Here is a 275,657-nt window from a genome sequence, read left to right as displayed (position 1 = left end):
TGTAGTAGTGCTGTTTTGAGTACTTCTCTATTAACATTGTGCCTGTCCATGTAGTTTCCAATGTAGTAGTGCTGTTTTGAGTACTTCTCTATTAACATTGTGCCTGTCCATGTAGTTTCCAATGTAGTAGTGCTGTTTTGAGTGCTTCTCTATTCACTTTGTGCCTGTCCATGTAGTTTCCAATGTAGTAGTGCTGTTTTGAGTACTTCTCTATTAACATTGTGACTGTCCATGTAGTTTCCAATACTTCTCCATTCACTTTGTGACTGTCCATGTAGTTTCCAATACTTCTCCATTCACTTTGTGACTGTCCATGTAGTTTCCAATACTTCTCCATTCACTTTGTGACTGTCCATGTAGTTTCCAATATTGTAGTGCTGTTTTTAGCACTTCTCTAATCACTTTGTGCCTGTCCAAGTAGATTCCAATGTTCTAGTGCTGTTTTGAGTACTTCTCCATTCACTTTGTGACTGTCCATGTAGTTTCCAATACTTCTCCATTCACTTTGTGACTGTCCATGTAGTTTCCAATGAAGCAGTGCTGTTTTGAGTACTTCTCCATTCACTTTGTGACTGTTCATGTAGTTTCCAATACTTCACCATTCACTTTGTGACTGTCCATGTAGTTTCCAATACTTCTCCATTCACTTTGTGACTGTCCATGTAGTTTCCAATACTTCTCCATTCACTTTGTGACTGTCCATGTAGTTTCCAATACTTCTCCATTCACTTTGTGACTGTCCATGTAGTTTCCAATGTTGTAGTGCTGTTTTTAGCACTTCTCTAATCACTTTGTGCCTGTCCAAGTAGATTCCAATGTACTAGTGCTGTTTTGAGTACTTCTCCATTCACTTTGTGACTGTCCATGTAGTTTCCAATGAAGTAGTGCTGTTTTGAGTACTTCTCTAATCACTTTGTGCCTGTCCAAGTACATTCCAATGTACTAGTGCTGTTTTGAGTATTTCTCTATTCACTTTGTGACTGTCCAAGTAGATTCCAATGTAGTAGTGCTGTTTTGTGTACTTCTCTATTCACTTTGTCGGTGTCCATGTAGTTTCCAATGAAGTAGTGCTGTTTTGAGTACTTCTCTAATCACATTGTGCCTGTCACTGTAGTATCCAATGTAGTAGTGGTTTTAGTACTTCTCCATTCAATTTGTGCCTGTTCATGTAGTTTCCAATGTACTAGTGCTGTTTTGTTTTTACTTCTCCATTCACTTTGTGCCTGTCCATGTAGTTTCAAATGAAGTAGTGCTGTTTTGAGTACTTCTCTATTCATATTGTGTCTATCCATGTAGTTTCCAATGTAGTAGTGCTGTTTTTAGTACTTCTCCATTCACATTGTGTCTGTCCATGTAGTTTCCAATGAAGTAGTGCTGTTTTGAGTACTTCTCTATTCATATTGTGCCTGTCCATGTAGTTTCCAATGTAGTAGTGGTGTTTTGAGTACTTCTCTATTCACATTGTGCCTGTCCATGTTGTTTCCAATGTAGTAGTGCTGTTTTTAGTACTTCTCCATTCAATTTGTGCCTGTCCATGTAGTTTCCAATGTACTAGTGCTGTTTTTAGTACTTCTCCATTCACTTTGTGCCTGTCCATGTAGTTTCAAATGAAGTAGTGCTGTTTTGAGTACTTCTCTAATCACATTGTGCCTGTCACTGTAGTTTCCAATGTAGTAGTGCTGTTTTGAGTACTTCTCTAATCACACTGTGCCTGTCACTGTAGTTTCCAATGTAGTAGTGCTGTTTTGAGTACTACTCCATTCAATTTGTGCCTGTTCATGTACTTTCCAATGAAGTAGTGCTGTTTTGAGTACTTCTCCATTCAATTTGTGCCTGTTCATGTAGTTTCCAATGTAGTAGTGATGTTTTGAGTACTTCTCTATTAACATTGTTCCTGTCCATGTAGTTTCCAATGTAGTAGTGCTGTTTTGAGTACTTCTCTATTAACATTGTGCCTGTCACTGTAGTTTCCAATGTAGTAGTGCTGTTTTGAGTACTTCTCTATTCACATTGTGCCTGTCCATGTAGTTTCCAATGTAGTAGTGCTGTTTTGAGTACTTCTCTATTAACATTGTGCCTGTCCATGTAGTTTCCAATGTAGTAGTGCTGTTTTGTGTACTTCTCCATTCACTTTGTCACTGTCCATGTAGTTTCCAATGAAGTAGTGCTGTTTTGAGTATTTCTCTAATCACATTGTGCCTGTCACTGTAGTATCCAATGTAGTAGTGCTGTTTTGAGTACTTCTCCATTCAATTTGTGCCTGTTCATGTAGTTTCCAATGTACTAGTGCTGTTTTTAGTACTTCTCCATTCACTTTGTGCCTGTCCTTGTAGTTTCAAATGAAGTAGTGCTGTTATGAGTACTTCTCTATTCATATTGTGTCTATCCATGTAGTTTCCAATGAAGTAGTGCTGTTTTGAGTACTTCTCTATTCACATTGTGCCTGTCCATGTAGTTTCCAATGTAGTAGTGGTGTTTTGAGTACTTCTCTAATCACATTGTGCCTGTCACTGTAGTATCAAATGTAGTAGTGCTGTTTTGAGTACTTCTCCATTCAATTTGTGCCTGTTCATGTAGTTTCCAATGTACTAGTGCTGTTTTTAGTACTTCTCCATTCACTTTGTGCCTGTCCATGTAGTTTCAAATGAAGTAGTGCTGTTTTGAGTACTTCTCCATTCACATTGTGTCTGTCCATGTACTTTCCAATGAAGTAGTGCTGTTTTGAGTACTTCTCTATTCACATTGTGTCTGTCCATGTAGTTTCCAATGTAGTAGTGGTGTTTTGAGTACTTCTCTATTCACATTGTGCCTGTCCATGTTGTTTCCAATGTAGTAGTACTGTTTTTAGTACTTCTCCATTCAATTTGTGCCTGTCCATGTAGTTTCCAATGTACTAGTGCTGTTTTTAGTACTTCTTCATTCACTTTGTGCCTGTCCATGTAGTTTCAAATGAAGTAGTGCTGTTTTGAGTACTTCTCTAATCACATTGTGCCTGTCACTGTAGTTTCCAATGTAGTAGTGCTGTTTTGAGTACTTCTCCATTCAATTTGTGCCTGTTCATGTAGTTTCCAATGAAGTAGTGCTGTTTTGAGTACTTCTCCATTCAATTTGTGCCTGTTCATGTAGTTTCCAATGTAGTAGTGCTGTTTTTAGTACTTCTCCATTCACTTTGTGCCTGTCCATGTAGTTTCAAATGAAGTAGTGCTGTTTTGAGTACTTCTCTATTAACATTGTGCCTGTCCATGTAGTTTCCAATGTAGTAGTGCTGTTTTGAGTACTTCTCTATTAACATTGTGCCTGTCACTGTAGTTTCCAATGTAGTAGTGCTGTTTTGAGTACTTCTCTATTAACATTGTGCCTGTCACTGTAGTTTCCAATGTAGTAGTGCTGTTTTGAGTACTTCTCTATTCACATTGTGCCTGTCCATGTAGTTTCCAATGTAGTAGTGCTGTTTTGAGTACTTCTCTGTTAACATTGTGCCTGTCCATGTAGTTTCCAATGTAGTAGTGTTGTTTTGAGTACTTCTCTATTAACATTGTGTCTGTCCATGTAGTTTCCAATGTAGTAGTGCTGTTTTGAGTACTTCTCTATTCACATTGTGTCTGTCCATGTAGTTTCCAATGTAGTAGTGCTGTTTTGAGTACTTCTCTATTCACATTGTGCCTGTCCATGTAGTTTCCAATGTAGTAGTGCTGTATTGAGTACTTCTCTATTCACATTGTGTCTGTCCATGTACTTTCCAATGTAGTAGTGCTGTTTTGAGTACTTCTCTATTCATATTGTGTCTGTCCATGTAGTTTCCAATGAAGTAGTGCTGTTTTGAGTACTTCTCTATTCACATTGTGTCTGGCCATGTAGTTTCAAATGTAGTAGTGCTGTTTTGAGTACTTCTCTATTAACATTGTGTCTGTCCATGTAGTTTCCAATGTAGTAGTGCTGTTTTGAGTACTTCTCTATTCACATTGTGTCTGTCCATGTTGTTTCCAATGTAGTAGTGCTGTTTTTAGTACTTCTCTATTCACTTTGTGTCTGTCCATGTAGTTTCCAATGTAGTTGTACTGTTTTGAGTTCTTCTGTTTTCATTTTGGGACTGTCACAGCAGTTTCCAATGAAGTAGTGCTGTTTTGTTTTTGTTTTGCCGCTTTGAAGTAAAGTGTACTGTCCTCTCCATTTGACGGCATTTTTTTGTACATATACCTTGAGTTTGAATATTTATTAATGTATCAACGACAGTTTAACAGAAAAAAAATCAAATAAGTTCCAGAGTTTGTTGAATTTAATAAGATGCAATAGTATTTGTAAACGGGATTAAAATTGTCAGAATGACAGTAAAGATGGTAGTAAAGCTGAACGATAATTACACTCTTTTTCGACACAGGTTGCATTTCCGCCTAGTCCAATGGAGCCTTCTCAATAAAGGCTTACTAAATTAAGCAATTTAGTGCCATTACGTAAGGTTTGTTTGTTTATAAAGCAAAACAAAAGGATACAAATTCGCCAAGCTTTATCAAAATGTATATATTTAAAAAAAAGCTTTTGAAATGCATTTTGACAATTGTTCATTTAATCATTTACATGTGTTCATGCATTCCAATTTTTAATTAGACTGTAATAACATGACGTCATTGAATATCACATATAACATGCTAAAATAGTACATATATGCGCTGTCATATTTGTATGGTTTTGAATACATGAGTTGCAAGACAATGTTTTTAAGCACATAAATATGCGTAGAACGTTTGACTTTTGAGTCACCACTAAGGTTTAAAAAAATGTTTGTTTCCAAAACCCGACCGACCCTATTTTTTTCCTCCCTCCCGACTTATTGTTTCTTTTGATTTTTTTCGTAATTTCCTTTAACAATTGCATTAATTTGATTGAAATGTTAAAATTTGACAATTTTCTTCAATAGAGATGTACTCTGATGTAAGCAGATTTTAAACAGACTCCCGGTTCTCAAAAAAGTAGAAAAAAGTTATGCGAACCAAACTTATTGTTTGGAAACAACATATATATGCACTGATTGGCAAATACATTGATTGCTCTAGAGTTTAAAAAAAAAACTTAAAATAAACAACAGTTTTTGAAGAATGTGCTTATAACTGAATAAAAATGACTAGAACCATGCCAGGCATGTTGTTTAATATGTTGATAATACTTATTATTTTCGAGACACTTTGGTAAGGACTTACTCAAACAACCTCTTTCATCTAAGTCAGCTTGATGAGTACCAAGTTTAAAGTTTATTTATTTTACAACGATTGTGAAGAAACTTATATTTACTTATGCGAAGTCACTTTCGGTTGCACGATATTGTGCGAGAGTGTGGTCTTGGTTTGTTGGGGAAAACCTTAGGACGTCATGGTGAGAAGCGGCTAGGCTTACCACTGCGCCTAACTTTGCACGATCTGTACTTCGCCAGATTTCCCAATATCTAAATACACTCTGTTTATATATGAATATTGTTTTCACTTTTTATGGATTATGCATGGTGCAAAAAGTATTTTTAACTGGTAATATTTTTACTTCAATTTGATGTTTATTTCTTTATTTGCTAAAACAAAAACAAATGTCAACTACTAAAAATTGGGTAATAATATTCCAAATCTAAGACTTACATGTTACCAAAAAAATAAATAATAAAAAAATAACCCGCGACTTCAGTTTAGATGTCAGCTCACTTTTTACTAACCTGTAACACTGATTGTCGTTTTTATTAAAATAAAAATTTGAACAAACATTGTATAAATCTCCTTTAACAGACATACGTTTTGACACTTAAAGCATTAAAAGTGATCGTAAGCATATGTTCAGAAGCATATGATAGCAAGCCCAGAGACTGAAGCCGGAAGAAAACCTATGCGGATGATCACTATCTTGTACAATTATGCAGCATCATTCATCGTAATCGGGTTAAGTATTTCCCTGGAGAATAATTGGTATTGTTTCATCAATATCCTCTACAACATAATTTATTGATACATAATTATCAAGTGTATGTACATATCATGTTTTACGCGTAAGGTCTGTAATGCAATTATCTTCTTGAAATATTGATAAGAATGGCCAAATACCAGATCTTTAATATCAATCAACCAACATCCCGATGGAACGCCACAAAACTGTAATAGGTGGGCCTGCTATTGTTTGTTTACTGTTATATGTGTATGAACACAAAAACGAATCAATTACAATTTCAACTTTTATATAGCATTCTTAACCTGATTTTTAACATTTGCTATGCTTGACAATCACTAGAAAAAAGGAAAAACAAACATTTATGGAAATTATTTAAACATCTTTCCTAGCAAATTGATACTGGTATCAATTTCGCATCTGGTTCGAAACAAATTTTATTTCAACTAAGGATTGATTCTAAAATGACAGAATCAATAATCTTTATTTAAAAACTATACTGATATTAGTAACAAAAGACCTTATCATAAACATCAGACCAAACAAGAATATACCAGACATGATAAAACAACAAGAACAACTTTACCTCTGTAAAACAACGTCAGCAAAAACAACAGCAGCAGCATTACCCCTGCCAAACAAAAATAACATAAACAAAAACAAAATCAACATAAACAACAACAAAGAACTAAAATAAGAACAATCACATCAAGATTTCTCCTAAAAAACATTCACAGTAACAACAACAATAACAAAAATGCAACAATAACAACGCACTACTGGATCTGCAAAAAAATCACAGCAGCAACAACAACAAAAACAAGTACAATAATTCTAACAACAACAACAAAACACATAGAAAGCATGAACCTCTCACACAAAAAACAATATGTAATTAAAGCTGAACTGAGAAATACCAGATACTGCGTTTTGGATTGTTAGAGAATCCTTAAACATTTCCCGAAGATATATACTAACGTTATTCACGCTATCGAGCACTGTAGTGGATTTATAATCTTTAATCTGGAAATGCATTACGTGACATAGTAATGAAATTCGAAATAACCTTAGGAATGCTCATCGTTTTTGTTGTTGTTTTTTCTGGTTTTTATAGTTATTTTTAAAAAGTTCCCTCCTATCAATTTTTCCTGAGATAATATCTTTGAAGGTTTACTGAAACCCATTTTTTATCAAAAGAGTAACTTATTAAAGTGTAATCATTTGCTTTAAGGAGTTAAATTGAAGAATATGGTGTTTATCTGAAATATGGAGGCAATATGTAGAATATATTATTGTAATTTTTCTGAGATGTTCGGGGACTACGTACATTAACATAGAATGTTTAAAGACATGTTTGATTGCAAAGTAAAATAGAGCAAATGGATGACTTTTTTCGTGATGAAATCTTGGGACTTCTGTTAATCATTTTATCTAAGGAAAACATATATTAGGTTCGTATGAACCATTCAATATAATGTGTTTTTCTTTCTTATTCTTTACCAAAGGGAACTTCTGAGCCTGATAATCATGAAAGGCTCAGTTCTATTTATCAAAATATGGTTAAAGTTAGAAATTTTGCTTCCCAAAATCAGCCACTTCAGTCTGACTTAAGAACTTTTAAGAAATCACGACTAGATGTTCACTGCATCCAAATGCAAATGTGATCCCTCGTCCATTCTTTATTTTGGAACTCACCAGGTAGATTATTAACATTTTTATACAAGATAATAGTGACGAATTTCATTGAAATATTGTAGACGAATTCGATTTAAAAAACGTGACTAATAGTATTTGAAATTCATGAAAATATTAAGAATTGTAACAAATAGCATTTTGAATATTGTTACAAAATTCGTTTTAATACTGGTGACCAATTTTCAATTTGAAACTTATTTTTTAGATTAATGGCGATATTTCTCTTAGCATTTGCGATTAATTTGAATTTTTAATTTTTAAATCGGATCAATTTCAATTCGAATTTAACACAATTGAGAATAAACTGACGGAAGTTTTAAAAGAAAACTCGTAGGCCATTGAGGCTAAGGTTTAATGGGAACACCGTGGTCACTATCAAGCATGTGTGACGAAACTTACCGAGTTATTACGATTGGCTTAGCCTGACAAACAGTAACACGTCAAGCAGTCCTTTGCGAGTTGAATAGTGTAGTGTATGGGCTAATGCAAAAGACATTAATGACATTAATGATTACTTCGCGAGTTCTTGTACATCTATTATTTGGTCATAAAGTAACCATATAACAATGACACAAAAAGGCCCTTTTTAACAATTCATACATCATTATACGCCGAAAGCAATTTTAGAGTTGTTTAACGTTTTCCTGGTCACTAGAGAATTGTTTGCATATGTATGTATGAGTAAACAATGCGTAAGGGAATTCAAAACACTGACTATCTTATAAGTCAGTAAATTGCTTAATTGCAAGAAAACCTAGCCATTTTCAAATGTCCGTTTCTTTGTTTCTTGTCAGATCTTGCGATGAAAGGTGTGAATTGGAGAATATAATACTATGAAATATTTTCTATATTCTTTGTGAAAATAGAAGTGTATTAGAGTTTTATTTCATGTACGTATTCTTATTAGTTCAAGGTGTTAAACTCTTAAACAACATTGTAATTTGTTAAAGTATCTATTTTGGTTAGGATTTACGCACACTCTCCTCGCTTTGAATTCTTATTTGAATTTGTTACAAATGCCAGAGTTTTATTTCATGTACGTATTCGTATTACATAAAAGTGTTAAAACTCTTATTTAAAACAGCATCGTAATCTGTTAAAGTATCTATTTTCGTTAGGATTTACGCACACTCAACTCGCTTTGAGTTCTCGTTTGAATTGTGTTACAAATGTCATACTCGCATTAATGTAAACATGTAGTGACATGTTCAAGATGGATTCGTGCATTTTGTTTTGAAAAGAAACTGTAAACAAACCGCGAGAAATAAAATAAAATAAAGGTTGCGTCATGCATGTTGCATCGGCGTCAGTATCGTCGTCGGCAAGATTGACGTCAAAACATCGTCGAAAATCGGTTGTGTCCTCCAAACAACTGGTTGATCTAGAGGTAATACCTTAACACTATACATGTTTAAAAATATGTTCTTATGTTGAAGTTTTTATGTTTTAGTATTATTTCTATTTCTCAATCTATGCTAAGGCCAACACATGTTTTTTTTATTATTATGACACGTATGGTGTTTTTTTCAATAAACAGGTTAAGATATGTTAAAGACAATTAACCTTACTGTATGTCTGTCGGTCGGCTATACCAAAGTCATATTCGATTCTTAAAGCCCTGTAAAGCAGAGCGCATAACCAAGCTCTCTGCTTATCCCAGCATGCTAAATTTCCCGACTCTACGCATTACATTGCTTTCCGCATTACCTAGCTCAAGATAACTTAGCTTTTTTCCAAAACCTAATTTTTCGATAACCAAACTTTTCGCATACTCTAGATTGGCTCGTACCTGTTCGGATAGCCTAGCTTTGCGTATAACCTAGGTCTCCACATAACCTGCCTTTTCGTATAACTTAGCTTTTCACATGACCTAGCTCTCTGCATAGCTTAGCTTTTCGCATAACTTAGCTTTTCGTTTAACCTGGCTTTTCGTATAACCTAACATTTCGCAAAATACATTTTTTCGTATAACCTAGGTTTTCGTTTGACCTATCTTTTTGAATATTGTTTCACTTACAAACTTTTCAAATCATAAAAGTATCTTGTGATCTTTTTCAAAGTATGTCTTTAAAGTGACTCATTTACATTTTATAGAATCAGACGGGGAACTATTTTTATGTATACACGAACAACAATCTGGTAATAATCATCAATAAACTAGAGCTTCATTATTAACAATTATTCATATATATATTTATTCACATATATGACAGGAAATGCTTTATTGTAGAAAAGTGATAATACAGGTGGTGGCAATTGAGAAAAAAAATGAATTGATTTACACTTTTCTGTTAAAATGAGTATCTGTCTTGTACTGTTAGGTGTTCATAAAAAGTAAGTAAAGTAACTCAATTAATTTAATCTGTGAATTGGACCACTTCGAATTGTTATAGAAATTAAAGGCTGACTGAAGTGTTTGGGTTACGTTTTGAGTCCGTAAAGCAAAATATTAAAGGCAACTTAAACGTTTAAACTTGTTTCCAATCAGAAAGTATTTGGAGTGATAACGCAGTTATGATATTGTCAGGTAATGCTGTATAACTAATGCGTAGTGTATGCTTAACAGTGATATTTTCCCAAACAAATACAACCATTGTCGAAGAATTATCCCATCCGCCTGCCCTCTATGAAGTATTAAAACAATGTAAGAATGGCATTCCGCACGATCGCGACTGAGATGCCAATTTCTGAAATTGATTTTACTTTTTTGGAAAAGATATGTTGCAAACAAAGCTGGAAACGAGTGGTGTTTTCATACTGCAAAGAAGACTACAGGGACAAAACCAATTGCCAATAGGCAAATATTAGCAATGTTAAGAGGCACAAGACAATGTAAGGGCCTCCAAATCACGCTGAACTAAAGACACACACAATGCGATGAAAGGTGTGAATTGGAGAATATAATACTATGAAATATTTTCTATATTCTTTGTGAAAATAGATGTGTATTAGAGTTTTATTTCATGTACGTATTCTTATTAGTTAAAGGTGTTAAACTCTTAAACAACATTGTAATTTGTTAAAGTATCTATTTTGGTTAGGATTTACGCACACTCTCCTCGCTTTGAATTCTTATTTGAATTGTGTTACAAATGCCAGAGTTTTATTTCATGTACGTATTCGTATTACATAAAAGTGTTAAAACTCTTATTTAAAACAGCATCGTAATCTGTTAAAGTATCTATTTTCGTTAGGATTTACGCACACTCAACTCGCTTTGAGTTCTCGTTTGAATTGTGTTACAAATGTCATACTCGCATTAATGTAAACATGTATTGACATGTTCAAGATGGATTCGTGCATTTTGTTTTGAAAAGAAACTGTAAACAAACCGCGAGAAATAAAATAAAATAAAGGTTGCGTCATGCATGTTGCATCGGCGTCAGTATCGTCGTCGGCAAGATTGACGTCAAAACATCGTCGAAAATCGGTTATGTCCTCCAAACAACTGGTTGATCTAGAGGTAATACCTTAACACTATACATGTTTAAAAATATGTTCTTATGTTGAAGTTTTTATGTTTTAGTATTATTTCTATTTCTCAATCTATGCTAAGGCCAACACATGTTTTTTTTTTATTATTATGACACGTATGGTGTTTTTTTCAATAAACAGGTTAAGATATGTTAAAGACAATTAACCTTACTGTATGTCTGTCGGTCGGCTATACCAAAGTCATATTCGATTCTTAAAGCCCTGTAAAGCAGAGCGCATAACCAAGCTCTCTGCTTATCCCAGCATGCTAAATTTCCCGACTCTACGCATAACATTGCTTTCCGCATTACCTAGCTCAAGATAACTTAGCTTTTTTCCAAAACCTAATTTTTCGATAACCAAACTTTTCGCATACTCTAGATTGGCTCGTACCTGTTCGGATAGCCTAGCTTTGCGTATAACCTAGGTCTCCACATAACCTGCCTTTTCGTATAACTTAGCTTTTCACATGACCTAGCTCTCTGCATAGCTTAGCTTTTCGCATAACTTAGCTTTTCGTTTAACCTGGCTTTTCGTATAACCTAACTTTTCGCAAAATACATTTTTTCGTATAACCTAGGTTTTCGTTTGACCTATCTTTTTGAATATTGTTTCACTTACAAACTTTTCAAATCATAAAAGTATCTTGTGATCTTTTTCAAAGTATGTCTTTAAAGTGACTCATTTACATTTTATAGAATCAGACGGGGAACTATTTTTATGTATACACGAACAACAATCTGGTAATAATCATCAATAAACTAGAGCTTCATTATTAACAATTATTCATATATATATTTTTATTATTTATGATATTTTCCCAAACAAATACAACCATTGTCGAAGAATTATCCCATCCGCCTGCCCTCTATGAAGTATTAAAACAATGTAAGAATGGCATTCCGCACGATCGCGACTGAGATGCCAATTTCTGAAATTGATTTTACTTTTTTGGAAAAGATATGTTGCAAACAAAGCTGGAAACGAGTGGTGTTTTCATACTGCAAAGAAGACTACAGGGACAAAACCAATTGCCAATAGGCAAATATTAGCAATGTTAAGAGGCACAAGACAATGTAAGGGCCTCCAAATCACGCTGAACTAAAGACACACACAAACAAACACCCAATTCAGACAACACCCGCATTAGGCATGACTCCCACGATTTCAGCCTCGATTTTTGTCCGACTTATCACAGGAGTGTTAATCGTGCTGACTCATAAGAAAAGTGCCCAATCTTTATCTTTGTTAAAATATTTTGGCGGTACCCTACGGTTTATCATTATAAAAACGAAAAACAGTGATATACGTATGCATGACTTATGACGAATCTTTCCGATTTTCCAAAGATCTGTTTAACATTCATCAATTGCTAAGACATTGAAAATTCATATTGCTTATTCTTAAATAAAACTCACGATCATCCAAGATTACACACTAATGACCAAAAATTCCTTATCGATACCCGTCTGAATATGCCCGTTCAAAACTGCCATTGCACTTACCGATATAAAGAGCACCAGTTTAAATCTCGACGGGAGCCGTATGCTTGAATGAGCATGTAAGGGTATTATTAAGAAGCTTCGACTATACATTATCCGTCTGTTTGTTTCGCTTTGGTCTTTGTGTCAATAAAAGGATCAAACTGCTGTGGCGTTGCAACAAATTCATAGGTTTTTTGCTTTAAAACAAAAACTACATTTTTGGCTTTGAAACAAAAAGATCAAAAGATTGGTTTTTATACTTAATCACGATATTTGGGTTTGAAACAACATCATAGTTCTTGACCTATGCCTTTTAAACAATATCATTGTTTTTATTTTGCTTTGAAACACTATTATAAGTGTCAGCTATGAAGCAGTATCATTGTTTTTAGCTTTGAAACACGATTATATTATGTTTTCTTTAACAAGAATATCATACAAATTGGCTTTAAAACAAAATAATAGTTTTTGACTTTGAAACAAGACCTTAAATTCCAAGATGCTTTGTTTTGGCTTTGGCCCGTGTTCCACTAAAATTATAATGTGCTTCTCAATGTGCTATCTTAAACGAATGATGGAGAAGTGCTGGCCATATAACGACAATGTTTACTTCGTGTGCTCTCTCCAAAGTCACTCCACAAAATTGCAGCATTCTCATCATTTTCAAATAGTGTACAGATGATGAGCTTCAACACTGGCCGATAAACAATTTACAATGGTCTTTCCAAATTAATTTGTGCGAAGCAATTTTCCCTTGTGAATAGAGTTTGTGTGATCATGTTCAAATTTGATAGTCTTAAGTGATAACCTTATTTGTAAGAAATAATGATATTATCGGAAAATAGATCACCCTTTGGGTATGCTTGGCATCTGACTTATTTTGCGTGTATAACAGATATAATTCTTGCAAACTAATGGAACAGAAGACTTGAGGGGTGTTATTCTGTTAACTTTTATGTGTCTAGCTTATTTTTGCCTATCCTCAATTATTGTTAACTTGGGATCCGAATATTATACGCTAAGTGTAATACAGAACGGATACATCAATTTTAGGATAAATTCAGTCCGAGCTATCAAATAGCATTAAGTCTGTGAATTAATCTTAATAGTTTGCTCAATAAGAAACACATTGGCGATAATATTGTATTGCTAACTGGTATATCAATGGAAAGATATTCGTTTATATAAAATTAGCTAACGTTTGCAGTAGTGTAAACGCACATTCAATAGCAGGAGGATAATGTTTATGAATTTTAGCAAATATTAACGCTTTTCTGTATAAGATAAAAACTAAAAGAAGGAATGTTAGAACTTTGAAAGAACGAACATCCGTGCTATAAATACAAATGCATGTGGCAGCTTCATCTCAGAACAATGCTACTGAAAAGCGCTCGATTTGTAGAAAGTCGAAGGCTGTGGCCATTAACACTTCAAAGCAACTCGTGGATTTAGAGGTAGACTTGTATTTCATGTTTTCATCTCATACATAACTTTATAATTCAAGATTTACATATAAAGATGCAATTAATTTAGAAATAAGTGTATTTAATGTTTGCAAATTTTAACAATCATTAATTCCATAACATTATGGTATTTTAGAAACACATTGAACAATGATCTGTTTATAACAACAAATACTGGAATGTATACTAGTTTTTATTGATTACATTTATAGAAACAGAAATATACTCTTGCTAACTAATTACATTTTAGGCTGATAAAATAAATAATATTTTTTATATCCTTACTTATTAATTCTATATTATGTTGTAAATTAATGGTTGTAAGTGTATTCAAGCTGACTATTTGCTTAAACAGTGGGTGCAGTTTGATGTCTAGAAAACTAAAGCTCAGTTGTTTGCTGCATTTATTTCGAATAAAGGGACTAACAATTCTTATTCACAGGAGTCAAGAGTCATGTCAGATAAATCTGAACGTACACCGTATGTAATACAAAACCCTACCGTTCGTTTTGCTGACCAGAACGGAACGATCCATGAAATGGATACTAAAACGGATGTGGAAAAGACATTTATGCAATATTACTGCGAACAGATAAAATTTGTTCAGACAAGAGTCCCACACTTCAATCCATCAAGGGATTTAATTGATCTTGAGGTATCTTGGCATTGTTAATACGTGATCAATAAACACGCCATTCTTGCAATCCGTTTTCAAACTACGCAGTTGTTTTTACTCCTGATTTTTAGTGGGTTCATTTGCTTGTAATTAAGAAGTCTTTGAAAGTTTTGGACATTTTTGTTCAGGTTTAAACAAAACGCTAAATATTAAAACACGCTTATGGATATGCGACGCACTGCATACCTCGCTTTATATGTTGCATGATCAAAACCGTAAAACATACGAGGTACAAGTGCAACGGTGTTCTAAGTTTAAACAAAAAAGCAGTCAGAAACGTTTCTTGAATATCATTCGAATTACACTGGTTGGAACTTTGTTTATGGTGTATTTGCTATTGAGTTCTATATTCAACTTCTGTACTGCGGTGTATCGATGAAACTATAAATATTGCCATTACATACAGTCACATTCACATCACCATTTCATACACATGTTTTTACATCTGTCTTAATATCCTGTAATTAGCATTTAATTTAATCATTCCAACACATACCACATTAAAAGGTAATGCGTTAAAGGTTCTTGCAGTTACAGAAATTTTACGACTATCATATCTACTTCACACACATGTTTTACATCTGACTAAATGTGCCGTAATTAGCCCGCAATTTAATCGTCCAAACACCGGCTACTTTAAAAGGTAGCCGTTAAAGAGTCATGCAGTTACACATATGTTTTACGACAATCATATCTTATTCATACACCTGTTTTTACATCTGACCAAATTTCCCGTAATAAGCATTTAATATGATCATTCAAACACGGACAAACTATAAAAGGTAGTCCAAATCAATCATGTATTATCATTCACATATTATTTCATCTGACTAAATGTGTCGTTATTATCTTTCAACCTGAAACATTTTCTTGGAACTAAATATAAAAATGCGGTCCCCGGTTTTATGAGTACCTAATATTTCTTTTTGTGTAAAGCACATTTGATGTTTAATCTCAAACACTAGTTAATTGAAAATAAATGCTATACTTAATATCACATATTAAACTGTCCTGAAAAACCACATCTGCATAAAGCGGTCGGCTGTCTTAAACGGCCAGTGCGGCTGTTTCCGTTGGGACTGCCTGCCTTTTACAGGTTGAAAGTAAATCACATATCTACTCATCTCATACTTAATTGTCATCGAAGTATCAATTGTTCTACTGAATAATTATTTTCTTAAATTCGGTAAATGTTTATATAAGCAAACAATGGGCATTCCAATGGGTGCCAACTATGCGCCTTTACTTGCAACCCTCTTTTTATACTGCTATGAAAGTGAATATATGTTGAAAATATCTTAGTCTGGAGATCTCGCACTTGTCGATGAATTCAATAGCATTTTTAGATGTATTGATGATATTCTAAGTTTGGCTAATCCGGTATTTTGAGAAAATATTAAATCGATCTACCCCTCACAATTGCAACTCAATCTATCAAATACATCAAATTTAAAAGCATCCTATTTAGATCTGCAACTCGGAGTAAGGAAAGATATATTGAATATCAATCTTTATGATAAACGTGGTGATTTTAACTTTAAAATAATTAATTACCCTTCTTTAGATGGAGATGTTCCTAGTTCACCAATATATGGTGTTTTTAATTGGACAGTTGATTCTCTTGAATATGTACAGATGTCAAAAATTTCAGCTGTCGCAGTAAACTTGTGACGGAATAACTACTAAACCAGGGTTTTAGATATCATTAATTAAGGAAATCTTTTTGTAAATTTGATAACGGTCATTATAATATTATATCTAAGTTCAATAGTAGTCTTTAATCGCTCTTTGCTAATAGTATTGCTCATCCCGATTTTTATGGTGATGTTTTAACGAAATTTCGTAATATTAAAATGTATCCAGCCGGTAGTTGGGCAGATAGACTCAATAAATTGCTTGGATTTTATTTAAACCGTGGATTTAAAGGCATTACTTTGAAGAGTTCTTGCCTTCTAGTGTTTGAAGATGAATTCCTCAAACAAAAATAAGGTTGAAAATAGCTTCCTTACATAACTCCAGTTTAAGTTGTCTGATTTTTATAAAAAATGCAGATTCAAGTTATCTTTAAAACCGTCTATGGCTACCTAGTAATGTTCCGGCATGTGACGTCTTTTTCTTCAAATATTTTACAAAGTTAATCATTTGGAATAAAAGTTTAGCAAATACATGTCGTTTCTATTTTTGATAATGTTTTATTTATTTGTTCTCAGTTTTAGTACAATGATGCTTTTTATTACGAAACTCTATGGTCACACAGTCTTAAACCTTTTATTTCTAAGGCAGACTGTGTGCTCATAGTTTCAAACAATAACTGCATCGTATCTTTGAAAAGTTTTTTCATTAGGTACACTGAATTGATTCCTCCGTCTGCAGATAGAGTTGGGATCCCTAATCATTGAAGTACGTGGAGTTGACCTATTACTTTATTATTATTTGTTTTATTATTAAGTTTCCTCAAGTTAATGCATACTTTGATAAGATTAAACTTTTACGTTTGTTTTATTCAGGATTGTTGGGATAAGAGTGGGGTTTGTGCACGGAAACTGGTTTAAATCATTTACATTTTACTGACCGTTCCAAGGCGGTACCTAACAATCCTTAATAAACATACCTAGTTTTTTTATTTAGTATTATAAGTACTGTGTTGTAGGTGGAGTTTTGTGCTGTTGTTCCATGTTTCTTGTTTGTGATATTTTTGTTTTTGTGTTCTTTGTCTTTGGTGTTTACCCTGTGCCATTAAACGGGGTTTATGTTTAAACTTTTGGCTACTGAGCTTGTTTCTGTAGTTTTTTCACATATATAGTATGATAATCAGTCTAATGATTACGAATATTGTGATAAACTATCTAGTAAGTAATTGTCTATCAAATACGAATGTTAATTATCTCGTGAGTACGAATGTTGACATACTTGTCCACTGGGAACAAATTATATTTGTGATTACGGATGATAATTGTATAGTGAGTACGAATATTAATTGTCTACTTAGTACAAATCGAGTACGAATTTCAATTGTCTATTGAGTACCAATGTCATATTATGTCTAGTGAGAACGAACTTTATGTGTTTAGTGAGTTCGAATGTTAATTATCTACTGAATAAGAATGTCAATTGTCTACTGAGTACGTATTCTGTGAAATCAGTCTAGTTAGTACGAATATTGTGATAAACTGTCTAGAAAGCACGATTTTTAATTGTCTACTGAGTATAAGTGTTAAATGTCTAGTGAGCACGAATGTATATTGTTTACTGAGTACAAATTTCATTCTTTTAAGGAACTTGTTGAGGAGGAGAAAGAGCAGAAGAACTGGAAAGGAATAATACTCGCTGTGCTTGTCATCATATTAGTGTGCTCTTGTGTTGTTGTTGCTGTCATCATCGTCACTCCAGGTAAGAGATTTGTCATCATTGTGGAGTATGCCTGTGTTGCTGTTTTTGGCGACATTGTGGTGTACTCTTGTGGTGATATAGTTTTCATGCTCATTACCCCAGATAAGGGATTTAAATTGCCGTTATTTTCATCATATTCGTAAAGATCGCTTTTCTTGACAACAGCGTAGCTCTCCCTTAATGTTGTTTATTTACACCGTTTTTAACTACTACTGAGGAAGGTGACTTGCATAATGTTGACTCTCTTCTTAGAAGTGTTCTTTAACGTAAATACAGTCTTAACTAGTTTTGAGAAACGTGAAATAATGCTCAATTTAAAAGTAAACAGCTTAATACCCTTCATTAAATATATATCTTGGCGGTTGAAAACACATACAATACTATTTCAATATAGGTTATTTTATGACCTTTTTAGATCAGTATTATTTCTAAGGTCATGTCTAGTTAATCATGTCTGAGGTGTTCCAATTGGTGTCAATATATGTTAACACAAGAGCTCTTATATGAACTTTATGATGCTTTATCATTGTTACAAGCATACTGTTCAAATATCATATTCAATGTCCGACCCTACAAAATGTGAACGAGTCCCTTTAAAACAGCATACGCTGTTATCATATATTGGACGTATTTTTATAATGACAATTTCTTAACACAAAATAGCCTAATATGTTATGTCTCAAACAATATTGGTAAAATATTTTCCAAATAGTTCATTATTTACAGCCCCTACTTATCAGAATTGAGTTGCAAACGGCGTGATAAGGCTTTTTATGGAGAGATATATTGGTTTTATCCTCATTATATATCCGATGTAAGTAACACGCAAAACCACAGAATGTTGACTTAAAATCAACCAAATTTGTTTACAAAGTAGCATAATGTCATAGAGACGAAGACACGTTGTTCTCTGAAGATGATGATTCGATCTTTGCTGGATATTTTTTAAAGAAATGCAATTTGTGGCAAATAATTAAAGAAATAAAATGCAATCACAACGTGCCTTTAAATCAGTTTAAGTTCTGATCTTGCACCGTTACTTCTTCTCGCTAGTGTATAATTAAAGACTGTAACACAACCTGTCTTTGTCCTTACAGAAGAGGTAATAGAGAGGACAGGTGATAAGCTGTCAATTGAAGAGTTGGTGAATGGGGCTTATCAGCCGTATGTTGTAAAACCAATTTGGTCAAAAGGTAAACTATACTTTCGCACTTACTCCTTAGAAGATATCTTTACGAATTTCAACTATTTTACTGCAAATTATTTTGTCTTCATAAACCTTCCCAAAACGGTATCCCAACATTATTTGTTAAACGATAGTTTGATTGTATCCGTCTTAATTACATTATGTTGTCTTTGGTGTCATTGGTTGATTGTCTGGGTATCCGTGTGCTTTTAAGTGATTTCTTCCTTATCGTTCTCTGACAGTGTCAAAGAAGTTAGTACCCGAACATTGACCTATAACGATGTTTTTTAGTTGTGAAATGTGTGTTGTCTTGAAGCGATGTGTCTCTTCTTCGGTGTTTGCTTGGCCCTGATCATTGTGTCTCTTATCGGTTGTTTTCAATGTGTTATTATATTCAGGTAAATATTTACATAAAACATGTACCATTGTCCACCGCTTATATAACATATTGTAATCTTTAGACTATAAACGGGTTGTTATTTATTTCTTGCTCTTCTACATCTGTGACTCTTGTAACAGAATACCACTACAACGTTTAGACGATGTATTAACGTAAACAAAATTGCATTTACTATTTCTTCAAATTTGAGTGTTTTAATTGTGTTCGTTCTTTCATAAATTCTCGTGAACAAATTGTAGAACTTCGTGTGGATAGGAAGCGTGTGGATAATTTCAAAGATATTAAAAACATACGCCCGCAATTTACATAACGCTAACATGACAATATGATGCAAAACAGTCATATCACAAAGCCCTCGTGGTTAAATGTAAGCATAACACGGTATTCGTCATAATTGTAAATGAATGTAATAACTTCGGTAAGATCAGTAACGATTATTAAACCGAGAAGTGTTTTTCAGAGAGTATAGCTCTTGCATTCGAATGATCTCTCGAAGGAATGTATTCACTTTGTTTTCAACCCAAATGTAGGAAGACAGTTTATTTTAATGCTTTATGATATCTGACCATCGGCAACAGCAAGGCAAATTAATGCTCCGCGCTTCGACAGCTCAAATGAACTTATGGTAAAGGGGAAGAATGTTAAAGCAAGAAGAAAGTAAGTAAAAGCATACCCTTTATTGGCATACATGGTGTTTAAATAATTGTGTTAGTGTATTGGGGGCAGAATTGATTTAATCACTAAACACTAAACAGTATATTAACTAACGGTTTGCTGTTATTTTGTCCATTAACATGAGCGAAATGTATCTCATTGTCATTATACATTTACACGCACTGTGTTATAATAGTAATACATATGACGTCTACTGCTAGCAAAACTCCATTTCTCAAATTTGACATGGGACGTAAACTACTGGGATCAATGTTTATATCTTATCCGTATTTAATATGTATAATAAGTTTCGTACAAATATATTCTTAAACCGTATTTATTTGTCAAAATCATATTTGAAGTTACAGATTTGTAATGATTTAAAGTGTCATTGTTCAGCTTGGCGGAAAAATGGGAGCGTCATATGATAGGAATCTTTTTTACCTCACGCTACCAGCAACCCATTGCAGACAACTGGATATGTGATTCACAAACAATGTTTTGGCTAGATTACACAATAAATAAATTTAATTGTTCGACAGAAGGTGTTTGATAAGAATTAACCAATCAATACACATTTTCGTTAAGTTTGATCAAACCGACAAATTAACCAGTGTTATACAAATCGCTTCAAAAAAGATTCCTGTTATTAAAATGTTCTGTATGCATACAATTCCCGATAAGTTCTTTCGTTTTAAAATCTCAAAATCGAAGTGTTCAATGTTATTAATACATATTGATACTGGACAAAGCATATCAGTAATCTTGTCGATGCGTACGAACACAAATCTTGAAACAATTTTGTGTATAAATTCAAAATGCTTTTCGAGCCAACAGTTTATAAGAATAAATTGTAAACTTTGCAAAGCTCTTTTAAAAACCCAAGCCTGTCTAAAAAAAATAATAATAATAATATACTTGCGAAATTATGAACCTTTAAAAGACATAAGCCTTTTTTAAAGTGTTTTTGTCCTTGAAACTCATTTTTGCATCGAGGTGATTTCTTATAATCAATTAAATTCAAGTTTGAAGCACATACCCAAACGAATTTACGTTGTATCAGAATAACACATACGTCGTTTTATACCAGTGTTTTATGGCCAATAGTAATAATACGTAATAATACGATGAAAAAGACAGGGACAAGCCCAGTACCCGATAAATCAAAAATGAACCCTGTAAAGGGTCACAAGGCAAATGCCAAAATGACAATAAACTAGAATGCCATTATGATAGACGCTTGGAAATGCACATTTTACACTTAAGAGTCCAAAATAACGAATATAATAAGGATTGTTATCATGAATAATTATACTCTTCCTGACTTTTACAAAGACGTACGACACTTTATCGTAAGCTCCTGAACTTCAGCTGAAAAATCAGCGCGGTTGAGCAATCAAATAAACAGTTCAACTAAGTTAGCCTAGAGTAATATTTTTCAGCCGATACTGTAAAATCATTTATATTCGATGGCATGAAATTTCGTGGTTTTACGAAATTTAACGTTTTCGTGGATACTTGAATTCGTGGTTTTTCAATTTTGAAAAATAAAATCCGAAACTGCGACCATCCAAAATCGTCTGCATAATTCGACGCGCTGGGCACATGATTACTTCTTCTACGCCATACCGTTTATGACACTCGCAATAGTGGTACAACATGTCAATTAGTGCCTATATCCATGTCATTTATCGATTTAATTGAAAATTAAGGTCATAAAAGAAGATACACCCTGGTCAAAGCTATAATTAGGCGAAGCCATCGAATATCAATTAAGAATTTTGCAAACTGTGAAAACACCGAGAAGGTGCGTATATTTGAGTAAACAATCAATGTAATCGATTAAATATTTCATTAAAGAAAAACATCGAGTACCGATATTCAACCCGCACATTTTGTAACCCGGAGATTTTCATGAACAGCACACGCCACAACACGTGATTCTGTCATTTGGTTCATAGAAAAACAATACATTAATTTGGCTTATTATGTGTAAAAGGCAGATATAATATATTAACAAAACAATCAGATATACTGTGAGTTTGGTATACCGCTGTATACTACGTTCTCTCTAAAGAATAAAATAGAATATGTACATTACAAGGCAAGTGAAAAAGTTAATAAAGGGACTATATTTCGTGGAATCTTAAATTCGTGGATCACCCCACCCACCAAAACCACGAACATTAATGTCCCACGAACATTAATGATTTTAGAAATTCAAAAAATACATCGAACTTGATAAAGCAGCTCATTGATAAGGTGGTCCCGTAAAATTTACGAAGGTAACCCGACAGTTCGTTCAGTTTGTTTATAAATGTTATAGCCTCCAAATACCGGCTAAAAATGTTACCATTTTTGTTAATTATGCCGGGCAACATGCTAAAAAAATGTTTCTATAGAACGTTTCGCGGATGCCATTTTTTTGCCGGATATTGCACCGAAATTATTTCAAAGACTATTCATTGCACGGTAGTTCGAGTTCCGAATCAGGAAATGAAATATCAAGGCGGCTCTGCGTTGTGTAAAATGCGGTAAAAGGCAGAATCCACGATAAGGAATATAATTTCTCTTTTGTTTAATGTTTCAGATGGGCGAAGTTTGCTGTACAAAAATCAAGACGATGAACTTGTTATTTTCGAGTGTGATAGCAACTACAGTTCCATATTCCTGGATAATACCCCATATGTAAGACCTGTGACATTGTCCACCCAATATGTAACAACTGTGATATTGTACTCCCCATATAAAAAATCTATGACATTGTTCTACCCATATGTAAGAACTTTGATATTGTGTTCCCCATATGCAAGATCTGTGACGTTGTCCTCCCCATATGTAAGAACAGGGACATTTGCCATGTTTTTTATATAATAATAATAAATATTTACTGCAGCCGCCATTCCAGTTTTAAAGCAATACGAGTAATGTATAATACTTACTGCAACTACTAACCCAGGTTTTTGGAATTATACGAGTAATGTTGATTATATACTGCAATCACTAACCCAGTTATTGAAGTTAAACGAGTTATGTATAATAATTTCTGCAGTCACTGTCGCAGCTATTAAAGTTATACAAAGTTTGTATAATATTTACTGCAGCCACTAACCCAGTTATGGAATACACAAATACAAAGAAAACCCTCTCTGACATTGTACAATCGGCACTTGACATTTAGCTACATATTGGTGGAATGTAGGCCTAAAAACACGTCACTTTGACTGCTAGATTGTAATATACAGAACAGAAGTCCTTTGAATAGCCCTTTGTGTAAGAACTGTTAACTTACTTTTCTTCCATTTGGAGCTTATTTAAGAGCGCTTTAAAATTCGTGCGGATAAATTACAACGTTATTCACGTATATGGACGCTAGTTATTGCACATTGTACAAGACACTTACTTCAACCACTACTCTTATTAATATAAGCACTCGTGTATAATTACAATAACTCGAGGTGAAGTTGCAGTTACAATTACCTAATATATTCTGTATTTGATTTAAAAATATACCAATTGGAAACTTTGTGTGGCTAAAAATAATAAGACTAAATTGTTGATGTACTCTAAAACGTCCTAGTTTCATCAATAATATTTGAATTACAAATTTAAAATCCTATTTTCAGAGAGAATCCGTGGCCTCTGACTTCCTGGTATCTCCTGATAGAAGCTTCATTCTCTTCATCCACAGGAGGAAAAAGGTATCAAAATCACATTTGTTTATTTAATTAATCTGAAGTTGCTCTCTCAACTTAAGTCTTCATTATCATGGAAGCTAGAGTCATAAAACAAGACCTGCTCAACTGTCCATTTGATTATTTATTGCTGCTGTGCAATCGGATACTACGCTAAAAGAATCTCGGAATATAAGATTTCTGGCGGAAAGAGATTATCGCAAATACGATTTTTCTTGAAATTTGTATTTTCCTTTCAAAACGATTTCTTGGCTCATTTATTGCTTATCCAATCACTAATATATAACACTAGGGGACAATACAAATTATACAAAAGTGTGTATTCTCCTTCTGAACCCTATAAACTCGCTTGAGGAAAGTTAAGCAGCCACTGCTATCGAACATCAGACTCAACGGCCATGATTCATTAAATAATAAATATTCATTATGCTTAGGGTTAAGAGTCTACAAGTAAAATACTCCTCCGGCCTGCCATGTGTTGGTCTCATGAGGGGCCATGATGCCAAGATGAATCTACTAGTGCTGTATTAAATAAGCAGTATCAAACAAAAATTCCAGGCTATATTTATCATTGACTTTCTTGGTAATGATGTGCATAGGAGACCATATTAAACTAATGGAATCAATCGTTAAGGTCTTTCTTAACATTAGGCGTTTGCAGGCTATCAAAATTCCAGACAAACGTTATTATCTCAAAGGACGGCAAACATAGTTTTTGAAGAATGCTACTCTTTTTTTCAAATGACGCCGTCACTTTCATGAAAGATTTCCCGACGATCTTTGTCAAATGTTGGAATTATGTTAGTGCCATGTTTTGCTTAGTTTGCAATCTATATATTTTGTATTGAGCTTACGAATGTAAAATGGTGAAGAAAAATATCAAGAAATATGTGCCATATGTTATGTTCCTACAGATCAAAGAGTTTGACAGTTGAAACACATGCACTTTAATAAAACTGTCTTTTGGCTGCAGAATCTATTTTAAGTTGGGACCTTTTAAATGTCTTAAAGAGGAATCGCCTCGTGTTTGATCATTTATCAATATTTAACGCCGCCCTACTTCTGGTTTCCTTTTACGAATCTATATCAATATAGTATAAAACACCCAATATATCTATTGATAAGGTTAATTATCAATTCGCATTAGGGAACAATTGTGCGTTCATTTGCTGAAGGTTGAACACATAAAAGATATAACAAAGGGCAATAAATTATTTAATAAAAAATAATTAGGTCAGAGCCTTTATCAGCTAAAAAAATTTGTTAAGAATAATCATCATGCCAAAACACAGTGTAGAACGAGTTCTTAAACTCAATCCGACAGCTTTCTAAATTTATTCAGGGCGAATGTAGTTAAATAAGTAAACTATTATTAATAGTGTTGGTTTGACAGGATAAGCTCCTACCAAACAACCTACTGACTATTGTATCAACAACACGATAGACTTGAACGCATGTTGTAACATGTTAAAACAAAGGTACATGCTCAGGCACAAAAAGAAATCCGGAAAATCCTAGTACATGGATTTTCGCCGTGTTAACGCATACGTCTTGCTTCTGAACTTCAGTACAGTCATTTTCGAACAACCTTCGTGCATTGATTTCTCTTGTCGTTTACATGCATAAGTCATTTGCCTTTGAGTGAAGTAATTTCCAACGCCCCCCCCCCCCCCTCCACATTGATTTTTCTCGTCGCTTACATGTATATTTTGCCTTTGCCTTTGAGTGAAGTAATTTCAGTCGACCCCGCCTCCCCCCCACCTACATTGACTTTTTCTCGTGTACCTGTGTGAGTCCTGCCTATGCTCTTTAGTGAATAAATTTCTTAACAACTCTCGTACATTGATTTTTGTTGCCGTGTGCTTGTATAAGTCTTGCGTTAATACTTCAGTGAAGTAATTTCCGAACAATCCTAGTTCATTGAGTTGTGTTTTCGTGTATATGTTTAAGTCTAGATTTTCCTCCTCAGTGCGTTCTTATGAACATGTCTTGGATGGTTTTATACAGATCTTAACCGATTTTAGTTGAAATTAAAACTATGTTAGTATCATAGTTTAAATGATTTTGCAATATATTTTGTGTGTATTGAACTTTAGCCAGCATTAAAATGAACTCAAAATTGAAGTTTTTTTTCTATACTGCCCTTTGTGACGAGTATACAAATGTGAGATATTTGTAGATTCGACTAAAATACTTTTATTGAAAATGTCCTCTGATTGTTTTTTGTATCTCTCGATTTCTTAATCATAATTTCGATATATAAAAGTAAAATGTCATCTCTTCGAAAAGCGATAAATTTTCTAATTAAATTTGAATGACGGAATGATTGTAAAACATGTGACAGGTAAAGAGCGAGACCAGGCCAAGCTTCACGAAAAAAGAATGACTAGAATTTATCTCCCCGCCCCTAAAATCCTACAATCCGATTAAACATTTATAATCTTATTCCATTAATAGGGGGAAACCTCCTGGCTTAGTGTCTTATGCTATTTTCTTGTTGTGATACAACCCAAGGCTAAATTTTCTCGAAATATCTAAGCTTAGTTAATAAAATCAAATACCATTTTGCTTAAAGCACATTATTTGCTTCAGCTTCATTTCATAATCCAAAACATTATTTAACATGATAATGTTTTAAATTATTTCATTCTATAGTCCTAAAACTTCATAAAAGTAAAAAATTGCTACTATTGTTGGTGAAATTGAATACATTGGGTGTTGTTTGTGCCTTCGAAAGATCTCCATTCCAGAACGCATTTAAGAGAACAGACATATGCAATTTCAGTCAAATATATTTGCTGCAGCAGACCAGGAAAGCAAAAATATCTTAACTAATACGTTCTATTGCAATCTAACACCATTCTTACTGTGCAGATTTACAATCACGCCAGTGTCATCGAGTATCAGCTGCATGACATGGGCACTAGAATTTCGAGGAATGTTAGTAGATTTATTTATATCAATATATTCTGTTATAAAAGGTATTTTATTAAGAAATTTAACTCTTGACATTATCTTGCCAAGAAGATGATAACATTTAACATCTAAACACTTTTATTTTGCAGATCTACGATCACTTCAGTGTCAGCCAGTACCGTCTGTATGATACGGATACTAGAATTTCAAGGGATCTCATTGGTCCGCATGGTCACATGTTTCAATACGTCACGTGGACACATTCAGGACAAAGCCTGGTACGATAACTATCATAGAAATACTTTTTGAACAAGTACTTTAAAAGATTGAACACTCTAGAGACATCTCATATATCAACATCAAACAAATTAAACGTAACTGATTTGAAGAAGATACATTACATTAAGATGCATTCAGACAGTGGCAGTTAACAATGACATAAAATAAAAAATGATAACAATAATTGACAATCAAACAATACTATAGCTTTTGAATTTGTTTAAAATTCGAACATGCTTTCGCTTGTGAATATACAAAATATTACATGATCTATGCATATAAAAAATTTCATTGGATAAAGAGCAGTTTTTTCATTGAACAATACATTTTGACTATTGACGTATCGATGAATAAATATTGGGATTTCCGGGTCTTATGAATACGATTATATTGGCCAATGTCAATATAGACAAGAAATAAGTAGCATTGATCAGGAATTGGTTTTTAGACAAAAAATATTTTCGACTCTTTCACTGATATTAGACCTATCGAACAGTTCAGGACTATATCATTACGATGCATGTAAATAATAACCTTTAATTCGAAGTATCTTAATACTTCTAATGAATCTTTCTAATCGCATTCTTGTCTTAACAGTGTTGAAAATTGTTTAAATCAGCTGTCAGTTGGCAATTTAGTGGCAATGACATATTTTATCACAACCAGCTAATAACCTAAAGAAAGTCCCTGAAGTGTTAAATGTAACTATTAAAAACTTCCTATCATCTGGATCACCTGCCCCTACCAAAATAAAGTGTCAATAATATTCTAATTGAACATGCTAAAATTTATGATATTGTCATGTTAAATCAGTTATGTTGTTTGCTGTAAAATACCTTGGTATGGATCGTATATTTTATAAATAATGCTGTTGGGCTGTTTTGTTTTAGATTGTGGTTCAAAACAACAACATATACTTTAAAGAATCGGTTAGTGAACAGCGGTCGGGCGAGCCCTTTTTGCCAGTGACATCATCTGGAAAAGTTGGTGACGTATTCAATGGAGTCCCTGATTGGCTTTATGGAGGTACACATTTATTTGTAGTCGGTCGGCTAAAAGTCATACACTCCCGTATGTCACAGATTAACATGACTTGTCTTACCTTATAGTTTTTCATCTATTTTATACATACAAGATACTTTTATTTTTTAAAATAGTTATATTTACTTATTAAAAAAACATATTTAATATCGACCGACGTCTGTGCATTTATATTTGTCTCTTATTCGTATTATTACTGAAATAGACATTTACATTTACAAAGGCTGCTGTGTTGAACAGACCTAGATAACTCTAAAAACTGCGGAAATTCTGTCTGGATGTCCAAACTGTACGCTTACGTAATGCATTATTCTGGACGTAAATTGATCATAATGGAATAATTCTATTTTTTGTGAATTCAGTTTCTATGCATTCTTCCAATATAAAACTCTCTCGCTTGTTTTAACAGGCTTTCCAGTGATTTCCTTTGAGTTTACACTGTCAGTGCATACCCAAGTATCAATCAATAAGGCGGCTCGTTGAGTTTTTCTGGACACTTTCAGTGTGTATCATGGTTTATCTATTTATTGTGGTCTAATATATCAATTTAACCTACAGCCGAAATATGTGTTTTTATCTTGCAGAGAAGCAACCCTATCATGCAAAGATAGCAATATTTTAATATTTACGTAATTTGTCTGCTGTCTTGTTACATTTTGTGTCCTCTTGTCAAGTATAAGCATTGATACCTAACATCGCCGTATACCAAATATTGTTACATTTAACCTTTATTGCTCAGTTTCCGGGGATGGTTGATGCATGTCCAAAATTGGACCTCAAAGTACGCCGCCTATAATGTCATCCCCTAGACTCACTCTATCTTGGTTTAAATGTAAAGATGTTATTTAAAGAGATTATTTTAATATGGCTCGTCGATTATTTTTCAGAGGAGGTACTCCGTCAGGACAACACTGTATGGCTCTCAACAAACGACAAGTTCCTCGTGTACATGGAGATAAATGACACAGGGATACCATTGATCGAGATGGTGCATTTTTCCGACCCTTCAAATAGTTATTCTGAGAAAAAAACGTTACGTTACTCAAAGGTACGTTCAAAAGTATTTCTATTTATTAACCGTGCTTATAGAACCAAAACGAATTGTAAGTCAACACGTTACCACTGTATATTTACGCTTGCAAATTTTTTTTTCACCTTTTGTTTGAAATTTAAATCAATGCATTGTTTTAAAGGGACTCGCTCATTTTGTTTGTAAAATGACTCTTTTTAATGTCTAAAAAACTTTGAGGCAAATTATAAGGACTGTTAAAACTACGATCCTGACGGCTAGAACCCACACAAATGTTGATATATATACACTCAATTTTTTTTCTCTGAAGTCCACGGCCTATTAGGATTGGAGGTTAAATTATCTTGCATTTTTTGTCAGAGTACTCGTGGGCGACGATTTTGTTGTCGGTTTTCCAATTATGTTTAATGTACCGAGTTTCTTGATGCATTACAGTGAAAAAAACGTAAAAAACATGAGCGAATTTTTTTAAGATTAGATAACACATAAGGTGGAATCGGCTATAAGTAAGCGTTCGATTTTGGATATATTTCAGCCGGGCAGTCCTTTGCCAGTTTTAAAGCTAAAGGTTCACAACTTTTCAAAGAATCAGACGTATGTTGTCCCAAGTCCAAGACCTTTCTTGAATAGGTAAGCATTAACATATAAATGCATAATACTTCTATAAGTTAACTAACAAAGTTGTTTTACTACAAAAAGTGCTTTATTTAGGGAATTAGTTTCAAATAAGAAATGTATTTTGAACATTTATGAGAGTTTCAGATTTATGTTTAACTTCAAGACAACATCGACATCTTTCAAAAATCAAATGGAAGTAACTTGCAGCATTTTAAAGACGTTGTTGTTTGTAGGAGCCCGTACGTGTCGTCACTTGTTTGGAAGAACAACGTCACATTTGCAGTCACGTGGCTAAGCGTGCATCACAATGTATCTATAATTAGCATTTGCTCAGCTTCTAGCGGGTTTTGTTATGACGTAAGTATTTTATTTCTCATGTAATTAGATAAGTTAATGTTTTATTGCTTTCAGTGTATTCTTATATTCTATAAGCGTTTTAGAGTCATTCTGTGAATAATATACATAGAACTCAACATAATCGATGCGTTGGGGTCTTTATTGTTAGGATGAAACATGTTTGCTGTTAATACCTTTGTATGTTTTTTTCTTTGAATTTCAGAATATTCTGCTACAATCACAAATAGGATGGATAGATCCGGTATGTTTTACTTCATGGAGTTTCATGTGTAGCTGGATATTTCGTTAAACAAAATGGCTTCATGAACATATCACATGTAAACACAAATTTTATACGTATTACACAAACTTTTCAGGCCGACTGAATTGATATGACCAAACGTTTTCTCTAGAAGGTATTTATACGACATAAGTAAATGCAAAATGACTGCACAGAACGTTGGTGAACTTGAGTTCTTGGTAACTTACAACCACCATGTATTTTAGGCTAGAAGTGTGTATTAAGATGATACAACAATGACTTGTCCCACTCGCATGAGATACTGAATTCGAAGAACTGGGATTTTTATCATTGGTCCTTCAGCGCTAGTCTTGTAGCATTTTTTTGTGGGAGGAAGTGAAAATTATGTCCAAAATACCCATCAAAATAATGTCATATTTAACGATAATATAAGTTTTTAATTGATGTTTTTATATTTATAAGTAATTGTGTAGGAGAATATGTTTATGAAAGAAGGTTGGAAAACAAATTGTTGCAATTGCACTATTTCAACTTCCAGCCTGTTGATATCATATTTACACCTAGAGGAAACGAGTACTTTATTACCATCCCACGTTACGACGGGACCGGAAATACCTATAAACAAGTGGCGATTGTTAATGCTTCCGTTGAAATCAATGTAAGAATTTCACTTCCTTAGTTTATGTTTTTTTTACTAGAATTAATCTTAATTATTTAAGAATATACCACTACACATTCTAAATTTGATAGTACAAAGTGGCCTCACGGACCGAATTTATAATTTATAAAGCAACTAAAGTTCACTTTTCAACTAAGTGGAAAACATCTAGTCAGTTGAATTCCAAGAAAATACACACTTTCAAAACGATCAGTTATCTTCACATGGATATTGCTTTTTAAGAATAAAAAATAACATTGTTGTGTTTTTCAGCCACCCAATCAAAACGGTCAGATGATATATCTTACGGTTAACACAGTGGAAGTTCATAAAATTGTCAGTTTCAGCAACAACACAGTGTGAGTATAAGTTATACAGGATAATTGTTAGATTTCGGAGTAAAATTGAAAGTAAGTTCACCGAATGATCACAGAAGACAGTATTTTTACAACGAGCGTAATTACGAATGAAAGATTTCCTGTGATCACGAGATCGGACTAAAATTTATCCATTCATCTTACACTGAATTCCACAAAGTGTCTTTTGAGTGTGTTTTAAGGAAAATTTAAGAAAAATGTAAAATAAGCAGGCGTTGAGTAAAACAAAACGTTTGTAAAATATTTCAGATAGTTTAAACCTTCGCAGTAAACTGGACGTTACATTCACTAAGCCGTACGGGAAAATCTATCAAGCAGTGAAAGTTTCAAAATCTGTATTTTCGCTTTAGTAGATTTTTCACCGAAAGGCATAAATGAAAGACAATTATTGTGTATAAGACAGTTGATATTTGATAATGAAAATGCCCTTCTCGGACACTATGTAGGTAAAGATAGGCATTCATAATTCTTTTAATACGCTTACGTAATCGCTGAGTTAACAGTTTGCCCTTCCTAGTTCGCCATCGATATCGATATGTGGTACATTTGAAGTTTGATAATTATTTCTGACCAATCGCGCAAACGCCTTCATATGGAGCAAATTATTCAGTTATCCTTTCTGTATGAGGAATATGATGGTCAAACTCAAGTGCGTACGTGACAAGATAGGTGAAACTGAAAATGTTGTTTAATATTTTGAATTTTATGGAACAAATTTCTTTGCTCGCTACACTCACTTTGATATATTCTAAAAAAATCCAAATATGAACAATAATTTTATATATTTTCGTAGAAAAGGCATAGACATATCCCAACAGATGGTATTGCTGTTTTCTTTCCAGGTATTTCCTTGCTTCACAAGTAGACAAGCCAGAAGAGCGTCACCTTTACAGCGTTACGACAAATATATACGCATACGACTTTAGAGATATGACATGTCTTACGTGTAACGTAAGTGACGAATGCCGTTACGTTGACGTCAGTTTTGGACACGCTGGGCAATATTATTTTTTGGCATGTTTAGGTCCCGATGTGCCCTTTTACAGCGTGGTTAAAGTTCCAAATAGTTTAGGTAAGCCAGTTTGATAAAACTTGAGCCCGATCTCATCTCATAAACGAGGCCCAAATATCATATAAATGCTTAAGTCATATCTCAGTCACACTCTCATTTTCACTTTAACAAACAATACCCTTATATGATTTGATAACGTTTATCCTTTTCGAAAAAGCGCATTATTTCAACGAATATGATGGTAAAAGATGTCAATATTCCAAAGAACAATAATTTTAGCGCAAAAAGGGTAAATCTTGAATAAATGCTCAAAATACATTTTCTGCGGTACAATATTTTTCTCATACTTATTATAATACTATTTATTAATATGTTCTGGAGGGTGTATTACTGTTTTTAATTGTGTGTTGTAAAATGAGTTGATGTTAAGAAATGACTCAAATATGTGTGTGATATCGGGGCAGGAAGATCAGGATCAGTTGTCTTACCGCAAATTAAATCATATTTTGTTGCTGGATTTTTTTATAATGATTAAAACATCTTAGCAAATCGATCAAACTGTACTTGAATATTACTAGTTTTCAAATTAATTGTTACCTTTTTTGTTAAAGTAAACGTTTTGAAAATGAATGCCGCCGGACAATTTGATTGATTGCAAATAGTGATCTTCATTATTCGTTATTTTTTTGCTACTTGGCTAGTTTGTGTTTTCATGGTATTTTTATTATGTTATGTCCGTAGCATATGTGTTAACCCTTTCAGTCGAGTATATAACATAAGGCATAAAATTAAAAAAATGTTAGTGGTTGTAATATATTTCACCAATGAAGTTACATTTGTTTAACAGATATAAGTTCTACTCATCGAAGATAATCTTTTTGATCATAGTCAAATACCTACACAACCAAATATAGCGTTACCAACCGCTTTAAATGTTCTATTTCAGTTGCGACTATTGAGGATAATGTAAGACTACGTCAACATTTGTCAACGAAGCTGTTACCCGATTATGAATACATGAATATAACGCTTCCCGACGAAAACTGTGAGTCATAGTATGTGAATAAATTTTACTTTTATCAAACATGTCTATGTTTTGTATCGAACCCATAAAGAATATTAAATTCATGAACACAGTTATCTGAAAATCTGAATTATTCAACCATTTTTATTTCTGGTAGTACCTTTTCTAAATCGTATGATTAAAAGCAGCAAAAGGTTTAGATTCATTTTATTAATCAATAATCTATCAATATTCTTTAAATGATCATTCTGTTTATATAGAGTGTACATAACGTTTCTTTTGCTTTTATTATTTCACCATCAAAATAAGATTTTTTGAAAGTAGTGATACATTAAACAGTAATTCATTTTAGTGACCTAACATATATAGTGTATACAACTATATTTACTGACCTAACATATCGAATGTACACACGGGTATTTACTGACCTATCATATCGACTGTATACACCTATATTAACTACCTTTTATATCGAATGTACAAACCTATATTAACTGACCTAACATATCTAGGGTATAGACCTATAATTATTGACCTAACATATCAAGCGGCTTCACGTTTATTTTACTAATTTCACATAATATCAAACGAATACACGTATATTTATTGACCTATCATAATGCGTGTACACGCCTATATTTGCTGACCTTAAATATCGAGCGTTTACACCTATATTTGCTTATCTATAATATAAGGCATTAACACCTATATTTACTGAATTTACATATCGAGTGTTTACACCTTAATTTAACTAACCTCAAATATCACGCGCATATATCAATATTTAACTGACCATATACATATGGAGTAGATACCTGTATTATACTGAAGTTAACATTGAGTGCATACAACTAAAATTTACTCTTTTACTTACAGACGTTCTTGCTAAAACAATTCTTCCGCCGGTTTTGGATATGGAAGAAGAAATCAAATACAACGTTTTAATAATTCCGTAAGTAAATTCGTGTTTTATTTCATTCATGAAGGTGCTTTGTCATACATCTCATGTCCATCATTCGGCTTAGTACAAATGAGGTATTTTTAGAAGCCAAACTGCCTTCCCTCGATATATACAGAAAAAAAGGTAGAAAAAAGGGCTAAATGTATATTCTTCATACGCCTGTAAGTCATCAGTAACCTTGGGTAATATTAATTTCACTTTAAAGTATAATATTTATTTATTATTTAAGTTGCTAAGTGTTAACCAATTCCAGAAACAACGAAATTGGTGACCAAAGTGTCACATCCAAGTTTAACATCGGTTGGGAGGAGGTTCTGAGCAGCTTGCGGAGCATTGTAATCGCCAAAATTGACACAAGTGGCTCGTTAGGGCGGGGCGAAGAGTGGCTCAAATCAATCAGGGGTCAAATTGGCGCCCGGGAGTCAGACGAGATACTGGCCTCTATGAGGTAAGAACGTTAACATCCCTCAAAACAATCAGTTGGTCAATGATGCAAGAAAATGTGTATGATTACATAATACTTTATATTAAATAGATAACATCATGTTGTACATGACCGCATAATTGAATAGATTGTCTGTATAACATCATGTTGTGTACTGCTGCATAATCAAAAAACAAAGTACCATTTTGACCATTTCTTGCATTCGTGACTAGCTTCATTCAATTGACTCATTTTGAAGGGGTGGCTTATGCAACTAAATACTTTTATTGAATTACCGTTTAAGCCGTTTAAGATAATTCAGTTAAACATATGATGAATATACATGGGGAAGGAAAACGTTAATCGAAATCCTAATGTTTTAAAATGTTCTACTCAAAGTGTTAGCTTTCTTTAAAAGTATTTACTGATCGTTCCAATACGGTAACATTTACTCTACTTGTCATTTACAGAATATGTCTTACTCCGTTTACAGGTACCTCCGTTCGTTGCATTATGTTACGGAGAAGATGGGCATTACAGGACAGGTAACCAACTGATAGCAAATTAACAAACATTAACAAAAGCTTTTAAACAGCAACATCTTTTATTATAAGGAGTTTGACTTTCCAATACAGTTTTGAAAAATTTAAAAAGTTTTGACTCGGATTTTGTCCAATGGAGTAAAGAAAAAAATATAAAAAAGACAGCAACAATTTATTAAAAGATTTATTATCCAAACGATCAGTTTAGAAAGAAGGTTTTTGATTTAGTGATTCTATGTAACGAAAACTAAAAATACACTCCATCCTGATAACTGTTCATATTCCAATTTAAAACAACTTTCTTATAACAGTAATTGAAAATGTTAACTCCATCTTTAAGAATTTTCGTCAATTCAGTTGCACGTACGGTAAGTTAGTATTTATTATTATATTAGAGAGATATTGATGAAGAACCGCAAAACGGCAATGAGCTATCGGGCCAAGTAAATAACGTCGAAAACATGTTCAGCCATGTTTCCTCCCCAGAGTCAGCTCAAGATGAACTGAATTTATTTGAGTTAATATCAAAACGTTTTTCCTTGGATTAATGGTAAAGATATTTCTCAATTTCAGTCCTATGGAGGACACGTGGCCTTGTCTACAATGAACTCAGATTTTAATGACGTTATTTCTTGCGGGACTGTCCTTTCACCCATCGTAGATTATGCGTATATGAGTAAGAATATTTTTCTTTAAAAAATGAGTATAAGTTTTAAGAACAAACAAGCATGCTTTAATTTCCTTGAATTAAAGCGCCAAACTTACGGTTAAAGGCAACTTTGAATGAGTAAAGTGATAAAAGATGAGCATTGTTTTTAACTTATATCAGTTTTTGAATTATTTCCAAACCACAACATTCGCTTACATGTTTTGATAAACATTGATAATATTTGTTGATTTCAGTATAAGACCATGTTTGATTTTTTATTGATCATAGAAATGGCGTAGCTTAAGGTAAAACTTGTAATTTTACTTGATCATCAGAGCAAGGATGTTTTATATCGGAAGCTAGCTTTCGAAATCTGCTTTGTTTTGTGTTGTTGTTTAATAAAATAGGGAGCTGAACTTCGAAAACTGTAATTGATGATGGATGCTAAAATAAAAAGCTATGGGCTAAGTGTAAGAAAGCGGTAATAAATATTTGACAACACTGTATGATGTATTATATCATTTGATTTTCTCTGATTTCAGATTCATATGTACACACCAAGTATAATATACCTGCTGGGTACCACATATCACAAGTGAGTTTTTAAGTGTTATGTACATTTTATAAAATACAACCTTTATAAAAGCATATATTACTATGCAAACAGAATATCGGAAGCTGAAATCTCGTGTGATTAAACACTAGTTAATGGTCTTGGCGAGATGTAATGATAAGTACCTTAATGAGTAATAATATATAAGTATGTATAAAAGTCAAAGCAATACGATGTATGGGCCGATTGCTTAACTCGGCATACAAGCGTATGTTTGTATTGAGCATTAAAGTCAAATAAGTAGAATATGATAACGCACTGAAATTAAATATATATATATATATATATATATATATATATATATATATATATATATATATATATATATATATATATATATATATATTTGTCAGACATAACCTCGTTATGTATCATAATAAAACAAGTACAGCTAAAAAAGCTGTCACAAGTCTTGTTAATACTTACGACCATGAGTGTAACCATTAAACTGTCAGAGTAGGAAAGATTTAAAAGTTAACATTAATAATGTAAACAAACCTGTTGTCTTTACGTTCTGAATTATCGGCCCGTTGACACACTTAATAATGATTATTGTTTTCCGTCTTTGTTTATATAAAATGTATATTTTTCTCCATTAACGAGTTTTCATAACTGGCAATTACAAAAATTAAGTTAACAATGATGGCATTAATGTTTTGTTGTTGTTTTTTATTCCAGGGACCAAAACTGCTGAAAAGCGCCGCAAATATGAAAAAGCATTCCTTATTCCTTTTACATGGGACACTGAATGGTAAGTTTGACGAATGTCATTTAAAGGGACTCGATCACCTTTAAAAGGGTCAGACATGAGACAAAAGAGTGCATGTTGCATATGATAATTGTCAACAATTTGTTTTTGTTTAAACGAGTTTATACCATCAACGCTTTCAGTTTGAGCTATGTTGTAAATGATTATTTTAAACTGTCACAAAAAATGCATTTTTTTAAAAGCGTTACTAAAGTTATTAAAAGGTGTTATAATTTTAGGCTTTGGTTACAAAAATAAATTTAAGTGACTCTATTTCAGTTTATGTTTGGTGTTTTTTTTATAAAACTAAGTAAAATAACTGCATTTCAAAATTTTAAAGAAAATTGTTGCCAGGATGACGTTAGTTTCTTCAACTTTTGCTTATATGCCTTTTAAATAGTTTCAAAATACAAAACTTGAAAACAAAATAAAGGATCAAAATTGAATCAACGTTGTAATACATTATGTACTACAAACGTCCCAGAGTAAAACAACAAATATAAATTACAAAAAGTATACATTTTAGTCCTGCATTTCAGATCGCGTTCAGTTCCAACACACTGCTCAATATATCAAATCACTTGTGGACGCTGGTGTAAGCCATATGCAACAGGTATGCCATTATGGTGATATTGCACATGTGTATTAACAAATAACTGTCCAGTTATAGTATGGCAATTTTTGCTTTAAAGATTCAACGATTGGTCAATTTTGTTTATATCCTAAACTGTCAGCTATTGGGTTGTGTTTATCATATCTCGACTAGTTCTTTATTTAAATGGCAATGAGCCGATTTGGACGATTCAAGGGAGTGGGGGTCTGAAATCCGATGATGATAACATATAAGTAGGGGCGATATTTAAAGTATTTCAATTATCTTTTACTCTTTTACCTTCACAGATCTACCCTGATGTCCGGAACATTTTTGATTCTCACTTGTTGCATGTTGTCAACAGCATTGAACGTTTCTACATTGACTGTTTTGGGCTGGATCCTAATTCTGATCCCGTTTATATAGTGGAAGATGAGGAGGAGGACTAACGTACATTTTAATCAATTTAAAAGAGGTTGTGACTTTCTCCTGGACAGAAGTACTGGTTTATAGGCAGGAAACAGAAAGTGATTCTTTAATCTATCAGATTTCGCCACACTATTACAACAAAAGCTAACATGAATTATAAAGGTACAATGCGACAGGAATGCTAACAAAAAACATGTGATGGGAAATTGAATCGAAGAAATAACTAAAAATACAGAAGAAAAACACGCGCGAAACTAAAGAAGTGGATGACTGGGGAGCAAAGATCAGAAACTGCAATATGGCGAGGATCTCGTAAACAAAGACATAACAAACTGGAATCGTACACGAAATAAAAGAAAAGAAGACAAAAAAAGCATCACACTAAAGGAAACCAAATAATTTGAAAAATATTGATGTAAAGTACGTTTACTAGAAATAAGAACGTAGTCAAATGGTGATGATGTGGTTGACATAATCAGCAAAACGAATAATTTGCTGCAGAAATAAATATTACCTCAAAATGTATCGAAGAAGCAAATAATAGCTTTACAAACAATATGTTCCGGGTTTTTTCACACACTATTGTTATCAATTCGCATATAATTCTGTAAAGAACCTGTTAAGAGATGGATTGTTGACCAGCATGGCACGGTTCAACTTAAGAAACCCGACCAAAATAGAAGCTTGTTTTCAAATATTATCTCCATTATTCACATTGTTAAATGCTGATGCCTGGTTTGCAAGCATTTCAAAAGACACTACTCCCTGATAACAAATAGATAACAAAAAATTGTCGAAAACACGTTGTAGATCATGTTCTTGCATTTTTACTTTTGGTAAAATCATGCAAGAACGGACCTTTTTGCAAACTAAAAGAGCTTGTTTGTAGTATGTATTCCGATGATATTTGAACACTTTCGTTCTCTCCTAAAATGATTAATAAATATGGGGCCATCGTTTCCAAATGTTACATTTGAGTGTATCAGATACCTGATGTATCTATGAAATTGATAACAGTTTATACAGACACATTGCATGGACGGTTTCATGACTATTTGTAGGTCCAGCGGTCCAAGAAAAATTCCATCTGAATATGGCTTTCATTTCGTATGCATTATATCAGTTTCATCTCTAGACGTCCACAGTCTTGCAATATGTTAGATATTTGCAGATAAGCGTACTTCTATTGCATTAAGTGAATTTCATCGGGTTATCGAGTTCTTAATGTATGTTTGGGCGAGCAAGTCGTTTCATACTGTACCTTATATACAACAGTATTGTCCATGTTTTTGATAATATCCGCAAGTTACAGGTATCTGCAGCTGTTTATATCATGCATCCGCAAGTTGTTTGGTTATGCAGACATGTTAGGCAGACATTATGCACTTATGATAATTTGATTGAAGTTTTTATTATTCACATTTTCCAAATATTGATTTTGACATGTATATATATAAGCATTTTACATATGTTAATAAATTGTTAACGATTGTTTGTTGTTGCTTTTTTCATAATTTTTCCAAAAGAGAAGGATAGAATGATAAAAAGTGCTACTGGCCAAACGCCGACGCTCGGCTGTTGGGTTTTCGGCCGATTAAGGAGCATAACTCAAAGAGTAAAGCCAGATATGCGTGCGCAACATGTGTACCAGGTTTTATTGGATGGTTTTGAACGGTTTTTATTAGTACCGCAAATCGGAATTAGGATTCGTTAGATCAATTTTTAACATGGCATTTTAAAATAATAAATGCGCTAGAGTTATAATAGTGGACGTATGGTATTATGAGGTTTAACTTTATTTAATTACGTTCATAACATTCAAACATATAGGTGAATTTAAAAACAAGCCGAAGAATCATAAAAAAGATAATAATAGGTAATTACGCAGACAACGGAAAAATGTTGACTGTGCCTTACTTTACCAACAACAAATAGTCATAACTCCAATATCGGGCTTTATTTAATGAACTTTATACTAACAAAAAACTTGCGAGATGTTTAGTTAATGACATACACTGATCGGGTACAGTGGGCCACTCAAAAAACAAATGATTCGGATTCTTTTGCCTGTGAACACAATAGTTAAATAGTAAAATCACGCTTGTCGCTCCTACAGCCATTCAGCGCATTCATTCGAATTCGTGAGTGCAGCTAAATATCATTCAGATACATTTGTGTTTTTTCTCCTTCTATTTTGTATGTTATCCTACCTTGTACAATAGTGGTATTTTAATGCATACTTCGTATAAAACCTATACTCCTTAGACGAGCAGTGAAAGATCGAAGAATGTGCACGCGTATTTATATCTTAGCTTAGACGAGCACTGCTTCTCACACTGGGTTCGGAAATTGTTAGTAATATCTGTGTCCGCTCTTTCAGTACTTGTCGTAAATTGCCTCGTTGGGTCTTTTTCTCGTTTGAACACATTTTTGTACAAGTGCGAGGCTCAGCTATCGTTGACCGGTTTGACACCATTCCCAACCAGGGAACATGTGCCTTTATAAACAGGATCATGATTGGTGTTGCGTTTGGAAACTGAAATCGTCCCTTTAGCTTCCATTGAATGATGAAGATGAAGATGTAGAACAGCGATGAAACCATGGGTTGCTTGTATCATTAAAACGTAGATGTAAACCTACGATGAAATCATGGGTTGCTCGACTCATTGATATGCTATATGATAAAGATGAAGATTTATAACAACGATGAAACGCATGAGTTGCTGGACTCATTGGTTTTTTGTATGATTAAGATGAAGATGTAGAACTACGATGGGTTGCTCGACTCATTGACTCATTGATATATTTTTTTAAATAGTTGAAGATGTAAACTACGATGAAAGCATGAGTTGCTCGACTCATTAGCACATTTACACAATATAAGAGTTGTAAATTCCTGCACAATATCAATAGTTCACGGTAATCGTGTGTATCAAACTCCAATAAAATCCAAATGTTTAACGTAACTTACTCCACACACCCATTCATAGGTATGAAAATGGAGTAAATTCATGAGCACATTACAATTAAACGACTGACAAGCAACTGAAAACAATATGTAAACACAAGCACACTTCAAATGTGATGTGTCAGATTAGAGAGCAACCTCTCCTAATATGTGGACCAACATTTCCCGAAGAGTTATAAGAGAAAAAGAAAAATTGAAGGCACATAATAAAATATTGTTTTTTTTCTTTAACGACATTTTGCAGAAAACATGGGTTACATTGGCAATATTATACCTGCTTCATTTACTGTTATTAAAGTCTGTAGACATGTGTTTCAGTTAAATGCCCTCCCAGTCAGATAGCTCATTCTATCACGTAAAGATAATAGTGCATGTCAAGACAAGGCTTATCTCGATAGGAGCTATTTATGAGAAACAAAAATCGGAACGAAATAGGGAACATTCTATCTATAAAATCTCGCGGGAAAAACGAAATTATCATCATATCAAATTTTACGCTGAACAGCAAGGAACAAAAATATAACCATGTGGACGTCTATAATTGTTGGCGCTACTGTGGTAGCTCAAGGTAAGTTGCTTTTAAATTTATTTAGAAGAAAGTTCTTAAAAATTAATATTTTTCCTAAGGTACTTAAAATGTTGTTGTTGTTTTTTAAAGAAAAATATATCCTTAGAATTCAAGGGTCGTGAAAAAATAGTGACTCTCTTTTGAATGATGTTGAGCGAAAGTGCCGTCTTATGTTGAGAAGGAAGCCGCAGTACTCGGATGAAGTCCACGTGTTTGGCTTTGTGACCACCAACCAAACTCACATGCGCTAAGACCGGAGGTCGAACTTGGGTCGCCATAGTAATAAGCTAATGCACTAACTACTATGCTGTTGAACAACATCAGAACCTTGTTGACATGATCAACATTAGGGAAGAGTCAGGAGATCTAGTATCAAACAAATTCTCAGAAACAATTATGTAGCCAAATTCATAAAATCTTTTCAACTATACTTATAAAAATGTAACTCATATGCGCCCAAGCCGGAAGTGTCAGGAGAACTAGTATCCGAAGCATTATTTACTATACTCTTAATTGTATTCGTTCGGTGTTAATATTTAAATAATCATAATAAGTTCTCCAAAATACCTTCTAAAACCGTTCCGAAATTTTCAGGGTTCTCTTAATTAGAAAAATCATCAAGTTGCTCTTATCGTGGTTGTGTTATCGGGGATTTTTAGATTTGTGGAGAAAATTGTGGTATTGGACAGGCCTTTAACAATAAACTTCTTTTTTTTCTTCCAAACTACTTATTTTTTAAAATCGAAATGTACGCCTTGCTTTAAGACAAAACATGTTTCAAGCATAGTTTTTCGCATACGTACGAAAAACTGAAAAACTTTTAAATACATTAAACCACCGTTAATCCGAACTCATCGAAACCCAGAAAAAAAACTTCGGATTAACGATATTTTGAATTAACAATTGTTTGGAAAATATTAGGAAATGACTGTGTATTTTATTAAAATTGATGCGAATCCCTTTAAGAGTTACTAGATAGGTAGTGATAATACAAGGATGTATTTTAAATAAAATCATCCTTTTTTATTCAACATGTGATGGTTTTTCTTCGATCTATACCAGTTCGAATATGCCTGTGTATTTGTAACCCTGACCTGTGACAAAACATAAATAGTTGAGAGGGCGTAACGAAAGGGCTGGACGAATGTGCTTTCTGCACTTGAGAAAATATATAGGAGAAATACGACCTATCAATAACTTGACCTTTATGTTGTATGCTGACGCCTGATTACCCCATACAAGGTTGGAGCCATTCGGAAAAATGCCTGCTAACTAATGTGTAAAAAAATTATCACAAGTACAATTTACATAAAGTAATTATTGGCTTAATAACGAATGAAATAGGACATTATATCACCTGTTTTTATATTAAAGACAATATAAATTGGGACATATGTTTACGGTTTGAAACTCTTAAAACCCCTTTAATTAATACAAAAATAATATGGGTCACCAAGTCTATTTTTGCATTCAAAATTATCGTATAAGTGCATTGGCTTCCTAACAGTTTAAGTATATCACTTATGACATTGATTTGTAGTTTTCTGCGCCTGTACCGATGGTTGGACTTCCCATGGTTCAAGTTGTTATAAATTTGCAACGGACATAGAAAACTGGTCATCCGCTAGGGTAAGCCAAACTATCATCTATTTGGAATTTAAAAACGTTTTTGCTATGTTCCATACATAAAAGAACATGTTTTCAAAAGAATTGCTGAAATCTAGCTATTTTCCATCGTGATGGCAGATATGCTACCTGCAATACAAGGGAGAATACTGCGTAGGAGATTGTCATATTACATGGGTATCAATTGATGTCAATTTCAAACTCAATTCTTGCTATGATGAATATATGTAGAATGATATCTGTCATGTCTATATTACCCTACACAGCTTTTCTGCAAGTGACACTCGAGTGATCTGATCGTTATAGAGACAGAGAGTGAGCAGCGTTGGTTCCATAAGCAAGCCTTAACATTCAACCGTAAGTAGCACGTACAACGCATGTACTTTTTATCCTTTCGCATCATTACGTCTCATTTATGTTTCCTGAAAAGAATACCGTACACGCCTGGTTTAGTGACAGTGTTGCAATTGACGTTTTAAGGGTACTTTACGTCCTTCAGACAGAGGTGATCCTTTTTTATCCAGACAGTGATGACCCCCACACTTAGGACTAGAGTGACCGCTGTTATTCAGACAGGAGTGATCCGCTTTGTTTAGGCAGTTGTGATCCCCTTTCTCTAGACAGGGGTGATCCCCGTTCTCTCTATACATAGTTAATCCATGAACGAAGTTAGATTGTTCAAATTTGATCAGTGTCTTCTTACAGAAACAAACAAGATCTAGATTCTCCACAATTGCTTTGAGTTTGAACGGTTGATCTTGAGTATTTTTTTCTTTGAAAATAAATTCAATTCGCTTTAATTGAAAAATTGTCACGGATGATATTTTGTCGAAATAAGCAATATTTGCGAGCGTCAAATAGAACCCTGATAGTTCTTAAATGTAATAATTAACTAATTTAATGTATGAATAGCGAGTTATACGAGCTTGAGTAAATATGAAGTATGTTCCCTTATTTCAGACACGGATGTTGACCAAGGATTCTGGCTCGGCGGGACTAACTGGGAACGGGATGCGCACTGGGTAAATATGTCATCCGTTAAATTAAGTTATTTTTATTACGACAATGCGTGCGCCAATGTCTATTTCTCATAATCTAAAACATTACTTGGATGGGGGATGGAGGTCGACTCAAAGAGCGGGGCTTAAATATAAGGCAAACCTATATTTTGCTCCCACCTCAGATAAGTAGATCCAAAAATATAACCATGCTAGAAATTTCTTTTCTTCCACGGACAAAGATAAAACAAGTACCCGTATGGAACTCCTTTTTAATGGTCATCACATTGTAATTACATCCCTTGTTGAAGACTGTCGTCTGTAGCATCCTCGTTTCCGCAAAACACCTTACGCTCGAGGATGAACCTATCTTACAATTTCGGCCATGGAAGATACTTATAATCTTGTTTTATCAGAGGAACATCTGTTTGACTATTGTAGAAAAATAAACGGCATTCAACAGTCACGTTAGGTATATTCAGTCAGCGAAACTCAAGGGCTCACCCACATATACCACATATACATTTTTGAAATGTAGTTTTAATTTACCAACCTCATGAGCAAATATTAGCTGATGTGTACTAGGAAATTCATAAATACACCGTAGATCTGGGAGAGCACTGGTGCCGAGTTGACCTACCAGACTTGGGGCGCCCAGCAGCCAAACAACCAAAACGGGACTGAGCACTGTCTTTCGGCCGTCAAGTACTTCGATTACGCATGGAACGACGCGCCTTGCGATAGGAAAATACAATATGTATGCGAAAAGAGGTACTGTATAATTATAATCAAAGGTTTTGGAGATAATGGTTACATATTGTATTTCATAATCAGTTACACAATATATTTCAATACAGTCACATTAATTAAGAAATTGACTGCACATTTATGTTAAGCATCTGGTTTGTCATTGTCCTGGGCTCGATCCTAGGCAGGAGATTTTTAACTTAACACCTATGTTTATTTCTACCGATCAGGAGAATGATTAGTTATCTTCAAAGCCAAGCTAAAATTAATAAGTACAAATGTACTTATACAAAACTTCAAAGACAAATAAAAATACGTGTGCATTAATAACTCAAATAGCAAACCATCGGTTCTAACAAAATGCCATTTAATTCAAGAAGATATCAGCAGCAAATTGTATAACATTGGGATAACATTTCCACAGGTTATCTGTCGGATACTTTGAATATTTTTAACAAATGATTTGATTGGTCAGTAGTTTACCTTATTTGATAAATATTGAACAATCAATAAACATTTCGATTGTCTTTGACCAAACCTGATAAATGAAATTAGAATAATTCAGAACTATGACAATGTTTTCTTATTATCTTATCTTAAATTTTCAATAGTGCCACAATCCCTTCCTTTGTATTTTTTTAATCAAAAATCATAAAGGGCAAATGATATAAACTAGAGAAACATAAAGAGGAATTCACTATAAGGATGTTAACTAATTTCTTAAAAATCGGAACAAAATGTAATCAAACAATGGAGACTTCAGGGAAAAAACAGAGTGACTGATAGTTTAGGAAGATAATGTTCAAGGTCCAAGTATCAAGGTATTTAAAGCAACAAGGAAATCAAGCACTACAAGACAGCAAACATCTATTACATTATGGCATTAATGTAAATTCCATTATGTGAACTGCTTGTGTGTATTTTGTAACATCATTAACATAACGTAGATAGTTGCTTATATTGGCTGATTTATGCCATCTTGTCCTAGCCTGCCGTCTTGTTGTCCAGGCTAGTACAACACATAATGAAACTGTCGCACTAGCACCTTAACTTTGTCGTCCGGTTATTTTGGTAGGACACTGTCGCGCCAAAACGGCAAAGAATGGTCCTAAATATGACAAATACAGAATTGGTTGTTCTGTCCTTTCGGCGGGTCGCCAGTAGCATAGCACAAGGTATCAGAAATTAGCCTCCACTGTTGGTATATTTATGAGAGTATAGTATTATCATTTAACGCATTTTCTCTTTTTTTATGCAGCAGCACCTCTGGCGGCGGCATTATTGGATGACATTTTGTATGTTTCATTTGTAAATAAATAACAATAAAACGTATATTCTTGTTAAGTTTTTACTGTACACCTGGTATTTATTTTGTATGCCGTTTTCTTTAAAATAACAAGTATACAGCACAGTATCGGACAATTTGACAAATCACTTCCATTAAAGTCGAGTTTTAAAGTGTTATAGAAGTTAGACTCTAGTGGCAGTACCTCTGCACACACATCTAAAAAACCTTTGAAAATCTGAATCATTGTAGTGCCATAAATCAACAAGAAAAAGAAAATACAAAGAGTAAGTTGACCGACCGAGACTCATATTCAAAAGTGCTGCTGCTGCTGCTTCTACTGCCTCTGCTGATGCTGCTGCTGATGATGATGATGATGATGATGATGATGATGATGATGATGATGATCATGATCATGATCATCATTATGATCATCATCATGATTGGCAAATGTAATATGCATTATGTTGGTATTTTCAATGTCTATATTTAAATCAGTTGTTTATGTATAATGTTTCTTTCCTGAACTCAAAGATCAGGGGTCATACAGTTGTTTGCTCCCTTCACTTCGAAGAAAAAGAGTTCGATGCATTTGGACCTTTATCCTTATGATTGACCATGATTGCGAAGTAAACAATAAGTGTTAATTGATAAAGGTAATATATGTTGTGTGTTCGTATGATTTTGATTATCGACCAAGATTCCGTTTCGTTTCGTTATTGTCCTTTTGTTTAAAACTTATTAAATTGTTATTGAGAAACATAGGTGAAGAAAATATGATACCTATCATTCTTTTACTTATTTTGAATAAAGATGAATATATCTGTTAAATACACATTTGCGTCCTCTTATTATTAAGCCTAACCGCCTCTAAAATGATGAGCTGTTGCAGTTTTTAATACAGCTACATTCAGTTGCCTAACATAAAAGGTAAATGTCATGGACTCGTCGCCGTGAGTTAAATGATTTTGATAATTTTGCGTTATCTATTACTGGTTACAACCTAGACCTCATAATTCATTTGGTCCAGAATATTTTCTGATCCATAACAAAGACATCGTGTTTTAAACATTTTGCTATGACATCAACGGTTCATGTAGATAATTCTAAATCAAAGCAACATCTAGCATTGTACATCTTTGGTATGGTCTCCTCCCACATGTGCCGCTTGAATTTCGGTGTGTCATTTTTGCCAATATCAACTTTGACTTTCCCCATAGTTGGTTTAGGGCATACTGCAGATCTTGATGACTCAGATCTAAAGAATGGACCTATAGAATCGTGAAGGTACCATTGACGTGCAGCATCTAGGCACGGTGCGTGCTTTAGTTCAGGCAAAATACCACATTCTGGATTCATCCTCAAAAGATTAAATTCACTTTCTGATGAATCTACAAACTCTTTGCAAACTACAACTCCTGGTTTCTGTTTTGATACATAGAAATGGTGGTATTTGGTGATATTCTTTAGAGTTTTGAAATACGTATTTAGGAATGATTTCCAACTGTGAAATGTCACTGGCTGCTGAGGGTCATTAACCAGCTGTGGGATGTTGTGGCCAGACTTGGAAGAGGCGGATACTGTGTGGGCAATTTCTTGAAGATTCTCGGCATTACAGCATCGCCACTTGACCTTCCAGATGCCGAAGTGACAGTCAGGAGCAAATTTGGTGTGCCCAGCCAACATAGTGTTTAGTGTTACACTCTCATGCAGTCCTGAAAATTGTAGGAAGATCTGTTCAGTGTAAATAAAACGTATCTATATTCAAAAAAAAAAACTAAGGATATTATTTTAGCTATGGTATAATAAAATTTTCAAGACATATAAATCTTACAATAATGGAGTGTTTACATATATGTTTATTTAGTTATAACATATCCCTTATATAAAATTACTGCCAACTATGCTTTAACTTCATCCAGTTCAGCATTCTATTAAATTAGAGCACTGCTTGCAGGTATCAATGATGTGATTGATTTCAAAAGACAGCTCAATGCACAAGTCCTTAAAAAACAGACAAACAATTATTAACAGATTAGAAAACTGACCTGTCATAACACGCCACATGGCATACCAAAGCACAGTGTGGTTCTTGTTTTGGCCAACGGCATTATCAAAATGAACCTGGAAAATTTAATACAATCTTTTTTCATATTTGAGCTTTATGCAGTACAATGTTACAATGAGGGACACATTTCATAAGCCATAGTTGAAACTAAATATCCAATTGTTATCAAGCATCGAATGTGAAATGGAAAAGCATCTGAGTAAGAATGTGTTTCATGGTGTAATATATGTTAAGTTTCATCATCTATTATATTCACTATTGATTCTAATAATCTCTTCTCAGCAATAAGGATGAACTTTGCATAGGCTGATAGAACCTTTAATCCATATTTATTCTATAGATAATTTTAATGGGTAATCGTTTTGAAGCACTAAATACCTCAGCATGTTTTTCACCAACGCCAAAGTGCTGAAAGTAGTGGTGGGCCATGCTCACGACACTGTCGCTTCCTTTCCCTGGCAATTCGGCCTCGTCCACAAGATAAAATGTCTGCTTTCCTGTTAATAAATATTAATTGTTAAAGGGACTTTACACCAGATTGGCATCAAAAAATGTTTTTTCTGTAATGAATCTCAGGACAATTATTTAATAAAATGTTTTACTTTTTGATATCAAAATTGAAAGAAAAATACCAAAATGTTAATGTTCGATCCGTAGTTGCCAAAATTGCAGTCCAGTGTTGTATTCACTGTGCTACGAAGGCTTACTCTAAACCTTTGGAACATTTAAGCTACATACCCAACTTGGTAATATCACGTGATAACATCGACAAGCCAATCACGCATAAAAATGAATTCTACTAGGTATACCTAGTAATCTTTCTTAATGGTAAAATACGGAAAATCTGTGAAAAATAAATTATTTGTAAACTATGTATTACTTCAGTTAGTTTTAACTGTCTTATTCTGTTACTCCTTGTTTAATTCCAAGTGACATCTAACCATAAAAATTTACCTGAACCTTCGGCGCACATGCCAAACACTTTCGTGGGGTGGTGAAATATATCGGCCCAACTTGTTGTGCATGATGTGGATAGTGAACTTGCTGGGCAAAGTCCCATGAGTAGTGGTAGTGCACATCTTGGCTACATGGTTCAGCACCTTTAAAGACAATAATTATAGCATTTAAAAAAAATCAAATAGTATTGTAATTTATGAAAACAGGTGATCCGACCGCTATTCAGTAACTTTCAAATGATAGTAATATACACTGTATCAGAAAATGTTAGGGTAAATAATAATTAATTGTGGCACAGACAAGTGTACTCAGAACAAATATTTTTGATCAATATATTAACATATAAATCTTATTTTGGTTTTGGAATGGCTCTAACCTTGTGAAAGAATTTCACTGCTATGAACATCTTTGCTTGCAGCAGTTAACTCCTTGTACTGCTCTCTTTGTTTTTTTGCAGTGCTTAGATGAGCCTCGTACTCACTTACAAGTTCATTTTTATCTTCATCACTTAGCTGACCCGACTTTCCCAATTTTACACCAAATTTTTGGCATTTAAAACAAAGGTCTGTCGTTGGCTTTGCCAAGGCTATGTGAGGGCAAAGTTCATTCCAAATGTTTCGAAATGTTTTAAGACACACTTGTCTATAGCCAGTCTCAACAGCACTTTCCTGATATATTTCATGAATTTCAGAAATGTTAACATCAGATGGCAATAAAAGAACAGTCTGATTTGGGCAATGAGGGAGCCGACCTGGCAATGGCAAAGCATTGTCTGTTGCATAATTTTCAATAAAGGTTTTCAACCTGCTTCGGTCTGTAAAGCTAAGGGCGTTAGCTGGGGCCTTGTGCTTATTCCCATGAATTCTGGGCTTTATCCCCTCAGAATCCAGTGATTTTGCCATTCTTTGCAAACTGCAGTAAGATGTTGCATGTGCAAAAATAAATGTGGTTTTACAGATTTTGTGTCCCATAAAATAATACATCTGCGATGGTTTCACACGGGTCTTTTGTGATTTCTTATTGGACAATATTTTGCCAGTGGTAACTCTATGGGCAAGCAAAAGACTCTTAATAACAAGTTCTCTTTCATCATTTGAAAGGTCCATGCAGTTTTGTCTGTAAGCTAACAGTTTTTCAAAATCAACTACTGATGAGCATGGTTTCCCATTATATAATCCTTTACATCCACATGTTTCTGCTCGCAGTTTGTTTACATTATGAATCTCCTTGACATCTTCAGGTCTTGAAGTACCATCATAATCATTTGACAGAGTAAGTACATCATCGTTGAAACTAGTTTCAGAAACATCATGTTCACAATCAGACTCTTGTTCATTGTTTATTTCACAATCAGAATCATCATTATTGATAAAACATGATAAAATTGACCTTTCATCTGAATCTTTTATATTTTGACTTTGAGATGACTGCACAAGTTCATTGAAATAAAGATTGTCAAGTTTAAGTAGTTCATTTGCAAAATCTGGATCATCATTTTGAATATATTCTTTATCATAAGGTACCGTCGAGGCCTGTGACAACGTGAACTGACTCATAGTTTATTTAACATTTAACCTTGGCGGTCATTATCGGTTGCTAACAACAAAAAATATTTTCCAATAGGTGTCGCAGAATTCACTTCCGGGTTTTGTCAATCACTTTGATTGCCATGTGAAAGTACTGTCAAATTGCATTATCAAGCTTACAGATTGTGTTATACTGATTAAACATAATCAATAAATGATTAAATAACATTTTATTTGCACTTACCACTTGTAATTCCACAATTTGAACCCAGAAACGTTGAAGTTTAACCCCGGATGTTCCTCGTGATAACTGGGAAACGGTGTCTCGGTTACTGCGTTGTTTGTCAGAATGTGAACAAATATCGGTTATAAACAACCATTTCATGATCAAGCATATTCTGATCAATGTTCTTTCGTTTCAAAAAAATAAAATAATACTGTTTTTATTTCAAAAACGTCTCACATCATCGACCAGAAATGTTTGCACCTTACCGTCATACAGACGTAGTTACCAAAGTCCAAAAGCCGAACAGCTGACCGACTCTTTCGGTAAATTAAACACACGTTAAAAGGTTATGATCAACTATACGTTAATAAATAGTGTTGCAGAGGGTTTATTGCTGAAATTGACGTGTTTTTTTATGTTGACAACAAATAACTAAGTTTTAAGCTCGAAAATACCATGAAACATCAAGGGGAAAAGAGTGCGCGATTTGATTCTCGCTTTTTCTCGTTATTCACGTTAGCGCCACAATGATCAAAATCGCGTTCCCATCCACATATTAAGATGCTTCTGTAATACGGACCCAGAACTGTAAACATGTTTAAAAACTGGAAATTGCACCATTTAAATAACAAAAATAAAAGAATCCTCCTCAACAGACATGCCTAATGAAATTTCTTGCGGAAACCCTGTACCGTCGAACAACGTTGGCTCGAATCCAAGGGACCGGCAAAAAACTCGGGCCTCGGGGAGTTCGAGCCAAGCGGAAATGGTTAAAATCAGTTTTAAGAAATCGGTCCTTTAAATCCAGTTCGCGCAAACGAGGAAAACGAGGAAAACGAGCCAAACGAGTTCGAGTCAACGGGGTTCGACTGTACATATTAATACTTGGCGTCGTATCCACTAAATATGACTGTTGGAAAAAAGTTAGCATTAACATGACAAACTAGACTAACATTCTTTTTGTGTTATGTATATAAAGTCAGATGTCAGCGAAACAAAAGATCAACCAATTCAGCAAGCTATGTTTATTCTAGAGATACAAAGGTCGACATTGCAGAGCTGTACAGCGATTTGTTTCGTCTTAATCCTTTAAAAGGCGACCTTGTTTGGTAAAAAAAAGAAAAATCGGTTAAAATTGTGAACTATTAAAATAGAAACATACAGCTTGCAGCAATTGCAAAAGCTAAAACACTGAAATGAACATCCTACAATAGTTATTTTTATAAAAACACGTAAAGTTATTGAATCTCCCTGCAACTATCCTCAACCTTAGTTTCAAGAAAAGTTTCGTTGAGTCTGAATACTGCATTTGTGTAGTTATTTTGCATTGATACCACAACTTCAAGCCAGAGAATAAATTCAAGATTGTCGAGTAGGAAAGCATCAGCAATTATTAAACGAAACATGACAATAGTGAAAATTGTAAGACATTGGGTGATAGTTTCGAAACAAAATATATGGAATCAAGTACACCATTTCTTGAGTAACTGTTCTAACAAATGAATCAGTTTTCAATGAACTACTTCAAATTCCAGTTGTTCGAATAGTTCGAAGTAGTAATACAATTGTAATTAAATTTTAAGTTTTGAGTGTGCGTGTAGGTTGTTCATCTGGAGTATCATCTAAATTGGTACAAATGGCATCTATTTCATAAACCGTGGGTCCTACAGAGACCGAGACGACGGATGTTTATTACTTACTATGGATTTGGACAGGGGCGATTTAAATGACGTTTTCATTGGCCAAGACGACAATGATAATACATCGACATTGCCGTCTTCGTATATGTTGGGGCTTTTTTGGAGATATACTAAACAATGATGAAAGCGCAGCGAGGCCGCAGGCCTAGAAAGCTCGCACCATTTTCTGAAGAACTCCAAAATGAACTCTAACTTGTTTGACTCACTAGCTCCGCCCTCTTATGTAGTCACGTGATATTTTGGCGCGACAGTGAAATCGCCTGGGCGTTATAGCTCAATCAAATCAGTAAATGAGCTAGTGTCGTACGATGGTAAATTAATAATTGTCTCGGCTTTGTGGGTATTTCATAATTTCAACTTAAATCAATTGCTGGTTGTAAAAAAAGGGAAAAGCACAGAAAGATGAGCTTTTACCCTACTTTTCGTAAAAAAATCAACAAATTGTAGAAGTTTGGATAATTGTAATTACCTCGGTACGTTTGCATACCATCATACCATACTTACTGGGATAACATTGTTATTTACTTCATTCATTATGATGACATGCTCTTTTAAACTACGCTATTATGATCTCTATCCACATGAGAATGAATAACAATAAAAAGGCACATTTTGGTACTGCATTGCGCTAGCTTGTTGTACATTAAAAATACTGTAATAACAAAATACTCTCTAAGAAAATAAACGTTTGTTTTCACCGTCAAATCTGCTCTGCATGATATGGAGCTACAATGAGTGGGGTAAATACTCTATTGTCATTGACCAGCACGTATGTGCGAGCAACAACATGATAGAAGTACTGTGGCAATACCTTTTCTCTGCGAAGAAATAAAGGTCCAATATATAATCATTTGAGCTTATAGAGTGTTTAACCTGTACATGCAGTAGTAGATACAGAGCTATCGTGACTCGTCGGCGCAGTTGGAGAAAAAGACTCGTGGTCGGCAGAGTTGGAGACAAAGAGGTCAGATCGGAAGTTGTCGTTGTTGTGGTAACCCTTTAATAAAAAAAATACCACTACTAAAATTCGAATTATATCATTGCCAAATTTAATCAAGCTATTGATATTTTTTTTTTTAAAGCACACACACGGCTGAACGATGGGGGGGGGGGGGGTTGAGACGCAATATGGCTTAATAACATTGCATAAAAACATACATATACCATAGTTGTATGAAGCCAGAATTTCCAGAAAGCGAAAATGTGTATTTATATATAATTATTGTATGCTTTATTTAAATTAAAAATAAAAGGAGTGTCTTCATTGCACAAATACAGATCACCATTGTTTATCTAACTTTTCTCAGAAGTTGAAATCAACTTGATCAAATTTACATGTACTTCCTACTATTTAAACTGTGACTGATCGTAACATTTATCTAGATATTATATTGGTCTAAATATGAAATTACTTTGTTGATAAACAGATCGCATCAAGTACTACTTAGTATACCGGAAGTTACGCATAATTATAATTGATATCAATAAAGTCAGGGCACGAATTTCATTGTTATCTTTTATTCATCTTATCAATGAATACATTACAACTAATCACGAAGTCAACAACAAAGCTATGGTCTTAGAGAGACTCACTCACAGAGAATATGTTGGCAACTCTTCATTTTTATTTAATAAAAACTGTTGAAATTGAGTTATATTACTTTTATAAACAATCACCAAACATGTGAAGAAACTGACAGATTTTTTAACAGAATGTTGTAAATCAAAGCCCTAAATAATCCAATTCACCATAGAGTTACTAACGCCTTACGTCAAAATAGATAGATAGATAGATTCTTTTATTCCTCCAACAATGGAGAGCATTACATATTTATAACATACAATACATGAATATACAGTTGATATATAATCATAACATAGAAAAGAATAGGAACATGATATGCATGACATCAATTTCAGGGTACACAACAATACAAAGTATGGGAAATAAATGACATGTCCCTACATTACACATCGTCCTGCATTTTAGATAGAGTTATGACAATGATATAAAAGGAGTGATATTTATAAGTAAAGTAAACATAGTAAAATAGATAGTTACTTTTACAAAAAAACAAACAAAAAAACAACCCAAATGAACGAGACTTCAAAAGAGGGTATGTTTACACACATTGTACATGTAATTACATATGCGGTAAAAAATTAGCCAGTGGCTTGCTGAGAAAATGTAAGTATCGTAGTACCGTCTTGAAAATATGTACTCGACTGTGGTCGCTGAGCGTAAAAGATCCGAAACCGGACATCATTTCTAATAATTGTTCGGAATAATGCATTTGACAAAATTCGTCATACTGATTTACTGTGAACATTAAACTTAATTTTCGCCAAAGGCACTGCCTAGTAGTATCGTTCGAACGACAAAATAACAAAACATGTTCTGAAATGAAATACGTTTGATCAGAACATAGTGTGCACTTAGTAACGTAGGGTCTACTGAAAATTTTACTTAAAGCTAGAGCCACCGTCCTGCAATATATGAGTTGCTCGCGATATATTTGACTGAACCTCCATATAATACATGGTGATATTTCATTATTTATAGACAGAAAACCACGCAAACTGTCTTCACTCAATAGCCTTGATTGATATTCTGCGTTAGCAACTTCGTAGATAGATTTCTTAACTAGGTTTTTCCACGTACACATTTCTGGAAACGTGCCATTTTCTAGATACTGGTTTACATAAACCAAAAAATTGTATTTGCATAATATTTTGTATATGTCGGGGAAAAATCCTGTTATTTGACTTGGATTCTCGAGGAATTCAAGAAGTCTGTATATGAATATTCGTTTAACGGCTTGATCTCTTCCGGGATAAACTTGAAAGAGCCACTTTAAAATCAATCCTAACTTCAAGGATAGGTCTTTCGCACTTCCATCATGAATTTATTTAAAGACTAGATTGTGCAGTTCGGTGTGAACTTCAATTACTAGTATATGTGTTTGTGTTTTGAAAAAATCCTGTTTGTGTTTTAAATGTTGAATTATTTCGTAGCCATCGGTTCAATTAAGCTTCCAAATACAGGCCTATTCAAATGTAAAAAATACTGTCAGACAGTGTATATATTCTGGCTGGATTTACTTAGTTGTGTTTGAGGAGACCATGGCAAAGCTTTTACTTTTTCTTACACTCACAGTGTTGACCGGTAAGTATTTTTTAAAGAATGCCAATTATAGTTTCCATAGCAAAAATGTATCCTTTGTAAAAATACAAATAAAACAATATGCATTGCACTACGATTAATTTTAGTTTTAACTGTATTTCATTGTATGACGATTGTGAAGTCAGTTATGTTAACCATTCTCGTTGGCACGATGTTACGCGAGTGTAGTCTTTTTGTTGCGAGGGAAACCGGAGAACCCGGGAAAAAACCACTTTTCCGGCTTGGTTACCACAACGCACTACAATTAAAAAACATAATACAATGTCACATTTCAATGTTAACTTTTTCTCTAATAAATTTATTAAGTATTTCTTGTACCTAATATTTATGAGTTTGGATTTTTCATTGTTATTGTTGCTAATGGTTGTGGTGGTGATTTTGGTATTTATGGTACTTGTTTTTCAAATTGCCCTTACTGTGAGTGATTTAAATGACTTTGGTGTTAATTGGTGTGTGTCTGTCATCACCCTAACATGGCAAAATACTTTCTAAAATAGAAACTTACATGCTGTAGATAAAACAACACGAATGTCTATTAAGAATAAACCGCAAAGATATTGTTATTTATCTCTCTCTCAGGTATAATAGAAGGTGAACAAACTGAAAAAAGTGTTGGAGATGCCATCGGATTTGTTCTCCCTTCATATTTTGAATGTGGTCCATACTCGCTGATTGGCCCTGACAGTGGTGTCCTCATCAATATTGCTAATGCGACACAATGTGACGTCATGCAACTATATTCGGAGCGGAGCAGGTGTGTGCTTCGAAGTGACGGGTCCTTTTGGTTGGCGTTACACCATCTTGCAAAAAGGGATGAAGGAAAGTATGCTCTTCGTGCAGGACGAAGAGATGATAGTGCAGGATGTAAGCTGGAGAAATGGACCGATGTCATTGTACGAGGTATGGTCTCAGTTACGTGAAATAGTTAGTTGAGGTACTTAACATACCTTGAATATACATTTTATTTCATCGTTTAAAGTTTATATAGTTTAGTTTGTGAGAAATCTAGTGACAGAGTTGTAACTCCTCTACACAATGGTACATCAAATAACTAAAACTTTCCCCATACAGAAACGAATCCTCGGTTACATTTGCCTTCGTGTAGAATAGCCGTAATATTATGACCCGGTAGTGGATATTTCATGATCAGCGGTCACTGTTTCTTAAAGGGTTGTGAATTAGGAGGAACGGTATCTAGAAAATGATGCAGTGAAAACAAAGCGGTATTTTTTTTCAGTCGGGCCGCATTTAGAAATTGTACCGCAAGGCTGGGATAAAGAATGCACCTTTTGATTAACTGAATCAAGAAAATACTGTTAACATATGGATTCATTATTTTAAAAAATAAATTAAGGGTCATTCTTTTGATAAAAAGAAAGTCCCTTCATTCACAAAAAAAGTACCAGCTGTATTTCTAAAACTTATTGACTTCAAATATAGACGTTATTCGACTACAGTTTCAAAAAGTCCCTTTTTATAAAGAATAATGACCAGGGATCGTGATTATATGGTGATCAAAACACTTTTTTACACCAATATTAATTTCGTCTCTTTAAGAATATGTTCAATTCAGCATGGTTAAAATCTTTTCGCAGACAAAAATACATTTAATTTAATTTGTACTGATTTATTATGTGCAAACTTTGGCAATAGAGTAAACATTCACAGATGATGGTTTGAATTTTGTTGATGAAAACTAGAAAAAAAACACGAAAGGCTTAAAGGAAGATAAACATGTATGAAAATCAGTATCAATGGGACCACAACCCAATTAATGAGGCAAAAGATCGAATGATGTAACATAAAAAATATGACAAAATGTGGATTGTTTGTTAAGTAGTCGAAATTAAAGTTGAACATGTGTTAAAGGGTTGAATGGTTGCCAACACATGGTATGTTTGGTACTGGGTACGTAGTCTAAATAAGATTTGCACATGTGTTTGTTCGGCCCTAAAAGGACTTTGTAGTCACCAACATGTGGTCTGTTTAACACTGGGTAAGTAGTCGAAATTAGAGTTGCACATGACTGTGTTTGTTTGGCTCTTGAAAGAGCATAATTGTTGCCAACACGTTGTCTGTTAGGCACTTGGAAGTCTAATTAAGAGTTGCACATGTGTTTGTTTGGCTTTCGGAAGAGCTTGACTATTGCCAACACGATTGTGTTTGTTTGGCTCTGAATGGACTTTATGGTTGCAAAATGTGCTCGTTTTTGAAGTGGATTAATTAGAGCTGCACGTAAATTAATTTGGTTAAAATGGGCTTTTGGTTAAAAATATGTATTTTATGTGGTTTTGGTAATAAATATGCTTTATAAGAAATGCGCATGAATTCATCTGGCTTTGAATGGGCTTTATGGCTGCCACAGAGTAATCTGTTTCAAAGTGAGTAGGCTAGGTTAAATTGATGCCGCACATGTGCTTGTTCGACTATGAATTCGTTTTTATGTTTGCCAATATGTGATCTGTGTAGCATTAGAGTTGCACATAGGTTTGTTTGGCTTTGAATGTGCTTAATGTGCATAACATGTATCACTGAGTAGGCTTATATATTGCTGCCCATGGATTTGTCACTTTAACGAAACAAACGTACATAAAGCGTTTGTTCATGTATAAGTGTACAAATGATATTTTTAACTAGACCTACATTATACTTTACCATATAGATAGTTGTGTTTTATCTAATACTATTAATGATTATAGGATCTGAATGGTTACTATGGGGATCTTGGAGTGGCTGCAGCCAGTCTTGTGGAACAGGATACCGTACACGGTCACGTGACTGCTCACATCCTTTAACTTGTGGGACGGATGAGAGTGAGAGTATGGTGTGCGAATACCAGCCGTGTAAAGGTCATATAGGTAGCGTATGTCTTTGATTAAAGTACAAAGTTTCATTTACGATTATCAGTAAAACCCATTTTCATTAAAAATAATTAAAGAATTTCATTATTTTCTATAGCTATCTAAAAAAAGTATTTTTTGGCCTACACAATAGCTTTATTCCGCTACAGTTAATTCTAAATGTGTACAAGAGTTATGTGTTTAAAATGAACACTTGGTTTCAAATTGTTTAGCACACCGTTGCATAGTAAGTCAGGCCTTACCTGATTATTGATCAAACACGAAACTCAATTAAATATTTATAGGTAAAGCAAACCTTGGTATAAGGTTGCTTATCCAGAGATAATCATTGTCGTGGCTCGAAACGGTAACTTTGCCAAACCAACATCGACTCATACAATTATTGTACATACAAAATGTATTTTCACAGAAAAAGGTACTTCCACATTCGGCCGCATTTCGACTAATTTGCACTGGAGTTATTGGTCCGCGTGGTCACATTGCTCTCGCACATGCGCAGAGGGGCAGAAAACACGGTCACGTGACTGCTTGGACGAGCGCAGTAATACATTACCAACTGAGTATTGCAAGGGAGACAATCAAGAGACTGACATTTGCAAGGATACAGACTGCTTAGGTATATTGTCTATAGCAGTTATCCAGAAAGATGACATTGCTTTTTAAAACTGTTTTAATGATTAAACGTTGTTCGCTTATGTTGTATACCAGTTAAGCTCAGAATGCTTAGATAGTTAAAAACTATCGTTTATAAGGCTAAACAAATAAGTTATTGTTTCCGGTTTCCCGACATACCCCGATTTTGTCCACCAAGGGCCTTTTCATAAGTTAAGCATTTCCGTAATCATCCAACTAATATATTTTTTATAAGTGAAATACTTTTTTCATTGAATCGATTGTACCCACATACCTTTATATTAAAACACTTTGACAATGTTATTCAGAAACTATTTAACCCACAAATGACAAAAGTCATTCTGACCTAATTAGCCTGTATGTGGGGATGGGTGGCGTGGGGCGATGGGGGTCGGGGGGTAAATCAAGATACTTAACAATATATGTTTTATGTCTCAACATATATATAATTATATATTGCGTTCTTCTGAATACCTTGACTCGAAAAGTGCTTTTCAACATCTCACTAGAACAGCGTGTTATTTCATAAACAGCAGGTGCGAGGAGTAGTCAAGTGACGTCATTATCTGGAGACATGACGTTATCAGTGCCTCTTTATGGAGTCGTTGGAGCTGGAGCTGGGATTTTCATCATCGTTCTCGTCGTAGTAATCGTTGTTCTGATGATGAAATTGAAGAGACGTCGGAGGTTGTCGATCGGTAAACCATTATTTTGAGCTATATTTTCGGTTTGTTTGAATTAACACAAACATTTTGAAGCTATTTGATACATTTTAAATAACGAATAGAGTTTTCATGTAGATGTTAAAGCTTCACTCTCACAGATTTACCGTTTGACAACTTTTTTTTTTTTGTCTTGGAACGAGCAAATTTTTGCGAAAAGCCATGGAAACCAGTGATTTAGAACAGCTGACAAAAATCAGATCGCAGATTTTTATATTAAAGTTAAACAATTGATGTTTTATGCATTTTTCTTAAACCGTTACTAACGGTCTAAGCCATAAAACATTAACTTTCAAACGTTAATATGAAAATCTGCGATCTGATTTTTTGTCAGCAATCTTATATCATTGGTTTGCAGATGTTATCCAAAAAATTGCTCTTTCCAAGACAAAAAATAAAAAAGTTGAAAAAATGGTAAATCTGTGAGAGTGCAGCTTTAGATAAAAAAACAATGTATTGTCAATTTACTTTCGTAGGTTCCACATCTACAACCATACACAGGCATGCACAGAAAAGGTACAAAAAATGCAACCAGTAAGTAAAGTTTTGGCGAATTATTTCATACTTCTCATTTCTCTTTTCCGTTTTTGTTTGTGTTTTTTTTGCATGTTTCTGTAAAGTCGAGCATTCGACTTGTACGAAATGCTTCATACGTGTTTCAATATTATTACAATATGCGTGTGTATATGTATATAAATCTGAAGGTTAAAGTATGTTTTCTTGCAACACATGTATTCTAGAGGCGTGCTTTTGGTTTTCAGACAAAGGCAATCTCGTGCAATTTCGGTGTCGGTTAGTGGTGTTCATTTGTATGACGAAATAAACGACGATGATGTCAAGTCCGAGAGCAAAGTAAGTGACAGATCTTCAGTAATGACTATAGACAACACCTACGTCTTTTTACCAAAATCTCCCAACCCTCAAAGTCGAGAATATGGGAATGTAGCCTACAATAATACATCAAAAACTGTGGCTACGTTCAATTATGGGACATCGACGGAAAATAACGGACATCAACCGGACAATTCCGATATATTGACGGAAACAACCGATTTTTTTCCGGAAAATGTAGAAGGTCCACAAACATCTTGGTACAAAGAGCGCCACAAGTCAGTGGATAGTGTTGGTTACATGATTCCTGCGAACGAGAGAGCGAGGCGTAATTTGAAATGAATTACTAGATATATATATCTCACTCAGAAAGTAAATCGTTACTTTTATTGTCTTGTTTGTTTGGTCAATGTTTGAATTATACAAACATGTTCAAAGAAATGTTAGATTATATTTTGTAATTAGCCATTATTCGGCAACTTGTATAAATGTTATCAGAAGGACAAATGCAATGTTATGATTGTTATATATATATAAAGGCACGTGGAAAACACATCATAAGGAATAAAAAGCCTTTTATATATTCATTGCGGTTATTTTGTTGAAATAAACGAATATTTTTTACTGCAATAACACACTTTTCGTTTTTCCTTTAAAGTCGCAGGGTATCCGGTAGATATCAAAATGGAAAACACAGGCACATTTTAAACATTAACATGGTTTTATGTTCGGTCACTTAATGATAAATACAAAACACACAACTTCAAAGTAAAATAAAGGGAGATAATGTACTCCTTTCATTTGATTCATTTCATATGAATATGTGTATAATATTTACCATACATTATATATGCCTTCGAAAACAGGACTGCGAGTTGTAGAAACTTCCCAAATTACCTCATAAATAAGTGCATCAGTTAATCTGTGAAGCTTTTGGTCTGTATTATCTCCCCTTTGTCCGTTGTGGGACCGTACAACGTGGCCTCAAAGGCAGGATTTAGAGCGGCCTGAATCATCTTGTCGGCCTTTATGTATTTTGGGCCTCCATTTTGAAACATCGGTAAACATGATACATGTGTATTTGACGACCGTACAGCCATTTCAGCAAGCTATTAAAGGTAACTACAAAAATGTGTCTACCTCTAGTGGAAGCACGGTGAAAGAGGGGGGGCACCCGCCCAATTTACTTTTTTATTTCAATTAAGGAGAGAAAAAGTAATAAAATACGCCCATTTCGGTCTAGAAATTGGGATGGGGGAGTACCCTCAACCCACACTGCTATCACTATAACCTTATAATTTTCGGCTCTGAGGTCCATGCCCTTGAGTTTCGCCCCTCCTACATGAACTGCTGGACCCGCCCTGATTAACGTTAATCATTATTTCTTACGTAGAATTAGGGATAGAGCATTTTCGGTGCAGAAGGATGAAGAGAGATGTACTATTATTGAAGCACGACAAGAAAACATATGGGACTCTTTATGTAATGTCTTTAATATCTGTTTTCGGCATCATATCAAACATGTTGACACAAACTATGAAATGTAAATTACCTTCAAACTTCCAAAGAATGCCTTCTAAGTGATTCCTTGCGTCATATTCACTGTACGAGGCATTTCTGCTTGTCGCGGTCTATAGTAGAAGCTTTGTTTAATGCATTTGAAACTAAATATAATTTAAACAAACTATGAACGGACGACTTACCTTTTACCGCACCAGTCTAAAAACCATTTAGGCCATTTTTGCAAAACATTTAAGTAACGACTAAATTCCGAGCATTCACAATAAATTCAAAAAGTTAACCTACTTGTACGATGCAGTCGTATTGCATGTGAGTCCACAACTGATCACCGTATGAATACGTCAGCATCGTTTACATGATTTTCTTCATGCCAAGCTTTAATTATTGTATTTTTTGAATTTCAAATATAAGTGTGTGTGTTTTTCATCTTTCACCTCTTAACATTGTGTTTTTATCTTTGACTATGGAATACGTGTGTATTTTGCAACCAATATCGCCTAGAAGGGATGTTAATGTTTATGATAAGGTAGATAGATTTAGAAAATAGTTAATCTCTGAAACCATTAATGAAACGTTGTATAATCATCACCAACATACTAATAATACGATACTGAGAACTACAGGGAAAGGACACAATACTTAGGCATGGGTATACCGCATATGTATCAAAACATTTTTATTAATCAATGTTGAGGTCACCGCCATAGAACACTCATCTTACAGGATTTTACTAGGGAATAAACTACTGTTGAGTTCTGCATTTTCATGTTCGTCTTTATTGCTGCACATTAACTGACTGATGTTATATTACTCAAGATTACCGCAGTTAAGTTTTAAGTGGGTTTGTATAAATTGCACTTGATGAAGGATAAATAATCATTAACGTTTAAGTGAGGTATATTGTAATGTTAATGATTTAAACTCAGGTATTAGGAAAACTGAGTATTGAGTTTACACACAGGGATGTGGACGTCGTTGCCCTTGATAATGTCAAGTGCACATTGCACATGCATTTCTTACGTTCTGCCTAGCCACTACTTTTACTTGAAAGAGTTCGCTAACTGTCCTTTGTATTGCAATGCACCTCCATGTGATCATCCGAGGAGCAGGGCAAAGCAAGCTACGTGACACCTTCCTGCAAATGCTAGAGTCAATCGAACACAATGGTCATCACGATAATGAGCTGAACATTTATGTAAGTATTTTGAACAACTGTCAGTCGAAAACCAGTCTGTTTTGCCGGCCAATGCAATCGAGGATCATCACCACATTCTCTTGTCTTTGACCATACAGTGTGGGTGACATTTCATGAGGAGGAAAATGACAGCCATTGGATAACTAATAGTATTACAATTGATTGACAATGGCAAATGTGATATGTTATTAAATTCCTTCCGCAGGTCTACGTTAACATGATGGAATACTTCAAACTTGAGGACGTTTAAATGCTTAACATTATATGTTTATGTTTATCGCAACAGCGTCAAAATGTGTACATAGTCTTAGTTATTAATTTCATTTTCTGTGATCTTGAATTTATCAGGTTGATGGTGCATCTGTATATACTTTTAAAACAAACGGAAGTTGCCTCAAGTAAGGTTTAACATTTCACATTCATAACATATAATGCCCTCAACTTTATATGCGTCAATAGATTAAGAACTTTAGTATTCCATTAAATTTTCTCGATAAGTGTACACTAAAACCTAAATTCAAAACACATTGAAACACATGTCTATTAAAATAATTAAATCTTGGAACTGACAGAAAGTATTACAATGCTTAGTTGCATTTCTTTGTAAAGGAAGGCTTCGTATATATAATTGAAAATTAAAATATGACCAAAACCACCAATAAGAACCTCTAGGCCATTGAGTTTATTGCCGACGTCCTCATCATAGTTCCGTATTTCTTGAAGCCTATTTACGAGGTTTTATACCGAAGCTTAACGGAGATGGCCGAGTTGTTACGATTGTAAGAACACACATAAATATATCAATAAATTGTATCGGTAGAGCGGATGTAGGCGGACCTTTAAACACCCGCGAAACTATTAAGCCTAGTATCTGTAATTTCATTGGCTGAAAACTCAGATTGCGTTATAAAGGTTATTTGTTATCGTACCAATGAATTATTTGTTTATTAACGTATTTCGAAAGAATAATTTTACAAAAACTGTGCTTGTGTAGGTCATATTAAAATGAGTTGCTTAAACGAAATGTGGTGAAAATAAGATAAGTATACGAATAAAGGTATTTTGCCAAGTGCATAGTCTCGGCTTTCATAAAGTTTCAGTATATTTTTTTTTTCTTTTGAAAAGCTGATTGTTTATCCTTATTACCCTTATGATGAATTGTGTTGTTGCATCAATATATCACATATTAATATGTGTTCATGTAGTATTGTCTTAGATATTAAACAATACTTGTGCCCTTACTTCGATAATGGCTTACACGGGCCGATTATGCAGAACTTTGATAAAGTTAACGCGATCGTTGTTAATTTTGAAAACGTTAGTGTACCGGATGTTTAATGGACACATTTTTGATTTGCAGTATTTCTTAAACAGCTATGAGACAGCTGAACTTATTTTATCTAAATATATCAGCATACCATCAACAATATAACGTTTAAAGGTTATCAGCGAAGTCGTTTATCACGTTGTTAACTGAAACAAAAAAATAACAATCGGCCCAATGTGTAACATTGTTGTTATGTTATTCTTTTAGTTACACACTACATTTATTAGATTTTAACACTATAAAGGTCTCAGAAGTTTGTTTAACATAATTCTGTTAAAATAACAAGGACATGGCAACATCTTACATAACTACGATATCCGCCAAGGCTTTTATGGCATCGCGCTATAATAGCTAAATGGCAAAAAAACATGATCAAGAATTTTAAATGACAATACAAATACACAATCATAAACGATAGTATTAACTATAATGACATTACGTTCGCATACTATTTGGTGCGCTTTTCTTAAAATCTACAATTAAATGTCATTTTATATCCTTTTTAGACATATAATAAAAATACAATTGTTGTTTCGTAAGATATGTTATCATAATATATTTCACAAAGTAAACACTATATCTCTCTTTGGGTGTTCACGAGGAAAAAAAAGCAAAAAAGCACGTAATACTGAAAAGACACTTTTTGTGTTTTTGTGTATATTATTACAAAATTATACTGTTATTGTAAAACACATGCATAATTAATAGATTAGTAGAGTCTATACAATTATTGACTATAGAACATATATAGAAGGAAATTTTGTGGTGGCCTCTAACCTGTAAAACCGCATAAAGGTCATTTCGCAAATATAGCTAAAAATGCGGAACACGTTTTGTAACGCTTTAAGCTCACAGTTGCAGGGATATGTCCGGCACATAGCTAACTTGAGATATTTTGGAGCACTTGTCGTAACAGTGACACTTCTTTGGTGTCTTATCTTACAAAAGCATAACCTTATAAGTTGGAATTTAGTAATTTAGCGTTGCTTATGTACTTTGTGCAAAACTCAAGTTCTTATCCCAAACGTTTGTAAAAAGGTACTTATGCTATAACGTTGTAGGCCCCTTTGTTAAGTTAAACTCTGTTTTAACTATCTAGGACAAAATCTTCTTCATGTTGGTTGTATTTGTTTGAACTAACATACATAGGGATTTGTACAGAAACAAATTCAGAAATTCTGTAATGAATTTGTGCTTGATATATTGTGTACTAATAAACCAGATGATGGCTTTAGCTTTTATTCAAATCAAGGAAAGCAATTTGGTAATAATGGGCCACAGAGTTATACATGCAATAGCTATATGCTGTATACGCATGCCTTTTGTTCGCAAATAGCTCACCTTTCACATTATCATAAGTTGTTCGAATATAGCTCACACGTAACATGTACAGCTAACATGTGAGATACATGTGTAATGAGTATTACCCGGTTTTACATTTAAGGTCATAGGCTGTAGTTAAAGTACCAGCATGCTTAATAAAACACACTTGAATGTTACCAAACATGCATGAAGACAAGTTTGTAGTTCTAAGTTGAATAGAGCTTGCAAGTTTCAAGAGTTAAGTGATAAATGTTCTTCTTAACATCCACTTGGTAGCTAGCTGTTGAAGTTGTGTCCCATTTCACAGTGTGCCATATATCGCTACGAATTGCTGTGATTGTTCCACTACCTGGTGGTGTCCCGTCCTGTTTTTTCAAATACATATAAGAAACTCTATGTTAGTTAAATACCTATTAAGCAAACAATTATAATTCGTTCAGTTCACATTATATTTCTATTGGTAATTCACCTTTATAATACCTGTTATTCTCCGACAAACTAAACATAAAACAAGGGCACTCGAACAGACACACGTATTAAATAACTTACAGTGATCAACTACTAGTATCATCTCATTAGGTAGAAATACCGTGTTTTCTGCACCTTTCTTTCAAATTAAACACATTATCCATCATTAGAACCATTGATATTTATTTAACCCTTTAGGTATAATAAAATAAATTGTAATACTTTCGATACAACATATTTTGGAGTGAGAATGTATCATTAACAAAACAGTTTGAAGCGCTTGGTACGTTGGTTAATAGCCATGTTAATACATGAGTTCTACGTTAGATCAGTTGACTTTAAGTCAATCGTTCAAATCCTGAATGAAATAACAAAGAGCCAGTGCCCGTGTCCGGTCGGTCAGGGGTTGGTTTGGGATAGCGCGTTAACAGCGGAAGTCGTATTCTTCAAGTTCTTGTGATCTTAAACCATACATACTCCCATTTTAAAGGCCTAGTTTAATCCTTCTATAAGTGACACCCTAATTGCCCCTGAGCCAATGAACAAATAAACAGGAAGTTGGCCCCTATTATGACATCAGTGTAATTAGCAGGAGATGCACAGCAAGGGATTGTCATGCCAACTATTCCTTAACTTAGGCCTTTAACATTATGAGTTGTTGTCAAATCATTAAGGTGATCTGATTGGCGTCAATGATTTAATTAGACGTTGTTTCGGCGGGCTATTTTGTGATTGTCCATGTCTCACCCCTATGTGTTTAAGGGAAGAATGAATTATATTATTACAATAAACAAATTTTGAATTTGCCAATCTTCCATTGCCGCTCGTGTAAGATAGGTTAATCCCTACCCAAGCGTAGGGTGTTATGCGGAATCGAGGTTTACCGAGTTTCCGCGGAACACACTGCGAGAGGGTTGGGTTGAACCTAGCTTACACGAGTAACATGGAAGTGGCTTTTTCCAACCTCAGTTTCACAAAATGAAATGAAAATGGATTTTTGTGATTGGCGTCATTAATTCCATTAGACTTTGTTTCGACGGGCTCTTTTGTGCGTAGTGAGAATAAGTCGCGTATAGATATGTGATAATTTGTGATTGTCATAGATATGCGCGCAGTGATTCAATATATGAAGATAGTTATATCGTTCTTTAAAATGTTCTGAGAATAGTAAGTGAAGCATTATTTCTTAAATGCAGTATAAAAAAACTGGTGTTGGTTTCATATGAAGTGAGAAATAATTTATTTGGATTTTAAATATATTGCCACAAAACACGAGTTTCAGTATGCTAGAGACGACGGTCTTCAACAAACGAGGTACTTGCTTGGTGACACTAAAAAGTTCCATACGGTTACTTTTTTATCTTTGCCCAAGGGCAAGAAAAAGATTTCCAACATGACCAAATATTTGGATCTACTTATCTGGGGTGGAAGAAAATAATGTCATTTTAGATGATATAGTTCAATAAAAATCGGTCTTGAAAATATATACATATTTTTCATTTATAAGCCTTTGTGCAAAACAGTTTTGCCCAATATATCAGCATAATAATGACTGAATTACTGATTAAATCACTTTCTGCCTTTTGCAATATGTATGTTTAATGTCACAATATACAAAAAACATATTTAAAGCCCACCTGCGATCCATAATTCCAATCCCTCCCCCGTACAACCCTGGCACCAACCACCATCTTTGCGGCCAAAGCAGGCCCAGGAATACAGTATTTGATACGATCCATGACTGAAGAGAACAATCATACATGTGTCTATCACATCCACACGTTGCGTCAACGGAATCATAACATTTTGCTATAAATATGATAAGCACATATCAAAAGTATGGACTTAAGTACAAAGTCGTGGAAATATAAGATTTTCGAATTATTCGAATTCTCAAATTAGTTTTTATATTACATTTACAATTTGCATTGAACAAGCAATAAGTGATTCATTACCATATTTGTAAGTGGCATTATGTTGTTGTTGAATTTCGTCGACTGTTTCTTCTAATCTTTTCACTTGAGCGCTGGTAACATTTTGCATCTCAATGACACGGTCGGTTTCAGTCATCAAGCTTTGTGTTCTTGTATCCAGCTCGCTGACAGATGATTTTAAACTAGTTAATGTAGTTTGCAGTTCTAGCCTATCCGCAATCAGTTGTTCAATCTTCTTGTCCATGTTTTCAATGTCGGACTTTACGTTTGTTTTCAGATCTTTCATTTCCTCAATTATAATCTCAAAGTTTATCTCCATTCTAATTAGTTTTCCCAGCAGTTTTTCTTCGTAGTCAAATTTTGAGCAGGCTGGCTCGGCCGCAATCAAATTAGCGAAAAGTAAAATGTTAACGTATAAAATCATCATTATTTTGAACTCCATTTTGATTTCAATTCTTAATAAAAACGTGTAACAAACTGTATCCGATAGAGATTTAGAAATAGATTGTACTATTATGTTCATATGTTGATATTATAAGTATTTCCCGGGGTGGGGCGCATTTAAACATAAAATAATGATTATAAAGCAACAATGTGTCATTTTCCGAGTGGTTCCTCTTGGCCGCTATTCATATAGCATATACATCAAAGAGGTTCGTAACCTTTAATTAAGTGCAGGATATTTCTCATTTAACATTAAACCACGTATGCAAACATGGTACCACATGCAACAAGAGAAAACATGGTACCACTTGAAATGATATCACTTTTCGTTCCTAATCTGGGTTAAGTATAAAGCATGGAACGAATCTACTATCAGCAACTCTCAAAAGGCTCAGCCTCATGTAGTTTTGAATAAAGAACTTCATTTGGTACAGTTTACAGTTGAATATACAGTTTATATAGCTTGTACAGTTTAAACATATGTATTTGTCGTTTTTGCTGTCAAAATATGCATGGACATTGGGCGACAATTTTACAACATAATAAATGCCCTCTTCCGTGTAATATGCACTAAATAATTAAAATAGCAACGAATATACAATATTTTATGAAATTGTATAGTATTTAGCAAATAAAAGGGGAACAAAACATAAATAAATTATTATATAAATAGTTAGTTTTATTTCATCAAGTACTTATATATGAATGGATGTAATAAATCAGTAATAGAAGAAAAACAACCACTGAAATCGCTTAGACTCCATTATGAAATGATGCACTACTTTAGATATAAAATCGTTCGTTAGGATTGCCATACAGAATAAACGTTATAGGGTGAAAATAAACAGAGCGTGTGCCGAAGTGCATTTTGGTAGTTAAAAGTACAAGAACTGCACCTATACATTGAAAATGCATGTGAAGAAATAAGGTATATTTTCAATAACTGCAGCTCTCGTTTATAAGTTCAATAACTTAAGCCCTTGTGGACAATCAGTTCAATACCTAAAGCGCTTGGGAATACTTTCAAAAACTGAAGCGCTCTTGTATAAGTTTCAATAACTGGAGCGCTCGGGAAAAATTTCAAAAACTGAGGCGTTCTTGTATAAGTTTCAATAATTGAAGCGCTCGGAAATAATTTCAAAACCTGAAGCGCTCTTGTATAAATTTCAATAACTGAAGCGCTCGGAAATAATTTCAAAAACTGAAGCGCTCTTGTATAAGTTTCAATAACTGAAGCGCTCGGAAATAATTTCAATTACTGAGGCGTTCGAAGCGCGCCTGTATAATTTGATTAATTTCAATAACTGAAGCGCGCTTGTATAATTTCAATAACTGAAGCGCTCGTGAATACGTTCGATAACTGAAGCGTTCGTGAATAATTTCAATAACTGATGTGCGTGTGACAAATTTCAATGATGGAAGCGCTCGTTTATAATTTTAATGATTCGGGTTGTGGGTGCATTATTTCAGATCTATTGTGTGTTTCGCAAAGGATCCCCTATACTTATATTCAACGAAGATTAAGGCCCCGCTAAGGGCTTTTATGATATGACCTAGCAGCTAGCTAAAATATGGGTACCAACGGTGCCCGTCATATATCATAGTAGTTTAACCTTAAATTGTTCGTCAATCAAGATGTCCTATATATGAGAGGGGTGACACAATTTTAAACTTTTACAATACTCAAAAACAAACACAGTATCAAGTGAAAGCATTTGCAATTAAGATCCATTACTTTTCTATACACAATATCTTTATTTGTTGCAATGTCGTTAAATTAGAAATGAAGCGAGTGACTTTTGTGCATTAGTATAGATCTCCATTGTTCTTCTAAGTTTTATTTTTTAATGGTGTTTTGCTCGGAATTTGAAATCTTCTTGATTCATTTTCCATGTATTTCTTAATAATTTCAAATGTGACTGATCCAGATATTTCATTAATCTCGATATTTAACTCATTTGATCGTAAACAACTACTAAGTACACCGGAAGTTATGAATACTCATAATTGACGATATCAACAACGTCAGGGCACGGATTTTATTGTTATCTGTTTTTCATCTGAACAACAAAAGCGATTTAAACTAATTCGCAACCAACAGCAAATACATGGTCTTAGAGAGACTCACTCACAGCTTTTCTGCTGGCAACGATTTTTTTAAACTGTTGAAATTGAGCATTTTTATTAAACGTATTTGATCGGAATGTTGTTAATCCAAGCTTTAAATAGTGTAATGTTCAATAGTAACTAACGCCTTTCTTACACAAACTTTTAGACGCAAATCCATGATCTATAGTTAAAATCAAAAATAGTTCTTGCTATGTAATGCTATGTAGTGTGTATTACTTTTTGTATTTGTTTTCCATAACTTGTTAATGTTATCACTGTTTTCAATGCTCTAATCCATCTTAATATTTGTAATTGTATGCATGAATATAATAAGGACCGGCTTTAACCTATTTAAAGCTATATGCTTTTATTTCCAGGTCACAGACTCATTGTTATGCTTTGATATGTTATGTATGTTTGTTATTCATGTCGGAAAATAGCTCATTGAGCTTATGTTTCTTGTTAGGGTATACCCTACTTTAAATAATGATTCTTGAATCTTGTATTTTGAAGCACAGCATTTTTGTCGATTTTTAGAGCTAAAGTTTGAACGTGTCACCATGATTTATCATTTTAACAAATACTTTTTTTTAAATTGAGTAAGGAAGTATCAATGTCTGATCAGCGCTTAAACGTGAACGAGTCACTTTAAAATCAATCCACTTGTGATCTTTAAAGTATTGACGCTCTCATTTTGATAAGATATCTCGTGGGAATTAAAACACTACTCTGTGCAGTTCGGGCTAAATTTAAAATATATGTGTTTGTGTTTTAAAAAGTTCGTGTTTATTTTTTTAAGGTATTGATTTTTTCGTAGCTATCGGTTTAATTAAGCTATCAACTACAGAACTATTTAAATGTTAAATACTACTATGTAAAACCGTGTTTATTTTCTGGCTACATTTACATACGTGTGTTCGATGAAGCTATGGCATGAGTTCGACAAAACAATTTATTTTTATTGCACTCACAGTGTGTACTGGTTAGTATGTTTACCGAATGACAATTATAGTTTCTATTGCAAAAAAAATGCCTTTTAACAAATTAAACTTTTAAACAATATGCATTATAATAAGATTAATTTTAGTTGAAACATTATTTGTTCAATGTTTCTTTAACGAGTGTGAACACTCTTAATGTTACGCGAGTGTTTGGTCTTGTGTTTTGCGGGAAACCGGAGAACCTGGAGTTATTATTTGATGGTGGTGATCTTGGTGTTTTTTGCTGTTAAAGATGGGTTTTTTTCTGTCATTACCCTAGCATGACAAAATACTTTCTAAAATGAATCTGTCATACTCTACATCAAAAACACGCTTACCTTAAATTAATGCACCGCGATTAATTCTAAAATAATGTCGCGAATATTTGTACTTTTTTCATTCTCAGGTAAATTAAGAGGTGAACAAATTCAAAAGAGTGTTGGAGATGCCATAAGATTTGTTCTCCCGCCATATTTTGAATGTGGGCCATACTCGTTGATTGGCCCGAATCGAGTTAACGTCATCAATATTTCCAACGCGACACAATGTGACGTCATGCAGCTATATGTAGATCGGGGCAAGTGTCAGCTTCAAACAGACTGGTCCTTTTGGTTTGCGTTACACAAACTTTCAAAAAGGGATGGAGGAAGGTATGTTCTTCGAGGAGGACCAAACGCTGATAGTGTGGGATGTAAGCTGGAGCAATGGACCGATGTCATTGTATTAGGTATGGTCACAGTTACAGGAAATAGCGAAGTGGTGTATCACCTTATATACCAATTGGATTACCTCGGCAATAATCCAACAAATAGGACCTCGGAAATAATTCGTTTTTTTACAATAGTTCATCATGGTGGCGGCCATATTGTCTGTGTTTAAACCGCCAAGGGACATATTGAATATTTTATGAAAAGGAAGTGACATTATACCGGTCCTAAAAATTCATTTTCCAATTTTGTTTTCACGTATTGAATGATTGTGCCCTATTGACGTTAGCAAAAGGTTCCACTTATATGTATGATAATTGAGTTTATCTCCGGTCGCATCATCACATGTTCGTGTATCTTAAAATCTTTTCACAAGGTGTATACCGAACCTTGCCGAGTTGTTACGATTGCATATATTCATATATTTTCTGGTCATTTAATATCATTGAATCTAGAGTCTAACTGCATCCGGCGCTAGATTATTACCGTTATAACTGTCAAGTAACCTGTTCTCTCGACTGGGGTGTTTCAAGTGTGTCAATTGGACGAACCCCTTTTAAAGAAAGCGTTAGATATCACTTGTTGTATTGTTTAATTAACGTTGTGTACATGTATGCTTGTTCAAAAATATATTTAAATGTTTCACTTGATTACAAATATTTATGCTTTATTTAAAAATATTGGTGATTATAGGATCTGAATGGTTACTATGGGGATCTTGGAGTGGGTGCAGCCAGTCTTGTGGTAGAGAATTCCGTACGCGGTCACGTGACTGCTCCCAGCCTTTAACATGTGGGGTGGATAACCAAGAGATTGAGGTGTGCGAATACCAGCCGTGCAAGGATCATATAGGTAGTGAAAGTCTATAATTTAAATATAACGTTGTATGGATTTCTTCAGTTTGCATTTGTGTTGTCATATCTTTAAATATACTTCTTGTTTGGTTTGTATATGGCCCTATTGATTGATGATTCAAAAGTACACTCAACTCAAACGTAAGTATAAGCTCAATGTCCTAAGCAGTGATCTCCCCTGAATAGATGGAGTTCAGCAATCGGATCACCTCGGCCAATATTGTACAGAATTGCAAGCTTGCCGGAGATGACCGAGTTGTTACGATTGGGATTTCAGCTATATAAACTTCTTTTAAACGTTTTTTTTCTCACTTTTTGGGATAATTGTTCTCAAATTTCAAAATAAAATATATAAAATTAAAGATAATTTACATATTATATATGGTCACGTGATTTGCATGGTGGTAGTGATTACAGTACTGTAAGGAAAGTAACACTGCGTGGAGTTTGGTATCATTCAGCCATTTTTATCGAAAACAACCTCGGATGTATATGGACGAATTACAGTGTCCGAAATCGGTACTGTTTACGTCCGCTGCAAGTAGATCGCGTAGTAATTTTATTTAGCAGTTAAACTTCATGACTTTACTCTTGGGAATCTTCATTATGTTTGCAATAATACACTTCACTGCAATCAATTTAAACTAAGATCAACAAATACCAACTAAACACAACATTTAATTAATGATATACTAAAACAATACGAACTACTTTTACTGATGTACCGGCATACATCCGAGGCAGTTTTCGATAGAAATGACCGAGGAGTTCCGAATGGTTTGGTATAAGGTAGCTAAGACTAGGATAATCAGTGCTGGGACTCGAGGCATTGACAGAATCAAATCAATACTTGCATTTATTATCTACCTAAACAAAATCATAATTTAAGAAATAAGAATGTATTTTTACAGAAAGAATTACGTCAACATTAGGACGCATGACGACCGATGGTCACTGGAGTTATTGGTCCACGTGGTCACATTGCTCTCGCACATGCGCAGAGGGGCAGAAAACACGGTCGCGTGACTGCTTGGACGAGCGCAGTAATACATTACCAACTGAGTATTGCAAGGGAGACAAACACGAAACTGACATCTGCAAGGAAACAGACTGTTTAGGTACTTGGTCCGTACTTAGTTACCCAGAAAGTTGACATTGTAAAGTTGTTTAAAACTAAGGCTAAACAAACAAATTATTGTGTCCGGTTTCCCGACATACCCCGAAATCCATAAAACATCTTAAGTCATTTAATAACTTAAGGCCTATTCATAAGTGTCATATTCATTTTCCCGGATCATGTATCATAAAGTTATTAAATAATAACTGAAATGCTTTATTGTCATTGATTTGATTGAACCCACATGCCTTTATGTTTAAAAACGAGTGGACTTTTGTTTTATTTGACTATAAGTTGAGAAGTGACTTAAGAGGTTTTATGAATACGAACCCAGACTCTTATTTTGGTATTGCCATTGGCCAATGTTTTGCTGTTCATCTATTCAGCAGTGCCTTGCTTCAGTAAGACGCGTACATGTATTGTTTTATAGGACGCTCTAGTTAACGTTAACCCAGACCAACTTGAGTCGGTTTTAAGCTGCACTCTCACAGAATCATCATTTTTACAACTTTTTTTTATTTTTTTTTATCGGGGAATGAGCATTTTTTGGCGTCAATATCTGTAAACCAGTGATAAATGACTGTTGACAAAAGATCAGATCGCAGATTTTCATATTTGTGTTCCAAAATTTATGTTTTATGGCTTAACCCGTTACTAACGGTTTAAGAAAAAGACATAAAACATCATTTTTTAAAGTTCAATATAAAAATCTGCGATCTATTTTTTTTTTTGTCAGCAGTCTTAAATGACTATTTTACATGCATTTTCGAACAAATTGGGTCGTTCCACGACAAAAAATAAAAAAAGTAGTCTAAACGTTCAAGTTGTGAGAGTGCAGCTTTAAATTAAGTGTGACAATGATAATAAGAAACAATTTTACCTAGAATTAAACAAACAATGTGCCGGGATTGAAATCGGAAACTATCCAATGTGTGTTGTGTGCCATAACAGATATATATCGTTCTTCTCAATACCTTGACTCAATAAGTGACTGTCAAAAGCTATCTAAAACCACTTCATTTTAATAAACAGCAGGTGCTCGCAATAACCAAGTGACGTCATCATCTGGAGACATGACGTTGTCAGTGCCTCTTTATGGAGTCGTTGGAGCTGGAGCGGGGATTTTCATCATCGTTCTCGTCGTAGTTATCGTTGCCCTGATGATGAAATTGAAGAGACGGCGGAGGTTGTCGATCGGTAAACCATTGTTTTGAGCAATAATTGAGCGTAGTTTGTAGATTTTTGAAGCTGTTTGTCCTTTTACATGACGAAAAGTTAAACACAGGTCGATGTTTAAACGATTGTTGTATTTTTACTCTTCTTTGCTAGGTTCTTCATCTACAGCCATGGATAGGCATGCGCAGAAAAAGATGAAAAAATGCAACAAGTAAGTGAAGTTTATTTTGCGTATTGCCGGGTGAATGCGGTGATTTTGTCTTCGCGCCAAATATAGCAGGGAATTGGCCTTACTTAGGGTCCCTGGGGTGCCGGGGCATTTGGCGGGGGTTTTACCAGCAGTTCGTTCCCGCAGGGCGGGGATTTTGCCCGAGCTTGGCTGGACCGAAAGTCCCCGCTATTCCCCGGAGGGGGGGGGGGCGAGGGCGTGGTTACAATTGACTGGTGCATAACTGTATCTCTTTTTTGCATGTATGTGTAAAGTCGAGCGTTTGACTTGTACCAAATGCTTATGAATACGTGTTTCGGTGAGATCTTATTGCAATGTGTGCGATTATATGTTTATCAATCTGAAGTTTTTAGTATATTTTCTTGCAACACATGTATTCTAAAGCCGTGCTTTTGTTTTTCAGACGCAAACAGTCTCCGGCAATTTCGATTCATTTGTATGACGATATAAACGACGATGACGTCAAGTCCGATATGTCCGAAAGCAAAGGAGGTGACAGATCTTCAGTAATGACTATGGACAACCCCTACGTCTTTTTACCAAAATCTCCCAACCCCCAAATTCGAGAATATGGGAATGTAGCATACAGTAATACATCAAACACTGTGGCCATGTTCAATAATGGGACATCGACGGAAAATAACGGACATCAATCGGAAAATTCCGATATATTGACGGAAACGACCGATTTTTTTCCGGAAAATGTAGAAGGTCCACAAACATCTTGGTATAACGAGCGTCACAAGTCAGTGGATAGTGTTGGTTACACGATTTCTGCGAACGAGAGAGCGCGGCGTAAACGCTATTTAAAATGAATTAACTAGGATGTAATATGCACAAAATGCAATATGGACTATCTGCTGTTTTGTCATGATCGTTATACATATATTTTATAATTCAATATATATTATATATATATATATATATATATATATATATATATATTGTTTTCTATTTAGTATTGTAGTATTAAAACCTTTCTGTGTACAAACGTAGAAATTTTATTAGTTGATATAAGCCGCGCAGTTCTGCACGTGGTAGCTATGGCAGGTATGCAAGTACCCGTGACGTCATCGTGCGTCCTGGGCCATTTTGGCAAACAATATAACTGCCAGTCTGTCATATGTAGATAAGAATCGAAAATCAGACCTTCCCAGTGGCCAGGACGTAAACAGTGAACCACCGATCGCTTCTTATCGTATATTTCCTGAGTTGAACGTTTTAGAATTATCTGTACAATTTTTCAAACACGGGTGAATCGGGATTTGAAACTGCTAGAAGGGTGACCAGGGGTGCATATTCACTTGTAAACAGAGCTGAATCATTTTAGAGAACTTATTAATTCGCATAATCTTATTTTCTATGATATGAGTCGATGATATTGTAATAGTCTTTTTTATAACGCATTGTGATATCATGGACATGCCGTAAATGTTCTATGCTCCCACAAAAGTGTGATGCATACTTATACAGTGCTCATGTGTGTCGACCTTTGAGGAGTTGGTTTAAATATTCACAGCTTGTCGGGTGTCACATGCAGATGCGAGTTTAGTGTTGTTTCCATTTTGATCAGAATTATGGCCCTTTAACATATTTTCTCAATTCAATAATCGTACAAAGGGAAGTGTCGAACTCCGCATGCATTTGCTTGGCAATTTACTTCCAACTTTCAAAGATGGTCGATGATTGTGAAGAAAGTATTTTGACTTTTGAATATCTTTTCTCAATCTCGAACATTAAAAAATCTAGTATGAGGACCTCCTCGCGTTTATTTTTATTTAATAATTTTCTTGAACCGCACATCCTTACCTTTAGAGAATGTAGGGAAAGGTATGTGTGTGTGTGTGTCGAGATCCTGGTACCTCGTAGGGCTTTTAAAGCTGCACGCTCACAGATTGACAGTTTTGACATTTTTTTAGTTTTTGTCTCACAATCAGCTGATTTTGGTATCAATGTCTTCAATTCAGTCTTATAGTATAATAAAACTCAAAATAGAACATACCTTAATCGTTGGGGGAAACTGCCGAACATTATGTTTTTTTCTTAAAGCGTTGGCCATAAAAAAATCAATTCTCGAACGTAAATATGAAAAACTGATCTGATATTTTGTCAGCAATCTTGTATCACTGGGTTCCCGACATTTACGCAACAATTGGCTCATTCCAAGACAAAAAATATTGATTTTTTTTTGTCAAAATGGTAAATCTATGAGAGTGCAACTTTAAAATGCATGTGTGTCGAATGAACAGCAACAATTTCCATTGAACGATGCAAAAAAGCGGTATTGATATAACATTATTATGCATGAGCGGGGCATTGTAGTGGCATCCATCTCCGATGGATACATCTCTATGTACTTTTTTATTATATATTTGCCTTGAATAAGGGTAGGGCGATGTGTTCTTTATCCTCTGTGTGGTACCAGCTGATTTGACCTTCGTGATGCCATGGAGACACGGACTAACATTCTGACCAAGTCGCGTTGACATTTTGGCAGGGCATTTTGAAACGTTATTCGTATTGCCATACTCTTAAGACTGTACATGACCCATTTAATCGAGTTTCCCTAGATTTAATATAGGCTTACAGGTCCTTACTTGCTGCAAGAGTGTTATCATAGTTTTGCAACATTTTATCAACAGAAAACCTTTCAAATTTGGCAAAACCTTGTACCAACCTTGACCTTAATAACATAAGACAAATATTCGTGAGGATTGGTCACCTTGATCTTGAATTCCTGGAGACAATCGTTCTAACCAAGTTTTATCAAGAACGAGGTAGAAATTGTGGCCTCCACGTTACGAAGGCTTTATAACAAGTGACAAACTCTGACTAGCAATCAACTTTAAACTATATTTCGCGACGCAAACACATAAGGCAAAGCTTAATACCATGATTTGGGTTGAAAAATGTGGCCTCCAGAATCTTTATATTTTTTCCGGTATTGGTCGTAGTCACCTACTTTTTAAACGGCATGACACACAATCAACCTTGGCATAGGTGCATAGAAGTGGCATCCTTATCCAATCGATATATTTCTGTGATGAAAAACTATCAAATTATAACGCAGATTTGTTTTTTGAAGATTTGATCTAGTAATCTAGATCTTAATCCAAATTGACTCTTATTCAACATTGTTCAAGGCAACATGTTGACTAGTATTCCGACCATTATTCATAACAATTGGATAAAAAACTATTGACGACGTAGATTTGTTTTTGAAGATTCGACCTAGTAACCTATGTCTTAACCCGAGTTGACTCATATTCAAACTTTAAGACAACAAGCTGACAAGAGCTCTGACCAAGTTTCGTAACAATTGGAAAAAAACATGAATTTATGACAGAGCAATTTATTCACTCTAATATTTGACCCAGTCACCTAGTTTTTGACCTGATGTGACCAATATTTATGAGTATTCAAGACAACATGCAGAGAAGTATTCTGACCAAGTTTCATTATCATTAAGACAAAAACAATTGAATTTATGATGAGTTTTTTACTCTCTTAGATTTGACCTAGTTTTTGACCTCTGAAGTGACCAATATTAATAATAGTCCATAATTATGCTTAATTATTCCGACTACTGAACACAATATATAAGTATTCCAAGTTTTCATATACAAAGAGCATAACAACGGAAAGCCAACGTATATGCTCATAAGTGGCATCAAAGGGACTTAACACCGGATGGTAATATAGCATTTCCTCAAAACAAGCCTAGAATTGTCAATTCAACCTAGTATGAGGCCTATAATACATTACATGATTTAAAGAATATTTTGTTGCTGCCTCAGCTGGGGAACAACTTCACAATGAAATGTGTCACTATGCAAATATCTTGGAAGATATATTGAGCTAGGGTGAACGGAAAAGATTTTGCAGGACAACGGCGCCAATGCTATGACACAAAGTTGTCTATTTTCTATTAAAGAGACAGAATGAAAAAAACAACAGTTGTGACATTTATGAGGTTTATTTTACACAAACATACTACCGTACAATGACATAAATAGAAAAAGTTATGTAATGACAATAAAAATCTGCATTGAAATAAAAAGATTTTAATACAAATGTAGTAACTTACAAAGCTTACTTTTTACACAATGTTATACATTGAAACAAAAATTAAAGTTACGTGTATCGTTCTATTCTATTCTTACTCTTTGATAAAAAATGGAGTTTAAAAAATGAAATTTCTTATAAATGCCTATTACTTAAGATTGTTAAGAATAATACAAATCAATTATGGGTCCATTTAGTTCATATTTTATCTTAAATTTATACATATAATTAACATGTTAATGGACAAGTTCACAACTAAATGAATGATAGGCATAATGATTTTCCCATATGTTTAACATCTTACAAAATAATTCCAATTCTGCGATACATTTTAAATGCGGACTTCATTTTTTTAATTATTAAGGAACAAATCTTCTTCGAAATACTTTTCTATGTGATGTTTTGCACAGCCACATCATCAGGAACATATTTTGGTTGTTCGTACAGAATTCATTATAAAATCCAAATCTGTGTTTCCACTATAATCATTTAATGTCCCAAAGAAGCTGCATATTTACAAAAGTGGTGACTGTAGTTAGTTGCTTAGAAACCGTGCACCTGAAAATAGATGATAAACAACTTGTGATAATAATATAACTGGTAAAGTTCATACACAAGGGTGCCACAGAGCGAGTGCCAATATTCTTCTCACTGTCTCAAGGGAAACAACTCAAAAATTGTTGAAGCCATGGTCAAAGTTTCATTTCAATATTTTGAAAGTTTTTTAATTCTAAGTAATGGCTAAGGTTAAAATATCTGCTCAATGACCCCTAGGCTATCACAATACCTCAACTAATTTTTTAATCAAGATTTCACATGCCAAGGCAGACAGAGATCAATTCAAGCTTTTGGGAAACATTATTTAGTATGAGTGTCTGTGCATATATGTGCTGGATTCAGATTTCCAGAGGGGTTTTCTTGCAGAACCAATGAAAAATGCCTCATTAATTATTCATGAATGACTACCTAATTTCCCTTGCCAAATCACCTATGATGCACAATGAAGCATAACACAGTAGTGTATCGGGGGTATACGACAATGATTTATTGGAGTATTTCAATGTTTGCATTTTAGAAGTTTAAGCCTAATTTTAAGGAGTACCATAATATATTTAATTTAAACGAAAGCTCTGGGTTATGATATTTTCACCATTTGTCTTAACAGTTTGTATTTGAATAAAGAATTCAAGTCTTAATCCATAAATCATTTAAATGAAGCGTGTATGGCTTTATGTCACTTGAATTGAAATGCCACATAATAAACAAATATAATCAGAAGGATTAAAAGCTGTTATTATTAACTCTTTCCTTTTCTAAAACATTACTTTGCATTGTGGTATACCATTGTATGCTTCTGGCAAACCATGGCACCCCTAGTGATAACCCATCCTAATCATAGCTGCCATTTGCTAGCATGGATCAAACCCAACACCTCTGACAGGCATACCAACAAGCCATCACTATCAATGTACAGTCAATATCTCTTCCATTCCTGATAACAGCCTTGACCTCAGAATCACTGAACACTGCAAAAGCTCATTCAATCTAATTTAGCTTCTAGTAATAAATGAAACAAATACCCAGCATGACAGCATTGGACACTATTGTTCCAGAGCAGGAGTCTGTAGGAATGCCAACTTAAAATACTTGTTTTCAGAAACTCAGAATATCTTTAGATTCCAGGGCTTTTTTACCCTTCTTTGCCGCAGCCAATACCCGGCTACCGATACCAGGCTACTTCCCCTAGAGCAGTATCTGGGGGTTTTCCAGAATAGCCTCTGAAATTTCCTCTTTATTTATTTATTTATTTATTTATTTTATTTATTCCTATATATGGAAATCTCACAATCCATTCAATGATGTTTCTCCGAGTGTTCCCAAAATTCCTCTCTTGTTCCCAAAATGAAGGTGTCTTCCCAATAACTGATAAAAAGGCTTTAATCTTTTAAACTCACATTATTGATACTGTTCTTTTGATGGAACTAAGCCCCATATTCAATCACCAGGAGTTCATTCCAAATGAGTCTTTTAGTGCAGAGCTCCATTTAGTGTCAACCTATGAATTTCTTAATAAATAACATGAACTGTAACTCCCCCCTTACCTTCAGCTGTTCCTCCTTGGCAAGGCCAACTTTCTTCATGAAGTCTTTGATAAGGTTTCGCTGATCTCCCTGAAGCTGGATGACCTCACCGTACTCCGGGTGTTCCACTACCGTACCATTGCACGCAAACTCCTGTAAAAAGTAACAAGAGATGTTTGTCAAACATTATGCCCCCTGAGCGCCAAGTTGCCAGAAATATTTGGACAATTGAATGAAATATGCATGGACTGAAATGACAGCTGATTTGTCATTGGATGCATATGAGGCAGGTCATCTACTGGTCATACCTAATCTTCATGTCAAGTTTGATGACCATAGGTCCGGGAATTGTTGAGTTATCACTCGGACAAGCTTTGGTCTTCCAACAGACCGACCGACATGTGCAAAGCAATTATATAACCCCTCTGCTTCGAAGGGGGGCATAATTAAACTAGATGTTCACTGAAAACTGATACTTCAACTCATGCATTTAGTGACATATAAATTTCTACTGTCTACTATATAAGAAAATAAAATATGGACAATCAGAAAACCTTTTTTCAGCTTACAGTCACACTGACCTTGACCTTTGACCCACTGACCTCAAAATCAATAGGGTTCATCTGCTGGTCATGACCAATAAGCCTACCTAGTATGAGGTCCCTGGGTCAAAGCGTTCTCAAGTTATTGATCGGAAACCGTTTTTCATGTTAAGGTCACACTGACCTTGACCTTTGACCCACTGACCTCAAAATCAATAGGGTTCATCTGCTGGTCATGACCAATACACCTACCAAGTATGAGGTTCCTGGGTCAAAGCGTTCTCAAGTTATTGATCGGAAACCGTTTTTCATGTAAAGGTCACACTGACCTTGACCTTTGACCCACTGACCTCAAAATCAATAGGGTTCATCTGCTGGTGATGACCAATACACATACCAAGTATGAGGTTCCTGGGTCAAAGCGTTCTCAAGTTATTGATCGGAAACCGTTTTTCATGTAAAGGTCACACTGACCTTGACCTTTGACCCACTGACCTCAAAATCAATAGGGTTCATCTGCTGGTGATGACCAATACACATACCAAGTATGAGGTCCCTCGGTCAAAGCGTTCTCAAGTTATTGATCGGAAACCATTTGGTATTCCGACCGACCGACAGACAGACAGACAGACAGACAGACAGACAGACAGACAGACAGACCGACCGACATGTGCAAAACAATATACCCCACTTTTTTCAAAAGGGGGCATAAAAAGCTAGAATTAATTCATCCCGTCTCTGACTGTTGCACAACCGTTCTATTTCACACAATTGAATTCATCCTGTCTCTGGGTGTTCCACTACTGTACTATTTAATTCTAACACTAGTTAACAGTAAAAACAAATGGTGAACTCATATCCGAATTGAGACGTTGCCACAGGGTTTTATAACTAAATTTTGTAAAAGTTAAAAGTGAATAACACTCTGCTCTGAGCAGTCATTGAAATTAGACTTATGGATGAACAGGTCTGATTTCTTATACTATTGCTTGGCATCTAAATTTTTGAACAAGCTCTGATATAAAAAATTCATTATTTTAGGAAGACAAGAAGACATTTAACCAGTGCAGAGCTTCAAGGCTTTTGTTGATTTCGACCACTGCCCTGTGGGAACTTAGCATGAGTTTTGTTTGCAATAGTTCCATTCTATGAAAAAAAACATGAATAAACTACAAAAAAGTTATAAGCCTGTCAGTGATTTTTTTTAATTATTTTTACCACCTGTGCCTTGCAAATTGGGAAATAAGTTGACTTTGGGAAAAATACAAAAATAGACCAAAACAGCAAACATGATGGCAAATTTACATGTTTAAACTTTTGTATGCATACATTATGCTGTAAATTCATTACTTTTTTTATTCATTAACATAATCTGCATTTGCCAAATTGGGAAAAATGGACAGTTTTTCGCAGAAGGCAGCAAATTGCACCCAAAAAAATCACTGCCTGTTGACACTTTTCTTTACCTTTTTGCAGACTCGGACTATTTTCTTTAAGTCATAATCGGATGAGAGACCCTGCACAGTGGTGAGGGTTTTCCTGCCGTTACGCTGTTGAATTCGGATGTGAATTATATTGTCTTTTCCACCGCCTCCGACATCTTCAACTTGATCATTGAATGGATCAGCTTTGGATCCTGTGGGAACAGATGTAATAATGATTTAACATATACTATTCATTTTAAAGCAAATGTTTCATTGTTTGGATCTTTCAGCAGAGAGATACAACTACATATTATGCATTGTTCGCTGTAACATGGCTGGTTTACTGGCCAAGGTCACCAATCAAAAGTTTTTGTTGTAGTTAGCTTAATTTTCGCATGAAACATCTTTGGTTATGAATGTGTAAACATCTGTCAAAGTAATGGTTCGCATTTCATCTTCTTAATTTTATGTAAAAAATAGATCATTTTATGGACAGTAACTCTTTGATTCATGCTATTGAGGGCCAAATACCAAAGACTTAAAAAGTACTCTTTTTTTTAAGATTAAACACCATTCTTGATAAGTTTTGCGCCATTTTGATGAAAGGCTGTAAAACAGATGAGTTTGAATTGAATTGAAGACGAATTGAAAACAAAATAACATCAATAACTTGATTGGTAATAACCAGCTAAAAGTGAACCATGCGTATTTACATTTCCATAAAATTATGATTTACGAGTATGCTCTCTTAGGTTATAACTCAGTTACCAAGTTATATTTTGTTTTCACTGTTTTTCAAAACACGCGATTCGCAAATGTAAAGCGGGATTTCTATTAATAAATATCTTGAATGTAGGTCAACATAACTGCGATGCCTCAAGTATGTGCAAGCACCATGTGCGGTCAATCCCCCCACATTTCAACTTGAAGCGTATTAGAACATTGAACGGCATTTATTACAAACATATAATACTCGATGAAACAAGATAAAACTTTGCAAGTGTTGTTGAGGCAAGCCTCTGTATTGATCTAGATCGTCAAATTATTAATCACCATAAACATGGACCTATAAACCATGGATTGGCAACTCTCATCTGTGCGATAATCTCGAACTCACGCGTGCAGCGGGATTTCATTCCGAGATCTAACCGTGTGGTCATTTTCGAGACGTCCGACATCGGCCGAATATATACATGTAGGAAAACATTAATTAAAATTGACTCAAATGCGCGGTACTTTCATTTGAGTTGATAATAGTCCAATTGAATCTGATTAAAATCACATTTATTAATTATAATTAAATCTATAACGAACAAGGCATTATAAGCAGAGTTGGTGGAAATAACCGAAGATTGCCGTTAATCACCGATCGGAGATTCGGCGGCATTTTTCGATATTTGCCGAGCGCGCGCTAAGGATTGTGGGTAAATTATTATTTCTTATTGTTTCACCGATATGATGCAGTTGCCAATCCATGGTTTATAGGTCCGTGCCATAAACAAACAAGTTTTCCGAATTATTCTGCTATTTGGATTTGTACCATCAACCAGTACAGTGCAGTCAATAAATACTGTACCCCTCCAGTTTAGTCTAAAATAATAGACGTGCTATACGGGATTCTTCCAATCCCTAACGTCTAAACGGGAATGTGCAAAAAACGGGGGTGCTTTAAAAATATTGAAATTGTTTTAAGTGAAGTATTTTATGGTTGAAATTGATCATAAAGAGTTATATTCATAGTTTACCATGTAAGTGATATGTATTGTTTACTCCGGCTTAAATCTGCATTCAATAAGCGTCTACAAGTACAGAAGCTTTCTGAAAAACTCACATACAATCATCTTTACAATTAACTTTCACAGAGGAATTTGTGTTTCGAATAAACCTTAAGATTCACACAATCTTTGTTCTTCTTAAAGACCTGAAAATCTTGAATATACATGATATGTCACTTGTTATCATTGCCTGAGTAATTAAAAGTGGTTTGAATAATACTGTAACATCGGCTTATTTCAATACAAGTGTTTCATTCTATTCACAGAATATATAAATAAATAATTGATATGATCATGAATTAAATTACTGATAAGCATTGTTTTAACACTGCATTATCCATTTCTTATTTAAAATCTCGCTGAAATAAAAGTTCTCTCACCAATTTTGGACAAATGGGAGCAATTCTCTAATTGAAATCTGACTTAGAATTTACCTAGTCTAAAATAATAGACGTGTTATACGGGATTCTTCCTATCCCCAACGTCTTAACGGGAATGCGCAAAAAACGGGGGTGTTTTAAAAATATTGAAATTGTTTTAAGTGAAGTATTTTATGGTTGAAATTGATCATAAAGAGTTATATTCATAGTTTACCATGTACGGTAAGTGAAATGTTATTTTGGACTAAACAAGCATTTAATGCATTAAAACAAGTTGTTTACCTTTCCAATAAAACGAAAGTTGACTGACACAGAAAACAATTATGCGAAGGGGAACATTTCGATACAATCGTAATAACTCGGCCTCCTCCGACAAAGCTTTGAGATAGACCTCGTTATACAATCGTAACAACTCGGCCATGGCCGAAATGTTCCGAGCCATTTAAAACTGTGCCCTAAAGCCTTGCAGTTGCATGTATATATCGTTATGTTTTGACAGAATGAAATCAAGAAAAGCCGTCAAACTCATAATTATAAGTTGGATATTTATTTTTAGTATACGGAACTAATATAAAATAACATTATCTGGTAATATTTCTTGTTTTTATGATATTTTATAGACTCTATATGCTTTAACCCGGAATCCTGATCGGAACAACTACCTACTTTTGATACTAAACAATTTGTACGTGAAGGATTTGCCATATCAAAAATCTAAAAAAAATCCGCCAAAGTACAATTATTTGGACTACCCTCCAGTTTTGTTCATTTCCAAACTCACTGATATCTGACCTAAAATAATTTTGTAACTTATTTTACTGACTTTAGTACTTTTTTCAGGTATAATAGTCGTCAGAAAAACTACCTTATAAAAACCATTCAATAAAATGTCGATGTTCTAAAGCCAAAAGAAGATGTCAGGAACTAAAATGTCTCCCAAGAAATTCAGTACAAATTCGACATTTTTAATTTAATCAAAAAGTAACCAAGGTTTACACACATCACTTCTACATTGAAGAAAAACATAGCATTATATTTATCAGAACTCTTTCTATTCAGCTGTATGGTTACGAAGATGGTAACACACCTTTTAATGAAATTCATACGACGCAAAATGTAAACAAACAAAACTGAAAGGCTATATCATATTATATTTCAGAAATTCTTCAATATTTGGCCTACCTAATTGACCGACGATATCAAGACTGGTCATACAAACGATTAAGTTGTTCTGTTTTTAAAATTATTAGAGGATTGTCCTCAAAGCAGAGTGGATGTTTTGGGATTTATTTAACCGACTTTTGACAACAATCAGGAAAGAGTTGAGAATGAAGATGACGTAATGCAATTTAGTCAAAGCGGATTTTATCAAAACGGTCATTCAGTCAATATCCTACACAGTGACTTCCCTTTTATCAATAATGCGTACGATTTATACATTGCTATTTATCGCATTTACCTTGGGGTAGGATTGCTTATCATCTCAGCATTTACATACTGCTGTTCAAAGCATTCTGCATCAAAAATAAAAGAGTTGTGATAAAAAAATAAAGCGGTTCCACCACTAGCGGGTTTATTTTATTTAATAATAGTTTATTGCATGTATGTTGACAATAAAGCAATACAAATAGATCATATATATATATACCTTATTTAAAAAAAATGAGTGCTTATCTGACATGCAAAGGGATTGGGCCACGAGTTATACCAACATCAGTTACGGCCCTCTCCCAGCGGGTTTATGTAGTTGGAATTGACCATAAAGATAAAGTTGCTATCAAAGCGCGTACGGAAAAATATCGTATCGAGAATTTTAATTAATTAATTAATTAGTGAATAAATTCATTCATTTACCCGCAGAATGAAAATAGCATTCCATCCACCGATCAATAATGTTATTAGTTTCGAAATAGATATCACAACTTCTAAAAAATATCGCTATTAAAAAAACACAATGCGTTAATAAGATACTAGACTCTAAATTAACCAAACATTTTTTTTATCAAGAACAAGATACTTAAAACAACAATTATTTGAGTCCAACAAATATTCATTATGCACATTGAGAAGTTCAATGAATGGGCTATATGGATTTGGAAAATCATATATGATGCACTGTTTTTGAATTCCATTGGCAAAATCTGCCTTCAAGGTCTAATAATGTAAAGCAAAATAGTTTGTATTGTATATGGCACATTGTTTATTTTCCAACCCACCCTTAATTGGTAGGTTTTGTAATTGGATCCTTACGCTTAATGAAGAATCAGATACAGTATGATAAAGGATAAATAACAGTTCGTGCTCTGGTTTCATTTGTATACAAAAATCAGTTTTAAGTCATAGTAAGAATATATTAGTATTATATTAAATCTGGGTTATACCCAGAAAACGGACTCGATGTATATCAGCTTTCATTCAGTTGTCTTCAAATAGTATTTATATACTAAAGACGTTCGCGCGTGCCTGAGGATCTGTTTCTCTAAGCAAACACGATAGGTATTATTGATATTTAAATTCTTAAAGCTGCAATCTCACAGATTTACCGTTTTTACATTATTTATTTTTTTGTGTTGGAATGAGCCAATTCTTGCTTAAATATCTGAAAACCAGTGATATAAGACTGCTGACAAAATATCAGATCGCAGCGTTTCATATTTCCGTTCGAAAATTAATATTTTATGGCTAAAAACGTTACTAACGCTTTAAGAAAAATGCATTAAACATCATATTTTTAGGCACAAATATGAAAACCTTCATTCTGTTTTTTTTCGGTAGTCTTATATCACTGGTTTCCATATATTTACACAAAAGTTCGTAAATATAAAAGCAAAAACTAAGTTGTTTAAATGGTAAATCTGTGAGATTGCAGCTCTGCAGAGTAAAGATATCATCTTTCTATCTAAAATATGGCAGTCCATCATACAATATATATATAGATATATAAAGTGTTTTGATTTCTTCATTTCAGATTTCAATAAAGAAAATTCGTTTCTGTCCGACTCCATTACAGAGGATTCGACCACCTTTATCAATGTTCTTTTTACAATCTATATAAAGTACGGTTGCCTTTATGCAGTATTAACATATACAATGTATTGGACATCCTACGTAAAAAGCTCTTTTATCGGACCGCATTTATCGGTACAAGCTGTCGCCAGGGTATGACATGAAGATTACGTGAGGGTCGGTAATAAATTATAGAATACCGAAATCTCTAAAACACAACATATCTTTTATAGATAATGGTACAATGTAAAAGTTTGAGTTTGCTGTTTTATTAACAATATAAAAACATATTCGGATGCTATATTTTTTATGTTTTTGTATTTTTTTCCTTTATGTTTGTTAACTTAATCATGATGGTAAAACTATCAGGTTTTTTTTGTTTAGAATATTTTGAGCTGCCCACAACGCATTTCAAATCCCGCATTCGATCTTATTTTTTAGCAAACGGCAGTATAAAGGAAAATCGTTGTTGTCAGCATTTTTGTCACAAAACAATTTCAGAAAATTTACCACCATGTCTTACAATTTTGGAAAATATTAACGACAAATTGAGAATCGTAGTTCAGTATACACAAACAGTCAAGGTATGTCAAATCTAAAATATATTTGTGACAATTTTAAATTTACTATAAATTGATTTAGTCTGGTAAAGCTACTCTATGTGAGTAAGGGAAAGGTTGAACCATTAAACATGTTCTGTGGTAAGATAGATGAAAAAATGCTATATCATGTTAGAGAGTGTTTTCTTTGCTTTCCTCCGTACATTGACGCTCATATCGGAACATTAACAAGTAAGCGGACCTTTACCGCGATATAAGTAGTGTGCGGATAAATAACAATGATGTTCACTTATTCCGCATGTTATTTACTGAGCGTTGTCCTTGAAAAAACATACATGAAAACAATTATTTCGCCGACAACCATCGTGAATAAAACTTTACATCCCGCGCAACGCGCTCGTGTATAGTTGTTATAACTCGGGAAGCTGGTGCAGTATCTATAGCGCTTTTTTATTGGTCGAAGTTTGCCAATTTTGAATCCTGATATTAAACTTCAAATACTTCATTGTATGCCACAATCTGAACACCTCGGCCATTATTCAACAGTTTATCCCGAGGCTTGCCGGAGATGGCCGAGTTATTACGATTGTTTTGGCTACTGAGCTTGACCCTGTTTCCGGATTTGAAAGGAAGACCGTCAATACATATGTATTATGGTAAAATAGCCACTAGAAAAGCATTACTGGTAGGATTATATCCGCATTATTATTTTTAGTATTATTGGACTACTCTTTTAACATAGTTCAACGTATTGTAAAATTTATAATTGTTATTATATAAAAAATAACTAGGTCTGTTTTGCAATTTGCACATCTTTTCTGAACAAGACAACATTTTAAATTGACGAGTATTGTTTGAAAATGGAATTCTGAATCTCATATTTACTGGAACGTTATAGTGAAACTATTATATTCCTACAAATTAAATTATGGTGAAATCGCTCAAATAAAATCCTCTTTATGTATATTATAATATTGTATTAATCTTTGCATTGATCTTCTCATTGTAACATTTGTTTCGCGCAATCAAATTCTAAAATTCATGTTTCAAATAAAGCTAGTTTAAGAATTTCAAAATAGTTCAAACTGGAAGCAGTATTTCGATCAGTGACTCGAACAGTACACCATAGTGGGCGTTTAAACTATTATTCGGATAGGTTCGGTTCCGATCGTAGAACGTATCGCTACATCCGGCAGACGAAAGTTGTACACACTTTTCTGAAATGGCAAGGAAAAACGGAATCAAAAATGGTATTTATTTGAGTTAAATGTTTGTAATCTCTTGCATCGACGTTGATTTAATATATATTACAATTGAGGTTCATTTTGGGATTATTTTAGGGCAAGAATTCGAAGTATCAACCATTGTTTTTATTTGTGACCTGGTTTCGACGTTTTAACCTTTTTTTTGGAAATGGGGTCGAAGTTCTGTTTTCTTCCAACTTTCTTTGATTAGTTGGCGAAACCCGCTACTGTCATCTTGTTCTTTTACATTATTAGATACATTAAAGTGTCAAAAACTATTGTGAAACACTTGAAATTAGTTGAAATTGTATTTTTGCTATGTTAAAATAGTTAAACAAATATGCTTACATAACAAAATTTCATTATATTGGAAACATTGACACAACTGAACAAGAAATGCATGAGATCCTTTTAAAACAAATGCGGTCTGCTGTAGACTGCTTAAAATAATGTGTCATCTAAGAATATGAATTAAAAATGATTTAGATCTTAGGGTAAATTCTTAGTCCAAATAATTGTACGTTGGCGGATTTTTTTAGATTTTTGATATGGCAAATCCTTCACGTACAAATTGTTTAGTATTAAAAGTGGGTAGTTGTTCCGATCAGGATTCCAGGTTAAAGAATATAGTCTATTAAATATCAAAAAAACAAGAAATATTACCAGATAATGTTATTTTATATTAGTTCCGTACACAAAAAATAAATATCCAACTTATAATTATGAGTTTGATGGCTTTTCTTCATTTCATTCTGTCAAAACATAACGATATATACATGAAGGGCACCTGCAAGGCTTCAGGGCACAGTTTTCAGTCGCTCGGAACATTTCGGCCATGGCCGAGTTGTTACGATTGTATAACGAGGTCTATCTCGAAGCTTTGTCGGAGGAGGCCGAGTTATTACGATTGTATCGAAATGTTCCCCTTCGAATAATTGTTTTCTGTGTCAGTCAACTTTCGTTTTATTGGAAAGGTAAACAACTTGTTTTAATGCATTAAATGCTTGTTTAGTGCAAAATAACATATCACTTACATGGTAAAATATTAATATAACTCTTTATGATCAATTTCAACCATAAAATACTTCACTTTAAACAATTTCAATATTTTTAAAACACCCCCGTTTTTTGCACATTCCCGTTTAGACGTTAGGGATTGGAAGAATCCCGTATAACATGTCTATTATTTTAGACTAGGTAAATTCTAAGTCAGATTTCAATTAGAGAATTGCTCCCATTTGTCCAAAATTGGTGAGAGAACTTTTATTTCAGCGAGATTTTAAATAAGAAATGGATAATGCAGTGTTTAAACAATGCTTATCAGTAATTTAATTCATGATCAAATCAATTATTTATTTATATATTCTGTGAATAGAATGAAACACTTGTATTGAAATAAGCCGATGTTACAGTATTATTCAAACCACTTTTAATTACTCAGGCAATGATAACAAGTGACATATCATGTATATTCAAGATTTTCAGGTCTTTAAGAAGAACAAAGATTGTGTGAATCTTGAGGTTTATTCGAAACACAAATTCCTCTGTGAAAGTTAATTGTAAAGATGATTCAGGGTTTCCGCCAGGAATTTCATAAGGCATGTCGGAAGGGGAGGGTTTGGGAGGGGTGTCCCCTCCTGACGTCGATTTTTTTTTAATTTTCGTATCCAAAATGGTGCAATTTCCTGCATTTTAAACAAGTTTACAGTTATGTTCCTATGATTTAGAATTACCAACTCAAGTCCGATTAACATTAAAAATATTTGTGAAAAAGTTTTCCGACAATACAATATCGACGATATCGATCGACTCGTATTTCGTTTAGTGCAGGTATTATTTATATTGACACCGTTGACGTCACAGCAAAACGTGTAAAGCACGCTGCATGCTGGAACACAAAAGAGCCCGGAGCAAAGCGACTGCTCGTGGGTGTATTCGTATTTAAAGCTGCTACAGCTAATATTTTTAAAGCCGGTCGGCTAAATAATAACTTAAAGGGAATGTTATGTGCATTTTCAGATGTATTTATCTTTTTTTCTAAATAAATTAAAAGAACAATAAAATAATCAATGTTTAATAATAAGCAACACAAAATATAACTTTACACTTTTAAACTAAAGACGGGAACGCGACTCAATTACATACGACGACATAGCATAACCCTTGTTTATAATAACACAGATATCTTCACACGGTTCTCAATAATCATTTAATAATTGGTTAACAAACGGACTCGGGATTAAGAAACAAAATAAAACGACACATGATTAATGTTACCGAACTCAGTTAAGACATATTGTTTACTTTGCATTATAGATGATTATAGTGATGAAGGTCGCAATTACGACAGTGGTGTTTTTCACACATTCCCATTTTGATAAAGAATAGGAGGAGTTTGGTTAATTGGACCGTCGATCCTCACCGACACGCCTTCATGCTGTCGTCGATCCTGAATGGCTGATACAAATGCCGTATTAGTCCCGACACGCCTTCTGACTGTCAGTCAACCGTTGCAACCGTTGCAATCGCAACAAAATTGTGTAATGTCAGAACTGATGATTGATTTGATAAGGGTTGTCGCTAAGCGGATTAAAGCATGTCGGCATAATTAACGCATGTCGGTAATTAGCCTTGCCAGCGGAAGGCACGTCGGGCCCGACAAGCCATAAAGGGCTGGCGGAAACCCTGTGATTGTATGTGAATTTTTCAGAAAGCTTTTGTACTTGTAGACGCTTATTGAATGCAGATTTAAGCCGGAGTAAACAAAACTTATCCGAGGAGATAAACACTTGTAAACGCGTAGATGATATCATAAACAATTCAATAAGTCAAAAACGCAGACAATACTAAAAGTCAACAGTGACACCGAAATTCAATAAACAACAACAGGGTTCGAAGTTTGACTTGCATACTCGCAAAATGCGAGCGACATTTGGAAATTGCGAGTGACTTTTATTCAAGCTCGCAAAATTCTGCGAGTGGCTTTTTCTAGACCACAAAATGTTAAAAGGAAAGTAGAATAAACATGAACTTAATTCCGCTACGTAGTCGAGTGTAAACAGCCTGTACCCGGTAAGTGGCATGTTTACACTACCGGTATAAGGAAGACAGTACGAAGTCTTGCTCTAGTAGGTTTTCAAAAATAGAACAAATACGGAAAAGGCCGAGTTTTATCTCGAATCTTTCCGGGAAGCTCCGAGGCGTGCATAATACAAAGTTAATACGAATGATGTAATCACCTAACTCAATCATTGGCTAAATTTAGCGCTTTCGCGCACTAAATGTAAACCCCATCATCCTTTGAATATATTTCCGCCCAACTGTCAAAATGAATAGACTTCGTTGATCGATATATTTCATGGTCCAAAGTATCCACGCTACATTTACTGTTGCTTTTTTTTATTTTAGATTTATTATTTTATTGTTTTTAATACATATAGACTTAATGAAATATGTAGCGTGCTTGTCGAGTGGGTATTAAATTACTCAAGATTGATTCTTTTTAATATTCATAATAGGTCTTGGGTGTTAATTTCTACTTTAATTAGACAATATTATAAGGGAATAAAGCAAATAATAGAATTGCAAGTTGATTTTTCATTTTGCGAGTTGCCTCAAAATGCACTCGCAAAATTTTGCGAGTGCTCCTCAAAGTTAAATTCGAACCCTGAACAAGCGAGGCCATAGATGATGCGATAATTCAATAAAAAAAATAAAATGAAATGGCTCAAAGTACACAAATTTGAGTGAGCCAAGATTTTCTCGCATTTATTTATTTTGAATGTGATTTTGACAATTTTTATGCGAGAAATCATGCTTACCTTTCTTTAGAATCATCCCTGATATCATTTCAATTAGTTGAAATTGATGCATGCATCATGATGAGATGGAAGTCAAACATTTCCATGTGGGCAGGGATGTATCAAATTTTGGGACCAAATTTTGTTGTGATTAAATTGTTTAAAAAATGCCTACATAACAAATTTCGATATTGCAAGTGTATTTAGTGTAATTGATACAAATAAACTGAAGAACTGTATGGTAGCCTTTAAAAAAAATGCAGTCTGTGGTAGACTGAAGTATGTCAAATGTTGGCTAAGAATTTGAACAACATGTTAGCTACTACTTCATTTATATTTCTCCATGACACGAGATCAAGAGAAAACAATAAACATGCCAGCTAAGTCTAGGGGACCAGGGTATGTCTGCCACCTAGCTGCCATGTGTTAAAAAAACACTCAAAGGAGTGTGACATCATAATTATGGTGGTGTATTAGTGCTTTAATAATTTAAAATAGGAAATTAGAAAAGAGTACTTAAAATAGAATAAATATACAAGAAACAAGTAGCTATGGCACAGCCTAGTGTTTTAATCCTTGGGTAGACTTTTAAGTCTGTAACAAATGACATCTTCATTGATGTTAAAGATGAGATATTATACTTAACACAGCCAAGCACCCTTTTAAAAGACAATATTTAATTGTCAAGTTTTACTTGAATTACTTTCTAAATTATTGCTTTAGCACACAGCAGACCTTGATTGAGGCAACTGCGAGTATTTATTTATTGTCAGGTATTATACAGCCGGGTAACATATGTTTTGTATATATGGCGTTGTTTGACACTACAAATATGAAATGCAGTCAGTGGTATTACATGTGGTTATTTTTTGGATTTTACTGAAATTTCTAAATAATAAGAAATGCAGGGGAAAAAGGGCAGATTTAGTAAGCTTGTAAATCCAGGGATTAGATTTATTAATTGACTGACTTAAAATCCCTAATCCCGCAACCTTGCGGACCATGATGATGACTGAAACTTTGGTACAGATATTGTAAACAACTAAGGACAACAAAGTCCTGATCGATCAAACTTCAGACAATCATTTTAAAAGCATAAGAATAATAAAATGGCATATAATAACATTAACAAAAAGCATTAAGAATCCAAATCATCATGATCACTTTGGGCAACAAATCTTTATTTGATCTTATAAAGATCGTGTATTTGTTTTGTTTCAATATTCTTAGCATATTGATTCTACTAAAATATATGGCTGCATACATATATTGTCCTCAGGACTGTTCAACGATGACATGTTATCTGCATTTTGATTTCGTTTATAAATAATTCAATATTGTACTTGTCACACCAATTTGCATAATCATTATGACTTTAAAGAAACTTATTACTGTATGTGAATTAATGTTTGAGTCAGCATTTTTTAATTGGGGCATGTGCGATTTTAAATTGACATGTAAATGTGAAACAAGTGTAAGAAACTAAATTCATTGTTTTACTTGCAAACTCAATAAACATTATCTTAACTGACCATTTAGCTTTAAAATATATATTTTTACTACTCATTAAAATCCATTTGATTTTTTTGTAGTCTATATATGTGATGAGAAGGCAGCCCCATTTATTATGTATCTGCATCGGATCATCATAATACTTCAACAAGAAATATTGATGTCAGAGTGGATGGAAATCATTATTCAATACAATGTCCTATGGAATGCTACGGAAAACTTACCTACCTATTGTACAATGGAATGATTTTTCTCCTCAGCTTGTATTGAATAATTGATTGTTTGAAAGAACATCCTGAATGCTAGGTGGATCCAATATAACATTGATACAATATGCATTTGTTTGAGGGCTTTTAACGAAAACTGACCAAAATACTTGATATTGAGTTTGTAGTTTATACTAATTTTAAAAGTGTGATTGTGGCAAAAGGTAATTAATAGCTTATAGAATCACTCTCGAGTCTGTTGCCTGGGTACAAACCAGTATTGGTAACCATTTTGAAGGGTACCTCCTGTGGGAATTGAACCCAAGAACTCCAGGGTGAGAGGTGGACAAGCAAAACTGCTACACCACTCTCAAAACTTTGATGCATTCTTTAAGTATGAAGTATTGTTTCAGAGATCCATCTGATAAATTTAGCAGGAACCTGCTAATTTTCAGGTTGTTAAATATTTGCCAAACTTAATCAAAATATTATAAATTTTACATAGCAAAGCTTGTAACAAACTTAAGGCCAGTGCCCAATATGAAATCATTGATTACAGACTTGTTGATATAATAAGATTAAACTTCGATGACCATGTCAGAGTAATATTAATGATTTAACAAGCTGAATGGATATTAACCAGGCTATAATGTTTGTTAAATTGGTCAAGACTTTGTTTTAGCTCAGTTGGCGGTTTTGCAGAGTGCCATTTAAAGGACACTGAAAGTTTGTGCACATTTCTGTCCCTGTTCAAAGTGATTAAGCTCAACTTAAAAGTAAACAACAACATTTTTTTTTCAATTTTCACTGTACAAAACCAATGGTCTCAAGGTCAGATGAAAGGACATTTGTTACACAATGGTCTGAGATTTTTTACTAAGAATACCTCTAATCCTCAATTCCAAGATGATAACAGAGAAGTTTGACATTAAAATTTAATAAAACACAAGAAGTTAATAATCATTCCTTGTGCGTTATATTAGTTTTTCAGGCTTGAATAGTGTATTTTCAATAGATGTAACTGACATTATCCTAGAAGGGGTTTTGTACCTAGGAGGGATTTTTAAAGGGTTCTTAATGAAAACTTCCCCGATGGAATCTGCATATTTCCCTTTTCGTGATAGAACTTGAACAGTGTATTTTCAATTAAACTAAGAGAGTCTGAGACATAAACTGAAATAAGATTCTTCTTTTCTAATATTTCATAATACTTAACAGCTTTATGTGAGGTTGATATTACAAAACTCAATCAGTGATCCTTCTATTCTAAAGGCTGTTTCCCTTTAGTTTGCTAAAACGTATATAGTGTTTCATTTTCCCTCATAATATTTGCCTTACTACAGATGCTGTGAATGAATAAAAAAAGCTTTGAAAACGAAACAAAATCTTGATAAGACTAGCTCTTTTACAGCATAATGTATGCAGAAAAAAGTAAAACTATTTCTATTTGCAGTTATATTAGCTGTTTTGGCATGATTTTGTATTTTTCCCAAAGTCGAAAAAAGTCCAAATTTGGAAGACACAGTTCATGAAAATAATTCCAAAAAATACTACTATGGCTTTGCAAGTGGTTTATTATTATAAAAGTACCAAAACCTTTAATATTTAAATGTCTCTTGGTATCTTCTGGTATTAACTTCACAAATTACATTCGTGATAGCTAGGCTAGGGTTTTACCAAGACACATTTACTGTGTACTGATTTGCAACTTCTTTCTAAAAAGCTGACTTGAAAAAAAATGTCCTATCTCAAAAATTCTTTGCATAAAATGTATATCAGTGTAGTTTCTGAAAATGTAAAAATAATTGGGACATGTGCTTGTTCTAAATATACTGTTCATGTACATGTTTTATCTAATGCACATTGCGAGATAAGTTAAACACAAATGAGTCCGTTTTCTGCTCCCATTTCATTGATATATCTGCCTTTAAATTGAATATACGCTGGTTACAGAAATATGTGTATAAAACGGAAATTTACTCTTTAAAATTGTGACACTTTTAATGTAAGTTTTCTTTTATTTTCTGTATAAAGTGATGAGTATCTTCTGATATAGATTTTGTGCTGAAAAGTGAATAATTTATTAGATTCATAAACGTGTAATATAATATGGCTGATGCTTTAAGTCAGATAGATCCTGTTTTCAATGTGTAAGAAGTTCATTGAGTTGTGAACAGAATCGTGACTGTCGGGTTGGCCAAAAATAAAGCCTGAATTTAATGATCTTTGCTGTTGAATGCATTTACGGTGAACACAAGTCATGAACATGTATATTTTGCAATGATGACTCGTAGATTTAAAGTTTAAGGTATAGGATTGTGTTTTGTTACGGAAGTTTGACTTTATAATGGATGAACACAAGCCAGAGTCCTTTTATAAAGTGCTTGCCAACATTTTTTTCTCAACAAGCCATTGTTTTTTTTCCACTTTTGATGGAATGGTTGCAGTGCCCTGTGATAGGGGGAAAGATAGCATTGTTTTTTTTTAAAAAGGGAACAATACTAACATGATTACATATCATGTTCAACTTTGTTTTGAAAACTTTTAATCAACAAACCTATTGACATATTCATGAATGACTCTTAATTGCCACTTTTGCGATATTGCTATATTTGCGATATGTTGAGAGGCCAATGCTCATCAAAAAAATTAAGAAAAAAAATGAATGGGATTTTTTATCTTGGTGGGGGGGGGATAAATATTTTTCAGGGAGGAATGGGATCTAATTTTGGCCTCAAATAGGCCTTGAAAAAACATGCAAGCCCTGTCATATTTATATAAGTTAAGAATCGAAGTGAAGTCTGTAAAAGCATTTATAACCAGTGCAGGACTGTGGGCTACGTGGGTTAAGTGCTCAATGTTCAACCATTGTTACTAAGTATGTTTTATTGAAGCATATATTCCTTTTATGTTATAGTTAGATGACATGAATTAAAATCTTAATGATTAATAATAGGCAGAGTGAGTGTAGTGAATAAGCCCTTCTTAATCATTAAGATTTTAATTCAGGTATTTTAACTTACTAAGAATACAACCTCATTGGCTGACACATTGTCAACAAAAAATCTGACGCAGAGATTGTGTATCAGATGAATGGCAGTGAGAGGACCTTTAAACACCTGCGGAAGTTTAAAATTCTTGATGATTAAGCCTTAGTTCATGATTGCCTATCTGCAATTTCATTGGCTATAAATGTAGGTTGTATTCTAAAGAACTTTTGACAACAATGTTGATTTTTTAGGCCTCAGGTGACCCCAAGTTATTTTAGTATCATTTGAAAGTGAATTGTTTGTTTATTACATATTTGTTGATTGCAAGGGTTATCAATATATATATATCAAAAATACTTGAAGGGAAATATATGCTGATAAATTTCAAAAATTGCAATCAGTTGTGAAATGACCTATTGTGTAATCTTTAAAAGCTGACTAGGCAAAAAAATGAATACTATTTTTACCAGTGATTCAATTTCTAGGCTTCCCAAATCCTACACCCATTTATTTTTTGAGGACTACAACAAGGATGCAATTTTTAATACCAACGAACTAACAGCAAAAACAAACAGCAAAATATTGATCTAGAAATTTGGTTTGGTATTAAGATCTGATTGGAAATATGATTGGAAGATAAACTTGTAAGTTTAAATAATCTTTATCTTATGACTTGATTTTTAGATTTTTTTATGCATATATCTATATACCACTCAGTAAAACTGAATAATGAAAGTGATCAATCACATCGTATTATTATCGTGGATATGAAGGTCTCATTATTCCTTCGTGTTGCGGATGTAGTGTTTCTTATTATTTTGTCCACAATGTAATGCTTGGGACTTGATAGATTTTTGCATCAGTTTTGTTGTTGTCAAAATATGGAGTCCCTAGGGATACATTCAAATTGTGAATTTACCATGGTATTTTTCAACGAAACATCAAGAGCCTGGGTATGAAGATTTGTAAAAGAATAAGCCTACCTTTAAACAAGTCTGTCGTCATTGAATTTAGACTTTTGGATGAAAAAGCCCGAATTCTTATACAATTGCTTGGCATCATATTTTTTAACAAAACCTGCTAAATAAAATCCAGGATTTGAGCAAGCCCGGAAGACATTTTACTAATACAGGGCTTGCGGGCTTGTGTTAATTTCGACCACTGGTTTGTATTAAGTTGGACTTGTTAAGATTGTTTTTTATGATTCTGAATTTTTGGGATTGTGAAAGACGATCAGGTATTTTTTTTACATAATTTGTTAAACCCAAATAACTGCTGCGTATATCATTACGTTATTTTCACTGAATAAATATTGACAAATTCATGATAGGCTGTAAGCATGGTATTTTGGTGTATGTTTAACTTCCTCTTTTCAAAATATTTGTTAGTGCAAATTAAATTGGTAATCAAACATTTTCTCAAATGTATTAAATGTTTCCATTGCTTTGAAACATTTGTAGGTAGTAAGAAAGATCGCTTTATGTTTATACAGAGTATGATCAAGCAATAGAGAATTTAAATGGCTGTGTTTAATGCAGGTCATAAACGTTTAATTCGCAATTTTTGTTAACAGTCATAAGTATAAGTGTTCATGCTAGTTTATTGTTTTATTGGGGACATTTGGAATGGTATTAAGGAAGTTAACGAGTGTACATTTATTTGATGCATTGTTCATTTCTGGTGTATTTTGTGTGATATGTATGATTGCATGTATTGTTATGTATAGAAACATGATACTTGACATTTAAAGTTTTCATGCACTATGCAGTGCTCCAGCTAGGCCGAAATAGAAGGGTGGGGTACCCTGATGCAGCCCTCTTCTGGCACCCTGCTGCCTTTTTACTATGCCCTGCTGTGCCCTTAAGTTTGGCAGAGCCATCATATAGATACATGTATCTGTACAATTAAAAATCTAAAAATAATAGGTAAGGTTTTTGTATTGCACCAGTCAGTTGTAACCCCACGCCCCCCCCCCCCCAAGGTTCGGGGAAAAGCGGGGACTTTTTTTCGGTCCAGCCAAGCCCGGGTAAAATCCCCTCCCTGTGGGGACGAACTGCTGGTGAAATCCAAGCCAAATAAGTCCCATTCCCTGCTATTTTGGGCGCACAGACAAAACCGCCGTTAGTTACAATTGACTGGTGCATAAAAACTACTTGTATTGAAAGTAGATTCAACACATACAGAAGAAGAATTGAATATTGGCCCTTGCAAGTGCCCTATAATAGGCTTATTCAAAAGTGCCCTTTCTGACCTAGCAGTCCCTGTCCTTCTTGCCTGAATAACGCAATTTGATTGGTCTAGAGTGACAACGTTGTAGGGTGTGTAATCCATACACCCCTTCTCTGTCATCCACCCCTTGTTAATTTTTCAATGTGGGAGTTATGGGAGCAAAAACAGGAAACCCTCCTAAACATGGAACGAGTGGCATTTAAAAAATCAGCCTGTTTTTGCAAGTCACATATTTTCAAAGAAGACCTAGGTAACGTCTTGTAATAATCTTAAGTATAGGGTCAGATGGGTGCTCCTTGACAAATCCATGGCTTGACATAAAATGCTCAAGTAAAAAGCTGTATTTTTCCAGGTTTGGAATATTTACATCACTAAAATGATCAAAGGCAAGCTGCAGCATCTAATTGCACAATGCTGAATTATGGTCAAATGTGGAAATGGGTTTGCATCATGTTATCAAAATGTCGAACAAAAAATGGACGCATTGTAACTTCAGCATTTTATAAACATACAATGTGTGATCAAATTTCCAAGAAAATACCAAAATCTTTGCTACTGAAAACTTTGGTAGCTTCTGCATTTTGCAGTGAGGTCATTAATATCCTTGCAGTGCCATTCTAGATTTCATAGAATTGCAGCCTGTTGGGATGCTTTAAAATATGGAGACATATTTTATTCTGAGAAAAGCAGCATTATGGCTTTGCCAGCTGCACTCCCACTGAAATTGAAGGCACAGAATTTATGCATTGCATGCATGCATGAAGTCTGCACATTTTGAAGTTGCAAGCATTTGTTTGACATTAAATTGGAATACGTTTTTACGAATGAGGTTTTCTTAACACAACTGCTATCAATTAATGTAAATATACACTCTTGCACTTGTACTTTAATTTCTGAATTTTGGCTGTTTAAATTGTCTTATCATTTTCAGTTTTACTATTTTGGTTAAACTTTTAAAAGAAAGTTTGAAAATTTTACTGAGAGTTGTGACCAACCTTAGACCATGTATATATGATTTATTTCAACTTTGGTTATGTGCAATCATTGCAATGTGGTTTGTATCTTTGAGTAAGCTGCACAGACAGTGAGTTGTATTTCAATTTAGCTCAACTTTTCAAATAATAAGGAGGGCTACAGTATTATATGTGTCTGGTTAAATTTGTGTTTAGTGGAAAAGTTGGGATAAGAAGTCATATTTCAAGAACTGTTCATTCTATGAATTGATACTTACCAGTATTTCACATAAATTTTCAAGGCTATAAACAACTATGTATGACACTCAATACAAATTATTGCTCTTGATTGACTGAAAAAGGGTTAATGTAAGTTTTTCAGCAAGTTTGGATGTTTTACTCTTTGATATATATCATTAATTGTAAAAAAAAAAAAATGTACAAAAAAATCTGATCGAAGACCGGGTTCGACCCGGTGGGGCCAAAATTGCAGTTAAGTGTTGTATCCACTGTGCTACGAAGGCTAACCCTAAACTGTTGGAATATTTAAGCTAACTTGGTAATATCATGTGAAAACATCGACTAGCCAATCACACAAAAGGAATGAATTCTACTAGGTAGACATACCTAGTAATCGTTTTTAATGGAAAAATACGAAAAAACTGTGAAAAATAAATTGTCAACTATGTGGTACTTCAGTTAGTAAGTTTCAATGCATTGTACACATCAATACCAAGTTTATGTCAGTTTTCAACAATTTTCTTTCTTTTCGCTATTTCATCATACGGAGTGCAGCCCCTTTAAATCTTTTCATGTCACTGACATTCTACTTACCATAGTGTTTTAGGGCCCTTCAGACAATTAAGTTAACTAGGACTCTTAATCACCCTGAATGCAAGTTATGGCCCCTGATAATAAGTTATATATCCAATAAACATGAAGAAGCATCAGCAGAAGCACATACTTAAGCAGAAAAAAAGCTTCACTTAGCTGCTTTTTATGTATAAAGCTGCCTTTATATTTGGCATGGGTAAGATTTATAGTTGAGCACACTTTCTCACTGAGGCCTAGAAAAAAAACAACATTTGGTTCGGGTTACCCGACCCTACCTACGGAATAGGTGCCGACCCTACCGTTTTTATAGTCAGTTTGAAAAAAAAATGAAAGACTAAAAAAAATAAAAAAAAAATAATTGCTTTTTAATATGATGTTTAAAACCTTAAATGCTTACATAGAAGATAACTTTAACACCATTCTGCTATGATGAAAATGACATTTTTATATAAACCTAATAAATAAAAAAAAAAAAACCTACCTACCCTACCTATTTTTGAAAAGGATGTAACCCTAACCAAACAATTTTTTTTTTTAGGCCTGATAGCTTTTGTTGATTATTCATCACAAGTATGCACGACATGTGTTTGTAATTACTTAAAATTAAATCATGTTGTATAATTTATTACCTTGGCTTTATCATTCAATTTTAAATTCGATATGTCATGTGATCTGTAATGTTTTATAAATTTCTATTTATAACAATATTTAATAATTATTATTGAAAAGATGTGGGATGTTGTGCACGTATGAATTATTCATTTGTGAATTGAATTTCATGTCCTTAAGGTAAAGACAGACTATTTATTCCGGTTACAATTTAGTTAATTAACAAATATATATATTATCATTAATTCAATATATAGAAATAATGATCATGTGTCTATTTATAGATGTGATAATATAGTTTAAGTTACGCCAAGAGAGGGTTAATCAAATATATATACCAAAATGATGTTTGATCCCTATGACTGGAGATAAAACTATGATCAATTATAATTGTCAAAAATTGATGGATTATGATGGAGGCCCCCCATATTCGATTGCATAATCTCAGAATTGATAATCACTGTGGCTTTATTCTCTATAAATAGTGAAATATCGTAGTACACTATAAATCTTATTGTATGCAGCTTAAGACTAAATCTTATCATTGAAAAAAAAATACTTCAAAGTTCACCAAAAAACAGCATAAGAATATTTGCTTTCATAATCAGTCTTTGGTTCATACACTTTTTTTAAACATTTATATATGAACTTTTGATTTAGAGTACATAATGGAAAATTGATCGAAATGACAGGAATTATTATATCTGATGGTGGATTAAGATTTTGAACTGATTTTAAGGGGATGTGATATGATTTCATTTCCCACCAAAGTAGTTTTGGGCTCAAGCCCAATCAGGGAGATTATCTTGGCCTCTCTATCCAGCAAGCCCTGCACTGGTAAAATGCTCTCCGGGCTTGCTGAAATTCTTAATTTTATATAGCAGGGCTAATGTTAAGAATGTTAATGCCAAGCACAAATGTCAGAATTCTGGCTTGTTTACACAAATTCTTATTTTGATGACTGCATTGATTTTTTTTATTTCAACAATGCTATAATCATTTTAAAGCTGCACTCTCACAGATTTACAATTTTTACAACTTTTTTATATATTTTCTTGGAAAGAGCAAATTTTTGCGTCAATAACTGCAAACCAGTGATATAAGACTGCTGAAAAAAAATCAAATTGTAGATTTTCATATTTCCGTTCGAAAATTAATGTTTTATGGCTTGAACCGTTACATACGGTTTAAGAAAAATGCACAAATTATCAATTTTTGAACTTAAATATAAAAATCTGCCATCTGATTTTTTGTCAGCAGTCTTATATCACTGGTTTCCATGGATTTTCCTAAAAATTGGCTTGTTCAAAGACAAAAAAAAAAAGTTGTAAAAACGTTCAATCTGTGAGAGTGGCAGCTCTAATTAAAGCACAAATAGTTCAAATATGTAGTAAAATAATGAGACATTGCCACTGTGATTATTTCAATTTACAACTAAAATCGAGTAAAACTGCACCAGGATTAATCTTGATGTGGGGATTGAAAGCTTCTAGCATCGGACCATTGTACAGTTGTAACGATTTTTTTACACCCGAAGGGTCGTATTATGTTATGGCCTCCATCGTCTGTCCGTCTGTCTGTCCGTCCGTTAGCAATTCCGTGTCCGGGCCATAACTTGGTAACTAATAAAGCGATTTTCAAATAACTTCATACAAATCATCACTACATTAAAAGGATGTGTCGCGCGCAATTTTCAGGTCCATACCTCAAAGACTAGAATCACCATGGGGGTGCGTTAGCAAATCCGTGTCCGGGCCACAGCTTAGTCACTAATAAAGTCATTTTCAAATAACTTTATACAAAGCATCATTACATTAAAAGGATGTGTTGCGCACAATTTCCAGGTCCATACCTCAAACACTAGAATCACCATGGGGGGGGGGAACGTTAGCAATTCCATGTCCAGGCCATAACTGGGTTACTACTAAAGCAATTTTCAAATAACTTTATACAAAGCATCTCTACATTAAAAGGATTTGTCAAGCATGCTTTCCAGGTCCGTACCTCAAAGGCTAATTTCACTGGGGGGCGTTAGCAATTCCGTTTCAATATTGGAAGTTTAAGCCTTTGTTGTAAACACTTCAAACCTAGTAAGCAGTATACTAGCATAACCTAAATGTTTATTAAAGACCTCAAGCCGAATCTTCTTCGGGCGTATAATGCTCCGTTTCGCGGTGCTCTTGTTTTTGTTGTTTTAACAAGCCCTGCTATATAAAGTTCAGAATTTGAGCAAGCCCGGAAAACATTTTACCAGTGAAGGGCTTGTGGGCTTGTGTTAATTTCGACCACTGATACAGTATGAAGTACCTTGAAAGAGATGAATGACCTTGAAAACAAGTTGAAAAGGGGTCTGAGCACGATTATTCTGCTTTTGGCATGAATCCCTCATGTTCCAACAGTTTTTTCTTCAGAATTGACCATTATTAGCTGTTAGAACCCTTGATACCTGTATGTCTTAATAAAATTTTGAATATTTTTTTGTTATTTCAGACAGCAGTTCTTCACTCACGTTTAACTCACGCACGAAGGCCGTCATGGCGGATACAACACAAGCTGACTCTCACATCAAAGACAAGGTAACAGCTTAAAGCTTGTGGAATTTTCAAAATAAAGTTAGGCATGGTCATAGCCTAGGTGTCAGGGCTTGCTAAGTTTGGCAAGAGTTTTTCCTATAGGCCTTCATTTACAAATAAGGAGGTCACTCACCTTGAGCTACTGTATGGCCTTCGTAGCATGGCAAACACTTTGGGAATTAATTTGTCCCATGTAGAATATTCAAATTTGGTATGCATCTTGGTCACCCTGAGTAACTGAATTATAGCGTTCGTAGCATGGCAAATACTTGGGAATTAATTTGTCCCATGTAGAGTACTCAACTTGGTATGCATCTTGGTCACCCTTAGTTACTGGAGTATAATGTTCATAGAATGGGAAACACATTGGGATTAGTTTTTCCCAGTTTGATTATTCAAACTAGGTATGCACCTTGGTCATGCACAGTTGATGACCCCTATTGATTTCAGGGTCTGTATATATGTATGTTTGTATTTATTCAGACCTTGCCATGGATGATAAACCGTGAAAGTGCAAGCACTTATTTCCAATGGGGTCCTTTGTTTATGCTGAAGGGACAGCACGCGGAAGAGACAGTGGTGGGATACAAGGAAGTCCGGGTGCGATACCCTAGCTCTTTTTCGAATAGACCCTTTGGTTCTTTTACGTGCTCGGTATTAAGCACTGATACACGGGGTAGAACTTTCCTGGGTTAAACCAGTACTGAGTACACAACTTTTCCAAGCACTATCCTTTAAATGCCGAGCGCCAGTCAAGGGAGCTACTTGTACCAACAATTAATGTCTTTTGGTATGACGCTGCCAGTTAGGGATTGAACCCCCGAACTCCTGCTCCGTAGGTGTACGCCTTAACCACTAGGCCACGGAGACGGTCAATATGTTAACCCTCAAGGTAATAGTGACCGGTACTCAAAATATGGTCGATTCTCATTTAGGGTATTTGTAATGTTTATATATATATATATAGGATGTTACATAAGTTGCCATATTAAACAAACAAATATGAAATTAGTTTAGGAAAAGTATATAGTGAGCCTTTTAAGGGATATCAGTTTTCGTTTGTAAGTTTTAGGGTTTAAGCCAGGTTAAGCAATGGACAGTTTGCTGTTTAAGAGGGAACAGACTGGTGGTACCGGAGAAAAGGGCACATTGTATTAGACTGTGGAGAAGTTTTAATCACTACGGATTAAATATTTGACTGTCTCCAGCATTTCATTCTTATGATGGTAGAAGGGTGCCCATGCTGGTCCCGCTGAGGGCAGAAGGGTGTCCATGCTGGTCCCGCTGAGAGCAGAAGGGTGGCCATGCTGGTCCCGCTGAGGGCAGAAGGGTGCCCATGCTGGTCCCGCTGAGGGCAGAAGGGTGCCCATGCTGGTCCCGCTGAGGGCAGAAGGGTGCCCATGCTGGTCCCGCTGAGGGCAGAAGGGTGCCCTTGCTGGTCCCGCTGAGGGCAGAAGGGTGCCCATGCTGGTTCCGCTGAGGGCAGAAGGGTGCCCATGCTGGTCCCGCTGAGGGCAGAAGGGTGCCCATGCTGGTCCCGCTGAGGGCAGAAGGGTGCCCATGCTTGTCCCACTGAGGGCAGAAGGGTGCCCATGCTAGTCCCGCTGAGGGCTGGAGGGTGTCCATGCTGGTCCCGCTGAGGGCAGAAGGGTGCTTTCCATAAAGGCAAGGGTGCAGTACCCTTCTATTACTCTTAGGCTTATCATACCTATAAGTGTGATAAAAAAATGTATAAAAGGGCAACAAGATTCTTTTTATCACAAAAACACAATCATCGCCAAATATGAAAATATTTTTCTTTTTTTAAAATTTACTCTGATGTAGTAGGCTGAAATTATGTCAACAGTGTAATATAAGAAAATACATTATGATTGTATTATATTCAAAACAAGGAACGGCTTGTGATAGATTATCATGCTATTTTTGCTGAAGAAACAAAAACAGTCTGCTTGAAAATAGCTCATCATTGTTTAAGCACTCAGTACAAATTTCACTGATTATCATATTTATAACTAGGCCAGTAAACTTCACAGACCTACATTTTGTAATCTTATGTTTCATTCACTAATTTGAAAGTCTTGTGGTTTTTGCAAAGATAGTGGCCCAGAAGGCTGGATTTCTAGATTTCTAGGCGAACATGGATCTATGTTCTTTTCGCACTGGCTAAAAACCACAAACTCCTAGACACATTAAATTAAGGCCTGCACATTTAGTTTTAGTTTTTTCCCGATTCCATCACAAACCAGCAAAAACAGTAAAAGTGCATCACATCCATGTGAATCAACCGTAAATACACGATGACAAATTGTAATGTGCATTAATTTTAATCTTTTTTTAAACCTCCAGTCATCAAAATTAGACTTTTGGATTAACAAGCCTGAATTCTTATACTATTGCTCAATTGGCATTAAGTTTTTGAACAAGCCCTGCTATATAAAATTCAGAATTTGAGCAAGCCCAAAAGACATTTTACCAGTGCACTGGGCTTGTGGACTTGTGTTATTTCGACCACTGAACTTCTATGATTTCGTACACTTGGTTTTCATCAATTTTAGTTATAAAATTAAGCACTCATTTACAGAACCCAGACAAATATGTGACTCCAAATAATAATATTGCATAAACCATGCAGCATTTTAAAAAGCTATGCACAACAAAACTAAGAACATTCTTTTTGCATGTACTTTTCCGCACAATGTAGACCATTGTTAATTGAAGCCATTCACGCGTTAAACTGGTGCACTGTGAGTAAAGGTTGATGCAAAATTATTATTTTAAATGTTAGTGCATTTTCATGTTTTAACTTATTTGACTTAAATGAGTAAAACCAAAAACAACAACATGATTTTAAGTACAGATTATTATTCTTTTTTAATAAATAACTATGTAACCACTAATTCCCCAATTAATAAAGTGCCAAAGTATCTCTTATATTTTTTTATGCTGTGTGTATACATATAAAAAAAATTGGCTTACCAACCTGTTAAAAAGTACCATTACGTTTTAAAAACGGTTTTAAAGATAACTTAGAAGCAACAAAGAATGCTGACAATTCTTGTGTTTATTGCAAAAATTTTGCTGACTTTATAATGCAAATCTTTTGATTTTCTTGACTCCTTTTGGTTCAATATTGAAATGGTTCAACACAACACTCTTGCGATTTTGAAAAAGAAGATTGGATTGGCCACCCGGTAGAAATTGAGTCCGAAAGTCGAATAGCATGCCCGAGGAAAATGAGATGTGGGTAAATAATGATATTGCTGCAGCACAATGCAATCAATAAACATTATCATAAGATAAAACACATCAAATACGTTATTTTGAAATAAATGTGCATTCAACAACTCAACATTTTTTTTGGATGGTATTCATTGTGGTGTTACAGAATGATATTGCTATTTTCACATTCCTATTCAAAATTGTCATTTACACAGTTGAGTTAATCTTTTTGGCAAAATAATGCATTTTTGGGATGGGAGGGGGATATTATTTGGGTGTAATGGGGGAGGGGGGCAGAGGAATTGAGATTTCAAATTTTAGAAGCCCTGTCATTTATAATGTTAGACCCTAAAATATATAATTTCACATATGCTGAACTGAACTGTCTGTAAGCCAAAATGGAAATTGGCGGGTTCAATTTTGGTAAAAATAAGTAAATTTTAAGTAAAACATTAGTATTAGCATGCCGGTCATTATTTGAGATGGTTAAACAGAAAGTAATTGAGAACCCTGGATTATGTGGTTACATAGCACTATTAGTTGGAAATGCATAACTGAGTTTTATAGAAGAGTATCAGTACTTTAATTATTAAAGATAATATTGCAGGACGGCCATTTTCTAATGTTGTAATAACCCAATTGTATAATAATATTGTTTTTCGAAATGAGGTATATAAAGTGTGTATAATAATAGATACAAAAACATATGATTAAACTTATAAAAATAATGCTTAAATTTATCCTGTTTTATGCTCCGGGGTTCGGTTCTGCTTGTCAGGGGGTTGACTGTGGAGGAGATTTAAAGAGATTGTTGGGGGGGGGGGGTCATCATTATATTTGGCTGGCATTAAAGAAATATAGTGTCCTACTTTGTTGCTATTTGGCACAAAAATTACTGTAAGTGAAGTCAGTTGGTACATATGTTTCAACCTTTATCAGTACAGTAACAGTCACATGGTCAAACCGCTCCCAGACTGTGTCATACATTTTGGTAACTTTCTATGGCCTTGGTGAGTACAGGTGCTGTTGCCGCCTGATGGAGCAGTCTGTCATGCGAAGCAAAATGTTGCCTTCTGACGCCTGTCATGCGAAGCAAAATGTTGCCTTCTGACGCCTGTCATGCGAAGCAAAATGTTGCCTTCCGACGCCTGATGGAGCAGTCTGTCATGCGAAGCAAAATGTTGCCTTCCTACGCCTGATGGAGCAGTCTGTCATGCGAAGCAAAATGTTGCCTTCCGACGCCTGATGGAGCAGTCTGTCCAGCAAAATGTTGCCTTCCGACGCCTGATGGAGCAGTCTGTCATGAGAAGCATAATGTTGCCTTCCGACGCCTGATGGAGCAGTCTGTCATGCGAAGCAAAATGTTGCCTTCCGACGCCTGATGGAGCAGTCTGTCATGAGAAGCAAAATGTTGCCTTCCGACACCTGATGGAGCAGTCTGTCCAGCAAAATGTTGCCTTCCGACGCCTGATGGAGCAGTCTGTCATGAGAGGCATAATGTTGCCTTCCGACGCCTGATGGAGCAGTCTGTCATGCGAAGCAAAATGTTGCCTTCCGACGCCTGATGGAGCAGTCTGTCATGAGAAACAAAATGTTGCCTTCCTACGCCTGATGGAGCAGTCTGTCATGCGAAGCAAAATGTTGCCTTCCGACGCCTGATGGAGCAGTCTGTCATGAGAAGCAAAATGTTGCCTTCCGACGCCTGATGGAGCAGTCTGTCATGAGAAGCAAAATGTTGCCTTCCGACGCCTGATGGAGCAGTCTGTCATGAGAAGCAAAATGTTGCCTTCCTACGCCTGATGGAGCAGTCTGTCATGAGAAGCAAAATGTTGCCTTCCGACGCCTGATGGAGCAGTCTGTCATTCGAAGCAAAATGTTGCCTTCCGACGCCTGATGGAGCAGTCTGTCATGAGAAGCAAAATGTTGCCTTCCGACGCCTGATGGAGCAGTCTGTCATGAGAAGCATAATGTTGCCTTCCTACGCCTGATGGAGCAGTCTGTCATGCGAAGCAAAATGTTGCCTTCCGACGCCTGATGGAGCAGTCTGTCATGCGAAGCAAAATGTTGCCTTCCGACGCCTGATGGAGCAGTCTGTCATTCGAAGCAAAATGTTGCCTTCTGATATAGCATTTATAATGTAATTATCATATGGTATACAAACACTGACAGTGCTAGGGAAATTCTGTGCTGCACATTCAATTACAACAACATTGAAGATTGTTTATCTTGAAGTTTTTCCTATTCATGTCACAAGTAAAGGTCAATGTTTAAAAATAAAATAATGAATAGACTATAAAAATATGTTTTGTCATGTTAATCATTTTTGTGATGTTATTATCATCTATGAACTTTAGAAGGTGTTGATTAAAGGGACTAGACTGGAGATGGTCCAAAAATCGGCAAATACAGTATTTCCTCAAAACAAGCCTAGAATTGTCAAAGCGAGCTAGTAGGAGGCCGATTATACAGGATTTTACATGTCGGATTAAAATAATAAAGCAACAATCATGTTGCTGTCTCATCTGTGTTTTCCCGTTTAATAAAACATAAAGGTGCATAATGGTTTCCCACTTAAAATCATATCTGTTTATGAGTACAGATAAATATACCGACGCTATTTTTAAACTTAAAGGGATTTATGAGGCAGACAACCCAATTATTTTTCGAACTTGAAAAATGCGCAAAAAAGTGCGAAAGATGTATGTGTTTTAAGCAATGTGATACATCAGTAAGTAAGATTAAATGTGTTGGTAAACACAACAATTACAATTTTATGTAAGTTTTTGGCAATTTTCTGTTTTTTCTTTCAATCGTATTATCTGTTGTCTAGTTCCTTTAATCTAAACATTAGAGTGAAATTAGCTAAATCTTTTTCAATTTTTTCGCTGGATGATTATAATGTTAAAAAAATACAACTTGCATAATTTGTTTCAACTATTGCTATGCACAGTAATAATGTGTTGTAAAAATCTATAACATATGTCAACTAATGTTGATATATGATATGATTAAGGCGGCGCGGTTTATCAATTTTGAAGATTTATCAGTATTTTTTGAAAATTGAATTTGTAGTTAACACGCTTTAAAAAAAATGTTTTTTAAAAATATATGCTGTGGTTAAAATGTTTTTTAAAAATATATGCTGTGGTTTTAAGCCTGTAAGATATGTTTATTTAGTATTTGATTGCATTTTCAATACACCCAATACAGTTGTGTTAAATGGACACTACTATGATGTTCTATAGGGTAGGATTTTGAACAATTTATTTTTTTGAGTATTCTGAAAACAATTTCTCACTTTCAGTTTGAATAAGAGTTCTTTTGTTCTTAAATACACTTGTATTGATATAGGCAGTTCAATAACGCTATTGAAATCGCATGATTTTGGGTATCATTCACTTTAAATAATTAAAGAAATTTTGGCAGTTACTTTTTTGTGTTAAATTATTATGACTTATAAAATTATGTAACTGCGTGATTATTTTTTTTCCACCAACATGAAATATGTAAACAGGTCCATTTTAAAAAGACAGTTAACATGTACTTGTGGCATGATATCACTTTTAAGAAATACCTTTACAAATAATAGAAACCTAAACTCTTGTTCAAATAAACGCAACGCCGAGTCTTGAAATGCAGGAAAATTAAGCAAAGCGAAACTAAGCAAGGTGAACTAAAATGTAATTTTTGAGATTTATCATTGGATTATAAAAACGCTAGGGTCGGCACTAATTTTTTTAAAAAGTATTTATTTTTAGGCCTTGGTAGCAGAGAAGTGTTCCAGTTATTTGAATGACCGAAATAAGCTGAAACATTTATAGGCTGATTAGTGTCGCTTAGCTGTTTCAGATATAATATATTGTACTTTAAACTGAGTCAGCATAATGGGAAATAAGAATGCTAATTCAAGTACTTTGACTTCTCTAGGTAGTATTTTAATTAGATAATGGCTTGTAATGACCTCAAGTATGTCCGTATATTATTATGTCCTATGTATTATAAGAGGTTCCTATGTATAATTAGTAGCAATGGTACTTATAAATGTCCCATGTATTTTAAAGAACAAGTGTAGTATTGTATGAACATTACTAAATTAGAATTTGGCTTTGAATTCAATGTAAAGGTTTAAACTCTGAAGGGCAAATTACACCAGTCTGGAAGTAACTTCTCAGGGTTATTACATGTATTTTTTTAACACATGACCATGAATCAAAGCTAACACATGACCATGAATCAAAGCTAACACATGACCATGAATCAAAGCTAACACATGACCATGAATCAAAGCTAACACATGACCATGAATCAAAGCTAACACATGACCATGAATCAAAGCTAACACATGACCATGAATCAAAGCTAACACATGACCATGAATCAAAGCTAACACATGACCATGAATCAAAGCTAACACATGACCATGAATCAAAGCTAACACATGACCATGAATCAAAGCTAACACATGACCATGAATCAAAGCTAACACATGACCATGAATCAAAGCATGGTTATATCATCGCAGACTATTTTGAAGCTGAATGGAGTGTGATTTCAAAAACTTGCTGAGCAAGCTGGATCTACTTAATCGTTTTTTTTGGTTGTTTACATTTTCACCGTATTGTATGTACTCCTACTTAAAAGGGTCAGTTTATCGAACTGTGGTTCAACAAATTTAATTTCATTCATAATAAACATATTTTTTTTACATTGTCCGGTGTTATTTTATGCGCAAATCGTTCAATTTGCTAAGGAATATAGAGGATTGTTTTTAGTGGTCACTAATCTGAACAAGCTCAGCTGAGTTCGCAGTTTACTGTGCGGGGCTTGTTCACATTTTGACATCTGGGTTTTGAGAAGCCCTTTTACAATGCCTTGATTGCAGTCAATGAGATCATCTTTTACAAAACCAAAGTCTCATTTTGCTGCTTTTCGTAATTTCAATTTATTTGTCTATTTTAGATTGAGAAAAAAAACGTCAGACCCCCTAAAATTATGCCAAAATATACTAGTTGGTCAAACAAGCTTTCTGCATATTGGCCTTGGTTTCGGAACTCTGGTCTTGGTTTCCAAACTCTGGCCTTGGTTTCCAAACTCTGGCCCTGGTGTCTGAACTCTGGCCTTGATTTCAAGCAGCTTTGAGTTAGTAAAGAATGAACTTATTTCGTGTTCACAATTATATTTTCAGGTGACGTCAGTTCGAGAAGTCGTCAGCGGAAAAAGCAACAACGAAATCATTTTAGTTCTCCAGTATTATGATTACAACGTCGAGAAAACTATACAGGCATTTGTTGACGGTTAGTATTATCATACTTTGGTAAACATTGACAATAAAATTGTTCTTTTAAACACAATTTTAACCATCAGGCGCGTAGAGCCTATACGCAAGCACTCAGCTGAATCCACATGATTCTGACAAAAATAATAAATAAAACAAATCAGCTTAAGTTGCAGTATGTGATTTGACTACATAATCCTGGAACTGTCCATTTCCCAGTACTAAATAAAGAACCTCAAAACACCCAGAATCCACCATGGTTTTCAAAAGTTTTCGAGAGGACATGCCCCCGGAACCCCCTAGCACATTTATGAATCCACATGTCAAGAGGGCTAGCTACGCCCCTGGCAATGATATGGAATAATACTCATAGAAACAAAATCAAAATGACTGAAATTAAGATTTCTCCCAGACTTGTTTTTCTAATACTCTGAAATGTTGATGCATCTGGTGACCTCATATTATTTTGTTATCATTTAAAAGGGTTTAATGTGATGAGGAAAAATATGTAAATAATTCACTGATAACAATATTGCAACTACTCAGTTTTGACCTTGAAAGATAACCTCCGATTTAAGTCGAAATAAACAAAAATACCATCTGTGATACCTTGATATGTTATTTAGATATATATAACACAATGTCATATATAAATTATGTATGATGTGTTTAGTATGCCATTTATTTCATATATTAGTGATAAATTAACAACACCTCTTCCAATGATACCAAATTTACACCAGTGGTCAAATTTAACACAAGCCCTCAAGCCCAGCACTAGTAAAACGGGGCTAGTTCAAATTCTGAATTTTACATAGCAGGGCTTGTTTGATGCCAATTTGATGCCAAGCAATAGTATAATAATTTGGGCTTGTTCATCCAAAAGTTTCATTCAATGACTGTTACACAGGGTAACAAGGCATGCAAATTTAACATTAGTGTCATTGTGGCGTAATAAAATGAATAATTTATTTCTACATTTGATACCTTGAATAATTAGCACAATGCCAAAAAATGGCAAATCAGCAAAGACCATTTCCTTACACTTTAATTTGATGTTAATGTTAGATTTCATTTAAGGCCTGTTTGAATTGAAATTTAATATAATATTGCTAGTGTTGTGTCAATGTTTTCATTCTTATGTCAATACATAGTAGAATCTTGTACTTTAAGGCAAAAAGTCATGATTTATAGAAAATAGCTTCTTATTAAGGGAAAAAAGAGAGAAAAAAGAGAGAAAAAAGCTATATACAATTAGTTTCATATAATTGACTCCCCTTTGATGAAAAAAGTACTTTCCCTGATTTTCAAAGCAAAAAGCGTACTGTCAAAGTAATTGTTTTAACCTCATTATTGTGCAAAAACTTTGGCCTTTATTACTCAACAGTGGGCCGATTGTTAGAACTTATGTTAACAACGTTGTAATCATCATTATTGGAAGTTTAATGGAGTATACACGCTTATGATCAACTGTATTTCTAACAAGATTTGAGACAATTGTTTCTACTGTTCTTGATTGTATTTGAATATTTGAGCACATCATCAAATAATTCAGGTTTAAAAGTTCACAACAATGTCATTAATCACAATGTTAACTTGATCAAAGTTCTAAAGAATCAGCACAGTGAAGGATAGTTGCAGGAAACTTTGTAGACAGACTGCACATTGAAAAGTCCTATAACCTTAGCTAATTGTTTTTGAGTAATGCCCTTTGGCAATATAAGATAAAAAATGGAACATGTATACCAGTTAATGAAATTAGTCTTTAGGATGAGCAACCCCAAATTCTTGTACAATTGCTTTGCATCATTTTTTAACAAGCCCTTCTTTTTAAAATTCAGAAATTGAGCAAGCCCAGTAGACAGTCTACTAGTGTAGGGCTGATAATATCGACCTGTGGTAGCCATGTCATAGTTACATCTCTACTTGCAGTTCTGTTTACTTTAAAATCAAACATATAATATACATAAATTTTATTTTCTAGATGGAGCCAAAGAAGCCCTCACTGAATGGCAGTTTTCTGGAAATAAGGTAAAGTTTGATACATTCAGGAGGGTCTGAAACAATAACTGTACTTTTACATCTATCTATTTGAGTGTATAGCTACACATACAGGCATTAGTTGTGGTTGGATTAAATTGTTGTTCGTGAAATTTCACTTCAAACTGGCTGTAACATGCATAAATCACTTTTTTCCTGTGATCTCACATTTCATTCTAAACTTGAACAATGCACACACACCTTGATGAAGTAGTGCGCAAAAAGTTGTCCACACACAAGTACAAGTTTACAAGGCTTGGTGAGCTATATGATATTTTCTCTATTTCAACGGACAGAAATATTGTTTATTTTCCCTAGAATCAGAGCTATCGAGAGGTACATAAGTGTTAATGATCTCTAAATGTATGTTACATAAGCAGTAACAGCTGGAAGGCATAGTGTTGTTTATATAATGTAAATTGCTTTGATTTCTCATTGGTTTTATTTTTTGCTTAATCAGTTTTAGAAATTCAGATTTTCAAGGACGAATATTTCTTATTGTAAATCAAAACACATGCCCAACTCTTTATTTAAGAAATATAAAACACCACTGAGGGTAATATGAAATAATAAGGACCGGCCAGTCAGCCCCTGAAGGTGTATATGGACTGAGGCATTCGTAGGCTAACTGGCCAGTGGTTAAATGCCATATGACCCAAAGTGGTGTGTCATATTTCTTATATAATACCCAACATTTTATAATAACATACCATATATTGAACCTGGCCTTGTTTACTTGCTACAATATTTCACTGTTTTAAAAATCGCAAAGCTGCACAGTTTTATGATGTCAGAGGTCAATATTTTAAGGTTGACAGGTCTGTCCCTGCCAATAATGCTATATGGAAAGCTGATATAATAAAACTGGAATTTTATTATAATTCTTTGATATGCAGACCGATCAACTTTATATTAACAAGAAGGGACATATTTATGTATGGTGTAATATACCTTAAGTATAGACTGTCAAGTCTGTGATCTATCAATCACTGTAGTATTTGCAATTCAGCTGCCAGATAAATCACATCCCTGATATTTGATTGGCAAAATTGTAGTTTGATATCTAACATTGCTACTTTATTTAAAAAAAACTTTCAACAATCCTGCTATATTAAGCTAAGAAACAATTTCGTAGTTCAGGCCTTGCTGGCTTGTGATTATTTCGACCACTGCTAAAGTATAAAATCTCAATATCCCCTTACAGCCTGTGAAAAAAAAGAAGAACAAGAAAAAGACCAACCCTGCAGCCCAGACTGATACCAACACTAATGCAGCCCCGGGGTCGGGGAAGCTCCCATCCCCTGGGGTTGAGAATGGCATCAGCACTAGTTACACGGGATTGGTGAACGGAGTTCTAGCCTCACCCATGCTCAACGGAGGATTGGTTAATGGTATGGACTTTTGGACATCTTGACTTTACTTAGTATCTACGATTTTGAATGTTATATTTCTTGTTAAAATCAATAACTTATTATTTTTTTTAACTTCAGAATATACATGAATCATACCAATTTTCACAAGTTGTTCAAAACTGACAAGGAAAATCGTTAGTTTTAAGGAATGGTACAATTTAAACTTAAGATGAGTCTGCAATTTGTCCCCTGGACTTTTCATAGACTAGTGTTTTGCAAAGGATTTGAAAATGCTGTAGAAAAATTTGTCTTAACCCTTTACTTCATGTAAACCTAAGCCATTACAGGCTGCCAGTTCATGGCTTATCAGTTCATATCAGTACCCCTACTTCATAGGAGATTATTGATATTATTGGAATTTTAACCCTAATGTATTACAAACCTATTTTCTTAGTATTTCTTTTGGTTTAATCAATAAGTCATCAATGTAAAGTTTATAGAGAATTAAATTTCCAATCCAGTCATATAAATTTTATTTTGTTATCTAAATTATTTCCGCATGATATTCATAAACAAACAGAAAAATATGTCAAATTTGATGAAAATTAATTTTTATTACACTTTTATTTATCAAACACAACACGAAATATTATATAAACAACATATTTTTATAATTCATTTAATGCAACCTGAATAGAAACAAAGATGGACAGAATTAAAAAATAGTTCACAACAAAGAATAACGGTATATTTATATATATGATACAGAAGAAAAAAAAAGTTGATCAACAGTCACAGTACGTATAACTTTCGGTTATTTAACACTACAATGAACAAATAAAGTTATTATTCAACTACTAAATGAGGCCTGCATGTTATTGTTTACTAAATTTATATCGTTTATTGCATGTCCATGTATAGTCATTTGAGTTTGATTTTAAAAATCCTCATTTCTCGTATCCTTGTGTGCGTGACGCCGAGGTCTGAATTCTCGACGTCGTACTCAATGTCTCAAACTCATTTTAATTGAAGCCAGAATGTTCCGATTCGTCAGACAAACACTGAAATATAAATGACATTATTCAGGAATGTTGTTTTAAACTGAAGTTAACAAGGGCAGAAATTAGCTCTACATTGCATTCTTGTGTATTCGAAAACACGTGTTTCAACAGCTGATCGATGTTAAATTGGGTCATGTCAAAGTTTAACAATAGGGATAGTCATTATTTTATAACACATTTGTACTTACTTTCAATTTGTAGAAGCAGATGCGCATTTTTATGACCGGATTAGCGAAACAGAAGTGACACATATGTCCCATATAATGATTTATGGCCTTTGTTTATACAAGCCAGATGATTTTTTGTTTATCCAACATGGCCGACATTTTGACACGTTTTCGAACCATGACCTGTGACGTCAGGCGCGTGATCAATAAAATATAGTTGTATTATTGGTAGTTTAATTATAACTTGCAGTATTGTGTAAATTTCCACGAGGAAAACGAGACAGAAATGCCCACAAACCTGCGCAGTCAACGTTTTACGCATCTTTGATACCAGTGACCTTATTTCGCGATTTTCCGAAATTCTTTAAATAGTAACATAGTTTTTTTTTTAGTGCATTGTATTTATCGATGTTTATACTTCATGAATATGAATTTATAGCGCATAAACAAGCATCAGGTATGAAAATAAATGCCCCTACATTACGAATACGTAGGATTACGTATCTATGAAGCTATGGATAAAACGTTAAGATCCGTATCTATGAAGCTATGGATAGATAAGTAAAATTGCGTATCTATGAAGTAAAGGGTTAAAGTAAGATTTGTAATGATATATCAGGAGATGATGAAAATGAGAATTAAGCAGCAGTATTTAAGCATGGCAAAATGTTCATCAAGATTATACGTTTGTTTGGTAAAATATGTTGTATTTTCAGGCATTGAACCATCTGTGATCTCTAATGGACCAACACATCTGACATATCAGTCAACCCCCAGTGACAATTTGTATAATGGCTCAACCCCCATCACCACCCCTACCACTGTTAGTTTAGCTTCACCAGCGAAGATTGAACCTGCTGATGAGGTGGGTAGTTTAATATATATCAATTTACCTGCTGAGGTAGATATTCATTAACAATTAACATCCCGTGACATGGGTCATACCCCCATCACTCAAACTGTTTGTTCAACTTCAGTAGCAAGTACTGAAAACATTGCTGAAGTTGGTAGTTTTAAATTTCATGTAACAGTTTACCCTCGGTGATACCATGTTAAATGGCTACCCCAACCAACAATGAGGTATTCTATGCTTCAAATGGTATTCAGAAGTTTATTTCAAAGTGATAGAACAAACGCAAATCTGAGCAAAGAACGCAAAGAAAACCACCATGCTCCAAGCTTTGAATTGTATGACTGTTAGGCCGAAAGGTAAGAACATTTGAATCCAAGCAATAAGAATGTTTAGAAGCCAATATTTCTAAAAATATGACTGTGGTAAGTATTCATGTCGGTTCTGTAGTACTAAGGTCCATTTGTTCATTTGCAAAGATTTTTCAAGAAAAAAAGGTGGTGTTGTGATAGCCATAGCAGTGCTCCAGCTAGCCCGTTTTTCAATGGCGCAGCGCCCGAGCCCCTTTTCTTACCGCCCTGCCCCTTTTTTGAGTAGTGCCCTTTTCACAAATGCTCTATTAGCGCCAATTATCCCGTTAGTGCCCTTTTTACTATTTAAATCATTATTAAAGATCGGCAGCCGCTGTCATAATTGAGACAAATTATGTCATATGTCACCATGCTGCCCCATTACCGACTGCTTAAAATATGCCGTACTGCCCTTTCATCTTCCCATGTGCCTTGACCAAGTCATATGACAGCTAATTGTGTATTTGTGTAGTTAGCAGACGACCTGTGTTTTCATAACCGGTCATCTTTTAATCCGATAATTAGGAAAAGCCAAATAGGGAACATCGGCAGGAGGCGGAGCTATTGAATACCAGCCAATCAGAATATACATTGAGAACTTGTTTATTCAATGCTGAAAGTTCATAAAATGCTATAGAAAATGTGAGGGGATGGTGAAAAATGTTGTCAAACACAATTAAATATTTTAAAATTATTGTTTATTGTGTTGTACAGACGAGACTCGCCATTTTAAACAGTGTTGATTTGAAGCAGACGGTCACTGCCGATTTATAAACACAGGAAAAGTGGCGCTAACACAATCAAATACATCACTTATTCAGTAAATGTTTTGAAAGTTTATTTCTAAAATATTGATGATGAAAATTTCTTTGTTACCCACAAAAATATGTTGATGCTTTATATAGTGTTTACCTATCATGTCCACGATCTTGTCAAAATTCGCCGAAACCGCCATTTTGTCAGACCGAATTTCAGAGTTATTTTATCAATGTTCTATGTTTTATAAGTGACTTTTTAAGCAAGGGCAGTGATTTTTATTGTCATTTTATTCTAAAACATCAGCATATTAAACATTATTTTACTAAAGACAATTAAATAACAGCCAGGCTGAATGTAACATTCGTACTCAATCCTGAACGTACAAAATTAACATTCGTCCCTTACATATTTGTTTTTTGTGTATTTATTTATTTGATTGCTTCAAATGTTTAACTGTCTTTGTTTTTTTTCTTCATTTTACATGATTTTTAGGAGAAATATGTGACATTGCACTAAAGATGACTCCAGTCAAGTACAATCACACTATACCACAGACAATAAGACAAATTTTAATTTTGATATTAAAACACACCCTTCTAATTTTTGAGAAAAAGACCCATTTTGTTCAAGTCTGAAAATCTTGGAAAATGATTTAAATTGAGTATGAAAACAAAACAAATTCTCGGGTGAGACCCCCCCCCCCCCCCCCCCCCAAAAAAAAAACAAACAACAAACCCGTGACAGGGGTGGACCCTCCCACAACCACCCCCAATCGCCCCTACACGACTCATGTAGCTTGCCCTTTTCAAAACTCCCCCCTGCCCTTTTCAAATCCTGGCTGGAGCACTGCATAGGGTTGTTGTTGTTTTCATGCAAAAACTTCAAATGGAACTTGGTACATGGTGCCCCCACAACATGGAGACAATACGCACATGTATACCAAGGCCCATAAATAACTCTGGCTTTAATCATTGTAGATGCTGCTTGTTTGACTGATACACAATAGCAACAATAACAGACTAGCCTTGGTGTTACTTTGCAGTGCTCTTGTTTTTTATCCTTCTGTGTGGAATGTTATAAATACTATGGAAAAATCCCATTTGCATTTTCATGTATTGATCTTGTTTTTGAATGTGTCAAAACTGATCTTCCCACTTCAGATACCACTCCCAGGCCAAGTTGAAGAGAAGCCAGCTGTAGACAATGACCAATCAGCTGCGCCGATGCCTCAAAGGCAGAAACACAGACATCACTCAGGTATGGTTGTACAGTATGGGGTTAAACAGAGATGGATGCAGTAAAGTGAGATCAGATTTGAAAATGACCTATCAGCTGTCCCAATGTTTATCTTTATAAATTTAATAGTACTTTGTTTGACAGTTCATAATCCTAATAAAATAGCCTCAGGTCCGTGGTCAAGTTGTGTTTGCTAATCAAACTTCATTGCTGATTAAAATTGCAATTTTTTGGACACGTGTTTGCTAAATACACTGCATTGTTCATTAATATGTAACCAGATCTTATTGAACTTGGCATTTTTTGGACACGAGCTTTTGAAAAATGACAAAAAGTTTTTGTGATTGATAAAGGATAAAGTCTAACATATTATATTATCATCAGGTCATGGTCAAGGACATGGCCACAATCATGACAGACACGGACATCACGAAGGCAGAGAGAGGACCATTAGTACTACCAGCAATGCCTCCACAGATGGTGCAGGGAAGAAACACCATGCACATAGTTAGTATTTAACTTGTATCATTCAAGGCTAATTATGGATCTGAAGTCTGGGGTTAAACATTTGACTTAACCCAGTTTCCGGTTTAATTCCCCTCTCTCATCACTTCGAAAGTACCAATGTTGGTGTTCAGGGAGGGCCGTTAAATTCAAGTCACATTAGCCAAGTGCTACTCACTTGTAAATACATGCACAAAATATTTTGCTGTGTGTTTATTAGTATATAATGTCAGGACTGATCAAGACTCGTTCATATTTTATAGTGTCAGACATGGTCAAGTGTGCTTGTTTCAATGATAACACATTTTGATAAAAATCATATATATTTTTTTATTTTATATTTTCATTGAAATCATTGATATTTTGTTAGCATTTAAAGCCACACAATATAATTGGAATCATATTGTTAATAATTATTTAGAAATGTTACAGATGCTATTGAAAATTGAATTAACAACATCAATACATCTGCCAGATGCTGTTAGTTCTTTGTTCATAAAAGTTAGTATTATACTTAATAATCAATTTCAGCAACATTCAAAATAATGTTAGCAAAATAAAATTTGCAAGTGAATCCCTTCACATGGCTCGCACAAACTTGAAAAGTACTTGAATGTAAGGCTGCTGGATGAAAAGTCCTTGCAAAAAACTCCCTATAATTTTTTGTTTTGCCTTTAAAACCGCTTGAAAAGTGCTTGTGTACTTTTGGAAATTTAAATTTCCCTGTTCTAATCCAAATAAAGTGTCGGTATTGAAAATGGTTCATCTTTACCAAAAAAGTTGGACAATTATCTGGTATAAAATATAATCATAGCTTGCTATTTTTTATAATTTTGAAAACATGTGTTTTTTTTCATAGTTTCTTGGTTTATACTAATTTATTTAAGCTCGATTGTGAGGAAAGCTTATTAGATCTCTCTCAAGTCTGTTTCCATAGCAGAAACCAGCACCGAGTCCTTTTTGAGAGGTTATGAGAAAGTACCCCTGGTAGGGGTGGAACCCACAACCTCTTGGGTGAGAGGTCGAGACCTATATCAGTAGACCACTCTCACCCCAGTGATAGTTTCTTATTTAAGATGGTCCTTAAAAATGGAATAAAGGTCCTTGAAATTTCCTTAAAAACTCTTTGGTTCTTTGCCAATCTGTCTGTATAAACCTTGCTTCAAACTGAATGTGCTAAGATCAATTTAACTGGATGATTGTCAGTAGAACACACAATCTTGTTCAGAAAATAAGTGGTTTTGATTTGTAAATGCCTGAATAGTATACAAATAGTTTTACCATGCTAGGTAGAATACGAGCCTTTAGGAGGCTATGCAAATGACAGTTTTGTATGCATTATTGATGTCAGGGCACATAAAGGCTTCATGTCAAAGCCACTTCAGTTTATCTATCTTATTGAATATTGAAATTTCTTCTGTTATAAATACTTAGTAACTTGAACATGCATTTTCTTGGGGACAAAAGGAAGCTTAAAGGCAGCAGACTGTAAATGTTTATATAAACTTGTAAAATATTAACTTTTAGTCTAAACCAAGAAAACCTTGACCTGGACTTTAAAAAAAAATACAAACAAAAATATTTGATTGCAAAAACACATAGTTTCTTTAAATTTTCTTAGTCAGATTGAAAGTATAGGGGTTTTTAACATAAATACGTCAGTGAAAATTAAGTATTTAGAAAGTATCAAGTCAATACATCATATGACCAAAGAGACACTTAAATTACCAAAAATCTTTTATGAATACTGTCCCATAAAACATCAGAAGTCATTTTTTTTTAAATTTTCATAGTCAAATTAATAGAAATGTATTGCAGTGATTTTCAAATAAAAGTATACATTCAATAATATCAATGAAGATAAAGTATTTCAGATATTACTAAGTGACTATATCCAATGAGCAGTAAACAATACTGAAAAGGAAAATGAATTATGATGTTTTATGGATACTGGCCCTGCTCTATTAAAAAATCTGTGTTGAGCAAACCAAGGCAACAATTCACCAGTGCAGGACTTAAAAGTACTAATATCGACCATTGCATTAAAAAGTTGAAAATCTATGTTGTTTGTTTTCAGTGGGCCTAGAGAAATCGGGAAAAGACCTTCAGCGACAAACCATCTCTCTGGAACGACTTAGACTGTTGTTTAATGAAGAAGTGGACAGATCGTACAAGAGAATCAAGACCGTGTTTGATGAAATCAGGCTCTGGTAGGGCTTTAATTCTTTTCTGCTGTAACATAACTGTTACAGTTGTTGATCTTCCTTCTTTAACCCCCTTTGTGGCCTAGTAGTTTGGGTGTTAGCCTGCTGAGCGGCAAGTCAAAGGTTCAAGTTCCACATCGGGCGTGTTCTCATATGGGCGGTTGCTGGGCCAGTATTCAATCTTGATCTTATCCTTAGACATGCCTCAGTAATTCCATTCAGCCTATTGAACAGCCAATCAAAACACTTAGTTTCTAATCTTAAATTGAAGTTTAATCAAAGTGACTTATTGAATATGGCCCCTGATCCAGTAGCTAGTTAAATTATTTTGTATGAAATGCCCCAGGCATATAGGATAGGAATAATCAGTAAGGATGTTCATGCCGGCTTGGTCTTAATGAAAGTATAATGAACAAACGCTTTACTTCACTTCTTAAAATTCGGAAGGATTTAATTTTATACTGATATATGCAATGTTATCACATCAGGACTGTAAAATTTTGCAAGACATTATAAAGAAAATCCTGATTGGGACGTATATAAATGAACATATTGTATGTGTGGATTTTTTAATCTTTAATTCTTTGTTGTAATGAGATCTATTTTTAATCAAAGTACCACTTGGAATGTTAAAATAGGTTTATTTGAATGTATCAAGTACAATCTTTTTTTGTGTGCTTCGTATTCAAATAACTTTCTTGATCTATTCATTTGTTTTTGTATGCTTGTTCATTAGATGGCCCTAGTGTGTACAAAGAAGTAGTTGATATTCTCCTAGTTTTGCAAATACTAAATGAAAGGGAAATGGTTAGATCAAAGTGAATGTGCAAGTGAATTATAAGCGTTTTACAGTAATGATTGTAGTAAATTGCTGTGATGTTTTTGCCTGGTTATTTATGTTAAAGTCTATTATATCCATGCTCTCCACAAACTTTCAGCATTATTTTACATATTTGTAATTAAAAGGATTTGGTGGGTCGTTTGAACTCCTGTGACATTAATTATTTGGCTTGTCCATTAGAACAAAATGTCATGGTTTTGTCAAAGCCTGTGTCATTGTTCTGGCAATTGGCATTATGCAATTAAGGTGTAGAAAGATGAACCCATTGCAATTGCTAACATGAACCCATGTTAGCAATTGAATTGCTCATCTGTTATGTAGCAAGTCGAAAATTATTGAGCCAAATATTTGAGCTATATTTTGAGTTATTTGTGCCCATTTCTTTACTGAAGAAAACAACCAACAATGATTTGCAGGCGCCTGCTGTTATCTGGTGATATAAATGTATATGGTATGGTATGGGATGTTTTTGTGACTGTAATATTGATTAATATGTGTTTTCAGTCTGGCACAGAGGGAGGACCAGATGATGTCCGAGATGAACACTGTCCGTGACACAGGCAGTAAGTTATATGACAGGGAAACAGTATAAACAGATATGAGGGTCGTATTTCTGTTAAACTATGTTCATCCTAAAAAGCTTAGTATTTAAACATTTTGAAGCTTAGAAGTCTTATCAGCAGTTTGACTGTTCAACTGACTACATGTGTTTCCAGCTCTTTGAGGGCAGTACAATTGAAGACGAAATACCTCAAATTAATAATGTACAGATGCCTCATTGCATATTTCATTCTAGTGATGAGTATTTCACTATTTCAATTCATATTTCATTAGGCAATACATATTTCTCTATTTCAATACATATTTCATTTGGCAATTCATATTTCTCTATTTCAATACATATTTTATTAGGCAATACATATTTCTCCATTTCAATACATATTTCATTAGGCAAACAGGCAATACATATATTTATATTTCAATACCTTATTTCTGTGTTCCAGGAGACACGTTCATTCTGCGACAGGGTATGGCCGCAGATTTGAAGGTGAAGATTGACAGGGCCGAGAGAATGAATGAAGCAGAGTTAACTGATCTTCGGGCGGAAATTAAGGTTAAAAAAGTTGTTGCTGTATTTTATATTGTGTCACCCTGGTGCAAGAGCTCAATAATTGCATGTTTAGTTTTACTTTTTTTATTATTCAAGGACATGTTCAATGGTTTATTGTCTGAAGCATTCCAGAAAATGCAACAGCCTGCATACATTTTTTTACATTCAGCTTCTATGCTTCAGCTCTATCAAGTATTTACAGCTTTAATGTGGTGCTAAAATTGCAAATAGTGTTTGTAAATATAGAGACTTATCAATGCATGTATCTGTTTTGTTGTGGAGTCAGTATTTCTGAGAAGTTTTGATAAATATTAAAAGCTGAACAATATTTTTCTTGATTTTACATGACATTGTATAAAAAATAAAGGTTCATTTGTGACGTTCTCGGTATTAAATTGAACTTCTTGACCTTGCAATACATTTCAATACGCTCATGTTTATGGTAGCCACTATGTGTATTTTGGCACAAAAAGTGTATTGTGTACTTACAGCTACAGCTCTGTCTGTTGACTTTATTTTTCCGTTCTATTTATATACAACCCGAGGAATGTTTAAGTGGCTGAATCGCTAAAATAATTTAAGTAGAATGAAAATAGTATGTTTCACTTTTTTATTAACTTTATTAACTTTGTAATTTATCATTACAGCATTTCGTGAGTGAACGTAAGACTGACGAGGACATCGCCAGGACGACTAGGTTTATGTATGATGACGACAATCTAAAAATGCACATCCGTGAATTTGGGGAAGGTAATTTGTAACCTTAATCCATGAATTGACACAATGCTAAACCACCCTGATATTAATATTCCTAGAAATAATCATAGAAGTTAAACCAAAAGAAAGATTAACTAGTATCATGATTACCACGGCCAAACTGTCAAAAGTGGATTTGGATTCAATATTCAGTCGAAACCGGATGGCTCGATTACTCAGGAACTGGCCAAAAGACTTTTAGCCTCGCAAATATCAAGCGAAGCGGGAATGCTTACGTAGGGAAAATAATCGACCCATTACATCCAATTTGAGGCAAAGAGGAAATGGAGCCAAGCAATATTGGGCAAACGGGTCTCGACTGTATAATATTTTTAACAAAGAAGTGAATTATCGAAGGTGTTAATGATTTAAGCGTCATATCAGTTTTAGAGAACTTGGCTTAATTGTCACAATGGTGGTTTGAAATGTTGAAAGTTTTCCATCACTCTAATTAAATATCTTTTAAGTTATGTGTATTGCTCAATATGGGAATAAAACTTTGACTTGACTTGGTCAGCTGAGAAAATGCATGAACGTGTTATGGTTGTGCTAGATTGGGCCAGAGCATTCACATTGCATGAATGCATGAAGAGGTGATAGCAAGAAAGTGATAAGCAATATAAAAGCAGAATCATTGAGAACAGTCATAGAATACAACATCATTAAATAGAAAAATGCATTTTCAGAAAATAAATTTTCACATTTTAAAAAATGATGTTTTTGATATTTTTTTATAACCAAAACTTTCAAACATTTGTTTGTATAAAAAATTAACTTTTGTTTATACTTTTCATTGGTTATTATGTTTTTGGATCATTTCAAATAAAATCTAAATATTACACATATTTTTCATTATTTTCAGTAATTCCTGTCAAGTGTACATACCAGTGGAAGGCAGAGCCAGCATTTGTAAAGGACTGGAGTGAAAGTCAGCATCGTTTAGTCACCCCCCCTGCTCCAGTTAAAATACAACAGACCAAAACTAGTGGTGAGTTTTATGCAGTGATACCAAATTTCCTCTTTTCAGCTGATTTCCTCTTTTGTGGCCACAAAACTTCAGAGTTAAAATTGTTGCCTTTTATCTGATACATTAAAATTTTTTGTGTATATAGTGTGATTGGGATCCTCTTTTATTTCAAAGTGGTTTCCTTTTTTTTTTTGCAAATTTTCTCTGGCATCCCTGTTTGTCTTATTTTACAGATGTTACAAACAGTCATCATAATTAGACTTTCATATGAACAAACCCGAACTCTTATACTTCTGCTCGGCATCAAATTTTTGAACAAGCCCTGCTATATAAAATGCAGAATTTTAGCAAGCCCGGAAGATATTTTACCAGTGCAGGGCTTGCGGGCTTGTGTTTATTTCGACCACTGTTCAAATAGTGTAATTAACATTACCATGGATGTCAATCAACCATTTAATGGTCCGAAGAAGGGATTATAATTTTGTCAATTAATAAGCATGTGGTCGCATAATCCATTGGTTTACTTTGACCACCTGGTACAAACAACATCGGACATGTAACAAGATTCGCAATATGTCAATTATGACGAATAGATGCGCAGACAAACTTGATCCTAAGACCTTGAATTTGTTTTTACCATGTTAATCCAGCTAATTTCTCTTGTTGAATGTTGTGTTGCCTAACGTTTTTAGATAACCAATGTGTTGGACCTGCTTATGTCATTCAATAGTTACCCATGTATACTTCTAGAAAGTTACAAAACAGTGATATCATTAACAACGAATATTTCCTATTTATAGCGCAGAGGTCTTAACTTGTAAGAATAATTATCTTGGGAAATATACATTGAACATTACGATTTTAAATGATGATCAAACTTTGTCGAACATAATTTATCGTTTATGTATGAGATTGCAGATATTTGTTTGCATAATCTCAAATGGATTATCTCAATATCTGACTGTATAATCTAAAAATATCAAAATATGGTAGAACTAATGTTTAAAAGCAAAGTGCATTTGTTTCAGTTGAGAATTCCCACACTAATAAGTCCAGCCTACCACACCTAGATGCAAGCCAAGCTCATGAGGTTGCCGAACTTCAAAAAAGGCTGAAACAAAACCTTAACCTCACTGTAAGTTTTTCACATAAGGAATCTTAAGTTACGCTCAAGTATATAATCTCATGCTTATTAAGCCCAGCCTACCCCACCCAGATGCAAGTCAAGCTCAAGAGGTTGGTGAACTGCAGAAAAGACTGAAAAATAACCTTAATCTCACTAATCCTATATATCGAGGGGTGAATGCGAAGATTTTAAGTGACATTAAATAAAGAAGAAGACAGAACCTTTTCGCTTTCACCCCTCGATATGCAGAGGTAAATCTATGTCAGATTTTTAATGAGAGAATTGCTCCCATTTGTCCAAATTTGGTGAGAGAATTTTAATTTCAGTGAGATTTTGATGGAATACATGGATAACGCAGTGATAAAACAATGCATAACAGTAATTTGTTATATGAATATCAATATATTTACAAATTTACAATATATAGATATAAAGTATCAACTTGTTTGACTAGAAGGAAACACTTGTTAACAGTTCAGACAGCATGAACATTCATGCTCATTACATTATACTTGAGCAAAAAATAGGATTTAGCCATTTTTGCTGATTTTTGCTGCAGGGTGCATTGACTTTATTTGGGAGATTAAGGCTTTCCTTTGTTGTTCCTTTGTTGTTATCATCTGAACCAGGTATTTTATTTTGGTCTAGAGGCTTTCTTCAAGGAATGCAAACAACGTTTTCTGATTAGACCATTTGACGCTTCTGATATTGTAGACGCATTTAAAATGCAGTGGTAACCCGCATAAACAAAAATGCTTGAAAACTAGACTAAGTGCGTGGATGATATTGATCAAAACATTCAAAAAGACAAATGCATTAAATGTAGGGGAGGCAATTCATGGGTAATTCAATAAAAATAAACAAGAAGCTATCTGCGACTACGATGCTTTATTTTGTAAAACAACAAAAGGGAAAAGGCACACAATACACAAACTGCGATCAAGCGCAAGAATATCTCGCATTTATGTGATTTGGATGCGATTTGAGCAATTTTTACGCAAGAAATCGCGGATATTGCTTACTAGAATTAACCCTGGATATGTATATGTTTAAATTAAGTCTGCCACATATAAAAACTTAAATCTTAACAAGCCCAGCCTACCACACCTAAATGCAAGTCTGATGCATCAGGTTATGAAGCTATATCTTATTTCTTTTAGCAAAATAACTTGCGTGGATACGATATTACAAAACAAAAAGTAGTTTATCTTATTTATCGCGCATTATATTTTCATTTCAAGCCTTAAAACTGTAGATTATTACACATTTAAACCAAAGATATAAGTATGCAGAGCTTGATCCTGTTATACTGGTCTTAAGATGTTTTGAGAAATTGGGGCCTGCAGTCCGATTGCTGTGTGCTTCAGCATAGGAAATTGCTGCCAGTTTCACTCTAGGTGTGGTGCTTGTGTGAGACTTAGCCCTGTAATGCTTAAGATATTTCAAGAAATTGGGACCAGGGCAGAACGTCTTCCCCAAATATTCCTGTCTTAAAATCTTCAGAAAATAAACTGGTTTAACTTAATCTACACTGTCATGGTTATACTTAAAGGGTATTCCGGTGGAGACTTACCAAGAGAGAGCACAGTCTGCCCCAGCCCCTCCCTCCAACGTGGACCCCGCCCCAAGACCTGGTAAGTTTTTGAGCATAAAATGTTTCTTGCAGAGTGGAGTAAGGTCATAATTTATTTGAAAATGATATAGTTAAATTAGGAGGCCATGATTGTGAAAAAGTGTAAAGTTCAAGTCTAGACTCAGCCTGAGAAAAGCACAAGATTCATTCATTGCATTTGTTTCACACTCAACTAAAAGAAAAATTACAATAAAAAAAATGGTTTGCAGTTCTGAAACTCGAGTCTTAACTCAGACTTGAGACTGTTTGTAATCATGACCTGAGATATATTTAGCATGGACACTAATAAGGCCTAAAAAAGGGTTTGTTTGGGGTTGCTGAACGCCCTTGTCTATTTGCCACTTATTTTAAATAGGTTGGCTAAAAATTACTATTTTCTAGATCTGTGCTACCGATGTAACTTTTACTTTTAGGTTTTAAATGAAAAAAGAACTTATGAATATCCCAGACTAATGGTCATGTGCCTATTTTAAGATGGTAGCAGAAGAAATCGGAATCGACGGAGAAATGATCGACCTCGTAGTGAACGTCCGCAAACCGATCGACCACGGGAGGACAATCGGGCAGGATTTACTCAAACCCCAAATGGAGAGAGAGTGATTCTTATTGGTCGAAAAACCACCCAGGGTGGTGGCTCCAGACCCCCAAGGGGGCGAGGTCGAGGAGGCGGCGGAGCAGGTGGTGGTGGTAACCGTGGTGAGAGAGGTGGTAGGGGCGGAAACCCAGATTCCCCATCAAAGGGAGGCAATCCAGAAATCGGAGAAAATCGGACCACTATAAATAGCAATAACAATAGCACTTCTGTTAAGGACAATAATTCAAATGTTTCAAGGTCAGGAGGAGGTGGAGGAGGACCGAGGTCGCCTCAAGGTCAAGGGGGAAATCGTAGAGCGGGCTCAAGTGGAGGAAGCCCTAGAAAGCCTGGCCCTGGAGGCCAGGGGAGGGAAGGGTCAGGAAGCCCCAGACGAGGTGGGGGTCGAGGGGGTGGTGGACCAAGGGGTGGTAACCGGGGCTCTGGTAGTCAAGGTAACAACCCCTCGGCAACTACTCCAGCTGAAAAGAAAGAAGGGTAACTCTGGAGTTTTACATTTAACGTCTAGTCAACGAAAATCTTTATTTTTCTGTATTTGAAATTTATAAATATATAATTATATAAAAAAGGCCTTTCAAATATATATTATCTCTGGAAATGTTTTTTGTTATAAAGAGTGTGCAACTATATTTTTTGGCTGGAATTTGTACAATATAAATGTGATGACAAAGATTTCTATATATTTGAATGATATGCAATTTGTTGTTCAACTCTTGGATTATAACATTATAATTGTAGAATATACTTCATGTAAGTAGATTGTAGTAAAAATCTATTGTATGTGCTAAATATGTAATGTGATTCTGGAATGACCTACTCTAATTAAGGAGTACTTGTACAATTATTTCTTGCATGTTTTCATATTGTCTATTTTGTAAAATTATGTTCATATATTATATTTTCAATGACGAAATGTCTATTTTTGATATGTACAGAATGTTTACACACTTCACTTCAATCTGTTTTCATAATGGTCCCTGCCCTTTGTTGATTTATTTTCCTTTTAAATGCAATGCATTTGTGTTAAATTTGGTGTATGATGTTCAAATAAGTTTGTCATTTCTCGATTGGCCATTTATGTTAAGCTTTATTGAATGGCGACACCAAGACATTTGGGTATTATTTCAAAGGTTATTGCTTACTGGTTGATGGGGGAATTGAATTGAACTTTTGTTAATCATCATTTTGTCATGAACATTGGTAAAAATGGAATTTTGAAAAAAGGGAAATACTATGTTAAAAATTGGTAAATGCATTTGTTGCTATGTAAGTAAATATTGTTCGCAGATCATACGTGTATATATATTTTTTGTGTTAAATTTACTGTCTCTGTTAAACACCGGTATTGAACATTTGTAATTTGTCTACGATAAAAATGTGTATTAATTACGCCTGCATTTAATTTACATGATCTAAATGATTGTACTGGTATTGTACTTATGTAATTTTGTCTATCATGATAGACAGGATGTGCACTGATTTAGCCTGCATTTAATGGAAAGGATGCAAATGATTGTTGTGTATACTGGTTGTAAACTTTATTTCGTCAGCTATCAAGCATAATGTTTCATCGTATATATGTTGTGTAATCATAACGGTTCATGCATATATGTGTTGTGTAATCATAATGGTTCATGCATATATGTGTTGTCTATTCATAATGGTTAATGCATATATGTGTTGTGTAATCATAATGGTTCATGCATATATGTGTTGTGTAATCGTAATGGTTAATGCATATGTGTTGTGTAATGATTATGGTTCATGCATATATGTGTTGTGTAATCATAATGCCATGGTTCATGCGTATATGTGTTGTGTAATCATAATGCAATGGTTCATGCGTATATGTGTTGTGTAATCATAATGCCATGGTTCATGCGTATATGTGTTGTGTAATCATAATGCAATGGTTCATGCGTATATGTGTTGTGTAATCAAATTGCAATGGTTCATGCGTATATGTGTTGTGTAATCATAATGCAATGGTTCATGCGTATATGTGTTGTGTAATCATAATGCAATGGTTCATGCGTATATGTGTTGTGTAATCATAATGCCATGGTTCATGCGTATATCTTTTGTGTAATGCGTATATGTGGAGTGTATTCATAATGGTTATTGTGTGAATCAGTTGTGTAATTATAATTGTTAATGCTTATATCTGTCGTGTTATCATAATACTGAAGTTTTATTTACGAGCGTGTTGTATGATAAAATTTTAGAATACCAGAAACAGAGCTGTTGAAAGAAAGGAAATATCCACTGGTATTTTTTTACCAAAATACACAAAATTTTAATTTGATCTAGCTGGGTTTGTTAAAGTTTCTTCAGCCAAGTAATAAAGTGAGAATTCAGGCTTGTTCTATCGAGTACTGTTCTATATATGTTAAGATTAATTTTACAAGAATATTAAATTATTTTAAAGATGCCTTAATTGGAATCAAAGTTTATCTATTGCTCTAGTAGTTATTAAATCATTATTTTGTAAATTATATGTCCTAGGTATGTCATATTGAGGTATGAGGGTTATACATAAATGTATTAGTTTGGAAACGTTGAGTGCTCAAATCACTGCATGACTTCTTTAACTTTTGCATGGGCTTGGTTAATGTTTTGTTAATTCTTTAAACTTTAAAACCACTTCTTTTAGGCTATAAATGTATGTATTAAATTGAAAGCATGATTGTTTTCCAACTTAATTTCATGGTTTGCAATACATCCGTGTTAAGTGTAAACATTTTTGCGGATAAAGCATTTTACGGCATTTTACATTTCTTAGCTTTATCTGGATAGTATATTACCTTAATTGTGATTTGAACAGTCTAGAAATGGGAAGTCTTTGTAGCAGTTTTGGTGCAAAATCCTGCTTTAAAAGGTATTTGTAAATGGTCTATAGAATTAACTGCAACAATGAGTTGAATAGATTGGAAAGATTTGAATACAAAGATTTGGACATACATGTATTGTGCAGATGTGTATAGACACTTTGGCTCTATTTTAGATTGCTTGATCTTATGTCTTGTATTTAGATAAATTCTGTGATGAAAACCATATGCCAGTTGAAAAGAATTAGATTGTTGCTGTTATTTGTTTATTGTTTGTCAAAATATATGTGCAATCTATAGTATCTGTTTTCAAAACTGTTTATTTTTAGCTGGTCTTATTAACGAAAAAGTTGAAGTACAGTCATAGCCTCGAAGGTGTTGCTGCTGTCACCATTGGCGCTGTTGTGAAAAAATTAAAACATTGATATTAGTGTGCTGAGTTTGATCCTGATCTACTGGACTTCTGAGAAATTGAGGCCTTCAGCCCGATTGCCATGTACTTTAGCATAGTGAATTGCTGCCAGTTTCACTCTTAACATTGTCCGTAACTTGAAAACCGTTCAAGAAATTCATATGAAACTAAGCAAACATGTTGCTAGAGACAATACACATGTTAATTCCATACTTAACAAACTTAACCTTTGTTGTTATGCCCTTTGTTCGACTGCAATGAACAGGCGAGCATATTGGTGTTACACTAGTGAGCTCTTGTGTTAATATTTCTCCAAATGCAGCCTGGTTCTAGTGTAAATATCCTAAATTTTGTTCACTCATGAAACTATTGATTCTCCCATCATTCATTGGTGAAAGCAACACTGTTTTATCTGCTTCTTTAGTAAATTTCCTTTAGACCCTTTTTGCTTCAACTACAAGACATGTACATGTTATTATCTCATTCTCCATGTGAAACGTTGCACATCGCATCATACTTGTGTTAAGAATACATTGAACTAATTATGTAACGTAGTCTTAGAAAAAAAAACACAAAAAAAAATATTGTAAAAAATCTATGAAATGATGTGTTCTTAATTATACCATTTTTTTTTTTAATCTGTACTTTAATTTTGACATTCATTAAAGACTAAAAATGGCATTTGATAGAGATTTGACTGATAGTGGAACTCATTAATTGTTGCCCTAGACGATAATGTGTCTGAATTATGAATTATAGAGCAATTAATTTTAGTAATCAGAAAAATGAAACTTATTTTTGAGAATAATAATTTGTCTGAATTTACTAATTAAAATGTAAAGCTACTGCTTGTTGTAAGAATTAAATCATATGAAATTATCTGTTGATAACATTTTTAAAAGCAGTTTATTGCTTACCTCAAATGTAAGTTTGTAGATTTATGAGTGGTGATGGTATTTTGGAATGTTCAGAAATTATTCAAATGTTGAAATGTTAAGGTTCCCTGTTTTAAGATTTTAAGCCCGGCCCTAGGCTGAAGTATATCAATAGAGAAATCAATTTTTTGGACTTTGATTAGTAGTAAATAGATGCTGGGCAAAGGGAGAAGAAATGCATGTTGTTGGTTATCTGCGGATTGTTACCAATGATTTATATATTAACGTCATTATTATTAACATCATTATTATATTTGATAAATGTTAGATACTAGATGGTGCCAAAGTGTTGTTTTGTTAACTTACCTATTACAGTTACAAGCATGATATCATATTGATAATGTTAGAAAAATATAGTTTTATTATTGTTGGAAAATGTTGATTTTGTTAGTTGGAATGGTTTTTAAGTACCTTAAAGAATTGTTATTTCATGAATATCATTTTGATATACATACATTTTAAAACTACTTACATATTGTAGTAAATAACTTGCATTATACATATACTAATAATTGAATTGTACAAACTTTTTCACCAGAATGCCTCTCTATCAGTAATTTCTATGCACAAATCATTCTCTTCAAATTCAAGGCTCTGTATTCCAAGGATAACTTACATTAAATGTGTACAAAGTTAGTTGGGGGCCCTTATCGCATCCTGCGATAGATCTAGCTATGTATAACTTTTACCATACTGCCTCTCTTATAGTGATTTCTATGCACAAAGGTATCTTCATGTTCACATCTTTATGTATGTTTATCAAACTTACAATTCAAATAATCAGTTCCTTTAGATTAACTTTTTTCTGGAAATACATAGTTAAGACTAAACTTTTACAAATGCTGTAAAAGGTGGGATGCTGTTTATGGAAGAAGATCTTAATTTGTCAGTACCATACTTTTAAGTTTGTTTCTAATAATATGTAAGAAATATGAACTTAAAATTATGCTTTTCACACAAAAAACTTCACACAGTTATTGTTTGGTATTGAGATTGCACAGTTTAATAACTACTTCTTAACTCAAAAAGAGGTCCTACTTAACTTACAATTCAAACTCCTACTTAACTTAAATCATTTTTATTGATATGTTCATTCATTTTAAATATCCATATTTCATGCTCAGGTGAGGGGAACCGAATTTATTTTTGCAAATGATTGTTGCGAGTAAGTTTGGGAATATTTGGCTGAGAATATTTTGATTTGTTAGCTTTTAATGGTGGCAAGACAAAAAATCTGATGTTGAAATTATGTGAATGTTTAAAGAATGATTGCTCTATTGTTATAAATATCATTAAAGATTATAAGAAGATTTTGTGTTGCGTATATCTGCCTTCTTTAATATGGTCATTTCTCCTGATATCTGGGACTAATAACTGGTGATGTTCCAATGATCGAATACAATCGAAAATCGAATAGTTGGGCCTGAAATTGGCGACAATCGATTGTATTTGGTCATAATCGATCATCAATTCAACCGGAAAGTTGTTATTCTTCTTTCCTCAAGTTATTTTCGTTCTGTAAATGTTTGCCAATCTTCTCCTTTGAGTTCATTTATATATTCAGAAGTGTTTAGTTCTTATCATTAACAAAATGACTGAACAACACTAAATTACTTCAAACATACACAAAACAGATGCATAGTTAAGGGTTATGAAATATTGTACAACAATAAAAATACAACAAAAGTATTTTTAAAAACCAAAGTTACTATCGATTATCAGTTTCTTGAGTGGAACCAATAGTCAAAGATCCTATCTGGAACTGATTCCCACACTACCAATAACAAATCCTACACCCAGCTTATATGAAGACAGAATGCTCCTTGTCCAAATGTAAGTATTCTTTTCAGGATTGACATTCCCCTGTCTGGTGTACACTCGTCGCAGCTTTAATGACATTACAGATTGTTTAGAACTTATTTTAAGTTAACAATGTAACATCATTGTTGTTAATTTTTTATTCGTTACTGCTCTGGAAGCCCCTTTGTTAGAAGATCCTATATACACCTGAGAATTGCTTATTTCTAACAGAATTTGAGACGATCTTTTCAGCTTTTCATGTTAAAGTATGTGAGCACATCATCAAATATTTCACATTTAAAAGTTAACAACAATGTTATTAATCACTTTGTTAACTTAAACAAAGTTCTGAACAATCTGCTATTGTATGTATCGGTTTGGCATTATTAATTGTTAATCAATTATATTTGATTGAGCCGTAGAAATGTGAAGGTCTTCCATATATAATAGACCGGTTTCCAAAAAAAATCTATATCTTTTGTACAAAAAATGGGAGGAGCGTCATGATCAAAGGAGTGTGTTAAAACAACGCACCCTGTTCCTGTGTATTGGATGGTTGAATCATTTGTAAAACCAAGGTTGTTGCAAAATAAACAAACCATATAATGACTGAAAGTGAGAAAAGTTTAGTTGAAGATAATTTGAATTATGTGCCGATTTGACTAAGCATTATGGTGTCGATTCGACTAGGTGCCGCATCTGTTGGTGCCGAATTGACCAGGCCGAATTATCTCGGTGCCTAATCGTCCAGTTACCGACAGAGTGGCGATGGTTACTGTTTTTCTTCAGAACTCAACATGCCTGGTTTAAATGCATGTAAGTTAAAACCCTGACCTCCGACTCCGTGCCTTCTGTAACCGAGAAGAGAAAAATATGTTTTCCCCCAAAAATGTTGAAGAGAGATAAATATTGCTCCCAGTTGATTTAATAATAGATCGTGAATCGCCGAGAGGTTTTCGGAATAGTTTGGAATGTACCGAGTATCAGCGATAATTCACGAAGTAGAGTATCGGCTTTCGCACTGTGGGTCGTTGATTAGACTGCGTTTATATATAGCTGTACTGGCCTCGTTGATCAACTGGCTCCATAGCTCAGTGGTAGAGCGCCTGTCTAGTAAACAGGAGGTCGAGGGTTCGATCCCCCCTGGAGCCTGCCTTGATCAACATCTTTTTTTTTAAACGTATACTTTTCTAAATGTCAATTTTGACGCAAAAAGGATAAAATTTTGACATGTAGACTTAGTCATAAATTGAAAAAGCAAAGCAATCGCAATTTTAATATTTTTTTGCGATGATTTAGACCTGTACCATTCTGGTAGCATCTTGGAGTAGTATTGTTATTGGTCCAGCTAGCATGATCAATACAGATACGCTAGTATATTTAGTGGTAGCTTCAGGATTTGAAGATTTGACGTTAAAGGGGGGCGGGGGGCATTTACCCCTCCCTCAAAGCAAAAATTTAAATGGTTTAAAATGCGGGGTTGTTTTGTACTGCCCAATTTCTAGTCCGAGATTAAGCTTTTTGGGCATATTTAATGGCTTCTTCTCCGATATTGAAATAAATCAACTTGGACGAGCTCATGGGGTGAGGCGGGTGCGCCGGGAAGCCGCCTGAATCAGCAAGTGTTATCAATTGGCACGTGTGAAGCTTGTTTAGATTTTTGTATGTTTGCCTGCAGGTGCCATTTCTTTGGTTCACTCCCAAATCATCTCCTGCACACATTTCAGTTTTCCGGACCCGCCCCTGCTAGCCTGGGTATCTTTTCCGTAAGTACACATAGGCTTGAATGATGTATTCTGTAAAATGTTGTTCTGCAGGCCCCCATTTCTCGAAACTTCTTAAGTCCTTTATAACAGGATCAAGCTAAGTTCACTATTTTTGTTTGTCTATTATGCGTGATATTATAACTTCGTTGAGACGTTTTCAACTTTAAATAGAAATTCTGTTTCTGATTATTACAATAAACCATTATGTATTGATGAAAATCATATTTAAGTATGTATTTGGCTAATTGAAATTAGCTACTTAAACCTGTTAAGCTTAAGAAGTTTCGAGAAATTTGGGCATGAACAAAAAAAATTGTATACATATATATTACACAGGCATCTGAATCATTGTTTGTCACTAAAATGTTGTTTAAAACCATTTTGGGTACATACAATGAGATGAACAACACATCTGAAGATATTTAGTGTCTTTGATATACAAAAAAGAAACAAGGTATGTAACTATAGAGTTGTACTCTTTCCGACTAAAGAAAAACACGAGAATTGGACATTGAATTATGCTTGTTTGGCTAAAGACAATATAGTTATACTAACATATCGCACACCATTTTAAAGGTAATTGACTCTTCTTTCCATGTCACTTATTTAAAAATGGATTGTTTATATGTTGGTTGAGAAATTTGCATAAAACTGGACTCTATCGTGGAATCGGGTAAGTTTTAGTTACATACCTTGTTTCTTTTTTGTATATCAAAGACACTAAATATCTTCAGATGTGTTGTTTATCTCATTGTATGTACCCAAAATGGCTTTAAACAACATTTTAGTGACAAACAATGATTCAGATGCCTGTGATATATTATATATAAATACTTGGATTGAATATGAAACAGCATAAATTTGCAATATGAAACATAGAACAAAAGGAAATAAAAATATGCATTAAGTATAGATTTAATGTAAGTTGTAAATAAAACATAATATTACTTTGATATCTATTTATTATCGATTACGAAATTCCATGCAAATGCACCCGGGTTCTGGGGCAGGTAAATAACTCGCTACATATACAAGGGAGGGAAGCAAATGTAGTTTCCCGTGTTTTCTTCTCCAGAGTGAACTCCCCTGCATACTAAGGAACTATTTTTTTTTTCAGCAATGCCAAAGAAATAATGTATTTATGAAAATACTCTGTCTGAGTTAGGATATTTTTTTTAAGATTGGATGAAAGAGCATACATGTAGCCCAAAGCACTCCAGTTATCATCAAAGAAATAGTTTAGCTCCCCTTTGACATACTTCATGAAAGTATTTATACAAAGAAGTTGTCAAACTGTGGGCCCCGCCGAATGTTTTTGATACGAGACCCTCCCCTCTCCTCAAGAACAACAACCAAGGCCAAACAGACACCAGACAAATAACAGGCATCATGAAATCCGTACATTTCCAATGACGATATATGTCCGAATAATGCATGCAATTTTACGTTCACACACGCTCCTCCAGGATTATTGAGAGTATTTGTCAAGTACATGTACATGTACTTATAAGCTCAAGTGGAGAATAAATATATCACGAATATAAGTATATTTTATGGCCTCTTGTGTCTATCCCAAGATAAGTATTTCCAGCATGGCCAAATATTTGGATCTCCTTATCTGGGATATATAACTTTCAGTTCAAGTTCACCACGACCTTGGCATATAACCCACTGACCTCAAAATCAATAGGTTTCACCGGCTTCTCATGACCAACCTGACTGATTAGTTTGAGCTCACTAGACCCAAGACATCTTAAGATATTGATTGGAAACTTGTTCTCAGCTCAAATGTCACTACGACCTTGACCTTTGACCTCACAATAGGTTTCATTTACTGATCATGACCAACCTGCCTACCAAATTTGAGATATTAGGCCACAACTTAATTGCTGTACTTCAGTTATTGATCAGGAACGTATTTGACCCACTGACCTCATAATTAATAGGTTTCACCTACTGGTCAAGTCCAACCTGTCTACATGCACAAAGTTTGAGGTCCCAGGGGCCACAGCTTTCTTCAATGATTAATCAGAAAGGATTTACAGCTCAATGTCACGACGTTGACCTTTGACCTAAAAAACAATAGGTTTCATTTGCTGGTCATAACTAGCCTGCCTACCAAGGAAGATATCCCTGGGCCTAAGGTTCACATGTTATTGATCGGAAACCATGGTTAATGATGTAAATGATGTAGGTAATTGGCTGTAGCATGTTTTTACAATATTAAAATCCTGGTATCCATTATCAATAGGGATCCTCCACTGGTAGACTTCAAACTGACTACCAAGGGATGAGGTTCCTAGGCCCAAGTGTTTATTAGTTATTGACCTTAACATATGACCAACTGACAATAAACAATAATTAAGCTTCATTTGCTGGTCATGACCAACCTACAATGTACCTTCCAAGTTGGAGGTACCTACCTACCCCACACCCCAAGTGTTCATCAGTTGATTGGGAATGGATTTTCAGAACGACCTTGAACTTTGACCCAATTACCTGGAAACAATGTGGTTCATCCGTTTGTCATGATCAACCTGCCTACCAAATGTGTGGTCCTTGGGCCTCAATGTTCACATGTTATTGATTGGAAACTGTGGGGATGGACACAGATTACTATATGCTTTTCTTCAGGGGCATAAAAAGAAAATAACAGGGAACTATTAATCACTTGTTACTTTTTTATTTCTTTGTTACAAAGCAACATTTCTGTGGAATGTATTGAATAGTAGTAATTTATTTACAAATATGAAACTATAACAAGTAAAAACACATACATGTAACAACAACTTACAATCATAATCAGCATTATCAAAATATCATGCTTTTCTTTAACATTGGTCAAACTTTAATATATAGTGAACTTCAGGGCTGGCATTCATAAAACACTTAATGATCATAAATCCTTATCAAACTTGAGTCATCTTCCTATTAAAGTTTAGTATCACACTGGTGATTTTTTTTATCAATAATCTGGTATATGAATTAATTTTTTTTAAATTGGGAGCCTTAGATTGGGTAGCACAGCGCATAACTGGCAGTCATAAGGGCTGCATGGTGCAGTGCCTATTATTTGCATTTACAAAGTATAATTTTTATCTGTACTTGGCTTAAAGGGATATAACTCATGTATGGTCAGATATCAAACAAAGGTTTAAAACAAGTCCCTGCCAAAATATTATCAGTGAATGAGGCCCTTTAGTTCAATTACAGCTGCATAATATCATCAAAATATAATTGTACAAAATAATTTTCTATTAAATAAATGCAACAAATGTCAATTTAAGATATAACACAAGTACATGTTAAACAAATATGTTTTTCAAAATAAAAGAATAAGATTATGCAAACTACAGATCTAGCTATATTTGGTGAAATAATAAACTATTTAAGTTATCTGACAAACAATGATGTGAAATGTTGACACCTGGTGATCTCATTAGTTTGGTATCGTTTTAATATGGATTTAGGACTCAACACATTTATTAAGTAATTTGAACACATAATAAGTATGTGTTCCAAATAACAAAATATAAATTGTTATACAATATAAACTAGATTAAGATTTAGATGAATAATATATAAAAAACAATACACCAATAAATACCAATAAATAGTATTGTAAACACACTGTTTTGTCTTGGTAAAAATGCAAAATCGGTCATTTCATTTCCAAATTCAGTTGAAATAAAAAATAGAAGTGCAAACTGCCGTAACTTTATCTGTAATGTATTTTCTGTTATTTATTTTATACATTGGTAATCAGTCAGCAATACCATATCAAAGTTATACCAAAAGTACATGTGGTCGCCAGGCATCAGAATTCAACATTGTTGCCAATAGCTGGATCAAATATCAAGCTTATTTGTAAATTTGTAACTACTAAATCTACATACAAAATTTGCTGAATATCATGAATTGTTAAGTATTGCACAGGGATACCAGTGATTAGTAAACAAACGTAATATGTTATATGATAACAAATACAAAAAAGCAACTTTCATGCAACCAAATGTTCATGTTTAAATATCAGTACATTCTGTTTACCAAAAGTTTGTGGAGTATTCATATCGTAATTCATATTAATTATACATTTTGACCTCGATTTCTTAATTATAATACACATACTTTTTTGAATTTATAAGTCTTGGTTATAATAAAAACTCAAAATTTACATATTTAAATGCTGAAACAGTTGTGTCAAATCATGTTAGAAATCCTGCAGATCACAAGTGTATCCATTAAACTTCCAGAACTATTTGAATACTGATGTGAAAATTAACAACGATGATGTTAGCCATCTTGTTCACTTTAACAAGAGTCTGAACGTGCAGCCCAACATTTCTTTATTCAAGTGCAACATCCATTATAAATTCTTTTTCAGTTTTTCATACGCTTCTTTCAAAACAAGGTTCCACTATCTATCAAGAAATTGTCGAACATTAGCACTGTGAATCAAATTCAAATGATTATCTGTTGTTGTTGTTGTCCAGTGCATAACTGGACATATTATGGGCATTGCAATACATGTACATCCTGTCTCTGGTAACATATATACCAAGTTTCATTTGAATATTTTGAACAGCTTTTTGTGTTATGGCCAAGTGAAACTTTTTGCATTACGATAATAACGCAAAGAATATTACCAGTGGTATTAAAATACTTCAATTGTTTTCTTTAAAAAAACAGACAAACTAAGAATATGAAAGTCCATTACTAACTGACTGTTTGAGGATTTGTTGTTAAGCTAGCTTATTAGAAAGGTTTGTAATTAAGTTACCCCACTTTCACTTCAACATTACACGTTACTTGCATGAAAGAAATAACAATTACTTCAAACATAAAACACAAGCAATCATACAAAATGAGCAATAGGATTGTTTATAGACATTCAGCCACTTATTAAGAACTTTGTTAAAGTTAACGTTTTTAACGTCATCGTTGTTTACTTTCAAATATGTTGCTCAGGAAGTTACAACGACGCACTAGAGATCTGCAGAAAAGCGTTGAGAAAGCTGTTTTTGCAATACTTGTTTTGTTAAAATGAGCACACCAAAAACTATTTGACATTTAATCACATAGTTAACTTGAACAAAGCTCTGAAAAATCGGCCCAATGTGTTCAGATGAGTTGTGCACAAGATAAATTCTAAATCCATTTCTAACAAGTGTCACAGAGTGTTTAATAATAATCCTTGTAATCATGATTTATTGTCATCAACAAATGCAAATTATAACAGGCCTTAATCACGTTTAAGGAAGTATATTGCACTTACAAAGAAATTCATAGTTTTAACACACTGATTTGAGAATAGCCTATTTAAAATACAATGCTTTATTTTCAAATAGGCCAATATCAGCCAGTTCGTTGTTCCCAAATAGCTCATTAATGAGTTATGTAAACTTAAGGCCAAAAAACTCATCTTAGAACACATAAACAATCAAGTAACAACAATATAAGGCTGAGTTCACAAGAGCGCAATGGAGTAAATCTTATGCTCTTCTGTTTTCTTCTTAAAAAAAAAGGAAAAGAGTCCATAAGCATTTAAGCAATAGTCATGGGTCTTGCTATTCATGTTCCTATTGTCCCTGGCAACATGTGTACCAAGTCCCATTTGAATACATTGAATGGTTGTTGAGTTTATTATGGGTAATGGTAAAGGTATTGCGCGTCGACAACGACTCCAAGGTTATCACAATACCCTGCTTTTTGTCTTAGGAAAAAAGTCCAGTCAACAAGATGATGGAATAATGTCATGGATGTGTACATTTTATAACCATTTTAGTACACAAAATAAGAAGATACACATGATAGAATAAACATGCATGTGCATAATTTTTGTTGATACATGTATAGGAGAAACGTTACTGGCATATATAAGACAAATATTAATATGTAATCCAACAACAATACAAAACACAAAATAAACACACTAGGATATTTTGGTACTTAAAAGTTACCTCAATACATATATAACAAACATTGTCAACATGAATACATGTGAGATTTTTGAAAACACATGCGAAAAACATCATTTGTTAATCCTATGTCTGAAATCATAACATTTTTCTACTGTTGGCTACATTTTGGCAGTATACAGGAATTATATACAGTTGATATATTTACACTCATAACATTGTAACGGATAACCCCTTTTAAATGTACAGGTATTTGTTATAATTGCTTTCAAATACAAGTTATATATGTTACAAGTATTTCATGTAAGTTAAAAATGGTTCCATAGGCATATAAAACCAGACTTACAATATGTCCTTAAAGAGGCCTTTAATGAGGAAATAACTCTGTTCACCTTTGTTTAAGTGAATTTAAATCATTATTAATCTTCTATGATTTCAGGCGCGTCTTCTTTTACACCAGTGTTAACTTTTTCCCAGAATTTCGACATTGCTGAAATTGCCCCAGTCTTGATTTTAGGGGATTTTCTTTCCTCTGGTGTGTCAATTGCTTCTCCTGTTTTAACAGAATTGTCTTTTGGCTGAGATTTACCTTGAGTCATTTTGATTGGTTGTTTTGAATCCGTTCTAGCTGAATCCTCTGAGCTGATTGGTTTGTTAGTATTTCCTGTGGCTAAACTTAATTTTATAACCGTGTGAGCTTTAGAGTCAATTTTGGCTTCAGAGCTTTTAACATTTGATGCAATTTGAATACTCTGTTTAGGAACATGAGTTTTTGAACTAGGATGTTCTGATAAATGCGCTTCTGTTGATGTGAAAACCTGTTTTGGCATGTTTGGGGTCTGCTTGATTTGTTTGCCAGTGGTCAAAGCAGTTGCTCTGCCTGACTGAACCAGTTTAATCGATTCAGCTTTAGATGAAGAATGGAGTGCAACCCTAGCACTTGGATGATCATCTGTCGTCTGCTTCAGTTTTTCAAGCTGATCTTTTGGAACACTCCGTGCTGTGATGCTGTGAATCTGAAATGATAGAGTAAGAAAGAAATGAAAACATATTTTATTTCTAATGTGTCTTATATCTTTGCCATTAATATAAAACATGCTGCTTATTGATTTAAGAATTTGCTATCAATATACAATTTTGGTATAAAGGAATATTCAAAAAAGCATTGAAATGCTGGAAAATAAATAAAAACCATAGAATGAATAAAACTTTGTCTAAAATGTGCGCAGCTAATTTACCAAAAAGAATGAAACAAAGTAAGAAAGATGAGAAAATGAAAGAACAACTAGGACTGGAAAGAAAACTACAAGCATAAATTTCATACTGTCAAATAAAATCATTGATGAAATATATAAAAGTAAAATGAATGATAGCACCGATCAATGATTTGCTCTACAATGGTGCCCGTCGCCCTAACCACCGCAGTATGGCAAAAACACGGACAGGTGCTAATGTCACCAAAAGTTAATTATATTAGATACCAATTTGCCTGTGCAAATAAATAATATAAAGTGAATGTATATGCATATTTCACCTAGTGCTTATAGTAAAATACACTTATTTCATAACTATTAAAGCTGTGACTTGTTAAAATAGTTGCACATAAAACATAAACATTTACTGTCAAAAGCTAGTGCTTAATTTAAGACTTATTTCTTTTAGTTTGAGTTTGACAAAAGCTGATAGCTGTTAGGATCACGATTGAGTATATTTCCTGGGTAGAAACCAGTACTGGTGTCTATTTTGAGAGGCCATGGGGAAGTACCCCTGGTGGGGATTGAACCCACAACCTCTTCAGTGAGAGGCTGACACCTTGACACTTCAATAGGTTCTCAACAAATATAAACAAAAATAAAATATTATTATCCTCTCATTTCTGTGAACTAAAGGTTTTTTTTATGAAGAGTTTTAACAGAAGTAATTGTCTTTCACACAAGACCTTATTTTTTTTTTCAAAAATCTGACAAGCTTAAAATAGAATATTGTTTTAATATTATAGCAGTATGATTCACGATATATATTGAAAGTCAAAGAACAACGATTCTAGCTCTATTCAAAATCTACACATGAATGGTATAGTCCTTTTTTCAGATGTTTTTTGGTCACAATTTTCACTGCATAGATTTATCTGCAAAGTTCAGCTGCTCAACAGGCCTGTTTCTTTAAAAGATCTCAGTAATTATAATCCTTAATTAATAATCTTACATCTGTAAACAACACAAATGTCAGTGTTCATATTTTTATAAATTTCATTAATTTTGAGATTATTTATAATATATTATGGTGCAAAATAATGAAAATATATGACACTTCAATAACTTAGATAGAAGGCAAAAATTAGACTTTGATCTTTTTTGAAATGGACCACAGATAAAAAAAAACACAATGAAATCATGAATCAAACTATTCCAAAATGGACAGTCTTTTTAACCATTTTGATGCAAATAATCCACCTAAAAACGGGATCTGTGAAGCGGACTTTTTCTCTGAAAACACCGGTTGTACTTTGACTTTCAGTTCATATTACTTGTATGGTATATATGAGAGACTGTCTAATAATCTAAAAACTTGAACTTTTTAACATTTATAAACTTTTTTCATGAATCATCATATAAAGAAACATTACTTTTTAAGGCAGCCAATACCAGAAATCTTATCTTATAGGGGTACGACATACTAAATCATTAGACAGTCTCTTAATTTCATTTTTAAACACTTAAACACTAAAACTGGGATCAGAATATATATTTATAACTATATATAGTTTTATCTACATTTTACCATTTGTAGAAATTCTGAGAAATAGAAAACAGTAAGAAAATGAGAGTAAAGGGCAAGTAAAAAAAGCCGGTGATAATTATGAAGAACAAAATAAGGCAAAATATAAAGGTTTAGTTTCTCATGTTCCGAAGCATTCATTTACTACACCCTGCTTCATATACTATTCAACAAAATAAATGCATTATCCAGAAATTATTATACCCCCGCTTCACAAAGTGAAGTAAAGCTATATAGGAATCACACACGTCTTCATGCCCACCTGACGGTCAGTCCGTCCTGTTTAAATTTTTGAATTTCATTGTTATCCAAAACATGGCTGTAAAATATCAAAGCATTCACTTTCCTCTCCAAGTGTTAGCTAGTGTACGAATAACCCTTCAACGTTTGATAACACCATGTCCAAACATAGAGCACTTCTAACCATATGTGAGTATGGCCTTAATGATTATTATCAAATGATATCACCAAGTCAATGATTTGTTAATTTCAGGTTAGTTTGTGAAAATGGTAAAACCACTCATCTACTAGCAAAACTTCTATTTAAAAGTACAGAGTAAAACCTACTGGCTCATCTTCCGTGGATACTGGCTGGAATTTTAAAATTATTCACTTTGAAAGTATCAGTTGAATCATGTTTAATACTCTTGGAGATAGTAACTATTGAAAAATTTAAACATTACACATTCAGAATAATAGATAAATAAGTAAACTGCAAGAAGATGCCAATACTCATCCTTTTTTCTCCATTAACAAAGGGGAATAACGAAAAATCTTAGCCGGAGTTATGGGTCTTGCTACAAATATGTCCAATGACACTGTTAACATGTAAACCAAGTTTCATGAAAATCTTAACAGTTCTTTTAGCAATAAGACAGCCTACATGATAGTTTTTTCTTGACATAACACAAAGGCTATGACAATGCCTTGACCTCTTTTCTTCGAAAAAAAAACAATCAAGGACAAAACAAATTAAAATGTCACAGACATATTCACCTTCTTCCATTCATAAGAAAACAAGACCATGGTGTATGGACATCATCAAAACAAACAATACTCATGCAGTTTGCATATTAAACTTACCGATGACTGTGCCTTTTAGTAAAAATTAAAAAATTAACGTAAATTGTGCTGTCAATGTGGAATTATCCAACAAGGTGAATATAAAAACACAATGTAACTATAATCCGCCCTGTGTCAATTCAACCATTTTACTTAAGTGTTCACAAATTAAACCATGTGACTTTACATAGAGAGTGAAACATATTGATTTTTGATTAATAAATTACTAAAAGTCTTAAAGTGAATCATTTTGTGTGATGAAAAATAGTTTCAAGTTTAATTTTTTATTTATAAACCTACCCGCTTTATGGACGAGTCTTTCTCTGTCGATTTTGTACCACCAAACATTGCCTTAAGTCGATTAACGCTCGGCAGTTCGATGGTGTAATCTTCGTTGAATTCTGTTCGACTCTCAGGAATGTCTTTTTCACTTGTAATACCTTAAACAAAATGATTTGTCAATGATTAAATTGATTATTATTTAGTCAAATATGAATTAGATACAAATACTACCATTTATTATATATGGGTCACTGTATCATTTTTCTGTACTATGAAATAAAGTTTATGACAAAATAACTACAGCTTTACAATAAATGAAGACTTGTACATAGTACATTTTGTTGCCAAAAAATGGAGCAAAATAAAAATTGATTTGCTGAATTTGTTTACTATAATCAAAACACTTGAATAACTGATTAACTACTCTAAAATTTAAGTTAAATCTAAGTTAGTTATTGGTAAGTATTTCTGTATCGTTACTTGAAAATACAACCATAAAGTGATAACACTTTGTAAAATCATAATTATGAGTGTTTGCCCTAGTGTGTAAACATGTATCCAGTCAATTTCTGCAATTGTATTATATGCCCTTACCTTTGAGGAATGTAGGTTCTGGTTTTTCCACAGGGGGAGGAGTTATAGGCCTCGGCTGTGGTGGCTGGGGGGCTTGTCTAGCCTGAGCTGACCCAATCACCTTCTTTGCTGGAACAGCTGTACTTGGAACCTGAAAATGTACATGTACATATATTTGTTATTTAAAAATCATCTATTTTTCAACAAGAGGCAGAGTTATGGGCCTTAATGCTGAAGTGGATGTGGGCGTGTCTAACCTTGGCTGAGCCAATCATCTTTTTGTGGGAAGGTCAGTACTCGGAACATGTACATGTGCATAGCATGCGTGCAAGTGTGGTGTATAAAATGCTTCCTAAGAGTTTCTTGTTTTTTTAAATGTAAAATTTTAAAATACAGCGCTGTACATTATTCTGTGATTGCTCAGCGAAACTGAGCTTCTCCTGCTGTTGTAAGGATATTTTCAATCTCATGTTTAACTCCAAACTTAGAGACATGTTACCATGGTTACAAGTTGACATGGAAACAATCGAGCTAACACATAAAATACCTTATTTTGTGGTTGCGCAGCAGCAGTAAGCTTGTCCTGCTCTTGTAGGGAGTTTTGTAATCTCATTTTCTCTGCCAAGCTCATTGACCTGTTGCCTTGGTTACTGGTTACCATTGGAGCAGAACTTGTTGCCATTGGAGCAGGACTGGTTGCCAGGACAATCTGAAAATAAAGTAAAATATTTACCTTTTGTCATACCAATTCATTAAATTTAGCTTTGTATTCAACTTTTTTTTTAAACAGAGCACATTCAGAAACCTTTGTTAACATTATTTTGTAATTGTTCACAATTTTGTGTTCTGTATCATTTGCTTTAAACATGAATTTAAACAAGGGGAACAAATCTTTTAAATTTTCACTATCTAGCTTAAACTGTCATCAGCTCAAGATGAATCTGAAAACATATGTGAGATAATATTTTTTCTCTATTTTCCCATTGTAGATTTACAAGGTAAAAGGTAAATGTCTCTACCTTTTCTTCAGTACGAGCTCTTGGTGATACTGGAGTTTCCTCCCTTGCAGGGGTTACATCTCTCAATGGCATTACGTCCCTTGGGGATCCGGGGGTCAATGTTTGTGGAGAAGTTGGAGTGAGGTCCCTCGGTGATGTGGGCGGTGTTTTTCGAGACATTAAAGGTGTATCCGTCACATAAAAGTCCTTACGATAACGGTCTTTATTTTCACGTTTAGGCCCTAAGTTTACAACCAATGGTTCATCAGATGTATCCAAAGAATGGTTATGAGCATCTGTGGTATCCATAGAAACATTAGGTGATTGAGCCGAATGACTTCCATCATTTGAGTGCGTTCTTGTGTGAAATCTGTACCGAGATTCATAGTCTGCATCATCTTCCGTAGAACTTGACCTTGAACGCCCGGTCTTAGGCCTCGATGAGGATGTTTTGTCTTTAGCACTAGCACCCATGTTAATATTCATAGGGTTCAGATTGAACGACATCTCACTTTTATGCGAGTCATTACTTGCATCATGCCCTGTTTCTAAGGGAACATCACTATGGTCACATGTTATGTGGGAAGTGTCACTATCGGGGTTAAATACCCGCTCTGTGTCTGAATTTCTTGGTGTGCTTGTTGCCATGATGTCAGAAGGTTTTTCTCTCATTATAACATCAGCTGCAAATGGTTTGCTCTTTTTATGGTCTGTTTCAACCTCCTGAAATATGACAAGATTGGCACTCAATGATTTTGTAAATTTATGAAGATTTCAAATGCAGTTGTTGTTTTTTCACTAAAGGTACTTTCATGTCTAATTTCAACATTTGCCTAGAAGTTTTATGATTATATTGCATACCAATAAATGTTCGATTACTTCTTATGTAGACACTTAATTTTATTGATTTTTTTACACAAAACAGTTTTTTTTTACTTCAACAAATGCTGAAATATAAAATAAGTTTGTTAAGAAAACCACCATCACACAGTAATAAGAAAGACTATTAGCCAAGCAAACTAAGAACTGAACAGTTTTAAGGAGACTGTGGACAGACAAGAAACAAACATTTAACCTTTTCAATAACTAGCATTCCATGCTCACTAATAATTTAATCTTAAGTGATTCTATGAACATCGACAGGAAATCAAGTAATTGCAAATCAAACAGAATTAAAGTCTTAAAATAAAATACAATAATTGGGGTTATCTTATAAATGACCATACCACAAAATATTCTAAGATCAAAAGTCTCGCTTTAATGTTATGTATAAATGAGCTTGACACAAATCAAATTGAAGGTTTTACTGACTAAATCATTTAATTTAAACATGGTCTAAACTGACCAATAACGCTAAAGTCTGAGTTGAACCCCATTGGCACGAATTCGCTTGGCGTGAATTCCTTGTTCACTTGAACTGGATATAAAGGACCAATTTCTTTATACCGAGGTAAGCATTCCAGCTTGGCTCGAGTTTTTCAAGGTATTTTCACCGGTCCCTGGGAGTCCGACCAACAAGGTTCAACTGTATTTGTTTTGAAATAAACATTTTGACCTATTGGAAAACGTAAGTTCCAAAATTTAATCATAAGCTAATATTCATTGACAAGATGGCCCCTTTGTCTTTTAAGAATCAAATTTTAATGAGGCTATAAAACGCATCTAAATGATACTTTCAATCTGTGAAAAAAATTCAAATACAAAACAATTTACAATGACACAAAAATCTACAAAACTGATTCATTAAAGCTCACAAAATAAAAAAGAAATCAAATTCAACCCAAAATTAAATGAATCATTTCTCTCAAGCGACTCACCATCACCACATAATCATTAGCATATTCTAAGGTTTCCATAGAAGCAAGGGATGAAACTAGGCCAGTACTGGGGTCAAGGTCGTCTGAGGAGTCATCAGAGCGTACATCAAGTTCAGCCAGGATTTTGTCCATAGCTGCAATACTCTTTGTGATCTCTGTGAGCTGTGAGTTAGTTGGAAACAGACTATAGAGAGTGATTTCTTAGTATGTTTAAAACATAGGTGGTTGTATTGGTAAGTGAAGTTGAAAAATATGTTTGGATAAAAGTAACAATATATAACAATTATAGAAAAACAATGTCTTCATCTTCTCTGACCAATACTTTCATCTATGATCGTTTTTTATGTTTGAAACAGGCTATAGAATGTGAATTACATTTTTTAGTTTGAAACAGACTATGTGAGTTTAAAGTTAATTTCAAGTAGACAGAATTGATCAAAAATTGAGTATGTTTTCAATTGTGATACTGAACATTTGATTTTAAAACTTTTCAATGGATAGGTGATGTTAAAACTTTTTCATTGTTTTCAACATTCATGATTATACAGAAAATTAATACAGAAAATTAAATCTAAATTTAATATATACAGTGTGTGTATACCATGTGATAAATTACGTCATATATGCTACGTCGGAAGGCAAAAATTTGCTTAAAATGAAGACTTAAATCAAAGATAACTTTTCATTTACAACACCATTTTAAATGAAACAAAGGGCAGTCTATACCGCTTAAAGAACCCCGCATTTGTTCCATTTCCGAAATTCGATGAAGTCATTAGTTTCATCAAACACTTCGACAAACCTGTTTCCAAAATATTGTTTTGACAGTGCTCCGTCAGACGGCCGTATTGTGAAAAGGTTTGCCGAAGTGTTTTAAGAAATAAGCTATCCATTAAATTCTGGTAAAAGACCGAAGGTGGGGTTCCGTAAGCGGCGTAGACTGCGCTAAGTTTCATTTAAAATGGTGAAGAAATACTGAAGTTATCTTTGTTTAAAGTTTTTTATCAAATCAAAATATTGCCTTCTGACGTAGTATTTATGACGCAATTTATCACGTGGTATACACACACTGTATATGTATCTATAATACTCCTCAGCCAAGATTTTGATCTGACAGTTACTTTAAATAAAACTCAAACTTTAGAAACTGCATGCATGTTTTAGGTACTATTTTGACGAAGAGAAACAGTTATTAGTTTTAGTCCTCCAGATAGCCACCACCAGAAGCTGGGAACCAAACAATCATCAAAAATGTAAATACAATATTTTTTTTCAAAACATACAATTCAAGCATCATATCTTACAGTGTGTTGTTTTTGTTGAGTTTTGTTTTCAAATTGTTTGATTCCCTAAGTATAACATATAATTCACAGCAAGCAAACATAGACAAGTTAGCTCCATTTCTAGAGGAGATAATATCCTTTACCAGTATAGCCACACATGCAAATCTGATTACTGTTACTAGTATCAACTGGGTATGTCTTACAAATGGTAACAAGCACATGCACACATAAAGCACTGGAATTTACCTCTCTCGATGATGGCGAAACGTCTTCCCTTTCACTAGGAACTGTTGCTGATAAAGTATTGTCATCTTTATCATCACCATTAGTACCATTGGAAGTTGAAGATGATAATGAATTTGCTGCTGATGTTGTTGCTACTGATGATTTAGATGCTGGTGTTGTAAATGATGATGAGGGTGTTGTTGTGTTTGAGGAATTGCGACCTCTCCCTAATCGGAGGTAAGAAAGGTCTGGAAAGTCGTCTGTGCTCTTTTTGGAGGTTGAAGAGTCTTTTTTCTGATCTACCTTTGGGGATTTGGAAGATTTAGGAACACTTTCTGTAAAACAGGAGAAAACAAATAGATTAATTTTTTAGAAATGTCAGGTGAAGTCACAAAACAGTTCCGAAAAGATTTTTTCTTTGACCTTGAATGTAACTGATGGAAAATTGATGGCTGGCTACGCAGACAGTTATGCCAAACAAGTAAAAAAATATTCCCAATGAGTGTAACCTGTCATTTACATGTGTCCAGCAGACATGAGTCTTCAACATGGCCCACCATTTTCCCATAGTGAACATTTGAGCCAAGTTATTCTAAAATCTCAAATGCATGGGCAAGTTACAGCCCAGACAAGCCAAATACAAGGAATTTGACAAATGACCGCTTGAGTGCTACCTTCCCCATTGACCTACAGACAAGAGTATTTTATGCCACACAGCCTCTTCTCATAGTAAAACATTTGTGCTAGTTATTTTAAGATACCCCAGTGCTTGACAAAATTAGAGCCAGGACAAGACAAAATCAGATGGATGGACGAACGAACACACATACACTGAACCATCATTGTGACAATTATGTTTAGCTTACCACAAGCATACTTGACAAAAATCATCATACACTATTGAAACTGGAGGTGAATATCTATTAGAGTTTGAGTTTCAACCAAGTCTTGAGTTTTTTTGCACGTTATTGACACCAGCTCTTTAAAAATTACCCTTTTCTCTTTAAAAACAGTCTAGGTAATAATCACTCTTAATGAAGACTTCCAATTACTGAAGGGTTAAAATAAAGTGTAAGATCTATAACATTTCAGAAAAAAAATGAATATCAGTACCTGGTTTATTTTTTGGCTCAACAATAAGTTGTGCTGATGATTTTGCCTCTCCTGCGATATTTTTCGCGAGGGCCGTATATTCTGCATCCTCCTCCATCGTTGCGATATCGATTGCCAAGATGTAGTCCCGATTTCCAAATCGATCTGGAGTGAGAAAAGATTATTAGTCACCAAATATTTTTTATCACTTTTGTTAATTAAGTTTACTCAAATGTAAATTAATTTATTTGAGTTGTTTAAGTTTGTAATAGACATTGATATACTTATTCTATCCATTAATCTTTTTCATGTATGGTTTCAAACAATATCCACTATTTCAGTGTAAATCATATTAATTTATAATTCATATTTTCAGGCTGTTCAATTTACAGACAGTTTTGAAGTTTACACTAATTTATAGATGGTAAATAATTATGTCAATCAGAATCAATGTCAATTTATGTCCAAGTTTTCCTTCAAGGCAATTAGTCATCTTGTTATGAATTTAATAAAATGGTTAAAATATGTCATTTTGACCTAAAATGAAGTAGGTAACAGAAAATTTTCTATAACTTTTCTCTTCAATGTTGCAATCTAAGGTATGAGGGAGGTGGACAAAATCCCTCCCGCTCATTTTTGTATTAAGGTATGATTTGGGACTTTTTCAGTTTAAAGAAAACAGGAGTCCAGTAATCTGAGAATCATTCAATATGTTTCTGACTTCCTGGTTTTGTGTCTTAGGCTTCTAGACTTCTTTGCAATTTTGTAATTAATTCTTATTAAACGCTCATAATTACGATCAGAATTATAATTGTCAAATCTGCTCAAACTCAATGCAGCAGTTACCTCCCTTAGAACTGATTAAATCAAATTTTATGACATTGATTCATTGTAACATAACTGATTGGATGGGGCTTTACTGAAGATATCCTAACACTCTGTAGGCTCTGCTACTTGTACTGGCACATGGCAAGTCATAAAACCTGACTATTGGAACACAGGCCACAAGTGTCAGGAAATAACATTGGTTTTATGACATGTTGATTGCTGAGATTAAGCATGTCCTGGCAATTTCAGTGTGTCCTAATACCAGCTAAGCTTTTGAAAGGATGTCAGCACCAACGCCCTGGCGCAAATAATTGCAAACATAATGTAGCTGAGCTTATTAATAGAATCTGTCCATCTTTGAACTAAATGATTTTGGATTGTTGAATGCCCTTGACCTTGACCCTAAACTCTACACATTGACCTTTATGCCCTTCATATAATTAATAATTATATTAATTTAAACAAATCCTTACCAAACTTATAGTTAAGCTTGTTTAATAGAATCTGTCCATCTTTGTACCAGACGACCCTGGGTTGTGGAATGCCCTTGACCTTGACCCTAAACTTCACACTTTGACCTTCAGCAACTTCAACGTCAGACAGATTCTTGAGAAATTCTGGGGCCTTCAGGTCCTGTGTGTTTTCTGAAAATAAAATTTAAATATTCTATTACAATCACAATATATGATGAGTGTGGCCTAGTGGTATAGGTATTCTTCAGCCTTTTACCCAAGATAGGTAAATTTGAGCAGGGGTGCATTCTCTTGGACTCTCAAAATGGAAAAAAATATCAGGTCTGGCGTCTACCCAAAGAAATTGGCGTCTACCCAAAGAAATAGACATGAGTGTGATGCATTAAAACTTAGATGATGTTGTTTGTTACGATGTAATACAATCTTTACATGTTTTCTTACAGTCATAAAACTAGTAACTTGAATGTATCATGTAATAAAATAGCATCTTACAGTCGTTGTCATTTAATATAACATTTCATAATGAAACAAATTACAGAAAAGTTTTAAAGCTCACCAATGGTTTGCTTTATAATTTTAGGAAACAAACTTAATTTTTTTGTCTTAAATTGCAACTCATGTAAATCCCCAATATATAAACCCTCATCCAAAAAAAACACACAAAAAATCTGACCCCCCCCCCAATTTTTTTTTTTATTATAGCAACAACAATCATATTTGAATTTGAATCAAATTCTAATTTATTTAAAAAACTTTGTATGCTACTCTTTGCCTTTGAGGCAATCAAAATTACATCAATTACAAACTTTTTCGTCAACCAATACTTAACATGAAACACACGGTTCTATAACATGTTACAGAAATTTTATGATTAAAAAAATCTTACATTTTTTTATAAACACTCCTCTTTAACACAAATTTTAAACCTCAAAAGTGCACAATGTTTTGAAATATGAACTCGAACACATTTTCAATCACAAGAAAATCTATCCGATAACGTCACACAAAAACATCAATTATTTCAGAAGTTAGAAAGTTGAACTAATGAACTGAATGAAAGCTAAATTACTGATTAACTGATTGCATTATTCTGCGTCAAGGACTGTTATTATTTCATTTACTTCACAAAAAATCTGGAGCGCATTCTGAAGTCACTAGCGACACAAGATCGTTGTTTCATCTGAAGCTGAATGTTTTCCGCAGACACACCTTACATCAAAAAACATTTCACTTGATTTCAGGTCATGAGAAAGTGCACTTTCACATATTTCATGAAATACTTTTAATTCAAGCAAGAATACTAGAAGAGCATGCTATTGCTAGTCCACTTTTCTTTAATTATCTTGATAGTCGTGAAAACGATTTTTTTATTGAATAAAGTAAATGTTAAAAAAATAATATAGTGCAACAAACAGGTCATAACTCGGAATTTTATTTAAACAAAAGTTTTGGGCTGGGCTGTATATGCACAAAGTTTCTGGCAACTTGTATACCAAGTTTCATTTGAATATCCTGAAAGGTTTTTGAGTAATGGCCAAGGTCAAAGTTTTTGCAAAATGACCCCAATGACTGTGACATACCAGACAACAAGACAAGCTAACAGTAGGGAATAAGTAACTTTTAACATTGGGAATGAAAAATTGACAGCAGCGTCTACTTTCTTTCAAATAGGCATATACTTGTCATTGAATGGCTCATAAATGTTTATTAAGAGGAAGTAAAATGAAATAATTATGAAAAAATGAGTAAAAAGAACCGACTGCATCGTCTACCTTTGTTCATCACTATACACATGTGCATAAATAATACATAATTGCTTATTTTGATAAATGTTAAAAAATATAAAATATACTTACTTTTTACACTAAGTATGAAGTACTGGCAGCATCGCCCATGTTCGTTCATTGCTATACACATGTATTGTCCTGCATCGTCCAACGTCATGTTGTACATTGTCAGGTTTTGTCGGCACCCATCCTTGATAATCTCGTAATTCTCGGAGTTCTCCAGTTCCTCGATTTCGTCTCGAATTCGGTACCAGAAAATGTCTAAAGAAGAATTACAAGTTTGGAAATACTTAATATTTGGAAAATATCTTAACAAAACTAAGCAGATGTTTTGGTGACTTATTTTTCTTCAGACAGTTCATTCATTATTTTCTCTTTTCCTCAGATTGATGACACAATCCTTTTATATTTCAAATTTTGACTTTTGACAGGTCTCTCTTTGAATTTTCATTCACATTTCAATAACATTAATGATAAATATCCCTAAACTAACAACCATCTAGTAATTTCCAAAAATGTACAGAAAATAGCCTGTATTGTTAACAACATACCTAGAGGCTGAGTACCACCGACCCTACAATTGAACTTTGCCGGTTCCCCTTCTGCGATCGTCACACTGATAGGTGGAATTTCAAACTTTGGGTCATCTTTTTCGGATTGAACTAGCTCTTCCGACAACTTTACAGCAGACTTTATACTAGCTTTACTAGTATTCATGCTATTTTGATCCATTTGGTTGCCGTGGTAACCATAATCGGAAAACGATGATGAATAAGGTCGAGAAGATATCGATTCAGCATCTGATTCACCCTCAGTTGGTACGGAGTTGTTAGCCTGTCCAGAACTGCTGGAAGTCTTACGAGTGATTCTCGCGATTTCTTCACTAGTTTTGGCGTAAAATGAGTTTTCTTCATCACTGAGGTCATGGTCGTCTGAGAGATCAGATGACATCTCATCAACGTCCCTGAAGAAACAATAGCGCGGTATATTAAAATGCAATCAATTTAGTACTCTGGGACTTTTATTTCATTTAGGATTTTAGTCTTAAAGTGAAATTATCTAAGTGTCATATTCTTTTTATATTTGTATTCATTTGTAACAACTGAAGTTTAAGTTAAATATGAGTTGAAAACACACAAGTTGAATTTTTTTTTAGATGACATGTTGCCAACTGGGACATTTCTACAGATTAAGATTTTTTAAGTTCTGACTAAAATCCATTATTGAAATGGGCCCCTGATTTGTAGGTCTAAAATTCAAATGGTTTAATTTTCTATTTATTTTTGGCAAAATCAAGCTTTTGCTTTAACGTGACACTGTTAACTTTTGTGCATCATCCTTAATTTTGAAGACTTTGTTTGGTATTATGACATTTTCAAAAACTTTAATTGTAAACACGAGCTCCAACATATCGATTGTCCAGATAAAAACCTTCAAAATAAGTTCCTTAGGAGTGGATCATGCTTTAACTCACCAACTATATCATCAAACAAACCATATCTTCACACAAACCTTATCCAATAAAATCAAATCGTCATTACTTCTTTTCAGACTAACAAAATATTACCTAACATTATTATTTTTATAAACTTATTATAACAAGAAATGATTCACATATGAAAAAATGATTTAAAACAATGCAATTCACAGCAGCATCCAACTTCTTATAATTTTTTTACAAAAGCATTATGGTACATAATGTTAGGCCTTTTAATTAATTCCCATGCCAAAAAGACAACACCATTTCAACCATAATTGGATTTCATTTGTAACATATTCTTTTAAGAGAAATGTCATTTACATAAAATGTGAATAATTCTCTTCTCTGACTTAACTGAAAGCTCACTTAGTAATACTGGCAAGGGCAGAAGAAACCTTTCCAAATCACCCCAAAACTCAAAATGGGGTGTCAAAATTCAAATTCAGAATCAAATTATAATGCTTAACTAATTAGTGTTTGACATGTACCATTTTCTGATGCTGGGAACCAGAAGGTTGGCTTTAGGTTATGAAACCTGTATACCATACCTTCGTTTGGAGGTTTACAATTTTTTTTTCACAAATATCATTTATTTGTTGCAAAAACTCTAATCTTACTTATGTTTTACTTTTCCAATAATGGGAGCCAGTTGCTTTCAAACTTTAATCCTACTTATTAGTTACCTGTTTCCGATGATGGGAGCCAGCAGGTTGACATTAGGTTGCGGTACACGGACAATGCCTTCCCCAAAGTTGTGGGGCGGTTTAACCCGCGATCGTGACATGCTCTCGTAAGAGTCAATCCCTGAAGCACCTATTGGGTAAAACAATGATTTATCGTTATTGTTTCAAATGTTTCATATTCCCTACAAATTCCTGTTTTAAAATTTGCTTAATTTAAGTAATCACATTAACATCCATTCAATCAATGAAATAATCCCATGAAAATAATACATACCTCAAAATAATTTCAGCAAAACCTTATTTTATTTAATAAATCAGAGCTGTATTGAAATTTTTTGCTTTAATTACACAAAAAAAACATATCTTGCACGCACCTTTAAACATCCAGTTTCCCCGCCAGTCAATCTCTGAGGCTCCACCTACTGCCCCCTCATTGTTCACATCCTCCTCTTCGTCTTCCAATAACTCCTCCTCAGTCTCTTCCAAAATTGGTGCGAGATTCATCGATAATAAATCGGGATCTACTTCATTTATACCAAAGTCATGATACTCGTAATCCAGTTCGCTGAAATCTGGAAACCGATTATCCTGATCGTGGACTTTGTCAAATGTAAAAAATCTGGAATTAAAATCGTCTTGAGCTTCTTCATGATCAACTTCTTCATAATCCATATTTTCTTCAATCGGTTCACTTTCAACTTCTTCCGTAAACTTGGCTTCCTCATATAATGGTTTTGGCACAACCTCTTTCGCAAAACTTCGCAATTTTTCGAACTCGCTTTTTAATATTTTTTCATCCTCTGGGTCTGGCTCAGAATTAGTTGAGTCTAACCTCCGTTTCTCACCTTTTTTATTATGCACACTTTTATTTGCACTGATTGAATCAGTTGATGTATCTGCACTCTCGTTGGGTGTCAATTTTGTAGGTGAAATATTCCCTGAATCATCCAAATTGCTCCCATGGCCACCATCAACAATATCATGCTGATTATCATTATCCAAATGTATAGTATTATCACTTGTTTCACCTATAGGTTCTATATACACACCTTTTGCACTAATATTTGAATTTATATCACTATGAACATTGTCACTTTGTGGTGATTTCCCACTTTGGGATAAATGATTATCTTTTGGCACATTAACTCCTGGTACATGTTGCTCCTCCTCAATTGAAGAGTTCCTACTCCTAACCACTGTTTTTACCTCCGATCCTGAAGAGTCCCTTCTCTCATCTGCTGACCTTGGTTCATCAAGGTCAAGATGAATTCCATTTTGATTTCTGTGTATTTCCAACATCTGAAAGATTAAAGGAGAAATAAAATATAATCAAAACGAGATAAGTGTCAACTTCAACCTCAAGTCATGGCTTCGAAACAAACAGGGTGTTTACTCTTTTGAGCTAAAAGCTTGAAACCCCCCCAAAAAATGGACTCAGGAGTAATTCATCAGTCTTAAGCTTAATTTACAATCAATCACTAGGGCAAATTAGTAGAAACTAAACATGCAGTAATACCTTATAAAATACAAAGCTAAAAGCATTAATTACTTAAAAGTTGTCATTAAAATTATCCCTGTCATTAAAATTATCACTGTTATCCAGTGATCGAAATTAGCACAGGCCTGCGATATCTGCATTAATGAAAATTTCGTATGGCTTGTTCAAAACTTGACTTAAATAGTCAGGCTCATAACAAATTTAATAAACAAAAATAAGAATTTCTGATTATCAATTCCAAAGTATAATTTCGAAGACTGGTTACAACCATTTACAGATTTTCTTAGTATTATATGCTAAATTTGTACTTTGCTGCACAATTGTACCTTTTGTTTTAACAAGAATACTTGTAATACAGTCTCAAATGTTGGGTTATTGATATACTAAAAGAATTTCCTCGAGATGTATCAAACATACCCTAGCTATCACAGCTTGCGCTATCTGCTCTTCCAACGATTTCTGCTCCGAGGAATCATCGGATAACGACGATAAATCAGAAACAGCCTCATCACTTGTGAGATCAAGTGATTCCCCGAGACGATCTTCTACGAGTTTCGAGATCATCTGACGTACTTTGAGACTCGTTAACGATGGGTTGGTGGCACAAGATTCGTCAAAACCTGCAAATGTAATGCATTTTTAACAATAATATATTACGGGCACCAAAAGTGAATATTTAACTCTTTGCTATGCCACTTGTGAAAAATAACTTTTGTTACTTACTCGATGATATATATTACCATCTTACACTGGAGCAAACAATTATCCTCTATATCTACAGAAATCACATATAAGGTAATTGTTATTGATAGCCAACACCATCACTTATCTGTTATTTCTTCAAAGGGCATATCTCAATAATTATGAAAGCCAGAGTTGTGGGCCTTGCTGTATGCTGACTAGCAACATGTGTACCAAGTTTAATTCAAATATCTTCAATGGCTGGACAATTTTCTTCATAAGTTTTAAACAATTTAGCATAATACATGGAAACTTACTTTCGACAGCCAGCTCCAACCGCTGAGACAGACTGACCAGAAGATCTTTAATCTTCGCTCTGTACGTGGTCATAAGATCACCATCTGAAACAGAACACAGACACAATATATAACTATTACATAAAAGTATTTGTATGGTTAATTGTAGGGTTACCATCAATTGTAGATATTCTTTCAGATCTTCAGGTGGCGACGCAATCTGTCTTTGACCCAAGAGGTTGCAGTTTTGAGCCCACCTGATGGTGCATGTTCTCTTGACCTCTCATAAAACAGGAATTTGATTGACCTGGCAGCTGAAAGCATTTCAGCAAGGGTTTGGGGGCCCTTTAGGCCTCCAATGGGATGAAACATCCTGCCTAGAGGCAAAACTGAGTATTTTAGAAGCTCCTTTGAGGGCTATCCATGCTTCCTATCATCACCTTAATGCAAAAAACTCAATATCTACTTCTATTTCTGTATTCAGTTATTGCATTGGGGTGACAAATTATATAAATTTAAACAAACTTAGGAGTAGCTACTAACAACAAAAAAAGAATCAGAGTGGACAACTCACATCCCTGGTTATAAGGACATTAATAGTACTGGAGTATAACCAGGAGATGGATTCCAGTGATTCATATCAGCAATATATCAACCAAAATGCCGAAGATGACACACACCAAAACTTCAATAGTATCACTAATTTTAGATCTTTTGTTTTCATTTCAATGGAATGTATATGAATAAAAATGATTAAAGTATTATTGCATGATACAATTTTCTTTATTGTTCCATGAAGTGATTAACATACAAAGTGTATTTTGAATTGCAGGTGCATTTAGTGAGGCCTAATTTTGAAACAATACACGATTGAGTCAGGATATGCAAAGAGAATTGCTATTATTTCAAAAGTAGGCCAAAAGTATTGAAATAATTTGGTCCTACTCTTGTATCCATGCAGCACCAATTGTTAGCATTCAGATTGGCCAGTTAGCACAGAGGTTATCACACTTACTTCACACCAAGGCAATCCGGGTTCTATTCCCAGCCTTGGTGTATGTGAGTTTGGTTGGGGGGTCACCAAGCAGACCAAGAAGGTTTTCTACATGCTAACCCACAGCACAAGATCAAAATCTTGGGCAACATCTTACTAACCAAAGTGACTGAGCGTAAGTTTATAAAAAATAATGTTTAAACTAATTGTAAAAGTTTCCAACAAAACACCATCTCAAAGAAATAGTTATAAGAATTGTTTCCAAAATTATCATTTTGATGAAGTATATTCTATTAAAATTTCTTACATGAAGTACTGCCATATCCATGTGGCATGGAGCCTTCCCGAGGTGAGAGACTTTCAAATGACTGCTGCATCTCAGACATTAGATTGTCGAACCGGACCTTGAACTTCGCCTCTTCAGTTCGCTTTGTGCTCTCAAACGCTTCTTTATAAATGTCTGAAATGAAAAAATAAGTTTTACTAGTTAGCTACAGTAGCTTATACTTTTTTATTTAACCTCAAATGTACATATGTATTGTACTGTGTGTATAATGTATTTTGATTTTTTTTTTATGATAAGCCATTTTATCCTTTAAAGTTTTAATTAATGTTCTTTTTGGTTCTGTTAAGACAGCTTATTATCTTAAAGCTGTTTTGAACTCATTATGAATTTTTTGTATTAAACAGCAGTGATGTTGATGTTAGTATGAAAAAACCCCTGAATTCATTCGAGCAAAAAAAATCAATCTTTTTGCATAAAAAATGAACACATTTCCAACATGTGATACTGATCAAATATGTGGTGAAATCTGAGTAATTTATCTTTGCTTCATGTAAAACATTCGACTTCTCCAACAAGTGATAAATCTAACAATTAGGTAACAAATTTTACACTTTTCAAGGTATGAAACCTACCCTTTGATCGTGTTTGATAAACTACAGAAAAAAACACACCTCGGCATGTCAACAGGTTAACTATTTACAACAACGTATTGTTATGCTTGAATGTTTTAGAATTTTACTACTTTGACTGTAAATGGATCTTAGTTATCTCCCTTCAGTCATCAAGCAACAAAGAGGTTAGAGACCACTAATTTTTTTTTTTCTATATTGATAATTTGCACTCAAACCCCACTGATTTCTAGACTTTCACGCCCCCCTTAACCATAATTATGAAAAGAAATGTTGACATATCTACTAACCATTAAACAGAAAAAAAACATGGGTAACACTTCCATAATTGGTGTAAAATACCCACGATTTAAATGCATAGTTGTAAATAACAGGAGAGGTTGGGGAACGCTACGGGTACGTGTACATGTGCACTTCTGCTTTATGCGCTACATCATCAAGGTATATTATACATTATACAAGGTTAAATTGGCACTTACAACAGCATGAGGAAAGTGATTTATTTGTGTTATGCAAGTATCAATGATCTGTTTCAAGAACACGTTTTAAGAAAGAATTCGCAAACAACATGCAATGTTTGCATGCAGGACTGTACAGCTACATATTCAAGTACATATGTACACATGTGGCCTGAAAACCTTTAAAGTAATATTGTTTTCTATGTATAGTTGACAATGGGTCTGAGGCAACAAAAGTGAAATTATGTTAATAAGAAAAATTCTCATTAGTAAATCAATAATGATGCAACAAATATATAATAAAATTGCAACAAATTGATAAACAAGCATCCCACAATATCCCCCACATTGTGTCTGACCATTTCTTTGTGTCAATACCCTTAAATGAGCATAAATCTCTTCCAATAAGTATCGATCGCTGACTTTTATGTACATAGCGCTGTTAATAATTAATTACATGGACAATAACTATGTCTTATTAGCATACAACAGGCTAAAGACGAACAACTGGGGAGATTATCGAACATGCAAACAATTTCTCTAAAATCCTCAGAATGCAGTCTTATCAAACAGTATTACACGTAACATTTCTAGGCATTGCAAGTCCATGCAGACAGGTTTGTATCACCTAATGTTTAACATATAAAACAATTTACTGAAGTGTTCTATATTTACGCAATTTAATATATTTTGAGGACTGAAATTTATGACAAAGTAACCACATATCAAAAGGTTGACATCGCTTGTCTGTTTTTCTCACTCGGTTGAAGTTGTAATACTTTGATGCAATTTCTTGCTTTTTCTTTCTCCTTACATTTTTTTACATACGAATGTACTGTGATTGCAAGTAAAACTGACATTTTTAAACTCAGAATTTTCCATTAGTTGAATGTGCTTTAATTTCAAATAAAAATGACATTTTTACACTTAGAATTTTCTTTTAGTTGAATTGACTGTTATTTCAAGTAAAACTGACATTATTCAACATAGAATTTTTCATTTGTTGAATGAACTGTAATTTCAAGTAATTTCATGACTTTTTCTGCTTAATTTTTTCACTTAGTGTAATGCACTGTAACTTCAAGTGTTACTGACATACTTAATACAGTAGCTGTTATTCAACCATGTGGTAAATTTTTATTATATACTCGACTATAAATAACCTTAACAGACTTACCTAACATTTTCCATCAAGCATTAACGTCATTTTTTATTCCAAAACTAGATGACACATTCAGAACACTTACATGCATAGTACATGTATATCTAACTTCAGTAAACTACAAAGATGCAATAACATTTAACAAGCCATTAAAACAAATTGGACATGACATTACAAGAATCCAAAAATGTCGCCTTTCCAAAAACGGTCACGATACTTTACAAAGAGTGCAAATTTGTCATGTTTCTAATGGACAAAGATTTGTACCAACAAAAAACTACAATCCTGAGTCAGGCCTGTGTACTACCTTCGGCCAAATTAATTGACCTTTGTACTTAAATGTCTGCTCCACCTTTGAGAATACGACAGCTGACCTCGTGTAACTTATCAAACTTATTTCGTGGCAATTTGCATATAACAATGACCATTAACATATTTGCCATAATTAGCAATTCGTAATATGACATGAATACATGATATTTCAAATTAATTGCCATTCTGACAAAATGTTAATGTTTGCTTATAGTATAATGTTGAAATGATCATTACATTATAATGTCACACAGTATATTAACTTTAGGAATATTATGGATGTCACAGATGTTTTTATACATAACATCGACCTATATTATATTTTTGCATATATAAAATCTTTTGTGCACAGCTGATATCAAAATATATTCCATTATTCACTTGAAATCCATATATATATAAATCACATTTCTGGTCCTATTCTATTCAAGTTCAAGTTATTCATTTTTTAATCTTATTATTTATTTAATTTACAAGGGGTGAATGCGAAAAGGTTCTAAGCGACATTAAATATAGAAGAAGGTAAAATCTTTTCGCTTTCACCCCCGTTACTGTAGCAAATATCCTTATATATTGGGCTAATTGTTTTGTTAAAATATACAACTTTGTTAACGTCATAGTTGTTAACTTTCAAATTTTTACTTCTTTAAAAGTTTCAAGAATAAATAAGCTTGTGATCAGCAGTATTTGAAATAAGATTTGAGACATTAACTGTCTCAGCTGTGCTTGTTTTAATTAATTATATGAACTCACCAAAACAAAGTTCATGTCTGAAAGTTCACAATGAAGTTAACAATATTGTTAACTTTAGCAAAGTTCTGACCAATCGACCCATGGTGTATGAATTGTCAATGCCCATGGTACCCTTATAATAGAGTTAAAAAAATTATAGTCTTATTAAGAACTCTCAGAGATGAACCATTTTGCCATTATTTTTTTTCATTTTTGTCTGAGAATGAGACAATTTTTATGTAAAGTCTGAGAAACAGTGAAAGATGACTTCTGAAAAAGGATCAGGTTGCAGGGTTTCATATTTACATTTGAAAATTGATGTTTATGAAAAAAAACATCATTCTTTAAGTATTTAGTAACACTTTTAGCCACAAAACTTAAATTTCGGAACGTAAAGATTAAAAACTGTGATCTGATATTTTGTCACCAGTCTTATATCACCAGTTCCAAGATATTTACGCAAACATTGGTTCATTCCAAGACAAAACAGGGTCAAACTGTGAATGTGAGTACAAAATTTGAATGGATGCCTTAATTTATGTACAAAGATTTATATAACTCCTTCTATGCATAAATTTTCTGTTGATATGAATTTTTAACAGTTTTGAATTACTTTCACAAAATATATTCAAAATATCCACATAAATTTCCACCCAACTTTTTTTTATCTAAATATATCTCAAAATAGGATGTTGAATTAATATATATAAAACATTTTCTTTTCTAAATGGATGAAATAAAACTTTTTCTTCAACTTTCAAAACAGCTATTTTATATGGAGGCGTTTCATTTACTGATGAATGTAACAGATATACATGACATATGTTTTTCACTATGCACATAATTGACTGAAGGCTAAAAGCTTGTCACACTAACCATCCTAGATAATTATTATCGCTTCACAAACGTTTTAGAGCGCAAAATCGTTTGTCAACTAGTATGTAAAATGATGTTTCAAGCATTAAAGCTTCAGGACTTTTGTAAAATAAATTCTTGCTGATAAAGGGGCATAACTTGACAACCACTTAACCCAGAGTTATGCTTCCTTCATGCCTATCATCATTGGTATCTTGTGTATTTATAACTGTTATTTTTGTGTATTTATAACTGTGTTATCATTCCATCAGTAATCAAGTATTGATTAATTCTGATTAGTATCAAACCTAAATTGAGTTTACATTCAAAACTTTTAAAATTATTTTCATTTTTAAAAAAAGAGCCGTAGACTGAACACAATGCCTGTTTGTTTTTGTTTTTTTCAGTCCATTACAGGGCATGATAACTCGACAATTATTTAACTAGAGATATGGGCCTGTGATTACAAAATGTGATCTGGCAATTAGGGTACTAGGTTTCATTTGAAATAATCCAATTTATAATGGCCAAGGTTAAAGTTATTGCATGCCGACGACACCAAGGCTGTCTCAATTAAACCCATTTCTTTTCTTCAAATATCAGATGGGTTGCAAAAAAGATGTTTTAAGATGTTTATATTTTTTTATGATGCATTACCTCGTTTATCTTGCTCTTTTGTATCCAAATCTTCGATTGTCTGCGTAGGCGTGGTCGCCATTCTCGGAACGTGCTTTGGTGTTGTCTGTGTAGACATTCCGATGCTTTCCATTGATGTATTCGATGAGGATTCCTCGTTGCCATAGTTACCATTGGTTTCGGTTCCCGTGGATACGGAATGCTGGGAATTATGGGTATTCTGGGTGACAGGGGGTAACAGTGGTGGGGGCGGTGAGAACAGCCCATTGTCAATTTCTGAAAATAAACCAATTTTCTTTTTAAAAACAGCAACTCTTAGAAATAATTCATATGATATTGGAACATTTTTCTCAATTTTCAATCTAAACAAATCAATCTTTTATTTAAAAGGAAATCATAAATGCTTTTAGCATTGATACAAGTCATCATCCAAGTCACTGCACATCCATTAGCTGATTTATTGAAATTATACACAACAAGCAGTTAAATATGCCCACTTGGGTATTATTTCAGGTTTATGTACAATATTACCAAGCCTACGCTATGCTATAAGTAGCAAATGTAATTTGTTAAAATTAATAATTGTTTTATATTTATGGGCGTGCTATTAGCTTGCTCCAACTATTGATTAGGGTTAAGACTGCTCCAATATGGTACATTTAGGACATTTAAGGACACATAGACAATAATCATTAAATTTTTCATACAGTAAGAGCACTATACCAACCATCCCATTCCCCTCTCCCCAGGTTATCTGTCAAATTGCCTAAATATTTTGCAAATGTTTTGACATAATTGTACTAATTTCATGTTAAACTATATTCCGTTGAGCAAGACAGCAAATTTCTGTCTCCAAACCTCTTTGGATTTAATAACATCGAAGCGTAGATCAAAATCAAATGCTTATCTGCCCAAATCCTTTGTGATATAGTCACTTTTCCCAAATATAGAAAACCTTTATATATTTAAGGATTTATGAAAAGTTACAATATATACAAATCTAAGTAAGCAATGACATAGCTATCTATGCTGTTTCAATATTTGTGGCTACTATTTATCTTTCCGGGTCATTTACAATGACATTGTCAAAATGCTTTTTCTAAATTTCTGAAGTACAAAAATGTAAGAAGTTTCTTTTCTTTAACTTAAATTATAAAAGATCACTGTCAATCTTTAATGTGGTACAATCATGTAGAATTTAAGCAAGAGCACATAGTGTTAATGTCAGTGCATAATTCATTGTTTTTTATCAGGGGACATAACTCTTCTATGAATTCAACCTGACTAATACACCTTGTAATAATTTTGGCCACCAAGTAATGTAATTTTCTGAGCCTGTGTAAATTGGTCAGAAATTTTCATGGGGGATAAGACTAGCCCTAAATTCTTGAACACTGGTTCATTTAACCAAATATTACTTTGCTGTGCCACCTTGATCATATACATTAAAACATAATATATATTTATCTTTTAACTTAATTTCCATTATTTATTTATTCTGGTTATGGTCAAAGTAATGGCTGTTGAACAATTAGTTATTATATAATAATATTATTATGATGTACACTTCATTAAAAAGAAAGTAATTTCAAAACATACATTTATAATAGTTATTTTATTATAACCATGTCACTGTAAATGATTCAATATTATATCATTTAAGCTCAAGTTATATCACTTACCCAATTTATCAATATTTACCAATGAAATTGGACTTTTAAATTAAAAACATTTTCAAATTACTGAAACCTTAAACATATAGAACAAATTCTAAAGATTTCCGACACTAAGGGTTGTTATACTTTCAACAAAATCTTGTACCAAAGTTTGAACGGACTTTGTCAAAATGGGGAAGCCCTATTTTCCTTTTAAATATTTGCATTTTGAGATATTTAATATTCAACAGATTATACAAGTTATTTCATTATGAAGTAAAATTTCAATTACGAAATCATAACATGGTCACCCAACTAAATATTTACTGAAGGTGGACATTTTATGCCTCATTTTTTCCAGTCTTTTCAAAAGTTACAACAAGCCCATATAAAAATGCAATTTTTCACAATGGACTGAAAATTCAGTCTTTAACCTTTCGACCTTCGATATAAAATTTGTTAGGGATTAGTTTCTTATAGGTGTAATTGTCAAAAGACATTAAGGACGATTATTCTATCGCTACCTATAATCATTTTCAACCAGTCACCATGGCGAAAATACATGACCAAAATACGGTCTTGATCATTAACTTAAAAGATTGCTCCTAAATGACCCTTAAACTGATAACGTATCATAAATTCTGGTCTTTTTTGTTATAAACTACAAAAATGATCATACACCAGTGTCCAAAATAAAGTCGGGTATCACATGAAATCTCCCGAAATTACCATTTTTATCAAAGTATTAAATGCTGAAGTTTATGGTCAAATTTCCAATTGAGGCTTTTAACAATGAATCATGATCCTATGCCTTTTCACACATTTACAGATTGATGGTTTCACTATTGCGACGTATCAGTGTATGAAATCATTTGGTCAGTGCATGTTTTTCTTACACTGTCAGATGATCGAACCGCAATTCTAAAATGTTCAATGTTAATAATAAAACTCAAACTTTTGAAATACTGCCTTCTCATTGGACAAAATAAAATGTTGACCACTAAAGATAGATAATTGACCCAACTTACGTGGTCAACATTTGATTTTGTCCAATGAAAAGGCATATTTCTCATGACCACAGTATGATTTCAGCTATCTGAACCGTGAGTAGCAGCTGAACAATGTCACAATCTATCATCAATGTCACATACATTGTACTGCGATAAACCTTTATCTGACCATTCACAAGCTTAATTTTTATGCTACTATCAGAGATATTTCGAAGAATTGTGTTGAGCTCATCGAATTATGAATACAACTGAAAAGAATATAAGTTCACCAAAGGACGTATATATATACTAGGGGCATATAATCATTCAGTAACGAAGCTATTGAAAAGAATATAAGTTCACCAAAGGACGTATATATATACTAGGGGCGTATAATCATTCAGTAACGAAGCTATTGAAAAGAATATAAGTTCACCAAAGGACGTATATATATACTAGGGGCGTATAATCATTCAGTAACGAAGCTATTGAAAAGAATATAAGTTCACCAAAGGACGTATATATATACTAGGGGCGTATAATCATTCAGTAACGAAGCTATTGAAAAGAATATAAGTTCACCAAAGGACGTATATATATACTTAAGGGGCGTATAACCATTCAGTAACGAAGCTATTGAAAAGAATATAAGTTCACCAAAGGACGTATATATATACTAGGGGCGTATAATCATTCAGTAACAAAGCTTATATGGTATTTGAGGTCTGTTTGTGTATCTAAATAAAAAAAAATATTTGAGAAACGTAAGGAATTTAAATTCTGTTGTGAAAAATGATAGAGACAAACAAATTTAAGAGAATTTTAAACAGCGAATAACATTTGAATTGTTTATAAATAATGTTTGCATAGACAGGAAAATGACCCAAGAGTCGCATATTTTAAGGTGATGAAACCAAAATAAACAGCCACTAAAGAAATATTACAGATATTCTACTTGGCAAAACAGTCATTGACCGTTCATGATCTATTTAAAGAGTATTGAAATTCAAATTACCTCCATTTTGAAGAGTATTTGATGTAAATGATGAAAATAATTCAACTGTAACATTAGTTTAAAGTTTAAAATGATACTGTTATTAAATGCAACTGACCAGTAAATTATACCTATAATGGATGTGTCATATTCTTTAGGGGAAAATAAGATTCTCCTTTCAACATTGATCATATTTCAAACTCAAAAGTCACCTTACGAATTTGACTCTGAAGAAAAAATAGTGGGAATTTTTTATAAAAATGATCATTCATGTTTCAAAAGATAACAATTACCATTTGCACTATCAAAAGCAATTCACTATAAAAATTATGTATCATTTATGAAGTGCAAAAACTGTTGGGGAGTGGGGTGTGTGTGAGTCCAGGCAAATCCAAAATCCAAAATTTTGTTGCCCAAATCCCAGCCCAGGTAAGTGGAGACAGCTTAAATAAAAAAAACCCTTGGGTTTGAGGTGTTAAAATCCAAGCTGCAATAATAACCCCCCACCCCTCCCCCCACAAGAATCTGACCAAAGCTATTTCCCACAAGGCCTGTCAAAAACCCACCAGTGGAGAATAACCTGAGCAGTATTAAAAGCACCCTACTTGCCCACTTTTCACCAGGTGGGGCAAAAAAGGTGACAATTTATGTACAATATATACCAACTTTATAGTTTGAGTCAACCTTCAGCTTCAAAGTGATCTGATGTAGATATTAAACCACAAAACAAATTCTTTCAATTTTATAAAAAAACTTATTCAGCATTTTAAATACCTTTCTATATACTTTCTTTACAAGATCGGTCACACGTGTTAATCACAATACAAATATCAAAATCGAGCACATGATCAGTAAATTTGAAAAGTAATGATAAACCAATATTAAACTGTATGAAATTCATACAAATATAGCTAATTACTTAGTTAAAATTTCTTTTTCTTGGGTAGCAATATTTGTAGAAGTTATTTTGATCTGAATGTTTTCAATTTTATATGACAGGTGGCGAAAACTGCACCTATAAGTCTTTCTTTAACATTTTCATCAATTAATAAAAACATGGTAAAGAAAAATATGTTACAAGCTTTATTATCTATATATTACGCAAAGTGCTCGAAATTAATGATGCTTGTATACGTAAGGTTTTTTTGTTCTGATTTGAAATATTATACAACATGAATAGATCAGTTCATACGTTCATTTTAAATGTTCTTTTTACAAACTATCTATGTCAGCAAAATTTTGTCAGCAGTCTCATATTTCTTTATTTAGTTTATTATACAAGTATTATGCATCAAAGTTTACCCACCCTCCCCCCACCCTGTATCATGTGTCTTCTACCCAAATCAAATGTTAATTGCAATGTAATGGTGTAATGTAACCCCAGTACTTGCAGGAAATGGATGCTCTGTCAGGTTTCCAAATAACGCCAAAGCCCCAAGCTCTTAAGTTATTCATATCATGAAACAGTTGATGATTTTATATAAGCATCTGAAAAAGTGTAAAATTTCAATATAATATATGGGGTAATTCAGAAGTTTTTCTCTATTTTATGCGCTCTCTATGAGTCATCGAAATAAGTCTTTTGGATGAACAAGCCTAAATTCATATACTATTGCTTGGCATTACATTTTTGAACAAGCTCTGCTTAACAAGCTCAGGATAATTGAGCAAGCTGAAAGCATTTTACCAGTTCAGGGTTGTCACGGCTTGTGCTATTTTCGACAAATGCGTTCTTAAGATACATTTAACATTGATCTTAGCAGGGACTGGTCATTCCAACAAAAGACAAAATGCTTATCGCAGAAATTTAGGACAAAAATGCTTAATGTGCATTGTTTTTACAAAGTTGAAATCTTAAAACAGGGCGTATCCATGAAAAGATTATATACATTGTAGACTTCATACAAAGGAACAATATAATGTTCCTTTTTTGTAGATTTTGTATCTTTAAGGAATCAAAACTCGGCATCTACAATGACATTTTACACCGACACATTGACAGAACATAATCATACGGCAATGAAACTTGAAGCGAACAAAATTTCATGAACAAAGATGAATTGACCCAGGTCGACTCCTAAGATGACAATCTGTCTTTTTTTCATAATATTAATATCATTTTTCACATAAAACATTTTACACTGGGAATTGAGTAGTCAGGGTTTTTTTATACAAATATTTTGAATTTTATAAAGATTACAAACAACTGAAACTCAGCACAAAATTATGAAAAAAATTGGATAAATGAGAAGCAAAATAGACTCATCTTAACATTATATGATTTTAAATTCTTCATTTTCACCAATATTTTAATTTACTATATACATAAGTAAATATCGAACTAAGTTTAACCTTCTTAAAAAAAGCATTCATTTTTTTTTTAGTAACCTTTCAATTCACCCATGGGGTAGAAATTTCCATTTTTCAAATGAATGGATGCTTTTCATTTTCCTGTATTCACCCTTACATCAGGTCATGCCATAAGATGATTATTTCAAGTGAATAACCTCAACAGTTCAGGTTTCTACCAACCATGAAATTCCAAATTACTAAATTGGCACAAATTTAATATGGATTTAACCTGTATAAAAACATTATTGTAAATTTGTATAACCTTAAACTGATAGGAAGATGCCTTAATAGATTAACATAATACAGCGTAATACCCAAAATATGCAAGGAAACTGGCTAGTAGACAGAATTGCACAATACGTGAGTTTAGTGTGCAAAGGGTTGGTTGTGCACTAAGAGTGTGTCGTGTACAAAGAGTTGGTTGTGCACTTAGAGTGTGTCGTGTACAAAGAGTTGGTTGTGCACTAAGAGTGTGTCGTGTACAAAGAGTTGGTTGTGCACTTAGAGTGTGTCGTGTACAAAGAGTTGGTTGTGCACTAAGAGTGTGTCGTGTACAAAGAGTTGGTTGTGCACTAAGAGTGTGTCGTGTACAAAGAGTTGGTTGTGCACTAAGAGTGTGTCATGTACAAAGAGTTGGTTGTGCACTTAGAGTGTGTCATGTACAAAGAGTTGGTTGTGCACTTAGAGTGTGTCATGTACAAAGAGTTGGTTGTGCACTTAGAGTGTGTCATGTACAAAGAGTTGGTTGTGCACTAAGAGTGTGTCGTGTACAAAGAGTTGGTTGTGCATTTAGAGTGTGTCATGTACAACGAGTTGGTTGTGCACTTAGAGTGTGTCATGTACAAAGAGTTAGTTGCGCACATAGAGCTTGTAGTGTACGAAGAGTTGGTTTGATTACTAAGTGTGTGAAGTGTACAAATATTTGGTTGTGCACTTAGAGCTTGTAGTGTACAAAGAGTTAGAGTGTGTAGTGTACACAGAGTTGGCTGTGCACTAAGAGTGTGTAGTGTACAAAGAGTTGGCTGTGCAATAAAAGGTTGTAGTGTACAAAGAGTTGGTTGTGCACTTAGAGGTTGATGTGCACTGTTGTACACAAAAGGTATTTTGGCATTATGTAGTGTACTGAGCGTTTGTAGCAATTTTATTTAAGAGTTTGTAGAGCACTGACATGTATGTGCACAGAGAGCCTGTGAGTAAGTGTATGTTGTCCTATTAATTAAATCTGCAAGGAATCCAGAAGAGATCAAACCTCAGCATGTCTTTTAAAATCATTTGAAAAGTGGGTGAAACATCCTGACTTAGATATGAAAGATATGTTCCATATCACTTCAAGGAGCTAAAGTAAGATTACGTTTTCAACCCTTCGCAAATAGTGTAGGTGTTAACTATAAATTATGTACATTTCATTTTCAATTTACAATACTTATGTGTTTGGTAATTCATAAATTAAGAGAACTTTAAAGGTGGGTATTTGCTCAAGAGCTTTAAAATTGCAAGTTGTAAAATATGAGTTAATAAAATATCATAATATTAATCTTCAATTTTTCATTTCACAAGAAACGAAGAATTACAAAGTGAAATTGTGAAATTAATCTTAACTGATTTAATTATTACAAAATATTGAGCCTTAACCCTTAATTTCAGATATGTATGTAACAAATTACATAAATATGCGTTTTGTGCATCGGACGAGGATGAAACCCTTGATCACTCATTCTGCAGGCAGACAGAGTCTCAGCCACGTCCCTTATAATAAAATTCAGCTCAGACAATAGCAAAACAGTTTATAATCGGCACTTTATATCCTTTGAATGCCCCTTTAAGCTTGCTGCAAGTACCTTTAACATTAAACATGTGTTTGGACTTTTTACACAAAATCTTGACATATCTTTTCTTCAATTTTTCCATAACTTTACATGCAGTACATGATTTAAAGTAGAGACCATAAAATTTCAATAAAATTCTTTACAAAGATCTGAATTCTGCTGCATCACTTACGACAGGAAATTATATGTACCATAATTATCATCATAACTTACAATGACAAATCACAAAATTTAATATTTCCTTTTATTTCCGTAAGTATGCAAATTTTGGAGACTCTTCACCTGAAAAAGTACCCTAGTATCAGAACATACAAAGAAAAATCATGAAATTGAATATTTCCTCTATAAATATGCAATTAAAGGTTGACAAACCTTTCTCAAAAAATATTTTTTTTAAAAGGTCAATAACTCTATTTAAGCTCAATTACTAAAAGTTGCAAAAAATAATACAAGATCAAGACAAGAAAATAAAAATTATATAAATGTACCATAACATCATCACTTATATGAAAACTGGCATGGCTAATTGAGAATTTTATTACAACCTTTATATGTAAACACTGAGAAATTGAAACCAGAACAAAACAAATAGAATCCCATTTTTACAAATTCATAAGGGAAATAACTCTGTTATAGTCAAAGGGCTAAATTAATGGAATTGGCAATTAGAAGCCTCAGTTGTAATATATTAGCTTCACTTGAAAGTGTTTGTAACATTATGAAATTGGTTCAATCTGGAGTTATTGAAATTATGCCAAAAGTAGATTTTTTTTAGATTTTTTTCATTTATTTCTAAATTTATGAAAATGAGAAAGGTCAGTTAGTTAGTGTACAGCCAAAAATAACTTTATTACAAATTACTGATAATCATATTCCAATAAATACATCAATACTTTCAATATATCAACACAAACCACCTGTTTACTCTGACTTTATAGTGAAAATATTACAATTTCATGATATTTTATGATCACTTTATGCCATGTTATCCCTGTGATGTGGGGGTGTCCTATATAATGCAGGCCAACATCAAACTGCATATTTACTTACTATTTAACACTTCATAAAGGGGGGTAATATTGCCAATTTAGATTTTTTTAAATGTAATAAAATCAGGGGAGACATTTTTGTACTTATTTATCATTCAAATCAAGGAGGAAATGTTCATGTTTTTCCTAGCAATCAACGTTGACAATTTTGTAATCAAGATTATGAAAAATACGTAAAATCAAAAAGTGAAGGGAGACAACTTTGCATTATGTTTATGCCAAAATCAAGGGAGATAATTTTCTATTTTGCTTTAAAAAAACAATCAGGTCCTGGACTATTTTCCACATGTATGTTAGTCATGAAATCAAGGGAGACCATTTGCCTCTTTGCTTATAAAAAGCAAAATCAATCAGATCTTTTTTTGCGAATGTTGGTCATGAAATGAAGGGAGACCCTTTTCCTATTTTTGCTTATAAAACCCTCAAAATCAACAGGTCTTATTGCCATAATTAAAGAAGGGAATTACAAATTTTATTCACAATTTGTTTTTTAAAAGGGAGACAACATTTAATTTCAAAACAAGAGAATAAAAACCATAGGAAGATTGTTTCAGTCTCTGAAGGCAATAAATGATGAAGATTAAGTTTGTTGTTTATCCTGATACGTCTCATTGACTTTTAGACTACTTAAGAAAGTGTACTTATATATCCATCAAAAACCTATGTTTACATCATAAATAACCAAAATCGAAAACAAGATGTTATCATTCATTTTAGTGAACACCTGGACAAAAAATGGGGGGTCACTTATCGAGGGGTTAAAGTAGGCCTTTAAAACATATATTTTTCATTAATTCTAACACTGCTGATAATTTTATATTCCTTGTTTACAGTAAAAATCCACCGACAATTCATCTTCGTATTTTACAACGCTTCATTGTCAAGGAACATGACCCCAGAACTAAACAATACATAAAAGTCAACCTCGTCCAATTAAAGTCAATCTACCTTGTAAGACCTCGGTCATTTTGAACTAATTATGTAAAACATAAATAAATCATTTTTCTCAAAATGTGAAACAATTCTCTTTTTTAATTTAACCATGCTTTTTAAATAAATGTCAAATTAAATATACATTTAAAATCAAGCTGTTACAACATTTGGTTTTTAAAATTGAATTTAATGAAATGTCACGCGACTTTCAAATTATTTCTTTTCAAACAATGAAATAAGCAACTTATTCAATTACAGGCCTAAATCTTTACAGATGATAAAATTTCACTCAAATTTAAGATTAACTTAAAATGAACAAATAAGGCTTGATTAAATTACATTCTTTTACCACCCAGTAAAGATATAATTCAATCTAATTTTTGCTAAAATTGTAACAATTTTTCAAAACAAAATATTTTTTAGAAGCTTGGAGAATAAATGAAACATTCTTCTTCAAAATTTTATTTGATGGAGTAAAATATCAGTCTTTCGATGAACAAGCCCACCTTCTTACTCTTTCATACTGTGCTTGGCATCACCAAGCCAATTCCAGAATTTGGGCAAGCCCGAAAGGAATTTCACCAATGCAACTCCGCCTGCAGGCTGGATTTAGTAGTGCCCCCTTTTGGCAGTAATATCATACTTTATTTGCACAGCCTGGAGGCCTTAATTCCATATATACTTTTAACTACACGGGCTTCAAGCTTAATACCATTATTAGGGACAAACAATGATGTTTGAAGGAATTGGGGCCTGCAGAATCTGGACAGCGTTAAGTATGCTTAACCCTGTGCATGCTGGGTAAATTGTTGTCTGCTCAAAAATGTTGTCTGGTTTATTCTTAATTTCTTTCAATTTACTTAAAACTTTGGGGATATATTGACTGAGAGGCAAACAGCTTGGAACCTGACCAGGCGCCGATTTACTCGGCGTCTGGTCTGGTTCCAAGCTGTTTGCAAAGCCTTTAAAATCGCCATCAGCAGCTTAAGGGTTAAATTACAATTATTAAAACAGAGGGTGTCTTATTCATGTATTTATTTATACCATATACGGTAACTATAAAACTTTCTGTTTTATTTCCGTAACAGGTGTTTTAATGACCTTGTGGTTCGCAAAAAACTTGTTAGGACTTTTAAGAAATACACTATGACCTAGTTGTAAAGAACAAATTTATTCAATTCATGTGACAATTTTGACACAACTGTGACACTTTTAAGTTAACTCCTTACAATATAAATTAATAATTTTGTAAACCATGAAAGGTGCTTAATAAATGCATAATCTATTAGCTAAAAGCAAGTTTATACAAAATAAACAGGCGCTACACACCTATTTAAAGATAAAATATTCATAACCATATAATAATTGAAATTATTTATCAATATCCAAAGTCATGAATTGAAATTGTTGGCTGTGAATAAATTATTTTTTCCCAAAATTATGAGTGTGTGCAAATAAGTACATTAAAATTTGTGATAAACATTTAATACAAAATGTATTGCTTTCAATTAAAATCAACATAAATTTAATAACAAGGATGACGTTCCATTTTCAGTCAAGTTATTTTAATTTAAACCTGAACAGTTCAGAGTGAGTATTAAAAAGTGAAATCATAACAAATAAATAGGAATGGAAAATATTATTTTTCAAAATTAACAATATCATGCTAATTGTGACTTCCGTATATCAATGTCTGTTTATATAATTACCTAATTGCCCCTTTGTTTGAAACTACGAATATTTGTTACAAATGATATTACTACAAAAGGTAATTAAATTTTATTGTAGTAAGTTGTAGAAGACAATGCCAAGAATTCCATAGTATGATATTTAATCACAGAATCAAAATCTGGACTGGTGACAAAAAAAATAATCAGGTGCTGACATATCTTTTGAAAATCTTTGGAACCAGTCAAGTTTAAGATCATCTGTTTTCTTGCCTACTGTTTTCCATTGGGTTCAATGGTTATTTTCATTAATGTGAAATAAAGAAATTGGGTCAAAATTTTCGTGTCTACCTTGATGTGTGTCTGTCCATGCATAATTAAGACCAACTCTGATAATTTAACAATGCAATCATGGCATTGGATATCTGGGGCTATGATCGCAAACCATGCAGCAAATATCAAATAATACATAACACCTACATGTATCTTTCTTAATCTGAAAGTAGACTGTCAGTTTTCAGTGGAAAAAATTGCCTGTTCGGGAAAGAAGAGGATTCCCCTTTCCCAATCGAGAAAATTTGTCAACTTGCTGTAGGAAACATTTGTCAATTTGTTGTCAAATCGGGAAACATTTGTCAATTTGTTGCCAGATCGGGAAACATTTGTCAATTTGTTGTCCAATCGGGAAACATTTGTCATTTTGTTGCCAGATCGGGAAACATTTGTCAATTTGTTGCCAGATCGGGAAACATTTGTCAATTTGTTTCCAGATCAGGAAACATTTGTCAATTGTTGTCAGAACGGGAAACATTTGTCAATTTGTTGCCAGATCAAGAAACATTTGTCAATTTGTTGCCAGATCGCAAAATATATGTCAATTTGTTGCCAGATCGGGAAACATTGATCAATTTGTTGTCAGATCGGGAAACAATTGTCAATTTGTTGCCAGATCGGGAAACATTTGTCAATTTGTTGTCAAATTGGGAAACATTTGTCAATTTGTTGCTAGATCGGGAAACATTTGTCAATTTGTTGCCATATTGGGTAACATTGATCAATTTGTTGTCCAATCGAGAAACATTTGTCAATTTGTTGCCGGTTGGGAAACATTGATCAATTTGTTGTCTGATCGGGAAACACTTGTCAATTTGTTGCCAGATCGAGAATCATTTGTCAATTTGTTGCCAGATCGCGAAAAACAAAAGTAAATTTGTTGCCAGATTGGGAAACATTGATCAATTTGTTGTCCAATTGAGAAACATTTGTCAATTTGTTGCCAGATTGGGAAACATTGATCAATTTGTTGTCCAATCCAGAAACATTTGTCAATTTGTTGTCTGAACGGGAAATATATGTCAATTTGTTGCCAGATCGGGAAACATTTGTCAATTTGTTGTCAAATCGGGAAACATTTGTCAATTTGTTGCCAGATCAGGAAGCATCTGTCAATTTGTTGTCCAATTAGGAAACATTTGTGAATTTGTTGCCAGATCGGGAAACATTTGTCAATTTGTTGTCCAATTGGGAAACAAAAAATCCCATTGTATAATTTTCTTGAGCTTTAAAGACAATTTTTATAGATTCAAACTGATTCATAAGATTTTGATACTTTTAAACTCTTGTATATGATCTGACTTTCATCGTCAGCAAAAATGTGTGGTGTAGTAAATACGAACATTATTTGCTGTATAATATACAATTGGCACGTGCCAAAATTCCTTAACCAATCAAAGACTTGACATGTTCACAGGGGTTCGTTTTTAAATCCACCTTAATCCCATAAATACTTTAAAACAATAGACTGTCAATATCTCCAACACTCCGAGATATGAGATATCCGGATAAAATACAAGCTCTTATCCTTTATCGAAGTTGTAAGAATTTTGTCAACATATCAATTTTGAAGAACACTAGAATGATAATGCATATTAAGGTTATAATGTATTGCTTTTTTAAACATTTGTTAAATGTAAAGCCTGAGTACCAATGTAATACACTAGCTTTGTGCCAATCTTAGTTGACCGATTTGAGTATGTGCTATACTGTTATGCACAAGTCAATTGTAACCACGGCCCCCACTGGACTGAAAGTCAAAGTCCCCACTATTCCTCGGACCTAGGGGGAGCCATGGTTACAATTGACTGGTGCATTTTACTGAGGAGGGTGGTATAGGTGTCCGTCTCTCACCCAATGGGTTTATGGTTAAAAATCCGATTAAGAAGAACTTCCTTAAAACCTTTAATACCAAAATGAAGCTTAATAAATCTCCTCTTATTACACCCAAGCTAATAGTGGCTCAAGCCCACCAATCTTAGGTGAGAGCCAGACAATTAGTCCTTTTACTGAATGAACCCCAATGCTCTTCTTATGTCAGCATTTAATCAAGCCGCATTACTTGACAATTATTAAAGCCAGAGTAATGCCCCTTGCTATGATCATGCAATCATCGTTGTCTCTCGGAACATGTGTACCAAGTTCCAACTGTACATCTTGAATGGTGTTTGAATATTGGCCTATGTTATTTTTTTTGCACAACCATACTGCTCATGACAACCAGTAGTGTGACCAAGGCTATGACATTATCTTGATAGATTTTCTTTAAAAACAGAAGAGCACCAGTCAAGTGTAACCACGGCCCCCCCAGGTCCGGGGAATAGTAGGGACAGCGATCCCCCAAATGCCCCAGCATCCCATGGACCCTAGGTAAGGCCCATTCCCCACTATTTTTGGTGCCAAGACGAAACCTGTGACCACATTTACCCGGCCCTGGGGGGGGGGGGGGGGCCAACTGGAAGGTATACAAACACGGCCCATTTCCCCGGCTATCTATTATAACTAGACCTCTTTTTACACTTCATGTACAGTAGTATGAATGACAAAAGTCCTCAATTTGTTTGACAATCTAACAAGAGTTTAAAACAAAATTTTAAAACAATTCATTGTTTTTACATTAGCTAAATTTATAAAAGGCAGGATTTCTGTTCATTTTCTGAAAATGTGCACGGCAGATAATGACTACTTGAAAAGCCATTGAAAAAGTCTTAGGAGACTAAATAAAATAGTAAATCTACACCTGAAGGCTTACAAATATACTTCTGAGGCTTAAGATTATCAATTAATCTCAAATTAACCTTTCTAGAATATCTTAAGTCAAATCCATTAACCTTTGTGTCCATTCTACTCTGATTAAATTTGGAATCCATAAAAGTTCAGAATAATCTTGAGCAAAAATTGAGACATACACTCAATATCAGTTTCCAAGTTGATTGTTTTGATCAAATCTAATGCCCACTAATGAAACAATTTGTCAAGATAAATTTCATGAGTCAGTGGGCTGTAACTGAATTACTGACATGTAAAATTTTGTAAATGATAATGACTAAGTCATTTATTTAATTGACATTTCAAAACATGCACGTACATGAATGTTTTTTGCAAATTAAGCTCGTTGAAGCTTAAATATTGATGATTTTCTGATGATAATCAAAACTATACACAAGACTGAGTTACAATTATGCTTAGAATAATTTTCCTTCTAAACATATAATTTTGAATACAATCTTATGTTGTCTCTTAAGTATGGTCATCATTTCAACAGCGTTGACAAGAAAGTAAACCTCAGGGGCCATTATAATTCATGTAGCATCTTGGTGACAATTTTCAACTAAGTGGAAAATTGCTTTTTTATCTTAAGTTGACTTTAAAGAAAATTAAGAATGTTTGTTCACCAACCATATGAAAAAGAGCAAGTAAAATGATCTAAACATATCTGCAATTCTGAAATCTGCAATTCTGAATAATTATGATGAAATTTAGAAAGTATTTAACATCAAAATTGCCAAAAAATTTGTGTTTTTTCTTCTAAGTTTATATAACAAAAAATAATGCCAATTGCAGTTATTAAATCCTTCACCACTGGAACACTAGCATTAAAAGAGCTCTATCTATTGAGCAATAATGTTTTATGCAAATAACACTATCAATATAATAAGCTATATATATGTTCATGTGACTATCTTATGACTAAACCTTGTGACTTCATTTCTTTCGTAAAACCACCTAGATAAATATCAATCCAAGTATAAACTATATTGCCTTTTTCAAGCCAAATTTACCCAAGAATAAAGACTTTCTACCAATACTACCAAGCTATCAATTATTTGCAGCTCCCTTAAATATTTATCACCTTTATTCAAAATATTTTGTTTCCTTTGTGAAAACAGAATCATTTCAAATTCTATTCTGACAGCTGAATTCAAGTCTTGATCAGGAATGGAGAAGTTCGATAAGAAATTAATGCATTTTCCCATCAATTCACCAAGTATTGAGAAAGCGACACAATTTACACGTATTGATTATTACCTTATAAGTTCACCGTGGAAACAGATGCCTAGCCAATAATAGGAAAGGTGCTATGGGGAAAATGCATACATTGACAATATTTTACACTTTGTCAGATAATATACGAATGACTCATCGACGTGTTGTGGAAAATTGTGTATTATGATATCATTGTATAAAAATGATAAATTTAATGTCTGATAAGGTAACAATACGTTTTCTGGTAAGATTGTTTGTGAATGCGTCATTAGAGCATTGTTCGAAATTGTACATTTTTACATGTAAGGTTTATCATATCTAAAAATATATGGCACAATATACCCTGAACAAGATGGTCATTCAATATTCTCTTGATTTTTTTTTATTATTCACTGAACAAAATACAGTAATTCAAAAAACATCAGAAATGCTCAATGCAAATATTTATGTCTGCTATATTTCAGAGCTTTTTGGTTTCAGGCAAGAAAATTATTTGAGATCCAGACATATAAAAAATAAGACCCCCAAGGTTTTCATAGGGGTCAAGAATACAGGGTATATAAGAGACCCCCCAGAAGGCAGTAAAAGTGAACTACTGTCTGTATTGTCATGAACTACCCTTGCATAGCTCTCTAAGCATTGTTCCATCACATAGCTTCAATCCTTCATTAATTATTCAATCAAATCCCACTGACTGGGTGCTAGGAACATAGCGGTATTTGGTACCGTAATTTATCTAATAAAACTAAACACAGATGTCAACCCTGGTCTCTTTAAATTCAGGGCCACAACTCTGCCTTTATATTAGCCATAGTACAAGGAAGCCTATTAAAGCAAGGGCAACAACTCTACATCATTACTTCAGCCATAGGATGGGTAATAAGGCAAGGGCCACTACTCTGCCTATATTTTAACATACTGTAGGGAAGGGAAGTTTGGCAAGGGCTACAACTCTACCTATATCATAGTGGAAATGTATGGACAGGTAGTAACGAAAGGATCACATCTCTATGTATATTATAGTGGAAATGTATGGAAAGGTAGTGAAGTAAGGACCACAACTTTATCTATATTTTAACCATGGTGTATAGAAGGGTAGTTAGGCAAGGGCTACGACTTAGCTATATTTTAACCGTAGTGTAAGGAAGGGTTGAAAAGCAAGGGCCACAACTGTACCTATATTAAATGTATGGAAAGGTAGTTAAGCAAGGGCTGCAACTCTATCTTTATTTTAACCATAGTGTAGAGAAGGGTTGAAAAGCAAGGGCCACAACTGTACCTGTATTGTAGTGGAAGTGTGTGGAAAGGTAGTGAAGTAAGGACCACAACTCTACCTATATTTTAACAATAGTATAGAGAAGGGTAGAACAAGTAGGATTTAAGCTAGTTAAGACCTGGTGCATTATAACCAGTCCCTGGATGTATCATGGTAGGATATAAAATCCATACAGGTCAAATATTATTGTCTGGCACATTTGGTATTAAGCGGCATGGTCTGATGTATCATGAAACCCTCCAATTAGCATTTTCCACACCTTATAACAGACTATACAGCCTGAGAACTGACACTATGTTCTCCAATTAACCTACTTTCTACAAATTCCTGACCCCTATTTCAACGGGTTACCTCGGTGCATCGATACAGGTAGATATGGTAATACTCTGATTATAGCAACGTGATAACGCAATTAGCCTCAATAGGAATACATACTTCGATGGATTATATGGTAAACATGACCCTATTTGGATTGTCTGTTGAGGGACGAACGCTTTCCCATTTTCGCCAATTAGTATCAACAGTCTATAATGCAGAATTGATCACTGCTACACAGTTTAACAAATGTTCGGGATTTTGACATAAATATTATCGTCTCAAATTCATGTTAACAAGTTTATGTTTGTTTTCCTAATATTTGAAACATTGAACTTATATTGATATAGTATATTGATACTTTGAGTTTAGGCCAAAGTTAAGAACAGTTTTTTTGGCCTTAATTAAACTCCCAAAAATACCCGTCACCTGAAATTTTGATTTTAAGTGAACAAAAACCCAAACAAATACCTATCTTAACCTACCTACCCGAACAATGTATTTCAAAAATTTGACCAGCTGTTAGACCTAAAAATATCTTACTTTCATATTTTTTAGCTTTATTAATCATATTTTCTTGTATATAATAATTATATACATGTGATATAAATCATTTTGACACTCAATATTATTATACAATATGTTGGGTTGGGCCACAAGTTATAACAACATTAGAAATTGTACCGCTGTGTGTCAGACAATTGTTTAGATTAAATTTTTGAACTTACCATTATCTAAGCCAATAAACCATGTTGCGTATGATTTACCCTCCTTACGTCCTCGTATCATTTTTCTTTTTCTGTGATTTAGTATTCCAAATTATTCCAAAACTTAATTAAAATCCAAACAGTTTTGTCATCGTCACTTCACGCATACATTTTCAACAAATTTCATATACAATTTGAATAGAATGATACTTTAAATACCTCATTTTCATTATGAATGATATTTCCTTCAACCATAGCGATTTTTCATTCAGTTTTTTCTCTCATTTTTCCAAAACCACAACTATTCAAATCCAAGCTGTTCAACACATGACAAAACTCCATAAAAGGAACCACAGAATTTAAAACTGCATTTTTGTACAGCCTACAATCTTTAATGCAAGCTGTGCTCTATTTTTGAGAACAATGTGTTGACAATCACATTTTTCACTTCTTCTTAAGTCCAGGAAGACATTTAAATAGAAACAGATAATTTGGGGCTTAAATTTCCTTTGTCAACTATGACACAGTTTCATTACGTCTTTTGTTAGTCTTTCTACACAAAACTAGCAGGTCATCTTGTTTCCTTGTTGTTAAAATCAAAGTTGTTTTTCTCACGATTATTAAACACACTGCATCGCATCGAAATTTCTATTCAACACAAAACATATTTATTATTTTTTTAAAAAGAAATATTTTGTAATGTCATAAAAAGGTGTAATTTTCCAATTTCACAGCAATTTTAAGTCTCAATTTTCAAACCTCGAAGGTTACTTTTTGAGTTATCAATAAAAATCAAAGGAATTGAAAACTAAATTACATATGTACACTGAATTGCAATCGTTCGATCATACCCTCGAGGCTATAAACTGTCACAAATTCGAATAAACAGGTTTTATAAACGTTTAACACTTATCTCATGAAAATATCAAGAAAATGTTTTCTGACACATCATGTCACAGTAAAAACAGTTTCAATACATTCTAAAATCCAACATCAATAATCCACTATTTCCAAACATGGATAAAAAAATTCTACCCTAAAAATCCAAGTTTTTGTAAAATCTCGTCATAATTAGCAGAATAAACAAACAATTTAAATCTGGCATAATCCTTCCATTTTGAAGAGCCACTTATTTTCACAGTGCTTTAACCTGAATTAATCCCAAATTTTGGCACATTTTTAAAGGATACACTTTAATACTCGTGTATCATTTTCGTACTACTGACACACGATATGATATAAATGAAACTCTCACTTCGTATGTAAATCAGTCATCGTAAAATTTTATATCAACAAACGGTGGCAAAGATTTCGATAATCAAACATAAACGCTTAACCAGATGAAAGAAATATTGACGATGATAAAAATCTAGTCACTTCTTTGGTAGTCACAAAATCACTGTATTATTATACACCAAAGAACACACATGAATGTATTAGAATTGTAAACACAATCTCGCTATAAATATCACTTCTACAAGCTATTGTTATCTGCTATGCATAATGACAGGTGGTCGCCTCTTTCACACTCCTGATAAGTCAACACAGAAAGTTATTGATCTAAAGGTATCTAATCTTCCAACAAAATATGGTAAACAAATGATTAAATTCATATTTTAGTCACATAATTATATTTTTTTCAGAATTAAAATATTTTTCCATCAAAAATTTGATTAATTCCTCTCAAAACCATTTTTTCACACACAATCTTACAATTTATTGAGGTTACCTTATTTGAGCTTTAGTGGCGGTGAAACAATATCAAGGGAGATAATTTCCTTCTTGTCATAAAGCAATGACTTGTCTTTCTTAGTAGTAAATTGGAATGAAGTATATTTCTTTATGAAATTATTGTCATCTTTAGACAAGAACTCAATAACTGCTTCTATTTCTATATGTAGTTATTCCATTCTTGCACTAAGGTGACAATATTTTAATTTATTTAGTGGATATTAACTTAATTTCTTGCCAAGTACAGTGCCATTTGGACGATATCCTAAATATATTCTACAATTCAGGATCATTCCCACTAAAACCCATCACAATTATAGGAAATTCTTGTTGTGTAATTTTGTTTTTAATATTATATTCCACCCCTCACACCTACAACAAAGCAACTCCCATATAAGTCAGTATCACAACAAATCAGCCATACCCCTAAGGAATGTGAAATTAGGTGTGAAACCGTTTGCTTTTAATTATGTCTAATTCTGATGTCAGGCTGTGAAATGTTTTCTTATGTAATTAATTTGTATACATTGCATACATGTTAAAAGGCCCCAGGAGAAATGACAGTTTAGACACTGTGCGCAATACTAAGCAATCATGTTTTATCATCATTATGACTGTGGTTTTAACAAAAGTATAGATTTTCCTTCTTTCAAAACATGTGGGTGGTTTATTCAATCGTCATTATTGTAAACATTTGTTATATTACAATATTTACATAGACCTTAATCCTTTGTTTTCTTCTCATCTCCTAAAAGTATTTCTGGTTAGTGCAATGGTTAGTGCACTCGCTTCTCATTAAGGTGACCTATGTTCAATCACAGGCCTGGGCGCATTGAGTTTGGTTCGTGGGTTTTCTCCGGATACTCCGTTTTCCCTCACAACACAACACCAGTGTCGCACAACATCTTCCAACAAGAGTGACTTATTATAAGTTATCATAACTAAATTCTTCACAATCGTTGTAAAATATATAATTTTTAATCTAAAAGTATTTGAAGGACATACATTCAGTACTCCTTATTATTTATCTGCCCATCAAGGGGATGTAAAGTATCAAAAACAGTCTCTAGCATGCCTTGCGACACATGTGCGTTTTGTCATTACATATACAGTTAACATGCATTTATATATCTTAAAACATTTTTCTTTAATTTGAGTTTTGATCAACATTAATAATGTGTTTGACAACAAAACATGGCAAGCACCATGCAGTCATTGCTTTGGCAAAACCACTTCTTCGTCATGGTTCAAGATTGTAAGAATGTCACATAATCATTTATTTTGTGTACAGTAAGTACATTCTAACAATCTTTAACTTTTTTAGTGGTCTACATAATATTTTGTAAACTACCCACTTAATAGGCCAGCCACTGTTTATTCAACTACCGCTTCACCTAATTACAATAAATAATGGCTGACTGCTAATTTACTGAAATAAATGTGTTGGCAAAATATTACGTTGACCACTAATCTTGGAAAAATGTATAACAAAAACTTACTTAAAAATTACTTTATTTAACAACTCTATATTAATATCTTAATATCTTTGACAAATAACTTTTAATAAACCATGAATAATTTAATAACTTCACCAGATTATTTACACCTCCAAGATATTTTATTACATAATCATCATAGAAGTGTTCTAATGACTTAGCAAAATGTATTCATAACCATATAACAATGGTCATATTCTGTATTTCTTTAATAAGATTTTTGTATAATAGAAAATCTAGTACATTTAACTGTCTGTATTTTTGAATCCAAATCGACACCCAAGAGACATTTATCAGTTTAGTTTAGTGTAAATAGATTCATTATATCAAATATTTTGTTCTTTATGTATGAAGGCTTTAATTTATTTCATGAATCACCTTAATCAAACAAGATATCAATGACCTGGTTATTTTTAATTTTGACATTTTTTTTCAATCAAATTTCGGGAACATTTTTAAAAGTTCTCCTACATGTAATTTTTTAGAGATATTAGCATATAAATATTGACTGCCTTGAGGGTGACAGTGCATATTGTCAACCTGAGGTAAATACTGTCGACCGAGGCGAAGCCGAGGTTGACAGTGTTTTCCGAAGGTTGACAATATGCACTGTCACCCTCAAGGCAGTCAATATCTATTTTATTATACCGAACAAAAACTGTAGTATTTTAAAGACTAAAAATACCATTTTTACTGACAGCTATTTTAAAGACTAAAAATACCATTTTCACTGACAGCTGCAAATCTTGCTGCCATTTTGGCAAGAATTGTCGGCTGGTAAACAAAGCGCTCAGGTGATACAGACTTTAAGTAAAATACTATCAGTTAATCCCGTATCATACCGTATTGCCAATTTGTGAGGTTTTATAATTAGTGCATTTTAAGGTTGCAATGCCAGTTTTATATTAATCATAATTTTTCACATACAAATCCAACATGGCGGCGTATTTGTAGCGTATTTTCAATTTCATGACGTCAGAGGGTGATAGTGCGGGGTGATAGTCGAAAATATTGCCCTGGCGTTTTTACTGTATGTTCTATAGAAGTGAGGTATAATAATACTGAATAAATGCATAGAAATATCATTATTTTGGTACTACTATACTTCTTATAACCTATAACTGTTTTAGTGTTGGAGATTTTATTTTGTCTTCTAAACATCTTCTGTTTAAATCTACTTAATTCACCTGTATATAATCAAAAATGGTTGATTGTAAGCTGATTCACCAACAAAAATGTACGGCAGATTTGAAAAATATCGCTATAAGGCATTGGACAAAGTATAAAATGTACAGCAGATATGAAAAATACAGCAACCATCCCAGTGGACAAAATATAATTTTGACCACTAACATCTTTTAAAGAAAATCTCGGTCATAAAACTGTCATGATAATTTTGAAAGTTTTGACAGTTCAACAAGACCTCTAAACACGATTACTCATCCATTTATTCTCACTAGACTATGCAAGGGAATTAACTCATGATATGCTTATGCCAGAGTAATTCAAGGGCTAAGGACAAAACTGTTGTAAATCCTACTTTTGCTATATTAAGAAAACCATCTTCCACTAAACCCATTAGTTGGGCATATATGCGCTATTGACGCTGTGAGCCCAGTTTCATGCAAATATCTGCAGTTAATGGTTTTTTAATTATTATAGCAAATTATTTGTTTTTGCAATCTTGCAACAACAACAATGACAACACTTTGGCAATAATTATGTCAACTTTGTAGTATGGCCTTATATATGTCAACTTTTGTTGAAAAACAAAGAAGGATCTCTAAAACAAAAATCAGGATTGACCTCCATTGCTATAAATTGGAGCAATAGACCATTAATATGAGCAATCAGTTAGTCATAAAAGTCATAACATTTACTTTCCATAATCGTAAATTTCCATCCCCATAGCAAAATATTTGCCAAAACCTTTCAGAGTGACCAGAGTAAATTCCTTTGTAACCATAATCAGTGCTAATTTTAAGGGTCAATTTGAAATGAATCAGCGAGGTCTAACGCTTGATTCATAGTAGCGCTTATCATTATGATATTTGCCTTTGATGGTAATATTTACATACCTACAGTGCTAACTAGCCGATTGTTTACGAATTACGCAAGACAAATCACAAGACAAATCGTCTACAGTTGGTAATCTCGCAAATTATCATGAGATCTTAAAGATGTAATCAACGAGGAAAACTTAAATCATCAAGTCTGATAACAAATAGATTTATTATCCTTTGTTTCAAGGCAATAGTATCAATGACTTGAAGGATGAAATACTATTTACTAAGGTACCCTCACAAAATTTGTGGAGTTGCATAATATTCAATTCAGACAATGTTTACCATACCAGCTGCATTTACAGCAATGAAAAAATTCGTACACTTCAGACATTGTCAACAATAAAAAATACATAATCAAAGGTTTGGAAGACACTTAATGCACATTTCAGAGATATATTTGGAATAGAAATATATATGGACACGCTGCAGTGCAATCATTGTCATAAAATTGCAAGCATTTGACTGAAGTGCAATACTACTGTTTGATGAGCTTATCAAGTTTTTTATGCAATGCATAATGTGGTTTTAGGTGCACCCAAATGCACCAAATGAATATTTCAAATGAAGTGCAACATCTTTAGCCTGTCGATGGACTTCAAACATCAAAGAAATCCAACTGAAGTCACGAGTGATTTGGCGTATATACTTTTACATATCAACATGAACTATAACTACTGAAGAAGCAGGCTCCTATCCTCCTATAGTGTCCAAGCATGTACAGTTTGCATTGGTTTTACATCAACTGACCAAATATAAAATCTCCCAATTTCTAGAAACAATTATCTTAAGACCCCTATAACAGGATTAAGCTCATGCAGCACACTATTTTGGATTTGGTCAAAATGGTGTAATTTGTTCTTTATAAAGATTTTCGATGCTTTTAAAGGAAATAATATTGGAGATAAATAAGTTAAACTACTTTTTGTTTTATAAAATCATATTTAAGTAATTAATTTTGCTCGATTAAATAAGATACTTGAGTGAGTTACGCCCAATTTCTTTTGAGAAATTGGGGCCATAGCACAACTTCTGCATGATAATGAACAAATATCTTTGATGTGCTGAAAACATTCTATTTTGGGGAGTACAAATTGACCGTCTTTCCACTGCAAAATGGCTTTGCGAATGTGTTTTTATTAACTGATAAAAGACTGTATTGCAAAGCATAAAATATGCATATTTATATGATGGTTGCGTAATATTGACATTCCTTGAGATTATTTTAGGCGCTGAAAATGTTGTATTTGATATATTTGGAAGAAAACCAAATGTATCCACATTCCATGATAGTTACTGTTTACATTGGATCAGAATCTTAAAGAATAAGAACAAACAATGCCTAGTATGTGAGATAGGTATAAGCACCCAAACAATTAAATACCACGTTGTTTGTATACAACTTTTTAAGTCAAAATATTTCTTCATCAGAAATGTAAGGAACAGAATTTAGAAAATGTTGCATATCTTATATAAGATAAATAAAGCAGGTGTTGATATAAACACATGGTGCAAATGTTTGTGTGACAAATGTATAGGATTATCGAAGGTGATAATTCATTGAATATTAAAGCTAAGCTTATTTCAGTTGTTTTTGGTATATATTTGAATTCAGTTATTTTAAATTTATTATTTAGCAGGAACATGTAACAGGCATCTTACCCTCTTGAAAATATTTAAAAAATCACCCTGTTATCACCAACTTCCAATGTTTAACTTCTGGAAACTTTAAATTTAAACTCAATTAACTTCAATGTTTAAATTCTGGAAACTTCTATGTTTCACTTCTGGAAACTTTAAATTTAAACTCAATTAACTTCAATGTTTAAATTCTGGAAACTTCTATGTTTCACTTCTGGAAACTTTAAATTTAAACTCAATTAACTTCAATGTTTAAATTCTGGAAACTTCTATGTTTCACTTCTGGAAACTTTAAATTTAAACTCAATTAACTTCAATGTTTAACTTCTGGAAACCTAAATGTTTAACTTCTGGAAAACACAATATTTTAGATCTGAAAAGTTTAACCTCTGTAAACTTCAATGCAACTTCAATGTTTAACCTCCTTGGATATATTCAGACCTTGTATCGTATCAAAAATCCTGGAAAAAACCAGTGTTATTGTATAAATTAATAAATGTGTTTTTTTCTTCAATTTTCATGTGCAAATCTGTACTTTGACATATTTAACACTAATGAACTTTTATCTCAAGCCATCAAGGGGCATAACTCCTTAGTATTTAAGCAAGAGTTATGCATCTTAATATAGAGCCAGAAATGTGCGTGAATGTCATGTTTTATTTGAAGACATAAAATTTCCAGAATACTAAGGCATCATTTCTGCATACAAATCGGATCGCTTATGCAAATCACATCAGAAACTGTAAATGCAACGCAACACATGAATTTTTGGTTCATTTTTCATTTTGCAAAATCTTAAAACATAAATGAGATGATTCACTTCGCTATCAAAGAATGTAGAAAAACAATAAATTTATATAAAAAGCACCTGACATGAATTGTTTCCTTCCAATTGTATACTGTTTTTTTTGACAAATGATTTACTGACATTAACTTACTGGCGACATGATATTCTGGTACAAACATATTTGTACTGTCATAATTTTTGTTAAGAAACAAAAAAATGTTGACTGCAAAAAATTCAATCATTCAAATCATTCAATTTTTATAGCCCAAATATAAATGCATTACTTGTGTCAAGGGAAATAAATCTTGTATTAGAAACAAACATCAGTCATGGATCACCTCCCTTGAGGTTATGTTTTTGCATCAATGCTGTCATTTCAATGGTGGAGTGTTTGGTATTCTATAAAGATTTTTCCTCTCATCAACAAGATCCCAATTGAAGTTTTCTTACAACATAGGGAAGTTAAGAAGCACACTCCTTTCAGATTCAATTTCAACCATGACTTATCGGTATCCTGACCATGGTAGGAAGGATTTCAATGGTTTAAGGTATCTTGATGAACTAAAACAGAGATCACTTATCTCTGTTAGCCTCAATTTCAACCTTAATTTCTTCAACACCCCCTGCAATGCTGGGCGGGATTTCCTTTGTCTCAGGGATTCTGATAGCCCAAGAGATAAAAAGTAGGTAACTTACCTCTGTCAACCTCAATCCTGATTTATGCAATGCTGGGCAGGATTTCCCCTGTCTGAGGGATTCTGATAGGCCAAGAGATAAAAGGGAGATAACTCACCTCTGTCAGCCTCAGTTTGAATCCTGATTTCTGGAAACACCCCCTGCAATGGTGGGCGGGATTTCCCGGGTCTTAGGGAGCCTGATTGGCACAGAGAACTGTAGAGGGAGGGGTCATAGCCACTGTCACTCTCATTGTCAGCTGAAACAGAAAAACAAATCATTTTATATATTTATTTAAAAAACAAAAACAAAATGGTTACACTGAGAAATACTTTTTCAACTTGTTGTCATATTTAAAACAGTTTAGAAACAGTATGTCTATGATGAATTAAGCATGGATAACTTAATTGATTATGGATTCATTTTTAAGCTGATATTTTAGACAGCTTAATGTAAAAAAATACTTTATAAAAAAAATATTCATTTCATTATCATTTTCAAATGAATTGCTTTTAGAGGTAGACAAACAGAAATCAAGCACATTTTTACTCTGCAATGGTAATAGAAAATAGTAAAACAGGAAAGGTACAGGAAGGTCAAACTAAAACTATTGAAAGGAATGAAGTCAAATTGTTTACGAACAAAACAAAACTGATATTTATATAAATACTTATTCAACAAACACCATCTACCCACACCAATGTAAGAACAAGTAAGTCCTTTTTATTTTATATTTTGTATGATTTTTTTCTGAGAACAATAACAATCAACTTTGTACAACTTAAACAGTTTCATGTGTAATAAAAAAAAAACCCCACAAAAGCTTAAGTGTGCATAAGAATCAGAGAAGAGCCACGCCTATATGCAAAAATAAACACACCACACCACCCAGCTAGAGGGAATTTTAGTTCAAAAGTTAACCTTGCAGATTTGACGAAAACAAACTCCCGTCATCGTCAAATACCATATCCTCGTCAACTTCTAGTAAGGCTTCCTCACCGTCGCTGTCTAAAGCGTTAATGAAAGGTATACCATAAGATTCCCATCAAGTTGTGGACTATTTTTTATATTACATACCTTACATGTAAACATAATTCTTTGTCATACAATGTACCATCATAAGCAGAGTTTAAAAAAAGTGATAAAGACTATGCAAAGGTTTTAATCAATCTTGATTTGATTTTTCATGTTCTCTTCTGCTAAATTTGCTTAAACTTTATAACTACAAGGGCATACCAGCTATTTTCTGTTTATCTCAGATCACAAAGGGCCATTACAAAAAACACTTTAGCCAGAGTTATGGGCCTTTAATTACTTCAGATGTGTATTGTCACTGGTAATTAACAAATAAAATCTTTTATGTACAAAGTTTCATGTGCATATCTTCAAGAGCTTGTGATGTAGGGGCAACGATTCAAGGTTTCACTGGCTAAGCCGCTGAAAACACCTCGACTTAAAGATGAGCTAACTAAGCGCTTTAAAGCAAACACCATCACTAGTTAGTTGATGCCTTTTTACAATCAAGCAAGGAGCATAACTTTGCAATTATTAATGCCAAATGTACTGGCCTTGGTGTCATGAAGATATATTCTCTGGCAACATGTGTACCAAGTTTGAATGTATTGAAGAGGTTTTGAGTAATGCCTCAAGAAAACAGAATCTGAAGCCGACACCTAAAGGTCCACATTACCTCGTGTTTTCAAACAGAAAAGCTAAAAAATGTTATACAATGTATACTTACATACTTTCCTAAAAGTAGTCCACATGGGTACTTTTTTTATTAAGTATTCCAAATATCTTCATCACACAACACTAATAATATTTCTCATTTTGAATGTAAAACATCCTGTTCTTGTTTTTTGGCCGCAAATAAACTGTTTTATGCATACAGTGGGGTTAAGGAACAAAAATTTGTAATGTAATCTTGCTGATTAGGTTATTAACGACAAACTTTCTGAAGTTATTGCATTTTTACAGCAGGAAATTACATATTACAAACTTGAATAAACTTTCAGGTTTTGAACTATTTTGTGAGATTTTTACAATCCGTCACATTTGAATGGTTCAAAACATTGCAATGTATAAAATTGAGAAACTTTATTTTTTGTATTATAAATTCTCCTTAAACTTGTTTAGGACTTTCAATTCAAATATCTGTCTGCTTCAAAACTGTTGAAAAAACATGCTATTCAAACATAGACAGTTGTAAATTATAAGGCCACTGAATAGGTCCTGAATCACACATGAAAGATATACTGTCTAAATGTCACTGTTCGCGAACATGTTCATCAATAAAATGTAAAAGACTCTTTGAGTTATAAGTCCAATGTCAATGCCTGCACAGTCAGCGCTTTCTCTCTATGGGGCCAAAATTGGACACAAGCATTTAAGAATTCCAAAAGGACCTTTTTTTTTCACAAAAGTAGCAGAAAACAATCACTTTTCTGGATATCATTCAATTTGATATCCAATCAATTTGGCAAAGAGCTGTTGTAAAATCCTTCTCATAGATATATTAACGAAAAATAGATTATTGATCTTTAATAAAAGCACATAAATTCTTTCTAGCAATTTAAAAAAAACAACACTGTTTGAAAACATTTGAATTTTCACTATTTATTGTACCTATTTTCACACTTCAAAGGTTTATCAAAACATAAGAAAAACACTGATATTTTTTTAAACTGTATAATTCTTCCACACCACAGGTACCACACTGAAGTACGTACCCAACGGAAGGACAAACATTACCCCACACGAGCACTTATACTTCCAAATGTTTGAAAAAGATGCTTAAAGGCGATATTAACATATCAAATACATACAACTTTTTTACTATTAAACTGAAAGTTAAAACATGCGCCAAATTTATCATTTCACTATCAATATGATCAATATTTCTCTATTTACACAGCTTTTAAACTCCGGCTTTTCAAACATCTTCAAATTTAGCTGTTTAAAATCCTACCGTAAACAAATGTTTGGCAAATTATCTCTATCGACATTCAAATTGGTGGCTATTACAGAAACTTGGAACATCTAATTAAAACAATATACCTAATACTAGACATAACATTATGAGATATAATCATAACTTTCATAATTGATTTTGAGGGTATTATTTCAGGTTATCATAATACTATTTTAACAGATGTCTGCCCTGCATACGATCCTTTTTTATCATTTTATAACAGGCAAACTTGAACACTACACCATTGTGCATTAATCATATTTCAATTAGATATATAATGGCACTCAATAGCATGGTGTTACACATGAATGTGGTCCAAATGTGCATTGGGAGAACCATAGATGACCCACTTGGCCCGCTGGCTGGGTGACACGTACCAACAATATCTGTTGTTGGCAACATTCTGTGCTTAGACCTTTCTGACTTAATTTTAAGCTTATGTCACCAGCTCAAAAAACTTTGCAGACAGGCAGCACACTTTTTTGATTTGGTATATCACCAGCAGATTTAGATGGGAGCACATAATGAGCATGTGCCCATTCTAAACTTCTTCAAGTTTACTTATTTTAAAATAATATGTAATGAATGCACTTGAATGCACCATTTTAGACTAAAACTTTTCCTTAGAAATGATCTCAAGCCCCAATTAACTCCTTAAAACCATGTATTGTTCATATTCTTTGAGAAGGAGCCATTATTATCATAACTTTCTTAGTTTCGCTTCCAAAGTATGCTCCTCCTTTTACCTGAAATTCTGAATCCGCCCCTTTGTACAATGAAATTTAAGTAATTTGGCTACATGAAATAAGATACTAAAACAAGTTACCCTTAAGATATTCCTACTTAGGATAGTTCACATGGTTTCTGACCTTTGCAGGTAGCCATCACAACACTTAGTTTGAATAAACAGGGTGACAATTCTTACAGCAGTGTTTATCCTAATCAAAGACCAAGTCAAGCCTTTTTCAGATACATCATTGGCAAGTTGCTAACCAAAAAGACTTCCCAGGGTTAAAACATCCTAAACTTAACAAAGTTTGACATTCAAGTGATAATTACAATCCAATTTATCACAATTGATTGCTTTAGAGGTTGATATAGAAGATCAGTGTTTCAAATGGGGAAAATAGTAAAAACATCACAATATACAGAATGGTATCAAATAGCTAAAGTAGCTTGATATATTTAGGATAGAAATTTGTGAAATGCAAATAAAAGTATTAACAATCAATTTTGTTGATCTTATTCTTAAGATGATGATGATGATGGTGGTGGTGGTGGTGGTGGTGGTGGTGGTGGTGGTGGTGATGATGATGATGATGATGATGATGATGATGATGATGATGATGATGATGATGATGATGATGATGATGATGATGATGATGATGGTGGTGGTGATGTAGATGATGATGATGATGATGATGATGATGATGATGATGATGATGATGATGATGATGATGATGGTGGTGGTGCTGATGATGATGATGATGATGATGATGATGATGATGATGATGATGATGATGATGATGATGATGATGATGATGATGATGATGACGACGACGACGATGGTGATAATGATGATGGTGAAGTATATGATGATGATGATGATGACGACGATGATGACGATGACGACGATGATGATGATGATGATGATGATGATGATGATGATGATGATGATGATGATGATGATGACGACGATGGTGATAATGGTGATAATGATGGTGGTGAAGTAGATGATGATGATGATGATGATGATGATGACAAAGACGAAGATGATGATACTGCTGCTGCTGCTGATGATGATAATGATGATGATGATGGTGACAATGATAACGATGATGACAATGATGATGATGACGATGATGATGATGGTGACGATGATGCTGACGCCAATGTTGATGATGGGCACAACAAAGACGACAATGATGATTATAAAGTGCAATTCCTATAATGAGCCTTTCTTTGGGCTAGCCATAAGTTATTTTATGTATTTTCAATAGTACTTGTTCTTACAATGAAATATATCTTCAACAACATTTAATCACACAGGAGATAAGAATAGCAGTGCTCATGTATGCCAATGCTCAAACAATTTTCTCACTAAGTCAAGGGTCATAAATCTACCATTACTCAATACAGAGTTATATAAGGGGCTGGACATGTGCATTTTGTCACTACAAACAAGGGTATACAGCTTCATATGAATATCTTGGACATTATTTTAGTCATTGCTAACATGAACATTTTTGCACATCACAGCCATTGCTGTGAGACAAAGGCCAATAAAGTTAACTTCTTTCTTTAAAAAACCTAGACATTAAGATATCTTAAACCACCATCCATGTACTTTGGTCAAACTGACCTTTTAAGTTTTGATAAATGACGTAAGTTATGCAATTGTTTTAACCTCGGACTTACTAGCAAATTATTTCCAAACAATTCTCACCTTCTTCCCGCATTATATCAAAAACAAACCCTCTGAACATAATCCATTTAAGAAGGCAACATTAAGACCAGCTTTAAGAGCTTTAAACGTTAATCCATTTAAATATAGCAACCATCTTAGTTTATACATTTAAACGATCACAATGTCTTGTCCAAAAGTTCACTACCTGGTTATAAACCGTAACATTGGAATCCAGAATTGGTACATATTGCACGCCTTTAAAGGCACTTCTCATGCTGATTGTAACATAGAGAAAGAGCAAATGGCCCTGGCCCGGGCTTTCTACTTGACACTGGTTGAAATAAGCCCAAGCCTCCAAGCCCTACACTGGTAAAATACTTTTAGGCTTGCTGAAATTCTGGATTTTATATATCAGGGCTTGAAGAATTTGGGCTTGTTCATCTAAATGTCTATAAATAACAATGGCAGAGTAATGTTAGTTTCTTAAAGCTGCAATGTTAGAATTCAGACTGGTTGATCTCTATTTCTAATTTCAATGGACAAGTAATTTCTAAAAATACTTCATTAAAAACTTTTTATAAATAAATAAACTTATAATTCACAGAAAAAGAAAAAATAACAACAACAGAATGATTGACAGGCCTTGTACCACATTTGCAAAATTTCATGTTGAATCTGACTCTGTGTACCAAGTTTCATGAGGAAATCTAAAACATATTAGTTATAGCTTACAATAGATTTTCAAACAACATTAACCATGACAAATCAAAAGACAACATGAAGGCCATAAATACCTGAATTCTTTCTTTCAAATACAGACCAGCTAAGAAATGTTTTGTGGAGCCAATACCAATGGTTTTTGTTCAGCAGCTTTTTCATTTAAACAAGGGGCATAACTTGACAATTATTAAAACATTTGGGATTGTCTCTGGCAACATGTGTACCAAGTTTCATTATCTTGAACTGTTTTTGAGTTTCGGGAAAGGCTTAAGATTTTGTACAACACCGCCAACCACAACAATAAAAGCATCTCAACTTTTTTTTCTTCAAAAATACAGGCAAGCTCAAAATGTGGTTAAACGCATATCTCCTTTTTTTCTCATCCCTGTTTTAAACTTTAATTAAGGAATGAATTGCAGGATTGATGTCATTATCAGGGTATAAATGCAATTAGGCTGGTCAAGTGTGTGGAGTCCAATTAAAGGACCCCAAGCATACTTTGACCATGTATATTGTTATGCGATGAATTGAGATCCGAACATATCTGAAAATGTTGCGTTCATCGCGTGATAACCGCAACTGCTGAGAGGCAGTTCATTTAAGGAACGTAAGTTGAGGTGTAAATATTGCAAGTTAAGACTTTCTCTTTAAGATATAAACTTAACAGGTAGTGAGTATGTTTGTTAATAGGTTATCAAATGGCTCCTAATAGCTTATCTTGAATAATAAAAAATTCCAAAGTTATCTGAGAGTGTTTCAATAAGAATGCATGCTAAACATTTAAAAAATGGCACACAAACAGACAAGCGTTTACTTGAAAAATTATGGAAATTTACTTTTTAATTGAATGATTCTGTTTTATTCCAGGCTTAAAATTCCTTTTTTTTAATAGAAGTTTTATTATTTAAATGTCAATCTTTTTTTCCTTTTGTTTGTCAATATTTATCAATATGAGCAAAATAAAATTAAGCCTCTTTTCCCACCAGCATTAACTTGAAGGCAAAGTTGTATAAACAAAAACATCATATCAACTAATATTTTATCTTCAAGTACTCAATGACTTAATACAAATATAATGTTATGTAAACATTGATAATGAACGTTTCATTATAACAGTGATGTCAATTTAATCCAGACAACAGTCCTCACTTACTAGCGGCCAATACTTACAGTGGAACTTGGACCTGCCACTGTCAGCATGCTTGTACAGAGTCCGCACCACCTTAGCGCTGCCAAACCTCCGATATTTACGACTCACATTGTCGTAGAACCAGCCCAGGGACTTGTGTTTAAGTTCTCTGTAAAACAAAAAAGGAAGTAGAATTTGTGATAGGATAAAAGTTTAGAGTTTTTAACAACTACCACCCATTTTTTCCGTTTCTGAAATTCCAAACCGACAATATTTATGTCCAGTATTGTAGTTAAACCATCCAAGATATTTCTCCATCCGATCTCTGAAAAAAGAACAGACAAGAAAATTGTTTAAATTAATATTGAATTTAAGTATGGCCTTGCTTGTAAAGTGTCAGCATCATTACTGAGCAGCCCAACTTTCCATATTTATGACTCACATCATCATAAAACCATCTAACTTATGGGATTTCTGCATTAGCACTCTGTAAAAAATGCGAAAACATAAAATACATAAAAAATGCGAAAACATAAAATACAAAACATAAAATCGGTGGTATGTAGTTCCAGATGAAGGAAAATTCAACAAACATTTGAAACCTCCGATATTTACTGCTGACAATTTTGTAAAACTAGCGACTGTTTAAGTTCTCTGAAAAGACAGACAAAAATAAAATATGAAAATAGTACTAAATTTGCTGGTACTTGATCAAATTAAAGCATTTAAGACAACTTTCAATAATTATTGATATCAAAATGTCTAAAAGAACACTTAGCATATTGTGCTTGAGCTTCCTAATACTATTAATCTAACAAGTTGTATTACAGGAAGTTCTGCCCTATGTCAGCAGCCTCAGTTTGGAAAAAATATCAATTCGAATTGTATTATGTTTAAATAAAAGATTATGGGCCCTAAATAAATGTTTTGGCTCAATGAAAATACTCGCCTAAACATCCATTTTGGGCTCATAATTTTTTATTCAGCAAGATTAAAGGGGCTTTAAAACTGCTTTTTAATGGGCTTTTTGTAAGAACCATAAACAACATCGCAGGAATTAATACTAGTTGCACTGAATTTTTTGTTACTCTTATATGGCTTGAGGGAAGAATATTAAGAAAACATTTTAATAGTTAAAGGGAGGCAACTTCTGATAAAATATTCAAACATTGCTATCCTTAAAATTCGAGAACTGCAAATTCAGCAAATATGTTTACCAATTTGCAGAATTGGTGTGTTTATTCAAACTGGGGCCTATGGCCTTCATGTATTTGTTAAATAAACTATATAAAGCATGACATTATCTTTACAATTTGTTTTTCACATTATATAAAATCTTCTGAGATTTTTTATTTTTAAAAAAACATCAAAAAGCATTGTAAAGATTCAACTGTAAACTGTTGTATAACTACAACACAAAGAGCTATGACGTTTAGCAATTTGATATTTCTATTTTACGGGTAAAATAACACATGAAGCATAGCTTTATGTGCATTCTGATCTGATCTGAAATGATATCCTCAATTCAATATGCATTCCAGTCTTACAAGCAAGGTTGTGGTTGAAATTCAGAACTTATCACACTTTTTCTTGCGTTTATGCTGTATGAACGCAGTAGGCCACGCGAGCAAATTACACGAAGTGCATGTTTAGTAGCTGTTTTCATTACGCATTGATTATTTTACAGCGTAACTATTTCACATTCAAAGATATATTGGTTATATATATTGCATGCGATATTAAAACTAGGCAGTTCATATTCGCAATCTCAAAAGTTACATCCAAAACTAAGCATTTCAAAATCAATGTTAATTAAGACCATTGTTGTCCACCAGCCCAGTGGTAAGCACACTCATTCTCATCAAGGCCTTCCAGGTTCAATTCCCGGCCTGAGCTTATGTGAGTTTGGTTTTTCGTCACCAAGCCAGAAAAGTCAGTTTTCTCTTGGTACTATGCCTGGTTTCCCCCTCAAAACAAGACCACACTCTCGCGCAACATTGTGCCAACTGGAGTGACCCAGAACAACTATTAGAAGCCCTGGCTGGGACATGATAGTAGTTATGATGAACACATGTTAAAATGAAACTACTATCATGCCTCCCTTCATGAGCATAAAAAGGCAGATTATAAAGCTACACATATAAAAATCATGATACTAACTTCTCTTTCAGGCAGGCATTACACTTATATCCCTTGATACTATCATCATACTTGGCGCACGCCTTGCACACGTAGAGATGACAGATCTGACACAGTTGACGACGGTTAAAGATAATCCCGAACGTCTGACAACACCGTATACAGCAGTTCTCGTTGAACTTTTTCTGTTTTGTGAGAACCTCTGTCTTATTTTCTTCTTCACTAATGTCCTCTTCAATTTTACTGAAATGGAAAAAAAATACTTCAGTAAATTTGTGTAGCAGTAATAAACATGACATTCAATCTTCTGTACATACATGTATTCACTCCGGCCTTTGACCCGACAGACATCATTCTGAAGGTTTTGGACAGTGAGATAATCTCGTAGAAAAAGAAGTAGAATAGTCTATAGGTTAGAGCTTTTCACACCAACTACCAGTATCCTTCCTTGTCAAGGAGACAAATAATGACATATCCGAGCCTTTGCCTTTCTTTCTGCCACAGTTCGAAGTCCCTTCTGGATGCTCCATTTTTTCCGGGGTCAAACTGTTCATAAATTTCCCCATTGCCTACATAAATATGTTACACCAATGAACAGAATTTTTTTATTTACCTTAAACATTCTCGTTTCTCATCTGTCCCAATTCAATCTTTCCGGACGCCATTGAGAATATGTTACTCTTCCTTTGGGGTCAAATTGTTCATATCTTTTCCAATTTTGTGTACATGAATAATAAAATAATTGTAACATCAATACACACAAAACTTAATTTACCTTAGACCATCATGCACCAACTCTGTGGCAGTTAAAATCCTTCTGAATGACCTTGAAAATATGTTACGCTTCTTTTGGGGTCAAATTGTTCACGACTCTCCCCTTGCCCACGTAAATATGTAACAACAATATGCACAAAACTTACTTTACCTTTTACGTTCTTGTTCCTCCTGCCTCAGTTCAAATTCATTCCGGATGACCTTGGAAATATGTAACACTTCCTTAATTTGGGGTAACTTGTTCACGACTGTTGCCCATTTGCCCATGTTAATATGTAACAATAACATTCACAAAACTTAATTTACCTTAAACGTTCCCGTTCCTTCTGCCTTAGTTCAAAATCCTTCTGGATGACCTTGAGAATTTGCTCCGCCTCTTCCGGGGTCAAATTGTTCAGGTTCATTGATTTCCCCATCACTCACATGTAGCTGAAAATATATTTCCAGATATCACTCAGAGGGCGAAATATGGAGAAGTCACTAAAATTCCTTCCGTCTAAATTCTTTCAATCAAAACCAAGAGTACTAAAGGAATATGTCAATGCTCGTCTGTTTTTCCCAGTAAGGCAAGGGGAATACATTTAAACTTTTCAAGGCCATGTAGTGTTTGATCTTGCTTCATGTAGTATATTATCAATATAATTTTAAATGTTTTCTTTAGCCAATTAAAGACAAGGATAAGTGTTTGAACAATGCTAAGCCAACGGGCCCAAAACCTACAATTTCACTATCGTCCTTTAAAAACAGATGATCAAAAAAAAAAAATTCCATTAAGTTTGCTCATGTCTTATCCATTTAAAAAGAAAAAACTTCATAAATTCCATTACTTCATTATTTTGTTCGAAGTTCATTGACTTCTCAATTACAAATAAGCAAATACCCATCTATAATATATATACAGGATTTCATTTGACAGCTAGACTGACACCATCAGAACATGTCAAGATAAGCACAACTTTGGTGTCCCATCTAATTTTTTAATATCCATTGATTTTAATCATTTACTAATAAACAAATTACATGTACACTGTATATCAACACAGCAGGTGTCGGCGAACAGAGACAGTTACATGTATGTTAAGGGACTCAATAAATTACCCTTTCATTTTTCCTACTTAACCGATGTGCTTCATAGATGGTCGTATAAGTCAGAGAGGGTGTTTTTGATTATTCATTCAATCCCCGTTGGCTGGAACTCCCAGGGACCGGCGAAAATGCCTCAGAAATTTCGAGTCAGGCGGGATTGTTTACCTTCAGTTTTAAGACATTGGTCCATTACATAAAGTTTAAGCCAACAAGGAATTCAAGCCAAGTGAGTTTAAGCAAACTGGTTTTGACTGGTTTCGACGGTATATATATATACTGAAGAAATATAACACACCACGGAGGGCCATATGACATTATAAGGACCTGCCAATGAAGGTGTATATGGACAGGGGCTGACTGGCCAGTCCTTATAATGCCATATGGCTCGAAGTCGTGTGTTATATTCCTTATATTATACCGAACATTTCATATTATTATTCAATATTTTGAAAGTGCTATTAATGTATTTCATTAAATAAAGGAATTAATGTTAAATTGAGACAATTGTTCGCCATTGTGAAGATCTCAAGTCATACTCACCATTTAGATGACGTCAGCGGTCCATATTATTTTTTGGCGAGGTCCGGACGGACCAAAAATATGATACGGACCGCTGACAGCATAAAACTGAGTTTTTGATTAATATACACTGATATATGGACCGATCGACTTTATATGTACTTATGAAGGACACATTTATGTAAGGTATAATATAATAATATATATATAATTAAGTATCTGAGACTGCTTTCAACTCTTGCCTAATAAACCTAAAATGTTCAAGTTATAAAACATAATTAATAGGCACCTGCTATATTTTATAATAATTGAATCTTTAATAATGAACTGCATGGTTATATAAAATGAACACGATAAAAAAGGAATAATAAGTCGCAATTTTCCTTTAATATTTAGCAAAACTGTTTGTGCATTCAACCTCTTGAAGGCATATGCATGTAAAATTTGTGCCCATTAATTTTAACATGAAAATTTCACGGTTATTTGGCAATGGTGAAAAAAACTTTTGAAACTTCTTATAATATAATTTTATATAATAACATTATATCCCAAAAATGATTTTATCACCATCCCTGATTGAAAATGCAACCTATGATGCGATGGCCATAACTTACATATATAGGTATAACTTGTATATGTTTTAGCAGATTGATAAGACTAACCCTATACATACAGGTAAATACATGAACCAAGTATCATGTAATAAAATATCTTTTTATCATGTTTGAGATCATTTTCTTTGCTTAAAATAAACATTACCTCTAAAATGAAGGGTAACATGGAGGCAGAGCTTTACCATTCAATAACTAACATGTGGATATATTACAGCGCTATTCACTCATACAACACACCAGTTATTAAATGCTGTCCTTGACAACTTGGTATAAAACAGTTATGTCACCAACTTCCTTCAACATTTCAAGGCCTCTCCTGCTAATTGCACTGATGTCACAGTGGGGGCCAATTTCCTGCATGTGTATTTGTTTATTGGCGCAGGGCCATTTAGGGTCCATTTCTATAATAAAACCTCCAAAACTGCGCAGCAGGATATTCAGATCAGAGATCTAATAACACAATTAGGCAATTAGATTACGATCAATACATAGAGGTTGTGTACAATTCACGTTTTTTGTTTGTTGTTGTTTGTTTGTTTTGTTTTGTTTTTTTTTGTTTTTTTTTGGGGGGGGGGGGGGGGGGTCACTTACAGAAGGATTAAACTAGGCCTTTAAAATAAACATTACCTTTTTCTGTTCAATAACTAGCATGTGGATAAATTATAGCGCTATTCACTCGTAGAACACACTAGATATTGAATGTTGTCCTTGACAACATAGTATAAAACAGTTATATCACCAACTTCCTTCGTAATTGAAATAACACACTCGCACGAAGCGCTCTTGTATTAATCTAAAAATCCAGGTTGTTGATGCAGTAGTATATTTGCATGTTATATTTATGGTCTAAGATTAATATTAAGTTTCGTAATTTTATTTTAATACTTGATTGTTGACTTTTCCGCATTTAAACTTTTATACTTCATTAAAATATTTGTCTATTATGATGTTAAGTACTTGAATGACTTGCGATTTAAATGTAAATCGCTTAAATGTAAATTGCTGTAAAAATATATTTGCTAAAAAACTAAAAAAATGAATGAGAAGGACACAACCATTGCTGCCACAAAAAACATCAACACAAACACTATGGCAATACCTCAACATTTTTTCCTAGTAAACCAGGTAAGCTGTTTTACTAATTCTAATATACAAGACTGAAATTACTTGAACACTGATTATTTAACACAGTAGGTGACATACCTTGTATTCTCAATTTTATTCCATTTCTCCACAATAAACCATATCTGTCAGCGAACTTCAAGACACTTCTGAAAGATGTAAATGTCACACTTCTTGATAAACCTTAAACATCTTCAATGCAGAAAACCACATGGTTTTTCCCAACAGATATTAAATGCCATAAAATATTGAGAAATTTATCCCCATTGTAAAAGAATTACAACCATCTAATGATAACATGCCTTAGGTTATACAACTTTAGTTAGAAAGTGACAAAATATTGAAATAAACCAAGGCAAAAGGTCAAGTTCACTTTGATCTTAACCTTGATAGCTTTTATTTTAATCTTTGATGCATAAAATTGTAGAATTGTAAAAATATACAAAATTGTGTTGTGTTTATTATGCTAATTATCTTTATCTACGGTATTTCAAATACAAATCTTGGGGCTTAATTTACTTGCATGTTTAAGTTGCTTTGTACGCTTGATTAATCAGATAAAACTTTACTTTTTTTCCATAATGTTAATTAATTTGTTCTGTATGTCCAAATGACTATGTACATGCATCAACAGAGTTTATAACATAAAAACAATCCATCATGTCTTACTAGTTATAGCATATATTTAAGACCTAACAATAACAATAAGTGTTTTACACAAAGCTAACAACGTCAACTACGACAACACAATGTCTGTCTTTTCAGTATTGGTATTGTTTGTTACGCTCACAAATCCGCCCATTCTTAATCATTAAGAACTTACTTCATGTCATCTAACTATTACACAGCAAATATTTAATACTGAAGTTTTTACACACAACCAACAACGCCACAAAAAGAACATCATGTGTATTACGTACCTTGACTCCTCAGTTTTGGGCACAATGAAAGGCATAAAAATAGTTGAAATTCTTTGAACACCCCAATCAAATATTGAAAACCGTACCTTTAACTTTTGCACTTAAGATCCGTCAATCCGGTTGCTGCATCATGACACTCCCTCACAATCGTTCTATTTGCACATACTGCACTGAAATATTTCATGAGAGCTTTGTGTAAATGTAATTAACATTGATAAAAAAACTTATATCCCGTTCCTGTCAAAGAATAAATAATCCCTCCACGTCTTCGAATAGAACTTCAGAAATTTGAAATCGTACCCCGATTCACAAAATTTACAATGTTTTATTTATCTACACTCTAAATAGACTAATATTGCTTTTCGGTCTCTTTTGAAATCACGAATGTTATTTACGATCTCCATCCATGTGTAACGATTGTAAATACACATTTGAACGGGTATAGTATAAGTTACCGGTGATCATTACCATATAGCATGATACAATCCGTTAAGTTTATATTGCATCTGTAATTTAAAGTATACAAATAAAACTTACAATAAAACAAATACAAAATGTTACATAATAAAACAGAATTATTGAAAAGTGCTTCCCTGTCTAGCACATACAAGACTCTTGTACCAAAAGTGTTAAACAAATAACAAAAAAATAAATAAAAAATTGTTAGAATCTGTTAAAGTAATAATTATTTATACATCATTGTACATTTCCATAACTCTGCAGTAATTTAACACAATTAGGGATAATTACAACTTCAATAGAGCTGTGCACAAGAGAACTGAGGATTGTTAACTGCCTATTTACATGGTTAACTGATGATTTCCTAGGTACAAAAATGCGACATTTGCATAAACCACTCCATATAGTTTCTGATATTTCACCATAAAATGTATGTTCCAGTCCATTTTAAGCATTGTAAATGCACATAGCTATAAAATCTTTAATTTGATTCTTTGCATGGCTATTCCTATTCAAACAAGAATTATCAAACAATTCAGTAACAAGCAATAAACATTTACAGAATAAAAATAAATAAATAAAATCAAAGATTTTAAAACAACAATATGATCATACCTTATTGAAAACAAAATCACAACACAAAAAAATATGCTGCACATTACAAAAATAGAATTTGTCACAACTTTCTATATACATCACAAAAAGTTTTAAATTCTTTCATACTGTTCATATCTCTATATGTAGAGGCCTTAAGTAAATGGACAATTGGCTTTTCAAGTGTGATGAAACACTCTAGTTTAAGGCTAAATTCTCTTACCAAATTGTCAATACAGCCAAAAACGAACCAATTAATCTCATGTAACAATATATTCAAAATACTTGATAGATTGCTAATTCTGTCTTTTCAACTTGTAATTCTACTGATTCTATTTTATATGGACAATGTTAAATGGACAATTTCATGACAGAAATTTTGTTTCCTAATCGTTGACGAGAGAAGAATTTAATTAAGAACCACCCACTCAAAACCAAAATTTTAATGGACTCTTGAGTTTAAAATCTGGATCTGTATTAATCAGTTATAACCAAAAACTGAAATCATTCATTAAGGCTTTCCTTACAGATTTGAAACACTGTGGTGAAGTAGTATGTCCGATTCATTAACAATTCTGGGTATGAACAAAAGCCCAAACCTGAAGAAATAACCTTATTTTCTAAGTCAATTAGAGGCTATAATTTGCAAGAATTATCTTATAGTCTTATACCTTAACTTTTTGATAGCCCTAAACACTTGTGTGAAGTTTGAAATCAATTTAATGAACATTTTAAAAACATTTCAAAATTCCCAACTTGTCCAACTTTTACCAAACTTCCAAAGACAAAGGGCCTTAAAGCTGCACTCTCACAGATTGAACGTTTTGACAACTTTTTGATTTTTTGTCTTGGAACAAGCCAATTTTTGCAAAAAATCCATGGAAATCAGTTATATAAGACTGCTGACAAAAAATCAGATCGCAGATTTTTATATTTAAGTTCAAAAATTGATGTTTTATGCATTTTTCTTAAACCATTAGTCCATAAAACATTAATTTTCGAACGGAAATATGAAAATCTACTATCTGATTTTGTGTCAGCAATCTTTTATCATTGGTTTGCAGATATTAACGCAAAAATTTGCTCTTTCCAAGAAAAAAAAGGAAAAAAAGTTGTATAATGGTCAATCTGTGAGAGTGCAGCATTAATTCATATTAAGGTTCATAAAGAGTTGTCTGATGACTCTAAAGTGGGAAGCATCGAGCCAATTGTATTTAATGACAACTTATGATATTCAAATATAAGTAAAATATGTCAGCTTTAAACCTGGACGATGCCACTACCAAGCAAGTTAAGGAAGGCATATTTTTCTAATAGTCGTTCTAAAAATTGCCATTGCCTGGGCCAAGCTTTGAACTTGAGAGTGTTTGCATTATACCTTTCTTTGAGATAAATTCACCAGATTCTCCAGTATACCTCCAGCAATAATGTTCAGTAACCTCTGAAGCACCTACAATGAATTATTTATAGAACAATGTCTGAAACAATGTCATTTTGACTTAACAGTATACCATTAACAAATGTGGCTGATCAATAATTATACAACTGTACTACACTCATATGTATAATAAATATACCTTGATGAACTTACATTATAATAGTATGCATAATTTTATTCAACACTGTTCAACAAGAGATGCAACCATGAAATGATTCGAATGCGTGTGGCAAGTGGAATAACTCAATAATGACTGAAGCCTGATTTGTAAGCCTTGCTGTCCACGTGCATTTTGTCTCGGACAAAACTATCACCAAGTTTAATTTGAGGATCTTCAAACCTGATTTTCTGAATTATGACCAAGGTTAAAAAAGTTCAAACTGATGAGGCTGTCCCCAACAACAATGTCTTTGACAAATACTTTTTTCCTTAAAAAATCAGATAATTAAGCTAAAATTTGAATAGCAATTAAATTTAAGCAATGTTGTTCCACTATGACATAATTTGAAATTAATTTTAGTGTTTAAAGGATCTGTGTTGTACCAGTTTCTCCCACAGAGACAAGTTGTGGTAATAACAATATTGTGTTAAGTTTAACTACTAGTATTAAGAAACAAATCTACCATTTACTTCAAAGAAAACCCCATTCTGCTTCACATTAACTCCACAGTGTCACAAACCTGAAAATAAAAATAAATAAAAATAAAATCCCAAAACAAAGAACTTGTCCAAAATCATGAAGTTCCCTTCAATCTATATACTGGTATTATACACAACTTCTATAATATTACGATGCAAAATATGTTCAACAATAATATTATACTATCAAATTAAACATATTATGCTAGAAACTGTCGTTTAAAATATCATTTCTATCCTCGTTATCATTCCAGGCAGATCTCATTGCGATACAATACTGCGCGCCAGCTGTTCCCACAATATTAGTTATATGATCCTCTGCTGTGAACCATATTAATATTACAATACAAAACGTTGTAGCAATATACTATTACAAAGCCATTAATAATGGTAATTAAAACACCATTAAAGTTAGGATTTTTTTCAAACAAATATTTTTATTGTACATAAGCAAATCTATCCCATAATCCAATAGTATTCTTTTAAAATAACTTGTCTATTCAAACTACCCAATCAGAGTCAAGTATTTAGTGAACTTAGTTCTGTACTATATGTGATTAAGTAGATTGATATATTTGGTCATGATGCCATACTTAATGATCTTCTGACCTGAGCTATCCCACTCTAATAATGGATTTAACAAATTTGTTTTTATCTAAATTTATATGCAAAGAGATAAAAGTTTCAAAAACACTATTTATTTTATCAGTGGTAGTCGGATTATGTATTATTGGTACCAGAAGTTTGGAAGTATATTACTCCCTAGAAATAGGTTAAAACTTCCAAAGTTGATTCCTTGGAAGTACAAAAACTTCCATAATTTTGAAGAAAACTTCCAAAGTTGAAAGCTTGGAAGTTCAAAATACCAAAACCTGTATCAATATTACTTTTATGGTCACAATTTCAATCAAAGTTTCAGTTAATTGAAGTACTATAATATAAGGCTGTGAATTTGGCAGGTTATAATTGCATATTATTTGATTTTTAACAAACTGGTTGAAGAAAGTGGAAAAGGTACTGTTTTCAGGAGACTTAAACTTCCAAATTTCAGTGAAAAACTTCCTAAATTGATAGAAAGAAAGTTCATACTTCCAGTCTCAAATTCTTAATGGAAGCCCTTAATGAGTGAAATAAAAATGACATTCCAGTCTGTTCGAAACAGGCCCAGGCAATAATTAGTCTGACATCGCAATGTTAAAGATGGGTCAAGGCAATGAATATGAGTTTGCTTTGAACAATGAAATAACAAATTTGATATTTTTCACTAAATTGTTTGAAATTTCAGCTCGCGCTCACATTAAAATCAAACGTCATATAGTTTGGGGTGTCAATACTATTTCCAAGTCTCTCCCCTCATCATCCGGTCCCATCCACTCTCCAAATTCCCAGTTCGTAGATTGTGGATATATAGAGTTTACCGAACTTTGGCAACACATATTGTTGCCTGAAGCCATCAGTTATTTCAATATCTACGAACTGGAGATTTTGGGGTAACCAGGAGCGTAGGTACATGTAGGGCCAATATGGGATTACGCAGATTGGTGACAGACACCCCTCACCCCTTTAAGTATGAAAAAAAAATTGACATGTCAGAATTTCATTACGTAACTGCGTATTTGCTTACAGTCAGCTACGTGCTTGGTTACTCCGCCACAAAATTTATTTCGGTCCAAAATGGTACATGTTTAGCGAAGTTTAATTACTTCTTTGCACAAATATTGACATACTCCCTTAATCCACTGTTGCAAACTGCATAAAAAATATAATTCAATGATTTTACTTTGTGTGCGATCAACATGAATAGTATGTTTTAAATGGGGGGTTTTTATTGTTGTTTTTTTAAACCAAGTTACGCCCCCTGCCTTGGGCTGTTGTGTTCTGTATTCAGTTCAAAACCTATATAATAAGCATGTTTACAAGTAATCATAAACTAATAACATAGCACTAATATGTTTTTTCAATTTTCTGTTATCAGTCCACTAAATAACATTGTTTTAAGAATGATATAAGCCGAAAAGCACAAAAATACCTGCGACGAGACCAAAATTGCGGGTTTCATTTTGTATGCGAATTAGCTCCCTTTGATTAAAATCGCCATGAGGTTAAATAACACTTATTCTGTCTTTTAATCAGATTTTAATTACAGACAATCAAGTTCATGAAAGATCCGAGATAACACCAGTTCAAATGATTAGTCGTTTTATTCGTGATTCTACTAAAAGATGTAACATGAGAGCTTTCCGATAAATAAACAAATGCTTCTCCACGTAAACTTGTTATGACTAAAAGACTGCCACCCAAGCTATACTTGTATAATTGGTCGCGTTACCTAACTGATATTGGTCTATTAACCTTCCTACACTGGTCGATTTTCCTTTCTACATTGGTCGATGAACCTTCCTATATTGGTCGATTTACCTTCCTACAATGGTCGATTTACCTTCCTACATTTGTCGATTTACCTTCCCATATTGGTCGATTTACATTCCTACATTTGTCGATTTACCTTCCTACAATGGTCGATAGTCCTTCCTACATTTGTCGATTTACCTTCCTACATTGGTCGATTAACCTTCCCATATTGGTCGATTTACCTTCCTACAATGGTCGATTTACCTTCCTACATTTGTCGAGTTACCTTTCTACATTGGTCGATTAACCTTCCCATATTGATTGATTTACCTTCCTACATTTGTCGAGTTACCTTCCTACAATGGTCGATTTATCTTCCTACATTTGTCGATTTACCTTTCTACATTGGTCGATTAACCTTCCCATATTGGTCGATTTACCTTCCTACATTTGTCGATTTACCTTCCTACAATGGTCGATTTACCTTCCTACATTAGGCGATTTACCTTTCTAGAATGGCCGATTTACCATCCGACAATGGTCGATTTACCTTCCCATATTTTTCGATTTACATTCATAACAAGGCATTTTGTTAATGTCGAAGTTAAATAACTTACACAGACATTTATGCAGTGATTTCAACCTGATTTCAAACTCTATCTACATACCTGTATGTTTCATGAGAGAAACATTACAGACCATAATATATAATGTTATTAACATTTTTTAACTTTATTCTTCCCATTTTATTCTTCATATTTTATTAAATACTTGTATATGAATGCTTATTTTGATATGACACCTGCCAAATGTCAGCCAACTAACTTTGAAAAGTTTATGTGAAATTCCAAATGAATAATGTTTATAAAGTGGCCAGTGTATACCTACAGTAAATAAGTCTATAGTTGTAAATCATATGTAAAATAATTATGTCCTTGACGAACAAAAATGTAAGATAACAAACAAATATTTACTTGTCAACATCATTTGAGTTGTAAATCCCCCATACATCTGAGCCATATAAACAATTGGTACAACAAGTTCATCAAACAAAGAAAGAGGTAACATAATCCACTGACGATTTCAATAAAATCCCCTTTAAAAGATCAATTGAATGTACAATTGCTTTTTCTTTTCTCAAAAACATACACCTTATAGTTTTATTTACGTTTATCTTTAAACCTCATTTGCATAAATATTGATATATAGTGTCTAGTTGTAATTGTAAACTTTCTGCACTGGTAGTGACTAACTCACTATCGTCAGCAAATAGTAGCATAAATATTATTAGCAAGGATAAGTCTCTTCCGTAAGTCTTTTACCATTCATATCTTTTATTCTGCAAGATTAGAATACAAATTAAAGTGTACCAGTAAAGCAGACGCTTTCTTAAATTCTACGTTAAGTACTTAAAGAAAGATATTTGTGTGTTGCAAGTCTTGCAATCAGTTGTTAAAACTGGTAATTTTGGTTGCATTTTATCAGTGTTAATAAGTTGTACTTGTGGCCCGTAATTATCGGCGGTATATTATCAAAGAAATATACATTATACTGACAACCTTTAATTGGTAATCATTAAAGTGTGCAAACCCATCTTGATGGCCCACTTACACTAAAGCATTCGTCAATCAAAACATAATTAAAAAACAAATGTGACAATCCAAAGAAAGCAATCGAAGACCAATAATAACATATAAATACACACATTCACAAATTTATATACAATAGTTACAACAACTGTAAGTAAAAATATAAATCATTTCCAGTGATGTCCGCAAAAAATATGGTACGTTATGTAACGTGCGAAGTCAACAAGGCCAATAGATCCCTTCAGAGAAAAGCATGCTCGACCCAGAAGGGGTCCGCTGATCTTTATGTACAGTAAATTCTCAATCCACACAGAGCCCGGGCTTTGCTAATTTGCATATTACCAACCAAGTACACATACGCCTACAGCGTACCGTTACAGTTATAAAATTAAAACAACCTGAAGGTAAAATTGTAAATCATGGTCCGTAATGTCCCGAACTATGGTACGTTAAAATTAGGGATGCAAACGAATGGCAAAAGTGATATTCGAATATTCGGTAATTATTTCGATCGAATATTCGAACACCAAAATGAACCTTTAAGAATTGTAGTAAACTATTATTATTCACTAAAGTAATAGTGGGGGCCCTGTTACCCTTTCTGGTCGTATTCGGTACACGCGACGGACCCTTATTGTTCCACAAATTAGCCTCTGAATTTCCCATTTACAAAATATATCCCAAGAAAAAGCAATATATCTTTAACAAAAAAACAAACCTCTGCGTTCATTTTTGTAAAAAATGCAAAATAAGATCAGGGAATTGCGTTTGTCCCGGTTAAATGACGATATGCGCCAACGTGGGACTTGCAGCCTCGTTCTGGGATTGATGTTTACGAAATATATTTATAGAAAACGACACCATGTCTAAACGTCGCTTTTGTCTTAGGTATTGTACAACAATACAGGACATATATCCTTAAACGTTAAACCATACACTTTCAGTTAATTTTTGTACGCAAGAGCGTTATATTGAAAACATGGAAACAGTAACTAGCACATGTCCTTCGTATCATCAAGGCGATTTGAGCAATATCGCCAAGCTTGATTAGCAGTGAAGACAAAACATTGGTATAAAGGCCGATCTCTTAAACCCTTAATTGGCATGGTCATTTAAAAGTACCAAAAATAATTGGAATGTGTTTTATGTCACTTGTCTAACAGCCAGTAAATGCAAAATTACGGAGACTGTTTATAGTTCCCGGCGATATATCCGATATGACGCGTGTATAGTGTCATCAAGTTCACACCTATGACATTAGGGGTCGTTGTAAAAACAAGACAGACGAAGATGACAGTTGTAGGCAAAAAGTGTATTAATTTATTATTTCACCAAAAACATCGAATATTCGAATACCTATTTTGACATTCGAATACCAAACGTTCGATCGAATATTCGAATATTCGAATATTCGTTTGCATCCCTAGTTAAAATGTTAAAGGAAACTGTGAGTAAAATGTATATCGTAGCCCATATTGTCTACAAATATGGTATGATATAAAGTAAAAACAATCTGTGAATACAATTATAAATAAAGATCCGTAATGTCCCAAACTATATGATCCGCCATGTCCCAAAATATGGTCCGTTACGTCTGGTCCGTAATGTCCATGGTACGTAATGTCCGTTCATGGATGGATTTAAACGACTTGGGTTGTAGTTGTCTGAAACCCCAACCGTATCCACAGCCACCCAATTGAGCAAAGCATGATAGGTTAATACATATTAAGAAAATATTTTAATTCCAGAATACTTATAATAAGTGTGTGTTATTCAAAAAGAACTACGATTAAATACTTTTTTAATTAAAGCTCGTTTCTGACGTCGTTCTCAGAATTGCGCACGCATATACGCATGCGTAAAACACCGTTGACGACGACGTAATTACCAAGCAACCTATATTGTTAATAGATTGTTTCTCAAACGTCAGACAAATCTGATCAAAGACGCGTAATAAATGCCTTCTGTAAGAGAAATTCTACGCGAGACCGTGACAAGTTGCTTTGGTCGTATAGACCGTGGCATGGAACGACTAGAAAGAATGACTTTGTCATTTGTTACAGCATGTGTTGAAAACGTTCACTACCAACCACTTGGGTTCCCATCTTTGCAGTTTCTTTACGAGGACATAGGGCTCATCCACATGCTTCTAGAGCTGTTAACCCCTAGCGGCAGACGACGCTTGGCTTTCCGTTTGAATTTTGCTCATGTTTTTCCAAATCGCACAACGCGCCACGAAACTATTGACCAATTTGTGAAAGACCAAAAGGCACAGCGTGATTTTGATACCAATCAGATCATCAATAGGTTGCGAGCCAGACAGAACGCACTGATAAAAAACATAGACTATCGCCGAGAGAACCCGGACTGGTATGAAAAGAGAGACAAAGAAAGATTTGAAGCGGAGATAGCGGGACAACATAACTCTGAGTACGAAGAGTCAATGCGGACACTAAGAGAGCGTCAAACTACGACACCAGCAGAGCGCTTTTGGAAACAACAGAGTGAGCGTAAAATAGATTACGCTGAGCATGAGCAACATCTGAAGCAGGAGAAGAAACAGAAGGTGTTGGAAGAAGAACGCCAACGAAGGAGTCAAATAAGAGGCGGTCCAAGGAGATGGAAAATGATGTTTAAAATGCTACAGAGAAAAAAGGACAAGGAGGTTGCATATGTGCGAAAACTGCAGAAGATAGAATTACAAAACCACCGAGTACCCTTAACAAGAGAACAAACCAATGAAAACCAACAGAACCACAGAGTACCCTTGAAGAGAAAACATACCGAAGGCAGGCAACATAAACACAGAGTATCATTGAAGAGGAGAAAGCAAATAGATAAAAAGCTAAAGGCACAGGATAAGGAGTTCACAGATGATTTACGGTTGATTCGTTATAATAAGATACGTGCTCGGGTAAGCAAAATAGTTAAAACTGTACATACACTGTTATGTATAATTACGAATCTACTTTGTGAATAATTGTTTTAAAAGCTGTAAAAGTTGATGTCAGTGATTAATTTTTAGTACTAGCATTGAGGCTGAACTATAATTAATAGCTACGTGGTCACGAATTCCACAGTTCAAAGATCGCTCATATATTAATATCTATACACTTATTATATCCTTTTTTGCATCAACCTATGTTTTGCGACTATTGTATTCAAAATCATAGAAAGAGAGGCTTTACAAGCTCATTATTACCTTTTCATGCACGATCAATTGTCAAAGGCATCGTAGACTTATCTTACCAACAGTTGTATCTAAGTGTTTGTTGTATGATTAGTTTAGAAAGTATTTTGCACGTTTATTGTTTTATTGTTAAGTGGTCCGATTGCACAGAAGAACATAATGCAAAACATTTTTTTGTCATCATATTATGCCTAAAAGTGCCTTCTTCACTAAATATTATCATTACATTATTATTATTATTATCATCATTATCAATAACATATTTGTTGTTGTTGTTGTTTTTGTTGTTGTTGTTGCTGCTGTTCTTCTTCTTCTTCTTCTTCTTCTTCTTCTTCTTCTTCTTCTTCTTCTTCTTCTTCTTCTTCTTCTTCTTCTTCTTCTTCGGTACTCAAGAGGGAGGATTCACGCTTATATTAGCTACCTTCTATACATCTGCGTATTTCTTTATCAATCGGTGATTCGTGGCCTGTTTTCTTTTTGAAGTGTGTTATATATATCTCTATATAGTGTTTGTGCATGAAAGGTATTTTTCTTTTCTTTTTTATTTCTATTGGATGCTGAGGATGACAAACACAAAGATGAAAGGCGTGACGAGAACAAATCGATGACCAAGGAACCACAATTCAAACCGGAGAACAGCGAACACAAGAAGAAACGAAAGTTGAATGAATTAAAAGCAGAATCAGTGATGGGTGAATTCGACAGCGGTAATAACGACAATAAACGAGCACTGCTTAACAAAGTACATACAAAGTTGAAAAACATTATTTGCGCCACAGAGTATGAAAGGAAATCTCTGGTCGACAAATTGAAGGCCGAGTTGGAAGAAATTCAAAGCTTCTGCGCAGAAAACGACAAAAATAAATTAAAAGCTGAGAAATCAGAGGAAAAGAGGAATAATTATGGGGGAGGCGATCGGAAGACGGGGCAGTCGGAGAAGCTTGCTGAGATAGAGAAAACGATGAGAAGAAGAGAAGACAAGGAAATACAGTACGATAACTTACCAAATGGGCTAGATAATATGGAGTTCAGTCAGGATGAAAAGAAAGCATTATTGAAGGAAATACATGCGCTGGAGAAAAGGATGAGAGAGGGAGAGGAGAAGAGAGGTCAGTTTGATAACATTCCAACTGGATTGGTGAAAGTAAAGCACAGTCAATGTGAAAAGAAGGAACGATTGGGTGAAGAACCTGAATTGGCGAAAATGATAAGAAAATGTCATGAGAAGAAAGGACAGTCCGATATGATATCAACTAGGCTGGAGAAAATAGAGCACAGTAAAGGTGAAAAGAAGGCACGATCGGGTGAAAGACCTGAACTGGAGAAAACGAGGAGGGAAGATCATGAGGAGAAAGTACAGTCTGATAAAATGCCGACTGGGCTGGAGAAAATAGAGCACAGTCAATGTAAAAAGAAGAGACGATCGGGGAAAGCACATGAGCTGGAGAAAACGATGACGGAGGTAGATGAAAAGACAGGAGAGTCTGATAAATCACCAACTGGATTTGACTATTGCAAGGAAGGATCGACGAAAGAAAGAACTGGTGAATTACATGAGTTAGAGAAAACGGAAAGGGGTGATAGGAAGGTTTGGGTAGAAAACCAAGATGTAAAATTACAACCTGAATCTGAGAAGGAAGAGGATGTTATTGTAGAGAAGGGTGAATATATGAATACATATGTTCGTTTTATGGGCGGAGGTTGACATGACGGACTGTGAAAACACTGTCAAATTAGATGTATTTTTTTTATCTACTGTGACCTAAGATGACCTATACGCATAGATAAACGTAGATGTTAGTATTTAATAGCTGAAATAAATGTAAAAAATGTCATTTAGCATTGGGTTTTAACCACAAAAAAAAAAAAAACTTCAATTTTAAGACGAGTTAGATTATAAGTAAATTTCACGTGTTTTCGGATCGGATGGGAACCTCCTACCCGACTGCACGTGCAAAACAGGGCGCTGTTTGCCCGATGATCGGATTTTCCATCCGTAATGGAAACGCATGATCGAAACTATTCCATGCATAGCATTAGATGTCAAAATTTACTTACTGACGTTAAATTCATATTATCTGTACATTTCACCAAAACACGCGCGTATGACGTCATATTATGCGCAGTTATTTTAAATCACACAGTTGGCGTCAAACAGTTCGTACGATGATAGCAATTTTACAGAGTTTGAATTATTTTGATAAACATTGTGAAAATAACTATTACTTTCATTCTTTTGATTTGTCAGAATATAAAATGAATACCTTTATCACAAGTTTAATGGTGTTTATTATCAAGTTGCAATTGACCAGTTATTCAACGTGACTAACCTTCCATAGGGGTAACGGATCGAATTATTTCACATCTGTTAAAATTCAAACTCAGAATAATTTCATCTATGGAGAGCTTGGTAGAACTTCATTGTTAAGCAGAAGAGCTGTTAATGTAATAAGATATTGGTTAAAAATTGTTAAATTAGAAGATCATAAATATACTAAAGGTGTTGACATTCAAATGTGTAGTTACATAGAAACACAGCCAAATTGTAAGTCTTGGGCAAAATCTGTATGTACTTTGTTACAATCTCTTGGATTACATTATGCTTGGTTGAATCAAGGTGTTGGTGATGAAAATATATTTATGTCTTTGTTGAAGTCTAGACTTAATGATACATTTATCCAAATCTGTAGGTCAGAACTTAATGACTCGTCACGTGCAAGAACTTATACAATGTTTTGTAATTTTATGTTGCAACCTTATTTGACAAATGTTAATATATATAAATTTAGAAAAGAAATATATTAATTACGAGTATCATCTCATAGATTAGAAATAGAAGCAGGAAGATGGCACAGACCCGAACCAGTATCTTTTGAAAATAGAAAATGTAGTGTGTGTGATGTTTTGGAAGATGAATTTCATTTTATTATTGAATGCCCTCTGTATAACGAATTAATAAATTCATATATCAATAAGAATTATCGAAATAGACCAAACGTGCCAAACTAGACCGAACGTGCCAAACTAGACCAAACGTGCCAAAATTTGTTGAATTAATGCAATCTGGAAATGTTAAAGTGAATAGAAATTTTGCCATGTATGTTAATTATGCATTTAGTTTAAGAAACAAGTATCATTATTATTATGACTAGTGATAGCCTATATAAACGTTATTTCACACTGATCTCTCGCTGTCATATATTGTCATGTATTGATTTTACTCTATATGTATACAATTGTTATTAGTTTTGTATTTTATGCGATGTCATATAATGTTCTGTATATTATAAATATGGCATTGATCACTTGGCAACTTAAATATATATCTTATGTTCTCAAATGTATACAAATGGAAAGTATGTCTACATGTATTTCTGATTAAACCAAACTCATTTCGCAATAGAAATTAAAGTGAACTCGCCTTCCTATATGTGTGCATAAGTTGAACGCAGCTCCCATTATTTCTTGCACCGCATACTGAAGTCTGACATTCGAACATCGGTTCGCGACTTGTTCGCGATTGCTTTTGTTTAGGTTTGAATTGTTCTCAACGGTGACTCGAATCGTGAGTATGATACTAATTGTGATATATTTAAAATTGTGCATGCAAAACGTTATTCAAATTATTTATCTGGTAAGTGCAGTTGTAATGGCACTCGTTTCAGCACACTCGCTTTTCACCAAGGCGTCCGTTGATCGATGGAACCCGGCCTGGGTTCAGTTAAGTTTGGTTTGTAGTCAACAAGCCGGACAAAGTGATTCCCCCGGTTTCACCAATAACACAAGATCAATCTCTCGTCTGAATGTGTGCCAACGAGGGTGATTAATGTAATGATGCTATAACTTGTTTCATATTCGTTGTAAAGAAAATAAGATTAACCATTTGGTAAATATTTAAAATTGTGCGAAACCGAAATCATGATTCAAAACGTTGTCGGCAATTGTCTTGTTTTTGAGTTACCAACTTCCTTTATCTGTATCCACTATAACTGTGCCCCCTCTTTACTTCCACAATTATGTCAGTTTTAAATGCTAACGATGTTCACGACCAATAAGGTCGATAAAATACTACAATAACAAGTCCACTAGTCGAAAACTTTAATTCTCTGTGAATTCGGTCAGGGTGGCATCCAGAAATACAGAACAACGGCACATATATCCACACACAACACACAACATATAGACATAATACTACTAGAGCTGTGTTTCAAGAATTGGTGGTACACTGCCTATGGTCGGTCAGCAAAATGTAATTCTACTGGGGGTTTAAACTAGTTTCCTTGCTCAGTTTGCGATTAACTTACATATATTGGGTTGGATTTTTCGGTGCAGAGGTGTTTATTACATATATAGACAGCCATTGGCCTAATGCGAGTTCTAATTTAGGTTCGAAACCAAAGAACACAGCTGCAATGGAATAAAGAACGACAAATGTTCTTTAACTACTAGTATATGCGTGTCTATTTATTACAATAATATGTTTACAATTTTAATAATATCAATATATAAATAATATTACAATTTTACTGTTGTATCTCATTTGTCTAATTCTACAATATGTATGTCGCCATGTTTTGTACATAGGCATTTGGGTACATTTTTGTCAATACACTATTATTAGTTCAACACGAACTTGAACTTTGGTAGTAAATGAAGTTTTTAATGGACCAGCATGAAACTATTGCAAGGCGACTAAACGCAAGCTCCACCACTTACCGGTGGTGCAAAGAAAACGAGCTGTCAACACTTCCGTGGTGCAGCTATGCCTTGTGTTTACTTCGACACACGTGAGTATGATTTACATTTTATTTGACCTTTTTATCAAACGGGCATATTTTGAAAATGGGAGAATGTGTTACCGTGTATGAACATTTTTACTGCAGGCTTGCTACGATTTCATTTCAAAATTGTGCGAACTATGGTGCTTTTCGCCCTAATCGGACTGGTGCACATTATGAGATATGGTTACATTTTCAGTACATCCCATTACTTACACGCACGGCATTAACATTCTGGAACATGCAAACTTTATCATTATGTAAATATGGACATATTTATTTATTTTATTTTAATTTATTTTAGCGATATCGCTGGGTTTTTTTATACAATGATGGCGTTGTCGAGTATGTTTTCCGCCCGAAGTAGCATAGAAACATATTCTTTGCACCAGTGGTATAGCTGGTGTTAAGTGGCCGTATATTTGTAAGTGGCGTTAGGGAGGTCCAATAGCAGTATGGTAAATGGGCGTGTGGTTGGGACTGAGGCTGTACAGACATGCCCTTCCATGCCACCAATTCATCATGTTGCATTTACCCTTTAAAGGCCTGTATGGCCAGTCCGCACGGTATCGGCTTGTATTGTATGTTTTTTATTCGCTTTTATAGTTATTATTGTATACAAAATTTGGCGTATTTGCGTTTGAGCTGAGCTGAAGACGTTCGCTTTGACTTGTTTTAACAATCCTTGATAAACATACCAATTTTTTTATGTATAGTATGTATGCACTGTGCTGTTTGTGGAGTTTTGTTTTTTGTTTTATGTCTTTGGTGTTTGTCCAGTGCCATTTAACAGGGTTTATGTTAAAACTTTATGCTACTGAGCTTGTTTCTGTACATTTTTGCATAAATTTTGCAGACACTTTCTATTCAAACAATAAAGCAGTGGTATTCAGAAACTTTGTTTTAAAGCTGAGACTTGAATTCAATTTTATGTATGAATTTTGACTGAATTTTATCACCCATCCGAGATGGCATTAAAGTTTTATTGAAATTATTTCTTTGCCCTATATTCAAAAACGGCTTTAGCCTGAGTTTGAGACCCAGATCCAGAAAAGCGAGTTTATAATGTCATGAATGCTTTTAAATAAAGTAATTTAACTGAAAATGTGTAGGCAGTTGTTAATAAATGAGTGAGTATTCGGTACTTAACATCAGATTGATAAGCTATTTTTCCTTTAGAGAGTTTGCGTGGTCTGAATTGTTAGTGGGACGATGTGACCTAATATTCAGAGCTATAGGTGTATACAAATTACTTCTTGCCCTCGTAACTTTTATTTAAAGCTGCACTCTCACAGATTTACAATTTCTACAACATTTTTATTTTTGTCTTTGAAAGAGCAAATTTTTGCGTAAATATCTGCAAACCAATGATATAAGATTGCTGACAAAAAATCAGATCGTATATTTTCATATTTCCATTTGAAAATTAACCGTTACTAACGGTTTAAGAAAAATGCATTAAATAAACATCATCATTTTTTTTATCTTAATAATAAAATAATGCGATATATTTTTTTTTGTCAGCAGTCTTATTTAACTGGTTTCCATGGATCTTCGCAAAAATTGGCTCGTTCCAAGACAAAAAATAAAAAAAAGTTGTCAAAACGTTCAATCTGTGAGAGTGCAGCTTTTAAAGCACTCTTCAATCGATATGACAGCTCTATAATTCAAATAGTGTAAGCTGAAGCCAATAGTTAATCTTATTTTAGGGGAGAGCAACAATAAAATTGTTGCTACAAAATGTATCAATAATTAATTAATGTAAACACGAATGGTGGTTTACTGGGCGAGTACCTTAATCGGAACAGTACCTAAATATGGAACAGCCATTATAAAAGTGTTTTTCCAATTGAGATCAGTTTATTTACGATTTTAATCAATAAAGATGCTAGCTTCAGATACAAGTTTTAAAGAACACGATTCTCCGGTAAGTATTTCAAATACTGCGACCATTTTAAGTTTTTCATGTTCAAATGTCAATACATGGCTCGCGGGGGAAAGACTTCATGCTTGCCACAATCACAGCATATTCGTACAGCCCGTATTTTACTAAAATCATCAAATTTTACTGACAAAAATGACAAGCTAGAAATAACATAAATTATTAGTTTACTTAAACAAAACATGGAGCAATAATTTTAAAAGAATACAGAAAAATAAATAACGAATTAAAACTGTTCCATATTTAGGTACTCCGAGGACGAAAATGGCAGTCCTTAATTGTGCGGTTAATAAAGTACTTTTCATGCAGATTGGTAGTATCTTGAAAAATGCCATTTATATCAACCAATTGGTCTTGAATCCTAGTATGCTGATGGAAAATTTTGTAGTTGTGGTATAAGTGTAACTAAAAATATTTCACAAATAGTGCCAAAAGTGTTCCGATTTTAGGTACTCACCCAGTATAGGTCCGTGATGTAAACAAATAATTTTAGACCTCTTTAGAATAAAGAGTAGTTCATGTGAGAGGAAATGAGCTTGTTTACTTTTACACACATGTTTAATAATTATTCAATATATTATTTCTCATTAGAACTGGTTACATTGTATATTTACTTTAGCTTGATAAGCTAGCGAATTGTCCAAGTTAATTTGGTATGTGACGAATAATCAGTGAGTCGACGTTTCCTAATAATAGGTCCTCGTGTTTCCCGCTTTTTTCGGATTCATCGCACACTGAGTTTTTCCGGTGAGTGGAAGGGTGGTTCTTTTTTACTGTTGATAAAAAAATTAGATATGTTTGCACAAAAGTGTAGTATAATGATTTTGATTGTTAGTCATATGAAGACTGGTAGGACTTTTTGGGTTAGTCACATAAATTTATCGTTGCGTTTTAAGTTGTTTATTGCTGAAATGAGCAATTTGTCGTCTGTTGTGAAGGCCACGTGGTTTCTCTATATGCAAATGGCTGCCAACTGGTTTTGAAACGGGATTTTTTATTATGGCAACCTCGAGCCAGGTTGGTTTCGGCTTACCCTAGGGTTAAAGTGATACTTAAGAAATGCCCAAATAATAAAAGTACGCTCAGTGTACATGTAGCTTACCACGTGGTGTCGCCTGTGCGTGGTGTGAGATTTTCAGAGAATTTAGCTGACCAGGCTTACCTTTCCGAACAAAACTTAACATAGTGTTACTATACACAGATACTCGAGTGTATGATGCAGACCCAAACAGCTGCCCCTCGCTTACTTTAAAGCTGCACTCTCACAGATTGAACGTTTTGACAACTTTTATTTTCTGTCTTGGAATGAGCCAATTTCCAAATCCATCGAAACCAGTTATATAAGACGGCTGCTAAAAAAATGGATCACAGATTTTTATATTTAAGTTTAAAAATTTGATGCCTTGTGCACTATATTTAAACCGTTAGTAATGGTTTAAAGCTGCACTCTCACAGATTGAAAGTTTTGACAACTTTTTTATTTTTTTGTCTTTGAACGTTTTGACAACTTTTTTTATTTTTTGTCTTGGAACGAGGCATTTTTTTCGCAAAAATCCATGGAAACCAGTTAAATAAGACTGCTGACAAAAATCAGGTCGCAGATTTTTATAGTTTTGTTAAAAAAAACATGTAAAACGGTTTAAGCCAAAAAACATTAATTTTTTAACAACAATATGAAAATCTGCGATATGACCTTTCGTCAGCAGTCTTATGTCATAGTTTTGCAGATATTTACGCAAAAATTTGCTTAAAGACAAAAAAATAAAGTAAAAACGGTAGATCTGTGAGAGTGCAGCTTTAAGCCATAAATCATTAATTTTCGAATGGAAACATGAAAATGTACGATCTGATTTTTTGTCAACATACTTAAATCACTGCTTTGCAGATTTTATGCAAAAATTTGCTCTTTCCAAGAGAGTATATAAAAAAGTTGTAAAAATAGTATATCTGTGATAGTGCAGCTTTAAACTTTATATTAAAACGCAAAGAAAAAAAAAAGTTTTTTAACAACTGGCTATAAAAATTGTATGGTAGGCGCCATTTCGAAGGTAGGGTCAGAGTGTAGAGAAATGGCAGAAAAAAATATTACGATTGACTTGCTATTTTTCCGAAGTTAATGAAGAGAGCTACTGCACATGTGATCATCTGGGTACTAGCATGGCATTTCATTTTCTGGTTATACAATCAAAGCTTCTTTAGAAAAAAAAAACAACATTTGCCCATGTATAGAATTCTTTGTGCTACTTGAAATTTGACCTTGTCCATGACCCAGCCTTGGCAGACCATTTTCTTGTTTGTATGATAATTATTAATAGCAGTTATTAGCAGGCAGAGTTACATCTGCATAATTTGTGATGAATGTGTATTGTAAGATTTGTCTCCCTTTAATTAATTTAAAATTAAAAACTTAATAATTCCAAGTGTAGGTGATCAACCTTTGATATTTAATTTAGGATAATGCATCTGTCAATTGTAACGTCAGCCCCCCCCCCCAAACTTTCGGGGGTATACCGGGGATAGCCGGGGAAATGGGCAGTGTTTTTACCTTCAAGGTGCTGGGTGAACGGGTGGTTTTGTTTTTGCAAAATTATAGCGGGTAATGGGCCTAACTCGGGGTCCCTGGGGTGCGGGGGCATTTGGCGGGTATTTTACCATCTGTTCGTCCCTGCAGGACCGAGATTTTACCTGGGGTTTAACTGGACCCCGCTTTTCCCTGGACCTTGGAGGGTCGTGGTTACAATTGACTGCTGCATATAATACATACCTGCCGAAAAATGTTGGTATCTTCTTTTTTAAATGATTGTTCAAACACTTGATTGATAATAGCCAGTAACTTGTTATGAATTTTCTAAAATAAGGCGAATATTTTGACTGGCGGGAACTTATTATTATACCCCCCAAAACAAAGTTTGGGGGGGGTATACTGGAATCGGGTTGTCCGTCTGTCTGTCCGTCTGTCCGTCCGTTTTTTTTTGTCCGGGATTCATCTTTGTCGTTATTGAACAAATCTTTTTCAAACTTTCAGATATTAATGGCCATGATGTAAACTTGCGCCTCTGTGAAATTGGTACGGGTCACATGACCCTGACCAGAGTTATCTCCCCTTGATGTGTTAAAGTAGGCAAAATAAGCCCTGTCCGGGATTCATCTTTGTTATTATTCAACAAATCTTTATCAAACTTTCAGAAATTAATGGCCATGTTGTAAACTTTCGCCTCTGTGAATTTGGTACAGGTCACATGACCCTGACTGGAGTTATCTCCCCTTGATGTGTTAAAGTAGGCAAAATAAGCCCTGTCCGGGATTCATCTTTGTTATTATTCAACAAATCTTTATCAAACTTTCAGAAATTAATGGCCATGTTGTAAACTTTCGCCTCTGTGAATTTGGTACAGGTCACATGACCCTGACTGGAGTTATCTCCCCTTGTAGGCAAAATTAGCTTTGTCCGGCCTAACTCCAGGGCAAACAACCTAGACATGGAGGGGTGGGGGGTATTCGTTAGCCTATGGCTTACAGTTCTAGTTTAATGTGGATACTGGTACATTTGAGCCACATGATTTTGGAATGTGAAAAAATGCTCTTATGCGACCTCTGTTGTGCCAATGGGTTTAAATAGTACGTAAATGGTGTATTATTAAATGTTTGTTTAGACAGAACTTAATTTTACATAACGGAAAACTACACACAATGCTATGTCAAATTACACTTATTATTTAAAGTTCCTCATATTGAAACCTCTTGCTAGCCAATGATGTATGCCATGGGGTAGGCGTCTTGCTAGCCAATGATTGCTTTCTGTGTGGTAGGCTTCTTGCTAGCCAACAATGTATGCCATGAGGTAGGCATCTTGCTACCTAATGATTGCCCATTTTTCATGAGGCGTGTTGATAGCCAATGATGTATGCCATGGGGTAGGTGTCTTGCTAGCCAATGATTGCCCGCTGTGTGGTAGGCTTCTTGCTGCTGCCAACGATATACGCCATGAGGTAGGCATCTTGCTACCTAATGATTGCCCATTGTCCATAAGGTGTCTTGCTAGCCAATGATTGCATGCAATGCGGTAGGCGTCTTGCTAGCAAATGGTTGTTGGCCAAGCTGTGGGCATCTTGCAAGCCAATGATAGCCCATTGTGCATGTGGCATCTTGCTAGCTAATGATTGCCCATTGTGCATAAGGCATCTTGTTAGCTAATGATTGCCCATTGTGCATGAGGCGTTTTGCTAGCTTATGATTGCCCATTGTGCATAAGGTGTCTTGCTAGCCAGTGATTGCCCATTGTGCATAATGTGTCTTGCTAGCCAATGATTGCCCATTGTGCATAAGGCGTCTTGCTAGCTTATGATTGCCCATTGTGCATAAGGTGTCTTGCTAGTAGTGTTTGAAAATCGGACCCTAGTTGCTATGGATAATCGAATCGAATCGGACAATAATCGAAAATTCAGTAAGGAACACATTCTTTATACATAGTACAATGTACGAACACATTCTTTATACATAGAACAATGTACGAAATTCGGCTTTGAATCCACTAGCCCATTCTGGCTACCAGATAGGAAATTTTACTAGCCCGAAACCAATTTCACTAGCCCAAACTTAAACACTTAAAAGTATCACTCGTTCGGAATAATTTTTAAATACGATTCCGCAATGGTTCTGATCATCTAATCAAGCACACTTATACAGTTTCAATAAATTCTCCCAAATGTGTCAATAATAAATTGTAGTCCTACATATATTAGTGTAGTCATCAAAAGTTCAGTAACTAATAAAGTTTTCAAAAAGGTAATACGAGAAAAAAGAGAAAAATATTTTCTGAACATATCATTTATTTAATGGAAAGAGTTATGCATGTACTATAAGTTCTGTTATCCAATGCATCCTTGTCAAATCCGATATGCACCAGCGATTGTGCAATGACATTTTTCTCTTTTCAACTTTCAGTTTCACTTTCAATTTTCAGAAGTAACAACAAAAATATATCGATGTTTATATTGCCAATATTCCTATAATTGTTCTTTAAAAATTAATGGCAAAGCTATTCAACGATATAAAATAGAACCTTACTGTACTGTACACAGACAACGAGTTAACTATATCCGACAGTTCTCCTTTCACTTTGATTAAATTTGTCAGGAAGTAAGCGGGCACCTGTTTCCTCCGCATTAGAGACAACTTTTGTAGAATGATTATGTTCTGTTCGCATTAAAAACTTAAATATCTTTCTTTTCATTTTAGCTAATAAATGAAATATATTTAAATGAAATAAATAAAATATCAATGATTTTCATAGCCATCGTTGTTGTCGAAAACTGCCGACTCCATCCGTTAATTTACATAATGGGCGGAGTTAATGACGTCATAGAGTTTGACTGCTGCTAATAGACACAGTTACTGGCTAGATACTGATCGATAATTACTTGTCTCTTCGGGCTTTAATTAATTTTGACATGTGATTATATTCATTGATTAAATAAACAAACATTCAGCACATGGCTTGAGCCCTGAATAGCAGAGCAATTAGCTTTTTTATCATCGTAAATTTCGGCGAATCCGACTTCGCCTTTGTCAAGGCGACTTAGTAGCTCCAGTCGCCTTGAAGGACGCATTCTTGTATAATAAGGCTTTGCGTATAAAAAACACGATGCGTAACACGTTTAATTGGCTGGTTTTTTTTAAAATCACATAAGGAAAAAACCGTAGCCCGGTTGGGCTAGTTTCTATGGAAAATCGGTAGCCCCAGCTGAAATTTGGTAGCCTCGGGCTATCGGGCTACAGCGAATTTCGAACACTGATAGTATCATCATGATCATTTAAATGGTTAAACCTGGAATCAATATGTGTGATGCTATAGTCATTCTTTTTGCAACAGTAAGTAAATTTCCATAATCTTTTTTTTGGTCTTTAATAACAAAAAAACATAACACAACACAAACTTGACAAAAGCCTATTTGACATTTACTCGAATTTTACCACAAAACAAACAGAAAACCGGAAGTAACATTAGACATCGATTTTTGGCAACCACTATTGATTGTCGCCGACATATCATTGTCAGCGGCGATTAATCCATTGTACTCAATAATCGTTTCATCACTACTTGCTAGCCAATGGTTGCATGCAATGCGGTAGGCGTCTTACTAGCAAATGATTGCCCGCCATGCTGTGGGCATCTTGCAAGCCAATGATTGCCCATTGTGCATAAGATGTTTTGCGACGAAATGATTGCCCTCTGTGTTGTAGCTGTCTCACGAATCTGATAATCCGATCAATTCACATGGCAATTTTTTTAGAATGTCCCAATTTAGATATGCTATTTCCATTCTGTAGTCAAAGAATGTTTTAGCAATAAAATTTCCCAATTTAAGGGATGCCTAGTAATATTTATGATGTTGAGAAGAATACCTTTGTGAAACTTATTGAGAATTTAACTCGCTCAGTCGAGACTGTCTGGAGGTCAGACAACATTTAGTTGTGTATAATTTGAAAAGCAAAAAAAAAAGACCCAAGATGAACAAACAGGTAATTCTAGACCATGGGCGTAGCCAGCGTTACGCATTTACGCATATATATACGTAACATCAATTTAAAAAATAAAATAAATATGGCCAAAAATGGCATTGAAGTCGAGGTTAGGCTAAGCTAAAAAATGATCTCAGAATAAAAGAAAGATCAGCTAAAGTAAATTGTACCAAAAAAAAATCACTGAAATTGTGGAACATAGGAATTATGCTTTTCAACAAATTGACATGTGTAACAAAACAAATGTGTTGTATTCTAAAGTAAGTTATCATTGTTAATGTTTTTCAAAAATAAACATTCATGTAAAATAAATGGTTAGTTCATAGAATTAGAATACCCTTCTAAGTAACCATTGACCAATTGAATTCTTGTAACAGTTAATGCTCGTCATATTTTGCCTGGATGTACTGGATGTTGGACTAGAACCACCTTCCAACAGAACATTTAGCTATGAACTTTCAGAGCTGCCTTGTCAACTCATAAATCTCAAACTATGTTACTTTGCCATTAAATGCATGATTTCAAATTTTGTTGGAATTTTACAACAATAAGCGATTTACGAGTCGTCTGCTGATGCCCTGATGACTGCTTAAAACTGAAAATGCAAGTCGGGACCACACAGATATGTTTTAGTGGTTGCCATTATAGTTGGTCCAGCTGTTAAGGTTGAGCAATCAAAGTTTTGTTCAATCATTGTGTTGCAATATAACTGAAACATATTTATAAAAACATTAATTATTTTTAAAGAAATAAGATGTTGTTTTTAAATAACTTTTTTATTTATTGACAGCTGAAGGCGAGGTGGCCAATGAGTCCCGCCTCCCTGGTAAGAGGGGCAGAAGCCCCTCGCCAATTACCCCTGCAAAGCGGAGGAGGGCCAGTTAGTACATTTATCTTTCTTTCTGTCATCTCTTCATACAACCCATCAATATGTACATTTGTTGTCAATGATATTGTGTAAGAGTTGAATAGTTATAGTAAGATTGCATGTGAACAACAAGTACAATAAAGAATGAAGAATAAGAAATCAAGATAAGCTCACTTCTGTTAACTGTCATCTCTCTAAATAGTGGGAGTTTAGTGTTTATAGAAAGTTTATATAAGTTTTTTTCTTGTTTTTAGCTCTACTGGCCAAAGGCCAAAAGAGCTTATGCGATGGTTATGTGTACATAGTATGTGCGTCCGTGCGTCTGTAAACAATCCTCGTTAACACGATACAGCCTTCAGTTTTGATTGTATCTTGATGAAACCTGTACAGTATAACCAAGCAAAGCTCCAGATTATTTTTATTTATTCCTTTCAACATACATGTGATAACGTCCCGGACGTCCGGGATTATCCCGGAAATCGTATCTCTGTCACGGAGTCACGGACGGTGCATGTTTGTCCCGGAAAGTCGTATAAAAAAAAAACGAAAAAAAATATCTCTAAATCGATTATCTTAATTCTACCAATGTAAGTCAGCTATTTTGCCTGTCTGGGACACTGGTTGTAAAACACAGGACATGTTGACACTAATCCGTTAATTGGTATGTGTGTCGTTGAGGTCATCGTCAATCACCCGATAAATGATCTATCGGCCTATTGTTGTGCTTATGAGTTGGGGAGGGTTCTTGTATACAAATTCATTGTTTTCATATGGATTTGTTTGGTCTTATGAATGATGGCTTTTAATTGATGAATTGATATTTTTCACACATTTTACCGACAAACGAGCATGAAGGCAAGATCAAAGATCAAAAGAAAAGAAAGTGACAAAATGAGTAAAAAAACAAAAACAAAATTAAAACACGGAAAACAATCCCATATTCCATTCGAATTTCAAAATCGATACGTCATTATACTTTAAATTACTTTAAACAACTTACGCATCCATAAGGAATTTTAGTGTTTTGAACTTTTTTTCGAACTATCATTTTTTAGCTCGATTATTTGAAGAATAAGGAGAGCTATACTACTGACCCAAGCGTAGACGTCGGCGTCAACCCTTGGTTAAGGTTTTGCGTGCAAGCACACATAGGTTAATATCTCTGCAACTTCTTGAGGTATTGCATTGACACTTTATGCAATGGTATTCAACCATCCAACCTACTTAATAAACCAAGTTAGATAACTCTAGTTTGCATTTAATGCAAATAATAGGCCTTTATTATTTGACTTAGAAATTCTGGTTAAGGTTTTGCGTGCAAGCACACATAGGTTAATATCTCAGCAACTGCTTAAGGTATTGCATTGAGACTCGATACAATGGTACTCGACCATCAAACCTACTTAATTAACCAAGTTTGATAACTAGTTTGCATTTAATGCAAATAATAGGCCTTTATTATTCGACTTAGAAATTCTGGTTAAGGTTTTGTGTGCAAGCACACATTGGTTAATATCCCTGCAACTACTTGAGGTATTGCATTGAGACTCGATACAGTAGTACTCAACCATCCAACCTACTTAATTAACCAGGTTAGATAACTCTAGTTTGCATTTGATGCAAATAATTGCCCTTTATTATTTGACTTAGAAATTCTGGTTAAGGTTTTGCGTGTAAGCACACATAGGTTAATATCCCTGCAACTACTTGAGGTATTGCATTTAGACGTTATACAATGGTACTCAACCATCCAACCTACTAAATTAATCAAGTTAGATAACTCTAGTTTGCATTTAATGCAAAATAATAGGCCTTTATTATTCGACTTAAAAATTCTGGTTAAGGTTTTGCATGTAACAGCATTTAAGTCAATGTCTCAGCAAATATATCATGTATTGAATTGAAACTTTACATATGTATTCCCAACTATATAACCTACTGAATTAATGAAGTAAGGTTACACTTTTTTGAATATAATGCAAATTATGGGCCTTTATTATTTGACTTAGAAATTCTGGTTAAGGTTTTGCATGTAAGCACACATAGGTTAATATCTCAGCAACTACTGGATGAATTGCATTGAGACTTTATAAAATGGTACTCGACCATCCAATCTACTTAAATAACCAAGTAAGATAACTCTAGTTTGCATTAAATACAAATAATGGCCCCTTTTTTATATGACATAGAAATTCTGGTTAAGGTTTTGCATGTAACCAACCAATCCTTACACTGAAAAGCAGCGGAAAAGTCGAGCGCGCTGTCTCTGTGACAGCTCTTTTATTAATTCATGCTGGTATGATTATAAAACGCAATAAAATTGAAATCCTTCAGTCGATGTTCTTGTTCAAACCCACAAATATCACGCCCTGCAGAAACCGCGGGTCTCCTGATGTGACAGACACGTCGCATGTTCTCAAAAGCGCGGGAAAACAGGTGCCCCTATAGTTGTTTATTTCCTGTTTTGATGAAACCGAAAGTAGACTGCATATCCTCCTGGTTAGCATTTCATTTAAAGCCTGGGAAAATATCTGGTGTATTTATTTTTTTGAAGAAAATGCAGAAAAAAACAAACCATGTCAAGTAAAAAATATGTCTTGGCAGTCAAAATAGGTACATTTTCCCCGACGTTAAAAACGACTTAAATAGCCCCAGATATGCTCTAGAATGCACGACAGACGTTCCCCATTGAAAGAAAATTCAGGGGGGGCATGCCCCGGACCCCCCTATTGTGCGTTGACATCACGAGTGTCCCGGAATCGACCTAAGAAATTATCACATGTATGCTTTCAACTTTACGTATCATTAACCATGTGCTTGAAAAACAAAAAGCGATTGTAACCAGTGATTTTTTTTGATTTTTTTTACCACCAGTGTCTTGCAAATTGGGAAAAAAAGTTGACTTTGGGAAAAATTCAAAATTAGGCCAAAAATAGTTAATATAATGGTAAATTTACACGTTCTGATTTTTTTATGTATATATTATGCTGTGAAAGAGTATTAGTGTCAAGATTTTTTTTATAATTAAAGAAATTCATTGCTTTTTTTTTATTCATAAACCTAATCTACATTAATCAAATTTTGAAAAAAAATAAGGGGGGAGTAAATTTTTTTTTGGAAAAATAGTCTTTTTTCGCAAGGGGAAACAACCTTTAGAAGGCAGTAAATTGCACCAAAAAAATCACTGGTAACAAAGAATAAAATCAAAGACAGAGATGCTATAATATAAATTATCGGAGAGCTTGTTGAGCAATATACAATACAAACCATTGTACATAAATTTCTCTGAAAATATTAAATCATAATGGCTGGAAGAAAGCCTAACTTCCATTATTATTGAATTACTTTCAAGTAGAAACACCAATGCAAACATGTTTTAAATGGTGATTATGTGAAGGTTTAGAATTTGAGCATATAAGATATTTAAATTTATGAAATCTAGTGGAATGTTCCATCATTCTGTTAATCCAATTGGGAATCTAATGGGTAAAAAAGTTCTTGTCTCAGCAAAGCCTGAATACTGCATTAGTGCCAGAAACATGCTGGGGTTGCTCATAATAGGTCGCAATTCATAGAAAATCCTTATATCTGGAGCTTTGCTTAAGTGACAATTTTAATTGTATAAAGAATATTGTTTTTATGCCCCCGAAGGTGGGCATATTAAAATCGCACCGTCCGTCCGTCCGTCCGTCCGGCTCTGTAACTTTCCCTTGTATGGACAGATTTTAAAATAACTTGCCACATGTGTTCCACATACCAAGACGACGTGTGGCGTGCAAGACTCGTGTCCCTACCTCAAAGGTCAAGGTCACACTTAGTGTTTATTCACAATGGAGTGCTGCATATAAGGACATAGAGTATAGGTTGTCGTGTCCGGGCTGTAACTTTCTCTTTTATGGACAGATTTTAAAATTACTTGCCACATGTGTACCACATACCAAGACGACGTGTCGCGTGCAAGACCCGTGTCCCTACCTCAAAGGTCAAGGTCACACTTAGTGTTTATTCACAATGGAGTGCTGCATATAAGGACATAGAGTACAGGTTGTCGTGTCCGGGCTGTAACTTTCCCTTGTATGGACAGATTTTAAAATAACTTGCCACATGTGTTCCACATACCAAGACGACGTGTCGCGTGCAAGACCCGTGTCGCGTGCAAGACCCGTGTCCCTACCTCAAAGGTCAAGGTCACACTTAGTGTTTATTCACAATGGAGTGCTGCATATAACGACATAGAGTATAGGTTGTCGTGTCCGGGCTGTAACTTTCTCTTGTATGAACAGATTTTAAAATAACTTGCCACATGTGTTCCACATACCAAGACGACGTGTCGCGTGCAAGACCCGTGTCCCTACCTCAAAGGTCAAGGTCACACTTAGTGTTTATTCACAATGGAGTGCTGCATATAAGGACATAGAGTATAGGTTGTCGTGTCCGGGCTGTAACTTTCCCTTGTATGGACAGATTTTAAAATAACTTGCCAAATGTGTTCCACATACCAAGACGACGTGTCGCGTGCAAAACCTGTGTCCCTACCTCAAAGGTCAAGGTCACACTTAGAGTTTATTTACAATGGAGTGCTGCATATAACGACATAGAGTATAGGTCGTCGTGTCCGGGCTGTAACTTTCCCTTGTATGGACAGATTTTAAAATAACTTGCCACATGTGTTCCACATACCAAGACGACGTGTCGCCTGCAAGACCCGTGTCCCTACCTCAAAGGTCAAGGTCACACTTAGTGTTTATTCACAATGGAGTGCTGCATATAAGGACATAAAGTATAGGTTGTCGTGTCCGGGCTGTATCTTTCTCTTGTATGGACAGATTTTAAAATAACTTGCCACATGTGTTCCACATAGCAAGACGACGTGTCGTGTGCAAGACCCGTGTCCCTACCTTAAAGGTCAAGGTCACACTTAGAGTTTATTTACAATGGAGTGCTGCATATAACGACATAAGTATAGGTTGTCGTGTCCGGGCTGTAACTTTCCCTTGTATGGACAGATTTTAAAATAACTTGCCACATGTGTTCCACATACCAAGACGACGTGTCACCTGCAAGACCCGTGTCCCTACCTCAAAGGTCAAGGTCACACTTAGTGTTTATTCACAATGGAGTGCTGCATATAAGGACATAGAGTATAGGTTGTCGTGTCAGGGCTGTTACTTTCCCTTGTATGGACAGATTTTAAAATCACTTGCTACATGTGTTCCACATACGAAGACAACGTGTCGTGTGCAAGACCCATGTCCCTACCTCTAAGGTGAAAGATACACTAAGTGTTTATTCACAAGGGAATTCTGAATATAAGGACATAACAGTGTAGGTTGTCAAGTATGGGTGGTATTTTTTTATGTTCAGAGGCAATTTAAAATAACTTGCCATATGTATTTGACACAAAGGCAAGATCAACTTTTCATGTACTGACCTTGTTCGTAGGTCAATGTCACATTCGGGGGCATTCGTCACATACTGTGACAGCTCTTGTTTATTTAGGTTTTCTTTAAGACTTTAAACCAATCAGAGTAAGGCATTGACTGGCCCAACCGAGAAATTAGGAAATGACAATGTGAAGAGAATACTGTTTTTCATTTGGACTTTTTTTCTTGTAGACCCAGAACCAACACCCCTCCTCCGCCGATCAGAAAGGATCAAGGAAAGTAAGTTGACTTCCCCTTACATGTTCTGTATTTGTGTGTCTAACATCATGTAAACATTTCAACCTTGTTTATAAAAATCATCCTGCAAAGATAAATTAATGTTACCACGATATAACTTACTGTTTGTTACATTTAAAACTTTGTGCCAAGTTGTTTTTGTTCTTATTTAACATTATACTCTGTTTAGAGAAACAAAAGGCAACTACACCAGTGCCTCAGGCACCTCAAGCCCAAGCACCTCGGGCACGTCCAGCACCTCGGAGGCGTCCAGCACCTCAGGGGCGTCCAGCACCTCAGGGGCGTCCAGCACCTCAGGGGCGTCCAGCACCTCGGGGGCGTCCAGCACCTCGGGCGCATCCAGCTCAAGTCCTCCAATCCATTGAGGTAAGTTCAAAAAAGTTATCATGTAATTAAATTTAGAAATGCATTGTACAAGTACTTGACAAATTTACTGAAATTAAATTATACATTGGTTAATCCGGTCTTCTGCCTATATCACTGTAGGGGGGGAGGGGGTGGGGCGATTTTGAAATCTGCCTAACTAGCCCTTAAAAAAACCTTTTTTTGTTTGGCATTTCAGTCAGATGATAATATTTGATAGCTCCCAAGCTTTATTTTTATTACAGAATTTGACTTCAACAAGAATGGCTGAAATCATGCAGGGGTTGAGTGTTTTTATTTGAAGTCAACTATACAATGGATTTTATACAATATATACATGGACTTGTAGAGCTATTAATTTATCTCTCCTCTGGTGTCCAGAGTCTTTATCATTACATAATCTAAATGACTGAATTGTAATTCATTCAACAAAACAGAATTTCTTTACAGTAAAAAAAATTCTTACAAAAATATTTGGTATTTTTTTTTTGCACTGAGTGACTGAGTATAGTATAAATTATATTCACAACTACACTTCTAAACAGGCTATTTAATAATGAGCCCCCCCCCCCCCCCCAACAGTTGCAATGATTTTGAACCAACTACATTATTTTAGTGTCTATCTGGCGGTCAATTGTTGATCTTCAATATTTCCAACTGGTGGTTATGGTGGAGACATTTTATAGTCAACCATGTGTGGATGATCAATATGATGTCAAGATTTGTTGCGCTGAATGCACTATTAACATGACTTGTGTTTCTTTTTTTCTGGAAGTCATTAGAGCCCTTCCTTTGCCTACTTTTTATGCCCCCATAAAGTGGCGGCATATAGGGTTGCCCTTGTCCGTACGTACGTCTGTCTGTCTGTACGTACGTACGTCCCGAAGATTGTTTCCGATCTAATTCTTGAAAACCGTTTGTCCAATCCTCACCAAACTTTAAACACATGTTTGTGACCATAATATCTTGATCAAGTTCGATAGTCATGGAAATCGCTTTAGTCATTTAGGAGTTACGGCCCTTTTTTGCCAAAAATACTTCAAAAATATATGTTTCCAATCTAATTCTTGAAAAGTATGTGTCCAATCCTCACCAAACTTTACATACATGATTGTGACCATAATATCTTGATCAAGTTCGATAGCCATGGAAATCGCTTTTGTCATTTAGGAGTTACGGCCCTTTATTTGCAAAAAAAGACTTGAAAAATACGTCCCGAAGATTGTTTCCGATCTAATTCTTGAAAACTGTTTGTCCAATCCTCACCAAACTTTTAACACATGTTTGTGACCATAATATCTTGATCACGTTCGATAGCCATGGAAATCGCTTTAATCATTTAGGAGTTAGGGCCCTTTATTTCCCAACAATACTTAAAAAATATCTTATCCGATCTAATTTTTGAAAAGGATGAATGGCGCCATATAACCTATACAGTCTTGCGATGCCGTAAAACCCAACTCAACTCAACTTATCCTATATGTGCAGATTATCCTGAATAATCATTATGGCTTATTTTCTGTGACAAAAAATCGAAGTGGGGGCATCCGTGTCCTATGGACACATTTCTAGTTTTTCTTGCACCTTTGCCCTACCCTACTTTTTGATTGCAGTGTGCGAAATTAACCTTTTTTACCTGGTAGCCAATGGGGCTACAGACTGAGATTTCTATAGTCCAAGCAAGATTTCCATAGCCCACCCGCATCTTGAGTACCTTATATGGTTATAACAAGTAATGATATTACACCTGTACAATATCTTACTAAACAGGACCTCGCCACAACCATACTTGCATTCAAACAAAATAAAATGTTTTATTTGGTATGAATGCAAGGCTATGGTGGAGGTATGGTCCTGTGTTGCAAGGGGGCGGTGCTGTGTGTGTGTGGGGGGGCTGATTCTGTCAAGGCAGTTGGATTGTTGATGTATGGGGAGGTTGAAGGTCCTGTCAACATGTGCTGCTTATAGCATTAGTGTTAAAAATTGTACTAACATTTATTTCATATTCCGGTAACTTAATAATTCCAAGTTTATTTGAAAAAGAAAACACAACATACATACTTCAATATTTCACTATCAAAAAAGTATTGACAGTCTGAAATACAATATCTGTCAAAATTACAAGGGAAATCACTGCAGAAGAAAACATCCTTAACAATGCGAGATTATCCGGAAGTTGGTCAACAGTGACAAGATAAACAACAAGGCCAATTATTTCATCTTGAGATTACCATCTTACAGGATTTTTCGTAGCCCAGGTCAATTTTTCACCGACACAGGCAACTGGGCTAGCGTTAATGCAGCACACTGTTTGGCGCCAACTTTTTCCTTCTTTTTTGTTTGGTATCTGAGCAAGAATTTTCTGTCCAGCACATTTTCTTTACATCACTAATGGCTTGGTGTCCAATATTTATGAGTTATTCAAGATGTTATATTTGCATATGTTATGTTCTATTAATGAAATATGGCACGTAAGCTTCAAGATAATGAAAGGACAATATAAAAACACCAAATGGAAAGTAAAAACAGACATTTAGAAATTTCACTTTGTTTGTGATGTAACAAGGACAATATGACAGAAAGATGGCACTATCTGCTCTTATGTGTTGATGTCAAGTTTTTCTGTATATTATCTAAACATTGCTGGCACTTATATGATTATCATTGACATGAACCAGTGTTCATTTTCACTTTAACCATTCGATGATGTAACTGGACTCACAAGTCGACATTAGATATTAAGATGTTATTTGGATAAGAAAGGCATAAACATGAAAATACGTAACATGCCTGTTCATACCATTTCAATAAAATACAAATTTTGAGAGATATAATAAGTCATTCTGCTTTATTCTTTCAAAAACAACACCTTTAACTTTCCAAGAGATGTAACACTGGACACCAAAGGGTCATACACCATGACACTTATGTGAAGCGAAATTATGTGTTCACATTTTGTCAGACTACAATTTACTTTACATAGACAAAGGCCAGAAGAGCTTATGCGATGGTAATGTGAAAGTAGTATGTGCGTCCGTGCGTCTGTAAACAATTCATGTTAACACGATAAAGCCTTCAGTTTTGATTGTATCTTGATGAAACCTATACAGTATCTACATGTCCCTTAGAGCTCGGTTGCATGCCTAGATTATGGGCCTTGATAGTATAAAAATCCTGTAAACAATTGCCCGTTAACACGATACAGCCTTCAGTTTTGATTGTATCTCGATGAAACTTGTACAGTATCTACATAATCATAAGAGCTTGGTTCAATTCGAAAACCAGCCAGATCTGCCCGTGCAAGCCTAAATTATGGGCCTTGATAGTATAAAAAAAATGGGTGTGTCAGTAAACAATTGCCTGTTAACACGATACAGCCTACAGTTTTGATTCTATCTCGTTAAAACTTGTACAGTATCTACATATCCATAAGAGCTCGGTTTCTTTTGAAAACCAGCCACTTCCGCCCATGCATGCCTAGATTATGGGCCTTGATAGTATAAAAATCATGTCAACAATTGCTCTTTAACACAGTACAGCCTAGTTTTTATTGTATCTCGATGAAACTTGTACAGTATCTACATATCCATAAGAGCTTGGTTCCTTTCGAACCAGCAAGATCCGCTTATGCATGCCTAGATAATGGGCCTTGAAAGTAAAAAAAAACCTGTATGTCAGTAAAGAATTGTTCGTTAACACGATACAGTCTTGAGTTTTGATTGTATCTTGATGAAACTTGTACAGTATTTGGATATCCATTAGAGCTGGGTTCCTTTGAAAAACCAGCTAGATCTGCCCATGCATGCCTAGATTATGGGCTTGAAATGATTAGATTATGGGCCTTAATAGTATAAAAAAATGCTAATGTGTAATAAATGCTTGCGAACATGATACAGTCTTCAGTTTTGAGTATTCAGATACCCATAAGAGGTTGGTTCTTTTCGAAAACAGTGATGTTGACCACACAAACCCAGCCAGTAGAGCTTTTGGGCCCCTTGTTTTAACCATGTGATCACATTGTAAAGTCTTGCCACACTAAACCTACTATAATATCAGTTTTTGTCTTTAATTAATAGGCTCTATCCTACGATGACCTTCCGCCGCTGGTGGTAGAAGAGAGGACCGGCCAATATCACCTCTATGGCAATCCTCCACAAGACGCGCCGGTCTTCTCCCTGGAGCAGTGCCTTAACATGCTCCAGGCCTACCACCGGCGGCGTGGTTGAGTTACAAGCTGCTCCCAGCCGACAAGCAGGTAAGCATGCATGTATGACCTTAAATATCAACTGATGGACAATAAAACATAAACATCTGATCTCATACAGTAGCTTTTAGATTTCCATATATAATTATTTCTATGAAAATGACCATGTCAACTGTATAAGAATGTACAAGACCCGTGTCCCTTTCTCTTAAGGTCAAGGTCACACTAAGGTATTTATTCAAAATGGAATGCTGCATATAAGGACATAGAGTACATGTTGTCATGTCCGGGCTGTTACTTTCTCTTGTATGGTCAGATTTTAAAATAACTTGCCACATGTGTTGGACATACGAAGACAATGTGTCTCGTGCAAGACCCATGTTCCTACCTCTTAAGGTCAAGGTCACACTTGGGTGTTTATTCCCAATTGAATGCTGCATATAAGGACATAAAGTAAAGGTTGTCATGTCCCGGCTGTAACTTTCTCTTGTTCTATCTTTAGATGAAAGATTGTCAAATATGGCAGCATTGTTTGGGATAGGAGTTTCCAGCAATTTTTGTTTGCTTGTTTGACCGTTGTTTAAGAGAGAAAACATGCACTTTTGCATGTGCTTTAATCATGTCTCAACCTCCGTCTAAACGTAAAGGTTAACTCAGGTAATATTTTGAGTAAACTTATTCCGTACATCAAATCCTCACTTAACCGGAATCCTCACTAAACCGGAAATTTTGCCCAGTCCGGACCTTGTCCGGTTTAGTGAGTTTCCACTGTACTTAGTAACCGGTAATACTATCACAATGGAAAGTTATACTTGCAAACTCATTTAGGTAAAAGCTTTCACCCTCCTATTTCAACTGATACTTTGGAAGTTATCAATTTTAAAAACAGTCTGGTTTCCTTATTTGTTTTTAGAATGAAACAAACATAAGCATGCATAGTTTCAACGTTTTCTGACTGTAAGAAAATATACTTTTGAATGAAAAACAGATTTTCTTATTATTTCACAGAAATTACTTATTATTTCACATAAACTAACTGCAACATAATATCTCTATGTGAGCAGGAGTGGTATCAGATACAGATATTGATATCATATGTAGTAAATATTAGCTTCATCAGTATATCAGATATTTCTTTCAACACAAACTATTGGCACTTAACCAAAGATATTCATTATTCTCAGTTGCCAAATAAATGCATCCAAAAATAACATGAGGGCCAGGATTTGCCCTGATATGTTTAATTGGCACTTAGGGCCAAATGTTTGGCAGATGTTCCGCATATAAACGCAAGTGTTCAGGTGAAATCAACTTCCACATATAAAGAAAAACTTCCAAAAATGATAGCAAGGAAATTCCTAGTTTTTTTGCACAGGAGGTAAATGGATTCTTTACTTCAGGAAGGGACACTAAATTTCAACATGTGGTGTCTTTTCCAGATCTCTTGGAAATTTAAAGTCAACCGCAGAGTAAAAGTCAGTGTGGTTACTTAACAATTCATTTAAAGCATGTACCATTTTTTTGTAAAAAATAATTGATTGATATTGAAGGCAAATCAGGACATCCTAGGAGTCAAAAGGTTAGTTATCAAGGTCACAACTCTAGTTAATGCTTAATTCTTACAGGAGCAATTGAAGCCTAAAATTATGCAGCTTTTGTGTACTGTATTTCAACAAATTGCCATTGTTTTCAAGGTACATCCAAAAAGAATAAGTTTTATTTTTTATTTTTCAATGCCAGTGAAACCATTCAGTTTTGAATAACCACAAGTTTTGATACTTTACATATCCACTATCCAGGCATATACTTTTCAATGCCAGTGACATGATTCAGTTTTGAATATCCACAAATTTTAATACTTTACATATTCATTATTCAGGCTACTACCGTTCCAGTGCCAGTAACACTGCAACCCCAGCTCTAGGGGTCATGGGTGGGCCATGTGACCCAGGATTTTATTGCCCCCAAGGGAATCGGCCAGTAAGATTCAGTGTGACCCAGGAACCTACTGCCAAACTGCAACACTGTCTGCACCCACAGAAAACTGCTCTGCTAGTACGAAAACATTTATAAATTTGAGTATAGATAAGTATGATAGAAATGTTTAAAATTTTGTTGAAAATTATATACACATACAAAGGTAATAAACATGTTTTCCCATGTTGTGGAACAACTTAAACCCTATTTTGGGTGTTTTAAGCAATCTTTTTTCGGGGCTCCAAGCTGGCTCTGTCAAAAAGGTCGACATGATTTTACTCCTAGTGGCATTTATTGCAGGGCTTGCAATGCAAGTTTATGTTCTTCTCCAGGTCAATAGAATTTTATGTGACCAATATTCTTCTGTCACATGCATTTGAAATGTGAGTGATTACGATGCTCATTATTGAGTTACTTGTTCACTAATTAAAATACTTTGTGTTTATATAATTATTTTGATCATTATCTAACTAAACGTAAATCTTTTCCAGGTAACTTCTGTACACTAGAGGCCTCAAGCTCCACGCCAACTGACAACACCACAGGAAATATCTGTCCCATGGGTCACTATTGCCCCGAGGGAAGCTATACTCCCATCGTATGCGAGACTGCTTATTTCCTCAATGTGAAGGTTCAGATGACAACTCGGACTGTATAATCTGCATAGGAGGGAAATATTGCCCAGGAACAGGAAATCCTGAACCTGCGGGATCTTGTGACCCAGGCTACTATTGTCTGATTGGTCAGAATGAGTCTGCTCCTGCTGATTACAAGTGAGTTCCATCATCCAATGCTCTGATGTTGATATTTGTAAGATTTCACTTAAATTGTTAAAAAAGTAAACATGTTATTAGTCTTAAAGCTGCACTCCCATTGACTTTTTTGATAAGCCAATTTTTGTCTAAATGTCAGAGAACTAGTGATCAAAGACTGCTGACTGAGAAACAGACCACAATTTTCATATTTTCATTCAAATACTCTGATCATCTACAAATCATGTGATATTGGTGAGTATTTTAATTTTCCCTCTTATTTTCCAGCTGTCCTGCTGGACACTACTTCCCTGGAGCCACTCTTGACCCTATACAGTGTGAAAATGGCTACTACCAGATGCTGACCACCCAGACAACTTGTGATATCTGCGATGCGGGCTACTTCTGTGACAACTCTGCCAATATCGCATTCGTCAATGCCACATCTATATGTCCGGAGGGGTATTACAGTCCGGCCGGAACAAGGTTCCACAATGAATTCCCATGTCCTGAAGGAACATTCAACAATCTCACAGGTTGGTAGAGAATTGTGTCTTGTAAATGATTTTTGCTTTTAGCAGTAAAACTAGCAAACTGTTTAGTCAAGATCATGTTTTTTGTTTGACAGCTGTATGATATTTATACGTACAGCTATTATACCTTTGCAAAGCATTGCCTGTGCAAATAAAATATTATAAACTAAACTTATTTTTTTTTACCAATTTTATTGATGGCTTCAATTAGTTCTTAATTTGAAATCCGAAATCTAAAATGAACTTTTAAGTATCTGAAATAATTAAAAATTATTCTTTGATTTTTCATATGCTTTGCCCAGGGCTAATATAAAATTCTTTCATTTTTCATATGCATTGACCAGGGCTGAATAAAAATAAACTATGCTTTTACCCAGGCCTTGAGCAGGAGAGCGACTGTACACTTTGTCTTGGAGGATACGCCTGTCCTGTCACAGGAATGACACAGATGTTGGCCATACACAAGTGTGCAACTGGATATTTCTGTCAACAGGGGGCCAATACCACCACTCCAGACCAAGGTAGGTTGAAATACCCATCTTCAGGGTTACATTTAAGGATTGATTTTTATTTTAAGTACAGAAGTGGTAATAATGATTCTGGTTGTAATAATTTTCGTGTTTATCAAGAAAATTATCAAGATTATTTAATTTGTGTTTTAAATATGCATGACTCAGGTCTATATTGTGAATCTCCACTTACAGAGGTCACAGATGTTGACTGGCTCGTACAAAATTAACACAAATTTTATCTTGCAGATATTCAAGTGTGAATATCTTGCCTTGAATAACAAAGGCTATAAAATGTATGATGTGTTATACATGATGTAAAAAATTTAAAATCTGTTTTGGAATATATGTATTACAGTAAATTAAGAATTTTTAGTATGTTTCCTTGACAGGGTAAAAAGTAATAGTTTTCTTGACAGACATATATGTATAAAATTTGTAATCAATAATTTCAGGAACTGATGCTAGTATTTGCCCAGATGGGAAATATTGTCCACTTGGTACTACAGATCCAATATCATGTCCCATGGGAATGTACAGTAACAACACCGGTCTACATGATGTATCCCAGTGCTAGGACTGCCCCGCAGGACAATATTGTGACAACACAGGACTTATTGCTCCCACCGGCCTTTGTGATGAAGGGTGAGCTGTTTGCTGTTAAACATCACAGAAATTTGACTCATTGTTTTGTCTGAAATGATATATTCAAGTCATTTATGTTCAACTTATGACAAAAACAATGATTTCAGAAGGAAACTGATCACAAATTAATATTATCCATAAAGAAAGGATTGTCACTACATACATGCATAAAATCCGGAAAATCAAATTTGATCTATGTTTTCTTTTACACAATAAAAGAAATCTAAAGATTTATCAATGTATTAATTGAAACCATGATGTCGTGATATTCAAATCCTACTGTGAGATTGGATCCAAGATGTGTACAGAGTACCTCTGTCATGCGGGAAGCTACTGTCCCCGAAAGATCCAAAGCAACCTGTCCTGCGGGATCTGTCAGTAATACCCATCGAATGATCAATGTTTTAATCAAGTCTATGCTGTCTTTTTCAGATACTACTGTGAAATTGGATCCAACAGGAGTACAGAATACCTCTGTCCCGCAGGAAGCTACTGTCTCACCGGAGGCCCAGACCCGACACCATGTCCCGCGGGAACCTTCAGTAACACGCAGGGCATGATCAATGTGACCTCATGTACATCTTGTGATCCAGGGAAATACTGTAATGATACAGGTAGGTTGTCTGAGTTATGTTTATTTAATGGTCAAAAAAAGAAACCTGTAAGGACATGTTAGGTTGATATGGTTGTTTTAAAGGCGCACAATATAGGTTGATGGTTGATACCAAAATTTTTGTTTTAATGCAATATCATGTTTAACTTATTTGAATTTAATAGTTAAAGATGAAAATGAATTAAGCATATGACTTACGTACAGATTGAGAAATATTAGCAATATTTTAGCGCTTTTTTACCCAGCAATTTGTGGCCATGTAGTCATTGAAAAAACAAACATTTAATATAAAATATGAAAATTGCTATTTTTAAAAAGGTTGATATTTTTTATCTGTAACTGCTTTTGTTTGTTTGTATAATCAAATTCAAATGAGTTAAACTGGAAAATGCATCAAAATTAAAAAAAAAATGTTTGCAATAACCTGTTGTATATTGTGCAACTTTAAAGACTTACAAGCCAATGATGACACAATTGTTGATAAAGCAAAATCGTGTTTTCATGGTCAATATAAACAATATAACATTTGTAACACTTTAGTTTCATAACATGTGAGAGCAACGTGTAACTACAGACAGTGTAACAATTATATCTCACTGAGTACACATAGAAAGTGTAAAGCAAGGACTTTGTTTGGTCGCCATTTTGTTTTTCTTGGGTTTATGGATTATACCTTCCTCCACTTGGGTTGCTCTGGACCAATTGAATAGCTTCAATTATGTTGAAATTGAGATATACTGATATACATACACTGATTTTTTTTTTTCTCTTTTCCAGGCTTTACAAGCAATGTCAACGACGGTGACCCTGGTTTCTACTGTCCAGGTGGCCAATCTGTACCTAACCTCATTGCATACCCATGCCCCATCGGACTCCATTGTCCATTGGGTACGGGCACCCCTGTTCCATGCTTGCCCGGGTATTATACCAACCTTACCCAACAGGACTCCTGTCTGATTTGTCCACCCGGATTCTACTGTGTTCCGGAGGAAGTTGTTAGTGGTATGTTGATTGTTTTACATTTCTTAATTTAGTTAAATGCTAAATATTATAATGTATGTTGTTTAGCAAGATTATGTATATTTCTTTATCACCTTCATTGGAAGATTCTATTGTTGCTGAAATGTTGATTTTATTAATGTTTTGTATCCATTCAAATTCTATTTTTGGTGTGTAATTTTTGAAAAAAACAACAACTAATTGTGCTTGACCATTGATTTTATATTGTTATCAATTTAAGTGTAAAGCAATTAACAATTTTCAAAAATATTTACCTATTGTTTTTCTCCAATAATCCTAAATTTAGATTTACAAGTTTTGCTTTTTAGAAATTATCAGCCAAAAGTGAATCTTAAGTCAGCCCAAAATGAAATGAAAATGGAAGTCCTTTCTAAGAAAAAATAGTTTTCATGTCAACTTGTCACTATATATAAGAAGACAAACCTTAGTGTTAACATTGTTTAATTTATTGTTGTTATGCCCCCCTTCGAAGAAGAGGGGTATATTGCTTTGCACAGGCATGTCGGTATGTCAGTCGGTCGGTCGGTAGACCAAAGCTTGTCCGAGTGATAACTCGAAAATTCCTAGACGTAACGGTATGGTCATCAAACTTCACATGAAGGTCGGGCCTGACCAGTAGATGACCCCTATTGATTTTGGGGGTCATCGGGTCAAAGGTCAAGGTCACAGTGACCTTTAATGGTAAAATAATTTTAAAGCTTGTCCGAGTGATAACTCAACAATGCCTGCACCCATGGCCCGCAATCTTGACATTTAGGTTGGGCCTGACCAGGAGATGACCCCTATTGTTTTTGGGGGTCATCAGACCAAAGGTCAAGGTCACAGTGACCTTGAATGGTAAAAGGTTGTCCGAGTGATAACGTGACAATGCCTGCACCCATGGCCCTCAAACTTGACTTGGAGGTTGGGCCTGACCAGTAGATGACCCCTATTGTTTTTGGGGGTCATTGGGCCAAAGGTCAAGGTCACAGTGACCTTGAATGGTAAAAGGTTGTCCGAGTGATAACGTGACAATGCCTGCACCCATGGCCCTCAAACTTGACTTGGAGAATTGGCCTGACCAGGAAATGACCCCTATTGTTTTTTGGGGGTCATTGGGCCAAAGGTCAAGGTCACAGTGACCTTGAATGGTAAAAGGTTGTCCGATTGATCACTCAACAATGCCTGCACCCATGGCCCTCAAACTTGACTTGGAGAATTGGCCTGACCAGGAGATGACCCCTATGGTTTTTGGGGGTCATCTGGCCAAAGGTCAAGGTCACGGTGACCTGGAATGGTAAAAGGTTGTCCGAGTGATAATTCGACAATGCCTGCACCCATGGCCCTCAAACTTGACTTGGAGATTGGGCCTGGCCAGAAGATTGTCCCTATTGATTTAAGGGGTCATTGGGCCAAAGGTCAAGGTCACAGTGACCTGGAATGGTAAAAGGTTATCCGAGTGATAACTTGACAATGGCTGCACCCATGGCCCTCAAACTTGATTTGGAGGTTGAGCCCGGCCAGAAGATTGTCCCTATTAATTTTAGGGTTCATTGGGCCAAAGGTCAAGGTCACAGTGACCTTGAATGATAAAAGGTTGTCCAAGTGATAACTCAACAATGCCTGCACCCATGGCCCTCAAACTTGACATGGATGTTGGGCCTGACCAGTAGATGACCCGTATTGATTTTAGGGGTCAAAGGTCAAGGTCACAGTGACCTTGAAAGCAAACTCGACAATTCTTGGACCTATGGTCATCAAACTTGACATGAAGGTTGGGCCTGCCCAGTAGATGACCCCAATCGACTTTGGGGGTTATCAGGCCAAGGTCAATGTCACAGTAACCTTTAACACAAAAGAGTTAACAAATCATCCCCCACTGATATCTCAACAATGCCTGAACCTATGATCATTAAACTTGACATGGATGTTAAGCCTGACCAGTAGATCACCCTTATTGATTTAGGATTCATAGAGCCAAAGGTCAAGGTCACAGTGATCTTGAATGGTAAAAGGTTGTCCGAGTGATAACTCAATAATGCTTGAACCCATGGCCTTCGAACTTAACTTGGAGTTGCATCTGACTTGTAGATGACCCCTTATGATTTAAGTGGTCATCGGGTCAAAGGTCAAGGTCACAGTGACCTTGAACGAAAAAAACTTGTCTTGTGATAACTTGACAATGCCTGCACCCATGGCCCTCAGACTTGATATTTAGGTTTCTGGTGACCAGCTGATGACTGGATTTTGAGTTCATAGAGTCAAAGGTCATGACGGTCATAACACACTTTATCCTCACACTTTAATGATCATAATCTTAAAACAGCAACAAATCAGCTGTCATTTCGGTCCATTTCATTCAATTGTCCATATAATTCTGACAACATGGCGCTCAGGGGGGGGGGGGGGGGCATAATGTTTGACAAACATCTCTTGTTTATTCAGGTGATTTATCGACGGGTTACTCTCTCTGCCCTGAGGGAACTGGTAGAAACTGGTCCTGGTGCCCTGAAGGCACCTTTTCCAATGTTCTCGGGCTTGACGACATCTGACTGCCAGCAATATTTAGGCGGGAAACACTGCGATGTGACAAACCTGACTGCCCCCGTGGCGGACTGTGATGCTGGGTACTTCTGCACTTTGGGTGTCGACACCTCCCAACCTGATGGATTTTCGAATACACAAACTGATTAAATCTGTCCCAAGGGTTCACGTTGTCCCACAGGCTCTCCAACACCAGAAAGTAGTCTTGCAGGCACTTACCAAGTAAATACAATCAAATAAACATGTTTTCAACTCTTTTGTCCAATTCTTTCTTTGAAGTTTAATAATATAGCTCTGTAATAAAATGTAACTTCTTGGAGGTATTGCAAAAATTATTATGTTATAGCATAAAACAGGCTACTTTAACTTTTATGGCAGAATTGATCTACAATATCAAGTAGATCTGACAATACTTGATTTTGATTTGTGGTACTTTATTCTGTTTGCTTGCAACCTACAACCTTCATACCACCATAGATTTTAATTTTGAGATTGGAATCGTAAGTTTTGAGTGGACTGTAAACATTACTCATGTGGAGAATGGTTTGATGAATGAAATTACTGAGGAATGTCTATGTATAAGGGATAAGAAGAAAAGTATCTTCCATGGCCGAGAGTGTAAGATAGGTTCATTCCGACCCGAGCGTAGGGTGTTTTGCGGAAACGAGGTTTACCGAGTTCCCGCAAAACACCCTGTGCGAGGGTCGAGGGTCGGGATGAACCTATCTTACACGAGCGGTTATGGTAGATGCTTTTTCTCTCACCACAGTTAAAAATAATTAAGTAAAAATGTGTTTTTTGCTGGAACTCTTTTGTGCTTAGTGAAAATAATTGCGTATGGATATGCGATAATTCGTGGTTGTCATGGATATGCGCGCAGTGATTCCGATTATAATAATAGTCAAATCGACTACATATGACAGTCTTCAACAAGGGAGGTAATTATAATGTGTTGACCATTAAAAGGAGTTCCATACAGGCATTTTATCTTTGCCCGTGGGCAAGATAAGAATATCTAGCTTGGTTAAATGATTGGATCTACTTATCTCAGGTGGGAGAACAATATTTCCTCCAGCAGAATTCAATATGCCTCAATGATTCCACTCATTCTAATCTAAGGTGGTAATTGAATACGGGGCCCCATTATTAATCATTCACTTTTGAATCACTTATAATCATCCTAGACTTTCTTTTAAATGTTTACAATCCTACTTTAACATTCTAGGACCTAGACAACCAGGCTGACTGCAAGACTTGTCCATCAGGTTACTATTGCCTGGCCGTCAGTACAAACAACACAAGATACCGCTGAGCTGAGCGGTCACTACTGCCTCGATGGAACCACAGCGGATAACCAGTATCCATGTCCTGCTGGAACATTCAACAACCTCACTGGTATGTGGTGTAAATGTTTATAATTATACACCAATGTTATAAGTTTAAATCAGTTTTAGAATGTCAATTATAACCAAAATGGTAAAAATTTGTTTGGTTAGAGACAATCTTCCATGCATGATTAAGCTTGGCACCAAAGACTTTGCTGTGATATATGTTGATGAATAGATCAATCCAAAAATGATACATTGTTTCTATCAATTTTGAAAGTAATTGCTAAAAAATGTAAATGCCTGTTACTTCATAAGTCGTCCTGGCATGCCTATTTGGTTATGTCATAAAAAATTTACTTCTTTTAATAATTTGTTATTACCAGTAGCCTGACATTTCATTGAAAAATTACAGGGTTATAGAAATGCAAAAAACGGCGCGATAGTTTAAAAAATTCTACATTAAAGTTTGAATTTCATGTCATTCAGTCAATAGTTTTTATCCAATTGTTATGAAACTGTCAGAATACTTATCAACATATTGTCTTGAACATTTGTGAATATGGGTCACCTCAGGTAAAAAAAATAGGTCACTCACACAAATGGAATAGTTTCTGTTGATCTTCATAAAATTTGATCAGGTTATTTGTATGATATCCCTGATAAGTATAAGTTTGGGTCTTCTTGTTTAAAAAACTAGGTCACTAGCTCAAATCTTAGGTTTGCGAAATTGCATTGTAAAATGAAAATTCTGGCTTTAACATGGCATTGGCATTTTATATGTATAATATTTTATCCTGAATTCACATTTTTCTCCAGGAGCCCACAATAAAAGTTCTTGCCTGCCCTGCACCCCTGGGTACTACTGTGCTGCCCCGGGCTCGATGCACCCACAGGAATGTGCGATCTGGGCTGGTACTGCGAATCAGGCTCGTTATTGGCTCAACCCACTAGTCTAGAGGGAGGAAAATGCCTAGCTGGCACCTATTGTCCACAGGTAAGATATAATTGGGTCTGTAACATTGAAGTACAGACGAAACCTGTTTGCTGAATATCCCAGGGCTAGCCAAAATACTTCCAAGTCTCACAAATATTGTGCCAAGCAGGAATTCTTACATACAGTAAACTAAAATTTGTCCTTTACATCAAGTTTGAGCCAAAGAGGAAATAGAGCCTCAAAATGTCAAGCCAATGGGTTTTAACTGTAGCTGTTGAGATTGTTTTCCCTGTTTCTTAGTAGCCAGAAGTAAACAACCCCCTACCCCACTTCTTGAAGCGTCCTGGGGGGACTGGATACTACCACAAAAAAGTGTTATCAGCGAAGCTGGATATATGGTCAAGAAACTGTAGTGCTGTTTTGTTTTTGTACCGGAAATTCAATGTGCTGGAAACAGGCTCCTACTATGTGACCAATAATGCTAGAAACAGGCAACTTTAGTGGAGGATATTACAACACAGGAAATTCATTGTGTAACCTTTCTTCTTATGACTTAGGAATAACTTGCTATCTCCTTCACAGGGAAGCTACACAACGGGATGTGACCCAGGCTCCTACTGTTCTACAGACATGCTAGATACAGTCACGAGTAACTGTAGTGTGGGATATTAGTGCACAGGGAATTCCACAACCGACCAACCCACAGGCACTGGAGGTATGTTTATTGTTATAATACCTGTTGAAATTGATCATGCAAGGGATAAAACAATTATGTTTGTCTGTTTTTCCAACAACAGAAGAGCATCATAGTGCTAATGTACTTGTAAAAGATATTCTCTTGAAACTGTTTATCAAACAATAGAAGACTAGATATCATAGTATTGATGTCATTGTTAAAGATATTTTCATGAAACTTGGTAAGCATGTTATCATTGTTAATATGGGTGTGTATAGCAAGGCCAGTAGATCTGGTTTTACTTATTGAGTTATGCCTCTTCATGTACTGATAACAAGAGATGACCTTCGGCATTTTATTATATAATTGTTAAGTATAGTCTACCATTTTAGGTTACAAATGCCCTACAGGTCACTTCTGTTTCTTGGGCAGCTTTCATGCCCAGTATGGGTGTAGCTATAATGCTTCCCTGTCTGGCAGTTATATCATTATATAAGTTACCGCCTATCTGTCCTTACAGGTGACCGATGCCCCACAGGCCACTTCTGTGTTTCCAACAGAGCCGTGATCCTGGAACATTCCTGCCCAGCCAGGGAGCCACTGATAACTGATTCCGTCTGTCCTGCACTGCTGGAAAATACTGCAGCCAATCAGGACTGTCTGCTATTGTAGGAGACTGCTCCCAAGGTATGACTTCATGTTGATTAAAAAAACAAATCATGAAATTCATACATGTACCTGAAGATGTCATATTAGGTTTTTTTTATCAATGCAAAATGGATTTGATTCCCTCCTGGATGAATTAAAAATTGGTTGTAGTCTTCAAGCAAGACTTGTTGATTTCCTTATAAATATAATTATTCTTTTATAAGATCAGTCTAACTTCTAACTAATGATTTTTTGTTTTACAAATGTACAATTGTTTTAAATAAATATGTCTCAATTCAGTTTAAATGAATATGTTAGCAGCACCAGGCCATTTTTAGCTCGATTCTTCGAAGAATAAGGAGAGCTATACTACTCACCCAAGTGTCGGCGTCACCCCTTGGTTTTCGTGCAAGCACACATAGGTTAATATCTCAGCAACTACTTGAGGTATTGCATTGAGACTTGATACAATGGTACTCAACCATCCAACCTACTTAATAACCAAGTTAGATAACTCTAGTTTGCATTTAATGCAAATAATAGGCCTTTATTATTTGACTTAGAAATTCTGGTTAAGGTTTTGCGTATAAGCACAAATAGGTTAATATCTCAGCAACTACTTGAGTTATTGCATTGAGACTTTATACAATGGTACTCAACCATCCAACCTACTAAATTAATCAAGTTAGATAACTCTAGTTTGCATTTAATGCAAAATAATTGCCCTTTATTATTCGACTTAGAAATTCTGGTTAAGGTTTTGCATGTTACCACATTTAAGTCGATATCAAAGCTAACATTGCAATTCTAGGACCAGCCTACTCAGTCTAGCTGCATATACTGCCAGCCATAAATACAAATTGCCCACTATATCTCGCAACAGGATGAGAATTATACCTAATCTTGATATAATCTGTCTTTCTAGGATCAACCTATCCAGTCAAGCTGCATAAACTGCCCGCCAGGCTACTTCTGCAATGCTGTTATCTACGGAGCCATCTCCAGAAGGTAGCTTCTGTCTGGAAGCAACAGAGCATGCTGACCAGCACCTTTGTTCACTTGGAACATTTAACAATGCCACAGGTATTGATTATTTAGAAGTTAAACATAGGGTTGATTGTTCAGAACTGTGTTAAAGTTAAAGTTAACATTATTGTTAACATTATTGATAAAATCGTACTTTACTAGAAGCTTAATGGATACACTTGGGATCTGCAGTACCTCTTATCAAGATTTGAGACAACTACTGTGAAATCATTAATGTTCGTGGGCATGAAATTTCGTGGTTTGCCAAAAAAAAAACAATTTGGTGGGTACTTGAATTCGTGGATTTTCATTTTTGAAAAAAATAATAATCGAAGATGCGATCGTCCTAGATCGTCTGCATAATATCCACGCGCTGGCCCGTGATTTCCGTCTTCTACGTCATTGGTTTATGACACTCGCTAATGTGGTACGACATGCCAATTAGTGCATATACCCAGGTCACTTATGGATTTAATTGGGAATAAAGGTAATAAAAGAAGATGTACCCTGATCATAAATGCAGTGGAAGCCATTGAATGCCAATTAAGAATTTTGCAAACTGTGAAAACACCGAAAAGGTGCGTATATTGTCACGTTCGGTGCATAGTAACCTTCAATGTACTAGTAATCGATTAATTATTTCATTAAATAAAAAAATCGAGTACAGACACTCATCACGCACATCTTGTAAACTTTGAGATTTTCATTAACAGCACACGTTTAAACACGTGCTTTAATAACTGTCATTTGCTGCATAAAACACATTTATTTGATTTGGTTCATTATTTGTTAAAGGGAGTTATAATATATTAACAGAATAATAATCGTAAGTTATACAGTGAGACAGGTTTTAACATTGTATACTGCGACCTCTGTAAATCATATACTAGAGTATGTACGTAACAAGGCAATTGAAAAAGTGAATAAAGGGTTTATATTTCGTGGGATCTTGAATTCGTGGATCACCCAACCCACGAAAACCACGAACATTAATGCCCCACGAACATTAATGATTTCACAGTATTTCAACTGTAGGTGTTTTATACAAATATGAGCACATCATAAAATATTTTATGTTTAAAAGTTAACACTGCTGTTTCACAATATTGCTTAATTTAACAACAAAACATTTAACCATATTTCTATTAGGTTGATATCCTTTGACAGGGCTTGACCATGAAGACAACTGTACATCTTGTTCTGGCGGTATGGCATGTGACGATACTGGCCGCACCTATCCTAAGAGACCAGTGTTCTGCCGGCTATTACTGTCTCACAGGAGCTCAATCACAGACACCCAGCCAAGGTAAGGATCATTATTGTTTTAGCATTTGTATTAGTTTCAAATGTGGGACTATTCCACTCTGCTGATGTAACATCATTAGAAGTGTTAATGCCAATGTTCAAATTATGTCAGAAAACAAAATAGTGTCATTAAAGTGTCATTCATTATATTATAGCATTTCTACTATGTGACCCAATAGGTAAGAGTGGTTTCGAAAATGTTGATGTTTATGTCCAAGCCATTGTGATTTTATTACCATATTTATCCTAATAGACGTGCAGTGGATCTTTTGCTTCGCATTTGCAAAGAATTTTGAACCTAAAAAATGCTCATTGATTCAAAACATTAAGAAATTAGATGATTTATGTTAAATGATCTGTCAGTAGTCATCTAGTTGGTAGTACAGCTGCTGAACACCTTAAGTCTGTAGTATTATTTTTGTTCTGTTCATAAAAATCAAATGAGTAAAACATGATAATGGATTAAATTATTAAATTTAAAACATATTTTCAACCAATCGTTAGCACCTTTAACCAAAAAAATCTGAAATATTAATAATATTTTATAGGTTGAGTATCCCAAACCTTGCCCCAATGGAACCTTCTCCAGCAACGTTGGTAATGCCGCAAGTGGAGATTGTAGCCAGTGTAAGCCAGGCTACTACTGTATAGGAGAAGGACTCACCAATGTCACTGGAGAATGCAAAGAAGGTATGGACCACAATATGGTGAAGTTTTGGATGTTAGTCTAGAGTAAGGGAGAAAATTTATAACCGTAAATCATTGTGTAAAGAACACACTTTTTTTCCCCAGATTTCATATAGATAAAATTCCTGCGTCTTATGTACAGTATTGGGCTTTTGACATTTTTTTCCAAAGTCCATTGCAGGCCGAAAAATGTTTGTTTACAATTCACTTCAAAGGGAAGCTACTCACATGGATTGATGGATTTAGTTATATTAAAGAGTTGTTACTGGTTCTGTAACCTTTAATAAATTAACATGATGCTGGTTGTTATTCAACCATTTAAAGGGACTAGACACCAGACGGTCCAAAATCGGCAAATACAGTATTTCCTCAGCCCAAAATTGTTAATGTGAGCTAGTAGGAGGCCGATAATATATCACTTTACATGGTTGAAATAATAAACACAACAATCATGTTGTTTTCTTGTCTGTGTTTCCCTGTTTAAAATAGTACATAATGGTTTCCAAGTTGATTCACTAACTGCCATAACTCAAAATAATCTTTAAAAATCTAATAGTTAAACTGCACATAAGTTGAACTTTTATTTTGCACCTTTAGACCACCAAAACCACAGAAATCTTGTTAATTTGTGTTTATGTGGAAAAGATACTATACTTTCTTTGCAAATACTGCACATCGAAATATCCATACAGCTTGCAGAAAAGCCATCCCATATTTTCAGCGAAAGTATTGCCCATTGTCAACATCCATGATATCTTTGCCTTGAGCTAAATGTATTCTCTAGCCTACTTATGCCAAGTAGGAAGCACTTTTGGGACTTGAGGTGATTTGCCTTACTGGGAAATATTTGGCTAAATGTAAAAGCCTGATGTTTCCTTTATAATATCACTTAAATATTTCCCAGGTTACAACCGCCCATGGGTAGCAGAGTTCAGACTTAGGTGATTTGCCTTAATCAGGAAATAATGCCTTAATCTAAAAAACTCACATGATATATACCCCATGGGATAATTTACCTTTATGATACAAATTTATTATTGCTCAGGTTACTACTGCCCTGTTGGTAGCAGTGTTGAGACAGAAGTGATCTTCCCCATTGGCAAATACTGTCCCACGGGCACTGCGGTCCCACAAGATTTACCTGCTGGGTACTACACGGGATCTGACGGCAAAAAAGAGTGTCAGATCTGCCCTGAAGGTAAATGGACTCAAAACTAAGACTTTTTATGCCCCCTTTTGAAAAAAGTGGGGTATATTGTTTTGCACATGTCGGTCGGTCGGTCTGTCTGTCGGTCGGTCGGAATACCAAATGGTTTCCGATCAATAACTTGAGAACGCTTTGACCGAGGGACCTCATACTTGGTATGTGTATTGGTCATCACCAGCAGATGAACCCTATTGATTTTGAGGTCAGTGGGTCAAAGGTCAAGGTCAGTGTGACCTTTACATGAAAAACGGTTTCCGATCAATAACTTGAGAACGCTTTGACCCAGGAACCTCATACTTGGTAGGTGTATTGGTCATCACCAGCAGATGAACCCTATTGATTTTGAGGTCAGTGGGTCAAAGGTCAAGGTCAGTGTGACCTTTACATGAAAAACGGTTTCCGATCAATAACTTGAGAACGCTTTGACCCAGGAACCTCATACTTGGTAGGTGTATTGGTCATGACCAGCAGATGAACCCTATTGATTTTGAGGTCAGTGGGTCAAAGGTCAAGGTCAGTGTGACCTTAACATGAAAAACGGTTTCCGATCAGGTAGGCTTATTGGTCATGACCAGCAGATGAACCCTATTGATTTTGAGGTCAGTGGGTCAAAGGTCAAGGTCAGTGTGACTGTAAGCTGAAAAAAGGTTTTCTGATTGTCCATATTTTATTTAAGTGTCCAAATCCTACTAACAATTTGGCTCCCAAGGGGGCATAAATGTTTCACTAACATCTCTTGTTACCATTTAGTTCACAAAGTTCAGGTAAACATCAAACTTACAAATTGGAAATAAAGTACCATAAGTTGGAATTTCTTTACTTTAAGTAAACACTAAATAGCATGTTTGTTTAAACAAATTCTTCAATTTTTCAAAGAATTTCTCCACCAGGGTGAATAAAATATTTTCGAGCAGGGGATTAAACATCTAGTCGAACCACTGTTGGCTCAAACTTCTAGGGACCAGCGAAGATACCTCTAGCCTTGGAACATTCGAGCCAAGCAGGAATACTTACATTCAGTATAAAGAAACTGCTCCTTTACATCCAGTTCACGCTAAAGAGGAATTCGAGCCAACGGGGTTTGACTGTAATTAGTTGTTGTTGCAAATGAGTTGTTAACATATGACAGATGAGTAAATTTAACCCAAATCTGTTCAAGGCTTCTACTGTGTGGCGGCCAATGTGGTGGCTGGAGACATCAGCACTGTGAAGACTGCTTGCCCCTCAGGATATTTCTGCCCCAACGGCACTGGCTACAACTGGCAGCCTTGCCCAGCTGGAACTTATAGCGCAGTTACGGGTCTGACAAAGGAAAGCGAGTGTACATCATGCATTGATGGATTCTATTGTGGTTGTAAGTATTCAAAATGGTCATTTCCTTATGTTTTGATAAGTATTGTATGTTGGTTATTCATGTCAGACAACAGCTCATTGAGCTAATGTTTCTTATCTTGTATCTTGTATCTCCTGTCTTGTATCTTGTATCTTGATCATCGATCTACTTCCTTCTTTTAAGGTAACACATCCCTCATAGCATTAACCCATTAAAAATGTAATTGGTACAGTAAGATATCAAATATATTTCTCTCTTTTCTAGCTGACAACTTGACCAGCCCTTCAGGCCCTTGCGGTGCCGGTCACTACTGTACATCGGGTGCCCTTTCTGCTAATCCCACCATGCTAAGCGCTAGCCAATGCCCTGCCGGTACAGTTCACCCCATTGTTGGTGATGTGTGTCCTATTGGCTATTATTGTCCAGAAGGTATGGACAATCCCATTGGTTGTCCCACTGGTACATACCAGGATCTGACCAGTCAGGACCACTGTAAGGTAAAGTAAAGTTATAATTTAACCTGAATCAATGCAGAGGCATAATTTGTTTGAATGTTTTTTTTGAGAATCACATGAATTGGTACATACAATGTTTTATGTAGAAGGAATTAGATATGGTTTAATGGTTAATGTTTTAACATGCTTTCTCAAACACACTCACTGAAAGTACCCAATCTAATGAGATTCTTAAGATTTCAAATATCAGGCTTCGTTACACTATACAATTGTATAAAATCATGCATTTATGCTAATTTATTTTGACCGACTTTGATACGCCTTGGTCACGATATAATGACAAAAAGTGTTTCACAAAGGGTAAAAAATAAAAGTATTCAAATAGCCAAATTACATACGTTCCATAACAGTAGGGTCATGGTGTTATAATAATTCGAATAAAATCATTAGGTTCGAGCTCCATTTTTTTCAGGGAGGTTTATGTACATGTATCGAGGAATACTGAAAAAGAAATATTTTGTGATGTATATTTAAAAGCTTTTGATAATGTGACAACTCTTTTATAATGCATTTTCTATAGTACCCACTGGTCGGACTATCAGACCCATTCCTAAAGCAAAATATATGATATTTTTTTCCAATCTTCAGAAAAAAATCCCAATCAAAAGTAAAACAGTGTTTTTACCTGTACCGGTTCATTCAACATCCAATATATATCCCAATACATCCCATATCCAATTCAATATGTGATGTAAAGTTTTGGGGATAACTGAATTCAGAAATCATTGATTTGCATCACATTCAGAGATCATTTGAAATGAAAAATTAGTATCTGTCATGATTCATTGCAATAAATATTTACACCCAAGAATTAAGATTTCAGCTGTTTTAGGGCTTTTGAAAGGGAAAATAAACTTATATTTATAATTTCCTCATTGCAGGAGACTGAAAAGCTTGTTATTTTAGATGTAAATTTTCCCAATTTAGGCATAATTGTGACGCAAATTTTTTCCAAAATGTCTAGGATCCTTTTTCCAAAAATGGGCAGAAAAAGCCCTGATAACTGATATATATACTCCAAAACTGAGAAACTGTTCTGAAATATATGTAAAAATGACATTTTGTCAATGACCTTTTCTTAACTACTTAAGAACTCCAGAAAATAAATAATTAATATGCCTAGGCCAAGGTCATTGTCATTACTTGAGATTGGATGTTCTCTCCATCGAGTAACTTTACATCTTTTTTATTCAGTACTTCTCCGGACACATCTACTGACAAATAACAGTTCCTGCAGCAGCCCATCTTTCCTTGTCTTTCTTGGTTTTAGTTTCCACTTCTATTCATTGGTGTTGTCTATTTTCCCTGTTGGTGGCCTAACTTGTAGGAAGGAAGCAATCCCACTACCAAAGCTAGTATGGCATTTGGTTATATTCCTATCAAGCACACATTGCAACACATCGTTGTATTCTGTCTTCTTTTCTTGTGAAGTCCCTTCATGACTCAATTTCACATCCTGTATTCTTCTTTTAATGTTGTTCATATTGACTGTTTCGCTCAGCTTTAATTTTCTTCTAGCACTCTTTAGTAAAATAGCACCCTTTTCTTCCAAATTTCTTCTCATCGTTGGTGACATACTCTATCAGTTTTTCTTACACTCTTGTTTTACGCTTTGGTGTTGTAGGCATACTTTCTTTTACTTTTGATATTGCTCTATATTCTGTACTTCTTGCTTCTTGAATTAAATGGGGGCTCACACATGTCATTACTTATATTTCAGCTGAATTTGTGGCTGTTCTGGATCTGTTAATATCATCGTTGTCTATTGTACCATCTGTTTTTGTTTGATCAATGTTTTTAGCATCTTGGTCTGTTGAAAGACTATTTTGCACACTGTATTTTTTTAAGTTTTATCCCCATCGTCCAATTCTGTATTTTAAGCATCTTTAAGCACATTCTTCTTCTTTTTCAGGCTTTCATTTTCTTTCATTTCTCTATTCTTATTGTAACACGGTGTCTGTCTAGGAGTCCGGTTTCTCCATTAGTTTTGTTTCTAATATTGTCTGCACCTTCTTTCTTTTTGGCAAGCTGTTTCATTTTCTTTTCTCTCCATATTTATTATTGTTTTTTGGTTTCTCTTGGATCACTTTCTTTTCTCCCTTTGTCAATTTGCCTATCATGTGTTTTTCCTTTCAGCATCTTTCCTCTTCGTTTCATCAAATTTTTCATTTCTTTAATTTTTCAGTTTTACCCTGTATCTTCTCATTCTAAGGGCTTTTGCACTTACATTATTGTCAATTTCAGGTATATTTGAATGATTTTTATTTCTCTGCTTGTAAATTTTTGTGTCGCCTGAAAAGACGACATATAGGGGTTACTTTTGTCGGCGGCGGCGTCTGCGTCCCATTTTGCTAGTCCGGGGTATATCTCCTAAACTATTAGTGGTATCAACTTGAAATTTCATATGTAGATAGATCTAATTGAGGGCAAGTGCAGTGCACAAGAACTGTTGCTCTTGCTTCCATATTTTTAGAGTTATTGCCCTTCGTTATTTTTCATGCTTAAAGTTTTGTCCGGGGCATATCTTGTAGAATATAAGAGTTATCAACTTGAAACTTCATATGTAGATAGATCTCATGGAGGGCAAGTGCAGTGCACAATAACAGTAACTCTTGCTGCCATATTTTTTAGAGTTATTGCCCTTTGTTAATTTTCATGCTGAAAGTTTTGTCCGGGGCATATCTTGAAGAATATAAGATAGCTAGATTGATCTCATTAAGGGCAAGTGCAGTGCACAAGAACCGTAACTCTTGCTTTCTTAGTTTTAAAGTTATTGCCCTTTGTTAATTTTCATGCTTAAAGTTTTGTCCGGGCATATCTTGAAGAATATAAGAGGTATCAACTTGAAACTTCATAGCTAGATAGATCTCATTGAGGGCAAGTGCAGTGCACAAGAACCGTAACTCTTGCTGCCATATTTTTAGAGTTATTGCCCTTTGTTAATTTTCTTGCTTAAAGTTTTGTCCGGGGCATATCTTGAAGAATATAAGATAGCTAGATAGATCTCATTGAGAGCAAGTGCAGTGCACAATAACAGTAACTCTTGCTTTCTTAGTTTTAAAGTTATTGCCCTTTGTTAATTTTCATGCTTAAAGTTTTGTCCGGGGCATATCTTGAAGAATATAAGAGGTATCAACTTGAAACTTCATAGCTAGATAGATCTCATTGAGGGCAAGTGCAGTGCACAAGAACCTTAACTCTTGCTGCCATATTTTTAGAGTTATTGCCCTTTGTAACTATAAGAGGTATCAACCTGAAACTTCTTCCGTAGGTATATCTGATTGAGGGAAAGTGCAGTGCAAAAAAAAATGTGAGTTATTGCCCTTTGTTAATTTTCATGCTTAAAAATTTGTCTGGGGCATATCTTGAAGAAAGAAGCTTCCTTGGGTGACCCTCTACAAAAATACAACAAGGGGTCTCGATTAATCAACAACAACAACAAAATGGCCTACTTCCTGTTTTGCTTTAACCCTTTAGCGCATGTATACGAGATAGGCCGACATAGCTCATTAGCAGATATAAACGCATCTGGCCGACCCTATACACTACTGGATGTAAACGCATCTCCCGCATATTTCAATAGGGTCATTTCAATACTTCAATTTTGCATCTTTCTTTTTGTAAACAATATCCCGGATGTTTATAAAGCTAAAGCTTAACCTTTTGTGTATTGATTTTCCCTCGAAAATGTCATCTGCTAAAACTTGAAGGTAAACGGACATTTGCCCCCCCGGACATTTGCCCCCCCGGATGTTTGCCCCCCTTTTGGACCATGGCGGACATTTGCCCCCCCGCCGTTTTCGAGGGGGCGGACATTTGCCCCCCCCCCCCTCAATGTTCGAGGGGGCGGACATTTGCCCCCCCTCCATTTTCCATTGTATTTTGCATGTCTTCAATCAAATAAAAGCCACGACATAAGAGAAGGGAGACTACTCGATAATGCGATAACTTTAATAATCTTACAAACTATCAACACCAAACATGTGTTTGTATTAAAGTGCGATCCAACACTACAATTAAAGCAATCCCGATCGCGCTAATTACCTATGTGTGCATGATATCAAAGAAGTGTTAATTAATGAGAAACAATTAAAGCAATCTCGATCGCGCTATTTACCTCTGTTTGCATGATATCAAAGAAGAGTTAATTAATGAGAAACAATTAAAGCAATCTCGATCGCGCTATTTACCTCTGTTTGCATGATATCAAAGAAGAGATAATTAACGAGAAAAATGTGAGTACTTTTGCTCAAAATACAAACTAAGAACACGGGACTCATATAATGGACGTATTTCCTATCACAAATTACAACTCACAATTCACTTCCACGAAGCAACATGGAATTCATTACGAGTAGTAGAGGCGCTCTCGTATTTTTTGCTGTATATACTTGTATATATGAGTGCTATAAATGTGCTATATGACTTCTGATTTGAAATAAATTAATATATTTTTAATATCTTGGTATAAACTTATAAAACCGGGGGGGGGGGGCAAATGTCCGCCCCCTCGAAAACGGCGGGGGGGCAAATGTCCGCCCCCTCGAAAACGGCGGGGGGGCAAATGTCCGCGATGGTCCAAAAGGGGGGCAAACATCCGGGGGGGCAAACATCCGGGGGGGCAAATGTCCTAGAATCTATTTATACTGCCAATCACAGGTGTGAGATCCCACTGTGACGTAATAAAACCTCGAGGAATAGCAGAACTGTACAGTATGGAATTTCCCCAAAAACATTGATGCGTAAATCATTGAATATATTATGTCAGTTGAATTAACCATTAAAATCAATAAAGATCATAATTATTTGAAGATAATATTTTGTGTTACAAACAATAGAAACAATAAGTAGTTGAGAAAATGATGAGTAAATTTTCTGCTGAGCTAATCGATGGCCAGCATGGTTCCGGTCGTAAAATAGGTCAAGTAAACACATTTGCGCAAGCGTTTCATGATCTAGATCTTTTTATTCATTACTTTGAAAACATTTCTCGGCTTTCTTTTTGTAAAGCATTTTATGAGGGGGTAATAAAGTTAAACAGACACTTTGGACTGGATCTCTCAGCTGGATGACACCGGATATTCCTGCCACATTTCTGTGTATTAATACACAAGAACATCAATTGTCGGCTTTTTAATCCATATGGGTCTTTTTTATGATAGGGGTAATAAAATTTAGATCGATCCCAGCATTTTATTACCCTTTGATTTTATGCAATTATGACATTTCAAAGAAATGTTACAATTCCTTCTTGGAAATGCATTCACAGATGAAATAAAATAATTTTATATTTCATTATTGACACCATTTATTAGATAATTTAATTATCTATAAAAATGTATTCACATAAAAAAGATTTGGAAACAATTGTTTGGAGTTATATTGATTTTAAGGTCATACTGCTGTGTTCATTTTCTCATTTTCAAATATCCTGAAAAGTACCTATGCAGATAAGGACTGCTTATCAGTAAGATGGCTATTGACTGGGAGGTGTAATCTGGCCACTTGTCTATGTGCTAAAGGGTTAAAAAAACATCTCATTGCATGACCCTTTACAAATATAAAACAAGGCATCGTCATCAGTTAAATGGCAACATCATTTTCTTTAAATGAATAAAATGCCAATCTAACAGCTATAATGTCGACACTAAATCATTCGTCAGGCGACACATCCGACTCGCGGAGTTCTAGTTGTATTAATGTTAATTATAGTCACACCTGAATTTATAAATGGACATTTCGTACATAGCGTGATTTAAATGTCCCATCCGTAGACATTTACCAGCTTTACTGTACTTCATTTTCTTAACCATAAATGAATTTCTAATAGGCCTCTTTATGTCTGGCTAAAACAGCATAATCCATCCTGTATTTTGGCTACTTATTTTAATTCCCAAACATACACACTATAGAAAAAAATAAGTTAAGGCATGAATTTCAATGTTTTTAGCTACATATAGAAGTGGAAAAATGAAAATACAAAGGTAATGAGTTGTTTTTGGTAATCCATTGCCTAGAATGGAATATGTGCTACATTTTTGTCAAAGGAAAGTGGTTCTTTTCGCTTAATATATGCAAATTTTGAGCATTTTATGTTTGTCTACGGATGGGACATGGTGTCTACGAATGGGACATTGACATGTTGAGCTTCATATTTACAAATTACAATCAGATATTGATGCAACAAATAATATATTTGGTCACTGAATGGAAATGCAAAATCTGCCTGGTTGGTTATATGCTAAGCATATTCCTTGCTGGGAAAAACATGCGTCTACGGATGGGACAAAATTTTCTGTATTTTTGGGTGCATACTCAGGCGTATAATAAATTTGGTAATGTAGGTATTATGTATAAATTTCATATTGCTATTGATAAATGAGTTGTAGTTCTTCCAATTGAGGGTCATATTTTCACAAAATACCATATTGCTAAGAAATTTTGGCCATTTTGTATCCCTGAATTGAAAAAGCCAGATTTTGGTAACAAAATGGTGGGTTCAGTTATTTTAGTAGTACTCCGTCAGTTTTTATGCAATTTAAATGAAATAACCAGCTACAGAAAGAAGACTAAATTGCTTACTCAATGCTCAAGATATCTGATACAATTATTTTCCAGTATTTTTTATTTTTTATGTTAAAAAAGGGGTAATTTTGAAATGAAACGTAACAACAGTTTTTAGCCACATTTTGGCTATTTGGAGGTTGAAATTAGAAAACGCGTCAAATCAAGCAATGGAAGTCCGTATAAGTTGAGTGGACAGATATATTCTACATATCGTGAGACATAAAAAAGACAATTTTAATATAATATGTTAAGAAAATTACAACGTAACAACAGCAAAAAGGAAATTGTCATTATATCGTGACCAAGGCGATAGGATAATATCTCGGCAACTACTTGATGTATTGCATTGAGACTTTATACAATGGTATTCAACCATCCAACCTAATTGAATAATCAAGTTAGGTAACTGTGTTTTGCAAATAATGGCCCTTTATTAATACACTTAAAAATTCTGGTTAATATTTTGCATGTTACCACATTTATGTTAATATCTCCGCACATCATGTATTGCATTGAAATCTAATCTAACAGTGATCCATGCATGTTTCGCCAAAACTTTTCAATCCTTTCACTGAAAAGCAGCGGAATAGTCGAGCGCGCTGTCTCTTTGCATTGATGTATTATCAAGCAAAACATTGAGGGCATCAAGTCCATTAGCATACTTAAGCACTTCTATTCACAGTTGAGTGGTCATTTTGCATGAATAGACACAAACAAAAGATATGTTAAGGACAAGGTAGTTATTATACTGTCTTCATTGTCATGCTTAAATTAATAAGTATATGCAAAAAAACAGGTTTCTCTGCTCTAGCAAAATTTCAAGACCTGTGGTTATGATTTTGAGCAGTCTCATGCAAGTCCAAGTCTAGACTCTTTATCAGAAAAGCATTTTTATTAAATTAAGAATCATCTTTATTTTATTCCTTTTACAAAAAATAAATGTGAATAATTCTACAATTTCAATAGGTATAAAAATTCAGTTAATTTCATCATCAGAACTACAAAAATCTAGAAAGCTAGACTGAAGGTTACAATGAAATGAAGATTTGAAGTTTTTCTACTCGAGACTGAACTCAAGACTTGAGACTGTTCGTAACCATGACCCTTGTCGGTATTCACTGTTGTCTTTAGTCTTAGTCTAGTCTCAGACTCAGAAAATTGATTTTTTTCAAATGTTGCAAATAACTTAAATACAACTAGTTTTACAAACACTTTTGTGTCTGATTGTATATTGATTTTTTTGTGTGACAGAAACAACAATATTTACAATTTTTGCTCCTAATTTAGCATTTTTCCAACAAATTAAATTTTTTCCTTCTCTGAATCTGAGTCTTAAACTCAGAATTAAGACTTCAGTGAATACAAACCCTGGTTGGAACATCAAAACCATGTTTTGCATTTCAACTCTTAGAATTCAACTACAATAACAATAAGCTAATTATGTCTCCCCCTCTCTGGGGGAGACATATTGTTTTTGCCCTGTCCGGTAGTCCGTCAGTCCGTCCGTACGTCACACTTCGTTTCCGATCGATAACTGGAAAACCGCATGACCTAGGATCACCAAACTTGGTAGGGAGGTTGGTCGTGAGGTGTAGAGGATCCCTATTGTTTTTGGGGTCACTAGGTCAAAGGTCAAGGTCGCGGCGACCCCCAATATAAAAAACATTTCTGCTCAAAATCTTGAGAACGGTTTGACCTAGGTTCACCAAACTTGGTAGGGAGGTTGGTCATGAGGTGTAGAAGATCCCTATTGTTTTTGGGGTCACTAGGTCAAAGGTCAAGGTCGCGGCGACCCCCAATGTTAAAAACATTTCCGCTCAATATCTTGAGAATGGTTTGACCTAGGTTCACCAAACTTGGTAGGGAGGTTGGTCATGAGGTGTAGAGGATCCCTATTGTTTTTGGGGTCACTAGGTCAAAGGTCAAGTTCGCGGCGACCCCCAATATAAAAAACATTTCTGCTCAAAATCTTGAGAACGGTTTGACCTAGGTTCACCAAACTTGGTAGGGAGGTTGGTCATGAGGTGTAGAAGATCCCTATTGTTTTTGGGGTCACTAGGTCAAAGGTCAAGGTCGCGGCGACCCCCAATGTAAAAAACATTTCCGCTCAATATCTTGAGAATGGTTTGACCTAGGTTCACCAAACTTGGTAGGGAGGTTGATCATGAGGTTTAGAAAACTCCTATATTTTGGGGGGTCACAAGGTCAAAGGTCAACGTCGCTGTGACCTCTAATGTAAAAAAATATTTCCGTGCAATATCAGGAGAATGCTTTGATCTAGTTACATTTTATACCAGTTTGATTGATTGGAAGAACTGATAAGATGTCATAGTATAGCCATGGACAGGATTCTGTGTTTATAAAAAAAAGTCTCCTTAAAGCTTCAACTGAATTTATTATGTCTCCCCAATTAATGGGGAGACATATTGTTTTTGCCCTGTCCGTCAGTACATCCGTCACACTTTGTTTCTGCTCAATAACTAAAGAACGCTTGCACTCAGGAACTTTATACTTGGTATGCTAGTTGGTCATGACTAGTAGATGACCCCTATTGATTTTGAGATCAATAGGTCAAAGGTCAAGGTCGCAGTAGATATTCACTATTTAATACAGGTGAATAAACCAAACTTCACTGTTGGTTTGTCTCCTGTCCATAATTACAAATTTCATGTCCATCTTTTTTTTTCTCAGATACGACCACACAATAGGGGAGACAAGCGCTTTTTCAAAAAAGTAATCTCTAGTTATTAATAATTACTTTTTAGGAACAACCTATTTAACACCAACTCGCAGTTTGACTATGGTGGTTTCCGGGCCCTGGCCGAAGCCCAAACTCAAGTTGGGATGTCAACAACGCTGTTTGCCTATCAGTTTAAGGATCCGGGCACATGTGTTCTACAGCAGTGCTGACCAGTATAAGAAAATGGTATGCCTTTCATCAATTGTATATTTAGTGCGTGAACGTGACCCCCAGTAAACTAGTAATACAGTGCATTTAAATGTTTTACTGACTATCACAAGGTATAATTCCAATCATTTATTGATAAAGCTATTTTGATGCGTGTGTGACTGCACAAGACAGTTGTGTAAGAGTTCAGATGCTTTACTTGTTAGTTCTTACTGCTGGACATGTTGCATATTGGCAAACATTTCATATAGTTACAATAATGTGACTGTGATTCTTAAAAGTATGACATATGCAATTTGTGAATATTTCATTGCAGAATGTTTTGTCAGCCATTCTTGACCAGGATGGGTTTTGGAACTGTCTGCTGACCTCAGATACTGAAGCTTCATGTAAGAATTTTAAGTTAAACTTTCTATTTGTGTTTAATGTTAATATTATATGAAATCTCCCTCTCTCCAGCAACACAGTTTTGACAAATCTGCTCTCCCCACCAACCTTACTTGGCAGACAGACAAATTTAAATGAAATTAATAACAACAGCAGTTTTTGCATATAGAACTGATCAAAAAAATGAATTTCATATAACTTACGTAGTGTATGAACCATTGTAAATGGAAAGAAAAGTGAGATGTCATATCATAGCCTATGCTTCAATTGATGGGGGAGGGGGGATATTTTGTCTGTCCGCAATGGCACATTGTTGGTCCATGATCGTTCATTAACTCAACTGATCTCTGTTTGCAGTGCAAGAAGTTTTTTTTGGCTCTAATTGAACAGCTAGGCCAACATAACCTAGAGTCACATGACCTTCAGAGGATCCTGCAGCTCTTCCAGCATTCAGACTTACCTATGGTGAGAAATTTAATCGGATTTAATTGGATAGGAAATGACATATCAGAAATTAAATCAATACAGTAAGGCCAATCTATGTCGACCAGAAAAAAACAATTCTGGCTTTTCAATAAACTAAACACCACATTAGTTATTCATAGTGGACTTCTAGTGAACTTATGGTGCACTAGAATGGACAAGGGTGTCGAGTTTGACTACTTTCATCCTTTTAATCGATTATTTGCAGGAGAAGCTTCTCCCAATATCCCTGACCATTGTCCAGAAGGCTGAAGTAAAGTCCCAGCACTCCGTCACCTTCCCTGCACGTGCACAAGCTACCAGGAAGGACCAAGGGGAGGACTTGTTGGAGAGTGGGGCACAGAAAGCCATCATGCTCGGCCCGCTCAT

At 34.4% G+C, this 275,657-nt stretch overlaps 11 protein-coding genes, 1 long non-coding RNA gene and 1 other non-coding gene across 26 annotated transcripts; 8 read left to right on the top strand and 5 right to left on the bottom strand.

Annotated features, from left to right (window-relative positions):
• The first annotated feature begins 29,726 nt into the window (after positions 1-29,726).
• Positions 29,727-31,539, top strand: LOC128240461 (inactive dipeptidyl peptidase 10-like). Its single transcript, XM_052957107.1, has 6 exons — positions 29,727-29,747; positions 29,838-29,932; positions 30,154-30,277; positions 30,480-30,518; positions 31,057-31,176; positions 31,450-31,539. The coding sequence occupies exons 1-6, from the start codon at positions 29,727-29,729 to the stop codon at positions 31,537-31,539; spliced, it is 489 nt and encodes a 162-aa protein (XP_052813067.1).
• A 2,932-nt stretch (positions 31,540-34,471) lies between these two features.
• LOC128240231 (inactive dipeptidyl peptidase 10-like) lies at positions 34,472-39,309 on the top strand. The gene is made up of 8 exons (XM_052956761.1): positions 34,472-34,541; positions 34,804-34,998; positions 35,468-35,519; positions 36,090-36,192; positions 36,708-36,760; positions 37,457-37,529; positions 38,066-38,139; positions 38,427-39,309. The coding sequence occupies exons 1-8, from the start codon at positions 34,504-34,506 to the stop codon at positions 38,565-38,567; spliced, it is 729 nt and encodes a 242-aa protein (XP_052812721.1). The 5' UTR covers positions 34,472-34,503; the 3' UTR covers positions 38,568-39,309.
• A 2,693-nt stretch (positions 39,310-42,002) lies between these two features.
• LOC128240230 (uncharacterized) lies at positions 42,003-46,786 on the top strand. Its single transcript, XR_008262096.1, has 6 exons — positions 42,003-42,083; positions 43,624-43,712; positions 43,976-44,066; positions 44,670-44,731; positions 45,315-45,478; positions 46,713-46,786. It is a non-coding gene; the product is annotated as an uncharacterized LOC128240230 (long non-coding RNA).
• A 36-nt stretch (positions 46,787-46,822) lies between these two features.
• Positions 46,823-51,621, bottom strand: LOC128240229 (uncharacterized). The gene is made up of 5 exons (XM_052956760.1): positions 51,535-51,621; positions 49,762-49,907; positions 49,186-49,304; positions 48,788-48,863; positions 46,823-48,454 (listed from the first exon to the last, which is right to left on the bottom strand). The coding sequence occupies exons 2-5, from the start codon at positions 49,865-49,867 to the stop codon at positions 47,832-47,834; spliced, it is 924 nt and encodes a 307-aa protein (XP_052812720.1). The 5' UTR covers positions 49,868-49,907; positions 51,535-51,621; the 3' UTR covers positions 46,823-47,831.
• On the bottom strand, positions 49,986-54,383 carry LOC128240459 (uncharacterized). The gene is made up of 4 exons (XM_052957106.1): positions 54,375-54,383; positions 54,096-54,213; positions 51,288-51,315; positions 49,986-51,006 (listed from the first exon to the last, which is right to left on the bottom strand). Exons 1-4 carry the CDS (start codon positions 54,381-54,383, stop codon positions 50,136-50,138), a joined length of 1,026 nt encoding a protein of 341 aa, XP_052813066.1. The 3' UTR covers positions 49,986-50,135.
• Positions 54,384-56,116: 1,733 nt separating this feature from the next.
• On the top strand, positions 56,117-62,028 carry LOC128240228 (uncharacterized). 2 transcript variants are annotated; one of them, XM_052956759.1, is made up of 7 exons: positions 56,117-56,382; positions 56,980-57,300; positions 59,100-59,258; positions 59,671-59,877; positions 60,431-60,592; positions 61,093-61,150; positions 61,378-62,028. In XM_052956759.1, the coding sequence occupies exons 1-7, from the start codon at positions 56,340-56,342 to the stop codon at positions 61,787-61,789; spliced, it is 1,362 nt and encodes a 453-aa protein (XP_052812719.1). In that variant the 5' UTR covers positions 56,117-56,339; the 3' UTR covers positions 61,790-62,028. The 2 variants fall into 2 exon arrangements, with proteins under 2 accessions (XP_052812719.1, XP_052812718.1); XM_052956758.1 differs by having other exon boundaries at positions 60,428-60,592.
• A 4,687-nt stretch (positions 62,029-66,715) lies between these two features.
• LOC128240226 (uncharacterized) lies at positions 66,716-69,761 on the bottom strand. The gene is made up of 3 exons (XM_052956756.1): positions 69,237-69,761; positions 68,919-69,022; positions 66,716-67,178 (listed from the first exon to the last, which is right to left on the bottom strand). Exons 1-3 carry the CDS (start codon positions 69,736-69,738, stop codon positions 67,020-67,022), a joined length of 765 nt encoding a protein of 254 aa, XP_052812716.1. The 5' UTR covers positions 69,739-69,761; the 3' UTR covers positions 66,716-67,019.
• Positions 69,762-72,438: 2,677 nt separating this feature from the next.
• Positions 72,439-77,720, top strand: LOC128240225 (netrin receptor UNC5B-a-like). Of its 3 annotated transcripts, none has more exons than XM_052956755.1 (7): positions 72,439-72,567; positions 73,155-73,475; positions 74,149-74,307; positions 75,221-75,427; positions 76,459-76,623; positions 76,756-76,813; positions 77,235-77,719. In XM_052956755.1, the coding sequence occupies exons 2-7, from the start codon at positions 73,304-73,306 to the stop codon at positions 77,644-77,646; spliced, it is 1,173 nt and encodes a 390-aa protein (XP_052812715.1). In that variant the 5' UTR covers positions 72,439-72,567; positions 73,155-73,303; the 3' UTR covers positions 77,647-77,719. The 3 variants fall into 3 exon arrangements, with proteins under 3 accessions (XP_052812715.1, XP_052812713.1, XP_052812714.1); XM_052956753.1 differs by having other exon boundaries at positions 72,465-72,750; XM_052956754.1 differs by having other exon boundaries at positions 72,483-72,750; positions 76,462-76,623; positions 77,235-77,720.
• A 3,068-nt stretch (positions 77,721-80,788) lies between these two features.
• LOC128240224 (eukaryotic translation initiation factor 1-like) lies at positions 80,789-88,432 on the bottom strand. Its single transcript, XM_052956752.1, has 4 exons — positions 88,281-88,432; positions 84,986-85,155; positions 82,999-83,130; positions 80,789-81,454 (listed from the first exon to the last, which is right to left on the bottom strand). The coding sequence occupies exons 1-4, from the start codon at positions 88,309-88,311 to the stop codon at positions 81,440-81,442; spliced, it is 348 nt and encodes a 115-aa protein (XP_052812712.1). The 5' UTR covers positions 88,312-88,432; the 3' UTR covers positions 80,789-81,439.
• Positions 88,433-90,549: 2,117 nt separating this feature from the next.
• LOC128240223 (spermatogenesis-associated serine-rich protein 2-like) lies at positions 90,550-139,142 on the top strand. Of its 5 annotated transcripts, none has more exons than XM_052956750.1 (16): positions 90,550-90,688; positions 107,532-107,617; positions 116,019-116,127; positions 118,093-118,139; positions 119,353-119,539; positions 121,445-121,593; positions 123,848-123,944; positions 124,308-124,430; positions 126,505-126,637; positions 127,977-128,035; positions 128,477-128,586; positions 129,231-129,333; positions 130,202-130,327; positions 131,335-131,441; positions 132,985-133,066; positions 133,540-139,142. In XM_052956750.1, the coding sequence occupies exons 2-16, from the start codon at positions 107,576-107,578 to the stop codon at positions 134,136-134,138; spliced, it is 2,073 nt and encodes a 690-aa protein (XP_052812710.1). In that variant the 5' UTR covers positions 90,550-90,688; positions 107,532-107,575; the 3' UTR covers positions 134,139-139,142. The 5 variants fall into 5 exon arrangements, with proteins under 5 accessions (XP_052812710.1, XP_052812706.1, XP_052812711.1 ...); XM_052956746.1 differs by lacking the exon at positions 90,550-90,688 and adding an exon at positions 91,823-91,914; XM_052956751.1 differs by lacking the exon at positions 90,550-90,688 and adding an exon at positions 99,365-99,431.
• Positions 139,143-140,712: 1,570 nt separating this feature from the next.
• On the top strand, positions 140,713-140,784 carry Trnat-agu (transfer RNA threonine (anticodon AGU)). Its single transcript has one exon. It is a non-coding gene; the product is annotated as a tRNA-Thr (tRNA).
• Positions 140,785-144,059: 3,275 nt separating this feature from the next.
• LOC128240221 (muscle M-line assembly protein unc-89-like) lies at positions 144,060-215,431 on the bottom strand. Of its 7 annotated transcripts, none has more exons than XM_052956739.1 (26): positions 215,215-215,431; positions 214,525-214,596; positions 212,180-212,263; positions 211,255-211,322; positions 208,139-208,261; positions 207,080-207,301; positions 204,961-205,088; positions 198,614-198,700; positions 197,811-197,951; positions 171,238-171,492; positions 166,454-166,606; positions 165,174-165,257; positions 164,593-164,795; positions 163,052-163,976; positions 162,678-162,807; positions 161,066-161,478; positions 160,584-160,775; positions 158,728-158,898; positions 157,448-157,591; positions 156,356-156,669; positions 153,031-153,732; positions 152,559-152,720; positions 152,033-152,162; positions 151,457-151,596; positions 150,662-150,685; positions 144,060-148,332 (listed from the first exon to the last, which is right to left on the bottom strand). In XM_052956739.1, the coding sequence occupies exons 5-26, from the start codon at positions 208,246-208,248 to the stop codon at positions 147,736-147,738; spliced, it is 5,427 nt and encodes a 1,808-aa protein (XP_052812699.1). In that variant the 5' UTR covers positions 208,249-208,261; positions 211,255-211,322; positions 212,180-212,263; positions 214,525-214,596; positions 215,215-215,431; the 3' UTR covers positions 144,060-147,735. The 7 variants fall into 7 exon arrangements, with proteins under 7 accessions (XP_052812699.1, XP_052812700.1, XP_052812701.1 ...); XM_052956740.1 differs by having other exon boundaries at positions 215,208-215,242; XM_052956744.1 differs by lacking the exon at positions 144,060-148,332 and adding an exon at positions 148,347-150,111.
• A 5,690-nt stretch (positions 215,432-221,121) lies between these two features.
• On the top strand, positions 221,122-242,510 carry LOC128240458 (trichohyalin-like). Its single transcript, XM_052957105.1, has 5 exons — positions 221,122-222,078; positions 222,878-224,015; positions 236,387-236,476; positions 242,080-242,127; positions 242,317-242,510. The coding sequence occupies exons 1-5, from the start codon at positions 221,122-221,124 to the stop codon at positions 242,508-242,510; spliced, it is 2,427 nt and encodes an 808-aa protein (XP_052813065.1).
• The last annotated feature ends 33,147 nt before the right edge of the window (positions 242,511-275,657 follow it).

This window comes from Mya arenaria, chromosome 7 (genome assembly GCF_026914265.1).
Source record: "Mya arenaria isolate MELC-2E11 chromosome 7, ASM2691426v1".
NCBI classification, from domain to species: domain Eukaryota; kingdom Metazoa; phylum Mollusca; class Bivalvia; order Myida; family Myidae; genus Mya; species Mya arenaria.
The sequence above is the reverse complement of the archived record's forward strand: the minus strand, read 5'-3'. Positions and strand labels throughout refer to the sequence as shown.

Excerpts from the sequence above, each read along its gene's own strand:
- LOC128240461 (XM_052957107.1), top strand. The coding sequence starts at position 29,727 with ATGCATTACAGTGAAAAAAAC. Across the intron at positions 29,748-29,837 it reads TGCATTACAGTGAAAAAAAC|CCGGGCAGTCCTTTGCCAGT; the intron begins GTAAAAAACATG and ends GATATATTTCAG. Across the intron at positions 30,278-30,479 it reads CTAGCGGGTTTTGTTATGAC|AATATTCTGCTACAATCACA; the intron begins GTAAGTATTTTA and ends TTTGAATTTCAG.
- LOC128240231 (XM_052956761.1), top strand. The coding sequence starts at position 34,504 with ATGGAAGAAGAAATCAAATACAACGTTTTAATAATTCC. Across the intron at positions 36,193-36,707 it reads CGTAGATTATGCGTATATGA|ATTCATATGTACACACCAAG; the intron begins GTAAGAATATTT and ends CTCTGATTTCAG. Across the intron at positions 36,761-37,456 it reads CTGGGTACCACATATCACAA|GGACCAAAACTGCTGAAAAG; the intron begins GTGAGTTTTTAA and ends TTTTTATTCCAG.
- LOC128240229 (XM_052956760.1), bottom strand. The coding sequence starts at position 49,867 with ATGGGACTTTGCCCAGCAAGTTCACTATCCACATCATGCACAACAAGT. Across the intron at positions 48,864-49,185 it reads TTGGTGAAAAACATGCTGAG|GTTCATTTTGATAATGCCGT; the intron begins GTATTTAGTGCT and ends TAAATTTTCCAG. Across the intron at positions 48,455-48,787 it reads CATGTGGCGTGTTATGACAG|GACTGCATGAGAGTGTAACA; the intron begins GTCAGTTTTCTA and ends TACAATTTTCAG.
- LOC128240459 (XM_052957106.1), bottom strand. Across the intron at positions 51,316-54,095 it reads CTCTGTATCTACTACTGCAT|TCAGTTCACGTTGTCACAGG; the intron begins GTACAGGTTAAA and ends ATAAACTATGAG. Across the intron at positions 51,007-51,287 it reads CGTTGTCACAGGCCTCGACG|ACCTGAAGATGTCAAGGAGA; the intron begins GTACCTTATGAT and ends TGGTACTTCAAG.
- LOC128240228 (XM_052956758.1), top strand. The coding sequence starts at position 56,340 with ATGGCAAAGCTTTTACTTTTTCTTACACTCACAGTGTTGACCG. Across the intron at positions 56,383-56,979 it reads TACACTCACAGTGTTGACCG|GTATAATAGAAGGTGAACAA; the intron begins GTAAGTATTTTT and ends TCTCTCTCTCAG. Across the intron at positions 59,259-59,670 it reads GCCGTGTAAAGGTCATATAG|AAAAAGGTACTTCCACATTC; the intron begins GTAGCGTATGTC and ends GTATTTTCACAG.
- LOC128240226 (XM_052956756.1), bottom strand. The coding sequence starts at position 69,738 with ATGAACATAATAGTACAATCTATTTCTAAATCTCTATCGGATACAGTT. Across the intron at positions 69,023-69,236 it reads TAATGCCACTTACAAATATG|TCATGGATCGTATCAAATAC; the intron begins GTAATGAATCAC and ends TGTTCTCTTCAG. Across the intron at positions 67,179-68,918 it reads ATTGGAATTATGGATCGCAG|GACGGGACACCACCAGGTAG; the intron begins GTGGGCTTTAAA and ends TTGAAAAAACAG.
- LOC128240225 (XM_052956753.1), top strand. The coding sequence starts at position 72,702 with ATGAGTTCGACAAAACAATTTATTTTTATTGCACTCACAGTGTGTACT. Across the intron at positions 74,308-75,220 it reads GCCGTGCAAGGATCATATAG|AAAGAATTACGTCAACATTA; the intron begins GTAGTGAAAGTC and ends GTATTTTTACAG. Across the intron at positions 76,624-76,755 it reads ACGGCGGAGGTTGTCGATCG|GTTCTTCATCTACAGCCATG; the intron begins GTAAACCATTGT and ends CTTCTTTGCTAG.
- LOC128240224 (XM_052956752.1), bottom strand. The coding sequence starts at position 88,311 with ATGACCAGTCTTGATATCGTCGGTCAATTAG. Across the intron at positions 85,156-88,280 it reads TGATATCGTCGGTCAATTAG|GATCCAAAGCTGATCCATTC; the intron begins GTAGGCCAAATA and ends CTGTTCCCACAG. Across the intron at positions 83,131-84,985 it reads TAGTCCGAGTCTGCAAAAAG|GAGTTTGCGTGCAATGGTAC; the intron begins GTAAAGAAAAGT and ends TACTTTTTACAG.
- LOC128240223 (XM_052956746.1), top strand. The coding sequence starts at position 91,887 with ATGGCAAGGAAAAACGGAATCAAAAATG. Across the intron at positions 123,945-124,307 it reads GAAACACAGACATCACTCAG|GTCATGGTCAAGGACATGGC; the intron begins GTATGGTTGTAC and ends TATTATCATCAG. Across the intron at positions 128,036-128,476 it reads CACTGTCCGTGACACAGGCA|GAGACACGTTCATTCTGCGA; the intron begins GTAAGTTATATG and ends TCTGTGTTCCAG.
- LOC128240221 (XM_052956739.1), bottom strand. The coding sequence starts at position 208,248 with ATGGGGAAATCAATGAACCTGAACAATTTGACCCCGGAAGAGGCGGAG. Across the intron at positions 165,258-166,453 it reads TGGATATGGCAGTACTTCAT|ATGGTGATCTTATGACCACG; the intron begins GTAAGAAATTTT and ends GTTCTGTTTCAG. Across the intron at positions 153,733-156,355 it reads TTTCGCCATCATCGAGAGAG|GAGGTTGAAACAGACCATAA; the intron begins GTAAATTCCAGT and ends GTCATATTTCAG.
- LOC128240458 (XM_052957105.1), top strand. The coding sequence starts at position 221,122 with ATGCCTTCTGTAAGAGAAATTCTACGCGAGACCGTGACAAGTTGCTTT. Across the intron at positions 222,079-222,877 it reads ATAATAAGATACGTGCTCGG|GTATTTTTCTTTTCTTTTTT; the intron begins GTAAGCAAAATA and ends TGTGCATGAAAG. Across the intron at positions 224,016-236,386 it reads GGATGTTATTGTAGAGAAGG|CTGAAGGCGAGGTGGCCAAT; the intron begins GTGAATATATGA and ends ATTTATTGACAG.